This window comes from Mytilus galloprovincialis, chromosome 3, assembly GCF_965363235.1.
Source record: "Mytilus galloprovincialis chromosome 3, xbMytGall1.hap1.1, whole genome shotgun sequence".
In the NCBI taxonomy this organism is placed as follows: domain Eukaryota; kingdom Metazoa; phylum Mollusca; class Bivalvia; order Mytilida; family Mytilidae; genus Mytilus; species Mytilus galloprovincialis.
The window spans coordinates 50,568,639-50,856,996 of record NC_134840.1 but is presented as its reverse complement, the minus strand read 5'-3'; the positions used below and the strand labels follow the sequence as shown (position 1 = coordinate 50,856,996).

At 31.8% G+C, this 288,358-nt stretch overlaps 6 protein-coding genes and 1 long non-coding RNA gene across 18 annotated transcripts; 3 read left to right on the top strand and 4 right to left on the bottom strand.

Moving 5' to 3' along the window:
• Positions 1-6,992: 6,992 nt before the first annotated feature.
• Positions 6,993-44,675, bottom strand: LOC143068248 (MAPK/MAK/MRK overlapping kinase-like). Of its 3 annotated transcripts, none has more exons than XM_076242156.1 (13): positions 44,155-44,675; positions 33,659-33,773; positions 29,713-29,802; positions 27,068-27,138; positions 22,051-22,129; positions 19,922-19,970; positions 18,130-18,215; positions 16,379-16,471; positions 15,360-15,461; positions 14,907-15,080; positions 13,995-14,259; positions 12,962-13,159; positions 6,993-12,424 (listed from the first exon to the last, which is right to left on the bottom strand). In XM_076242156.1, the coding sequence occupies exons 1-13, from the start codon at positions 44,366-44,368 to the stop codon at positions 12,344-12,346; spliced, it is 1,617 nt and encodes a 538-aa protein (XP_076098271.1). In that variant the 5' UTR covers positions 44,369-44,675; the 3' UTR covers positions 6,993-12,343. The 3 variants fall into 3 exon arrangements, with proteins under 3 accessions (XP_076098271.1, XP_076098270.1, XP_076098272.1); XM_076242155.1 differs by lacking the exon at positions 22,051-22,129 and adding an exon at positions 24,486-24,564 and having other exon boundaries at positions 44,155-44,674; XM_076242157.1 differs by lacking the exons at positions 22,051-22,129; positions 44,155-44,675 and adding exons at positions 24,486-24,564; positions 38,781-38,989.
• A 16,729-nt stretch (positions 44,676-61,404) lies between these two features.
• On the bottom strand, positions 61,405-113,527 carry LOC143068247 (uncharacterized). Its single transcript, XM_076242154.1, has 2 exons — positions 113,282-113,527; positions 61,405-69,504 (listed from the first exon to the last, which is right to left on the bottom strand). Exon 2 carries the CDS (start codon positions 69,500-69,502, stop codon positions 68,462-68,464), a length of 1,041 nt encoding a protein of 346 aa, XP_076098269.1. The 5' UTR covers positions 69,503-69,504; positions 113,282-113,527; the 3' UTR covers positions 61,405-68,461.
• Positions 112,617-146,582, top strand: LOC143068246 (uncharacterized). Of its 4 annotated transcripts, XM_076242153.1 has the most exons (15): positions 113,578-113,701; positions 121,000-122,768; positions 123,547-123,677; positions 126,202-126,285; positions 126,794-126,861; positions 128,128-128,196; positions 130,353-130,481; positions 133,122-133,231; positions 134,105-134,228; positions 137,566-137,652; positions 139,926-140,028; positions 140,721-140,833; positions 142,013-142,161; positions 145,037-145,048; positions 145,450-145,590. In XM_076242153.1, the coding sequence occupies exons 1-14, from the start codon at positions 113,648-113,650 to the stop codon at positions 145,044-145,046; spliced, it is 3,000 nt and encodes a 999-aa protein (XP_076098268.1). In that variant the 5' UTR covers positions 113,578-113,647; the 3' UTR covers positions 145,047-145,048; positions 145,450-145,590. The 4 variants fall into 4 exon arrangements, with proteins under 4 accessions (XP_076098266.1, XP_076098267.1, XP_076098268.1 ...); XM_076242151.1 differs by lacking the exons at positions 113,578-113,701; positions 145,037-145,048 and adding an exon at positions 112,617-112,634 and having other exon boundaries at positions 145,450-146,582; XM_076242152.1 differs by lacking the exons at positions 113,578-113,701; positions 145,037-145,048 and adding an exon at positions 113,446-113,468 and having other exon boundaries at positions 145,450-146,582.
• Positions 146,583-148,722: 2,140 nt separating this feature from the next.
• LOC143068245 (TAF6-like RNA polymerase II p300/CBP-associated factor-associated factor 65 kDa subunit 6L) lies at positions 148,723-178,223 on the bottom strand. Of its 4 annotated transcripts, none has more exons than XM_076242145.1 (12): positions 178,050-178,223; positions 172,122-172,327; positions 170,730-170,816; positions 161,797-161,956; positions 161,147-161,206; positions 160,246-160,340; positions 158,880-158,957; positions 156,202-156,303; positions 154,231-154,355; positions 153,457-153,589; positions 151,847-151,975; positions 148,723-150,133 (listed from the first exon to the last, which is right to left on the bottom strand). In XM_076242145.1, the coding sequence occupies exons 2-12, from the start codon at positions 172,287-172,289 to the stop codon at positions 148,751-148,753; spliced, it is 2,520 nt and encodes an 839-aa protein (XP_076098260.1). In that variant the 5' UTR covers positions 172,290-172,327; positions 178,050-178,223; the 3' UTR covers positions 148,723-148,750. The 4 variants fall into 4 exon arrangements, with proteins under 4 accessions (XP_076098260.1, XP_076098261.1, XP_076098262.1 ...); XM_076242146.1 differs by having other exon boundaries at positions 178,179-178,222; XM_076242147.1 differs by having other exon boundaries at positions 178,185-178,203.
• Positions 178,224-182,658: 4,435 nt separating this feature from the next.
• On the top strand, positions 182,659-221,179 carry LOC143068243 (pyruvate carboxylase, mitochondrial-like). 4 transcript variants are annotated; one of them, XM_076242141.1, is made up of 22 exons: positions 182,659-182,761; positions 186,739-186,975; positions 187,577-187,761; positions 188,308-188,473; positions 189,903-190,048; positions 190,369-190,486; positions 192,592-192,862; positions 193,177-193,339; positions 198,138-198,320; positions 202,447-202,681; positions 204,282-204,302; positions 207,803-208,027; positions 208,409-208,565; positions 208,742-208,848; positions 209,245-209,378; positions 209,663-209,912; positions 211,572-211,700; positions 215,224-215,339; positions 215,915-216,094; positions 216,575-216,823; positions 217,181-217,321; positions 218,092-221,179. In XM_076242141.1, exons 2-22 carry the CDS (start codon positions 186,795-186,797, stop codon positions 218,350-218,352), a joined length of 3,618 nt encoding a protein of 1,205 aa, XP_076098256.1. In that variant the 5' UTR covers positions 182,659-182,761; positions 186,739-186,794; the 3' UTR covers positions 218,353-221,179. The 4 variants fall into 4 exon arrangements, with proteins under 4 accessions (XP_076098256.1, XP_076098259.1, XP_076098257.1 ...); XM_076242142.1 differs by lacking the exon at positions 182,659-182,761 and adding an exon at positions 182,906-182,958; XM_076242143.1 differs by lacking the exon at positions 182,659-182,761 and adding an exon at positions 185,690-185,707.
• A 19,553-nt stretch (positions 221,180-240,732) lies between these two features.
• LOC143066462 (uncharacterized) lies at positions 240,733-242,843 on the bottom strand. Its single transcript, XR_012975629.1, has 3 exons — positions 242,638-242,843; positions 241,791-241,922; positions 240,733-240,941 (listed from the first exon to the last, which is right to left on the bottom strand). It is a non-coding gene; the product is annotated as an uncharacterized LOC143066462 (long non-coding RNA).
• A 5,115-nt stretch (positions 242,844-247,958) lies between these two features.
• Positions 247,959-257,324, top strand: LOC143068242 (rRNA-processing protein FCF1 homolog). Its single transcript, XM_076242140.1, has 8 exons — positions 247,959-248,031; positions 249,251-249,318; positions 250,059-250,127; positions 251,721-251,869; positions 254,540-254,612; positions 254,892-254,979; positions 256,435-256,529; positions 257,248-257,324. The coding sequence occupies exons 1-8, from the start codon at positions 248,029-248,031 to the stop codon at positions 257,294-257,296; spliced, it is 594 nt and encodes a 197-aa protein (XP_076098255.1). The 5' UTR covers positions 247,959-248,028; the 3' UTR covers positions 257,297-257,324.
• Positions 257,325-288,358: the final 31,034 nt, after the last annotated feature.

Genomic DNA, 288,358 nt, shown 5'->3' with positions numbered 1-288,358 from the left:
TGAATTCAGTACCATAAAACAAACATGCTTATCCTATTATGGTCCTCATAATAAGCCTTTATTTCACATAACAATATTTGTTTCAAGCAGTAGCTGAACTATTAGCATAAGGTAAGGGACATTAGACATATCACAGAATTTAATTTCATAACATAAGAATTTGCATACAGGGTATGAAGCATCAAGATCATTTACCTTCTGTAATATAAAGCTTTATACAAATATTTTAAGCAGCTGTGGACGGAAAGTATTCGGTCTCACATTTTGCTTCTTTGACTTACAACTCTAAACAAAATCATCAGAACAGATAAAAATTCAATCTTGATCTTGTATCCCCATGATAAAACTATATACCAATTATCCATTCAATATCTTCATGTATGTCAGGTAAAACCAGATGCTCCGCAAGGCGCAGCTTTATACGACCACAGAGGTCAAACCCTGAACAGTTGGGGCAAGTTTGGACACAACATTCAAGCTTGATACAGCTCTGAATTTGATTGTGATTAAATAGTTGACACAGCAAAGGAAACTGACACAGAATGAATGTGGTCTAATGAACTTAAAAATATTTTTTTTCCCTTTTGAGCAATACACTATGCTGTTGAATATAAATCCCCTCAAAAAAAAAATATTTGAAGAAAAATTCTTTTTAATTTCTGAAATCTGAAATGAGAAAGTTCACCCCCCCCCTCCCCATTTTTTTTCACCTCCCCAATGCCTTATTCCAAAAATAATCTCAATTTCAAATTTCTAATTAAGTTGGCAACAATAACTACTCTTTTAAATACATCATAAAGTATTAAAATATAAACTAGAGGCTCTCAAGAGCCTGTGTCGCTCACCTGTTACTGTATTTACTGATGTTGGCCATCTTGGTTGGAAGGCAGGGTCATTAGACACTTTTTTAAAATAGATACCCAGGTAATGATTGTGGCCAATATTGGTTAAATTTGGCCCATAGTTTTAGAAAAGAAGATTTTTGTACAAGTTACAAAAATGATGAAAAGTTGTTCAATATTGACTATAAAAGACAATAACTCCTTAAGGAGTTCTCTGACAATTTTGGTCATGTTGACTTATTTGTAGATCTAACTTTGCTGAACATTATTGCTGTTTACAGTTTATCTCTATCTATAATAGTATTCAAGATAATAACTAAAAACTGCAAAATTTCCTTAAAATTACTAATTCAGGGGCAGCAACCCAACAACCAGTTGTCTGATCCATCTGAAAAGTTCAGGGCAGATAGATCTTGACCTGATAAACAATTAAATCCTGTCAGATATGCTTTGCTCTAAATGCTTTGGTTTTTGAGTTATAAGCCAAAAACTGCATTTTACCCCTATGTTCTATTTTTAGCCGTGGCGGCCATCTTGGTTGGATGGCCGGGTCACAGGACACATTTTTTTAATTGGATACCCCAAAGATGATTGTTGCCAAGTTTGTTTAAATTTGGCACAGTAGTTTCAGAGGAGAAGATTTTTGTAAAAGATTACTAAGATTTACGAAAAATGGTTAAAAATGGACTATAAAGGGCAATAACTCCTAAAGGGGTCAACTGACCATTTCGGTCATGTTGACTTATTTGTGGATCTTACTTTGCTGAACATTATTGCTGTTTACAGTTTACCTTTATCTATAACAGTATTCAAGATAATAACCAAAAACTGCAAAATTTCCTTAAAATTACCAATTCAGGGGCAGTAACCCAACAACAGGTTGTCCGATTCATCTGAAGAATTCAGGGTGGATAGATCTTGACCTGATAAACAATTGAATCCTGTCAGATTTGCTCTAAATGCTTTGGTTTTTTAGTTATAAGCCAAAAACTTCATTTTACCCCATATGTTCTATTTTTGGCCGTGGCGGCCATCTTGCTTGGATGGCCGGGTCACCGGACACATTTCTTTAACTAGATACCCCAAAGATGATTGTTGCCATGTTTGGTTAAATTTGGCACAGCAGTTTGAGAAGATAAGATTTTTGTAAAAGATTACTAAGATTTACGAAAAATGGTTAAAAATTGACTATAAAGGGCAATAACTCCTAAAGGGGTCAACTGACCATTTCGGTCATGTTGACTTATTTGTGGATCTTACTTTGCTGAACATTATTGCTGTTTACAGTTTACCTTTATCTATAACAGTATTCAAGATAATAACCAAAAACTGCAAAATTTCCTTAAAATTACCAATTCAGGGGCAGTAACCCAACAACAGGTTGTCCGATTCATCTGAAGAATTCAGGGTGGATAGATCTTGACCTGATAAACAATTGAATCCTGTCAGATTTGCTCTAAATGCTTTGGTTTTTTAGTTATAAGCCAAAAACTTCATTTTACCCCATATGTTCTATTTTTGGCCGTGGCGGCCATCTTGCTTGGATGGCCGGGTCACCGGACACATTTCTTTAACTAGATACCCCAAAGATGATTGTTGCCATGTTTGGTTAAATTTGGCACAGCAGTTTGAGAAGATAAGATTTTTGTAAAAGATTACTAAGATTTACGAAAAATGGTTAAAAATTGACTATAAAGGGCAATAACTCCTAAAGGGGTCAACTGACCATTTCAGTCATGTTGACTTATTTGTAAAATAGATCTTACTTTGCTGAACATTATTGCTGTTTACAGTTTACCTCTATCTATAACAGTATTCAAGATAATAACCAAAAACAGCAAAATTTCCTTAAAATTACCAATTTAGGGGAAGCAACCCAACAAAAGGTTGTCCGATTCATCTGAAAATTTCAGGGCAGATAGATCTTGACCTGATAATCAATTTTACCCCCATGTCTGATTTGCTCTAAATGCTTTGGTTTTTGAGTTATAAGCCAAAAACTGCATTCTACCCCTGTGTTCTATTTTTAGCTGTGGCGGCCATCTTGATTTGATGGCCAGGTCATCGGACACATTTTTTAAACTAAATACCCCAAGGATGATTGTGGCCAAGTTTGGTTAAATTTGGCGTAGTAGTTTCAGAGGACAAGATTTTTGTAAAAGTTTACGGACGACGGACGCCAAGTGATGAGAAAAGCTCACTTGACCTTTTAGGTCACGGGAGCTAAAAAAGGGTCTTAATATTCGGAATAGTTACATAAAAAAGGAAAACAAATTTAATATGTATTGTAATAGGTTTTAAATACAGGTTTTTCTCGGCAAATTATTTGCCCAAAATTAAACAACATTTCCAGGTCAGTTATGGTTGATTTGTCCATCTTAAGAAATGTAAACATACAGATTATTTTTTAATTTCTTATGTACATATACCATGTGTGCAATCGTATTTAATAAGCATGTACATTTTGTCATCTGTAATCAATTCTGTTAATGTGTAATGCTTTTAATTTCATAAAACTAGAGGCTCTAAAGAGCCTGTGTCGCTCACCTTGGTCTATGTGAATATTAAAGGAAGCAGATGGATTCATGACAAAATTGTGTTTTGGTGATGGTGATGTGTTTGTACATCTTACTTTACTGAACATTCTTGCTGCTTAAAATTATCTCTATCTATAATGAACTTGGCCCATTAGTTTCAGTGGAAAATGTTAGTAAAAATTTACAAATTTTATGAAAATTGTTAAAAATTGACTATAAAGAACAATAACTCCTAAGGGGGTCAATTGACCATTTCGGTCATGTTGACTTATTTGTAAATCTTACTTTGCTGAACATTATTGTTGTTTACAGTTTATCTCTATCAATAATAATATTCAAGATAATGACCAAATACAGCAAAATTTCCTTAAAACTAACAATTCAGGGTCAGTAACCCAACAACGGGTTGTCCAATTTCATCTAAAAATTTCTGAGCAGATAAATGTTGACCTGATAAACAATTTTACCCCATGTCAGATTTGCTCTAAATGCTTTGGGTTTTGAGTTATACGCCAAAAACTGCATTTTACCCCATTTTCTATTTTTAGCCATGGCGGCCATCTTGGTTGGATGGCTGGGTCATCGGACACATTTTTCAAACTACTAACCCAAAAGATGATTGTGGCCAAGTTTGGTTTAATTTGGCCCAGTAGTTTCAGAGGAGAAGATTTTTCTAAAAGATTACTAAGATTTACGAAAAATGGTTAAAAATTGACTATAAAGGGCAATAACTCCTAAAGGGGTCAACTGACCATTTCGGTCAAGTTGACTTATTTGTAAATCTTACCTTGCTGAACATTATTGCTGTTTACAGTTTATCTCTATCTATAATAATATTCAAGATAATAACCAAAAACAGCAAAATTTTCTTAAAATTACCAATTCAGGGGCAGCAACCCAACAACGGGTTGTTCAATTTATCTGAAAATTTCAGGGCAGATAGATCTTCACCTGATAAACAATTTTACCCCTGTCAGATTTGCTCTAAATGCTTTGGTTTTTGAGTTATAAGCCAAAAACTGCATTTTACCCCTATGTTCTATTTTTAGCCATGGCGGCCATCTTGGTTAGTTGGCTGGGTCACCGGACACATTTTTTAAACTAGATACCCCAATGATGATTGTGGCCAAGTTTGGTTTAATTTGGCCCAGTAGTTTCAGAGGAGAAGATTTTTGTAAAAGTTAACGCCGGACGACGGACGCAGGACGACGACGGACGACGGACGCCGGACGCCAAGTGATGGGAAAAGCTCACTTGGCCCTTCGGGCCAGGTGAGCTAAAAAACTTAGTCATGGTTGAAATTAATATTAATTAACAGTAACTTCTAATAATAAATTTACAGCTACACATCTATTATCACAATTATCACTTCCTTTACATAATTTTCAAGCAGTGTAAGGGAGGTAATCAAGTAATCAAACATATATATATAACAGTATTCTTTAAATTTTAATTGGAATTGGATTACCTGCCTTACACTGCTTTTAAATTGTATAAATTACCCTTTTCCCCCTAATTGCTTAATGATTTGATCAATTACCCCCTATAACCATCCCTTTGTAGTATGGAAACTTGTGGTATAATTTCAGAGAGATTTATAAACTTAAACACAAGTTATTGACTGAAAACTACAAAAATGCTTATTTGGGTCCCCTTTTTGGCCCCTCACTTATTGAAACCCCTCTTGGAGCAAGAACCCCAAAACTCAATTCTAGCCTTTCCTTTGTAGTAAGAAACCTTGTAGTATAATTTCAGAGAGATCCATACACTTAAACACAAGTTATTGTCTGTAAACTAGAAAAATGCTTCTTTTTGGCCCCTTATTCCTAAATGTTCAGGGATATTAACCCCAAACTGACACCAAGCCTTCCCTTCATTATATGGAACTTTGTGGTACAATGTCCGAGAGATCCATACAGTTAAACATAAGTTATTGTCCCGAAACTTCACAAATGCTTGTTTTTGGCCCCTTTTTGGCCCTTAATTCCTAGACTGTTTGCCCAATAACCCTTAAAATAAATCCCAACCTTCTAATTAATAGTATGAACATTGTGGTACAATTTCAAGGTAATTGAAATACTTATACACAACTTATTGTTCTGAAACTAGATAAATGTATGCTTTGGGCACCTTTGGGCCCCTAATTCCTAAACCGAAGGCACCATAACCCCCAACATCATTCCCAACTTTCCTTTTGTGGTTATAAACATTGAGTTAAAATTTTGATTTCTATTTACTTATACTAAAGTTATTATCCAGAAACTATCCATCATCGGACGACGCTGACGAAGTGATACCAATATACAACCGCAATTTTGTTGCATAAAAATGAAGGAAACTGATTATTTCAGTGACTTTTTTAAGTCCAAGGACCACAACTTTGCACAAAATTTGAACATATATATAACTTGTTTCTTATCTGTTTTGCTGTTCAGTATTTCCCTTTACCTATTTTAGTTTTTGCCAAAAACACCAAAAAATGACATAATTTCTGCTACTGTGAATTCTTTTATTTACATTTGTACCAATTTTCACAGATTTATAATTTCAAAATTTTGTAAAATGCTGCATAAAACTCCATATAACAATTATAATCTGTTGACGACTTAAATTCTTGTTTCACCTGTGCCAAATAAATCCTTAAATATTGGTATCCAAAGAAAAATAAGGAATCTGCATTATGTAGAATTATTTGAAGATCTTTTTATTCAGAACTGGTCAGTATTTTGTCTTTACATTAATAAATTTTTGTTCTTAAACCAAAATGATGTGCGCTTGGCAAAGTGGTAGCAAATACACATTATAAAGTCTTTGGTTTGATCATATTTAAAGTGTCTATGATATCAAAAGACTAGCATATTGGTTACACAGAGAATTGTTTACCACTAGCTTATGAACATACTGTAATTTTATACAGTGAAAACCATACAAATCAGTAAAATAAATAACAACAAAACTGAAATGTATATAGATATTTTTAATCATTTCCTTTCAAGTAGGACTTTTAAATAATTTAATAACCAAGTTAAAATGATATGTTACACTGCTTCAATATCACAGAATAAGAAATAAAAACACATATTAAAATAAAAACTTATATAAAAAGTTGGACGGGGATTGATTTTCACTAACAGACTAACATAACATACAGGGGAGTCAGTATGTTTCTTTATTAATTCAGTTTTATTGTGTGGTTTTCTAAGAATAAGCTTCAAGAAAACAAAATGTTTTTAACATTAAATAGAAAAATTTAAAGGAGAATAGATGGTAAAATATGTTTATATTAAAACAATACAATATCCCATCACTGGTTTTGCTTTTAAAGTGAAGAATGTAATCAGCCAACAACAATGACAATATTTCTGTTCATTATTGAATTTTAAATAAAGTAGCAAATTTTGAAAATAATTGTGAAAGTTCATATAAAAAACATCAGGAAATTATTATTAGAAAACTAAGTTGAAATAAAAGAAATTTGAAGACTGAAATAATTCAAACATCTATTCATGAATTCAAATAATTCATTTTTATCAAGAATTACTTATTGAAAAGAGAAAACAAAGAGGAAAGATGTGCATGAATGATCTTAAGTATGTAAGCCAAAAATTAATTATAAATCAACTGAATAAACAAATAAAAAGCTTGCACAACCAAAAGACGCTCCCTGAATTCCCTGTTGTCTAGATATATATTTAATTGTAAATAACAACAATACTCTATTGAATTTTCATAACCATCAGCAAACTTAACCTATGTTTAACCTTTAACAATGGATTTGCAAACTAAGACCAAATAACTATTAAACAAAAATCATTCAAAATAATATAACCACTTTTTTGGCCACTACATTATATAGGCACAAATTTAGAAGGCAAAGTGTAATAATATTTAGAAAAGCACTAAATTGTAAAATGGAACTCAACTTGTAATTTTTCAAACAAATTTTCAACATATTATAACTTGTGAATGGTATCACTTAACACAGTGGAAATCAAACTTGACCTGACGAGTAAAGGGGTTGTAATGTGATCCCTTGAAAATATCATGAAGCATGAGAACCCTCATAATGCAGTGCCAGTTTGTTCACATGTTTATATGGAAATTAGTGGTTATATCATAAACTTGTTAAAATGAAAATTTCAAAAGTGATTATCAAAATTAACAGATATTGCTATTTTCTTTCTGATAACATTTTTCTTTTTAAAATTGAGTCAAATAGCAGTCACGTTTCTTCAAATGTAACGACTTAAAACATCAAGAAATCCATCTGCTAAAAAGACCAAGAATGAATTTAAATAAACTCATTACATTTTCTAAGTTCAATTTTGTTTAACTTAAATGGCGCCATAAATATACTGCTTAAACAAACTGAGAGGACATGTGGTTATTTAACAAGATACCCAATTTATTAACATGATCAAAATATCAAAGGGTTAACAATACTGATTTGACACAATACAATCTCAGCTAACAGGTACATTTATTTAACAAGGCACTTAGTCCTTATAATACTGTTCACATTTTGTTTCCTGTTCAAATGTTGGTATTCAAGGTGTTTAATAATTATCAAAATCTTCTTATGGACTTGCAATTTGTAGTTTGCCGCCATTACCGAAAATCATAAAATGGTATATAAAGAATTCATGTACACTAACATTTAAATATTAAAAAACTTGGTTAAGATTTTTTCTTATCATATATATTTAAAAATTTACCTCTTCTTCTAAATGATATAAGAAAAAAAAATATTTTCTATAAAAATTCATTCAACATATTAGCTTCATTGGAATATCCAATTCATCTAATAGTAATCAAGATTTACTAATATTATTTAGTTTGTCGAACTATTCTGTGTTAGTCTGATATAAATGTAATCTTAAATTCTCATTATAAAATAAAATGTTTTAAAAATCCCTGGTTTTAGAGATCGACAAAATTGTGAAAGTAGCAAAATCTCATCGATGTATCCACATTCACCTTGAAATATTCAAATATATAGTATTTATATATTGGTCAACCCTTTTCAAGTATATAATGTATAAAATGCAACATTTAAAAAGAATTAATAAAATTTAATTGATAATGTAACAAAAACCTATACATAACTGAGTTGCTGGAAACTATAACATTTCCATAACAAGAAGAATGAACTCTTATAACATCATCTGAAGGTTACACAAAGGTTATAGAAAACTGAAAGCTTTTGGCACTAACATAATTAACAAAAATAAAATTTACATATAATTAACATTGAATCACAGGGTTGATGCCATTGAAAAGTCATCTAATATAGGTTCTCTAAATGACATAGATTTGTACACTGATGGAACTTTTTAAAGATAATTCACTGTTTCATTCAGCATTATGTCCATGTAACTTTTCTTAAAATGCTCTCTTTTGCAATAAAAATATATACATTGATTTTTTGTGGAATACAATTTAAGATTTTTGTAGATCATAATCATGCAAGATATACCCTATTCATGTGGCAATCATCAGCTCTACGAAACGAAACCGTAATAAGAATAAAATACACTAAATGAGCTGTATAATGATATTTTTTTATACCATGACCTTCACCACCTAAAAGGGTCTTAACAAAACACTGAATATCACTGGTATAAGCACAGTCCTCTTGTGGACAGCTATATGGTGATCTATAGAATTACTTGTTTTTCTCTTGAAGGATTTATATTTTAGAGCATCTAAATCTTGTTAATGTATCCACATTCACCTTCCAAATATTTAAATATATAGCATGTGTCGGTAATTTTTTTTCAGTTTACATTTTTTGTCTTCTGCAGTATTTTAACTCCAGAAAAAAAGACTAAGAAAACTTGTGTATGTATATTTTAAAACATGGTATTATTTCACTAATGATTTTAAGCATTTGGACTGGTGTCTCAAATTAAACAATGACAGAATTGCCAACTGAACACTTTCCAATAAAGAATACCTGTCATCAATCATTCGCAGAAGAATATTTAAAAAAAATTATATTTCATTTGTGCCAAAGGGTTTTATTTCATTTGCATCCAAAATAAATTCTGCTTTTGTGCCAAATTGCAGGTTAAATATAACAGAAACCTTTTAATATAAGTTAATCCTGACTAAGAGGCTCACATAAGACACCTTTCCCCAAAAATATACCGATGTCAGTATTTAGAATGACTTGAACAATGGCACCATCTAAATGACAAATCACAGTTGGTTACACATTATAAATGCATTGTCATTAATCATGTATATAATACTATGTACAACTAAAATGAATACTGTTATTAAGGTCTTTTTCACGCAAAACTCACTATCATCCTTCACAATAAATAGGTTATACATTTAACTAACAATTTACTTGGTTTTCTAAAAAGAATGCCATCACAAATGATAACAGAAACATGTAAAAAATCTACTCAAGAAGATGTCCTCAAAGAAATATATAAACTTTAATGCAATTTTAACTTGAGTAATTCTGAAAATCTGGACAAGTAGTTCAAAAGTGTAAAGGTTAGATGTTCAGGAATGGTCTATGCTTTGCAAGAACCAGTCTAGCAATAAATTTTAAATCTTAGAATCTATTTAATACATTTCACTTATCAATATATATATATATATATATATATATATATACAGTCGACTCTCGTTATGTCGAAGTCAGCCGGACCAGAGAAATATTTCGAGATACACGTAGTTCGACTCAAACGAACACCGGAACTTCGACAATCTAAGGGACACAACTCTTGCTTAGCTTGGTAAAGCTAAAATAAATCCGGGTGAATATGGCAAGGGGATCGATATTCTAGTATCAGATCGATGTATTTGTATGTCACAGTCTTTTATTATTATGATGACATTTTTTTTACTTATTCAATTAAAAAAAAATCCTATGGCTTTTCCAAGAGAGTAATTTCCAATCGATAGTTTCGTTATTCAGGTCGGTTATAGCTGACAAAATTGTTTATTCTCGGAAACAAGAGATTTAAGAAAATTTTGATTTCTATTCATTTTGTTTTATCTCACTCTTTCTTTTCAAAAGAAAATATAACAAGATTAAAGACGCCGTTTGAGTAGTTTTTAGGTGATCATCAACGGAAGCCATAATCCTCACTTTAAACACACCCAAGCTCATTAGTGTAAATCACAAATTAATTGTTTTGTAAACATTTTAAATACTTTTTCATGAACATGAACAATGTATCACTAATTATTTATAAAAATTCTATAAAAGATAATCTTAGGTAAACACTCATGGAAATAGCATGTCATAAATCAATACAGTGTTCAGTGACCGGAAATTTAATTACACATGTATTGTTAGATTAACTCTTCAATCCATTTTTAAAAATCCCGGAGGTCATGTTTTGACATATGTGTATTAGTTCGAGATAAAAAATGAATTTTGAATGCTTTTGCTAACCTTGGGACCGTAAATTTAGTTCGACTCAACCGAAATTTCGACTCATCCAATTTCGACTCATCAGGAGTCGAATTACATACTTTTGTATGGAATAAAGTTCGGGACCACGTGAAAACTTCGACTCATCCGAAATTTCGAGTCAACTGAGTTCGAGACAACGAGAGTTAACTGTATATATATACATAAGAAGATGTGGGATAATTGCCAATGAGACTATTCACCAGAGACCAAATGACATAGAAGTTATCAACTATAGGTCAGCACACTGCCTTTCCCCCATACACAGGTTTATAACTTGACATGGCTGTATTGACTTTTGATTAAGATTAAACACTGAATACCTTAAAATTTTAAGAATCTAACATGGAGCTAAAAGGGGTCCATATTTATCCATGAAAGCCTAAAATAGCATGGAGATAAAACAAGAACCTTTAAACATTTTACTGTTTGCTTGCATATCATCTGTAAAATGAATTCTGTAATATTTTCAGTATGCCTTTAGAAATAAGAGAAGTATATAATGTATACCTTTGGTTTGAAAATAGTAAATTAATAATATGAAAAGATGCAATTCAAATTATCTTTCAGAACATCTTCAAAATCAATCAAGAACATTTGAAAAAAACATACATGAAAACTAAAAAACACATATATGGTTCTGATGTTTGTATATATAAATAAGTATGAACAAGTCAATTTCTTACAGTTAAGAAGATAACCATATACCCTGTCAACAGTGAGTACAATGAAAGATTGAATTTTCAAATATGCATGAATAATTGATGTCGCACCAACTAATTTCTTATTTTTTAATTTTCTGTATATGAATAACACATTGTTGTTTGTTTGTCAAGTAATAAAATGTTGGTTGCTATATCAACGAAATCTGTGAAAACATGAATGACTGTAAGATATGCTACAGTAAGTTACTGTGGATTAATTTATTTTCGTGGGTATCAATTTTGTGGATTGAGGAAAACTTGCATTTGCATAAACATTTGATTTTGGGGTTTTGCCAACCTTTGCATTCAAAGCCAATACACAATTTGTATGTCATTGAAAATTTCAGTTCGTGGTTCACCTGTACCAACGAAACCCAAGAAAATTTGTATCCAACGAATAATAATGAATCTACAGTAGCTCCCGACATTTGATGAGAATAACTGGCAGATGTTTGAGCAATTTCTGTCAACAAAATGACTAGCCTTACATATGTTTACATTCTGTAATTACTATAAATTAATTTTACACATTTTAAAGAGCTACAGTATATTGACTGAGAAATTCAGTGCGAGACCTGAGAAATTCTGCAAACAACTATAAAGGTGCTCTCAGAACTGTTTTTCACAAGATGTAGCACTGAATATAGACGATTTCTTGATAAAAGAACCCACTACATTCTATTAAAATGATGCAGCTTACAAATTGTAAAACATGGCTACCACAAAACAATGAATATCTAAATATGGCTTCTCATCTGCACATTCAAACAATATCTCAGTCATCAACAGAACTGTATATAGTATTGTCATTGTTACAATAGTCAGCTAAAATCCTGCCCCTCGTCGATCTAACGAAGGGAGATAAGTGTTTGTACTCAATATATTCTTTGTTGCTTTACTGTTTGCCTGAAAAAATAAAGGATTTTTTTTTTAATTAGTGGTGTTTTCATATTTATTATGTTTGTTCAAAAATTTTGTTACATTTTCCTGAAAAACCCATCATGAGCAATTCTACATAATGTTGCAATCATTTATGTCAGATAGTTTTATCTTTTTAAAGATAGAAACAGAAAATTCAAAAATCAATGATGTATTAATTGCAAAATGTGTCCATTCCTAGAAACAGATCAATGTAACTTTTCATTTTCTTTAATATTGTTTTAATCAAATTATTTAATTAATTTCTTCTTTCTTATTGTAAAAGTTGTAATTTTTGTGTACACATTTAATACCTATGATTTAAAAAAGACCCATTCTTCTTCTATTTTAATCTTCTATTCCGCTTGGTTGTAATGTTGTTCTACAAACTGATTTATACTTTAGTCTTTTGTTGTTCAAATTTTCTTTTTATAAAGAATATTGATTATAATTTTGCAGAAAAAAATAAACTTGTCAAAGCTATCAAAATATGATGCACTACAAATATAATTGAATAGTACTTACTTTATGTGGTTTATAAGTACTATTTATACTTGGTAGTAAAGACATAGTTCCATTATTATGTAATGCACTATAAGATCCTGAGAAAGCAGCAGCATGAAATGATGGATTTATTGAACCTGTATGCATTGGAACTTTCGGAAGATTAAGTCCTGTGTGATTTGTAAATTGATGGCTTTCTATTAATTTCTTATTTCTTCTCTGGAATAGAAAGAATAGCAAAACTTAAGCATCATATTTAAAAGTTACAAGTTTGACATACTTCAATATATAATTCCAATATATTTAGCAACACACTGAATTATCTCCCTTTTCACACAATTTATCCAAATTATATACTTGTCATAATTCAGATTTTATGCTTTTTTCGTTAAGTGGATGTTTACTTGTTTTGTTCAAATGTCTTTTTGATCAAGTTAAGCCATTTCAATTGATATTGCATAGTGTGAGTCTTTTTAAAGTTACACTACTGTGACGTGTCTCAGGTTAGGGTGAAGGTTTACACCTGTTAAAATTTTAAAAACTTGCTGCATTTGTATGCACCTGTCTAAGACAGATGCATGTTGTTCAGTGGTGGTTGTTTGTGTGATTAAAAAGCATTTTTTTTATATAGATTAGACCATTGGTTTTTCTGTTTGAACTGTTTTACACTAGTCATTTTGAGGCCTTTTAGAGCTTGCTGTTTGATGGTGGGGCAAGGCTTGATGCTTTAATTTGCTAATTCAAAATTTCTATTTGAGCTCAGTGTTGAAGGTCCTACTATAATTGTTAACTTTTTATACATAGTGACTTGGATGGAAAGTTGTCTCATTGGCACTCATACCACTTCTTCTTTTCACATTTTTTATAACTGTTCAATATCCAATTCATAATGCAATCTGAATTTTCATACAAATTTTATTTTATCTTTTTCATTTATAAACTCACTTTTTTTCCTTAAAATAGAAAGTAGGAGAAAGCAGCTATCCATCCTTAAAGGGATTTAATATTAGTTTTTTTAATTTAAACACCATACAACAATATAATACAAACTTACAGGAACTCGTTTTCTATCTTTAAATAAATGAGGATGACTGGGTAAGGATTGAGCTTTAGGTAGACTAGGTACTATTGTACTACTGCTAGCATCAGAATCAGATTTCTTCTTTTCTGATCGTGATGTGTCCATATCAGGTGAAGCTGTTATTTCTGATGGAGGCACTGGTTTAGTTAAATCTAAAGTTTTCTTTTCCTTTTCTTCATGCTGTTGTTGCTGTTGTTGTTTTGCTTTGGCCATCATGGCTGCCCTTTTATCAGCATCCCTATAAACATCCAAAATTAAGCATTTTTTTATATGGAGATTGCAATCAGGCATTTTGAAAGAAGCTACATTACAAACACTATACAGTGTACAACCAAGGAACCTAAATATAATTTCTTTCTTTACATATTGAAGATTTTAACTTTCATTGAACCATGTTTGATCAAAGACACAGTTCTATTTCATGAAAATGAATGTATAATCAGAAAAAAATTGTAAGGGAATCAAATATCCTATATTTTAGCATGATCAGATGGTGAATGTGATGTATAATTCCCTCTTTTTACAATTAGGAGATAACTGTATTGTATTTTAAGCTCTGACTGCATCAATTGTGATTTGATGGTAGTAAACTAAGTTTACTGGTGATGTGTTAGCAGAGCCAATAAACAAGTAATTGCGACCATCAAATCACCAATTGATGCCATCGGAGCTTAAAATACAATATTGTCATCTCCATTTTAATGAAACTGACAGAAAACAACTTCAAATCATACATTTAAAATATGTCAAATGTCGTCTGCACTTGTGCGTACATTTTCATAGCATCAATTGTGAATTGATGCCATGAAAATTGGCAACGTTATCCAATCAAAATGTATGTTACAAATGATGTTGCATTAGAATTAACAACAGTAGTGTACTTACCTGAGATCTTTGAAATACTGATGTCTCAAAGCCTGTTTAGCTGACATTCTCTCATCTGGGTCATATGTACACATTTGATATATTAATTCTACAGCATCAGTGCTTACATGTGGCAGTAATCTTTCTATACCACTACCTTTCTTAGATGGAAAATTAAAGTTCATTCCTCGTGACCTGTAATATAACAGTAAGGTTTATGACAGTGTCCTTCTTAATCAGATATCATGTTATATATGTTGGTATGGCAACTATACCATTATTGTAGTCAAATTATATATTATTGTACAAACAATGTGGGATATTGTCAATAGTCACATAAAGCCTTGTTTGAGATGTAATTCAATGTTTCCCCTTCAAATGCAAACATTTACAATTTCCTGAAACATATTTTCTTTCTTTAAACAGACAACTGACAATTTTCAAACTATTGATAAATCAACTGCTACTACTTACTTTTTCAATTTATTGAGTACTGAAGGATCTGGTGTCCCTAAAATGTCATGGATTTTAGCTATTTGGTCTACTTCATTAGAACCAGGAAACAGAGGATGCAAGCTAAAATATAAAAGTTATCTCCCTTTGAACATATTGGTACATGCAACACACATTGTATTACCATTTCAACTTTAAAGTTGTTTAACACCCATTTAAATATTGACTGACTAAATATTAAAACAATAAAACTGTAAAGGAAATGAATGTCATTTGTATTGAGTAATGTCTTAAAAATTGATATAAAGCTTTTGTTTTAATCCTTTTTTGGGATGAGTGGATATCGAATTATGCACATCTGACCTTCTCCAATCCTTGCTATGGAGGGTTCTGAGTGGCTTTGCATGATGTATTATAAAACAGCCAGCACCTGGAAAGACTGGAAGTAAAATTGATGCCTCATATAGAGCAAGCACAAATTGTGCACTGAAAGTTTGAGAACTCTTGCAATAGTTGTATTTTTTATGAGGGAAAAACCTCATCCTTGTTTTCCAATAACAGGAAAATATTATTGGCATTCATCCCAGCAGACACATTGTAGAACCAAAATATTGGACTTATTGTGATTTTGTTTAATGTTGAAAAAAAAAGCATGAAATATTTTCTACTGAACATAAGATATCAACAATCAATCAATCACCAATTTAAACAAATCTGTAATGATATTTCTATAAACAAAATATCTATTTGATAAGAAATACAGTCTTTATCAATGCAGACATGAAGGTTGTATATCTTATAAACTGCAAGAGTAGATAAATGTTCAAGTTATAATTAGTTCAAGTGTAGGAAACTGGCATGACATGTACCAGAAAAGGTTATCAAGATGTCTTTGCAGATAGTTGAAAAACTTGCATAGTTGTGTATAAAACATATTCCAGAACCAAGTATATCTGTGCCATCAATGTCTCCAAATGTCCCCCAAAACAACACCCAATATATTTTTTTAGGAAAAATACTTGGTATATTGAGCACTTTACCTGAGAATTTCAAAGAAGACACAACCAACACTCCACATATCCATTTTATAAGTATAGTAACCATCTGTTAATAAACATTCAGGTGCTCTGTACCTGTAATATGAATATAAATTACATATAAGTTTTAGATTTCTCCTCTTTATTTCCGTCTAATTTATCAAGGACAGAAACTCATAAAATTAATCTGATCAGCAGGAACTGTGAAAACAATGTTGCATTTGCTGTCCTTCAAATATGTAGAAGTTTCACCTTACAGATTTTCTGCCTAGTCCTTGGGAAGACATAAATACATAAATTTATCATATCCTCCCCCGTAAAAAATATTCTATGGTAAACAGGTTTGCAATACAAAATATTTATAAATAATCTCAAGCAATCCTTCAATTAAAACTTCAATAAAATTGGTAAGTGTTTCTCAAGATTTTAAGGTAACTATTTCATTTCCATTTTAACCAAACATTTCATAGCTATATATGTTTTTAATTCTTAAAATGTGATCTCTACAAACATAGAAATAACTTAGTCCATCACTTGCTCAGCTATCCCAATAAATAAATCAGATATACAAATAAAATTTGGATATGTACATTTATATATCATATGAAGAAATATAGTCTAGTTTCTATCAAATGCAACACACACACAAAAACATACTTCTGCCATATATTGTGGTGGAGACAGTATTCAAATAAACTTTTACTGCATACAAAATTGTGTCTTTCCTGATTTGCATGACAACCAATAAACATGGAATAATTGTTTTATCCCTATTTTTTCAAATTTACCCTGGATGCTTTAATGATCAAATTTTCAAATCATCATAATCTAGTGCTATTGGGAATTTCTCAGTAGAGTAGACAATGAATGTTTGATGTCATAATCCATCATCATAGAAATGCCTAAGAATATAGTGATAAACAGATTATCAATGGTCTTTTAAACTTGAGGATGTTTCTGGGCAACATCTCACCAAAGGGCTGTCACCCTTCCATGAGATTGTAGCAGAGATACTGCTTGTTCGAAGGAACAACAATTATCTATAAGACCACTGTAATTTTCTTTTGGTTGTGATATTCCCAAAAATATTCAGAGATGTTTTAATTTGCAAATGAAGTATATTGTACTACAGACTGTGGCAGTTGGTAAATACTTGTATGAACAAATAACATTCCTTCCTCCAACATTGTCCAATCCTGAATGATTTAGCTCCTATTTCCAGGAAAAGGGAGATGAAAGGTTGAGGTCAATTGTTTTATTGCTGTTTTAGTAACAGTGTTTCAAAATGATACAACATTTTTGTTTTGATTCATTAACTTACAAAATGTGATATCAATATTCATACAAATTCTAGGATAAATTTCAATCTATCAACCCAGAACTGAGAGTCACTTATTAAAAAAAAACATCAACATAAGCAGAACTTTATGTTGTAATTTTAAAACTGTTATTGAAATCCCTCACAACTCCTTAATACAATGGTTTCAATTTTTCGCAGGGTTGTTTTTTAAAAATTAGACTAAGAAGCCTTTTACTGTATTTTAAATGTCATCACTTATTGTGATGTTGGATAAAAGTTAGAACATACATGATCTTAAGGTATAGGTAAAGTTAAATCTCATTCAAAGAACTTTCATACCAATAAAGGAAAGTTCTTTTATTAAGTTTGCATAATTTGGCTTAATTAAATATTTAAATGGTATCTATAATCTGCAGATTAGCATAGGTTATGACATCTTTATTGAGACACTAACCATCTGGTAGATATATATTCTGTATAGGGTTGCTTTGAGTATACACTTCTACAAGAACCAAAATCAGCTAACTTTAACAAGTCTTCCTAAAATAAAAAAAGAAAACTATTAACACAGTTTGAATCAAGTAGACAAAAGGTGTTTCTTGAAAAATAAAAATAAACCGAACAAACATAAAGGGATTAATATATGATTTAACAAGAACTTAACCTCCTTATAAGATCTGTAAAAAATCAATATACCTATATGTAATGATTAATCCTTGAAGAATAAGTATATATACATAGGTGGGAGTCAAAACTCTCGTTACCATGTCAGAATATAAACATCTTATACTGTATGTTTTAGCAGAAGACAAAAATATAAATAATAAAACATATTATGTTGTTTACAAATAAAAAGTAGTTTAATAATTGAATGATTCTTTTATATTATGCTTGTACTATACCAACCATATTGCAAATGAGAACATGTTGATTATGCATGTACACAAAATGTGTATAAAATGTCAATATAATCCCTTTTTTGTACTATATCAACACACTATACAAAATTTGTTATATACTAACTCACAAGGTTATGAATGACATGTAAATAAAAAGTCCCTTATCACTACATTTGTAAGTAAGAGATATTATTCTGACTTAAAGTCAGCCTGCCTTTTGTTACTCAAATGCTGCAAAATGGTATTAGGTGCTGTTATATTATTGCCAATGAGACAAACTATCCAACAGATATAAAATAGAAGTAATGGTAAAATTGCCAATGAAACACCTCTTCACAAGAGACCAAATGACACAGAAATTAACAACAATATGTCACTGTACAGCTTCCAGATGAGCAGACTTTCACATGACCACTGATGTGTTTGTATTGAGTATGCTTTTGAAAGCATTACAGTACATATTGGAAATGTTTGATTTCCTGGTTAAATGATAAACCCATTGATTATATGGGGACGAAGTCCCCTATTACAGTAGAAAATTCAATAAAAAAAAAAAAAAAAAAAAAAAAAAAAATCGGGAAAATTTCCCGAATTTTTCATTGTACTAATGAACTCAAAATCGTTCAATTTTTTTTTTGTCGCGTTTTTTAATTTCCGGATCTGCGCAGAACACATAACTCTACTTCCTTCTTCCGGTCTTGTTGTCGTAAGACTTTGATTAGTCTAGTAAAATATAGGAACTCAAGGAACACAATACCAATATTTCATTTTTAATCATTCTTTGTCTTTGGTATGAATAAACGTTACCTCATTTGCGTTTCTTTGTTTACATTGAACATAATGTCATAACTTAAATAACGTCACAAGTAAAATCCCTAACAACAGAACCAAAATCGGAAACGTTACGGTATTTCCGTCTCTTTTTTTAACAAATATTTAAGTTACAAAAAAATTAATTTAAACAAACTTCGTCCCCATTCACAGGGAATGCCTGCCTCACATTAGCTTTTACATGTATCACTAATGACCTCAAAACTAGTGTCAAATTAATATGCTTGATTTTAATGTATTGTTTGATCTGGTTGCCTCTTTTATAGACCTTAAACTTAGATATGTTTAGACATTGGTCAGAAAATACATTCCTTATAGACAGGTGAATAGCCAGTTCTCCTAATTCAACCATAAGTTTTTAATTCACTTTGAAGTTCCAACCATTAATAAAACTATCACAAACCCTAACCATATCTATGACATATATAGTGGCTGATTAATAGCCATTTCCATGTTAATTAACAGTTGTACCTAAACATAGAACTGAAACAATTATAAATGATGAATGGTTCTTACTTTAATTAATATGTTTTCAGGTTTAACATCTCTGTGAAATATACCATGCCTAGAAAAGATCAAATATTATATGATTATTCAATAAACAATGATCAACAATGGCAATATGCAGACATTGATATATGATAAACTCACTTTGTTGGTCTAAAACAACTAATATAACTATTCTGTTCAAAGGAGTAAACTTTTACTATTATGATGTGATTGTTTTCAATTGGAAAGAATTTATGGTAAAACCTTGTCTGTAAAGCAGTCCACTCCTTATTATTTTACTGTACATGACAAACTAACAAATTATACCATATTTTACTTCAAAACTAATGTAAACAAGAATGTGTCCATAGTACATGGATGCTTTACTTGCACTATCATTTTCTATGTTCAGTGGACCGATAAATTGGGGTAAATACTCTTATTCTGCATTAAAATTAGAAAGATCATATTATAGGGAACATGTGTACAAAGTTTCAAGTTGATCGGACTCCAACTTCATAAAAAACTATCTTGACAAAAAACTTTAGCCTAAAGCAAGACAGACGAACAAACAGATGCACAGACCAGAAAACATAATGCCCCTGAACTATCGTAGGTCGGGCATAGGTGGGGCATAACAACTGTCAAATTTACCCATAAAAATTGAAGTTGAAAAAAAAATCCCTTCTCATATGAGTTTTTTCCCTTCCTTCTTTTATCTATTACTTGGTATGATTGCCAGAAAAGTTGAAAGTAGTAGAAGGCCAATTACTATTAGTTGGCTGTCTGATTCCAAAGGGGAAAAATGTTCTATGCAAATGAAATTCAAATAAACAAATGATGACTTAAATTACATTTGCCAAAGGGATATTCATTTGTTGATTTAAAAAGTATAAGCACAATTTCATTTCGAATGTCATTTCCAATGTAACAAAAGTTTGTTTTATAAAAACATCATGTTTTCCATTCTTTTCATACTAACTGGCACACCCCAGTTACACTATTTATTTCTATCTAACAATCTTTATTCAAGGAATTAAAAATCACAATTAAATATTTTACCATTGTAACAATACATTTGGATTTTAAAGTTTAACATTTGCTAGTTTGCCTTTTGTGAAACAGTTTGATAAAAATCATTTTGAACAATGATAAAATTTATTAGGAAGATTGGACCATTACTACGTATCAACAAGCGATTAAAGTCCCACTTGATAGTGATAATTTGAGATAATCAAACACTTAGGTTTTCAATAAATGGCATAAATTGTTACAGTATTTCAAGCTGCTCTCAAAGAATGATAAGTGAAGGCCACGATAACATTTGACTTGAGTTAGACACCATTATTTTGTTGAATGACTTGCATTTTTTCAAATTATGCAAAAATTAAATACTTTAATTATGCTTTAGCTTAAAATGAATATAATTCAGAAAGACATCAGAATCCTACTTACAATTGACTCAATTCACAAAAAAATACTAAGAAAAAAGGACTAGTAAGCCAGAAACATTTTAGTATAACTTAAAACATTTCTTTAATTTTTTTGTAAGATTTTTTTGTGAAAGGAACCTGTGGTCTTTGGATAATTTTCAAAAATACTGCTAATAACATAATCCTTCTTATAACCTTAAATAATACAATTGAAACTCTCTTACCCTTTTACGACTTTTCTTCACAATGACAAATTCTTTTTCATTTACTATGTAGCATATGATTAAAGTAAATACAGAACCCACTGAACAATTTGCCATCTCACTTTAGATATGAACACATTATAATTTTTTAAACAGTTTAACCCTTTCCTCCATAATGACATCTTTTGACACCATCCCTTTACTCCATAATGACGCCTGTGTAGTACGTCAGTTGAAACTCTGTGACTATGAAATGTCTGCATCAAGCTTAATAAAATGTGTATCCAATATGAAAAGGATATTCATAAGAATATCTGACTTACAATTTATTTGATGAAATATTTGTTTTTTGCAATGCATTAATACTTTAATGCATATTTTCAGGGTTTATAACAAAGCCCTAAATATCAACAATCTCAATAAAATTGATAATTTGCAGCAAACTTGTACTAGGTAAAAGAGTTTTGTATTTAAAACGATTCAAACTTATTTCTGACTCGTACAGATGAATACTACATACCTATGCATATGAGCTACAGATCTTAGCAGCTGATACATGTAATTTTTAACAACAGATTCAGGCATATAGTGCTGCTTGTCTGTGCAAAAAGAAAAGATATGTGCAAACAGGCTAACTAAAGAAGATATCAAACTTCAAACTAAAACATTCTAGCTAATATGCAGAGTAACATATTCACACAATACACTAGACCTGAACTGTGTTCTAAAAACTCAAAAACAATTAAATCATGGAATAAAAGTATGCATCCTCACATAAGTATGAGTCCAATTTAATAATAGGTTTTAATATCAAAGGGGTATAAATAAAAGAAACGGCAGCTATTTTATAAAATTTTGGAAGAAAATTAAACCAAAAGCTGCAATCGAAACACAAACTTATTTACAGGTATGTTTTTGAATGATTCATAATCCAGCTCAGCTCTAGTCATGCAATTCTACTGACAAAATATATTACAAAAATGCAGTGATGATGTTTGTAAACACAGGTTGTGAATGATCTTGTACCCAAGTCCCGAGTCCAATGACTTTAAAACAATTTTTCTATCTAACTAGTTTCAGGCCAGCATCATAAGAAAAATAAATGGGGAATGTGTCCATGGGACACAGATGCATGGACACAGATGCATATCATATAATGTTAAAAAGGGACATTACTGAAGAACAGTAAAAGTAACGCTACCAAAATTGGTACTTGATCTGAGTTTTGTGGTAATAACCATTGTGTAGAAGTTTCATAACATTTGTTTGAGGTAAACTTAAGTTAGAGAACAGAAACAAAAAAATCAGCATTTTTTTCATTTGTAAAGGAGCATAACTCTAGAACAGTAAAAGTGACATCCCCAAAATAAAGACTTGATCTGTGTTTTGTGGTAATAAGCATTGTGTATGATTTTCATAACATTTGGTTGAGGCTAACCTAAGTGATAGAACGGAAACGGAAAAATCAGCAATTTTTCCACTTGTAGATTCAATGGCAAATTCAATACAGTTGTAATTTCTGCTATTGAAACATTTTTGAATAACTTAACAGCTTTCCTCAAAAACAAAATCTTCATGAATGGATTAATTAAACTAACGCCTATTGTTTAGATATGCAGACCATATAACTAACATTTAATAGATCTTACATGTGATATAATCATATTGATCTTAAATTTGCAGGTTTTAAATTCAGGAACTCTGGTGATTTACATATTGATTCCATGTTTGTTATATTCATTACTTATACATCTTCTTTTTCATCAACATTTTTTTCTGAGAAACTTTTATTGATTCTGCTTTAAGCTTTAAATCAAAACTTGAATGGTTAAAACTTTTAAACCAAAAAAGAGATCAGTATTTTGATGTTTGTGTATAGTGTGTTTTGCCCAATGGCATAGCATCTAATTCAAAAGTATAATTCCAGAGTTATGGTCCCAACACCTAGCATCCATAAATGACAAAGAAATGCCACTATCATACAATTATAAGTAAAAAGTAATGGAATAATATTCAAATGTCTTTGAATGCTATTCATACATGTATTCTTTTAAAACTTTTATAATGTGTCCTTAGGGCCTTAAAATGAACACCATGAAATACTACACATTATGGTAATTTTAATTTCAATTTGCAGTTACAGTTACACTTCATGTATTTAAACTTGCAATCAATTATTTATCAAAACATTCTGAATTTATTCAAACTGAAGGAGTTCTCAAATGAATGTTTAATGTCAATATGTCAATACATGATTCTAAAACATAAAAGTAATAAAGTTGCAGTGAATTCAATCATATAGTTAACAACAATAATCCAAACTAAAGTCTTTATTACCACTATTTAAAAACCTTAAAACTTTCTTATGTTGAAAAATGTTACATCTGAATAGAAATGAAAGAGAATTTTTTGTTTATTCAAATATACCTTTAATCATATAAAAATGACATCTACTGAATAAATAGCCAAAAACAAATACAAGAATGTTTTCTAACAGTGAAAACTAGATTCAGTGTATTACAGGTATATGAATGGAATAAAGTCAGAAGAATAATTGTGGATAGGTTCATGAAAGAACATGAATAGAGTGAGGTCAAATGCATGCTACCACGATAAAAGAATAAATGTGTTCAGAGATACAGAGTGTGTTCAAAGAGTGCTGAAGAAACTAGTAACAATATACTTGTAAACAAACCATCCTTTTTATATTTTTTACATATTTTTAACAAAATTTTCTTCTAAATCTTAATGTACAGATGTACAAACACGAATAAAAACTATTATCAAAATCTATAATCGCTGAAAGATACCAATAATATTCTTTTATTCAATGAAGATTAAACTATTTTGATAACCAAATAGAGGCATTTTCTCTTGATGTGAAAAATGATTTGTATAAAAGTACAAGGTTTTACATATATACAATAGTGAAATCATTTGTTTGGTGTACTTTACCTATGCATATGTTCAACTGACTTTAACAATTGATACATATAATGTTTAACTTTTCGTTCAGGTAAATAATGTCTTTTTCCTGAAAATGTCAAATTTAAGTATATTATTAACATCAATAACAGTAAATTAAATAAAACACTTATTTGATTTAAACTTCTGAACTAATTAAGTATAACGAATGGTAAGATTGTCTAGAGAACACAACTTTCTCGTTTACTAATACAGCAGAATTTTGATTTCTAGAAGTGAATGAATCAGCATCATGAACTTTTGACAATACAATTAATGGTCCCTGTTGTGTAAATGTAACCTGGATGAATCATTAGACCAGCTTGAAAAGTACCTTTAACTAGAACAGGGTTTTACAGTCTTTGTATTTTTGCAAGTTGGAGCTTATAATAACCTTCAACTGACCCAAAACATATTAGGTTAATTATATGGAAAAGTTTGGTACTTAGTTTGTTATTCATACTGACTTTTAACATTGTATGAATTTTGTAAAAGTTCTTATACTGTAAGCAAGCAGAGGTGGATATAAGGGGGGGGGGCACTTTTTATATAGGGAATCACTGAAGCGTGACGAGATTGGCCGTCCTCTTAGGCAGCCAGTGGGCCCCCACTTATGAAAATTTCTAGATCCGCCACTGGCAAGGCAAAAACACTTTTAGTAGTATCTGATGAAAATATGATCGGAGAACACTTGAACATGAATCTTAACATGTATCTTTCTATCCCCTTTTAACTAGTATGGAAAATAATATCATTTGTTGCACTTGTTCTGAATATGTTTAAAGTTCTTTTTAAATAAACCTTAAAACTGTCATCAGAAAAAAATGATTACTTTATACATAAATTATCACTGGTAGTTGTATATAGTAATAGTCATGTTTGAGGTTGTTATTTTCTGATGGAATATGAGAACATAAAATATAAATGTAAACTTAAAGTATTTATGAATTCTTTTCATTATTTCAACAGCTTTGCTAGGCAAGGGTTACAATTTTGTCCCCCTATTTTTCACAGTGAGGAGGCAAGTTTTTTACCCTTGGCTATCGAAGATACATGAAAATGCACTTGCATAAAAAAAATCAACTCTATATTTATAGCATTTTGGTCCTCTATAAATTGGTATTGATCGAATTGTAAACTTTGGACCAATTATGATACATAATTGAAACATCACTTATAAATCATTTACGAAAACAATCGGTTGCTTCCTACAGGGACATTTAAACTGATGTGTTGCTACATACTTTTTTAATAATTGAGGTTGTTTAGCATACAAGTCATTTATTATGAAATTTTTATGTTCAAAATAGCTACTGAATCTTAGTTTAGATTGATTCATTACAATGAGAAATCAAACATGAACATTAAATACCTTGTTAACTAGTGAATCAATATATTGAAATTAGACACAACTTAAACATGTATCTGTCATGAGCCACAGATCCAGGATTTAAAAAAAAGTAAAATTCTTTCTATAAGGGGGGACATGCAGGCTAAAAACTGAAAAAAAGTGCTAAACTAATTGGCCATAAGTAGACACAACGTAAAGAGGGGGACAGGATTTGGTTAAAGTCACATTGGCTAGCCTCAACAAATCAAAATTTTATTTGGCAATCAATATTTACATACTATGTATAATTATTTAACTTGTATTCAGAACCCCTTTTTATTAAAAAATTGGTACATAAGGATATATCTGTATGCATAAACTAAATTATAAATTGTTACTTTTTCTTTCAATTATTGAAATAGAACTGAACCACAAATATACAGATTATTTTCAGACCTACATGTAAACTTTGAACAATGAGTAAGTTTGCCTTCTCGTTAGTTTTTATGAACTAACTGATTATCCATGTCTTTTCAATAAATAATTCTTGTATATTTAATTTTCAAACAGACAGTTTTGGTTCAAAGACTGGGTATTTTTCAAACTATGGTCTGATTCTAAAACAAATCAGCAGAACTGATATTTAAAAAATTTGTCAACATGAAATACACCTGGGATTTTTCACAAGATTTCTCTAGCTAACCATAAGTGGAGAACGTTGATCTGTGATAGAACAAATATAAATGCAGTTGTTAGATTTCTGTGCAGATAGTGACCAAAATCCATTTTTAGAGACACAGGCTAGGGTTGAGAGGAATTTGATTTAGGGGAGGGTTGGCAATGTTGAGGGCACAATCAGTAACTTCAAGACTTCTTTGCATGCCTGTCTCAAGCTAGGAGACTTTTTGAAACATAAAATACTTTAAAGTATGATTTGTAGCCAATTTCCCTCCAAAAAAAAAAAGTTTGCAGACTATTAATAATTTATATTGTCACCACACAGGTTTTGGGTACCTTTTCAGTAAAAATTTAGTCATTACAACTTCGATAATTCAAACTATTTCAAAATTTGACAGTGGCTTGACTTTAAAAAAATTAAAAGGTCTAGTTTAAGTGTTCTCTAGAAAATCTGTTTGAACATTCTTTCTATCATCTAAACTTTTCCATTTTATTAACAAACTTTAATATAGATTTTTGGCTTAACTAAATAATATAACTGAGCAATGTAAATAGCTTTACTTACCTCTAATTAATTCATATATATTCATATCCATTAATTCACATATAAGCACTAATGTTCCTGACTTCTTGTCACTAAAACAGAAAATAAATTGTTTAATGTTTATCATGACTAGTACTGTTATAGTATCCATTAAAACTGAATAGAGCAAAAACAGACTAATAGTCATTTTTGGGGCCCTTCATAGCTTGCTGTTAGGTGTGAGCCAAATATATGTGTTGCAGATCGCACTTTGACCTACATGTATAATGGTTTACTTTTAAGAAATTGTAACTAAGATTGAGAGATTGTCATTGGCACTCATACCGCATCTTTTTAATTCTATATAATAGTTGATAAGGAATTTGTAAAATTCATATAGGAACTGTCTATATTCATGATATTGCCTATTTCTGGTTCTGAAACCAATAGACTTCGGACATTTTCTAATAAATTATTAATTTATACATGTAGTTTAAGATACTTAGGATACATATATATATATATATATACATATACGTGTTCTTTCCTGAGCCTTTTAGCAATGTAAAGTGATCTTATATACGAGTCTATGACATGTTATGCTATCTGAAATGATTTCTTATATCTGGCATACTCCTGACTTGGTACAGGCATTTTCCTACAGATTTATTCCGGTTTTATAACTAGCTAAACCTCTCTCTTGAATGTTAGTCACATCAAATTCCATTATTTTCTTTATCAAGAACCTACATGTATATGTAATTTGTATTGCCTTATTTAATAAACTGTTAATGTAGAGAGATATATGTCTCACCTTTTTGTTATTTTGATAGTAAAATGCAAATGTTGTAATTAAAATAGCAATATTTTAACATGCAAGTTATGCAAAATATTCAAAGGCAATAGACCATGACTAAGGTTGTGGGACCAAAATATCACTGTGGAAATGAGATGTGCCAATGGTTTTCCAACTACATCCCAAATATCATTGACCTACATAAGTGGTTCCCCATAAACTGACCTTATCACAAACTTATATATTATTTAAGCTACCATTGGAAACAGCATACCCATGTCTCGCTTTTTGACTCTGTCAAGGTGAGACAAAACAACTGCTTTCAATGCAAATGCTTAAATTTGGAATAAAATTCTATATAAGGCTGTAAGGATGCAGAACATTTTCCTGCAAACCTCTGTATTGTAAAACACATGGAGATGCATGTAAACATAACCAGAGTATAGACATTTAAACTAACAATACCAAGCTAAACATAGATACATGATTGGATTTTAAATTTTTAAACATATCTACCTTTTAACAATTCATTAAACTGATAAATAGTCAAACAATAAAACATGATGTGATTGACTGATAAAGAACATGTGCAAACAAAAAATTGAGTCGGCACATTTACACCATTGTTTTGACAATTAGAATGTCATGGTGTAATAAATGCCTTTAGAATATGTAGAAACATTAAACCTAAATATGTAACAAACACCCAATCTATCAGATGATAGTTACAATCGCATGCTTACTGTTTATACATACAATCTCAAGCAAACATAAGAAAACATTTCCTCATGCAGTTTATACATTATTCTACCCATTTCCTCATGCAGTTTATACATTATTCTACTCATTTCCTCATGCAGTTTATACATTATTCTACTCATTTCCTCATGCAGTTTATACATTATTCTACCAATTTCCTCATGCAGTTTATACATTATTCTACTCATTTCCTCATGCAGTTTATACATTATTCTACTCATTTCCTCATGCAGTTTATACATTATTCTACTCATTTCCTCGTGCAGTTTATAAATACATTATTCTACTCATTTCCTCATGCAGTTTATACATTATTCTACCAATTTCCTCATGCAGTTTATACATTATTCTACTCATTTCCTCATGCAGTTTATACATTATTCTACTCATTTCCTCATGCAGTTTATACATTATTTTACTCATTTCCTCATGCAGTTTATACATTATTCTACTCATTTCCACATTACAACTTTTAAAAGACTGATCTACAAATCATTCATATGACAAGTGGAACTGAATTCTGTGATTTAATGTTTCAAACAGTTACATGCTCAACTCTCCATTTGATCAGAATGGAGAATTATTGCCAGTCTGATATGTACACATTACAATCATTCCACACACCAATTATAGTTGACCAATTGCTTGTTAACCACATAACTTTGACCTTGATCACTGATCCATGATGATACCAAATATATTAATACTATTACTCATAATAAGTCAGTATTTCACATAACAAAAAAACTTTCTTAATTTTTTATTCACCCTTATTACTGAAAAGGAGTTATAAATTCAAGCCCTAAAATATTAAATAAAAAATTGAAACAGATAATCATGATAATGGTTACTCCATTTTTTTCCAACTGATAATTGCCTAAAGGGAGACCACTAGGCAATTTTAAAATCACCCAGGGGCCTCTTGGGAAGCCTATGTAGTGTACATGACTGTAATAGAAATGTTATGTAAATGGTGGTCAATATTCAAATTTCCTTTTAACCATATAGATTCCTAAAGGCACTTAGAATTTATTCTAAATGTTTTATTATGTGCACAAGATCATTTTTCTCATGTTTTGTCATAAAATCTAAAGATCACCTGTCCCCCAAATTAACTACATTTTGTACTTACAATATGACCTCCTGAAGTTCCAGGATATTGGAATGGGGGCTTAGTCTCCTCATGGCTTGGATTTCTCTTAAATTGTTTACTTGTTCAATACTGTAAGTATAAAATAAACAATGATAAGATATCTACCTTCAGATACCTATAAATATAGGTGCATCAAAAAATGTATCAGATCAATAAAAAGTCATTTGATTTTAAATAAAATGTGCTAAACTATATGTTTATTTCACTTGAACTAGGTGACCAAATTTCTGCAGAAGTCCATCTTTTAAATAATCTTTACATGAACCTTTCCAAAATCTTTGAATCCTGCTATTTTTGTTAAATAATTAAAATGGTAGAAAGAATATTTTAACATTAAAACACATACAATGCATAAAAGTGGGGTTTTATGCATGGTGTACTGGAAAATACCTGTATATCATGAAGTATATGCACGAAAAATCTCAGTTTTTGATAATATCTGATTCATTTTGAGTGTTTGTTATTTTCAGCCCTCTAGTTTATCTCAATAAACAATTATTTTACATAAATTCTTCATCAAACACTTCCATGAGGTCTTTACCAATATGAATATAGAGGAAACTGTATAAGTGTAGAGTTTTGGTTCTTCTAGTAAATTTTAAGAAAGATTTGATGGCATTTATAGCTTTGAGTTATTATTCCTTAAGGTAGAAGCTGCTTCCTATACTTGAACAAATAATTCTATAAATTTTGAGTTTTTTAAAACCTAATAGAAATTTGAAGTTATTTAAAGGTCCTCTGTTTATAGAAAAAGTCTGAGCTATTCATTTTTTATATATAAATATACTGCTTCATCTATTATCCTATTACATTTCAATTAATGTAAAGATTTGCCAGACTTTTGTTATAAAACTATAAAAGGAATGACTCAAACATTATAATTCATAGTCCTGAAACTGAGATGTATATATTCTTGAAACATCCGTTATATTTTATTTACTGTACTAATTTATTATCATTATTATTCACTGAATGTATATATCTACATGCATGACATGTACACGTACATGCAATCATACATGTATATGATTATTCAACTTATTTGTTGATAACCTTCTACATCATTTGGGTCTGGTGGAAAGTTGTCACATTGGCAATCATACCACACATACCACATCTTCTTATTTCTATACTTATTTATGATAATATAATATATAGTCTCGTATATAAACTTGGATTTTGAAACCAGTATGAAAACATTATTCATATATTCCTACTATACATATTTTTCTGCACCTTATTGAAGATGAAGTATAACTTATACATAAAAAGAACATGTTCTTCCTAAGATATTTAGTCTAGACCGACTCAGAATTCAGCCTGTGTGACATTTCTTACAAACTTAACACATCACCATTCACAGATGTGTTTTTATGATATAGTCTGAAAAGATCTCAATCTGCATTTTATTCAAAACTTTTTGAACATCAATATGAAAAGATAATTTAAATGCAGATCAATAAACAGTATGTAACAGTTTTCTATGACACTGTGACAGTAAATGCATTATTCAAATGTAAGACATAATAAGAATTAGGGGAATCTTTTTTACCATTTCTCAGCTTAATTATCTTTTATCCTATGCATGTATTGTAGTTCTAGTATTAACCAAGTATATCTTTACAAATTATTGATATTAATCCAGAAAGTGCATGACTTCTGGAATTTTTTTTCCTATGATGAATCAATACAATATACTTAATTCTTATTTATTTATTTTAATTGGATTTTTATCACTTCCATTACTCCTGTTACTTGTAAATTTATATTTATATTAACAAAATTTTGTCAGTTTTTTTTTGGTAAATATGTGGAAGTACTGTAAGAAGGCAATGGCTTTTAAGTTTTTATAAATTTATAACACGGAGAAGTTATAAAAAGTTTAAATGCATTTGTATATGCAAATAAATCCTATCAATAGTGATTAAGGACCAAAGTAGACCCACAGAAAGATAACTGCTATGAGTTAGTTATTTAAGATAAATATTCAAAAGTTAACATTTACTGTTAAATTAGAATGACCAGTTATATCAGATCAGAACAAAATTTGGTATACATTAAACGAAATGGTAGATGTTATAACTTTATGACTTTTTACATGGAAAAAAATGGGTCAATTTCAAGGAGAAATAGTGAATTAAAAATCAGGTTTGTCGACAACGTGAGGGTCAGACTAAACTTGGGCTACATTTTAGAGTGCAATATAAATATTAGCATTAACAGGATTGGTTGAGTTGATGAATTTTAGAAAATAAACTGTACTTGATAGGAATTATTGATATAAATACATGTACATGTATGAAGGAATATAAAAGCCTTTCTATAAAAATCAATATATTTTCATTTATTTTTTTATTACAAATATCATAATGAATATTATGATTTAAATTGCTAAAATATGCCTAGCCTGGAATAAACACAAAATGTAAAAATTTCAATGGTTAGGAGAGTGCTAAGTTATCATAAACATCGTTATATGTACAACATACTAAATGTGCACATGTCTGTCCAAATTTAGTGGTTGTCAAAGATTGTTGTCTGCCTCTTTGGCATTTATTTGCTTGTTGGTATTCTCTTTTGAATTGTTTTACATTTTTTCCATTCCTAGGCTTCTTTTAGTTTACAATAGGAAATAGGTTTTGCACATTGTTAGGGGCATTGTCCTACAGCATTTTCAATATCCTTGTCCTGTGGTCACTGGTTGATAGTTGTTTCATTGACAATATTACCACATGTCCTTTAATACATTGTATTTCTAGGTTTATAAACCATCTTTATTGTGGGTTTTTTAATAGGACTTTTGGGGAATATGACTGACAGATTGCCTTGCTTTATGTTCCACTAAAAATCAGTACATGCAATGACATGTATATAACAAAATCACATGTATTAGATTACAACATTTACATTTCAAAAAGTCTTCTTTGATAATATGAGCTCGAAGATGTCTTTTTGGTGTATTTCTTTTATTGCTAGGTTGCTATCTCAACAATTATTAACTCAACATCTCATAGTATTCATAAAATAATCTCTTTTACATGTTCATGAAAATGTCCATTATCATACACATAAATTGATCTTTATTCCATTAATGGTAAGAGGGGTTTTCTGAGGTTTCTGTGATAAAAAAAAGTGCTGACATATCTTAATAAATGGGACAAAAACATTGCACAAATAACAAATTAATTCTTTTATAATAATTATTAAATATAGATTTTATTGATTTGAACTTTATTGAGGTACATGTACATGTATGAATATCTGATGAACAATTCAACATTTAGTACATAAATAATCAAAAGACTTAATTGTAATAATAGTCTGCTGGTGGGATCATTATAGACTAAAGGCCATGTATCTATTGTAAAGAGGAAAGGTATTTTTGGACTCATGCCACCCCATGAATAAATATTAACAAAATATTTACTGATCTAAATGTAAACAAAAATCAACACATTAACATACAAATAGTTGTCTATACATGTTTGTTTCAGTTTAAATTCAAATTAATTTTAAGTAATACGATATAACTAACTACGAAAAGTTGCCCACTTTCATGGTATTATGAATAAAACATATTCTTTAAAATACTAATTGATAATTGATTGAAAGTATTTTCACTTGTCAGACAAAGACAATTGATTAGTATCTAAGATTTCGTAAGTGTAATATGTTTATACTTTTGAACCTAACGATAGAGTCGGATCAGTGATATTTGTTCGTCTAAAAAGCAATATTTATAACTGACGTATAAGAGATATTGACCTGTCTTTAATAGCTTTCACTTTTACCTATAATGATATACACATGTATATCCTAATACACCTTAGATCACATTTAATTAGAAATCTCATACCACATATCTTTTTAAGACTAGTTTTTCAAACCTCGGTTGAAAATATAACACGATAAACACATATTTTACCTTTCGTATGTTTGTTTCATCTTCTTGCAGGCCCAGTAAGTACCATCTTTTATATGTTGACATTTTAATACTTCAGAAAATGTACCTTCACCCTTTTTTCCAAGGATTCGATACTCTGGAAAGAAAAAAAAAACCCATAAAATTAATTTTTTTGATTGATTTTAAGGTCATCAATAAGAAAACCTTGGTTAGTCAGTTCTCAATGTAAACTGATCCACTTAAATCACTGTAACTCTGTTTTTACCATTTGTTTTACAATGTATGTTATTCACAAAAAAAACCATTAACAAATTAGTATTTCATAAGCATTCCTTACTTTGTCCCCCTGCCCAGGACAAATCAGACATGGTTGTACAAATGTAATAGCAAATTTCAGTTCTCAGTCATGTTTGTAAAGAAAAAGAAAAACAATATGAACCAGATGCTCTGCAGGGCGCAGCTATATACGACCGCAGAGGTTGAACCCTGAACAGTTGGGGCAAGTATGGACACATCATTTAAGCTGGATTCAGCTCTAAATTTGGATTGTGATTAAATAGTTGACACAGCATAGGTTTCTGACACAGAATGAATGTGGTCTAATGAACTTAAATATTGTTTTTGCCTTTGAGCCATTCACTATGCTGTTGAATATTAATCCTCTCAAAAAAATGTTTGAAGAAATTTTCTTTTTATTTATGAAATCTGAAATGAGAAAAATTTAGCCCCCCCCCCTCCCATTTTTTTTCACATCCCCCTTTCCCTTTTTCCAAAACTGATCTCAATTCAAATTCCTAATGGAGTTTGCAACAATAACTACTCATTTAAATACATCATAAAATATTAAAATGTAAAATAAAGTGCTTGTTATCACTGAATGGTAAAGATTGTTTTAATTTATCAGTTGGTAGTAAAAGTGAATATACAAAACAATGATTTAAGTTGATTCAACTACTATTCTGGACAAAGAAAGATAATTCCAATTGAAAATTTCTTGCTATTGCACAATATTGTGCAATTAGATATTCCTTGCTATTGCCCAATACTGTGCAATTGAAAATATTTGCTATTGCACAATACTGTGCAATTGAAGATTTCTTGCTATTGCGCAATACTGTGCAATTGAAAATTGCTTGCTATTGCACAATACTGTGCAATTGAAGATTTCTTGCTATTGCACAATACTTAATATAATAATTTTGGATCCTGATTTGAACCAACTTGAAAACTGGGCCCATAATCAAAAATCAAAGTATATGTTTAGATTCAGCATATCAAAAAAGCCCAAGAATTCAATTTTTGTTAAAATCAAACTTAGTTTAATTTTGGACCCTTTGGACTTTAATGTAGACCAATTTGAAAACGGGACCAAAAATTCAGAATCTACATACACAGTTAGATTTGGCATATCAAAGAACCCCAATTATTCAATTTTTGATGAAATCAAACAAAGTTTAATTTTGGACCCCGATTTGGACCAACTTGAAAACTGGGCCAATAATCAAAAATCTAAGTACATTTTTAGATTCAGCATATCAAAGAACCCCAAGGATTCAATTTTTGTTAATTTTGGACCCTTTGGACCTCAATGTAGACCAATTTGAAAACGGGACCAAAAATTAAGAATCTACATACACAGTTAGATTCGGCATATCAAAGAACCCCAATTATTCAATTTTTGATGAAATCAAACAAAGTTTAATTTTGGACCCTATGGGCCCCTTATTCCTAAACTGTTAGGACTAAACCTCCCAAAATCAAACCCAACCTTCCTTTTATGGTCATAAACCTTGTGTTTAAATTTCATAGATTTCTATTTACTTATATTAAAGTTATGGTGCGAAAACTAAGAATAATGCTTATTTGGGCCCCTTTTTGGCCCCTAATTCCTAAACTGTTGGGACCAAAACTCCAAAAATCAATCCCAACCTTCCTTTTGTGTTCATAAACCTTGTGTTTAAATTTCACTGATTTCTATTTACTTATACTAAAGTTATTGTACGAAAACCAAGAATAATGCTTATTTGGGCCCTTTTTTGGCCCCTAATTCCTAAAACTGTTGGAACCAAAACTCCCAACATCAATCCCAACCTTCCTTTTGTGGTCATAAACCTTGTGTCAAAATTTCATAGATTTCAATTTACTTAAACTAAAGTTATAGTGTGAAAACCAAGAAAATGCTTATTTGGGCCCTTTTTGGCCCCTAATTCCTTAAGTGTTGGGACCAAAACTCCCAAAATCAATTCCAACCTTCCTTTTGTGGTCATAAACCTTGTGTTAAAATTTCATAGATTTCTATTCACTTTTACAAAAGTTAGAGTGCGAAAACTAAAAGTAATCGGACGACGACGCCAACGTGATAGCAATATACGACAAAAAATTAAAATTTTTGCGGTCGTATAAAAATGATGGTTTTGGTTAAAACAATCCCAAACGGTTACACTAAATTTGAAATTCACAAATTATTGCGAGGTTTATATTAATGGGAATAATGCGTAAAATTTTCCTGGGTGAATTTCTCAATTTTAAGGACCCATATTCTCATATTGATACATGTATCTTAGTGTTTTATGCATTGTAAAATCTTTATGAATGTTAATAAATAACTTACATGTATATAAATTAATATCAGGTTTTCAGTTATTGTTATGAGCTTATTCAATAGTATTTGAAATGGGGAGAAAAACACAATGGGGCCTTTTATAGATGCCAATGGGGTATGGGCTTTGCTCTTGTTGAAGGTTGTACAGTGACCTGTACTAGGCTGTAGTTAATTTTAGTGTCATTTGGTCTCTCTCATTGGCAATCATACCACATCTTCTTTTTTATATTACATAAATATAACATGTTCAAGGTGCAAGAATTAGTCAGAATAAGCTGGTAATATTTTGATCACCGAGTTTTATGCAATCGCTTTCAAACACTATACATTGTACATGTAAAAGAACAGGATACTTTAGAAAAAGAATAGATCCAACACATATTTACATCCACAACTTTCAACTGTTAAGGTTTGAAAGAATTCCTGCTTAACATAATAAAGTTAAATCCAGAAAAACACTTCAGATGCACAAAATTTATAAAGAGTTATTCAATTTGCCATTTTCAACACAGATCCATCCATTGTTAATCAGCCACCATATCAATATTTAGAATTTCTTCTGTGGTTCAAAAATTGGGTAGATGGTCATGGTCCAGAGATAAAAGTCTTAACCTGAGGGGCAGATCCAGCAATTTTAAAAGGGGGGTTCCCAACCCAGGTTCCAACTTTATGTCCCCATTCAAATGCATTGATCAGGCAAAAAATAGGGGGCGTTCCAACCCCTGGAACCCACCCTGGATCCGCCAATGACCTGTGAATTTTATACATTTTACACAACAAGAAGACTTGGTTCACTTTTGAACCAAAAAAATCAAAGTGACTGCCTTTTTGACTGGACATTATATTTTTTAAATCCAATGTTTTCTAAATCTGCAATCGCAGTTGACTTTTCAATTCTACTGTAATAAAATAAGGATTATGTTTTCCTCATGCAAAACTCTTACATGTAATTCCTTCTTCAGTTTTGGCTATTCATGTACTTTAGGTATTATTGGTTGATCAGCTGAATCTTCAGATCAACATTTGTATTTATAGGATCTGAATTATCAAATATTTTGGCTTCGAGCATCACTGAAGAGATATCAATTGTCGAAATGTGCATCTGATGTAGTATAATTGGTCTTGGATATATTGTAAGCAGTAGACATGCTTATATTGAATTTTAAACTTTTCATTTTTGTATCTGTACATGTACATGTACATGTATATCATGTACATTGTATATAGTCCTTGCTTTCAACTTTATTTGTAAATTTTGCTATTCAACTACTAGTACTAGTATAAAACAAGAATGTGTCCATAGTACAAGGATTCCCCACTCGCACTATCATTTTCTGTGTTTAGTGGACCGTGAAATTTGGGTTAAAACTCTTATTTGGCATTTAAGTAAGAAAGATCATATCCATAGTACAAGGATGCCCAACTAGCACTATCATTTTCTGTGTTTAGTGGACCGTGAAATTTGGGTTAAAACTCTTACTTGGCATTTAAATAAGAAAGATCATATCACAGGGAACATGTACATGTTCATGTATACTAAGTTTCAAAAAGAGGGACGAAAGATACCAAAGGGACAGTCAAACTCATAAATCTAAAATAAACTGACAACGCCATGGCTAAAAATGAAAAAGACAAACAGACAAACAATAGTACACATGACAAAACATAGAAAACTAAAGAATAAACAAAACGAACCCCACCAAAAACTTGGGGTGATCTCAGGTGCTCCAGGAGGGCAAGTTGATTGTGACTTTAATTTCATGATAAACCATGTGCACCCTACCCAAATCTCCATTATTCATGTCCTTAGCAATGAATTGCAAAAACAGGGTTAAAAAATATTCGTAATTTCATGTTCAACTTCATGTACAGAAATTGAATCTGAAACAGGATGGAATAGAACACCCATCAATGATATAATGTTCATAAAAATAACAGTACATCAGCGTCCTTATTGACAAATGTGTTATATAATTAATTTAAAGATTATTGAGAATCTGAAACATTTTCCAAGCTAACAAAATTCTAGTGGAAACAAATTATCAGTCAAAACCAATAAATGTCAATTAAAAGTATCCCAAAGACATTTTAACAAATTAAAACTGACATTTTCTTGAATCCTTATGTTCTTTTTTGAATGAATAGCCTTAGGATTAATTTTAACCGAGATTGAAAGCATCCTGGTCGCAATTCTAAAATTTGTCAGCCTGCTGCTTTGATTTGTTCACTGGTAGTAGTTGTACACCTTCATCTTTTTTGGTTGTTTTCTATAGATAGAGGAAACCTGGTAACTTCAAATTATTATAATTATGCATGTATGGCTTGAATTCAACTGTTAAAATTGTTATACACATAGTCGAACATAGGTTTTTAAAGTGAAAAAAAAAATTAACACACCAAATTTTATTAACTAAAATCAGAGACATATAATATTCTCTGCTAAAATCGTTAAAAATTTCCTACATTTCTAGTTTAATAAAAAATTGTTAAAATTCCGGCTTTTTTTTCAACCTATAAAACCTGACTGAAATGAGCACTCACTTTGAAGTAAAAGGTTCATTCGAAGAGTACGGAAAGTCATCCACAATTTAAAAACGAACAAGCCTCTTGGCAATTATTTAAACCTTTCTCAGAATACATCACAACGTTACACATCCCTTCTGTATATTCATAGTTTTCGTCACTTTATTTACAATCCAACAAACGTGTATTCCATTTTACAACCGCCATTACCGGTATCCTTGAGCAATGACTGAAGAGGCCCACCACAGGAGAATTGCAGAATTTAATCGAAATTTTTTTTTAACTATTTTATTCAAATTCATTTTTTGATAAATCAAACAAAGTTTAATTTTGGACCCTTTTGGCCCCTAATTTCTAAACTGTTGGGACCAAAACTCCCATTTCACATATTTACCCTTTCATGTTTTAAATACATTTTAGCATTTGGGTTTCATTGTTTAAAGTCAGTTCTGTGACATTTATTTCAATACCAAACGTTAAATAAAAAGTTTTGATATTATTTCACAGTTTGCCATGGTCAAAATCATTATTACATCTTGAAAGGCTATGCCTTAAAACAGCCTTAAATTATTTTGAACATCGTTTGCTAGTTAATATTTCAATATAAGTATAGGCATCTAACAAATGGAAGTTTTTAACGACCTTGACTGGCTATACAGCCCTTGCACGGTCGGAATAGGCATCCAGAGTATTGCTTCAAGTATTTAACCAATTCACGACCTGTCTTCATTGAGGTCCGCGTTTTCAATGGCTTCGCGGGAACGCGGACCTCAAAGAAGACACGGGTACTGTCCGCATCGCTGTATCTTAAAAAAAGGAATCCTTTGTATAATAGCTTTCTCAAAGTTAACAGCAACCCTCTATTACTGAAATCATCGTATTAGAAAAACACTGAGCTTTGCCGAAATATCCGTATCAACACTTAATTCGCTGTTGAAATGATTCAGAAAGGAAAGATCATAACAGGCGATTTTACACCATTTCTTACGTCGGATAGCTTATTTCGATCTTAACCATTTTTCAGTATCACTTTCTTTTTATTATATATATATATATAAAAGAAAAAAAAGATGAAGTGCCCGCTAAATGAGACAACTCTTCTGTGACAAGAGACCAAATGACTCGTATGTGGATAAATGGAAATGTTGGAGATCAGGTGTGCGGGACCCACGATTTTTCAAACAGATTGAAGTAAAATGTTTCTAGAAATAAGAAAAGACTTTCATTCATATATATTCGAAATATGTAGGTTTTTGCCTTTGTATATTTTTGGTTACCGTATATTTGTACATGATGGAGTTGTCTCCCATGTTAGCACTGCATTGTTGGGATATATGATCGGTGCTAGCCGATTCAACAAGTTTTCTCGTAAATTTCTAAAAGGACAGGTGTTTGCTTAAAACATTTCAAAAATATCATAGACGCCTCAATGCTACATATATATATATATATATATTTTTCTATATAAACCGATTCATGCGGGTACATTGAATCCAGATATGTTTTAGAGAATGAATGATACAATTATAAGGATAAAAAAGAAATTTCACTACAATATTTGCATTTACTACAATCACGAAAGCTATCTTTAATTAATTATACCACATCTACTTTGTTTTTTATATGACACCACAAATTATTTCTATATTTATTTCTTTTAAGGATCGTCTCTAAAAAAACACATTCACAAATAACAATTTTGACACAACCAACTCAAATACAAACAATTTCGAGTATTCTCGTCTTTAATTTCCAATGTCGTTGACAATGCGTCTTTTAACCGTATTCAAAATGCAACGGTTACCCACAGGATACCCCAATATATTGTAAACTGTTAATCTGGTATATTATACAACTTGATTAAATCTAAAACTGAAATTAGGAATATTGAGAAATCATATTTGATAAGTGGTCGATTGTTAGGCGAAGGTGGCAACATGAAGGACAAGAGAAAATATTGTTAAATTGTAAATAGATCTATTTAGCGGCGGATTTATAATACAAGACGAATGACAACTGTATGTAAACAATCACCTTGTCAACGACGCCGATTCATTCTTTTGAAACCGCGGGTAATATAAAATATGATTCATGTTCAAATTGGTGAAGTTAGATCTGAGCATAGTATACTTATATACAAATTTCCCAGATTAGACAAATAATTGCTAAATACCGAAATCAGACAAAAACAGAAATTAAAGATGTTATTTAAAAATATGAAATTTCAGTAATTGTTAAAAAGGTTAGTGTCAATTAGTTAAGTTAATACAGAGACATGTATACTAAATTTATATGTCTCTGGTTAATATAAGTTGTAGTATATATATATGTGTCTCTGTCTTAAATTTCCCATGGAATTATTATATTGTCAATATAATACTTCCATGATTTAACGAAAATGACCTGATACTTTTTATCAGAAACATATACTATATACAAAGAGATTATATCAAAGATTTTAATATTATACTAGTTTTCAGTGACAGAAATTAATATTTGGCTGTTCTTGATCATTTCTTATTGCTTAATAATTACATTAGATGTATGTTTCATTATAATACTTTATTCTGATTGGCTAACTGCACATCACGTGTTATTCCGTAAGCAGTTGCATTGCTCAGCAATACAACTTTTCATTCATAATACGCGTGGTAAAACAATAAAGTGCACAGGTGAATTAAATAAAAAAAATATATAAAATTCGTGTTTTCATGATCATAGCTAAAACATGTAATTATAAGTATTGAATGCTTCTTTTTGTAACTTTATAGGGTTGTAAAAGCGTTGACCGTGCGCACATTTTTAGAATGAAGCGCTTCCGCGCTTCAAACAAAATGTACTTCGGTCAACGCTTTTACACCCCAATAAATTTACAAAAAGAAGCATTCAATTCTTAAATGTTACTTGGTGAATTTGATATAGTTGATGGCAGGCCTTTGGTAGTTTCTGTTTAAGTTATTCTCATGTTATAAGACAAGAGGTTTTGTTGACATTTTGTATAGACGCCGGTCTCTAGGCTATTGTTGGAGACTGTATGTTGACCTAATAAAATTATACAGGAAGATGTGGTGTGAGTGCCAATGAGACAACTCTCCATCCAAATAACAATTTATAGAAGTAAACCAGTATAGGTCAATGTACGGCCTTCAACACAGAGCCTTGGCTCACACCGAACAAAAAGCTATAAAGGTCCCCAAAATTTCTAGTGTAAAACCATTCAAATGGGAAAACTAACGGTCTAATAAAAGACTGTTTACATATTGACAATTTAAAATGAACCATTTGAATACTAGTACTGTTGGAAAAAATACTCTATACCATTTATTCCGTTAGGAACATATACTGTAATATTTATTCCTGTTGAAATAATATTCCAGAATATTTTTTTCCTTTTGGAAATTATATTATGAAGGAACTTCTATTCCGTGACACTGCACTACTGAATCATGTATTAAAAGCTATTAGCCGAGTTGGGTAACCTCGGAGATACAGTGCACGAGCAGCAACACCGACGCAAACAATATAAACGTATGATACCAGAGCAATTGACGCGTGTTTCTCTGATGTTCTTCAACGTACATACGCTCGAAAATTTATGAGAAGCCACTTACATAAAAATTTTGAAGCTCAATCAATCTCTTTGCACACTAAACAAAAAAGTTTTACTTCAAAGACAACACACGCTAAAATAAAGGTAAATCACTAAACTGGACTTAAGTGTAGATTAAACACACTTAACAGAACGATCAAAGACTAAACACACTAAACAAAACGTTCAAAGACTAAGAAGAACGGTCAATTATTGCTAAACAATTTACGTAAACAGAAAGGAAATGACTAAACACATAGGTCAAATTCTTAACGCAATACAGAAAGTTCGAAGTTTAAACATACTAAAGAAAAAGGTCAAAGATTAAAAACGCTTAACCGAAAGGTCATAGACTAAACACAGCAAACATAATTGTCTAAGCATATGGACGCAGGACATTTTAGCGAAAAATTTGGAACTACTAGGGGACATTTGAGCGCCGACATGAGAGCCCATTTTAGCGCCGGATTAATCCGTTCACCTATATTTTCGATAGTTCATTTTAGCGAAAACTTACCTGGATGAATAATTATATTCATAAAGCTTTGGGCAGACGTTCAGCGTAATTCAAAGCGAACAAATAATGGTCTAGAGTTGTTCGTTGCCCATTATAATGAGCAATGTTATAGTTGTCACCCAGCTATTTGCGTTTTTCTTGATTCTATTATCAAATTGCAAACAACAACATATATAAAAATACGAAGTATAGCCGAATGTGCCCCACAATCTAGACAAGATAAAGAGAAAGAACAGTTACTTATGCATTTCAACAGTATTGTACCGGGGGTTTATCCACAGCCCATTACGTACGTTCTCTTGGATATAAATTCCAGGCTAGAACTAACTTTTAACATTTGATTAAAATCCTTGAGACATTTAGTGCTGTATTTTAATGAACATCATATGTTTTATATTGTGCTGTCTTGATTGTATTAAAGATTTATTTATTTATTATATATTATAATGGGTTAAAATTTTTTCGCTAAAATGGGCATTGACAATTTTAATTTTCGCTAAAATGGGTTAAAAATCAGGCGCTGAAATGGGTTCTACTTTGGCCCTTAAAAGTCCGATTTTTTCGCTCAAATGTCCTCCACCGAAGCATATACTAATTAATACACTAAACAAACAGGTCAAGCAGTTTTAGTTTCAACCTAAATTTGACTAAAATCACTTTGTTAATACACAGGGATTTATTCTGATGGTATCATTTAAATCATACCAGCACTATAGCACTAAATAAGGACATTAAAAGTTACTTTCAGAAAAACAGAAACACTTGCCGAAATTAATACAATAAAAGTTTTTTTTCTTCTAATAAATCACTTTCAGACCCTGAAAACCTTTCGCCCATTCAGTTTAAGGATACACCACTGAAAGATCCTGAAAGTAAGTACAGTACACTTTGTGGATTGTTATTTCATAGATTGAAATTCAATAGTATTTTTCTAAGGGAAAATCAAGTGACTTCATTTTCAGTTCAGTAGCTTAAAACAAATACTGGCATAAACATACATATATTGTACTATTAGCTGCTACAATTTTTTTTTAATTATTTAAATTCAGGCCCTAAATATAACTCCCTCATGCAAAACTGTAATTCCTTGCCCGTCTTGGGTTATACTTTTTGTCTTTATTTATTTGGTTTATAAACTCGTTTTTTAAATAAGGTTTCGATTTTCAAATATTTTTTGTCACGAGCATCACTGCATTGTTATTTTTGAAATACACATCTTGAGCAGTAAAATTGGTACCGTTAATATTATTATTACAGAGAAAGAAAGATAACTCAATTGCACCTACCCCCAAAAGTAACAAATGATTTGTTTATCGAATTCTTCCGTTCCACTTTATCTGTATTATCTTTGTCACTTATGTTTGTCTTTTCCTTTTTCTTTTCGTTCTTATCCTTTTTCTTTTCGCGCTTTTTACCAGATTTTTTACTTTTGATACTTTTAATATCAAGCTCATCGTCCGATGTTTCAGCGTTTATATCCATCTGATCCAATATATTCATGTAAAATCGAAACGACTCCAGGATGATCTTAAATTTTGAAAGAACATTGAAAATTGATCCTTCTTCTCACACAAACACACATTTTTAAGAATTACTTGATACTTGGCACTCCTTCTGAACACATTTCTTAAAATTCGGATTAAACTAAGATTTTCATTCACAAGTACATTGAATTTGTTGAAAGAACGGAAGAATGTGAATCCACAACAACATGCATCAATGTAAAATATGCAGTATATCATCCATTTTGAGGAAAAACGTATCAATTTGATACAGAGCACAAACCAGAAACTGCGTATCCAATGTAGAATAAATGTATATAGAACTTAGTAATTTCAGTAATATATTTTAATCCCTTAAAATCCAGTATAAAGGGATATTATTACCCACGGATTTAATATACAGGTACATATATTAAGAGTATTATTGTACTGAGAGAGGATTAAGAAGATCAATCTATACCATATTTACTGATTTTAAGCCCCTTTTCAATACTAGGTCATTAATGGCTATTGAATCTAAAATAAATTAAATTAAAAAATAATTATGTTTATTATTGAAATACTTCGTTTTTCCACTCCACAATGGAAATGGTATGCGAATTCTGTATACCTCTTAGAACTGTAAATAAAATGGATGTTGAATTATATTTCGTCTTGGAAGTAACTATAATATAACATAACAAACATAATTTTTGAGTATATACAGAATGATGCTGCATTAAACCTTAGATAGACTGAATTTTAACACTGTTAAAAGTAACGGAGTGGAATGCCCATGCACGTCTATTTCTGTTCATTTATATAGATCTAATATATTTAAGGAAGGTTCTACAAAAGTTTGGTAAAATGAAAGCAAAAAGGTTTCTGCTAACATCATAAGTTTTACAGTGGAAAAACTGGTGAAAATATCTCCTCTCAAATAGAGCCCTCGAACATTTGGCACACAGGAACTGCAATACTCCGTACTGTGTATATGTATGAAATAAGACCACAGTTCTAAGTGAAAATAAAAATACAACCAAATTCGTCTGATAATATGTGGTACAGATAAGCATTTTTGATTTAGTTAAATAAGGGAGTTCAAAGTTTTTAATAAAGATTACCAATTAAGAAATAAATAAAGCGAGAAAACATTCATTTTTTTTAGCAATTATCAAGCCATCATGAGTCAAATGTATTCTCGATGTTCTTATCGTACCTATTAACAAATTTGAAGCAATGTAGGTATCCGATATTTTTGTAATATCAATAAGAAAACATTAATACGTATCCGTATTATTTTATAAACTTCTCATGAGTCTGAAAGTAAGTTAAGCATGTCTCCATTTTTAACATTTTCTATGTCTCACTAAAGTTTTTTCCTATTGATGCATCTCATTTCGTTTTATCAAGTTAATGTGTTCTTGTTCATATCTTACATTGGAGCAATTTACATGTGTCGCCTTTCTATCCTTTGAAAAAGAGTAAATGGTCGACAGCAAAGCAGTGCTATATAATATCTCTAACGCAGATTATAACAAAAGAAGAGGTTCTATGCAGTTGTGAATGCGGTCAACACAAATAAACCTTAACTGAATATATGTTGATATCATATTAAGTCATATACTAGTAGTTCGTCCACTGTGTCAGTTCTTATACATTCTTAAAGTTCAAATATACGGCTTTTAGCGTTACCAATGAAAATAAATTAATAAAGCTCTTCGGACGCATGGGCATTATAAAGCTTAGTTTTAATATTTTGGATCGTCTGGTGACATTTAATAACATTGGTGGTATTGCATACATGTATTTGATTGTTATTGATGAATATACTTTTTTTTATATAGATAAGACCGTTGGTTTTCCCGTTCGAATAGTTTTACGCTAGTAGTAATTTTTGGGGCCCTTTATAGTTTGCTGTTCGTTGTGAACCTAGGATCCGTGTTGAAGACCGTACCTTGACTTATAATGGTTTACTTTTATAAATTGTGACTCATACCACATGTTCCTATATCTATTATATCTTTTTTTCTAATATTTTTCTTCAGAATTCTCAAACCTTATATTCTATCAGTGATTACATAATTAGTTTCATTCATCCATCGAAGACACAGACGCTATATTGTGTCACTACTGTATATGTATTTCTGTCATATTCGTAAGTGCGCCTGTACCCAGTGCTACTCAAGTTCTGAAATGCATAAAGATATTGAACTGATGATTTTTTACAAATCTGTTACGTTATGATCAATCTTTTACCGATTTTGCCTTTGAAGTTTTTTGAAGTTTAAAGTTTTCTTATTCATTCCCCTATATCTAATTTCACATTATACATTTATGTAGACATCGTAGAAGAATCAATTTCAGATTGATTATAAGGAGATCTATAGGTTACAATGGAGCTTATAGGTTGCCATATTATAAGAGTTATGTATAAGTTTATATCTACGTTAAACTTGAACACTCCGAAACACAAAATTGTATACTAGTATACCTTTTAACAAGGGTGCATGCAAGCAGCATACAGAAGTATCTATCAAACTTCGTACTTTATTTAGACTTTTAACTTTTATTTTATTCGAGCGCCACTGGTGAGTCTTTGAAGACGAAACGCGCGTCTGGCGCAAATACAAACTGATTTCAGTCCTGGTATCTATGATGAGTTTATTTCGATCATTCACAAAATACTAGTAATCTGTTTGATTTTAGGTATTAATCTTTGCAGATCACCACATTACTTGTAATATTATGAAAAGCGCATTGTATGCAATATTTGTTTAGCAACGTGGTCTTTTTGTGATCACCGTTTATAGTTTTTTGTCCTCCAAGAAGGACCGCAGAAAACTATAAGAGAAAACTTAAACACAGCAAAATATATTCCACCACTTTACATGATGCCTAAAATGAGATAAGTGTCCATGCAAACCATGTCATCTTACCTTGAATGGCAAATTCTCCACAAAATTAATGAAATATATTCTATCTGCAATCTGTATAATCTGAGTTGCTGTGAAACTACAATAGAGTTCAGGATTCATATAAGAGTGCAACCAATCAGAAACTTATTCTTTACATTTAGGCAACAGTTAAAATTTGAAGAATAAAAAAATCACGGAGGGTAAAAATCAAGGTTAAAAACAAAAAAACCGAGGGAATTGTATGACTTCCATTACGAAACAGGGTACTTCGACAGGATAACGTCACCCACTGTGATAATACACATACCGTAAAAAAATGCACAATCGAGAACAGGAAACATGACGAAAGTACAGAACAGACGAGTATTTTGGTATATAAGACATCGAAAACATTACGCTTGTGAGTTTAGACACAGGTACAACGGATTGAGGTGGCGACCGTACTGCCAACATAAGTCGTTTTCCCTCATTACTTTATTGGTGAGGTTTTTGTGAACAGTCCTGATATCATCATGTTTGTCACAGATTTTAGTTTTGGATTCTTGAGTTCTGGAATTACGTACATCAAAATGTTTAAAGCCGAATATTTGAAAGCTAAGGATGTATAAGAACCATCAAGACCAATAGTAGTAAAAGAGGGGCGAAAGATACTAGAGAGACATCCAAACGCATCTATTGAAAAAGACAAACAGACAAATAAAAATACACAAGACACTAAAGACTTGAGCAACACGAACCATACCGAAAATGTAAGTTTGCTAAGGGTAAACATATCCTGTTCCTACTGTGGCACCCGTCATGTTGCTCGTGTTATTACAAACCCGGTAAATAGTTTAATTTGGTAGGTAATATTCTCGAAAAGGGTACGAGATTGTAGTTATTACAACAATGGTCAACTTCGTGCTTTATTTGGTCTTTTATTTTTTTTTTATTCTTGCGCCATTATTGAGTCTTTTTAGACGAAACGCGCGTTTGGCACAAATACAAAATTTCAATCCTAGCTGGTTTCTATGATGAGTTTATCAGAATTACAAATAAAACATATCATAACTAAATACACAAACTCTGGATGTACAAATACCGAGACACGTCTTATAACAGTGCAAATTCACACTCAGCAAAACAGTCATATTGGGGAATAGATCGCGTTCGGTACTTAAAAGACTAGACGAAATAGTAAACCACAATCTAAGACGTGATAAAATGTCCTCAGTTAGTTTAGACACAGACACATCGTATCAATAATTTCGTGATGGTGTTCATAAAATTTACGGAGTGTCATTTTTAATCTTCCCTATTTATAACTTTGTTGGAGCAGGTATTGCGTAAGGAGCACACTCCTGTATATGAAGTCCGTATAGTGTGAACATACGCGATCATAACGTATCGACTGAGATATGTAAACACCATACGATGGGGTAGATGTTATGTTACTGCTGAGAAATAGAAAATGGATAATTATGAAATTGAAACTGTCCCGTTTGTCATAGATTTTAGTTTGAAGTCTTCAATCTGTGTATATTGAGATATATCAAGATATGAATCGTCCTTCTAGTATCCGTAGTATCCTTCATTTCAAGTTCACTAGGATATATGAGTTGTCAGTGCTGGCTGAAATATTGGTTATTCAGTGATAGGACATCATCAAGTAAATATGAAAGTAAAATTAAGAATTTCGCAAGGTGCCTTTTCTCTTTGTCTTTAAGCAAGTTTTGAACGAATTCTGCTTCATACGAGTACAAAGACATATCGACCACCTGGGATGCACAATTAGTACTCATTGGAATAGCGACTGTCTGGTTGAAATATCAATCCTCCAAACTGAACAAATATATCATCTTCAGTATATTTTCCGGTAGAATGAGTGTGGTTCTTCATTAAATAAGTATGTCTAACCCAAAACAAGAATTTTGTATCTACGATTCTCATTTTTATAGAAAAGCTTATGTTTCAATAGTCCGTTTGCCAATTACCGACTTGATTCTGTTATTTCACACTTTTTAAACAAATTACTCTCCTTTGTCAATCGTAAAGTGGTTTTATACCGGACAAAATTGACTTTTGCTCACTCAAAGCATGACGACAAGTTGAAAGTCATATATCGGCTTTTTAAAAAATTTGAAGTAAAAAATAACTTCTGGTATGAAACTTATTTAATTTTACTAACAACAAATTAAATGTAATTACAGGGTCAATTACAGGAATTGACAAACAGACAGACTATTGAGCATGGGCAATAGTATTGTAAAGTGAAACAAATCAAAAGTCTCAATGTTGCTACAAAATTGCAGAGATTGTAATCTAATATTTAGCAGTAGATCTTTGGAATTTCTGAGAATCTACATCTGATCAACAGCGCTGGTTGAAAACAGCTCATGAAAATATTTTTGAAAGCCATCTTTTACTGTAGCTGGGGAACCGTGAAGTTTTGGTAGCAGGTATAATGCCGGAATTTTTTTTTTCGTTTTCTTTCATGTTGATACCAAAAAAAAAAGAAGGACAGATAACATCCTTTGTTAATGATGTTAAAAATATGTAGGATTACCAGTTGTGTTGTTTATTCCAAGCTCTTTTGTGAGACATTGCAAAAATGGTTTTCACATACGAAGACAATATTATTGGAGGCTTTATCTGTTGGAATAACGACATAGTTGTCATGCAAAGAGAATAAAGCATACAAAACCACCGGGTTCTTGAATGGGTCCGAAACCCTTGTGCTCATACTACATCTTAGTTTCTGAATGCGCTTCTGAATGCACGATTATATAGCTTTGATCCTTTCAGACAAAGTGGTCAGTTGTGGTTCGTCTGATTCGCGCTTTATCCATTTTTAGCTCACCTGGCCCAAAGGGCCAAGTGAGCTTTTCCCATCACTTGGCGTCCGTCGTCGTCGTCGTCCGTCGTCGTTAACTTTTACAAAAATCTTCTCCTCTGAAACTACTGGGCCACATTTAACCAAACTTGGCCACAATCATCATTGGGGTATCTAGTTTTAAAAATGTGTGGCGTGACCCCGCCAACCAACCAAGATGGCTGCCATGGCTTAAAATAGAACATAGGGGTAAAATGCAGTTTTTGGCTTATAACTCAGATGAATCGGACAACCGGTTGTTGGGTTGATGCCCCTGAATTGGTAATTTTAAAGAAATTTTGCTGATTTTGGTTATTATCTTGAATATTATTACAGATAGAGATTAACTGTAAACAGCAATAATGTTCAAAAAAGTAAGATTTACAAATAAGTCAACATGACCGATATGGTCACTTGACCCCTTTAGGAGTTATTGCTCTTTATAGTCAATTTTTAACCATTTTTCGTAAATCTTAGTAATCTATTACAAAAATCTTCTCCTCTGAAACTACTGGGCCAAATTAATCCAAACATGGCCACGATCATCTTTGGGGTATATAGTTTAAAAAATGTGTGGCGTGACCCGGCCAACCAACCAAGATGGCTGCCATGGCTAAAAATAGAACATAGGGGTGAAATGTAGATTTTGACTTATATCTCTGAAACCAAAGCATTTAGAGCAAATCTGACAGAGTAAAATCGTTCATCAAGTGAAAATCTATCTGCCCTGAAACTTTCAAATGAATCGCACAACGGGTTGTTGGGTTGCTGCCCCGAAATAAGTAATTTGAAGGAAATTTTGCAGATTTTGGTTATTATCTTGAATATTATTATAGAAAGAGATAAAATGTAATCAACAATAATGTTCAACAAAGTAAGATCTACAAATAAGTTAGCATGACTAAAATGGTCAGTTGACCCCTTAAGGAGTTATTGCCCTTTATAGTCAATTTTGACCAATTTTTCGTAAATTTTTGTAATCTTTTACAAAAATCTTCTCCTCTGAAACTACTGGGCCAAATTAAACCAAACTTAACAACAATCATCATTGGGGTATATTGTTAAAAAAATGTGTGGCGTGACCCCGCCAACCAACCAAGATGGCTGCCATGGCTAAAAATAGAACATGGGGATAAAATGCAGTTTTTGGCTTATAACTCAAAAACCAAAGCATTTAGAGCAAATCTGACAGGGATAAAATTATTTATCAGGTCAAGATCTATCTGCCCTGACATTTTCAGACAAATCGGACAACCTGTTGTTGGGTTGCTGCCCCCGAATTAGTAATTGTAAGGAAATTTTGCAGATTTTGGTTATTATCTTGAATATTATTATAGATAGAGATAAACTGTAAACAGCAATAATGTTCAGCAAAATAAGATCTACAAATAAGTCAACAAGACCAAAATTGTCAATTGACCCCTTAAGGAGTTATTGCTCTTTATAGTCAATTGTTAACAATTTTTATGAATTTTTGTAAATTTTTAGGAAATATTTTCCACTGTAATTACTGGGCCAAGTTCATTATAGATAGAGCTAATTGTAGCAACAAGAATATTCAGTAAAGAAAGATCTACAAACACATCACCATCACCAAAACTCAATTTTGTCATGAATTTATCTGTGTTTATTGTTAATATGCACATAGACCAAGGTGAGCGACACAGGCTCTTGAGAGCCTCTAGTTTAGCATAGTCCTCAATTGCATCCATCAGTGGCCTGCATTATTTTTTCCAGTTGATAGGCTGGTGAGTTCTATATTTGGGTCCCTTGGCTAATAAATCTCTTAGTTGTTCATTGGTAACGGTGCCAAGGTCGCATTTTAAAACGTGACCAGCCGGACAATAATTGTATTATGACGATCAACATGAGCATTCTTTCAAAATTATAAATATCAATTTTCTCAGCAATCTTTTGTATTACAATTATAATCCTGGTAGCTTTGATAACTATTTACACCACTGGGTCGATGCCACTGCTGGTGGACGTTTCGTCCCCGAGGATATCACCAGCCCAGTAGTCAGCACTTTGGTGTTGACATGAATTTTAATTATATGGTCATTTTTATAAATTTCCTGTTACAAAACTTTGAATTTTTCGAAAACCTAAGGATTTTCTTATTCCAGGAATAGATTACCTTAGCCGTGTTTGGAACAACTTTTTGGAAATCTTGGCTCCTCAATGTTCATCAACTTTGTACTTGTTTGGCTTTATAACTATTTTGATCTGAGCGTCACTGATGAGTCTTATGAAAACGAAACGCGCGTCTGGCGTATTAAAATTATAATCCTGGTACCTTTGATAACTATTTTGACATTGCTATAATTTACACAAGTATTCCCCAATCAAAAAATATAAGACAAATTGCAAGGATTGGTATTACTTTGTTTCATAAAAAAGAATGGACAACGTATATACAAGTATCTTGTCTAAGGGAGGGATAGATCCTACTTTGTAAGGAATAACTCTGATTCAAACAACAATTCTCATGGGACCAATTGCGTCCAACTTCTTGCCGACTTATTCCTTTATTCGTAAGAGGCTGACATTCATACAGGAAATTCTAAGGAAGAAATGAAGTTAGCAATATGCTTTAATTTAACTTTCGGCTATATAGATGATGTTCTCTCACTAAATATTTCAAAACTTGGAGACTATGTTGAACGCTTCTATCCAATCAAACTAGAGATAAAGGATACACTAAAGTCTGCCTCATATATTGACTTACATCTAGAGATTGACAATAAGGGTCAGTTGATCAACAAAACTTTACGGTAAAAGAGATGATTTAAGCGTCCCAATTGTGAACTACCAATTTCTATGTAGCAACATTCCAGCAGCGCATGCATACAGAGTATATATCTCTTTGTGATATCATAAGGCATATTTTGTTAATAGTGAACAACAAAAGGGTAAAACATACTACACAGTAGAACCAGTTATCAGTATGCTGGAGTTTCTTATGGACAACATATTTGTTGAATTTTGAGGTAGACTTTTTCCTATGGGAACGAACTGTGCGTCTCTCCTTGCCGACCTCTTCTTTATTTTTCTATGAATCGGAGTTCCTTCAGAAACTTGTCAAAAACAAGAAAATCAAAGAAGCCAGATTATTTAATTTCACTTTCGGATATATTGATGATGATTTTTCCATAAACAATCCCAACTTTTCTGTTTGGGTTCCCTTACTATATCCCCCAGAACTAGAAATTAAAGAAACAACAGACATATATCTCGAATTTGACATACACAGTCATCTCATTAGCAGAATCTATGACAAACGAGACGATTTTAATTTTCAAATTATAAATTCCCCCCACCTTAGTAGCAATATACCAACTTCACCTGCATATGGGATATACATTTCTCAACTTATTCGATATTCAAGAGCTTGTAGCTCTTACTCAGACTTTGTAAAACGTCATCAGTGTCTGAACAGAAAGTTGGTGAACCAGAGGTATGTCAAAGAACGTCTCGTCCTTTTCCTAAAAAAGTTTATCGGAAGGTACCAAGACCTTGTTGATAAATATTCCGTATCAACTTCACAAATAATACATGATGATCTTGATGTATAGATTCTGCTTAATTACGTTGTTTATCATCTTAACAGCGTGTTATATTGTTCTTTCATTTGTCTTTGCTCTTTAATTAATATTACTTTTACTGTTTGGATTGTTTTCTGTGATATCCATTTGACGCGTTAATGTGCAGTGGCGTAGCTTGCATGTATGCTCGGATGCTCAAGCATCCACATCATTTTGACAAATAAATAAATAAAAAATAGCAGCAGTTCAACTCGGAAGTATCCAAATATAACAAGGCTGAGGATATGAGGATAACGTCTAGTCATTTTCGAAGCAGTATACCTGGTCTTTCATTTAGGATAATTTAGTTTATGTAAACAAGATAGTTCAATCGCAGAATAGTGTTTCAAGTTAACTTTTGTTCGTAAAAAAAGTCATCGGCTAAGGCAAACCGAGGATACACAGCCCCGTGAACATGTTTCATCTGAAATTGAACCTAGTGGAGTGATGGCTTCTCATCTGACTATAGCAACTAACAACTAAAACACTATATCCTGATATCGTTTCTTGTGACATGGTAAACGACGTGATAAAAAAAAATCAATTTGTTATAGATCGTGATAATTCCTAGGCTTATGAATTCCTCTTTCTTATCTAGGTTCTAATACTCATTTTATTTTCAACTCAAGAACAAAGTTCCAATGTTCCCCGCCATGCACATTACATGTCATATCATATCAAAGGGCAAGGAACAAGGGAATAACTAAAAAAGCACTTTTTTCTTTTCGATATCTTAAGAGAAATAAAAGCTTCACAACAAATGAAATGGGATTTCAATTACAATTTATATTTCAAAGGGTCATAATTGGTTAAAAATATTTAATTACGACTTATTTTTGAAAGTGTCAAAGACATTGCTGATGATATAAGTTTCACTAAATCTGGCAGGAATTGTACACATGAGAGTGCTAACAAGACCGGACGGTCGGACACCCGGTATTTTTATGTCTCCTGCAACGTGTTTATCTAAGTAATAAAAAATCAAAAACCCAAGGTTGTTGACTCAAATTCCGGTAAAGGGGAGTCACCTCAGTTCCTATATTCCGAAGTTCCTTAATTATACAGAAGTGCCGCTGTAATGGGGTCTGTTTTTGATATGTCAAATATAAGATTGGGTGGGAAACGTTTACATCAAATATTTATAAGGCACTGGCTACGGTTACATGGAAATGTAACAATAATAAAAATATTATTGTTACATTGGAGACTAAATGCCGGAATGCATGGTTGGGTAAGGACTTGTTTAATTACGAATGTAACAATAATTATTGAGGCTACGGTTACATTGCGTTATTGTTACATGAAAAAAATCAATGTACGATGGGACTAGTAATATGTACTAAATAATAAAAGTGGAGGACATTAATTACATACATTTATAACATACAATTTATTTACTGTAATTTTTTATTTACAATGACAATTTCTACAAATCCAGTAAGTTGTTTTTAAAGGCCGACACATTTTTGATGAACGAAATTACGTCCTCCACGGTTACGTGTACATACATAATTTCTTAATTAGTATTTAAGTTACAGTTAGCAAACTTTGCTTTTGAATGATTATCAATTTGCGTCAAGTTATAAAGCTGTATGAAATGTATGTCTTGATATTGTTTCAGTTTCGTTTAAAACGCATCCCAAGTTTTATTTTTTTTCACCATAAACAAAATTGGTCCAAAGTATAATGACAGTAATAAGAGTAGGTGTGCAGTTAAATACTTTAAAAAAGTGAAACCATTGAACTATATTTTTCGCCTTTGACAGTCACACTCCTAATCTTGAGTAGTATCTTTACGAACATCAAAACCATTAATACGTAGTAAAACTATTCAAGTAGTACACCATTTGTTGAATAATAATATCTTATTATTTATCAGTATTAAATTACAAGTATTGTTTAGTACATATGAAAGAATGAAGCAATACAACTATAGAAGATTTAAGTTTAATCAATATAGCGTACATTGCTGTTTTTCATGTAACAATAACGTAATGTAACCGTAGCCTCAGTAATTATTGTTACATTTGTAATTAATCAGTTCCTCACCCAACTTTGCATTCCGGCAATTAGTCTCCAATGTAACAATAATATTTTTATTATTGTTACATTTCCATGTAACCGTAGCCAGTGCCTATTTATAAATTGAATGATGGTAGTTTCGAGGAAACAATAAAATTTGGTTGAAAATATAAATATATAAATTGGTGGGTATTTTGAATTTAAACAAAAATCTAACTAGTTTCGGATTCTGGGGGAGTACATGTGCTTAAATAAAAAATAATTTTCTGCATAAAAAGGTCCAAAAAAATTCCGCCTCGCTCCGCTCGGCGAAACATCCACATCATTTCAACCCTGGCTACGCCACTGATGTGTTTGTATTATCTTTCATTTTTGCTGGTGTTTTTTGTATATGCGACTTTTTTGTGTTTCTTTGGTTCTTATAACGTGCCTCTGTACTTTTAAAGATCCCGTCATTGTTTTATTCTTCTATTAAATGTTATTATGTTATAGTTCTATTATCAATTAGAAAATACGTTGAGCGACAAACGACAAAATTATTTTAATGGAGTAGTGGTATTAACCATTTTTGGATTCTTAGAAATTCTACAAAACTTCTGGACAATTTTAAATTTAAAAAATAAAATAGAATTATAATCCTGGTACTTTTGATAACCAATTAAATCTATTTCTGAAATTAAATTCTAACATACCTTTGATTGTTTAACCCTGTATGCCAACATTTCCCATATGAAATTATAAAATTATTTTGTGTAAACATTGAACGACAAATTTCTTCCTAAGTGACGTATAAATTTTCTTACGTCAGACAGAATTTGATGAGACTGTTGTAAAAGAGGGCCGTAAAAGTGAGAGATTTAGCTGTATAAAACCAGGTTCAATCTACTATGTTCTGCATTTGAAAATGTCTGTACCAAGTCAGGAACATGACAGTTGTTGTCCATTCTTTTGATGTGTTTTGTCATTTGAATTTGCCATGTGATTAGGGACTTTCCGATTGAATTTTTCCCGGAGTTCAGTATTTTTGTGATTTCACTTTTTAATACAATATTCCCGGACGTCTAGTTCCTATCATGATTTACTTGATAGAGGGTTGCTGCTCACAAGGAAGCTGTTAAACCACGAGTTCTAAATAATAAACTCATCATAGATGCCAGGATTAAAATTTCATTTGCACCAGACGCACGTTTCGTCTACAAAAGACTCATCAGTGACGCTCGAATCAAAAGTTGTTGAAAAAGCCAAATTTCACGGACGGAATCACAAGTTGGTTGATCGTTATAGAATATCCGTTTCACAGATGATTTCGGATATGTTCCTTATGTCCTAACTACAATTCCGTTCCCTTTTGACGAATGTGACCTAGCGAATTAGACTATTTACCGGGTTTGTAATACCATTTGCAACACGATGGGTGCTACATGTGGATCAGTATCTGCTTACCTTTTCGGAGCACCTGCGATCACCTCCACTTTTGGGTGGGGTTTGTGTTGTGTTGTCTTCAATTTTCTATGTTGTGTCTTGTGTACTATTATTTGTCTGTTTGTCTTTTTCTTTTTTAGACATGGCGTTGTCAGTTTATTTTCGATCTATGAGTTTGAATGTTCCTCTGGTATCTTTTGCCTCGTTTTTGCGAATTATACTTATAAAAAAAGAAGTTTTTCCTCATTTTTGGATATACATCAATTTCATAAATAAAACCAGATGGTCTCGAAGTAAAGGTCCTTGGTACTGACGTTTACCATTCTTTTATTTGTCTTTTTGGATATAATTACTGTTAAATCTGCTTTTATTTATATCCATTGTCGTAGCTTGGTACTTGTACATCCCATCACGGTGTTATTGTTCTATGATAATTCTTCTATATTTGCCTTTTATTTTTGCTATTGTTCTTTGTCTAGATGCCTTTTGGTATTTCTTTGATACATATGCCGTGGCTCTGTATTTACACATCCCGTTATCATGCTATTGTAAAACATTTTTGTATTATTGTCTTTCAATTTTACTAATGTGCTATGTCTCTATGCCTTTTAAGTTTCTTTGGTGCATATATGTCGTGGTTTTGTACTTTTGTATCCCGTCATTGTGTTATTGTAACATGGTTAATTTGCCTATTCTTGTCTTTATTTTTTTACTAAAAAGCTTGGTCTATATGCCATTTTGTCCTTCTTTGTTACATATTTGTTTGTTTTTATAATGAGTAAGATTATAACAATGTTGACTGCTGTACTCCTATTTTTGACATTTTACCTATTATGTCTGTTTGTTTTGTACACATATCATTGTCAATATAATGCAATTTGATGCGACTGTCATACAAGTGAAAGGTTTAACTAGCTTTAAAACCAGGTTCAATCATACATAAGAACATGCCTGTAGCAAGTCAGAAATATGGCAGTTGTTATACATTCGTTTGATGTGTTTTAGTTTTTAATTTTGCGTTTTGATTATTGACTTTCCTTTTTGAATTTTCCTCGGAGTTCAGAATTTTTGTGATTTTTCTTTTTAATATGGGTTTGAATTGTCTATGGTTAGCAATGTCCATGATTATTGCAACTAATTTATACAAATCAGAATTAACGGAAGTATTTTGAGCCTCTTGGAATAGAAAATAAAATTCAGAAAACGGAATAAGTATAATTTATTTCTGATATGGTGAATTCCTAAATTTTTGAAAAGACGATTACAAACTTTCAATTTTCACGATGTAAACAGCTGGTCATAACGACGTTATACAAACCAATACACACATAAAAGCAAGAAAATGAAATCACGGTAAATAAAACAACAGACACGGTTTCATCTCCCCCGCTTCATTTTTAGACTTATATCTCGAATTTGACATAAGCGGTCATCTCACTACCAGAATCTATGACAAACGAGACAAATTTAATTTTGAAATTATCAATTTCCCCAAATTTAGTACCAATATATCAACGTCACCTGCATATGGAAAATACATTTTGAAACTCATTCGGTATTCAAGAGCTTGCAGCAGACTTTGTTAAACGTTACCAAAGTAATAGTTGATGAATCAGGGGTATGTCAAAGAATTTCTCGTCATTTTTGTAAAAAAAGTGCATCTGAAGATACCAAGACCTTATTGATAAATATTCCATATCAACTTCACAAATAATACACCATGGACTTGAAGTATAGATTCTAGGTACCGCTGTTGCTTATCATCTTATTAACATGTTATATTATTTTTGTATTTGTCTTTGTAAATTATTACTTTAACTGTTATTTTGGTAATATCAATGTTGCTTGGTACTTATACATCCCATATTGTGTTATTGTTCTATGGTAAATTTTTGTATTCTTGTCTTTCTTATTTGCAAATGCGCTTTGTCTGTATGCCTTTTTGTTATTCTTTGTTGACATATTCGTTTGTTATAGCGATTAAGATTTAAACACAATGTTGACTGCTGTACCCAATTTTTGACACATTTACCTAATTTGTCTGTTTGTTTTATTCACACATTGTTGTCAATACAACGTAACTCTATGCAACTATAATATAAGTGAACGACTTAGATAGCTATAAAACCAGATTTAATCCATAAATTCCTACATATGATAATATCTGTACCAAGTGAAGAATATGACAGTTGTTATCCATTCGTTTGTGCTTTTGATTTTGCCATTTGATTATGAACTTTCCGTTTAGAATTTTCCTCGGAGTTCGGTATTTTCTTTAGTTTACGTTTTATCATTCATGAATGCTCGCAGTTACGAAAATCCAACTAGATTGCAGTACACAACTAATACTTATAAAAGATCATATTTTCAAAATGGTGGCCGTTGTGATCGACAACATATTTAAAGAGTTTGATGGATTGATATTTCCGCAGACAGTCGGTATACCAATGGATACTAAATGCGCATTCCTACTGAATGACTTGTGTTTGTGCTCATTCGAAGGATTCATAAAAACATACAGATTAAAAGAAAGAAGCAGTTTAGTTACATTTAAACTGCTCCTAAAGAGCTATGAGGAAGAACAGATGCAATCGATGTGTCATAAGCTTGACGGTCACCATCATAAATTAGTTGACAGATTATATACACCAATAGTCGTCTTATTTGTAATTTTACCAATTCTCACAGTTTGACTGAGTGTGGTCTCGTTAAGCGGCCGATGCAAGCATTAACAGGACACGGTTACTCTGTCGACGCATCCGGTCGCGCCTTTAATCTGGAGATCATGCGTTTATCTGATTTTTTTTGTTGTTATCTAGATTTTTCTAACTGTCTTGTCTATCCATTTATCATAAACAAAAATTGTCTTAATTTGATATTAGGTAAAGTTTCAGGTTCAAAAATATTCCTGGCCGATAGTTTATAATTTATAGAACACCAAAGATCACCACCGATTTTGGATTGGTTTCTTTGGATTTCTATGTTGTATTTTGTGTGCTGTTATATTGCTTTTCGTTTTTTTTGCCATTTCATTGTGGGTTAGTTTTCTACTATGAGTTTGAATTATTGGTATTTCAGCTTTTAACACTGTTATAATCCTGGTATTACTCAATTTATTTCACTTGACTGGGCGGAGTTTATCCAGTTCGCTCATAATAAACCAGTCCATCTATAGATAGGTGTTTTAGGATACACTCATCAATGCATTGTCCAGTCATTCATTTGTAAATTCCTTTGAGGTCACTAATAGGTGATTAGAAATCAGTAATAACTATAACAGCAATCATCGTAATCACACACAATTTCAAATCTACTGTCCTCATGCAAATTAAAACGTAAGCTCCGCCCGATCAGTTGAAATAACATTGGTAATACCTTTGATAACTATTAACAATTCAGACTATTTCTATATTTGAGTTAATTTCTGGTTCTTTGCGAGTTACGAAACTTGATATGTAATCATCTGTTGTGTATTGTATTGTTTTGTTTTGTTTTTTAATTTTTATTTTAATCTCTTCGACCTTTGTTTTTGTAATGTTCATAAAATCATAATTGGCCAAGCAGCACTTTTGTACAGATACGCAAGACGTGTTTATCCTATGAAAAACTATATCTATGTTTCTGTATTTTGTATAACAACATAACATTTTATGTTTAGCCAATGAAAAAAGTCACATGGTTTGCAACCAAAGTTGTCCGAATATACTATAAATCTTTCAATACTTCTATTAATCCACTTTCTAAAGAACTGTTGCACTGAGGCTAACATAAAAGGAATAATTAACAATAAAAACGGAACATTTTTACCAGGCCTTGAAGTCATAAAACTTTGCTCAGTGCTCGGAGCACAAACATCATGCTTGAATAATGAAATCCAGCATTTTGATTGGTTGATTTTGGAGCATGAGTACAAAAAACTGACTCAAAAGTATTATGACTTTCAAGCCTGGTCTTTCTCTAATTCCAAAGCCACATCATTTTATATGGACTACTAGACCTTCCATTTAATTTAAACAAGTTAAGTATTTTTTCGGATTATATTTTACCGTTCCGATGTCAGAATGTACGTGAAATATATGCATGTTTCGAATGAATTACCTTTATGAACAGTTAAGAAACAGAAAATGACTGCATCTATGATATTTCATGTAAGCACAAAATGCTAACTACAGTGGTGGCAAAACCATCAGGAATGAAGAGTCCATATGGCTTTAAAAACAAACCTAAAGGAGTGCAAATAAGTACACAAATACTAGTAATCATAAGGTATAACTTTATTCAACGATGAAACATGAAGCTACATATGGCAAAATAATTGTTTTACAATTCGCCAAACAAAATATAAAAGTAGCACTCTATATCATGAAAACTATTTCACATTGTTGAGATTGTTTACTCCCTATTAGGCATGCATGCAAACCAAAAAATAAAGACACAACCGTATCAATGTTGTATGATGTGCAAATGCACAACACTCATAACCAAATTGTAAACTTTTCTGGTATTCATAATACAAAAAGTTTACAAGATGTAGAATGCTTGATAAAACTTCACACAAATAACAAAATACACACATGTTGGTACCTGCCTTATAAATATCGTTCGAAAACAAAGATATTATTCAATTGCTTTACTTGAATAGACAATGACACTATCACAAAACGTTCTGATTTAACAGTACTTATTTAGAACATTTTCGATCATGTCAATTATTAAAAAAGTAAGATGGAATCTTGCAAATCTAGATGTAGATATCTATCACTTTGGCACAAGTTTATATAAAATCAACTAAACAACAATATGTTAACGATCTTTACATACAATATTTTATAAGATTTAAATTTAATATTTTCATTATATAAAAATCTTTTAAATTCTTATTTGCTATATGTAGTAACGTCTTTTTAATAACATGAAATCTGACATCTTGGTATGAATTTTATTTAAAAGTGCCAGTTTATATAAATTGCACTGTTTTAAATTTTGACTTTTTCGGAGTATTGAAAGATAAAATTTTCATGATATATTCATCAATCAGGTAAATACAAAACAAAACAAAATTTTAAAAATATTCCAGACAAGTCATATAGTATTAGATATAAAGTCTTTTAGAATTTTCCAATCTTATTTATAATAACAACAGCTTTTTTCCCGATGGGGCCACCATATGTTGAGGATTAGAGTAATTGCGGTACTACTAGTAATGTACAGTTTCATATTGCGATCAGAATATACATAATTTGAACTAAATTCAGGTATCCAATTATCCATTTAAAATAAAATAGCAAAAATACCGAACTCCTAGGAAAAAATTTAAATCCAAAATCCAAAACGGATAGTCCGTAATTAATTGGCATTAAATCTATTGAGCATGTCAGAAATATACAATATTTTAAATTATAAGATTCACCAAGTTATGAACTAATTATATACTACTGTATTATTATTAGGTTATCATCATTCACAAAAGTAATTTCATATTTGTTTTGCATATACAATGTAATTGCCGTAGAATAAAAGGTTAACAAATTGTTGTCTTATAAATCTTTCTGTATTAAAAATAGATTTAGTTCATGACTGGAATTCATGTTGCAGACATTTCTTCATTAAGACATTTTGATCATGTAATAAAAAAATTACACCTTTCATTAAACAGTACAACCTTAATATTAGTACCTTATCAGTAATTTTTAATTTTCATTAGATAAATAATTTAATACAATTTGGAATGTTATTACAAAACAAAATGCAGAATGGGATTATGTTAATCACTTTGATTTGTTGTTTTGGCAAATGTATCCATTTCAAATCAAACAATAGACATGGGAAGGTTACAGAAGTGAACTGAATTGTTCAAATATTTCACTATGTTTGATTTCAAAGTTTATTACAGATTAAAAAATATTGGTATTCTAAAAGCGATTTAATAAAATTTACAAAATGGTCAATACATATAGTTCAGTATTTAAAAACTTATATGCAACTTTGAACCCTTATTTAACACTATATTTGTTTTCTTAAGAAAGCCGAGAATTAAAATAGTATTTTGCATCTTCAGAATGATGAACCCTGAATTTCAAGCGGTAGCACATTACTTTTTAGAATATCAGAAATGGGTAACATTAGAATATGAAAAAGAGTTTTTCTTGTTATTATGTCTCACTTTTTCTTCAAAAGATTATGACTCCCACTTCAATAAAATTTAAATTATTTAAATTAGTGAAGTTTGAATTAGTTGCAATATATTTTACAATGTTTTTGATAAATTAATTTCCTTATTTTCATCCGTGAACTATATATACTTTCCAACTGGAAATAATTTACTGTTATAGACATTATTGATCTATAGTTAGGCTATATACAGGTTTTACAACATATTTTTTAATGTTCAAATCATTTTATTACATCTGCACTTTGAAACCTTTTTTCTTGAATTGCCATATGTCACTATAACTTGTTTATGCATTTGTTATTTAAATATAACTAACAATTACTAATTATATTATAAAATATCTTAATCTAAAATGTCTGCAACATGCTTTACAGAGAAAAGTCTTATGACATGTTACCTCAAATGAAGCAATATAACAAATCATCAAGACTTATAATGATTGACATATGTATACACATCTTCACATTAACTCATAATAACACAAATATTTAACTTGTAACTTTTTTTATACAAGTCTTAATGCATAGAAATATTTTTGCTCTGGATTATATCATAAATTTATTATCAATAATGTTTTTTTCTAGATCACCAAAGAAATCAAATAATAATTTCGACTATCATTGACCATGTCACGAGTTTAAATACAGTTGTCATTCAAGTAACGCAATGGATTAAGATTATCTTTTCATGTAAAGTAGATTTTGCATAGTTATGAAAGCTTCATTCATGTTTGGAATCTTTAAACATGCTTTAAGCTATAAAACCAAAATATATATACATGATTTTAACAACAATCTGAAGGCATTTGGTACTTTCTTATGCCGTCGGAAGATACTGTTCAAATATTCAAAGAATACTGCATTTGCTATAGTGTTGCTTTGCAACTAAGCTACATATTTACATATTACAAAAGATAAGCACATGAAACAACAAAATCACAATCAAAGACATAACTATTATCAAGAGGCTCTAGTCCCCTTGTTATTACACACATTATTATGTTTTGTCATTGAAAATAAGAACGATTCCACCATCTTACCAAAATTAAGTTCTTCCAGTCAATAATTAACCGAGATGTCTACAAATCGTGAGCAAATGAAAGACGTTTTGTTTTGATTAATAATTAGTGAAAAGTTTTAATAGTGATCTAAAGAATTCATGTTACAGAAAGACCAAGACATTACTAAAGAGTCTATTTGAAACACAATATACCATATGATGTTAACCTATATTGGATGCAAATATTCTTGAAAATTAAAATGCGATTTATTTTTTAAATATATTACCATTTAATTTAGTTCGGTACTAGTATTCATATTAGGTCCAAATTAAAATTAGTTAATAAATTTTAAATTTTGTTGTTTGCACTGGGATCTCTAAGTTGATTTGCTGATTACGCCAAATATTGAAACATACTGAGATAGGCTGATTATCTATTACATATGTTTTTTCATTTAGAATTTCATCTTATTGCTGATTACTGTAATATCTATAACAATAACAACTTTCATTTGATCTGGATAAACTTAGTCAAACTTAGTCTTGGTAGAGTAGTTATAATAATCAACAATCATTTCAATGTTTCACGGGGTTAAATAACTTCTCATTACATAAAGATAATTTGTGCAGCTATAAAATAATCGCTGACAATGTTAGAAGTTTTATAAAATAAATAAAAACTTCATGCAACATAATATGGCACATTATATCATATATGGAAAATAACTGTAAAGCACCTTTAGCAGCAAAAAAAGTAATGTATATCATATTATTTCTAATGGAACTAAATAGCAAATTTCTTGGAAATATATTTATTATGATAATTATTTGAGTAACATTGTTTTACAATGCACAAACATTAGTAGTAGGTGGAGGGGACAGTGGTCACCATCACAGAACTGTTGGTAACCCTTCTTTTATCACCATTCTTTCTAGATACAGTATATATTCAGAGTTACACCCCTTTGACTGTATATCGATTTTTTTTTCAGAAAAAATCAAAATAGCACCATAATCTAGGATTATCAACAAATAAAGAAGTTGCATCTAAATAATACGTTTCTTCTTAGCAAATTAATATAAGCGTATCAAACTTTTAATTCCAGTGGAACATAAAACAGAATACATTATAAAAAGATATTCATGCATTTAATGCATTTGATAGACAAAGACAGAGGACAAAACCTGCATTTGATACAATTGAAAAAATCACAAAATACAAGCATTATTGCACAAATCGAAATTTTTGTAACAATATATGTTTCAATTCAAATATCTAAATACTTTCTATAATATTGCATTACACAACCAAACAAAACAAAACATTCTATAGTCAAATTGATAGTTTACACCGAGAAAATGTATCATGAATACAAATATCTATTTATATTTAGTAGTATGACATACATGTACAAAGAAAACATTTTACATATAATTTTGTAAATGGGCGAATTGCTGAAATTTAAAATTGCATTAATATGTGAGCATTGGCACTTTAATTTCAATAAGATATGATGTCCGCCATAATTTGAAAAAAATAGTAATTAAGAATATTCGAAATTAATTACAAAGCTTTGACAAATTAAAGCCAGGTTTGACCTACATAACAATATGTTTATATATATATATGTGTATATATATATGTAGTTCTACAACTGAAAAATATGCAGAGCCATTCGAAAATATGACTATATTTACACATTTACAATTGGTTAACATAGTAATGAACAGTTTCAACAAATCTAAACATCTTTATAATATACTTTAAACAACATCAACATGAATGCCATTTGAGCAAGTCATTAATATATATAGTTTGACTGGTCCGATCAATCCGCTTCTCATATGTTTAAAACACATGTGATTAACATTTACACTGATAATATCGTCAGATAGTGATACAACTGAATGATGGAACAATAGGGATGTGATTCAGTGTTAAATGCACTCAGAACCTCATATCAATATGCACTGACTTCCAGTTGATAGATCTCTCCTAAATTCATCATATTGAATGCTAGTTTTTGTAAAATGCACTTCATGTGAATTGATGGACTGACAATTAGTTTTAAATTTAAAATCTACTCCGGGGTATATGAACAATACATATTATTGGTAAGTTATCCATTACGACTGATCAATTATCGAATGAAACTGGTGGATGTTTGTTACGTATTATTTATTTTTCTATTTCTAAAATTATCCTTCCATATGAAGATCATTCTGAATGGATAACTAAAAGGCAAAACTCTAAACTGTGTGAAAAACTTGGACGTTCCTTTTTATTCCGAAACTGATTTTTGAAGCGAGAACAGATTTATAACTGTCATAACATCAGGATGAAATAGTTTAAGTGATCTTTGCGATTTTGATTTTTAAGTTGGATTTGAAACACTTTGGGAACCATGCACTACTCAATTAGAAAATGTACACAAGATATAACCAGTATATTCCGTCCAATGTGACTTTAAAATTAATAGTGTCGACTTTGCATTACAGTAACATTTTGTATGTTCAACATGAACAGCTTTCTCGTTGCTTATTGATACAAAGAGTACCATCAATTGGTGAAATATAAAAAAAAAAAAAAATTAAAGATACCATTGATTGAATCAAAAACCAAAATTCAGTCAATATATGTTTATTAGACATTGTATACTCCCATTGGCGATAGTAGGGGCCACTATTCAGCAGGCTAAGATTTTGATGAAAGGTATCTGTCCATGCAGTTGGGCTTGCATCAACTTGAAACTTAGTTCATATGTTCGTTGTGAACTTTTAGAATTGTTAAACAAATTAAGGTGTTAAACTAGATATCACAAATTATTTGATCAGTTTAGAGTTTTGGTTTTAAGATAATTGATTTCCAGTAAACCTAACGAATGTTGGTGTCATAAGTGTGTGTCGAGAACATATTAAATAAGAATCATTTTATAGTGCACTGATGGAGTTTGATAGAAAAGCCTCTTTGGGAGTATAGTATATTCTTAAGAGTTTAGATTATAGAAAATTTAAGGTTTGACCTAAGAAAGTTAAGAAAGAAGCTGTTAAATAATTATGATAACGTTTTAAAATATTATGTCAAGTAAATGTATTGCCCCAGATTTCGTAGCTTTCTTGTCAGCTTGTGTCAGATAGACAATTGATCTTGTATATTTGTTTATCTAATTTAGGAGTTTTAAGCATCAGTAAAAACTACTGTTGTCTCCAATTGATTTCAAAATATACAGGTATCTAAAAGAAATCGGTTTAAACGGTATATTTTATCTTCTTGGTTATACATATGTTTGGTCATAAAGCTGTAAAAATCTCTCATTAGCCCTTTAGCTTCATGTTATGAACACGATTTAATTTTCAGTAGTCAGAGAATTTGAAAAATCCAAAACAAATGATTTAAAAAAACCTAATTGAATAACACGGACAGGCAATTGTTCATTGAATACAATTAAAGTCATACCTTAACCATTACTTTGCTATATTTTAGTTCGTCAATAACAGCAAAATATGATACACATATAATTTTATACAACCCTTAAGCCTCAGATGTCTAATACATTAAAAACAATCATAAAAGATACCAAGTTCATACAATAAAATTACCTTTAAAGATTCTTATTATTCACACCAATCACAAGTGCTGATCTCCGATTATTGAAAGAACTAAGTCATATATGGAAATTTAAAAATTAAAAGTTCTTATTTCTTTAACTGTTTTAAGTGTATGAATGTAAAATATTAAAATAATGTTAATATCAGTCACATTAGTAGAAAAAAGGTGAGCAAAAGCGTCCAAACTATATAAAATTCTTTATGAATATTTTCCCTAATAATCAGAATGCACACATTCAAAATGTATACTGGCCCAACTAGGAAGAAATACGAATGTATCACATTTTGCTGCTCTTTGAATAAATCTTTGATTTACGGGTCTTTTCCCCATAACCAAATAGGCATTAAATGCTGCTGTTTCTTATCAGTGAGATTGTCTGCATACAATATAAGTAGTTAACATGAATATAAAACCAACCGGATTTCTCGTGCAGGAAGACCAACTGTTACCAATCAGTCCATTCTTGCTGCCAATGGACGGAAAGTTTCCGTTTATTTTAACGCTAATACAACAAGACGACACTGATCTACATCGTCATAGTGATGTAGTTTGACTGTCACCGTTTGATAAATTAGGGTTTTGGTGCATTAATGTTTCGATCTTCCCTTCTAAAAATTGAACTCTTTCTTTTAAGTAATGGTTCTCATATTCTAGTTCCAGAGCCCTCTTGTAAAAACTACGCTCTTTCTCCTTTTTTGCTTCTCGTGATCGTCGTGCAGAGTCATTGTTTTTCTTTCTTTTCTCCCAGTATCCATTGTCTTTGTATTCCGATGGTATGTTTGCCTTTTTTCTCTTTGAGATAATTTTTCTTGGTTTGTAACCGGCAACTGTTACACCACTATTTACCATTTCGTCAATATTTATATCCAAAGGAACAGTAGGTGGTGAATTACCTGGTGGCCAGTCTTCAAGTCGACTGCCACTCCCACTTCCGCTTGCTTTAGAATCGCTGTCCGATTCACCGAAATCAAAGGGCGGCAGTTTGTTTTTCAAAGGATCTTCAGGCCGATTAGGAATACCAAGTTGTGTAAGTTTAGATTCATGTTGTTTGAAAGACTTTTGGGAATATGTTTCATCTGATGAACTAGTGACACTTTTACTCAAATTTTCATAGAGTTCTGTGGTTGAATTGAACGAACAAGGCTTCCACTTTCGATCGCAAATTTCTGCTTTTAAAGCAACGTTAAAATCCGGGTATTTTTCATTAGAGTAGTTGCCATATTTTTGTCTGAACTGATCATGCAGTGGCTTTAAGCTATCAAGATCATACGATGGTCCGAATATGTTATGCATTCGTCCATTTGGCACTTGAGCGTGAAAGGTTCCATTATTTTGTGGCAAATATGGGTAGCTGCTATGAGTTGAAAAGTCTGGCACTTGATTCTGAATAGACCAAGGCTCAATGGAAGGTGTCGATTGAAAATGATCCGATCTCTCTGCTTTAACAAAGGCAGATCCATTAGATGTAGTAGCACCGTCTGGCCAATTACATAAGAGATCGTTATCACTATCCATTAACAATGCACCTGCCATTAATTTAGAAAAACTTTGCTCTTCTGCATTTGACGATGACATGCCTGAAAGAGAGAAAAATATGTAAATTAAATAATAACAATAATATAACAACTGCAGACTTGTACATTGCAAACTACCTACTTCCGTGAATAAAAGGAGATATATGGTTTACGTCAACGCGTCAGCAATGACACACATTTCTATAACACAGAAAAAGATCAAGATAATATGTATTCACAATACAAATTATGGAAATTTTCTACGTTCATTTGGTCAGTTTCTTCTGTGAAGAGTAATGGTAACTTAAATGCATTTACATTTGATTACCTAAACCGTTTTGTTTTAGGTCTTTATTGATAAACGAATGATACCTAAATAATCACTTGTTTCTGGAGTAACCTTCATTTGGGTATGGTTGTGACAACCAAAACTGAGAAGCAATATAAAACGTTATGAAACATAAACAATAAAGGTTTAGTATCAAGTAAATAAATCTTCCATCTGTGTGTTGTTAACAGACGATTGTAATCATTTTAATTTGGATATGTTACGTTTCAAGTTTTGTCCCCCTTTTTTGCACGTCATCATATCAATTTTCGACTATTAATATTTTATTCATGATATTTTCTGTAGTCCGATGTTGTGTAAATATTTAATATCTTGTCTGAAAAGGAATAAGTGTCGCATTATACATTGGTTTTGATACTGGCTTCTCAACACAATGACGTAAAAAAGTTGAACGTTTCCTTGTGATTTATCAATGAATGTATTGATAGTTATTCTAGAAGATGCCAGGAAAGAGGTCAAGCAAAATTATAGGAAGCGACTTCTTAGGAATAAATATTGATATTCTGCGATGCAATTCTCAGTTCTAGAGGAATGGTCAGTGTAATAAAGACAGTTTTATTGAGATGTGTTTGGCACAGTCTATTATAAGTACTTTGAAAACAAGGAAAGTAATTAGAATTGATCGTTCTATATATGAATATCGATCTAGCACAGGTCGATACGAGAATTTAGTTCGTTACAAGGCTGTCACGGTTTCATTTTCTTCAAATATCTGCATCTTAACGCAGATAGTGCATCTCATCAATGTATTGGATTAATAGTTGTCACGCTGTTGTAAGGATTTCTGTAGAGAGGAAAGTAGTTTTAGAAGAGTTTCATCTTCTAGTTTGATATGAGGATAACATATAAGGAATTACCTTTAACAGAGCGGAATATTTTCTTCAAAGACTGATTCGAAAGTTTTGAATAAAAAATAATCGTTTACTTTGAAAGAAGCAGCCTCAAGAAAATGAATTAACCGATAAATATAACATGAGTAAAATTAAGAGGTTAAAACAATAGAGATTTTGAACAAAAAGTCCTGGTTTCACTCAATAGATATAAGAAGATGTGGTATGAGTGCCAATGAGACAACTTTCCATCCAAGTCACAATTTTTTAAAAGTAAATTATATAGGTCAAGTACAGCTTCCAACACGGAATTTTGACTCACACCTAACAGCAAGCTATAAAGGGTCTAAACATGACTAGCGTAAAACAATTTCAGACAGGAAGGCCAACGGTCTAATCTATTATATATATATCACCAAATTTGCAAATAATCTAAATTAATTCATTCGGTTCTTTTTTAATTAGAATAGAAAAATAGTAGCTGTTGTACCAACTTAAGACTTAAGTACGTTGAATATGCAATATGCATATGTTTTATATCATGACGAAAAATCAATCTTCTACGAGCTGCATTTTGTTAGATTATACTGGTACTGTGCACTTGATTGATTATCTCCTAGATATGTACATCTCCCATTCTGCAATTTGACTAGAAAGTTCATTCTTATTTCGTTTGTGTATAAGAACACAGAATATGTGTTCTCCATGTCTACATTAGAAAACAATCAATTCATATGTTCTTGTCATTTAAATATTTTCTATTTCTTGACAGTTGGTGAATTATCAAAGATCTTACTTTAAATAAGATCTAGAACAAAAAACAACATATTTGATTTTCATGATCACTTTAACAAGACAATTGTCAAGTTTACCAATTTCTAGATATTGAAAACTCGTAATCCTTTAGAAACACAAACTAAGAGAGAAAGAGAAAAAAACCTGAGGGAATTACATGAACTTCAATCGCAGTGAGGAGGGTATTTCGTCATGATCATCGTATCTTGTTATGTATGTGTCAACCGCCATGCAAATCCGTATTCAGTAAGGAAAAGGAAACAATGGGCTTATTTACAGAACCAGTAATACACACCAGAAGAAGAGTATTGCATGTATGAAACACATATAACAAAAGAAGAAATGTATAGCAAAATAGAGAAACAATAGGTTCTTACTATAATAAGTACATCGGGTGCAACTAAAACTCTAGAACAATTACAATTACTGGAATCAGAATTTATATGGCTGAAATCGTAAATCAATGAAAAGTAAACTGTAGAATAGACTCTCAAAACAAGACAAAGTCAAATTTGAATTACGCTAAAACAGATGGCATGACAAATATGGAAATAACAATCGCACAACATGCAAATAGATATATAGAAAGTGCTTTAGAATTGATCATTTTATATGGATACTCTATGGTCTTAGACGGAAACGATTAAGGAGGTTATTCGGTGGCTTATATTGACTATTGTGAACCAAAAGAAGTAGTAGTACTTTCTTTGCTTTATACTTATACGAAGACTGGTTACTATATCACTCTTAATTTTAGGTACGAAAATGTATACTGAATGAAGAATAATCGGTCTATATGGAATCCGAATATACAATAAATTGTATAAGATGAAACAATTCTGAAAGTTTCCATGGAAACGCAATTGTAAGAATATTTCCAAAGAAGATCAGGATTATTGAAAATTCAGCATAAGCTTAAATTTAAAATAGACAATATGAAAATAATATTCAATAACTCGTATTTAAAGATATTAACAGACGTTTACTAAAACAGACAAATGATTGTGGAATGAGCAGGAAAATAAAAATATTTCTTGATATTTTGTACACATATATCGTGTACAATCTTGGAAATGTTCTTCTTTTCCTTCTTTATAAACTTGGCAGGAGGTTTCACAATCTATTTATATATTTAGTATTAAATCAAACAAGCAAAAGATAGCTGGCAGATTCGAACAATAAGATGTATGATCCTTTTATAGGAGCATAACTCTTCAAATACTTGTAACAAATCAAATATTTTGACTTAATGAGAGGAAGTTCAAATAACCATGACTGAAATAAAGCACATGCTGTTGTTTTTTGTTTTTTGTTTTTTTTTTAATATTTCTACCATGGAAAAAAAATTGTTGAATAATTTACAAATACCCATTTTTGTATTCCCGTTCTGCTGCACTAACTAGGGCTGCTAAAGAGTATACGTTTTTCATATTCCTTAAATAGATTTAAAGTCGAATTTAATTGAAATAATCCTAAGATAATTTGTTCAAACATCAAATTTGAAACATTTAAATCAATTACAATAGCATCTGATAGTTACAATGCAAAGGAATTACCAAGAATTTCCGTCATGGTTTTAACATCAGGTACTGAAATTACTATTAAATACAATTCATCAGTAAGCTCATAACGATAACAGTCCAAATAAGAATGGAAACAGGGAGAATTTGAAATTTCGATTAGATACTTCTTTGGAATGAGAAATTAAAAACTACAAGTTTAGAGTATTGGAAGTACGGAAAGCATAGAGATAAATGAAAAAGAAAATGTCAAAGAGACATCAAAACCAGTAAGCTCATAACAAAAACAGTCCATATAAGAATGGAAACACACGAATATACATGACATAAGTTTTTTGAGATAGAATTAGAACATTCGATCAAATTCGTCCTTTGAATAAGAAATTAAAAATTACAAGCTGACAGTATTGAAATTACGAAAAGAATAAAGAAAGTATTGGAAATACCGAAAGCATAAAGAGTGTAAAAAAAGGACATGTCAAAGGGACATTAAAAGCAACGAGTCATTTTTAACATCAGGGCTAAAAGAAAACTAAGGAAACAGACTCTTTAGCATCGAGAACCCTATAAAAGAGGAGTGAAACCCAACGTGTTACTTTTATTACGTTAAAGGTTACAAAAGAGCCCTAGATAATAGTTATCAAAGGTACCAGGGTTATGATTTAGTACGCCAGACGCGCGTTTCGTCTACATAAGACTCATCAGTGACGCTCAGGTCAAAATAGTTATAAAGCCAAACAAGTACAAAGTTGTAGAGCTTTGAGGATAAAAAATTCCAAAAAGTTGTGCCAAATAGGGCTAAGGTAATCTATGCCTGGGATAAGAAAAACCTTAGTTTTTCGAAAAATTCGAAGTTTTGTATACAGGAAATTTATAAAAATGACCATATATTAGATATTCATGTCAACACCGAATGCTGACTACTGAGCTGGTGATACCCTCGTGGACGAAACGTCCACCAGCAGTGGCATCGAGATAAGGAATACAAATACAAAACGCAACTTGCAAGAATCAGGCAATAAAACATCATCATACAATAAATCTCCGGAATTTGAACGTTGTTTTCAATTGGTTCCGTTAGTTAGTATAGTCTTGCGTTTGATTTAATCACGATTTATTTACTTTTTTTGATTTACTTAAATAAAAGATTTCTGTATTTTTGTTAATAATTTTGTCTCAGAGACATAGACAGCATTGACAAAAAGGAAAATCCGTAATAATAACGTTGGTTAATTCTGAACATATTGGTCTGTAATCAGCACAAAACTTTGTAATTTTCAGTAATGATTCAAATCCGGTATCTATTCTTAACACTGATTAGAGTAGCTTCCTTCATCGGAAAAATGAAAGCTAGTAGTTAATACATAAAGTGTGATATATGCGTCTTGTGTGTGTAGAAAACACAGAGTGGGCAACCCCTACCACAGAACAAAGTAAAAGTTTTCCTGACTTCCGGAACGGTTCTCTTCTTCGGAAAACCCTCATAAAATGATAATTTCGATACATTAATTTGATCAGGAAACGAAATTTCTTATTCACTGATATGTAATGATTTTTTTTATTATTATGTTCAGAAGGTCCGAGTACACAGTTATCGTCCTTTGATTTTCGTTGTCCACGAATATAGTCCTTAGTGTGGACAGTGTGTTACTTGCCAATTTTTGTTATACCCCTTCCAAATTTATTTCTCCATGTTTTATGCCTCATATAGCAAGTTGGGGGGTGAAATGACACTGTAAAAAAAGTTGGGTCATAAATATTAATGTAAAGTAGTGATTAGGTCCAGCTGAAAAAGGTCAAAAATTAGCACTTCGGAAGCTGTCAAAAGATTTCAAGACCCCCTTAACATAAGATTGTCCATATTTTGAGTTAGAGCTGATGAAGTTTTCTATAATTTTGATATAATTTGTCCCAAAAGTAGTACAACACACTGTAAAAATATTATTGAGAAAGCGCAGGTGGGTTTTTTTTAATTTTCATTTATTGTCTAAAAGAAATGCACTACGAAATAACTGTGTACTCGGACCTAAGAGGTGAAATCAGGAAATATAGAATCTGTACTTTGGCAACTTCCCTGAATGATTTGATGGTGCCAATTTGTCAAATAGCATAAAACTAAAGGATTTAAACTTTTATTTGATAGAATTTCTGCAAAAATGACCAATTTTGGCATTATATGGTCAAAATAAGCATTTCATAGCTTTTTCAATTTTGATGCATAAGTGGCATTCTGACTTTCTATCTGACATGTTTTCATGTGTCAATTTTTGTGTTTCTATGCTTTAATCCAGTTTTATTACTCATTTGTGAACTCTGAATCTACAGAAAAGAAGATTATCTCAGAAAATATGAGCAAAATGTGTTGTATAAATGACCCTCGTCTAACGCCCTGTTTGGATCAAGTTAAATGTGAGGAGCATGGCACATAAAAGTTGAAGTCCATAATAAATACCTCAATAAATTTGTATAAAAAGCACTTAACAATGTCTTTTGTACCTGTTTCATTTCACATAATATCTTTCTTTACCTCTGTAGGATAGCATGTGGTTCAAATATAAGCCTGTTGAGACTAAAATTGTATGCAAGTTTTTCACTAAAAAGTGAAAAATCTTTGTATCAGACCATACTGTCTACTAAAAAAGTTGAATGTAAGAGCCTTTTTGTGCTCAGATTTATTGTATCATGTCACCTGAGTATAGAAATGATAGAAAAGACACAAATTTTTATTTCCTATAACTTCAATATGCATTTTTAAATGTAAATATGTGCTACGGCCTAAATTGACCCTAAATTAATTTTAGTCTTACTTGGCCTAAGACCCTTTTAAACTAATATGATATGTTATTTGTAAGTTTTCTTTCCATTTAAAGTACATTAAGTACATATGTAAGGATTATTTATAACCAAAAAGCTTCACAAACTTAAAATTGCTGGAAAATATTACATCTTCATGTAAGGCCCGCTTCATTGGAAAACCTCCATTTTTAGGCACAGGCTCATATAAATTTGACTTTTGAAAAATTATGCTAAGTCTGATATAACAAATGAGTACTCTATTGCTTTAAATACATGATATATTATATATTAAGGCATTTTAAAAGTATTTTTTTGCAATATTTAAATTTTATAAGCCCCAAATGTTGATAGTTGAAATTTCTCAATTTTAACGTCTAAATTTAACACGCAAAGTTGAATATAGAATTAATCATATTGTCTATAATATATATCCTATTGCTATGAAACTTTGTAAGCAGTCTTGTAATATATTAAGCTTTAGTCATACCAAGTTTTATTAAGATTGGTCAACTTTTTCTATCCTATTAGGTCCGAGTACACAGTTATCGTCCTTTGATTTTCGTTGTCCACGAATATAGTCCTTAGTGTGGACAGTGTGTTACTTGCCAATTTTTGTTATACCCCTTCCAAATTTATTTCTCCATGTTTTATGCCTCATATAGCAAGTTGGGGGGTGAAATGACACTGTAAAAAAAGTTGGGTCATAAATATTAATGTAAAGTAGTGATTAGGTCCAGCTGAAAAAGGTCAAAAATTAGCACTTCGGAAGCTGTCAAAAGATTTCAAGACCCCCTTAACATAAGATTGTCCATATTTTGAGTTAGAGCTGATGAAGTTTTCTATAATTTTGATATAATTTGTCCCAAAAGTAGTACAACACACTGTAAAAATATTATTGAGAAAGCGCAGGTGGGTTTTTTTTAATTTTCATTTATTGTCTAAAAGAAATGCACTACGAAATAACTGTGTACTCGGACCAGAAGATGTTTGGACTAATGCAATTATCTAGTAAATATTATTTAGATTTCGTGACGAAGTACGTCAACACTATACTTATACTACCAGTGAAAATTCTGGTATTAAGCTGCTTAACTTTTTAACAGACAATCATTTATCAAAAGTAAAAGAAGACTGGGTTTGTAAGCACTGCACTTTTTTATCCATTCAAGTTTCTCTATTCATGGAATCATACTAAAAAAATATGATATGCCCGTCTGAAAATGTTACTGTGATAAGTTGTCGAGGAAACTAAGAGTTTATTGTGTTCATATTTGTTTTAAACTACATTGTCTCGGTTGCCAGATGAAGATCGTCTTTACTTGAAGTGTGAAACATTAGATACCAAGAAGGTTGTTAACTTGTTTTTGATATGCGTCTGAGCCATTCTTGACTCACTTTCTCTAACTTAAATGAAATAAAATATTTTTACAGATATTTTTTTATGTTTAGGTTTACGATTTATCAAACATGTCCACGATTGCCTTCTGCCTTCTGAATGAATATCCGCATGCACAGGAATAGGTTGTTAACCCGTTAGTCCCATTCTGATTCGATGTCGTTCGATTGCTATGCATTGACTTATTTGTCTATTTTAGCCTCGATACTTTAATAGACATCGATATGTTATCTTAATATTCGTCCTTGTGTAAAAGTTATTAAAATATTTTAATGGAACATTTACCCAAAATTAGATTTTAATTGGTTAGTTGGAAAAAAATTTGTCTAATAATTAAATTCATTTATAGAACCCAACCTATGATTCAATGACACTATCGTGTAAATATATCACTTGTTTTAATAGTAGGGGTGACTTTTTGGGTTTTTGTTTTCTTGCTCAACGTCCAGTGGAGAAAAGTTCATGCATATTATGAACGATTTTTCGTCTTTTCAATTGTAAAGTAAATGGTCGAGTTATTCACGACAAGGGATCCTATCTTGAATAGAAATTAATTTCAATAGTTTAAAATATGACACATTTCGATAGTTTTACATCTGTTTACGTTGTCATTAAAAGTTTATTGCAGCCTTATAAAATACAAAATTAAGATCTTTTTATGTTATTTACACATATTGAGATTATTTACATAATTTATGTTTTAATTTAAGACAAATGGCACACAAGCACTATACAATAATCTATCCAACTTGAACACTCAATACGCATCAAACTTGTATTTTTAAGAAACACACATAATGGCAAAATGGACAGTACACATTGTGAATGCGTCTCGACGCATCAGTCGTCCGTTATATTTACAGTGACCATTAATCAAAACGTATATTGCATGCAAGTTGTGAATAACGATGCACGTTTAGACAATACTAAAAGCATTGAAACCCTCCATTAAAATTTGAAAACGGAGATATATCAAAAATTCATATACGTAAAAGAGACAGCTCCAATTCAGTGAAAAGTAGAATCACAAAAATACTGAACTCCGAGGAAACTCAAAACGAAAATTTCCAATCAGTGAACCACACAAAGTTCTAACACATCAACATCAAGGTACTAAATCGTCTCGAGTTTAAGAAGTTATCAAAATCTGTCATCAACACAAGATACCTTCCAAGTATTCTAAAAACAAAACACCAAAAAAAAAAAAAAATAAAAATAAAACAATATATTATGATGCATAATACAACAAGTACCGACAGACGTGGTCTATGGCTTGTAATACAGCACGGTTAAAGTAAGTCAGTAGGAGACCTCAGACACCCCTGATTTTTTAAATCAAACCTTAAGAGGTACATACAAGAAAACATTTGAGTTTTAAGTAACGGTATGATGTATAAAATAAAAAAAAGTTCAAACAAACATACCAGTATATAAGAAAGGAAAAGTCGTAACGTTTATGAAAAAAAAAATTGGCCTTGCCTATAGTGAATTTATATGGAGTTTTCGTCAAATAGATTAAAGTCATAGAACTGTCGCTTTTATTAAAGCTTAGGTTTGAGCTTACATTGTAGTTTGAGTGATTCTTTTGTTAGTTTAATATGGGTATAAAAGCAATTTGTATGAAGCGCGGAAGCCATTAATGCTATGAATGTGCGCCAGATCAACACTGTTGCAGTCCTATAAAATTACAAAAAGACGCATTTCGTCCGTTTTGTTTAAAATATTCCTATATGCTAAATAATGCATTGCTGAAATGTTGTCATAGAGAGCATGTGCAGTCACGAATTATATTGGAAATAAAACATCCCTTTTTTACACCACGTGAATATTGTTTTACAGTCAAATTGATGCAATCATCCGAAACATCAACTATATGTTATCATTTAAGAAATAAAATGGGGATGTTTATCAACGAAAATATAAATTTCTTCGTCTGAATTTGAAAGCAATAACTGCATTTATTTTAAGATGAGAGATAGTACTACTTGTCAAAAATGTTGCTTGCTTTACTTAAGTTACATGTTTGTTCTTTTAATTGGTGAGCATTGTCACAATACGGACATTTCATATTTTAGGCGCCATAGGCTTTATGTCCAAAATGTTTAAAAATAACTGAAGAAAACAATTCGTTTTTATTTCAGAAGTATCTTAAACTATACTTATAGGGTATCACATACATATTAATAAAAAAAAGAAGATGTGGTATAATTGCCAATGAGACAACTCTCCACAAGAGACCAAATGACACAGAAATTAACAACTGTATAGGTCACCGTACGGCCTTCAACAATGAGAAAAGCCGATACTGTATAGTCATCTATAAAAGGCCTCGAAATGACAATGTAAAACAATGCAAACGAGAAAACTAACGGCATAATCTACATATAAATAAATGATCGAAAAAAAAGTAACACATAAACAAACGACAACCACTGAATTACAGGCTCCTGACTTGGGACATGCACATACATACAGAATGTGGCGGGCTTAAACTTGTAGCAGGGTCCCAAGCCTCCCCTAACCTGGGACAGTGGTGTAACAGTACAACATAAGAACGAACTATAAACATCAGTTGAAAAGGGCTGCACTCATGAGATGGATAAAAATACAAATACTACAAATACAAGTGGACGTGGCCGGGAACTTGAACATCCCAACAACAAAAAGACACCAAGTACAGATCTGAGAGTACTAGCAGTTACTGACAGCTATGTGGGTATATTTAAAATCTGCTTATGAGCGTATACGCAAACATAATTATGAATAAGGATGATAAGAGCAACTTAAACTTCAAATAATTCTGACTCTAAAACAGATTTATGTGCTTATAAAACTAGTTACGTATCAATCTATATTTATTTCCATTTATACAGTTTCTTATATTACATTTTTTCAAACTATGTTAAGCAGTAAGCAAAAGTAAAATAAATAATGAATGATCAAAATGTTCTCCACTCATTGGAAAAACCATACCATAGAATTGGAATTCCCTTTATTATGAACTAACAAACAAAGTAACAATGTACATGTATATAAGTAAAATGTGTCACCAATAGAGTCAATTTGCATCTCTGTATTCGTGCATTCATAATTAATGAGTTAAAAAATGGAAGATGCGATAAGAATGTAGAAAAAGGGAAAACCAAAAAAGAATACTAGAAACTGCATTATAACTTCATCAAACTGTCACAGTATTAGTCATGTGGTATAAGTTTGATCCAAACCCATCTGAAATTATAACCAATTCAACAGTAACAGATATCTTAGTAAAAACCAATATTAGATTATATTGAATCCTTACAAAATAAATTTTTATTACAATAAGCCAAAAATGAATATGTCATCAATAAAGAGAAGTTGTAGTAGTCTTTTCTTCGGACAAGGATGAAATAGGATAAGGTTAATGTCCTGTTCATAATGACCTTTGAGTGATCATTCTTCTTTAGTAGTATTCATTTGTCACAATGAGATATTGGGTATATACCATCTTTTTGTTAGTGCGTAAAAAACTTCAAACAACTATGTGATAAGAAACCATTACAAAAGTGACCATTTTGAAAACCTAATATGAATATAAAAGGAAATCAATTATCAGATAGAGTATAAAATGATAGAAAATAAATCGCTCTTTTTCTTTAAGTGAAGTATAGGTTGAAAGTGTTAATACCATCTTAAATCTAAAAACAATTCAAATACAATCCATGTATGAAAAAAATCTAACACAATCACATACATCCAAACATGTAAGCTCCATACGTACAAATATAAACAGATCCACGTTACAGACATGGTCTAACATCAAAAGGAAGCATATACAACAAAAACTAAAAAGACACATATAATATACACACACAAACATCAAAAGAAGCATATACAACCAAACCTAAAGAGACACATATAATATACACACACACATCAAAAGAAAGCATATATAACCAAACCTAAAAAGACACATATAATATACACACACAAACATCAAAAGAAGCATATACAACCAAAACTAAAGAGACACATATAATATACACACACAAACATCAAAAGACGCGTATACAACCAAACATCAAAAGACGTGTATACAACCAAACCTAAAGAGACACATATAATATACACACACAAACATCAAAAGAAGCATATATAACCAAAACTAAAGAGACACATATAATATACACAGACAAACATCAAAAGAAGCATATACAACCAAACCTACAGAGACACATATAATATACACACACAAACATCAAAAGAAGCATATATAACCAAAACTAAAGAGACACATATAATATACACAGTCAAAAATCACAAAAATACTGAACTTAGAGAAAAATCAATTCGGAAAGTTCATAATAACATGGCAAAATCAAAGAACAAAACGCATCAAAAACGAATGGACAAGAACTGTCATATTCCTGACTTGGTACAGGCATTTTCAAATGTAGAAAATGGTGGATTAAACCTGGTTTTATAGCGCTAACCCTCTCACTTTAATGACAGTCTCATCAAATTCCGTTATATTTACATTGATGCGATAACTAAACAGACACATTAAACAAGAGCTGTCAAAATGACAGTAAACCGGATTCTTTAACATTTATTTGTGTTCTAGCATTTATCAATATTACAAGGACCAAAACTCCTAATAGGTAAAATTTATGATTATCAATATCAAACTTGACTTCCATGTTGTCAACAATAACAACATATAAACTAGATAGAAAATGACCCTCTAGCAGGACAAACTGTGTGCCCTTAATGCATAAAGTAAGAAAAAATTACTAAGTCCACCTACCTAGGATTTTGAAAATATCTAAAAAATGAACTTGACCTTCATTTTGTTGTCAGTAACAACATATTAAAATTTTAAAAGGTTTGGTTGACTGGTTCATGAGTAAATGCACGGACACAATATTTTTTAAACTTTCAAGAACCGTAACTCCTGAACGGTAAAAGTCAAAATCGTCATTATTGAACTTGACCTCCATTTTGTTGTCAGTAACAACATATTAAAATTTAAAAAGGTTTGGTTGACTGGTTCATGAGTAAATGCACGGACACGACATTTTTTTAAACTTTCAAGAACCGTAACTCCTGAACGGTAAAAGTAAAAATCGTCATTATTGAACTTGACCTCCGTTATGTTGTCAGTAACAACATATTAAAATTTTAAAAGGTTGGGTTGGACGGTTCATGAGTAAATGCACTGACACAACATTTTTTAAACTTTCAAGAACCGTAACTCCTGAACGGTAAAAGTCAAAACCGTCATTATTGAACTTGACCTCCATTTTGTTGTCAGTAACAACATATTAAAATTTTAAAAAGTTTGGTTCATGAGTAAATGCACGGACAACATTTGGTTGCCGTCCGCCGTACATCCCCAAATCAATAACCGACATTTTTGACACAAAAATCCGGTTAATAAAATAATTAAAATATGGGTACCTCAGTCATCATCGTATAACAATTTTAAAAGGAACAATTTAAGAGAACACAACAACATCTATCTACAAACACATTCATTGATTTGTGTGTCTGACGTCAGAAAATTTTATACGTCACATAGATTTGTCGTTCAATGTGCATACAAACAATTTTAAAATTTACATATAGTTAGCATGTTAGCATATAGGGTTAAAAAATCAAAAGTATGTAAGAATAAATTTCAGTAATAGACCGAGATTAAAAATAGTCCAAAAGTTATATATAGAGTTTATAAGAATCCTCAAATAGTTAATTCCACTTCGCGATTGAATGATTTTGACGTTTATGGTTCAACGTATTTTATAATTCATAATAGAAATATATCATAATGACATAAAATTGAACAATATCATACTGACGGGATCGTTTAAAGTGCAGAGTCACGTTATAAGAACCAAAGAAATACAAAAAGTCGCATATACAAAACACGCCACCAAATAATGAAAGACAATACAAACACATTGACGAGATGTATAAGTACCACGTCAAACGGATATCACATAAAACCATTCAACAGTAAAAGTAATATTAATAATAGAACAAAGACAAATGAAAGAACTATAAAACACGTTGTTAAGATGATAAACAACATCAGTACGCAGAATCTATACATCAAGACCATCGTGTATTATTTGTGAAGTTGATACGAAATATTTATCAACAAGGTCTTGGTACCTTCCAAAAGAAGCATCTACAGCCAAATTATGGCCAAGATATTATGCCACAAACATAAGGTGTCAATATTGTTTTTGTACACCAGATTTTGATTTCGACAAATAAATGTCTCTTCAGTGATGTTAGGGATCGAAACGGTATTTGGAAGGCCATATAATTTACCCTCAATTTAAGATAGACTCTTGAATTTAACTTGAGAGTTAGTATAAGATGAACGGATCATATTAACCGGAGGGAAATTATGATACAAGCCCAAACGAAAAAATATAAACAAGTCTAAATTGAAAACTACGTTCAAACGCATTCGACTAACAGGTCGAACATAAAGGCAACAGTAGTATACCGCTGTTCAAACTCATAAATCCATGGACAAAAAAACAAAATCGGGGTAACAAACTAAAACTGAGGAAAACGTATTAAATATAAGAGGAGAACAACGACACAACACTACAATGTAACACACACAGAAACGGACCAAGCATCAGAAAAAATCCCCCCGAGAATAACAAATATAACATCAAAACCAAATACGTGAATTTGGGATAGACAAGTACCGTGACACGTCTTATCGCACTGTGAATTTACACTCAAAAATAAGAGAAAACAAACGACGCAACGTTAAAATGTAACACACATAGAAACGAACTATAATATAACAATGGCCATATTCCTGACTTGGTACAGGACATTTTTAAAAAGGAAAAAATGGTGGGTTGAACCTGGTTTTGTGGCATACCAAACCTCCCGCTTTAATGGCAGTGTTAATTATAACATTACAATGACAACATTACATGACAGGGTTACAATAAATAAACAGATAAATGGGAGAAATTATAGGACAGAGAAACAAACGAATAATAGCCATCAAAAGGTAACAGGTTAAAAAATATTTGTATACGCCAGATGCGCGTTACGTCCACACAAAACTATGATCAGATGTAAAAAGTTTGAAAGCCGTAACAACTACAAAGTTGAAGATCGCCGATGACCTAAAGTTACAAAAAGTGGTGAGGCCAGGGTTAATCGCCTGGGACAAAAACATCGATCTGCCAGGGACAAAAACATCATTATTATCAAGAATAATGCATAGTTTTGCAAACAGTAACTTTTATAAAATGACTATATAATAGATATACATAAATAAACTGATGTGGTGACTAGCTATAGAATAAAGACGAATACATTACAAAATAACAGCTCTGTTAGCCATAGTCAATGCAACGCCAAAAGTGACGTCACATTTGAATTTCTCAAACGTGTTCCGAAAATTTAGAAAGAATTTGGATTAATTTCAAGATTAGATTTGTAGGACTTATCTAACTTATATTAATACCAGTGAAAATTATAATACTAATTTATATGTAATTGTAGTTGTAAAAGTATCAGGTAAACATAAAGTTTAAGGGTGATGAAGCTGAAAACGCATCACACGGTCTAGATGGTTATAACCCTGAAACCAAATCTCAGAAATCCTTGTAATTTTACTTTCTGAGAAATATAAAGGCAACAGTAGTATACAAGTGATGTTCGTTAACCCTGTTGACTGCCATTGGCGATTGCCAAATAAAATTGATCGCAAGATGTAACAAAATGGATCTTAATATAAATTCAATATAAACAGAAAACAATAAACTTGTGGACAAGATATTATGCCACAAACATAAGGTGTCAATATTTTATGTGTACACCAGGTCCGGATTTCGACAATAAATGTTTTTTCAGTGATGTTAGGGACCGAAACGGTATTTGGAAGGCCATATAATTTACCCTCAATTTAAGATAGACTCTTGAATTTAAAGAGTCAATATAGGATGAACGAATCATATAAACTGGAGGGAATATATATTAAGACAAACATCATAAGAAGCATCTACAACCATACATGTAAGCTCCAAACTAAAGAGACACACATAACATACATAGTCAAACATCAAAAGGAAGCATAAATAACCATACATGTTATTTTCAAACTAAAGAGATACATGTAACTATGAGCGATATTTAATAATGTTAGACCTTTGATTCTACTTAAATGTGCTTTGACAACTATCAACAAGTTATTAATCTTAAAAGAAGATATTGGTATTATTTCACTTATCCCAACTTATTTCATGATCTTTGAATAAAATAATTTGTATTGGAAATGGCAGAGGGATTAATGTGGTAAACTTCGATTCTTTCATGAGCCATGTTTAAAACTAAACAACATTGACGAAAATAAAGAACGTTGTCATGTGAATCTAGAAAGAAATTTGTAGATATAACATAATTGTATTACAACTATATTATTTCTAATCACATATTTGGTATTCTTAAAGGTATGCGATCCGATATGCACAATGCCAGTCACCTTGTCTTTGTGCTTGTAAAATGCAGAATGAATATAAATCACTCTTTAAGAAAAGAATAATCCTTAAAACGTATTCTTATTACTCTTTCAGAATTACTGCTCATGGTTTTATATATTCAGCAATCCTGTTTTCAGATTTCATTGACATCTTCTGTATCCGAGTGGACTTGAATTGAAGAATATACAAAGAAAACGGATAAAATTCTTGAAAAATGACCCTGATATTAGAATATCATGCCGCCATGATGACTAGGAAATCGCAAGACGATGCCGCGATGATGCATATTAGTGGGTAAATCATAAGCTCCGATCAGAACTTCTTATTCACTGGTGGCAACCCATAAAACTAAAATACAATGTGTAAAACTCCCGAAAAGATGAAAATATTAACAATTCAGAATATGTTGTCCAAGAACTTACATATAAGCAGTTACCCTCTATTTATAAATTCATGAAAAGAAATGTCAGCCAGCCCTAATTAAAGTATCGACTGGGTTGTTCAATTTAAACATATTGTATTCAGTTAATCAATGAAATTTATAGAGCAGGTTTAAACCTAAATACATTCTTAACTGGGTTATATACTCTATATATAGATGATGCTGATGGACAGATCCTTCATAGAAATGGATAGTTTTCAGGAGGAATCATTTTTATCCTGCAATTAGGTGTTCTACTATACAGATACAGCCCTACAGATATCGATATGCTGTATCTGTATACTATACAGATATCGCTTAAAAGCTCCGCCCACTGCCGGACTGAGTATTGTATGAACCTGCGTGACCTCAGAATGTGTATTGCAGTCCCATACGACTGACGTATCAATTGCGAATTAACGATTTTTTATACGTTCTGTTTGTTTTCAAACATTTATTTAGAGCAATAAGAATCGCACCAAATTTTGTATAACATACACACATGAACAGCAGTCTTTTCTACGGTGACAACCATCGATTTCAAAACTTTAATATGTATGATTGTGTAACAAAAACAACCATGTCAATTTCAGCATGCATGTTTAGTGACTGTCGAGTCTGAAGCGTAAGACAACTCGTACACTCCTGTTTCAAATTGGACAATGGTCTGTTATTTATTTTTAGTGTTAAAATTAGTTGTTATGTTAAAATAGATAATTATTCACCTTGAGCGATGTATTATTGTTGACCATTCGAGATTCTTTTTTGGCGAACCCGTCTTTAGCTGAATGTGTGATTACTGTATCGTATTGCTACACGGGCCTCAAGTGTTTTCAAATCGAAAATAAATGCAAGACATGTGTTTTTGTGTCTTTCAAAACACAAATAATATACAAAAAATTAATTGAAGGATAAAGACAATAACTGTTTAGTGTTTTTAAATATCAGCTGTATTTGTACTCGGCTCGAAACAGGTGTAATAGCTCGCTAAAAGCTCGCATACACCTTGTTTCCTAGTCTCGTACAAATACAGCTATATTTAAAGACACTAAACAGTTATTGTCTATATATCCTTATAAGCTTCTTCCTGGATGTCAGTCAAACTATTAAACATGCCTATAACTTTAACTGTGCTACCCTTTCTTAATATTCAATAATACTAACTAGTATGTACAATCAACATAGTCACAAAACTTTGAAGCATTTATCGAGAAGACATATTCTATTTAACAGAACGTGAAATGAAAGGATTTCGAGATTGTTTCCATTATTTTTCAAAGTCCCTGAATATCACAAACACAAACATCATCTTCATCTCCGTTTGCCATTTTAAGGAATCGAAAATCTATGACTTTGTTTCCCATCCTTTGAATTTTAAGCAGACCTATAGCATCAGCATTTTCAGTTAGTGTACTCTTATTTGTCAAAGTTAATACGATATACCTAAAGGAATATATAAAACTAGTTCGAATTTTGTCCAAAAAAAAAATTATATGGGAGTTTCAATTACTGCTTTAAAAATGTTACATTAGTCGTTGCATTTTCTCTTATGTAGAATAACCGAGACTCTGCATGGATCTTTAAGTCCGTTACTGTATGCCAGAATTAGAATAACTGTCAATGTACCTCTTCCGACTCCAAGTTTGTATGTGAGATTCTTTCGATTTCACTTCAAACTTGTCATTTCTTTGTTGGATTTATAGATTATTTATCAAATGATCTGTGAGCTACTAAAATTTTCTTATTAATGTTCATTGCTTTCTTTTATATTTTAATTACCCTCGATTTGCAATTTGCACAAAACATCAAGTTTTATCTTATAATAACCATTTTTGTTTGAATAATCTTCACTACTCTCAATAATGATCATTTTCTTTTTTTGATTAAAAAACAGAAAAATCATACAACGGTTAACATATTCAACAATGGGAAAATATGCATACCGTAAGTTCAAGAAATACTCTGTAGTTTAATTAAGGATACTAACGTAAAACGAAAAATATATATATACACTACAAGGACAACGATAGCCACTTGATCACATGGCATATAATAAAAAAGTATTGGTTTATTCTTTATTTATGCGACAGAAAAATTAAATATATGTCGTTGTAAAAACGTCATTCGACAGTGTTTTAACAGTGTTATTGTAACAAAACAGAGTGTATAATTGCATATGGAAAAAGTAAAATCACAAAAATACTAAACTCAAAGGAAAAGTTAAACTCAAAACCGGCGAAGTCCCTTATAAAATGTCAACATCAAAAGCTCAAACACATCAAACCGGCGAAGTCCCTTATAAAATGTCAAAAGCTCAAACACATCAAACCGGCGAAGTCCCTTATAAAATGTCAAAAGCTCAAACACATCAAACGAATGGACAACAACTGTCATATATTCCTGACTTGGTAAAGATATTTTCTTATGTAAAAAAATGTTGGATTAAACCTGGTTTTAAAGCTAGATTAGCCTCTCACTTGTATGACAGTCGCATAGAATTTCATTATATTGACAACGATGTGTGAACTAAAAAAAATACATAATAGGCAAGAATGTCAAAAATATGGGTAAAGCAGTCAACATTGTGTTATTATCTTAATCACTACGAAAGGAAACAAATATCTAAATAAACATTTACCATGGCACAATAACGGGATATATAAGTATAGAGCCATGTCATATTTAACACAGAAACATTTAAACAAAGCATATTAGCAAAAAATAAAAGACAAGAACGCAAAAATTATACAACAGTAACACATTACACGTGGAACTAAGTCATATTCATATACTTAAGACGAAAGCATAAAATAAAAAAAACGAAAACAAGCAACAAACAAACTCAAAACGTTAATATAAAATCGACAATATAAAATCGATTACTATTTAATACTGCAAGCTTTTAGTTCAAAACCCCCGATTCAACTGAATTGTAATCATTGTTTTCGATAGGAAAACTGACAATCCTAGTAGTGGAAAGGGATTAATATAAGTTGAAAAACTTGTTTCCCAATCCACTATAAATAAATATGTTTAAATTAATTAAGATTGGAGTCGAGTGCACCCACACGAGCGGGGTTCGAACTCACAGCCTCAGTGTTGACTGGCTAGTGATGACAGTGGTAACTACAAACACCACTCAGTCACCAAGGCCCCATAATAGTATTTGAAGTCGGTACATTGCAATATTTGCAACCTTTTGAAAATTATATGAAACATTTGTTCAAAAAGGCCGTAGCATTTATTATAGAGATATTTGAATATAAAGACCACATTGAACATCTTTCTGAGAATTACAATAAACTTGGAGACAAGGTGGTGAGAATTCGTATGAGCAAGGCTGTCAACAGGTTATCTTGCGAGCCGGATTAAGTCAAAATTGCTATTTCTTCCATTGTGATTTTTACACGTGTTAACTTGTTATCGTGATCTGTTGGTTTCACGCCATATGGCGTTTATCAGATTTACGAAGATATTTATTTCCCTGAAATGGGTTTGATGAAAAGATTTTAAGCTGTTTAAATTATCATCCGGCCATATTCACAGAATTATATTTCATTCTTCTAATTTATAAGTAATTGATAACATACTGATATACATGCATATGTATAGCTTATAAAGTTTGAAACAAAATAAAATAAGTAATATTACTAATTTTCTGAAGCCAGATTCTATTCATCCAATTTTTAAAATCTCTGTCCATACGTAAACATTTAAAGAAGTTAAAAAAATCTTTCGTGATTATAACATGAGGAGATGTGACATGACTGCCAATGAGACAACTCTCTAACAAAGGCCAAGAGAACTATAGTAACTATAGATCATTAATAAACAAAAGCTATATCGTATAAAAGGCCCAACCATGACAAAATGTACAATATTTCAAAAGAGAAATCCATTTATGTACAAAATAACTAACAGAAAAAGTGATATTCAAACACATTCATAATCAAGCTTAAACATATTTTTATATGTAAATGGCACCTGTTGTATCAGTACATTTTTGTACTATTTTAATAAGAAACTTTTATATTTTGCTTCATTTTCCTCATGAAATGAATATAGAAGAAGAAGAAGATGCTTTATTTCCATAAAATGGGCTCACAAGGAACATAATATAATATCATTATAATATTATTCTTTTACAAATATAATAAACAATACAGTCTTACTGTCAGTATACATAGTCACAAACACAAATAAGAAACAACAGTTTTCATATATTAGTACATATATAGGAGTATATATATAAAACCTTCGTCTCAGGCACACCTCTAGAAAGTAACAAAAAATAATACTGTGGGTCGGCTAAATATATCTTGCTGAACTGCAGGAGGCACCAAGGGACGGTGCTATATGGCATGGTGGGTGCATTCAGGGGCGGATCCAGGATTTTGGAAACCTTTTTTTGGCTAAAAAACATAAAATAAGTGTGAAATGCATTTTAGTTAAAGTGTAGGAGCTGGACATTTTTGGTGCCATATTCTCTACATTGCTTGTCTATCATTAAATGATTGAATGGATCCAAAGCTATGTACTATTTAATATATTTGAAGTGGCATTTGTCAGTAAAAAATGGACATGGGAAATTCCCGTTTGTTGTATGGTTAGTTAGCATAACTTTACAGATTTCTTGTTGTGAACAAGATATACGGCTATTCCATGAAATTTACAATACGACCGACACGCAGAAAAACAAACAAGAAATTTTTATCCATTGAAATGTTTGGTTGAAATGTTTCACCCAACAATGGAAGCGAGGGGTACAAATCAACCAAAAGGCTACGAATGAAACGAAAATGAAGTTGTGAATAACGTTCGACACATGGAGTCATATAGGCCACACCCAGCAGGCCGGTTGCAGTCGGGCTTTGAAAAAAATATTCAGTGTATCAGTTCGGCGGAACAGACCTTCCGGTCAGATATGGGATTCACATGCAACCCCCCCCCCCCCAAAAAAAAAATACCCCCGGTTATTTTAGAGTGTAATGGAGTATAATTTTCTGTTGGGTGGAATTCTGATAAAGAAGTCAATACGTCCTTGCTCAATACTTTGAAGGCGTCATCCTTAGCCTAAACATGTGTTACTGTAGTCTGAATTTAAAAATGACTGAGTGACGGGTTTTTTCGACGTACTTGTCAACTCCACCGTAGCGAATCACACAACTTTGACATAATCAATAATATATTACAGTGAGTACGAGCGAAACATATCTTTATAAGTGGAGAACTGTCGCATTAAAATTAAATACACAGCAAAATTCACGAAGTCTAGGCTGATTATTAATCATTTTATAAAAAAAAAGCGCCAGCAAAGGGAGGCCGTACGCCCCCCTCTGAATCCGCCACTGGCATTTTAAAATGTGTATCGGGACATTAATGATATTGTAAAATATTGTAAGAAGTTGCACATACTTGGTATGTCATCCTCGTGCATGGTGCAGAGGAGTCAGTACTATTTACAGTGACACAACTGCAAGAGGCACCAAGGGACAATGCAAATTGACATGCCAAAGTGCACATATTACGAAAAAGATAAAATATTTCCAGTTTAATCAAAAATATCACAAACCGAAAGGTAATAGAACTTATACGATGCGTAAGTTCTTTTACCACCATGCCAACCTCGTGCCTAGTGCAGAAAGCCTGATTTAAATATTTATCTTTCAAGTTAAATTTTGTCTTCATCAACTAACTCACAGACAAATATCAAGATTCTTTACATTAAGAAGCCATATCAGTTTTTGGCTAGGAATCAAATGCATAAAGTTTGGGCATAGTGAGTTAATAGTGAAATTTAAACAATTTCTTTTATCTAGAGATGATGCACACGAGAATAAAAAATGTTTTTCATCATCAACTTCATTTGAGGTACACCTGAGACATATTATGTCTTGTCGGAGAGTACCCTGATAGCGACCTTGTTCAATTCTTAGTCTGTGAGAAGAAATACGCAATCTAGTGAAATTTCTCCTCTGCTCAGGTGATTGTAATAAAGTAAGATATCTTTCAAGACCATACGAGTCTTAAAAGTGCTATAGCTACAAAGCTTCCCAGCAACACAATTGTGCATTTGGTTTCTCCACTGTATTTCATAGTGCTAATACAAAAACTGTTTAATTAAAATTTTGAATCTAAAGTTGCTTGCAAAGGCTAGACTGACAACCCCATTAATTTTTTTGCAAATAATTTAAAGATCTATACCAAGAGGGAATTTTTTATTGAAATGATAGCTTTGACTCTTAATATGCATCTTTTAGTAAGGGAAAGGATGAACCCAAATTTTCAAGCCGGTGCCAGTATCTGATAATAGATTTTGTGATATCAAAATGTAAAGGAAATCTCCCAAGTTCTGAAAGAGTAGCAAGGTTTGTTGCTCTTTTCCCCACATAAATAACAGAGAGGGGGGCTAGGATGAAAAATTTTGTCCAGCCTTTTTTTTTTTAGTTGTAATCTCTGTCCTGCCTTTTTATTTTTTACTCTATTCGGTCCTGCATTTTTTTTTACTAGTTTATCCTGACTTTTTTTACACAAATTGTCATCCTGCCTTTTTTTTTACCAAGTTGCTCATCCTGCCTTTTTTTTTTTACTCAAAACTCCTGTCCTGCCTATTTTTTTCAAATTTCATCCTAGCCCCCCCATAAAAATCAAATGGTAGCTCCCTAATGTACAAAGCAAGATCACAAAAATACTGAACTTAGAGGAAAATCAATTCGGAAAGTCCATAATCACATGGCAAAATCAAATAACAAAACGCATTAAAACAAATGGACAATAACTGTCATATTCCTGACTTGGTACAGGCATTTTCAAATGTAGAAAATGGTGGATTAAACCTGGTTTTATAGCGCTAACCTTCTCACTTTGATGACAGTCTCATCTAATTCCGTTATATTTACATTGATGCGTAAACTAAACAGACACAATAAATAAAATAGTCAAAATATGGGTACATCAGTCATCATCGTATAACAATTTAACAGAACACAGAAGCATCTATCTACAAACACACAGAACACAAAAGCATATATCTACAAACACATTCATTGATTTGTGTGTCTGACGTCAGAAAATTTTTATACGTCACATAAATTTGTCGTTCAATGTGCATGCAAGCAATTTTAAAATTTACATAGGCAATGTTAGCATATAGGGTTAAAAAATCAAAAGTATGTAAGAATAAATATCAGAAATAGACCGAGATTGAAAATAGTCCAAAAGTTATAGACTATATAGAATTTATAAGAATCCACAAATAGTTAATTCCACTATCAGTCATCATCGTTTAACAATTTTAAAAGGAACAATTTAACAGAAAACAAAAACATCTATCTACAAACACATTCATTGATTTGAGTGTCTGACGTCAGAAAATTTTATACGTCACATAAATCTGTCGTTCAATGTGCATACAATCAATTTTAAAATTTACATAGGCAATGTTAGCATATAGGGTTAAAAAATCAAAAGTAAGAATAAATTTCAGAAATAGACCGAGATTGAAAATAGTCCAAAAGTTATATATAGAATTTATAAGAATCCACAAATAGTAAATTCCACTACGTGATTGAATGATTTTGACGTTTATGGTTCAACGTATTTTGTAATTCATAATAGAAATATATCATGACATAAACTAGAACAATACCATACTGACGGGATCTTTTAAAGTACAGAGTCACGTTATAAGAACCAAAGAAATACAAAAAGTCGTAGATGTACAAAGCACGACACCAAAAATTGAAAGACAATACAAACACATTGACGAGATGTACAAGTACCAAGCCACGTCAAAGAGATATCGCATAAAACCATTCAACAGTAATACTAATAACAGAACAAAGACAAATGAAAGAACTATAAAACACGTTGTTAAGATGATAAACACCATCAGTACGCAGAATCTATACATCAAGACCATCGTGTATTATTTGTGAAGTTGATACGGAATATTTATCAACAAGGTCTTGGTACCTTCCGATGAAAGATCACAAAACATATACCATATCTCGACAAACTTAATGTATTTGTTTACATAAAAAAGGCCGTTGGGTTTCTCTATTGAATTGTTTTGTAATTTGTCCATGCTTGTTTTTCAAGGCTGCGCGTGACCAAAAGTTGATTAAATCTATGACATTACGGGTCTAATATTTTCAAAGTTAGACTACGAAATAGTGAAAAAATGTATAAAAAAATATGGCTGATAGCATTCGTCTCTATAATCATGACTTGAACTTTGAAGAAGAAAATGAAAGAATTACGTATGAAAAAGCCACGTGATTTTGGTAAAAATTTTAATAAGTTTAAACGTCCAGTGAATAATGACAAAGATATCAAACAGTTTTATGATTTTTTTAAAGAAATGAATAAAGATACTCTTAATAAGGCAAATATGGAACTAGATAACAATTTTGATACTGATAGATCAAATTATTTTTTGAACAAAACAATAACAAGAGAGGAGGTATACAAAGTGTTAAAAATAATAAGTCACCTGGTGACGACTTGATAATAAATGAGTATATTTCATCATCTTCTGGATTGATGTTAGATATATATATGTATATATTTTCAATTTAATCTTTGATACAGATTTCTTACCTGAAATATGGCTTTTAGGGAATGTTATTCCAGTGTTTAAAAACAAAGGTAGTAACAGGGAACCGAAAAACTATCGGCCAATATCATTACTATCAAGTTTACTTCCATTTTAAGCAGTAGACTTTGTAATTATTTAGATATTTTTTTTAATTTTACAAGAAAACCAAGCAGAGTTAAGACCAGGATACAACACAAACGATCATATTTTTGCTATTTATGCCTTTTTAGAACAATTGAAATTAAAGAAGTAAAAGTTGCATTCATTGATTTTCAGAGAGCTTTTGATTCTATTCAAAGAAATCTCCTTTTATTTAAACTGTTGAATAATAATATTAACGGAAAATTTTTCCGAGTTATACAAAATATGTATAACGATATAATTTCCCGTTTTTTTTTTTCAATAATGAGAAATCTGACTTCTTCCCTTGCGAAATTGGTGTACGGCAAGGTGACAATCTATCGCCTGCTCTGTTTTCTGTGTATCTGAACGATTTACAAGCATTTTTAGAAGAGTTAGATACAAAAGGTTTACAGTCAATAAGTGCAGACCTAGAAAATAAACTAGATGTGTATCTTAAGATTTTCTTACTATTATATGCTGATGATACTGTTTTATTAGCGGATAGTAACACTGAATTACAAAATATGTTAAACAATTTTGCCGTATATTGTAAGTTACTAACAAATGGCAACTTAAGGATGTATTCTTCTGACTTTTCAGTCTCGTTCAGTCTTGTTGAAATCTCGTTCTTGAATTATTCCCAAACCATGTGGAAAATATTATAATCAAACATAACTCTGTGAAAAAATTGTGTATTTACAATGAATGGTTTTTGAGTAATCCAGTTTTTCAAATTTTACGACCAATCAAGTCTGTATTTTTAGCCAAAATTTTGAGAAAATGGGTGAGGGGTACAAACAATGATTTTACAAGAATCATGTTCATCCCATATCATTTTGGTCTTTTCAAATTTTTTAGATATGTATTTTTTTAATCATCTATAACAAAAAAGTTGAAATAATATGCATTTTGTTATTTAAACTGAGAAAAATTGCAAAAATACAAAATTGACAGCATGGTAAATTTTACACAAAAAGCTTCAAAATATGATAAAACTTTCTTATATTAACACCTACCTATAGTTGTTTTAAGTAAAATTAATTCAGATTGGTCCACTCCATCTTTATAGAAAGTATGAAACAAAGTTTTATTGTGGAACTGTGATTTTTTTTTCACGATACTAGCCAAAAACTAGGTAAAAATCGATGAAAAATGGGAAAATCATCAAAATTGGGCATTTTCGAAGGGCCGTAGCAAAAAAAGTAGTGCACCACCATATGTTTTTTCTTCACCAATTATTTTGTTACAGTCTTATTAACCCAAAAATCAGGTTAAGAAAAAAGTTTAATTCTAGAATTTTTTGGCTCCTCAGAGGTGTACATCCTTTAGGTAAATGTTGATAAAACAAAAATTCTTGTTTTTGCAAATGGCAGACTTCCACAAAATTTGATTTTTTTTTTTTATTTATGATAATGAAATTGAGATTGTTAAAAATTATAAATATTTAGGAATATTTTTTTTTCTAAAAGTGGTATTTTTTTACAAACTAGAAAATACTTCGAGATCAAGGAATAAAGGCTATATGTATTCTATCTTGAAGAAGAGTAGAATTAATAACTTATCTATTGAATGTCAACTAGATCTCTTTGATAAGGCTGTTGTACCTATTTTGTTATATGGGTCAGAAATTTGGGGGTTCGAAAACTTTGACTTATTAGAGCGGGTGCACCTAAAATTTTGTAAACTCATTTTACATTTGAAGCAATCAACCCCAGACTGTATAGTTTATGCAGAACTAGGCATATTCCCATTATTTCTTTATGCAAAAGTTCGTATGATAAAATTTTGGGGCAGAATTATAAACGGTAAAGAGTGTAAAATTTCTCATGTTCTTTATAAATTATTACTTATAAATTTAAATAACTATGGTTTTGAAAGTCAATGGTTGATTTATATTAAAAATATTTTTAATAATTGTGGAATGTCTAATATATGGAATATGCATTTTGCTGACAAATGGGTGTCAAAAAGTGTGGAACAAAAGCTTAAAAATCAGTTCGCACAATTATGTTTGTCACATATAGAAACCTTACCTAAATGCCTATGTTACAGAATTTTTAAAAATAATCTGAAATTTGAGAATTATCTCAACATACTGCCTAATAATTTATTATTTGTATACTGCAAATTTAGATGTGGTAGTCACCGTTTACCAATTGAGACGGGCAGATGGCGAGGCTTGTCACGAAACGACAGACTTTGTCATCTATGCAATTCAAGTGAAATCGGTGACGAATATCATTATATAATGACTTGTAAATCTTTAGATTTAGAGAGAAAGAAATTTTTACCTGAATATTGCTGTAAAAATCCAAGTACATACAAATTTAATAGTTTATTTAATTCAGACAATACTATCATTTTAGAAAAATTATGTAAGTTTATAAAAACAATACAGGTGAAAGTCAGTCCTCCAAGTTAAGTTACGTTATTTGTTCACACATGTGCATGCTTATATATACATATAATTGTAAACTAGAACACACCCGCGAAATCGCGGGCACATACAGCTTGTGAACTGTTGTAGAATTATTTTTTAAAAAGATAATTATGTATGAAGAATTTCATAAAAGGTATCAAAAGCCCTCTCCCTTTTTCCAAAGTCCGATATTTGTTTCCTTTCTGTTAAATTCAATTATTTTCGTGTTTCTGGCCTCAGACCACAATTATTAGTCTCTTTTGCTACAATGCTTCTTTTGGTAAAAGTCAAATCAAATTAAAAATTTGCACCGTTTCAAACATCACATAAATGTAACTGCTTATATATAGTCCATTATAAGTCTAATAAAATATGCTTCAAGGACAATCCATCAGTGCTTTTTCTTTTGAGAGTCTTACTAACATGCCAATGGTAGGATATGAATCTTGTATAAATGACCAAGACCGACTAAGGCTAATTTGAGGGGTGGTCGGAGGGGTCCTGATCCCGAAATCCCGAGATGCAGAATTTAAAGAAATTCATATCCCGAAATCCCGATATCGAAAAATATATTCCCGGATCCCGTAAGGTTCAATCCCCAAATCCCGAGTTTCAAAACACCCGATCCCGACGCCCCGAAAAAGGCCCTGCCTCCTCCAATCTCTACGGCTTACTTTCATTTTTGCCAAATCACTATTTTCACTTTCAACAATAAATTGTTATGCCCCATCTAGTATGTGCATCCGTGCGTTCGTTCGGTCGGTCATCCGTCAGTTCCGCTTCAGGTTAAAGTTTTTGGTCGAGGTAGTTTAAGATGAAGTTAAGCATGTTTCACTTATTTTAATATATATGCAAGTGGTATGACCCCTTAAATAGTAAACATTTCAAAGAAAACAGTAGACAGAATCAGGGACTTTCTATACTAACATAGAAAGTCCCTGACAGAATACAGAGAGTCTCTATATATTAAAGTAGTATAATCGTAGTTTACATGTAGATAAACGCGAACAATAGTTGTCCTCTTTAAGGAGGTATAATAGTTGTGGTTCTTGCGATCTTTACACCATGAAATGAAACACGAAAAATAATTGTCCTCTCTAAGGAGGTATAATAGTTGTTATTTTTGCTATCTAAACACCATGATATGGAGAACGCTCTGAATGGCATATTTATTTTTCATTTTTGTTATCTATCATACGATTGGTTTTTTTAAAATGTGTCACATGTTTTGCTTATTTTAATATATATGCAACTGGTATGACCCCTTAAATAGTAAACAATTGAAAGAAAAACAGTAGACAGAATACAGAGACTCTCTATATATTAAAGTAGTATAATCGTAGTTTACATGTAGATAAACGCGAAAAATAATTGTCCTCTATAAGGAGGTATAATAGTTGTGGTTCTTGCGATCTAAACACCATGACATAGGCTTATTTATTTTTCATTTTTATGCCCCACCTACGATAGTAGAGGGGCATTATGTTTTCTGGTCTGTGCCTCCGTTCGTTCGTCCGTTCGTTCGTTCCTCCGTTCGTTCGTTCGTCCCGCTTCAGGTTAAAGTTTTTGGTCGAGGTAGTTTTTGATGAAGTTGAAGTCCAATTAATTTGAAACTTAGTACACATGTTCCCTATGATATGATCTTTCTAATTTTAATGTCAAATTAAAGTATTGACCCCAATTTCATGGTCCACTGAACAAAGAAAAAGATAGTGTGAAGCTCAGGTTAAAGTTTTTGGTCAAGGTAGTTTTTGATGAAGTTGAAGTCCAATCAACTTGAAAATTAGTACACATGTTAACTATGATATGATCTCTCTAATTTTAATGCCAAAATAAAGTATTGACCCCAATTTCACGGTCCAGTGAACATGTAAAATGATAGTGCGAGTGGGGCATCCGTGTACTATGGACACATTCTTGTTTGTTATCTATCATACGATTGGTTGTGTTTGTGCATGTTTCAAACCGGAAGTCTTATCTATGACTAAAAGTCAGTCTGATGACGGAATCATATCCGGACTCCTTTTTTGTCGTTTTTCTCCCAAAATAACTCAATCTGAATAATCATAAGAATGGATGACAAATGCGACTATGCATGTTACCTATAGGACACAGAGGCATGATGATTGATTTATTGTGGAAGGAAGAGAAGCGACACCCAAAATGAGGTCTTCTCGTTTAATAGTATAGATATATATTTTCTCTGTAACTATGACATGTAGTTTTGTGAGAATAAAGTTCATTTATTCATTCATTTTGTCTTTGTTGGAAAATTGTCTCATTGGCAGTCGTGCGTGTTCTTAATTGTATAAAATGCTAGTATTTTGAAGTCACTTTTTATACGAAAATTTGAAATTTAAAAAGGTACTCCATTGCTGAATGCCGTATGGTATCTTAAAAATACAAAATATATATGTGTATACCTGTGTTCATTAGATGCTTGTTTGGCATTTGCAAAAAAAAAACACATGCTGTCCGTTTCTATTAATCTTTGCAAAGAATTTATTGTCGAATTTTGCTTATATGTGTTGAAGTACGTTTCTTTACTACTAAAATATTATAAGGGCATCGTGAAAAGCTCCTTTACCATTGCATCTACTGATAAAAATTCTAAGCGTGTTAAAGAAAGCTTACACTAAAACAATTGCTTATTATCAAAAACCTTCATTATCACTAAACTAGTACATGGGGCAAGCTGAAGCACGCCTCCCGGTGCGAGATTTTCAAGATGTATTGATACACCCATTGGTGGACGTCGGCTGTTTTCTACTCATTGGTCAGGTTGTTGTCTCTATGACACATTCCCCATTTCCATTCAATTTTATTTATATCAATAATTATCAATTTCTAGTTGTAGCTGTTTCCAAAACTTCGTCTTCATGTCAATCTTACTTTTTACAAATCATTATTTTAACTTGAAATAAATAGCAATATGCTGCAAACGTGTCTAGATTTTTTTATGTTATATAACGATGACATTAAATATTTAAGGCGAATCCTTTACTTGTTTAGTAAATACTTATGCAATTCAAATTCTACGGTTTGAAAGGATACTGAAAGTGCAATTTTTACAGGAAAATGTAGCAGTATTAATGCTCAAAATAGGTAAGTATGTTATACATTCTCAGTGATAATATCAAGAGAGAGATATAAAAAATGTAGCTTATTTTTAGTTGAACAGTTAATCTTTATAAATATGGACCCAGGAATTTGAAAAATAGGGGGTGAAATTAGGCAACGTTTTGAGTGTGACATCTCATCTTATCAGTATCATTAAAAAAATATTACCATCAGTGGCGGATCCAGAAATTTTCATAAGTGGGGCCCATTGACCTACCTAAGAGGAGGCCCGCTTCAGTCACGCTTCAATGATTCCCTATATAAGCAACCAAATTTTTTTCCAAAAAAAGGGGGGGGGCGCTACCCCCCCCCTAAATCCGCCTCTGAGTCCATCTACATAAAACTTAAGGCTTTAAAGGGCCTATGTCGCTCACCTTGGTCTATGTGCATATTAAACAAAGGTCACAGATGGATTCATGACAAAATTGTGTTTTGGTGATGGTGTTGTGTTTGTAGATCTTACTTTACTGAACATTCTTGCTGCTTACAATTATCTCTATCTATAATGAACTTGGTCCAGTAGTTACAGCGGAAAATATTTTGTAAAAATTTACAAAAATTTACAAAATGTATGCCCGAAAATTGTTAAAAAATGACTATAAAGGGCAATAACTCCTTAAGGGGTCAATTGACCATTTTGATTATGTTGATTTACTTGTAGGTCTTAATTTGCTGTACATTATTGCTGTTTACAGTTTATCTCTATCTATAATATTCAAGATAATAACCAAAAGCTGCAAAATTTTCTTAAAATTACCAATTTAGGGGCAGAAACCAAACAACGGGTTGCCTGATTGGTGTGAAAATTTTAGAACAGAGAGATCTTGATTAAATGAACAATTTTATTTTAGATTTGATATAAATGCTTTGATTTCAGAGATATAAGTAAAAACTACATTTTACCCCTATGTTCTATTTTTAGCCATGGCGGCCATCTTGGTTGGTTGGCCAGATCAACGGACACATTTTTAAAACTAGATACCCCAATGCTTATTGTGGCCAAGTTTGGTTAAATTTGGCCCAGTAGTTTCAGATGAAAAGATTTTTGTAAAAGTTAACGACAGACGCCAAGTGATGAGAAAATCTCACTTGGACCTTCGGACCAGGTGAGCTAAAAATAATTTGAGTAACAATGTCATAATTTTTTTCATTAATTCATCAAGAGTTTATGTATACGAGAGAAAGTTTCCAGCAGACTTTTAAAATTTTAACACTTACCGAAATGTCTTTTGTTTCCACAAAATATTACTATATAAAGAATAAGATTTCCAGAATGATTTTTCAAAAATTGCAAGTAAATATAAATTTTGAATTAACAACACCATATGCTCTCCTCTGTTATCAATAGACAGTATTTAATATAAAAATATGTATGTAAAGTTCGCGAAAAAAAATCATAAACAAGTGACTTTAAAGGTTTTCCTATAAACGTTTAAAGCAACAGATTGTCAAGTTTTGATATGTTCTGTTCCATAAATAAAAATATTTGTCGGGAAAATGAAATTCAGTTATCATATAAATACTAAATATAAAGAAGAAGAGTTGGTGTGAATGCCAATAAGACAACTCTTCACAAGAGACAAAATGACAGAGAAATTAAAAACCATAGGTCACCATACGGCCTTCAACAATGAGTAAAGCATATATGCATAGCCAGCTATAATCACTTTAATATATATGATACCTCCTGCAGATTATAATTTTTCGACTTCTATTGCATGCAAATACCAGTTGTTCATCATGGTAGTACTACAGATATTATACGGTGCAAACCTGTTTCGTTTATTTATTAACGTTGTTTCCAATGTGGTCATGATACAAAATGAAAGTCAGGCAATTTTCGTTTTTCGTTTCCCTCAAAAGCCATAATATTATCAGTGGCGGATCCAGAAATTTTCATAAGTGGGGGCCCACTGACTGACCTAAGAGGGGGCCGCTCCAGTCACGCTTCAGTGATTCCCTATATAAGCAACCAATTTTTTTCCCAAAAAGGGGGGCCCGGGCCCCCTCCCCCCCCCCCCCCCACTAAATCCGCCTCTGTATTATAATGTCAAAAAACTAACACATAGGTCCGACAGTTTTCAAAAAAAAAGATGGCATTACGGAAGATTGAAACTGCATTTCTCAGTTGGTTTGAAATACGTTTGTGTGCAGTGGTGCTAGATATTGCTAAAACTTTAAAACAGGGATACAAAAATAATGCACTGGCAGAGAGTTTACACAAATTTCATTTTACATAAGGGGTGTATAATGGAAAAAGTTTTATTGCATTATAGCGGGTTTATAAGATGGTATTCTATATAGAGGAAATAAGTTTAGGAAATGTCCTTCAAATCTAATTTATGATTCTACTGTGGTTCAATCAACCAACTAAACCACACCGTACGCCCTTCAACAGTGAGAACAATCCATACCTTCATGATAGTCGGCAATAGAAGACCCCGACATGAAAAGTGTATTTAACAATTCAAACGAGAAAACAAAACAATTGACAAATTGCAAATATGGAGGACATGAACCAACGTCAACTACTGGCGATTAAGGTCTCCAGCTATATTATTAATGACTTGAATAAATGTTTAATGCATTCAACTATACTTTAGACGCAAGTGGTCCTTTTCATAAAACACTGTCTTGAGTTGTTTGCCAACCTGTGTATATCTAAGTTACAATGGAAGTTGTATATTTAATGTTTGGTAGATCTTCCGTTGATGTTTATACAGATTGAAGCTATATTTCTTTAAAATTGGTCACACTTGTCACATTTGTTCAGACCCCCTCGAATAATCTGATAGTTTTGTAATGGTAACAGCCATATTTGATGTTGGTTGTGTCATCAACCCCATAGTTCAAGATGGCAATCATAAATGTATGATATCATAAAATTTGTTAATGTAAATATTACATGTAGATGTACAAGAAATTAATATATCTCATATCTTAAAAGTCTCTCATTAATCTTTCTAGATTTGTGCATAAATTGCTTATGGCTTTATTGCTTTTTTTTGTATTCTAATACGTGAATCTTGTTACATGTTTGGATGTGATGACACTAAAATTAAAAGTTAAATCTGGATCCGTTTTTTTTTCGTTAAAAAAAAATGATTGCTTAGTGTCAACTTTTAATTTTGTATTTGGTAAAGGTTGCTGCCATGTTTGATGATGGTTTAAAAGAAATTATGAAATTATGATATATCAAAAGTACAATAGCAATTTCTTTCAAATGACTTACAGAATTGTTTGTAAAATTTGAGAAAAAAATATAAAACGGTAGCATTCCTTTATGCTGTTTCAGTCATAATATCTGATAATAAAATAACAATAACAATATAACAATATAAATCAGAAAAAGGTCTAATGGTCAAATTTAAGTACAAGTCCCATCAAACAATATATTGTATGTTCCTCTTTTCTCGTTTTTTTATATAGATAAGACCGTTGGTTTGCCTGTTTGAATTGTGTTACACTAGTAATTTTGGGACCCTTTATAGCTTGTTGTTCAGTGTGAGCCAAGGCTCCGTGTTGAAGGCCGTACTTTGAATTATGCTGGTTTCCTTTTTAACAGTTAAACATTGTGACATTGACGTAGAGTTGTCTCGTATAGGCATTCAACCCACATCTTCATATTTCTATATAGGTTGAAAGCTTGTTTCACATTGTTGACTATCATCTTTCTCGCAAAGTTGTGACCGCTATGTGTCTTGGGAATTGTTTTGTTATTGTGTACGAAACTTTTGCAAATTTAGTTGTAATATCAATCCTATTAGAAGGTCAATGTAAACGATATAATGTTAATATGCTCTAGGTCCTTGTTTGCCAATGTCACAGGCAACAACAAATTGAAGTTTTTAATTACCTTGACTGACTATACAGCCCTTGCATGGTCGGTGTCAGGCAGGTTAGATATCTTTATCATATATACGATTTAGTTGAGTACCGGACATTTTTTTATTATAAAAAAAAAACACCAAGGGATGATTTTCATGGGCAAACATTCTAGCTTTCATTAACGATGGTGGCACTGATTGGTGGAGAACAATTTGAAATCATTTTCAATACTGCTCGCAGAGGATAAGTTATGCCGCCTTTCAGAACAGTTTTGACAGCAAAGTAATCAATCTGTCTTTATCAGTGTTAGAACGAAAAAAAAATGAAAAAGAAATTATGTTGTATTCTTTCTAGAAGAAATTGCTATCCTATATTTTCCCTCTACAACTGAGTCGGTACCGCTGCTAGACTACCAGTCTCCAAGGGTAATACCGTTTCGTGACCAGTGTTTATGCACTAGTATGATTTAAATAATAAATATATGAACTTTAAATTCAAATGCATAACTCCTATTTGAATACTGAGCATGTTTTATGTTTTGTGCTTAATATTTTTCGTATTGAGTATAATTGTGGTAAGTCAAACAATCATATTAACCTCAAATCTTTTGCTATCCATGTTACAATGTTTTATTACATGTTTGGCTCCCATAACCTTTGGTCTCGACTAATCATAGGGAAGGTTACTTTAGAAGCAGGTGCGCGCGTCGTTCCCACTTTAAGATATATCTTTGATTTATAAAGAACGATATTTGAGACGTATCTGCACACGAGCACATGAAGCCACCAGTTAAGAGTAAATCATTAACATATAATTTCAAACAACACTGAAGCAATAGACTTACGCTTATATTCTGTAGACCGTTATTGTGCCTAATCACACAACGTTCTATTGGCAAAGGAATATCAAACATAGAAATTGTCCTGCTACAGATCTTCGAATGCTTCTCGAAATTTAAAGCATCAGAACCTTTATTTCTATTTTGAAATGTATGGTTGATTAACTTTTTCGATTAATAGTATTCTTTAATTCTTTAATAGTAGCTACAAGTTTCGAACACTTGTTCAGCTATTAATTATGACTATTTATGGTTGAAATGTTTCCTGAATGTGTGACTTGGCGTATCAGTAAACCACCAGATCACAGCCAAATAAAAGCCATGGTTTTAATCATTTCCTTTAGTACATAAATTATAGTCTTTAAAAAGTACATGTAGTCGTACGTGTACCCATCGATTCACTATTTAGCATAACATTTGTATGTACTATATCTCGTGCAAAAAGTTTAATAGTTTAGGGATTTCAGAAATATTTTGACATTTATATATAACAACACACCATTTCAATAAGGACGGTTCAGCATTTCCTATCATCATCTTGTGTTTAATGTGTTTTGTTTGATGTCAAATTTTGTTATGAATTAAACAAAAGAAATGCACAGAAGAAAAGTTCTGGTCCCCATTACTAGTCTTGAAAAAGCCCTTTAAGATCTCGGGGATGTGCCAGGAATACTTTAACAGCGTCAATTTTTTTTATCAACTCTGGAATGTGTATATATAAACTTGATGAAGTTTCGAATTGTGAGTAATCTTTGTCCTTATGTCCAAAAACACTTGTCTCAGAAAAAAAATCCTATATACCTTTTAATATAACTTATTGTTATATTAAGGTATATAGGGGGAAAACTGAGACATGTGCCTATGGTCCCAAAGTTATAGTTTGTTCTGTGCATTTATGTGTTTGTCTATTGAGGATGTTATAGAGTTAGTATCACATTATTTGATAGTCTTGGTTGAACTTACTTGTCTAGACTCTGATCTGTTTAGAGATTGCTGTATACGGTCATAAGGTGAGGGTTCCTAGCCATAATTGAAGACCGCTTTATTACCTATATACTTCTATTAGGGCTAAATATAGTTTGTTGTTTGGTTGCTGTCTATTATGTGTACCTTATTGTTCATTCATATACCAGTAATTCATTGGATAAAAATATCAACGAATGCATGAAAGCACCTCTCGTTTGATCTAAATGAGATTTAATGTTTTCCTTGTATATCCTTTTTTTTTTGTCAAAGGTCGTATATGTTCAAGCACATTTATGCAGCTGCTGTCAACTCATTGCAACTGAATAAAAAAGTTTTTTCGTTAGAAAATTACAAATTTCAAATACAATTTTTATCAAAATGCAGATCATGCAGATAAGTAATAAATAAATTTATGAGCATTTACGTTATGCCTTATACGTGTACACATGTATACAAAATAAATATATATACTTGATATATAACTGAATTCGATTCGGTTAATTATTAATTAGAACAAATTAATTTCAAAATACACTTATTATGTATAGTATGTCGGAATTTTCGCGCAGATTTTAATAGGTCGAAAAGATTAGGAATGCCTTAGAAATCCGCTTTTTTATTCGTTTACATTGGTTTATATTTATAGAAAGAGACATGGTAATTCTCTCCTACACAAGTTTCACTAACGAATCAAAATCATAATTTTGTTAAAAGCCACTAGGTTTTGAATAGTAAAGAGACATAATCAGGCTAATGGCTATATCTTATAACGTGTTTTATATTTTGTCAACCCTAGACTAATTATAGCTTACTAAAGCGAAATAAAAATGTTTAGAATTTTAGAATTTATGTTAATATGAAAGATAATACGTTTTACTTTAGGTGGAATTAGTTTTGATTTTGATTAAAAATATCTTTCCTTTGATTTTCTCAGGGGTACTAAAACAATGAAGCAGAAATATATAAAGGGGACAACTTGCAATAACCTATCAAAATTGTTGTTTTGAGACATATATAATTTGTTAACAAGTTCAAAATATATTTCAATTTTGTTAGAAACTTAAACGGTCACACATGAAGTTATGATACTGTGAATTTTAGTAAAAATTAAACAACTTATTTATCATGGACCTAGAGAAGTGTAAAATAAATTCAAAGTTAATCGGCCCTACAATTATTTAATTCCTCTTATTTTATGTTACACATAAAATTTATACTTATATTTCATTTGAAGCAAACGTTTAAAATTTGATTTTTTATCCTATACAGAATAGTATATATGCATTTAATAAAAATAGGTTTGAGATCCCATTTTTCACAAAAATATTTTTAAGTGTCCATTTAGCTTTTCCTGTAACTTAATGGGACAAAAGTCTCCTGTTAAACATGTATATTTTCTTTGCCAAGCCTCTTTTTCAGTGTAAAAGACGAAAAGAAATAGACATGGGAGACATTTATTTTCTACTTTTTGTGTTCTGGTTACATTTCCTGTCTATTTAGAAGTTGTTTGTGGGGATCTACATGGTCTAGAAATACGTCAGTTTTTCTATATCCAGTTTCAGAACGTATCGTAATGTTCCCAAGTTGTACAGGAACTTCTAGTGAATAAATAGTAGAATATGAATACAATAAACATATAAACTTAGCTTATTGTCAAACTGAAAAGTTTCCTAGAATAACTTTTTGTTTAGCTCTAATATACTTCTTGGAAAAAGGACGGTTTGACAGAGAATAAACATACCATATGGACGACTGATTGAGCATGCACGAAAAATTAAGCGATAAAACGTTTATTTTTCAAATCTTTCGATACGTAATTCAGGGTACAACTACATTTGGATTTTCTTATAAATCAAATTGTATCAATATTTTGTGATTTACAAGATTTGATTGTACAGGAATTAAAAAAAAAGGCAAATAGGTTCTTACTGCATTTATTTCCTATCACTAAATTATTTCTATATGAAAAGCAAACTGGTCAATAGAGTTTTCAACATAGTTGATCGTATACTAAGTTAAAATTGATTTTTGTACGTAGTCCTATCTCTATCCCCCTCAGTCTCCCCGTAACAAAAGCGCAAGACAAATTAACTCATGCTATATATAAAAGAAAAGTGTGAGAGTTTTCCTTAACCTCTGTCGTGTTTACTATGCGTCTAAATATATGCATTAATGGGAAACGTAGACGAGGAGTGCTTCATGAAGGTGCTATTATCCTCTCATGAATTGTTTTCATGGCTGTTTTCTTCCTCGCATTAAACTTTACGAGGTTCAATGTTAGTCTTCTTCTGAAGTCATAATCAATATCTACTCTTATTTTCTTCTTCTGTTTTCTAAAGGACAATCTTACTGACGTTTGATTTAATGCAATTAACAATATTCCATTTAATTCGTTCGACAATTTCAATATGCATATATGGCAGGCGTATCTTGTGCTCTTGGTGAAATGTCTTATATTTTTTTTTTTGCATGATTTTGTATCATTGTTATCAAACTCATACCACAATCTAGCATAACTGCATAGACGACATATGGGATTTGTAGTTGTTTAGAAAATAACGGACGGACAGAAGTGAAACCCAAACCATATCTTTCTTCAAAAAAATATCACCATCCATGTATATACGAGGAATCCTCTAACATAATAATAATATCTATATTAGTTAAAGTTAATAGGTAAATATACAATCTTTAAGATGACCTAAGATATTTTCAGACAAACAAAATTATTTAGAAACACGTGTAAAAATCGCATTTATTTGGCTGACCTGATATATTCTTGGAACATAAATGGTATCTGTAACTCGAAATGCTTCAATTTTGTACTAAATACATAAACTGGACCAAACCTAATTTTGTAGAATTATAATATAAACCTATTTGCTAAAGAATACCTTACCACAAAATTTGCTTTACATGCTATAAATCAGTACGTATTGTATTGATATCTATATTCATGTGTAATACACGCGTATGTCAATGACATAAATGTTTTGTAAAATAAAAGTTTAATCTTAAAACAAAGAAATATGTGCATTGTATCTGCACAATATTAAGTGCATACAACAGCTGATTGTAATTGTTTTTGAGTTGTCACACATGCTATATTTAGGTGAAATTCTTAACAATACATTTAAAGTTGCATTATACAGACTGGCTTGGTCAGTTTATGTTATTTTTGTATTTATATGGTAATATGCATTATAAAAATAAGGGGGAAAAAAATAGATGTGGAAATCAACTCTCCACCGGAGACCAAATGACATAGAAGTAAACAATAATTGTCCCCGTTCGGTCTAAAGCAATGATCACTTGAAACCAATACCGCATGGTAAGCTATAAAAGCCACACAAATGTAAAACAATTTAAATGAGAAAAATAACGACCTGATTTGTGTATTATACAAACAATAAAGAAAAACAAATCAAAACAAATGTGATACACAGCAACACTATTTGACATGCTCCTCATCCTTGGACAGGATTTCACTATTCACTATTCATAATAACCGGTGATTCCGCCGATTTTCTCATAATGTTTTTTTTCGAGGATGATTTTAAGCAAGTCTACATTTTGTTATATGAAAACTTATCTGAAATTTAAAAAAAAATAACGATAAACAATGGCTGCGATTTATATTGTCAACAATTTCCTTGAAAGAGATTTATAAAAATTAACCATTATTTCTGAACAAAGTTTGGCAATTTAAAATGAAGAATTATACCCCAAAAATCGAATGATTTTTTTTTTAACAGTACGCTATTAAAAAATTGCACATCATGTAATGCCATAAACATATACTGTATATAAGGTTTGTCACTTTCAAATAAATAAAAGAAAAACGCGTCCCATTTTTCATTAATTTTCTGATTCATTACATGTTTTATCTCTAGAAGTTTTGGATATTGAAATATGACTTTAAATTATACTTTTGATATTCACGAAAAAATGTTAAGAATAATTTACATATTATGTATTTGGTATATAAATTTTATATTATTGTCATTTAACATCGTGACCATAATTTAAATTGCTTACATCCTTACATATATTCACAGTTCTTCTTAAATATTGTGGGACAAATCAAAAACGTTTATTAATTGATATTTCAATTTGTGTTCTTAATAATCAATTATCAAATATGAGCATGAAGATATTTTTTGCAAAAAGGTTTTAATTGCACTTCAATTGAAAAATTTATCAGAAGACAAACACAATATGATTGGTATTATATATTTGAATTAAAGTTTGTTATTTCTTTTTTAATTTTTGTTCTACATTTTGCCAACATAAACTATCAGAAGACAATTACATATTTAATTATAGTTTGTTATTTTCTATTTAATTCTGTCCTACATTTTGCCAACCTAAACTTTCTTGTCGTCCTAATATCGATTATATCTGGATAATGTTGCATTACATCAATATGTTATACTTGTAGGATAATTTGTTATAAGTCAGTTAACTTCTTAAACTTATCATAAAAAGTGCAAAATCACATTTAAAATAACAATACGTTACATAATATATCTATATATCAATGATCATCAATGAAATATAGTCAGCTGCTTTTGTTTAAACTTATACAGGAAATTCATCTCGGTTTTATTCGGTGAACAGATAATGTATAAAGATATAAAAGATCGTAAGTATAAGAAGAGCATAAAACAACTAAATGGTAGATGGAACGAAAGCCGGTCCCTGGATTGGCATAGAATGCTCTTGCAATAGTCCGCAATACTACTCCGACTAAAGTGTCGCCTTGTCTTTCTGTGACGGAGTGAGAGTTTTGTTAAAGTGAAAATCCCTGCTTTTGTAAATTTATTATTATTTTAGAATCATTAGGTATTGCTGGACACTTTTCACATTGGCCTTTATTCTAAATTATTTACTTTTGTTTTATTGTTACACAACATTTCTGCTGTATATTTTTAATCTTCATATAAACCTAAAATACATCATGTATTTCTTTATATATTAATGTTGATAGCTTTTATATAATATAACTTTTTAATTATTCAGACAATAGTTCAGAATCGTTTTCTAAAATGTAAAACAAATGTGTACATAGAAAATCTCCGTTTGATTGAAAATTGAAGACCGTCTTCCCATGGTATCTCGGGACATTTTATACAGACGTAATAATACAACCAAAATGATTTCATATATATGCAGTGTCTGATAAAACTGGTAATATCTAACTAACGTATCATATTTTTTAACTAAATTATATCTCAATATAATAATTAATTCGAGTCATTTTGAACAGAAAACTCTTTCTGTACGAGCCACCAATTAACAACACCCACCCTTGTACACCCTTGTTAACACGCTAAAAAGAATGCGCCACAACAAATTCCCACAATGCAAATACTACTGCACAACACTTGTACAAATATCAACTGTAAACAAATACACAAACTCTATAAATAAAAAAATCTTTTCGTGTTTACAATCGTTTTCTAAAAACCCAATACACAAATGTCCTTGTAGATTTACTCCAATTGACCATAATTGATATATTTTTAATGGTTCTGTACGTTTTTAAGAAATAGATAATGTGTAAATGAATAAAATTTATCACAATGTAGGTAAATAATCTTCCCTGTCTGCGTTTACCATATGAACACTATACATGTATGTATATATGCACATTTGTGCAGTGAAGGTAAACTTTAACCTAGAAAATTGTGCAGCGTCACATGAATAATGTTAGTGACATGCATTGGTGTAGTCTAACATGCAGACATAAGATATCATAGGGCAGACGTTTGAGGCTCAATTGGAGGTGTCTCTTTGGACCTTTTCGCACTAGCGAATTTATGATAGATCGATAAGCGATGAATAGTCATTTCAAAATGTCATCCATATTTATTGAGACAGCTCTATCATTTCTGAAATAAGTCTTTCATATCTTTTAAAGGAAAAAATATATATATACATGTGTAACAAATGGAGGTCGGGCAAACATTCTATCATATTTCGAATGTTCTATTATGCATTAGAGTTCATACTACACACGTTTAAGTTATTGATATTTACTAGCTAATTCATCTGTGAGATCAAGAAGGTGTGAACTTAAATATCTACTTTTAAGATCCCAATCTTGCTTCAGATGGAGATTCTGACATAATGAGAAACTTGAGTTACTACGAAACTTTTGAATGAATCCTGTGTGGATGTAAATATAGTTTTAGATTTTTAGGATTGCACCTAATTCAAGCAAACAAAAAAATACCTTACCATACAATTGCAAGTTTGAGTTTGATACAAATCAGAATATATTGGAATTATTTCAATTGTACACGTTGTTTAGTTTCTAGTCCTCTGGTCTCTCGAGTCACAGTGGTGGAAAATGGTCTCATTGGCCATCATACCACATCTCCCAAGACCTTCTTTTTATAAGAACAGAAACTGTCACAGACGTGTTCAGGTGTCTCTGAATGTCATAACAAAAAGAGACCAATTGGTGAATTATCATATAGCAACTGACACTGCTTAACATCTTTCGTGAATAACTAGCATTTAATAATAAAGACAGGGGTAGCCAGTCAGGAACATTTAAGAAAATGGCGTCTCTGAATTTAAAGCTGGTTAAATTCAATCTTTTCTATGACTATACTTAAGTGGGGATGGCAAATATGTGAAGAATTGGAACATTTTGATATTAATTTCACTAAAGAGAGAACATGGTATATAGTAATTTGTCTATATTTGTGAGGAGGGTTTGTTTTAATTCAAGTTACACACAGGCTACTTTCTGTTTTAATATTTCATCTCTTGTGGTTTTATCCATATATTTTCTTTACCAATACATATATATATATATATATATATACTCCACTCAAACATCCATTACACGTATGGTTCGACGGTTAATTACTTTTTTATTTATACATTGTAAATCTTAAAAAAAAACTAACAAATTGTAAGTGAATTTTCATTAGAATAACAATGTGATGAATATTCAAATTTGACAGTCATTTTTTAATCTTTTTTATAAATAAAAACAAAAAAGAACAATTAATTTATTCCGTAAATTAAATTTTCAGAAAAAAGTGTTTCATAAAATCCAAAAAAAATATATTAATTATTTTGCCTAAAAAGATTTGCACATGAGTTCAACGTCCAATAGATGATTCAACGTGTTCTCCTGTAATATCATCACATTTCATTCATATATTATCTAGAAATATCCGATTATATCTTCTCTTTACTTTTTTTAGCTACAATTTTCTATGTGGCTTTACTTAAAAAATAATTTTATATCTCATATAATATTTAAAAAAATATGAATAGAAATATTGTACATTTTGTGCAAATAAGGAATAAATCAAACCTGTTTTCACCAGGCCCTAGTCGTTGATTATCATGGTACGATACATCATCATACCACATTCCGTAAAATGGACATCCCACCCGTCATTTGGGTAGCCAGTGTCCCGATTCCGTGACCTTTCGGCTTGTTGCAAATGGCCAGTCGACAGCAAATAATTATCTCCCTTCGTAACGTAAAAAAATAGATTGTATGTAATGTTTGAATTAAAATCCATAAGTTTTCTTTAATAAGTAGATTAGATTAATTCCATTTTATATAGCTTTCTTATATTTTTTTGTTTTGAATCTGCAATTGATGTTTATATTATAGACAAAACATGAAGCTGATAACTCTTTTTCGTTGGAGATAAATTTTGAAGCGTTGAAAATGGCTGACGATGGAACCGGCAAAATCGAAAGCGCAGAACAAAGAGCTGTTACTGTAAATACAACATAACAACTAGAAAGCTTTTTAGAAACATTAGGTTTTATTTGGAGTTATATGAGACAAATTGTTTTTATATGATCACAGGTGCCTGAACAACGGATTTTATCTGCGCTTTAACCTACAAAATAATTTTGTCTCAAAACAAAAGTAAAATTTTGATATAATGGGTTGTTAAACTGAAAGATCATCATAATCTGATAATATATACACAACATAGTTTTTGTTGTACACCTGTGAGTACAGACAAATCAGAACAGTTGGAATTGAATGACAATCTAGCACACATTATTATTCATTCATGTCATTAGATATTTAAAAGTTAAATGCATTTTCAAGTTTTAGAAAGATAATTGTCTGCTCTATGGTCGGGATGTTGTTGATTTGACACATTCCCCATTTCCATTCTCAATTTTATATATATGTTAAATATTATTGTGCAGTGTTTAAAGTGATGAAGGGGGAATTCCATGAGCTGGAAGTCACAAATGATGACCAAATTATATCACGGAACTATAGTCGCCGTCACGTAAAATTGGCACCATGTTTTTTGTCAAAATTTTCTTAAATATCGACCGCGTTTACTAAAGATCATGTTTTTCAATTAGCGGAATCAAATATCATTCCAAAAATCAACTACTGTCCTACCTTTTATTGTGTTTGCACTGTATAATCCTGACCTTCACATAATCCAAGATTAATTTGTATGGTGTAATCCGACATTGTTATTACCGGAAGTGTTGCCGTGGAGTTCCACGTGCTCTCCATTTTCTTGTGTCTCTCGGAGCTTTTCGTCATCTTTACGTAAAAAGCGCGGGAAATTGTATCATTAATGACAATGATATTACCGGAGAGTAACGAATGTTATGGAATAAGGGACCCTCATAGAAACCAAGATGGCGGTTATACAATGTAAATAATCTTGAAAATGTGAAGGTCAGGATTATACAGTGCAAACACAATAAAAGGTAGGACAGTAGTGGATATTTGGACAGGATTTTACTTCCGCTAAAAGAAAAACATCATCTTGAGTAAACGCAGCTGATATTTAAATTTTTTTTAACAAAAAAAAAGGTGCCAATTTTACGTGACGGCGACTATAGTGCCATATTTTATTTGGCATCTTGGGTCCATGTACCATAATATAGTGTATTACAGTTTTAACAAAGAAGTAATTTAGGATAAGACGTGTCTAAATTGATAAGTTTTGCATTGCATTTAAAAAATCCATTGCACAAATATAATTTGTACGATCAGAAACCAATGCTCACTGTTGAAAGTTCAGATTCAACTCTTTCTGTGATTGTCATTCATGAGAAGATCTTTTAGGGGTTTATATTGTTAACCTCATAAAATCAAATAGTGGACATATTTCATTTCAACCTGAGAATGAGTGGCTCTTTTTCTTCTAGCAATGTTTATCTTTTGTTAGATGTTGTACTTTCAATGCTTTTTATAAACAAAGAGATAAATTTTTGAATGTTTGGTATAAAATGTTATATCATTCATCTTCAAAATAAAATTACAGATGATAATGGGAAATATCATAGAATCATGATATAAATTAAAAGGACAGAAGAAAACACAACACATCTTTGATTAAAATTGAAACTGTAAAGGATTAAAAGTCATATTGACCTTTAAAATTCTCTATTCTCAAAACAAATACACCACTACACCACTGAAACATCTCAAAATGTCTGAATAGAGCCTGTTCTACATTGTTAAGTTGACTCCAATATACTTTTTAGCTCACCTGGGCCTGGCCAAAAGGGTCAAGTGAGCTTTTCCCATCACTTGGCGTCCTTCGTAGTCCGTCGTCATTAACTTTTACAACAATCTTCTCCTCTGAAACTACTGGGCCATATTTAACCAAACTTGGCCACAATCATCACTAGGGTTTGTAGTTTAAAAATGTGTCCGGTGACCGGGCCAACCAACCAAGATGGCCACCAAAGCTAAAAATAGAACATAAGGGTAAAATGTAGATTTTGGCTTATAACTCTGAAATCAAAGCATTTTGAGCAAATCTGATGTGGTAAAATTGTTTATCAGGTCAAGATCTATCTGCCCTGAAATTTTCAGATTAATCAGACAACCGGTTGTTGGGTTGCTGCCCCTGAATTGGTAATTTTAAGGAAATTTTGCTGTTTTTGGTTATTATCTTGAATATTATTATAGATAGAGATAAACTGTAAAAAGCAATAATGTTCTGCAAAGAAAGATCTACAAATAAGTCAACATGACCAAAATGGTCAGTTGACCCCTTAAGGAGTTATTGCCCTTTATAGTCATTTTTTACCAATTTTTCGTAACTTTTTGTAATCCTTTACCAAAATCTTCTCCTCTGAAACTATTATGTCAAATTTAACCAAACTTAGCCACAATCATTATTAGGGTATCTTGTTTTAAAAATGTGTGCGGTGACCCAGCTAACCAACCAAAATGACTGCATGGCTAAAAATAGAACATAGGGATAAAATGTAAATTTTGGCTCATTACTTTTAAACCAAAGTATTTAGAGCAAATCTGACGATGGTTAAATTGTTTATCAGGTCAAGATCTATCTGCCCTGAAATTTTCAGATGAATTGGACAACTGGTTGTTGGGTTGCTGCCCCCTAATTGGTAATTTTTGTCGAGCCTTCGACTTTAGTCGAAAAAGCGAGACTAAGCGATCCTACATTCCGTCGTCGTCGGCGTCGTCGGCGGCGTCAACAAATATTCACTCTGTGGTTAAAGTTTTTGAAATTTTAATAACTTTGTTAAACTATACTGGATTTCTACCAAACTTTGACAGAAGCTTGTTTATGATCATAAGATAGTATCCAGAAGTAAATTTTGTAAAAATAAAATTCCATTTTTTCCGTATTCTACTATAAATGGACTTAATTTTTTTGCGGGGAAACAAAACATTCACTCTGTGGTTAAAGTTTTTAGAATTTTAATAACTTTGTTAAACTATCCTGGGTTTGTACCAAACTTGGACAGAAGCTTATTTATGATCATAAGATAGTATCCAGAAGTAAATTTTGTAAAAATAAAGTTCCATTTTTTCCGTATTTTACTATAAATGGACTTAGTGTTTTTCTGCGGGGAAACAAAACATTCACTCTGTGGTTAAAGTTTTTAGAATTTTAATTACTTTCTTAAACTATCCTGGGTTTGTACCAAACTTGAACAGAAGCTTGTTTATGATCATAAGATAATATCCAGAAGTAAATTTTGTAAAAATAAAATTCTCTTTTTCCGTATTTTACTTATAAATGGACTTAGTTTTTTTCTGCGTGGAAACATTACATTCACTCTGTGGTTAAAGTTTTTAGAATTTTAATTACTTTCTTAAACTATCCTGGGTTTGTATCAAACTTGGACAGAAGCTTGTTTATGATCATAAGATAGTATCCAGAAGTAAATTTTGTAAATAAATAAATCCATTTTTTTCCATATTTTACCTTTAAATGGACTTAGTTTTTCTGCGGGGAACCATTACATTTACTCTGTGGTTAAAGTTTTTAAAATTTTAATAACTTTCTTAAACTATCCTGGGTTTGTACCAAACTTCGACAGAAGCTTATTTATGATAATAAGATTGTATCCAGAAGTAAAGTTTGTAAAAAGATTACTCTGTTTTTTCTGTAATTTAATTTTAAATGGACTTAGATTTTCTTACAATCATTAAATAGTAACAAGAGGAATATTTTTATTGATTTTTTTCCTCATTGTTGTTGAGCCTGCGATTTACAGCAAAAATAGGCGAGACACTGGGTTCCGCGGAACCCTTACAAATTTTTAAAGAAATTTTGCATTTTTGGTTATTATCTTGAATACTATTATAGATAGAAATAAACTGTAAACAGCAATAATGTTCAGCAAAGTAAGATCTACAAATAAGTCAACATGACCAAAATGGTCAGTTGACTCCTTAAGGAGTTATCGCCCATTATAGTCAATTTTTAACAATTTTCACTAATTTGGTAAATTTTTTAAAGTTTTTACATCTAAAGGGCCAAGTTTATTGTCGAGCCTTCGACTTTAGTCGAAAAAGCGAGACATAGCGATCCTACATTCTGTCGTCGTCGTCGTCGGCGGAGTCCACAAATATTCACCCTGTGGTTAAAGATTTTGAAATTTTAATAACTTTCTTAAACTATCCTTGAATTGTACGAAACTTGGACAGAAGCTTGTTTATGTTCATAAGATATTATCTAGAAGTAAATTTTGTAAAAATAAAATTCCATTTTTCTGTATTTTACTTATAAATGGACTTAGTTTTTTCTGCCAGGAAACATTACATTCACTCTGTGGTTAAAGTTTTTAAAATTTAAATAACTTTCTTAAACTATCCTGGAAATGTACAAAACTTGGCCAGAAGCTTGTTTATGATCAGGAGATAGTATCCAGAAGTAAATTTTGTAAAAATAATATTCTATTTTTTCCGTATTTTACTTATAAATGGACTTAGTTTTTTTCTGCCAGGAAACATTACATTCACTCTGTGGTTAAATTTTTTAAAATTTTAATAACTTTCTTAAACTATCCTGGAATTGTAAGAAACTTGGCCAGAAGCTTGTTTATGATCAGAAGATAGTATCCAGAAGTAAATTTTGTGAAAATAAAATTCCATTTTTCCCGTATTTTACTTATAAATGGACTTTTTCTTCCAGTTAACATTACATACAGGCTGCAGTTAAAGTATTTAAAACATTTTTAAGATTCTTAAACTAGCCTGGATTTTTACCAAACTTGGACAGAAGCTTCTGACAATCAAAAGATAGTATCGAGAGGAATAATTTTATTGATTTTTTTCATCATTTTTGATGAGTGTGTGATTAACAGCAAAAGTAGGCGAGACACTGGGTTCTGCAGAACCCTTACAAATTTTTATATATAGAGAAAATTGTAAGTACCAAGAATGATCAGTAAAGTTAGATCTTCAAACACATCACCATCAGCAAAACACAATTTTGTCATGAATCATCTGTGTCCTTTGTTTAATATGCAAATAGACCAAGGTGAACGCTAGTTATATTTCTACTCAGATTTTCAACATTTTATCAACTGTACAAATGTATGTGAACCTAAAAATGAAAAATGTATATAATATGCAAAATAATTTGAAGCACTGTTTTTGTTTTGTTTATAAAATACAGTTTCAGGTGTGTGTAATAATTTTAATAAAAGCTTTCTGAAGGTATTTGATAGGACCTCATTCATGAGGGCTTGAGAAATTGTCACTAATTTTCAATCCGCTTTTCTGTTGTTCAAGGTTTGATGTAGGCTGCTGCTTGAACAATGTAAATAACATACAAAGACTATTTACCTTGCTATTGTGACTGTGTCATCCTGATATATATAGAATATCACTTTATTCTGAAACAATGAAACAAAATAAAATACACTAACACAAAACTTTAAAAAGGGTGCTAACTTGTTTGGGGCAATTTGCCAAACATGAATGGGAGTGAACATGTTTTTCGGCAAACAGACCATTGATTAAGAAAAAGTTCTTTGCAATAATGACAACTTTCAGTGAAAAAATTGAGTGTTAAGATTTATAAAACATAAAAAATGTTTTCAGAATATCACTTTATTCTGAAACAATGAAACAAAATAAAATACACTAACACAAAACTTTAAAAAGGATGCTAACTTGTTTGGGGCAATTTGCCAAACATGAATGGGAGTGAACATGTTTTTTCGGCAAACAGACCATTTCATAATACACTTTCTACCATATAGCTAACTAGAACACACCCGCGAAATCGCCAGCATACAGCCTGTGAACAGTTGTAGGATGATTATTTGTAAAAGATATTATGTATTGAGAATTTCATAAAAGGTATCAAAAGCCCTCTCCCTTTTTCCAAAGTCCAAAATTTGTTTCCTCTCTGTTAAGTTCAATTGTTTTCGTGTTTCTGGCCTCAGACTACAATTATTCTTCTCCTTTGCTACAATGATCTCTTGGTAAGGTAAAAGTCAAATTGAATTTAAAATTTGCACCGCTTCAAACATGAAATAAATGTAACTGCTTATATATAGATCATTATAAAATATGCTTCTAGGACAATCCATCAGTGTCTTTTCTATTGAGAGCCTTATTAACATGCCAATGGTAGGATATGAATCTTGTATAAATGACTAAGACCGACTAAGACTAATTTGAGGGGTGGTTGGAGGGGTCCTGATCTAAAAATCCTGGTCTTAAAATCATGAAATCCCGAGATGCAGAATTTAAAGAAATTCATATCCCGAAATCCCGAAATCGAAAAATATATTCCCGGATTCTGTAAGGATCAATCCCCAAATCCCTTAAATTCACCCGATCCCGACGTCCCAAAAAAGGTCATGCCTCCCTCTAATCTTAACCCTACTTTCATTTTTGCCAAACAATTACTTTTACTTTCAACAATAAATATTTATGCCCCATTTATGGGCATTATGTTTTCTAGTCAGTGCATCCGTGGGTTCGTTTGTTTGTTCGCCTGTCCGTCTGTCCCGCTTAGGTTCAAGTTTTTGGTCGAGATAGTTTTTATGAAGTTGAAGTCCAATCAACTCGAAACTTAGTAAATATAGTGCCGATGTGGCATCCATGTACTATGGACACATTCTTGTGTCCACATGTTTTACTTATTTTAATATACATTGTATATGCAACTGGTATGACCCCTTAAATAGTAAACATTTCAAAGAAAACAGTAGACAGAATTCAGAGTCTCTATATATTAAAGTAGTATAAACGTAGTTTACATGTAGATAAAAGCGAAAAATAATTGCCTCTCTAAGGAGGTATAATAGTTGTGGTTCTTCTAAACACCATGATATGGAGAACGCTCTGATTGGCTTATTTATTTTTCATTTTTGTTAACTATCATATGATTTGTTGTACTTGTGCATGTTTCAAATCGGAAGTCTTATCTATGTCTAAAAGTCAGTCTGATGACGGAATCAATATCCAGTTTCCTTCTTTGTCGTTTTTCTCCTAAAATAACTCAATCTGAATAATCATAAGAATGGGTGACAAATGCGACTATGCGTGATACCTATAGAACACAGAGGCATGATGATAAATTTATCGTTGAAGGAAGAGAAGCGACACACAAAATGAGGTCTTTTCTTTTAATAGTATAGATGAGCTAAAAATACATTTAGCTCAATAATGATAAAGGATGCTTTGCCAAAATAAAGCTATAGCAACTTATCACTAATATATGTATACATGTACTTTGTGAAGTTAAAGTTAGACTATTATACATTTTGTAATTCTTTACCAGAATTTTTTATTATCTTTTTAAGGATATGAATACATCAGGTGGTGCTGAAAAAGTTGAACAAAAAGTGATGGAACAAGATATCCAGAAGGAAAATGAGACATCTGTACCAAGTCTGCCAGATGAAATTGAATCTGAAAAGTGTTCAGAAAAAATATCAAAGTCTGAATCAAAAATAGAGGAAGAGACGACACCTGTTGACATTAGTACTGATATAACAAATAGTATAAAGGCTGATGAAATAAAGTACAATGATTGTTCTGAAAAGGAATGTGAACAAGTGATAAAAGAACAATCAAAATCTCAATTAGGCTTATCTGAAAATACTCAAAAAAGTGAATCCCCTGATCCTATTGCTTTACAAAAAACTCCTCATATAGATCATGGTATGGATATTGAGACTTCAAGTTTGAGTACTGCTGATAAAAGCAATATGAACCCAGTCACAGACAGTGATAAAATATCTATGGCTAATAAAGTTACTATTGATACTGGTTCAGATCATGGTCAATCTGAAAATACTGATAGTAGAGTTAGTACTGTTACTTTAAAAAATGACAACCAAGAAAAGATAAACATTCCTGAAATGATTGAATCTACTAATGAGACCAGATCTGAATTAGGACTTTTAGGGAAAAATGACATGATGCAATCAAAAGAAAGTACTGTATGTGTAAATGCAGAACTTACTAAAACCGCAGAAAATGAGGAAAAAGAAAATACTGTTGAAAAAGGCAGTTCAAAAGTTGCGGATTCACAAAAGTTGGAAGCTTCAAGTGAGACTGACAGTCCATGTACTACTTTTCAAAAGGATGAAAGTGAGACTGACAGTCCATGTATTACTTCTCAAAAGGAAAAGTCTGACGGTAATTTGAAGGAAATAGAAAAAGGCAAACACAATTACCCTGAATCATACAATATTGGTGAAATTACAAAGGAACAAGCTATTGTAGCAGACAAACCTGAAGATAACATTTCTAGTGTTCAAAATAAAGCCCTAAATATAACTCAATGTGATGTACAAATGTCACCAACTTGTTCTAGTAAAAATGTAGAACAAGATTTATCAAATACTTCTGGTTCCGTTAATGACCAAACTTCTAATTCTGGTTCTGTTTATGACCAAACTTCTAGTTTTGGTTCCTTTAATGACCAAACTCCTAATTCTGGTTCCCTTAATGACCAAACTCCTAACAAGATTACTGTAAAAGATGTTCAAAACGAATCCTTGGAAAATAAATCTAATTTGAAAAACCCAGATATGTCTAACAAAGATGGAGAAGAATCTGAAATGGAAATAGATAAAATTGTGTTAAAACCATCTGAAAGTACATCTTTAGATCAAGGTGAAAAAGAGGAAGTTGAGTTGAATCAATTAGAAACCCAATCTTCAGATCATGAAGAAATAGAAAAAATGGAGTTGAAACAATCAGAAACTCAATCGTTAGATCAAGAGTCAAATGCTAAAGATCTTCAGTCTGACATATCAGATGATGAAGACAGCAGAAATGAAACAGACAACAATGGAGAAAAAAATCTGAATACAAGGACTGAGTATGATTCATTTTTGTTCTCAGAAGATTCGTCATCAACTTTCATGCCAGAAAGAAAAATTAATGGTATGGAGGTAGATGCTGCACTGATATCAGAGTCTAGTTGTTCAGAATATCCACCAAGCCTTGATACACCAGGGCCACCCACACCAGCTTCTTGTACCGTTGATACTGGATCCACAGGGCCGACTCCCGCTAAAAGATCTAGACAGGGAAGTACAGATACACTACGCTATAAACAGTAAGAATCATAGCTCATCTGGACAGAGTCCAATATAAATACTGCCAGCATTTTGTAAATAGGCAAAATTGCAAGCATTGTGAAAATTAGTTAAAAAAAATTCAAAAATTTTAGTATGAATGCTGCCATATGTTTTCAGGTTTAGAATCAGTTTTGGTACAACTAAAAAAATAGGCAAGTCTGAAGATTAGTATTTCAAAATTTCAGATAAAAAAAAAGATCCATTTTAATTTTGCATATTTTTAAAAGTGCAATGTTGCTTTTTGTCAATGAGTCAGATAATTAAGTAGCAAGGGTTTTTGATGAAAAAATAAAAAAAAATAATAGAAGAATGTGTCTGAGGACACAAATGCAAAGCTTTGCAAACTTTCTGATGTTAAAAAAGGGACATTACTCTTAAATGGTAAATCACTCACAGCCTTAATTTGACCTGTGTACAACTGTACGTGACTCACTGCCCTTATTTGAAGTCTGTCTGCTAGTTTTGTTTCCTAACATTGTGTATGAGGTGCATATTATTTGGATGAGGAAAACTAAAGTAAGAGTGCAGAAACGAAAATGGGATGAACAGAAGGACAGTCGAGGGTATATTTTAGATGTTAATGCCCCCAATTACAATGGCAGGACATATAAAATCAGCACACCAACATGGAAAGATATACCAGTAGTAGATATATTTTGATGTTCATGAACAATTTTTTTTTATAAATATGCTAGCAATGTACTAAAGTTAACATAATTTTAAGACACCTGCTTTGAATTTGTTCCTTTTTTTCAGTCCAGTATTTCCTGCCAGTAAACTGTTTGAATACCAGTGGTCACATGATGGGGCGGTAGCTGATTGGTTCTTTTTACAAGAACAACTTAGTGAATTTTTAGATGTCAAATCATTTAGAAGAAAATTTCCAGGTATATATTAGTTTATGAAATATCATTTGTATTAGTAAAATTCTTTGTTAGAATAGATATATTTATGATTCATCATATAAATATGATTCACTTCAAATTGTTTTGACTGGTATTGATTAAAGGAAAACTATGATGTATATCACAGGCATTGTTGATTATTTTCTATTAAATTGATTAAAATTCATAACTTTAAGCAAACATAAATTATTTACAAAATAAATTCAATTTCAACACCTTTGTATGGGATCAGCTCGCCTGACAGTGTGCAGCAAAGCTTTAATTTGATGAAAGACAAATGCCATGCATAAATGTTCATCAGTGTTACTGTCTGCCTAGGCCGCTGCAGGTAACAAAAACAATTTTCATTATGTACGCAAATAAATATGAATCAAATAAAGATTCTGTTCTTACACACATTATTATTCACATTAATAAAAAAAAACACATGAAAAATACATTAAGTCGGGATGGGAGGGTGGGAAACTTTACTGCACCAAAAGCAAACCTCGAATGACAATATCTTTAATTCACAAAACCGCCAAAAGTATAGCACGAAATATTTTAAATGACCTTATTCAAATATTATGGTCAGTTCTAACTCGACCAATGAAAAACATTTAACCTCAGTGTTTTCCATTCGGCATTTAAGCCGGGTGTGCCGACCACCTTTCGATTTTAGGAGGTGGTCGGCTTTTTTTTCAAATTTCGGATTTTTTTCAGTTCCGTACCGTTAAAATTTGAATACTAATCGCGCCTCGCTGATTTGTTTTCATTGACAAAGATGGCGTCCAATCGTCAAATTTCAATGTTTTCATTTATCAATCGGGGTACAAGAAAGGCAGATGACGATGATGATAAAGAAAATACTAGACCAAATAAGTTAAATAAAATTGATAGTAATGTTGAAGTTGTGGAAATTGAACAAAAATCAACCAAACAACGGAAAAGACACGCAAGTGAAGACAAATATGAGCAAGACTTCAAATGGCTTATAGTCACAGAGGAAGGATACTACTGTTCTATGGGCCAAAAATACGTCACAAAAGCAAGAAACAGGACATAAAATTGTAAATGAAAGAAGAGAGAAAAGAGATAAATTGTTGAAAAAAATCAAATCAAAGAATATTTGACAATTATAGCGAACCCTATGATAGTTTTCCATAGATTCACCTGCAAGTTACCTGTCCATTTAAACTTTTGTAAGTTCTATTGTCCCATCTAACAAATACAACAGGTATTGTTCTCTGTATAGTTTATTCACTGGGACCTTTAAATTTCTTCTAGGAGAAATATATCACTCATTGATTAATTTACCTGACCAAAAAATTATCTCCTTTTTTATTGAAATACTTCTATAAACTCACATAAACTGTATGCAATATTGTATTTATTCAATATATCATTAATATATTTTCAATCTGTTCAATATAAAATCCAGTTTAATAATAAAAAGTTTATTTCAGACACATTTTTTAGTATTTTCCAATGAATTTGCATGTTTTTGTTGTTGTTCATTTATAGACTTATGTTTATGAAGACCTAGTTAATTTAAAAATAATAATATTCAAATTTTTATTTATCAAACACACAAAAATATTGAATATTTGATCAGAAATCAACTTTTAATTTTTGAATCAGTATTAATATTAAACACATTAAAAATGAGTTATTTGTATTGAATAAATACAACACATGCAGTTTTATGAGTCCTTACTTAGTATTGGTATAAGTATTTTTTCATCATTGACAGTTCAATTTTTTGTTCAGGTAAATTAATCAATGAGTGATATATTTCTCTTGGAAGAAATTTAAAGGTCCCAGTGAATAAACTATACAGAGAACAATACCTGTTGTATTTGTTAGATGGGACAATAGAACTGCCAAAAGTTTAAATCGACAGGTAACTTGCAGGTGAATCTATGGAAAACTATCATAGGGTTCGCAATAATATGACTACGTCTATTTATGTTTGTTCAAATCCATTAAATGTGAATATTATACTAATCTTTATTTTTGTGACCCCCACGTGCACCCACAGTAAATTAAAAAAAAAAACGGGTGGACATTTAAAAAAAACCCATCCGGTTGCAAGTGATTTTTTTAAAACACCCACCTTCCCTTAGTGAAAAAAGGAAAACACTGAACCTATTATATACTTTCAAACACGTGTAAATTTATAAACAAATACACGTGGTAATGTTTACATATATACCAGTGAACATAACTTTAATATATTTTTATTGTCCATTGACTGACACTTTTGCATAATTTACTAGTCAAAGTGTTGACATTTTAACTTCATAATTTACAATATTCGATTGGAAATAAACACAGGAAAGACATATCTTTGTGTCAACAGTTAATTGAATAATGAAATATGAATTTTCATTTCAGTATTGATAGAATTTATTACATACAACAAATGTGTTTAAAGTCCTGCTGTTTCATTTAAAATTATGAATATATTTTTTTAGTTTTGCTTACCATTTTTATGTTCATTATAAATGATCTTTAATTTTAAAAGAGCTAACAAGGAGACCAGTGGATATGAAAGAAAGAGAATATCTGAGAGACAGATTGGTTGTCACTGAAACACAATGTGATTTAGGTTTGTAAAATTGTCTACCTCTAGTAAAATATATAGTATAACCTTACACATGATATAAAAATGATTTTGAGGACGTTGAGCAACCAACAATCAATCAATCAATAATTTCAATGACATTAAAATTACAAGAAGCTTGTTTCCTATAACACTATAACACCTGCAGTAAAATAATACCATCATACAGCATTCAAAGCGTTTGCAAAATGAATGAGAAGATTATGCACTTCCACAAGCAACAATAATCAATTCACTTTACATTGATAATAAAATTTGACTTTCTGTTTTTTAAAACACATATTTTGCTTCCATTTCTTGAAAGTGTCGGTGATCAATGGGTTGATAAACAAACTTCAAGCTTATTACTGAAAAACATTCACCTTTTATTTATCAGGTCAATTCAAGGTACAGTATGAAATTATATTTGTTAATTTACATCAAGTCCCAGTCTTAAATTCTACCCAATTATGATAAATGTAGATATTATAGATTTATTGAATTTATACAACAGGTTTGACTGCTGTAAGAAGTGAAGAAGTCTTAGATATGATGGCAAGGGACTATCCAGAAAAATATCGAGTGAGTATGCTAATACAGTCAGAAAAAAATAAAGTTACACAATAATTCTTTAGCAATAAAGGAGGATTTAGAATTTGCTTTTAAAAAACAGGAAAAAACAACCTTAACTGTTGTAAAAATGTGAAATATTTGTGCTGACCAGGCTTTTTTATACAACTTTTCATTGTACTTGAATTACAAAAATGTGTGCTTGAAACATCAAATCCAATATTTTGATCTTTAGGTTTCTGGGTCTTAGTATCATAATCATATTCAAAAGAATTTAACTGCAAGGCCTGCTATTGAGACTCATAGCTTGGACAAGATAATAGTTGAGTATTTCTATGAACATACTACGCACAACATAACTTGAAGTCTTGTCCCATACAGTTGGATACCTAACACATCAGTTATATTCCCTGATAGCTAAAATAAAGGTTAGCAGTCTAGTTGTACCGTGAGGAAATGTCCTGCAGGTGAATAGATAACAAAATAACAAAGGTTAGCAGTCTAGTTGTACCGTGAGGAAATGTCCTGCAGGTGAATAGATAACAAAATAACAAAGGTTAGCAGTCTAGTTGTACCATGAGGAAATGTCCTGCAGGTGAATAGATAACAAAATAACAAAGGTTAGCAGTCTAGTTGTACCGTGAGGAAATGTCCTGTAGGTGAATAGATAACAAAATAACAAAGGTTAGCAGTCTAGTTGTACCGTGAGGAAATGTCCTGCAGGTGAATAGATAACAAAATAATAAAGGTTAGCAGTCTAGTTGTACCGTGAGGAAATGTCCTGCAGGTGAATAGATAACAAAATAATAAAGGTTAGCAGTCTAGTTGTACCGTGAGGAAATGTCCTGCAGGTGAATAGATAACAAAATAATAAAGGTTAGCAGTCTAGTTGTACCGTGAGGAAATATCCTGCAGGTGAATAGATAACAAAATAACAAAGGTTAGCAGTCTAGTTGTACCGTGAGGAAATGTCCTGCAGGTGAATAGATAACAAAATAACAAAGGTTAGCAGTCTAGTTGTACCGTGAGGAAATGTCCTGCAGGTGAATAGATAACAAAATAACAAAGGTTAGCAGTCTAGTTGTACCGTGAGGAAATGTCCTGCAGGTGAAGAGATAACAAAATGTCCAATCTTTTCATGTGTAAAACATCTGTGTTCAAATTTGAAATTAGGACTTGTCTTGCAGTTTTACCATTTCCAGATCTTTGCATATGATTTTGTAAGTAAAAGGTAAAACAATATATATTATATGGTATCTATTTTTTTCTCTTTCACAGCAATATAGTGAAATCATCCATGAGAGAGAAAAACAGAAGAAGATAGATAAACATAAAGAATATGAAGTGGTATGTTGATAAAATGAAATTATCATTAATGAGAAAACTTCTGGTTCATATAGTGGAAAATGCACTCATCTCAATAACTGAATGTTATGGTTTTACCTCAGTACAAGATCAGAATAGTCAGCTGATTGTTTGGTATTAATTTAGTGTTGTCATATTCAAAAGAATAGAATTGGGGACTTTTGAATATTCTATATGAGAGAGATTGTAGACAGAGTTATACCCCCTCCTAACCACTTGTTAATCAGGTATATATCTCAACAACTGCATTAATGTCTGATGTGTTTGGATCAACTCGTTGACTTTTGAATATTCTCTATGAGAGAGATTGTAGACGTAGTTATACTCCTCCTAACCACTGGTTAATCAGATAGGTACCTGACTACAGCATTAATGTCTGATGTGTTTGGATTCACTTGTGGTCTATTGAATATTCTCTATGAGAGAGATTGTAGAAAGAGTTCTACCCCTCCTAATCACTGGTTAATCATTTGTTTTTCCTTTAATCTACATGATATAGAAACAGTAAGGATCTCTTGGCTTTCTTTATCTTGTCCTGTTCTCTAAGTGGGAATCTCACCAGGGATGTTCTCATCTCATTTATTTCTTTGTCTATTTAGGAATTTTCAGACTTTTGGTTATCTCTGCAACTTACCAAGACCTAAAGGGATTTAAAGCATGGTGACTGGTTTGAGTTTATGTCCATTGTTTATGAAGGCCCTGCACATAGTGACTTCTGGCTATCTATTTTTGTCGAGCCTTCGACTTTAGGCGGCGTCCACAAATATTCACTCTGTGGTTAAAGTTTTTGAAATTTTAATAACTTTCTTAAACTATACTGAATTTCTACCAAACTTGGACAGAAGCTTGTTTATGATCATAAGAAAGTATCCAGAAGTAAATTTTGTAAAAATAAAATTCCTTTTTTTCCGTATTTTACTTATAAATGGACTTAGTTTTTCTGCGAGGAAACATTACATTCACTCTGTGGTTAAAGTTTTTAAAATTTTAATAACTTTCATAAACTATCCTTGATTTGTACCAAACTTGAACAGAAGCTTGTTTATGATCATAAGATAGTATCAAGCAGAAAATTTTGTAAAAATAAATTTCCACTTTTCCGTATTTTACTTATAAATGGACTTAGTTTTTTTGCCAGAAACAAAACATTCACTCTGTGGTTTAAGTTTTTAAAATTTTTATAATGTTCTTAAACTATCCTGGATTTCTACCAAACTTAAACAAAAGCTTGTTTCTAATCATAAGATATTATTCAGAAGTAAATTTTGCCAAAAAAAAAAAATCACTTTTTCTGTATTTTACTTATAAATGGACTTAGTTTTTCTTCCAGTTAACATTACATACAGTCTGCAGTTAAAGTTTATAAAATATTTATTAGATTCATAAACTATCCTGGATTTTTTACCAAACTTAGAAGCTTCTTTCAATCAAAAGACAGTATCGAGAGGGAAATTTTTATTGATGTTTTTCCTCATTTTTGTTGAGTCTGCGATTAACAGCAAAAGTAGGCGAGACACTGGGTTCCGTGGAACCCTTACGAATTTTTCTCAGGAACTACATTACAATACAAGGATTTCTGAAATTTGGTCTCAAGGTTTATAGAAGTCTGCTATACTGTGTGATGTGTTTTCAGATTCATCACTCGACAACTTCCTGTTTACCGAATACTTGTATGATATTACACATGATAACCAAGTTGAAAATTTTCTTCACATTTTTTGTCAGGAACTACAATAAAAGGATTTCTGAAATTTGGTTTCAGGGTTTATATAAGTCTGCTATACCATGTGATGAGTTTTCAGATTCATCACTTGACAACTTCCTGTTTACCGAATACTTGCATGATTTTAAACATTATAACCAAGTTGAAAATTTTCGTCATATTTTTCTCAGGAACTACAATACAAGGATTTCTGAAATTTGGCTTCAGGGTTTATACAAGTCAGCTATACTGTGTGATGTAATTTGTTTCCAGATTCATCACTCGACAACTTCCTGTTTACCGAACACTTGAATATTTATACACTATTTAAATTATCCACTTGGGGCGTGGTATCATCAGTGAACAGTAGCTCACAGCACTTGTTATTTCTAGTAACAATGTAGACAACACTTACATATTCTATTATTTTTTTTAGCCAAAATTGGAGAAAGACAAAATGAAACTATACATGCAGAAAGCTATGAGGTCAGCCTCAGAATGGAATGCTGGTTTTATTAAAGAAAGGAAGACAGAAAGAAGAGCTTATTTTGATCAACAAACCTTTGTAAGAGTATTGACAAATTATACAATAATTTATTTTTTTTTAAATTCAGTTTTATTTTTAAAGTCATAAGAAACCTCAAATTAAAAAAAATAATGCATATGTTTTTTTATAACTCAATGGATAGTTTTCATTATAAAACTTATGTATATATACTTTTTTCTGAAGCAAATTCTTTAATTTATTCATATTTAGAAGAAGTTTACTTTATTTTAATTGCTTCACTGCTTCCTTCTAGGAAGCAATTCCCACGACATATTTTCTGTATGCAAAGTGACCTCAGTGTGACCCATCTCGTAAAAATCCAGTGATCGCAATACGCATGGATGTCCTTAAAATAATCTATTATCTGAATTTACATATTAAACACATGCTCAATTTCCATGCTTTTTTGTTGATTTTTTGTCGATTGTTGAAAAACAGGTGACAATCATTAAACTTCGGCTTCAAAACACGAACTTTAATTACCTGCCATATTTTCACAATAACACTGACCGATTGAAAAAAAAATTGACTATTATATGAAATTTACACGAAAAAAATGATAAATTCATGCACAGAAGACTAAGTTTATGATGTTTGTATGCACTTGTTCAAGAATTGAAAGAACATTATTTTTCACTGGTCACTCATTTCTTATGACTTTAAATAAGAATAATTTTTAAAAAATCACCTCCTCTCCCCCCTGAAAAAAACAGATGTTTGGTTAGAGCTCTTATGACTTATTTGATTGTCAGTCATGGTTTTATGACTCTTTTTTGTTAAAACAAGTTAAAATGTGATTTTTCATGTGGTATTTTTTTTTTTTTGGCACTAGGTCTATTTTAATTTTACCTGTTATCTTATTAATTTTAATACAGTCATATAGATACTTTCATCAATAATTGAATTATTGTTTTTTTTTTTTTTTTTATATAAATGCCAAATCTAACCGGGTATTTAGATTCTTAATTTTTGGTCCTGTTTTCAAATTGGTCTACATTAAGGTTCAAAGGGTCCAAAATTAAACTTAGTTTGATATTAACAAAAATAAATTCTTGGGGTTCTTTGATATGCTGAATCTGGACCATGTTCTTAGATTTTTGATTATGGGCCCAGTTTTCAATTTTGTCCAAATCCAGGTTCAAAATTAAACTTTGTTTAATTTCAACAAAAATTGAATATATGGGGTTCTTTAAAATGCTGAATCTAACCATGTATTTCGATTTTTTTAATTCGGGCCCCGTTCTCAAATTGGTCCACATTGAGCTCCAAAATGGAATTTTATTTGATTTCATCAAAAATAGAATTCGCGGGGTTCTTTGATATGCTGAATCTAACCATGTATTTAGATTTTGGATATTGGACCATAAAAGATAAATGTCAAATTTGAAATTTTTAAGTTCTTATACCACATTCATTCTGTGTCAGAAACCTATGCTGTGTCAACTATTTAATCACAATCCAAATTCAGAGCTGTATCAAGCTTGAATGCTGAGTCCATACTTGCCCCAACTGTTCAGGGTTTGACCTTTGGATGTATCAAGCTGCCCCCAGTGGAGCATTTTATTATTTTTGGAGATAAGTTTTATTGAGCTATTGAAATTTTAGTTGAAAGAGAGGAACATTGCATCATAGGCCCATTTCATAGCTGCTTAATTGCCAGACTTCTTTGATAATTTATTGAAAACCTTTCTTAATCGTCAAATATTGTTTTCTCCAGACCGACATAAAGAAATATAAAATGTAACTTATTATTTATGCCTAACATCACTATAATATATTTCCTCAAGAATGCATTTGAAATAATATGGTTATATATAAACTTTAAGTGGTACAACAAATTTTGTAATGGGAAAGACTACTTATGTAAATAATATAATTATAAGTGTGCTAATAGTTTTTGTTTCCTGTTTACTACTTGGTTTCTCTTCTGATTTCCTCAATTGTAGGATGGGGTTCAATTCAATAATGGGACTTTTGACTATTGTTTTTATAATTGTATAAATAAACCAATTTTTCAAGACGTTTCGGCCATTGGCCTTCTTCAGTTCTTTATTTTTCCTCTCAACTACATGGCTGACATTTTGTTTTTATACAATGTTTGTGTATATTGTTTTATGCAGTCATTTGAAAGTCACATAGTAATTTTTAAGACCCAAACAGCTTCTTTGTGACATAGCAAAAGAACTGACCTGAAGACAATATAGCCTAATGTTTAGAAATGACATTATCTGAAAGGACTATATAGGAAAAATTGCAAAATATGAAAAAACATATATCAAACATATATAAACATGTTTGAAAACATATGGAATCATATGTTTAGGCCCTGATATGAAAACATGTTTTTTAACATATGAAAAACATGGAAAACATATGAAAAACATATGTTGCAATTATTCCTGTTTATGTTTTGTGTTCTGTATGCCAAAAATAACCCTAAAAGTCAATACATATAATGCATTGTTAACGTTATTTTCTGACACATACACACCATTTTGCTTTAAAAGTACAGCTGTGTAAGAATATTATGTATTTTTTTAGGAGCATATTTAGGCAGTACACACCCTCCATATCCCCATCAGAAATCAAATGTGTGTTAAATTATTTCATTCAAGTTTTTTAGTTCATGTATTTATATATATTTTTGTTTTGTTTCAGAACATCCACTTCCCTCTGAACAGATATAAAAAATTGTTACCTGAAGATACAAAAATCAGTGCATATCCAGTAGCTTTACTGCCAGGACAGTTCCAAGAAAGCTACAAACAGTAAGTTATTATACAAAATCAGTGCATATCCAGTAATTTTACTGCCAGGACAGTTCCAAGAAAGCTACAAACAGTAAGTTATTATACAAAATCAGTGCATATCCAGGAGCTTTACTGCCAGGACAGTTCCAAGAAAGTTACAAACAGTAAGTTATTATACAAAATCAGTGCATATCCAGTAGCTTTACTGCCAGGACAGTTCCAAGAAAGCTACAAACAGTAGGTTATTATACAAAATCAGTGCATATCCAGTAGCTTTACTGCCAGGACAGCTCCAAGAAAGTTACAAACAGTAAGTTATTATACAAAATCAGTGCATATCCAGTAGCTTTACTGCCAGGACAGCTCCAAGAAAGTTACAAACAGTAAGTTACTATACACAAAGGGTTAATAGGTGAAGTAAAATCTCTTCTACTGTAGAACTGGTCAACTAATATGGACAATTACCTGGCTTTTATATAGAAATAAGGAGATGTGTTATGATGGTCAATGAGACAACTATCTTCCAAAGTTAAAATGAGGTGGAAGTAAGCAATTATAGACAATCCATCATACAGCCTTCCACAATGAAAAAACCCATACTGCTATAAAAGGCTCTGACATGAAAAATGTGAAACTATTCAAATTAGAAAACTAACAGCCTTATTTATAACAACAATTTACAAAAAAAACTAATATGACAGACATGAACAAAGGGCTGAATTACAGGTTCTTGTCCTAGGACAGGCACATACAGAATGTGCAGAGGTTATCTATACAAAGCAAAAAATATCTAACAAAAACACAGACATCCCCCACACTTATTATTAGTCTAGTTATTGCTAACGAAATCGATTCAAACTGTTATGCATTTGATGAATGTATGTTTTGTAGTTACTCTGGAGATGAATTGAAATATTTCCCATTAAACACAGCATTATATGATCCCCCTAAGACCATCAATCACATGTTATCTAGTCCTACATCACAAGAAGCTGCATCAGAAGAAGATGGAGATGTAAGTATCCATGTATAAGATGTACAGTTCATACAGATTCTCTTCTTTTATGACTCCAAGACACCACATGATTCCATTATAGATGTTTCCAATATGTGTTAAGCAACCTTCCGTAAGAATATAAATTAGTTCTGCCCACCTAATAATCAACATTATTTTTAAGACATCTACATTAGGCAAATGAATATTGAAATCATGTATGATTATACCAAATTCTGATCACTTTTCAATATACTCAAATCTTAACTTTTAAATTCCAGTAGCCCTTTTCACAAAATATCTTAAGAGTAAAATTTATCGTAAGTCTAAAATATTCCTTAACAATTCAACACAATATGTTTATTGTAAGATTAATTTTACACTTAAGATTCTTTGTGAAAAGGGCTGCTCATCTTAAAAATAGTCATATTTTGTGAAAATGATATTATATGCTGGCTTTCTTCAGAGCAATTAAGATTGTTGGTCCTCTAATTATCTTTTAGTCATATCTGAATTACTAGTATATTTTCTGGTTTTGACTTTTAAAGGGGCACTAGCTGTCAAATTCATGGTCACAGATTTGACTCAAATTCTCATATTTGATTAATAACAATGTAAAACATTTATCCAAACTATCAAAAAAGTCTAAAATACAAGTTTACGCAGCATAGGGTAGATAATATGTAGGTTCATTTCGTGTGTATTTTAGTCCAGACGCCATCTAATTAACTATCGATTTGACCTCAAATGACCATAAAAGCGATGTAAACAAAAATAAAGATATGAATAGATTAAACCAACACGTGTAATTGGATTTTTGTCGAGCCTGCAACTTTTGTTGCAGAAAGCTCGACATAGAGATAGTGATCCGGCGGCGGCGGCGGCGGTGTTAGCTCACTTCTTTAAAGCTATATATTTTAGAAGATGGAAGACATGGATGCTTCATATATTGTATATAGATGCCTCATGTTACGAAGTTTCCGTCAGTCACATGTCCATTGTCCTTGACCTCATTTTCATGGTTCAGTGACCACTTGAAAAAAAAGTTCAAATTTTTTGTAATGTTAAATTCTCTCTTACTGTAAGTAATAGGATAACTATATTTAGTATGTGCGTACCTTGCAAGGTCCTCATGCCCGTCAGACAGTTTTCACTTGACCTCAACCTCATTTCATGGATCAGTGAACAAGGTTAAGTTTTGGTGGTCAAGTCCATATCTCAGATACTATAAGCAATAGGTCTAGTATATTTGGTGTATGGAAGTACTGTAAGGTGTACATGTCCAACTGGCAGGTGTCATCTGACCTTGACCTAATTTTCATGGTTCAGTGGTTATAGTTAAGTTTTTGTATTTTGGTCTGTTTTTCTCATACTTTATGCAATAGGTTTACTATATTTGTTGTATGGAATGATTGTAAGGTGTACATGTCTAGCGGGCAGATGTCATCTGACCTTGACCTCATTTTCATGGTTCAGTGGTTATAGTTAAGTTTTTGTGTTTTGGTCTGTTTTTCTCATACTTTATGCAATAGGTTTACTATATTTGTTGTATGGAATGATTGTAAGGTGTACATGTCTAGCGGGCAGATGTCATCTGACCTTGACCTCATTTTCATGGTTCAGTTATCAAAGTTAAGTTTTTGAGTTTTGGTCTTTTTATCTTATACTATATGTCATAGGTCAACTATATTTGGTGTATGGAAATATTTTATGATCTATATGTCAGTCGTGCAGGTTTTATTTGACCTTGACCTGGTTTTCACGGTTCATTGCTCTGTGTTAAGTTTTTGTGTTTTGGTCTATTTTCTTAAACTATAAGCAATAGGTCAACTATATTTGTTGTATGGAAGCATTGTTAGCTGTACATGTCTGCCTGGCATATGGTTCAACTGACCTTGACCTCATTTTCATGGTTCATGTTAAGTTTATGTGACAGTCGTAATAAAGCTTTATATTTAGGAGTATCAACATAATATCAATGATTAGTAAAGAAGGCGAGACATTTCAGTGTGTGCACTCTTGTTATAGGTCTGTTTGATTTTTATTTTTTAGATTAAAAATGTTTCTTGTTGTTTTTAACCGTATTAGAATGATTTTATGTGGATCAAATCAGTAATCAAATGATTTACCTAAGTTTCACTTTCATTGTTGACATTCTTTTTCTTTAAATAACCAGTAAAAGTACAATGCATGTATTGTCAATCTCTAGCTAGGGGTTAAATTGAAGTTCCCAGGAATTCAGATTTAATGAGGTCGAATTCATCTTCGCTAGCCAAGTGTTACGATCCACTCCTGCTCTCTTCACCCTTGGCAGATTGAGCCAACATTTGTGATAACAATGTTGTGCCATCTATCGGAAGATAAAAATCATGCCCATTCCGAATACATTATTATTGACTAATGGTAGCACTTGAACTCTTCAATTTTGAGGTAAAAACACGGTAGCGTCTAGATTATACACACTTGGTAAAGCCGGAAATGAAAATATACGTCAACATTCATGCATTTGTGCATGAAACATACACAGGAACTTCTATTGGTGATTAAAAACATTCAAGTTGTCACTAAATAGTCGTATGTTTAGGAATGTGAAGACTTGTTGCACAATAAACACGTGGTAATTGTTTACAAACAATTTCTACATTTACACGTGATCATGTTATAGGCGCTTTTTGATTGGATGCAGCGAGTTTTGACTGCAACCAATAAAAATCTTTACCTTGTGTCTCCGAAATTTTATCTCAATCCGCCAAGGGTGAAGAGAGCGGGAGTGGATCGTAACCCTTGGCTAGCGAAGATGGGTCGAATTATTCACTTAAAAAATTATTCACTTTTAAGTGAATAACTAACTATCAGTGGTTCTTAGCTTAATTTGACAAATTAAACCATTTTGGCTGCTAAAAGCAAATTATCATTTCACTATTTCACTTTCATTATTGATTGAACAAAAAGAAATCTTACTTTGGATTTTTGAAATATCTCGTAGCTAGTGCCCCTTTAGTTTTGAAATAAACATTTGTTTATTTTCACATTCTTTAATGTTAATAATAGGCCAATGGAGGTGAAGCAAGGAACAAATTATCTGAAATGATAACATTAACAAAAGAAAATGTGCTGAATAAAAAAACCCATTTAGATATGGGTTATCCATAAAAATACAAAAGACAATCAGATTTTAAAATTGTATTACCAAACAATGTTAAAAGTATTCAAATTGGACAACATTTAGTGTATGCATATCTGAGGTATCCATACATTTTGGTTAATTCTTATGTAGTGCTGGGAAAATATGAGAGTGACGTAAGTAAAGAAGGTAAACATTGACTGTTTTGTCAAGTCTTGCTGCTATATTTTGCAGGGTAAATCAGGTTCCGACTCAGACAGTGATGATGACAGCTCTAGTAGTTCTGAAGGTAGCAGTGAGGCAGAGGGAGAGCTAGAAAAGGTAATAATTCTATCTCACATAGAACCACTATGTGATTAACCTGACAACAGTGACTAAAACATTTTAAGCTAGCCCATAAATTGAAGAATTTGTAATGTGTGCTTTTTATTCAAATAAGTATGTGTACATAAACATTTTTTAAGGGGTTTGTTTTGTTTGTTTTGATAAGGCTTCAGGTGGGCATTTGATTTATACCAATTTATCAAGTCAAATGTGTTGAAATGCAAAAATAGGTACAAGTCGAAGTCGAAGGGACTGGACCAAAGTATTCGACTCAACCGAGGTTCGACTCATCAAAGGTCGAGTGTGTCGTCATGAATTTTGAATGCATGAAATACGGTATGAGATTTGTGTAAATTAGATACAATGAACAGTGTGCCTTTTTTTTTTCTATATGACACTTTATAATTGTGTATTCAATCTCCATTGTTGGTCCTTCGTAATAATTAGAAACACAAGTACAGATACAAATCATGCACACATAAAATCAATTGTCTACACAAATATTTACAAAGGTCAGTCGCTATAAATTATGAAATCACTCGCGGCACGAAACAAGTTCTGAACGGTCTCTGATGAGGTCGTCTGCTTTACGTTAAATTATCATGAATTTATTATAATTGTCCTAATCCTTTTATCTATATTAATTAATGAGTTTTAAATCTCATGATTCATTTAATCTTGGCTTGTGTTATTTAAATTCGTTTCGTTTTTATCTCAGGTGCAAAATGTTCAACACACTAACATTCCGCTTGAACGATCAACAAAAATGTTAATTAGCGGTCACCATAAACATGTCATTTAACTGTAATACAAACAAGTATGTTTACTCAGCTTCAATCTCTTTTGAAAATGATAAGTTGACATAAGAAATACATCCGACTTAAACTTTTATTATTAGGTCTGCATCTTTCGAAAATTCTTACTTTCGAGACATCCGGGTCAATTTACATTAATTTTACTTCGACGGGACTATAAAATTTACTCGACTTAACCGAGTATTCGAATCAACCGAGTTCGACTCATCAGAGGTAATTATGCATTGAACAAATGGGAATTTTACCGGGACTAGGAAATTACTTCAACTCATCCGAGTTTTCGACACAACCGAGTTCGACACAACGAGATTCGACTGTACACTAATAAGATGGCAGTGACAGTGCTTAATCATTGTATAATGGTTTGCTATTCAGAAAGTACTCATTGTATAATGGTTTGCTATTCAGAAGGTGAATAGTTTGACAATCCATATTTTGTTTGGTGATGCCTTATGGCTGTAAGGTTTTATCTTGTATATGTCAGTTGTCCATGACTTCATCTTCATTATTTAATCATTTACTAATGTCCTTTTATTAACCAGATTTTTGTGACAAAAATGTCGGTTATTAATTTGGGGATGTACGGCGATCAGGCGGTCGGGGGCCCTGTCAGGCGGCAACCAAATGTTGTCTGTGCATCTACTCATGAACCATTCAACCAAAGCTTTTTAAATTTTAATATGTTGTTACTGACAACAAAATGAAGGTCAAGTTCAATAATGACGATTGTGACTTTTACCGTTCAGGAGTTATGCTTCTTGAAAGATTGAAAAATGGTGTTTCCAGTCATGTCCATGCATTTATGCATGAACTGTTCAACCAAAGCTTCCCAAATTTTAATATGTTATTACTGCTGACAAAATGGAGGTCAAGTTCAATAATGACGATTTTGACTGTTACCGTTCAGGAGTTATGGTTCTTGAAAGATTGAAAAATGGTGTTTCCAGTCGTGTCTGTGCACGTGCATTTACTCATGAACTGTTCCACCAAAGCTTTTCAAATTTTAATATGTTGTTACTGATGACAAAATGTAGGTCAAGTTCAATAATGTTGATTTTGAAAAAATCTTATCGAAAAATGGCGTTTCTATTCATGTTTTTGCATTTACTCATGTACCATTCAACCTAAGCTTTTAATATTTTGGTACTGATGGCAAAATGGAGGTCAAATTTGATATTAATGATTTTCACTTTCACTGTTCATCAGTTATGGTTTTTGTGATATTGCCAGGACACAAATAAATATGAATAAATCCGGTTTGCTGTCATTGTGACATCCTCTTGTATTTGCATAAGTTTAAATTTTAATTTCTTTAGATATTTAAGTAGGTCCACCATATTTGTTTCATTAATGAATTGTTACTATAAGTCACATTTTGATATTTAATTAGAAAATAGCTTAATCACTATAATGTTCAATAGATTTATGACTAAATGATGCATTATTTTTTTTTAGAAGGAAGAGTCAGCAGAAACAGGATGTAGAGTTTGTAATTTAGAAGCAGAAGAAGAATCAGGAACAAAAGAACTTGTTCAGTGTTCAGAATGTGCCAGACATGGTTTGTACCTTGGTCTAAATTTTATTAGATTGACATACAGTATACCTCAACTCATCCTGGAAGAATGTAGAAAATCCCTCCATTGCAATATTTCAGCCTAATTTTGACACCCAGACTTTGTGTATTAGAATTATGTCTGAGGCCAAAATCATATCAAAGTCCTGTGAAGAAAAATGTTTTCTTTTGATACTCTCAATAGTGTTTGTGAAAGAACCTTCATCAGGTTCACTGATGGTCAAACATTGAAATGACTAGCATTGAAGAGTTTGACTCCTGTTTTATTTCAAAACTTTATACTTTTAATAATTTTAGTATATCATAAAGAAATATTTTTAAGTTTTGCCTTTGTTATTGTTGACCAAGTATTTCAAAAGTTTTATAGACTTAAATTTCACTTCAATTTTTCATAAGAATTGTCTGATAATTATACTGTTATAATGTAACTGCATTAACATGACTTAGTTCATAAGTTGTATATGTATGCCAAACTATGTAGGGGATTTGTTATAAATAAGTGTTACATGAGTGTCCATAATAGTACTACAATACCTTTATAGCGATTCTTATCTTGAATCTTGTTGAGGAGTTACCTCTACAACATTGGGTAAAATAGATTACTAAACACCTATGTCTGTTCAGCAGCTAAATGAAAACTTTATACCAGTTAACCAACATTATGATATTTGTTTTAGGACACCCTGCCTGTTTAGATATTACAGATGACATGGTGGCAGTTATAAAAACTTACCCTTGGCAATGTATGGAATGTAAAACATGTGTGGAATGTATGGATCCTTTTGACGAGGTATGTCAGTGTATTGAATGTAAAACTTGTAGTATCAGGTGAATTTTTTCACACCTTATCTATCGGTTCTGTCTCCATATGTAGGGGGACAATTATGATATTTATTACAGGTTGAGGTATGGGGCATATGAGTTAAATGACCATGCTTACTGAGAAGTTGATAAATATTTTATAAAATTATTCTCTACAGGTATTGTACTAAGGTGTGATCTAAAAATTCTTGAAAAGAAAAGTACAGTTTTGTACTTTATAAAGACATTCTAAATAAAAATTTAAAACAAATTGTGTAACCTTCTCATCATGACCTTCATAATTACATGTATGTTTTTGTGCGGACACAAAAGTTCTTCATGTAAAGTTTACCTTTTTGTTGTTGCTTTTTATGTTTATGGCATTTCATCCATACTTTTATAGCATACAAAATGAAGGTGACTTAAGATATATATGGTTTACTCTGGTCTGAATCATATGTTTATTTAGATAGATTGTGGTAAATGACAGCTTAAACTAAAAAGGATTGTAATTTATTGCTTTAAGAAGCAGGATTATTTTGTCAATTTATTTTTCAGAAAAAAATTGTTTCAAAGTATCGTAAGAAAGTTAGTGCCTTAATGTGTAAATTTTAGAGCTCTAATGAATGGCTTAAGTTCTCATTATCACAAGCTATCACTGATCTTGCTATGGTCATTAAATATAAAATGTATTATGGAGTTGCATGTATTCTAAATAGTTATGTTGTTGGCATTGTAGACAAACAAAGATCACATTTCATAAGTTTGTAGTTGATTTAGTAGTCATGTGTTATTTGTTTATAATACAATACTTAAAACAAGAGAGGTAGTGGTGAAATCTGAGACATTATATTTTCTCTGCTTATTTAAGTTACCATACGGTAGTGTTGTCATTGCTTACCGATACATATAATAACAAAGGGGTAAGATATAAAATATTGGCATACCAATTAGACCAACTTCTCATTTGGTAGATCAATGAGAGAAGCATAAGCAAAGGGAAATTTTAGTACAAATGTATACAGCATAAATTAATTCTAATTATAAAATAGAATAACAATATTGTGAAAGAAAAGCAATAAAGTGATAAATATTGTTTCTGGGTAGAATTAATAAGGATGCATGTCTAGATAGTTTACCATTGATACAGTTTATATTTGACTTTCAGGATAAGATGATGTTCTGTGACAAATGTGATAGAGGATATCATACATTCTGTGTTGGACTCAAGTCAATACCAAATGGTCCATGGAAATGTCAAAGTTGTAAAGGACCAGAAACACCCAAAACACCAAAGTCTGCTTCAAAGAGAGGAAGGTTAGTATAGAGTAGAACATGCTCTAAATGAAATCATTGTGTACCGATACCTGAAAGTAAACATGTTTGGTCATGAAATGAATGCCACAAAATATTTTGCTAGACATGGTTGTTATACTTTACCCGCATTATCTTAGTCCCCCAGGGTATCACCAGCCCAGTAGCCAGTACTTTGGTTCTGACATGAAAATACGGATTTTTTGTGTTATTAAAATTTGCTGTTACAAAATGATAGAAATTATTATAAATTAAGGAATGTATCTCCCTCATCCAAAGCTCTGATTCCTTCCATGGATTTGGCTATACTTTTTGGACCTTTTGGATAATAGCTCTTCATCTTTTATATAAGCTTTGGATTTCAAATATTTTGGCCACGAGCATCACTGAAGAGACATGTATTGTCGAAATGCGCATCTGGTGCAAGAAAATTGGTACCGTTAATTTTATCATCATTTATACGTTATCTTGTCATGATCCAGTCATTTCAGAATTTGAATAAGATTCTTTGTTTGAGCTAATGAATGAATTGATGTCTTATGATTCTGTTTGTGCTTATGAAAGAGTTGATGTCTTATGATTCTGTTTGTGCTTATGAAAGAGTTGATGTCTTGTGATTCTGTTTGTTCTTCTTGCTCATGCTCTCCTACTGAACCCTTACAAATTTTCTAACATTATACTTATTTGAATTTGAACAGGGTGAACCAACACCTGAAGTGGTTATCGTGTGGTTGGGTAATAGTGGGTGAATACCTTATATATTAAAAGGTTAACTCATAACTATCCTGCTACTGTCAATACTTTAATTTTGGCATTTCACAAGTCATGTCTTCTTTGACTGTCAATGACGTTAAACCACTTAATCCCTTTGATGTGTTTATTTGATTTTAGGTTCTGATGCATGATTTATTTTTAAAGCAATTGCTTTTATGCCGTCGCGTATGGCCATCTTTGTGACCCAGATCAGAGACTCCGCCCAGATCAAGCCATAGTATTTTGTTAAACAGGCTCCTGGTCAGTCATTCTTTAACAATTATGTATGTTTTCTAATGCAATACATAGCTTGAAACTTAAAAAAAAAGTTAGTGGATTTAAGAAGTTTCAGAATATGTTCTTGTAGATGTATTTTTGTATTTAAAGGGTCAACCGTTTGACTATCAAATAACATAGAAGTCCGAGTGAAAAAAAGTACATTTTTATAAATGCGATTCCGTTTTCCGCCGTTCGTACGATGTTTCAGCAAAATATGGATTCATTTCAGTTGTTGATTTAGTATTGAAAATTTAACTGAATTATCTCCTAATAAATACGGTTTTTATGTTTAATTTGTGTTTCTTTAAGAGGTCAGGTGCTCTTGTTCATTCATAAAATTATCGTTCATTCATACATTTATCGTAAAATCAAAATCACTACACAGGTTAATGCGTAGTGTCAAATTATTACCTGTAATCTAAAAATAGACAAACTTTATTTGCGCAAATAATTTAGCGGAACGAAACCCTTGTTGAAAACACATAACAATAAGTTCGTTTTCCTTTTCTGTCAAAACTCCGTAATATTTATCGATCACCTTACTAATGAAATGGACCCGTCCAAACGTAGTAGATGCCAAGTCGGTCCAGATGAAGAGATATTTACAATTTGGAATTTTCTAGTTTATTAATACATAGATTGAAAAAAGTACGTCTTTTTAAATATCATGATCAAAACTGGGTTTGCATAATAAATGTCAGATGAAACCATTATCCTCGTCTTTTCAGTGAACAAGTCTACTACGTTTGTTGACACTCGACGGTCCACCGTGTTAGCAATTTTATTTCACATGTTTTCGAAATATTGAAGATCATGTTTCGCAATGTTTCCTGAAAATTGAAAATATCAAAGTAACGTAGAGCTGTTTGTTCTTGTTCGTATAATAAAATTGAGAATGGAAATGGGGAATTTGTCAAAGAGACAACAACCCGACCATAGAAAAACATACTACAGCAGAATTAAGGTCACCAACAGGTCTTCAATGCAGCGAAAAATTCCCGCACCGGAGGCGTCCTTCAGCTGGCCCCTATACAATATATATACTAGTTCAGTGATAACGATTTAATGTCATGTTTGTCTGTGATGACCCCCCTTTTCGGGATTGCATGAGAATTGTAGTTATCTTGTACCCACATGCACTTGTTTCTATCCATAGGAAGGTCGACTATCCATATAAAACTATTTATATGGATAATCGACCTTCCTATGGATAGAAACAAGTGCCTGTGCTCGTACCGCATCAGAAGGACACATATCAACTGAGCAATAATGTTTGGTACTTAGTTTTAAAAATGATGACAAAGTAACATTATGAAAATATTTTTATTAAGCTGAAATATACATTTATTCTTTACATGTTTATGTCTTGTAAGATATTTTATTTCTTTCCCGTTTTTTAACATTTGCGTCTGGAAAGTTGAAATGTTTTAACTTAATCATTTGTGTTAATGGTTAAATATAAATTAATAATGAAAATTGTTAAAATTAAATCAATAAAGGAAATTATTGACAAAGAAAGTTACAAACACTACCAGGGGATAATCCATGATGATTTCTTTTTGAGTTATATGTTTCAGCACATGTATATTTGACCCCAACTTTAGCCTGGTAAACGTGTTGTCTCCTTGTGAAATATAAAACATATTAAAAATGACTTTCTGCTAAAGTCTTTTATTTATATAAAGTTAAAACCTTCTTACTTTTAACTAGACAACACTCATGTCAGGTTTAATTCTTGTATATATGTGGATGAAAAATAAAAGTCCCCAAACATTAACATGGCAGCAATTGCTTTTACAGCCTTTAAGGCTTTGATTATTATTAACTGTCTTTGACTTTTAACTAGCTTCCAGTAACTGTGAGTACTCTGAAATTGTACTTTTGTGTTTATTTTACCTGTTGATACAATTTGTTAAGTTATTTGTTATTTATTTTTTAACTTATTTATGGTAATAGGTTATAAACCATCCCAATCTCGGATGAACTATGAAATTTGGATAATAACACCAGATGATATAGATACTTTAGTATGATAATACTAGCATTATAATTTATTTGTCTATTGATGTTATATTAATATTTTTTTTAACAACTAACAATATACAGTTTATCTACCTGAAGAATCCCTGAATTTCTGGTACACAGACCTTCACTGAGATAGCTATGCCAGTAGAGTAATTGTTCACAAAATGTGCAATGCTGTTCTTGAGTGATAAAAAAAAGAGAAAAGAACATTAAATTCTTTTATTTTTTTTGCAGAGGTAGAGGTAGAGGACGTGGTAGAGGCTCAGGAAGAGGACCTGGTAGACCTCCCAAGAATTTACAGAATTCCCCAAAACCAACAAAATCTCCAAAACGTGCAAATTCTCCCCAGCCAGCAAGTTCTCCTAAACCAGATGATACCAGTGTTAATAGTGAATCAAGTACAGCTGAAAGTTCTCCACCTCCTACAGATTCACAGGAAGAAACAAGCTAATTGACATGTTCTTAAGACTACATAGAATATATTTACAGTAAAAATGTTTATTGTTGTTTCCATAATTTGTCGTCAAAATGCCATTGTTGAATGCATTATTTGAACTTAGAAATTATAATGAAACTTAGATTTAAGATTGCATTGAAAGTTACATCTACTGAACTGTTTACTTGTTAATTTAATTGTTTTGATGCTTTAATCAATGCAATAGAGTTTTTTAATGTATGGGGAAGATATTGTAAGATAAGGATATAACATTACTTTTTGAAAAAGAACTAATAAATTCAAGTCAAATGAATTTTGCATTAAGTAAAGGATTTTGTAAGGATGATTAATTTAAAAAAGATAGTATTTATTCCAGGAGCAACCATTTTTTCTATATATCTTTATATCATGAAATATGTAGGGGCATTGTGTCTGACAAACAGTTAATTTACAGGACAATACAATACTTTTCTCTAATGAAAATTCAGACCCATAAGTATGTGTGTGGAGGGTTCCTTTGGTCTTTTTATTCAATTACTGTTGGGTTTTTCACCCCAGTATGTTTGTCAAAAGGAAATGTTACCCAGTCCTATGGTGCTATATACCAGTAACATTAATATCATTTATTTGTCTTATGTATGTTCATAATTTTCTGTGTTCATTTGTATATTTTTACTGTGAAAACTTTGTATAAATTGAGTTCAATAAAAAAATTGTATTTGTTTAAAATGTACATCTGGATATATTGTTTCAGTGTATCTCAATGATTTGAAGTAGTAAAGAGTTATTGATAGCTCTTAGGAGCCTAGACATGAAAACTTGTGTTTTAAAGACTTTTCACATCAAATTTGTACTTTTAGTAAGAAGTATCTGTATTTTTGAAGAATGTTGTATGTAGTAATTTTACTAAATAAAAGTATAAAAACCTTAACTTTTACATTTTGGTTCTTTGTTTAATGCTTAACCAACACATCTACCCCAGAACAAAACAGTAAAATATTGGTCACTTGAAGCAATATCACATGTGTAAATCTAAAGCAAATGAGATTTATCACAGATATTTCCAACAATTAATTCAGCTTACACATTACAAGTTCTGCTTGAGTTTAATTTAACTGATGAATTTTGTTTTTGGTTCATTTTCATTTTCATTACCCAGTGTATTTAAGCAACACTCAAATGGGAAATGTGTCCATAGGAACACAAATTGTGTATAAGCTTCATACATTTGGTTTAGGCAAACTAAAGTTAGAGAACTAAAACCAATTTTGGGACGTACAGAGACAGACAAAAGTAAAACTTAATGCCCCCTCTGCTACAGTGGGGACATAAATACAACTGCCCGATTTATATTAAAATGACAACAGAAAAAAAAATACTTTGGTATGGCAAACAGCAACCAGCTTGGGTCAGACTCGTGCAGAGTGTGGCATGGTCAAACATGTTTGTAAGTGCTCCACCCGCCCTAATCAGAAATAGTGGTGTAACAGCACAACTTAAGAACAAAGAACACCTGCATCCTTCATACCTTGTATACAGATACCTTATCTCACAAAGTTTCCGTCTGTCATGTTAATTGTCCTTGACCTCATTTTCATGGATCAAAGACTGCTTAAATTATAAAATGAAAACTTTATTTGGTATATTGGTTCCTTGCAATATTTCTAGTCTGTCGGGTAGGGTTCTCCTGACCTCAGCCTCATTTCAAGGTTGAAGTCACATGGTCAAGTCCATATTTCATATACATGTACTGTAAGCATTAGGTTACTCTATTTAGTGAATACAATAATTGTGAAGTGTACTTGTCCCACTGATGGTTTCATCTGCTCTTAACCTCAATTATGTGTTTATTGGACAATGTTAAGTTTTTGTGGTTCTATCTATTTCTCAGATACTATAAGCAATATGACCACTTTATTAAGTGTATGGAATGATTGTACTGTGTACACATTCGTCTGACCTTGATATCATTTTCATGGTTCACAGGACAATGTGTAGAGTTTTGTGGTTTGGTGTATTCTCAAATAACATAAGTAACAGGTCAACTATTTTTAGTGCATGGAACGAGTTTGAGGTGTACATGTCTTGCATTTACTTAAAGCTAGTAAAAATCCATGTTAATCAGTACACGTTTATTATATGAACTGAATCCAGGCATCAACATTCATTGGATTTACCCAAAAGAACCAAATCCTGGCATCACCATCCATTCTATAAACCCAATAGAACCAAATCAAGGTTTCAACATCTATTTCATTAATTCACAAGAACTAAATCCAGACATAACCATCCATTCCATAAATTAAAGGACAGAATCCAGACATCATCATCTTTTACTGGTACATTATACATATATAAACCGAAATTCAGGCTTCATCATTCATGACCTTCACTCAAAATCCAGACATTTACTAGTATACCATCTTTAACATTTAACACCAGAACAGAATCCAGGCATCACCATCCATTTTATATACCCTAAGTAACCAAATCCAGATATCACCATCCATTACATTTATTCATAAAAACTTAGTCCAGACATCACCATCCATTACATTTATCCAAAAGAACTGAATTCAAAGTCAGGAGCCTGTAAACCGGTAGTTGTCGTTTGTTGGTGTGGTTCATAAGTGTTTCTCCTTTCTCGTTTTTTATATAGATTAGACTTTAGTATTTTAGTTAGAATTGATTTAAACTAGTCATTTTGGGGCCCTTTATAGCTCTCTGTTTGGTATGAGTAAAAGGCTCCATGTTGAATGCTGTACTTTGACCTACATGTATAATTGTTTATATTTTATACATTGTGATTTGAATGGAGTTTTTTTTGTTTTTTGTTTTTGTTTTTATCTTATATTTGTTTTTCAATAGTCAGGATTTCACATACACTCTGCACTTACATCAGACACAATTCAGTATACAATATGCATCATTATTGAATATCTGTAATTGAACATTTGAATTAGTGGTTTACCCACGAAAAATGCATAAAACTAGTTTTAATTTGTTAATATAGTTTAACTACTGTCACATGTAAACAATGCATGTTCATTGCCCATTTAACAACTAACAAAAAATGTATAAAAATTTATTATAACTATATTACTCTGGTGAGAAATCTTTAGATTCTTTCATCTTGATTTTCAAAGTCAAAGGTTTACGATTACCAGCACCGTCCGAACTCTCACCTTCTGACGAATAATAATGAGATTTTTTAAATGGCAATGGTTTAAAATCTTCTGGATCTGATTCAAATTCAAATTCATCATAGACTTTAGCTGCAGATTTAGCAACCTGTTTCTTCTTTTTACTGTGTTTAGACTCTTTGGAATCTTTAGATTTTGATGAATGTGAATGTTTTGGAGAATGTTTATAATGGGGAGACAACTCTGATTTATGTGATTTGGGAGAACTTTTGTATAATGGTGATGAACTTTTTGGTGAATGTTTATAAAGAGGTGACATTGCATGTTTTGGATTCGGAGAACTTCTTTGTGGAGGAGACATAGTCTCTACTGTTTTTACATGTAGATTTTTATTTGGTCCTCTAGTTATTTTTAGCTTTATCCCTTGCGTAGGTTCACTTTTTACAAAAGACTGATCACTAGGTGAATCAAGAAAAGCAGGCACTGTGTCTTCGTCTTCACTGTTTGAACTATTCACCACGGTCAAATCTTTCCTCTGAGCTTTTTGCTCCTGTTCTTTTATCAATCTTAACCTTTGTTCTTCCTGTTCTTTCATTACTTTTCTTTTCTCTTCTTCTTTCATTGTTCTTAATTTTTTCTCTTCATGCTCTTTTATTACTCTTCTTTTTTCTTCTTCTTTCATTGTTCTTAATTTTTTATCCTCTTGTTCTTTCATTACTTTTCTTTTTTCCTCTTGTTCTTTCAATATTATTAATCTTTGCTCTTCTTGTAATTTTAACATTCTTAGTCTTTCCTCCTCTTCTTTCCGTTTTAATATTAATTCCCTCTCTAAATCAGCTCTTCTTCTTTCCTGTCTTCTTTTTTCTTCCTTTTCCCTTAACATTCTATTTCTCTCTTCCTGCTCTTGTTTTTCTCTTGCAATTCTAATTTTTTCTAATTTTTCTCTCTCTAGTTGAGCTTTTCTAATTTCTTCCTGTACACGTACTTGTTCCATGAACTCATCTAATAATTCCTCCCCAGTTTTAGCTGCCTCAGGATCTGCTAGCGAAATTAATTCATCCTTCTTTGAAGGTTTAAAAACACTTTTCTTAAAATCAATAGTTTCTGCCAAATTAGGCAACTGTAATGTCAGACTATCGCCAAAGAAATCATACATTTCTAAATAGAACCTTGTAACTGAGGTACCAAAAGGGTTCGGTAATGTTTGTGAGTTCACTTTCTGTTCAGATTTGTTTACTTCAGGATCAGAAGGTGTTGCTGATGCACTGCTTTCTTTTTCTTTGGATATTTCATCTTCAAATTCTTTAATCTGACTTTTCAGTAAGTACTCCACACAATACTGGAAGTAGAATAGGAAAAATATGAATATTTTAATCAGTGCAAAATAGGGATATGAGGTAGGATTGCCAATTAGACAACTTTCATATAGAGCCCCAAGAAAGCAGATTCAAACAGCTACAGGTCTTTGTTATGTACTTTGAACGAAAATGCATGAACGACAGCTAATGCAAAAGCACTCCATAAATATATTGCCTATCATAAATACCCCATCATTTACACACTTCATGTGAAAACTTATCATTAAAACAATGAATGACACAGTAACATGACTAAGACTGCTTCCGCACATATTCTCTGTAACTGAAATGCATACGTTTATAACATATCAGTGGACATTCATAAATATTTCTTTATAAACACACTTACTAAAAAATGTTAACATTGAACAATGCACAAGTCACAATAGTATGACTGAGGGGACAGGGCCTCAATTTCTGCATACCCATATAAATAAATGCTTGAGGACCTATTTCATATTTTATTGCATATTGAGTACACATGATGACAAAACAGGTTATACGAGTTATGGGCAAGACACTGTTAGAAATATGTACCACGATTTTTTTTTGTTTCTTATATATCGTAAGATTAACAACTTTCACTACAAAGCAAATTTTTGTAAAAAATTTATGAATATATTAGTGTTGTCAGCGGTTAACCGGTTAACCGGTCAAACGACCAAGTACCGAATATCAAAAACGTTAACCTGCTTAACAGGACTTTTTTTTCAATTTTGATAGATATTATATAAATTTGTATTGATATCATTAAAAAGTTAGGTTTTATTTAAAAAATGTTGTCGTGGTAATTAATTTGACAGATCAGTTGTCCAGTAAATTGATTGCTATTGCTAATCCTATAAACATAAAATTAATTAGAACTTGTCTCTCAGCTCGGGGCAGAATCTTAAAGAAACATAATTAATAGACATGTTTTTTAGCAGTAACTCTAAATCAGTAATGCCATTAAATTTTACGATTTACTTCATTATTTCGTGTCTGGTCTAATATTGTGTAAGCCTAAATCTAAATGTGCAACCTCCATCGTGCAAGGCTTAGTCTTACTTTAAACCAAATGCTAACTCAAAAATTGTGAAATGCAGACCAATGTGAATGTACTCAATGTATACCTGATAGTACGAGTAACATGCAAACAAAGTAAAGAAACTGGCCGTATGGTGACCTATAGTTGTTAATTTCTGTGTCATTTTGATCTCTTGTGGAGAATTGTCTCATTGGCAATCATACCACATCTTCTTTTTTATAATTAATCACTCAAAATGAAACACTCCAGACATATTCAATTCTACGAGATCAAGAAGTTTTTTTTATTTTATTTTTCAATCGTTGGTACAAACGATATAGTTGATAGGGTGTAGTTGATTATTAAAAGTCAAACTTCGCCAGGAATCCTCACAGACAAGCCTGATAATGCCAGAGGACAAACTTCAAAAAGCATAAATTTATGACTTAGATGAAAGGTTGTCAAATTGACACTCATATCACATCTTATATCTATGTGTAGGGTACTATTGATAAGGCTTGCAAGCACCAACTCAAACTACCGGTTAACCAGTTAATCGGTCAAACGATTATTCAGAGTAACCGGTTAGGCAAAAGTGTACGATTTGACAACACTAGAATATATTATTGTCTGAGAAGAGTAAGGTAAATGAACCCAAAAATTCTTTGATTTGTAAATAATCACCTACCAAAACTGAACCATAAACCTTGTGAGCATCAGACTTAGTTACAGCATTAGCCCTTGATGTATCATCAATAATACTGTTTAAATATGGCATATATACTGGTAGGTGGGGAATCAAAACCTCTTGGATATGCTGAAAATATTAATACAAAAATCAACTATCAACAAATCAGTCATAAATGTACGATATATTTTTTTTTTTACATATAACAAAAAGTGAGAGTAATGCATTATTTGTGTGTCTGAAGTTTATCTGTTATGATAATAAAATAAAGAGAGTGTAAACTAAATGGTACTATAAACTAAAAGATTTAATTTTAAAAAGTATGTTCTGAAAAGATTTCATTGTATTCATGTAAAAAATTGTTGCATATGACTTTACCTACCGGGTACTGTGGGTTCATTATAATTGGTTGGATATCAATGTTCATGGATCATGGGTATACGTAAATCATGAATTTAAATATGCAATCAAGAACAAATTTCTGTGGGAAACTTACAAATAAGATGTGATGTGATCTCCAAGATCTACAAGAGACTAAATGACATAAAAGTTAACAACTATAGGTCACTGTGCAGCCTTCAACAATGAACAAAAGCCATAATGCACAGCGAGCATCATCCAAATAATTATGACATTTTGAAAGGCTATTATATTTTTTTCTTTGACCCCTTACAATTGACGGAAGGCGTCAAAGCAAAAATTTAAAATAGCCTTCCAAGACGTCATAATTATTTGGACTAAGCAAGCATCTTAGATATCAAATAGCACTATTTTTGTTTTTTAGTGGGTCAGTTAAATATGGAACTTTTGGTTACCAGTAAAAAAGTTAAATGAATAAAAAAAATTAACAAATACAGTCCACTCTCGTTATCTCGAAGTCAGCCATACCAGAAAAATATTTCGAGATACACATAGTTCCACTTAACAAAAGCTGGAAGTTTGACTGAACAAGGGACACAACTCTTGCTTAGCTTGGTAAATCTAAAATAAAATTCTCTTCATTTTGTTTTATCTCACTCTTTCTTTTCAACAGAAAACACAACAAGATTAAAGACGCTGATTGAGTAGTTTTTAGGTGATCATCAATGGAAGTCATAATCCTTACTTTATATACACCCAAGCTCATTAGTGTAAATAACAATTACTTGTTTTGCAAACATTTTAAATACTTTTTCATGAACATTAACAATGTATCACTAATTTATAAAAATTCTATAAAAGATAATCTTAGGTAAACACTCGTGGAAATAGCATGTCATAAATTGATACAGTGGTCAGTGACTGGAAATTTTATTACACATGTATTGTCAGATTAACTCTTCAATCCATTTAAATGTCGAGGTCATGTTTTGCTATATGTGTAATAGTTCGAGATAAATAATGAATTTTGAATGCTTTTGTTAACCTTGGGATCGTAAATTTAGTTCGACTTAACCGAAATTTCGACTCATCCAATTTCGACTCATCAGAAGTCAAATTACATTTATATGGAACAAAGTTCAGGACCACATGGAAACTTTGACTCATTCGAAATTTCGAGGTCAACAGTCAAAGAGTAACTGTATCAATAATTTTTTTTCAAAATTTTTCAAATTTAGTAAATTGTTTACCTTTTGGTCTAACATCATAATACCAATGACAGCTCCATAATGGCTACACAATGGTTTATTGTTGTCATATAACACTTCTTTAAGAGTTTTCACTGTGTTGTACATCAGGTGGTTAATGGGTGTGGACCAAGAACTGAAAGAATACAAAAAAGTAAATTCGATGAAGTATTTTTAAAAAACCAGGAATTAATAAAAATGCATAAAGAAAAGACTTAATGTTTGGTAGTGTCTCTAAGCTATTTTTTTTTGTTGATTTTTGGTGTTTTAATGCCACTTTTAAGCACCACATTTAGGCTATTTCATGGCGGCTAGTTTTTATTGGTGGCAGAAGCCTGAGTGCCCAAAAAAAACACAGACCTTCAATAGGAAAACTGACAATCCTAGTCAATTAAGATTGGAGTCGAGTGCACCTGCATGAGTGGGGTTTGAACTCACAACCCCAGTGGCTATTGATTACAGTAGTAACTACTTAGACCACTTGGCCACGGAGGCCCCCTCTCTTAGCTATGAATAGTTATAGTTTAAAATCAAATGTGAAGAATTACTCCTGTAGACCAACTATTTTTTTTCAATTTTGGTGAGTGGGAAAATGATGTCAATTTCATTAATTATGATAGCTATAAATGGCTTAACATGGAAAATATCTCTGTGACTATTTTGGTTTACAGTATATACCTTTGATGGCTTTAATTTGGAAGAAATGATACAATAATTCTAGTTAACAAAGTAGTGGTACGATATAATAATATAAAATATCAAATATGCAGTACTTACAATAAAATCTGAGCTAAAAGCCTAGCTGCATAATCTCTTAGAACCCAATGATCATTCTTGAGATCAATAGAGGCTGTCAGGGGCTCCAGTAAACAATACATTAAAGACTGTACAAGGAGGTTCAACTGTAAAAAATGTAATTCATGAATTCATCTATATTTTGTTATGTACAAAAAATAAACCAGGTGCTCCGCAGGGTGCAGCTTATACGACAGCAGAGGTCGCACCCAGAACAGTTGGAGTTTCTGACACAAAACAAATGTCAAGATCTTACAAATCTATTGCCAATATTATGCAATTAAAGATTTCTTCTTCAAACTTTGAGAAATTTGGAAAAAAAATTTAAAAACTACTGCCAACCCCCCTTTTTTTGGCAATTAGTCCAAAACCTGACATTTCTTTATACATAATTTACAAGTAGCGTAAGGAAGGTAAATCTGAACATACCCAACATTGTATGTTAAATGTTCTCGAGTTACCTCCCTTACACTGCTTTTTTAAATTGTCTTAATTGTCCATTGACCAGAAAAACCTAGTTTTTCCCCCTTTTTTTTTGCCCTTTCGCCCCCTAATTCCACAACATTTTCAGCAATAACCCCCCAAAGTCAATACTAACCATCCCTTCATGGTATGGAAACTTGTGGTATTATTTCAGAGATATTTATACACTTTAACACAAGTTATTGTCTGGAAAATACAAAAATTCTTATTTGGGCACCTTTTGGGCCCCTAATTAAAAAACGACTGGGACCATAACCCCAAATATGAATCCCAACCTTCCTTTGGTGGTATTGAACCTTCTTATTAAATTTCATAGAAATCCATTCACCAAACAAAAGTTATTGTCTGGACAAGTTATTGACTGGAAACTACACAAATGCTTATTTGGGCCCCTTTTTTTTGGCCCAAATTTCCTAAACCATTGGGACCATAACACCCAAAATCAATTCAAACCTTCTACTTGTGGTATGAAACATTGTTGTACAATTTCTGAGCAATTGAAATACTTATACACAAGATGATATCCTGAAAGTAGAAAAATGCTTGTTTTGGGCCCCTTTTTCCAAAACGGTTGGGACCATCATCCCCAAAATTAATCCCAACCTTCCTTTTGTGGTATTGAACCTTCTTAATAAATTTCATAGAGATTGATTCACTTAAACTTAAGTTATTGTCTGGAAACCAATGTGTCTTTGGACAACAACAACATCATACCATTATACGAACGCAAACATTTTTTGCGCTCATATAAAAATCTAATGCACTAAGTTGCTTCACTACATTTTCAACAAACTGATAATTGATAAAAAATGTAAGGAGACAGGAAATTAAAACCTATCTGTTTAATAGTAATATTTCCCCATTATTCCATAGTTGAATAAAAGAAGATGTCCCACTTGTAAATACATGAAATCCATCATTTTTTCATTTATAAAGGAACGGAAAAAGAAACACTGCCCAAATGTATACTTCATCTGTGTCTGATGTAGTAAGCATAGTGGTACATAACATTTGATTCAGACCAAATAGCTTAGAAAGTTACAAAACAAACTAATTATGAGGTGTATGTATGTATGTACTTACGACAAACAAGAGAGTAAATGTGGGAATAAACAAACAGAAGTGTTTGTATTCCTCTCTTGTTTATTGTCATATGCTGTGGCAATCCTTTTTTTTATATAATGTAAGACTTAAGTTCTTCATGGCAGTTTTATTGACCACTATTGTGATATGTAATGGCAAATCCTAAATCAAATATGATGTATTTCAACTATCAATATTTTGATAATTTTTCATAACACTCATTCATGCCTTAGTTCTTTACATTCAAATTTTCTATTTATTACTTCACTTTTTATAGGCTATTGCCTTGACTTACCATTTAACCCCTATATAACATAGATAGTGAGCTACTAAATTGAAGTAGCTATAATGACTTATAAATTATTTTCTACAGATTCTATAACATACATAAGGCTGGGGTTCTAGATACAGTGATGTGTTATTCAGTAATGCTCTCAGTGTATGTAACAGTTTTGTGAGCTGTTTTAGGTCATGACTCACTGTTTTTACCTGTAAAAAAAATAACATATGTACTAATTGTTAACTTATCACATATTTGTTACGAATACGTCTGGTTTTGCATATGCAATAACCTCAAAATTGCCCGGGGCAAAAAAGAGTATATCGATATTGTGCCCTGATTCTAAATGATGTGACGTCACTGTGTCCTTAACAACACGTTTGTGATAATATGTTTAAGATTTTACCTTTTATCTTTCATTAAATTGTAATAATTTTCTCTTTTCTGCAGAAATTAAATATGTGATAAACAGATTATAACATGTCTTTTCCATATTGGCCCTGGTATCATCCCTCGACCCATATCGGACCTCGGCTAAAGCCTCGAGGCCGATATGAGAGTCTCAGGATGATACCAGGGCCAATATGGAAAAGGGCATGTTATAATCTATACATATTGTGACGATTTTAACAGATAGCAGTGCCTAGATTTTTATTGATATTGCCTACATAGTTTTGTCTATGTCTATGCCAACTGTACTTAGTATATTGTATTTTATCGGACCACAGATGAATTATCACGTAGTGATTGGTTAAATGCCGTCACGTGGTAAGATGTCACGTTTCCTAGTGAACTATGCCTCCGGCCTCACCCCCTATGGATTTTACTAACCCTCTATGGATCCGTATGGGGTCAGTAGCGAACCATATAACTTATAATAGCAGTGAATGTGTGTATTTTATTTCATAACTGCCTATGCATTGTATAAATGTTTTTATATTGTAAGTTCCAGAATAACAGAAAGCGTGTGTTTTCTGACTGGCAGCTTTTTTAAATAAAATGTACGTTACTTTCACTTTTGCTTTAACCAGAAGTCACGAGTATTGTTATAAATATAGTGACCATAGAAATCCTATAATTTGTAGACTGTCTTGAACATGTTGTAGTTATTTTTTGTATGTTTTTCAAAATAGGGATAAATGTTAGAGTATTTTATGTAAGGTTTATGTAGAAGACAGTTTTATTCTGATTATAGTAATAAGTTCTTATGAACTATTTTTGCACCGACGTTGCACGCCTTTTCAGCTGTAATGACTGAGACATGACTGATCGATTGCATTGATGAGCAGAATTAATAAGCAGACAGACTTAGTATATAAACTTTAATGTAACCCTTGAAAAGAAGTCTAGATTGCTAAAATAATTTATAAATTTGTATTTTTTTTATTTATCCCAAATTATTTAAATTCATTTTATTACCATCCTTTTATAATTATTTGATTTAAATATTATTCATTTATAATCTTTTTATAATTTACGTTTTTAAAAGCAAAATACCTTAAAACAGGATAATTCAAGGGAAGTAACAAAAATGTATTTCCAATACACATAGTTTTTATTAAACAACGGCAGTTAGCCAGAGGTAAACATTGTTGATTGCCAGTATGTTTGACACCCAAGCTGTCAAGTGAAGCCATATAATTATACATCTTCTTTAATTTACTGGTAAAATTTAACACAGGTGTCAATTACACCCGTACGGTAGTAAGAATTTTTAAATATGGCGGCTGAAAATTTTTCATTCATGAATTATTTCATACACGGGCATTTTTTCTCCTAAACCGGAGGACGGGAGGAGACCCCTGAAAACAGGATTATTGTACTCCCGTCCGAAGGTTCACATGTATGCTGGTGTCTGTCTGGTTTGGTGGTTGGTTTGGTTGGTTACAAAGGTTCTGACCAGTTTGCGAACACGTTACAATATCAATACAAATACAGCAATAGTAATTCATAACTGTTTCTTTGATTCTTTAATTAATTGCAAACTATATGATAGTCTTTTAAGTTTAAGTGAACTTCAAACAGTTAATGAATCTAGGAAAATATATTTTATGCATTTACTTTTAAGTTTAAGTGAACTTCAAACAGTTAATGAATCTAGGAAAATATATTTTATGCATTTAAAGTCAGAGATAATATCATAACATGAACATTCTATGTCTGTTTACTTGTGTACTTTGAAAATTTTTATTGACACTCATGAACTGTAAAGTTCAAGGTAATAAAGAATTTGAAATTAGTCCTAGGTCATGTAGGTAGAAAGTTTTTTTTTCATACAAGGTTAACAGCTCTTATAGATTAATATTTCAAATGGTTCTAATATTTTCATTCTCCTTGAACAGTTAAAGCTCCAAATCTGATCGTGAAATGCAATCAGGGTTTTGCAGCTTTTCAAAATATGACTACAAGCGTTCAAAAGAAAGCAGTTTTGAAAATAATGATTGAAAGTAATACCGTATAGAGGTTTATTTTGCAGGTGTAAAATTTTGCAATAATCATTGAATATGGTATTCAAAATATTTTGGCAGCTTCAAAACTTTTATCAATACCTTTAATGTTCAGTTTTAAATTGGCTGAATTTATTTTGGTGATTTTGTTCTATCTGTGAAAATAAGGGAAAACATACACCCCGCGATAAAAATCTGCTATACATTATCAACTAGATTTATGGAGTTTTATTGTGTACCTACTGACATAAATTTTCTTTTCTTGACATTCACTTTCCAATTTTAAGTGCATTAGTTAGATCTATATCTCTATACATGTATCTTATAATAAAACTTACCCCATTTGATATAAAACTAACAAAGTATGGTAGAAGTGGTATGATCTGTGCATTTGTTCTAAGATCAGTGAACGCTAACTGTAATCAGGAAAACATTACTTTAAGATTAAAATGACATCTGTAGCTCAAGTAAAATCTTTACAAAACTAACACAACAGTTTAACTTATGGATACTCTGTGGTATCTTTATAAATATCATTAAATACTGAATCATAAAGAAGATATAATTTGTTCATACTATAAACCATTAACCAAGGTGTTCAAACATGTATCATAACAAAAGGAACAGTTCAAGGATCACAATAACAGTTCTATGAAACAATAAACAAATTAAAAAATATGTGTCCATATGAAATCATGTCACATTTTCAACTACAAAATCTGGGCAAAATTTGACATTTATTTAAAAAAGTTCACCTCAAAATGAACATGTTTTCTTAGTTCAAAATGATGAACCGCATGGTACCAAGGAGCAGGTGTCTCTCACCAAATATTTTTATAGACAATTGATACATGAAATTATGCAACTGTTATACTTTTGCTTTAGTTTCAGAAGACTTTTGAAAAAGATTTCAAATATATGTAAAAAATTGTTAATTATTTTCATTAAAGTGCAATATTAAGGGGTCAATTGATCGTTTTGGTCATTTGACTTATTTGTAGATATTGCTTTGCTGAACATTATTGCTGTGTACAGTTTATTTCTATCTATAATAGTTTTCAAGATAACAACAAAAAACTGCAAAATGTCCTTAAAATGAACAATTCAGGGGTAGCAACCCAACAACTGGTTGTTAGAGTTGTCTGAAAATTTCTAAAGCAGATAGATCTTCACCTAATGAACAATTTCACCTCTGTCAGATTTGCTTTTGGTTTTTGAGATATAAGCCAAAATCTACATTTTACCCCTATGTTCTATTTTTAGCCATGGTGGCCATCTTGGTAGATGGACTGGGTCACTGTATATATTTTTTTAACTAACAACCCCAATAATGATTGTGGCCAATTTTGGTTGAATTTGGGCCAGTAGTTTCAAAGAAGAAGATCTTTGAAAAAGTTAAAAGACGAGGATGGATGACGGATGCCAAGTGATGAATAAAGCTCACTTGGCCCTGTGGGCCAGTTGAGCTAAAAAGAAAAAACTTTTACCTAATGACATCAGATCTGAATGAAGAACAAATGACTAACAGAACGAATACAGACTGTTTACAAATAATGCCCCATTATTTCAAAGTTTAAGAAATCATCTGGTATCAGAAAAAAATTGTTTGCAAACATTTATTTAAAACACCAGGTCACATAATGTGGTTTCAACAATTTCAACAATTTTAAAAACAGATATTTATTTCTTATGTTTCATATTTACCTTCATCAATTCTTCATCCTTGCCGAGTATTGAATTTGTTATACGATCAAAGTAAGTCTGCATCTCTGCTGATAACTTTTTCTCAATAGGCTTTCCTATCATGGAAGAAATTAGCATATTATATTTCTTGAAAGTAATGACAGTGCTGATTCATTTTATTCATGAGTTACCAATTTCAGAGGATTTCATGGTTCAAGGTGAACAAAAAAATTTAAATATTTAAGGAATGACTGTAATATTTTTTCTGTCTATGAAGAAATAACATAACAAATTTGGTGCACACTGAATAACGCGCGTAGCGGGTTATTTAACAGTGTGCACCACATTTTTTATGTTATTTCAAATAGACAGAAAAAATATTAGTCATTTCTTATAATTTAATTCTAAATTCCATTTTAAACCGTAGAAAACCATGAAAAAACGTCGATGACGTCACGGTCACATGACTAAATTATGTCTATGGGCTCATAACAAAATAACGTCAGCCAATCAGAAGACATGTTACATCCAAAATTAAATTATTCAACTATGCTAAGTACAAATTTCCTTTAATTTGAATGAAGATTTTGGTGAAACAATGAAATCACACAAAAGTATAATTTTTCCTAAAAACCTTAGAAAATCAGTACATATGAAAATAACTTTTGATAATAAAAAACTCCAAAAATAAGTTGAATCAGGTACACAAATGAATGAATTAAGCAAGATATGTGGTATATGTCATAAAGAAAAAACCCAACAACACAATAAAAATATCTTTAAGGTCAACTTCAAAGGCAAAACAAATGTCAATGCCATGTGTCAAGTTCTACAGTTTTTATAATTTTTATCATGTCTAGGAATGATTAATTCATGAACGATAAATGTGACTATATGTCACATTTGAATTTTCTTTACATACCTGATGTCAGACCTTGTGATGTTTGTGACTTTGATGATCCTTCTACAGCCAACCAATGAGCTGTAAAATTAAATAAATATCTTTTTATACAAAATATAAAAACATATGTTTATATTTTTTGATAAAAATTAAGGTAAAGGATTGGAAAAAAAGCGTGGGAATCATCCTTAACATGAAAACACATTGTCTTCAATTACTTCCACAAGCATATAGGTTCAGATAATTTTCATCATTCTAATCAACTACTTAAATTAGATATATAACCTATTCATTTTCATTCATTAATATATGTAGTATTATAATAATTTATAAATTTTGATTTACAAAGGAATTTGTTGCAAGTGTGTATCAAAAATTTAGTAGCTGTTCAAAATATCTTTTCTTTATTTAACATGTGTAAGGGCAAATAACTTGTCACAAGCTGTAAGTATATGATTAAATGGTGTAACACTTTCTACAAGTCAAAATACACATCATAAGATCCATGATATGTCTTCAACTTAGAATTCTACAACATCATAGAATGATCACATTGATCCAGCATGAAACAGAACATCACACATAACATTGTTTTCATAATCAGAATACTTTTTTTTATAAAAACCAAATTTAAAGATTCCTATTTAATATATACAAATATAGAGGAATACCTTTGATTGAAACAGCTCCAGGATTACTTGGAATATTATTATCTAATGCAATATCCTCTAGATTTATATCAGCCTCATCTAAAAACATTATCTGTCCATCTTTTGTCTGTTGATATGTCCACACTTGTTCTGGATCCACTGGTCTGTGACCATAAACAGGCTAGAAAAATTATTAAACAATGTATTATACATGTAGTATTATTAACTGGTGGTGTTTGAATTGGCAAACTATGTATACACTTGTGAATTTTTTAATGCAGCATACTTTTGTATTAAAACCAGGTGCCCCGCAGGGTGCAGCTTTATACGACCGCAGTGGTTGAACCCTGAACAGTTGGGGCAAATTTGGTCACAATATTCAAGCTTGATACTGTCTGAATTTGGATTGTGATTAACTTTTTGACATAATATAGGTTCTTGTCACAATATAAATGTGATCAAAGATCTAAATAATCTATTGCACAATACTGTGCAATTGAAGATTTCTTCTTAAAACTTTAGAAAAGTAGCAGTGTAAAGGAGGTAATCAAGTAATCAAACATATATATAACACTGTTATAATAACAGTATTCTTTAAATTTTAATTGCATTACCTTCTTTACACTGCTTTTAAATTATCTAAATTGTTCTTTAACCAGAAAAACCCTTGTTTTCCCCCTTTTTTGCCACTGAATTGCTTTGTGATTTGAGCCATAACCCCCCATAAAAATCTTAGTAGTATGGAATCTTGTGGTAAAATTTCAGGGAGATTTATACACTTAAACACAAGTTATAGACTGAAAACTACAAAAATGCTCATTTGGGCCCCTTTTTGATCCCTCATTTATTGAAACCCCTTCCAACCTTGGAGCAAAACCCTGAAACTCAATTCCAGCCTTTCCTTTGTAGTAAGAAACCTTAGAGCATAATTTCAGAGAGATCCATTCACTTAAACCCAAGTTATTGCCTGTAATCTAGAAAAATGCTTTTTTTTGTCCTTTTTTGGCCCCTTATTCCTAAATGTTCTGGGATATTAACCCCAAACTAAATCAAAGCCTTCCCATTGGTATATGTAACCTTGTGGTACAACGTTGGAGAGATCCATACAGTGATACACAAGTTATTGTCCCAAAACTACAAAAATGCTTGTTTTTGGACCCTTTTTGGCCCATAATTCCTAGACTGTTTGCCCCATGACCCTTAAAATACATCTCAACCTTCTACTATATGGTATGAACATTGTGGTATAACATCAGATCAATTGAAATACTTATACACAACTTATTGTCCTGAATCTAGATAAATACTTGTTTTGGGCCCCTTTTGGCCCCTAATTTCTAACCCGTTGGGACCATAACCCCCAAAATCAATCCCAACCTTCCTTTTGTGGTTACAAACATTGTGTTAAAAGTTTATTGATTGATTTCTATTTACTTATACTAAAGTTATCTGGAAACCATCCGTCCTCAGATGACGACGCGATACCAATATACGACCAAATTTTTTTTTAATTTTTGCGGTCGTATAAAAACTTTTACTCAGCCATGAGGTAAACTGCAGATCCCAAGCCCGTGTAAAACAGTTTTAAGGGAAGTCAATCATTTAGTAGATATAATATATACATGTAAAAATAAACAAATTGATAAAATTGGAGCATTTGTTAGATTGTTTGATTGGCACAAATGATACATATGGTTTTCTAAATGAAGTAAAACAGGAGTTGCATTTGAACAAATGAGTTAAGGTGTAGATGGATATTTGCCCATGAATAAATTCTGCAAATGTACTTGCAGAATTAATTCAACACATGTTAGCCAGTGAACCAGATTTAAGATAATGATTATGTATTATACAGTGATAAATCATTATACAGGTAAAATCAATTGTATTTGGTTACTTATATATGTGTGTGAAACTATTGTAAGTTTAAACTGATTTGATTTTATCCCTAGTCTAGTGAGGCTGTTAAAATACAGGGTCCCTTAGTATGCAACTGGGGACACTTACATGTAGGTATTTATATATCAGGAAATGATTGAATCAAAATATTTGTTATCTTAAAAAATAATCAAAGAGCTGAAGAGCTCTGAGGGAAAAGACGGCCATTGTTTCTATTTTTTTGGGGGGTATCTTTTGATAGTCTACATACAAAGAATGAGTAAAAGAACAGCTATAACATATAGAACAACAACAACAACAACAACAACAACAACAACAACAACAACAACAACAATACTTTATTTTAAGAGGGTTACACAGTTAGCTATATAACTAATCTTCCCTGAGGCCCTCATCATGAGAAATCAAACAAAATGCAAACATATACATTGCATACATTAGTATAAAAAGTCAAGTATGATAATAATGTTTAATACAACTTGATAAAATGTGATGAAAAAAACTAAACATGATGACATGATCAGTTTTTAATATTATTGATACAGCTAGGTTGATTTCAATAAATGATCTGTTATTTTGTATTTGAAAGAATTAACATTTGTAATATTTCTTAACGTTATTTGCAAATTATTCCACAAGAATGGTCCAGAATACATAAAAGATTTTTTGAACAATTCTGTTTTTGGTTTAGGGAGTATGAGGTTTCCTTGAACAGCATTTCTCAAGGGGTATGGATTTCTGTCTGAAACATAATGAAACTTGTTAGTAAGATATGATGGGGCATCATTTTTAATGCACTTAAATGTCATCACTAACTTATGATATTCTATCCAGTTTAAATGTTTGAATAAGGGTGCAGAAGGAGCGAATGGGTCTGTTTCTAGTTTTAATCTAGCAGCCCTCTTTTGTAATTTTAATATCCTTTTTAAACCCTCACTGCTACAACTACTCCACACTATACAACAATAATCAATTAGTGGCAAGATATAACCATTATAGAATAATTTTCTGCAGTCTAGATTTAGAATTTTTTTAATCTTTAATAGTAGATATAGTCTAGATGATATTTTTGAGCAGATCACATCAATTTGGTTTGTCCATGTGAGGGAAGGGTCAATTTTAATGCCTAAAAGACTTTCACATGTGGAAGATTGTATCACTTGATTGTTAAAAGTTAAACAACTCTCATTGTAATGTGGCATTGCTCTTTGCTTCGTTCCAATAATCATATATTTTGTTTTATTTTTATTGATGAACATATTGTTATCATTGCACCATTCCTCTACACCATGTAAATCTTCTTGTACCTTTGACTGTAGAGTTTGATAACAATTACCAGAAAGATGTAAAGTTGAATCATCGGCATATAAATCAGTGCAACAATTTTGCATATAAATAGGAAGGTCGTTTATGTATAATATAAACAGAAGGGGGCCTAATATGGAGCCTTGGGGGACCATACTTGATATAAAGTTTTTCAGAATGAGCATTACCAATTTGTACTTGTTGAGTTCTTTCATTCAAATATGATTTAAAAAAAGACACAGCAGTATTATCAAATCCATAAATTTCAAGTTTTTCACAGAGAATATCATGATCTACTACATCAAAAGCTTTCTTAAAATCCAACAGGACTGCTAAGTTGATATCACCATCATTCATATCCTGTATCCATTTATCTATGATATTGATAAGGGCAGTTTGGCAAGAGTGTTCTTGTCAAAACCCAGACTGTGCTGGGTGTAAAAGATCTAATCTTTTTAGGTAATCATACAAATGTTTTGAAACATGCTTTTCTAAAAGTTTTGATAAAACGGGAAGTACAGAAATTGGTCTATAATTTGTTGCCATGAATTTTTCACCAGCTTTAGAAATAGAAAGGTTGACAATAATGAAACTTATTGTTGTTTATTGTTATTTCATTTCCTAAGTCCAGAATTCATCATAGAGACAATTTGGACCAATGAGATCTGCACCTTCTTAATCAAAACATTTGATTAAAGTTGGGAGTTGTTATCTAAAATTCAATTGAATTTAACAACTACTACAATATATTTTAGAATTTTCATTATGTACCACTGAAAGACAGGCTAGGACCATTCTCAATTTTTTGTGACAGCACTCTCAAGATTATTTATTTTTTTCTCAAGAAAGTGAGGTCTGCAAAATCTATTCAGTTTTAATTGTCCATTAAAGTTCCCAGTTACAACTCTCATCACAGGGATACATGTACTTATAAAATCCAATATGATTGATATAAGCTGTGTGAAGTTTGTTTCCAGATCCCACATTTTGATATATTTGTAAATTTTATGATAAATAGCTTAACTACAAAAAGCAACATTTAAAAAAAAAATGAAAAAAAATTTACCATTACAATAATTATGTTGGTACACAAAATTATTCTTTCATTGGAGATTACTTATCATATACTTAATGTCACATTTTTAGTGTTCAGATACATTAACTTTCATTTAAGTGGGTAATTACTCATCAATTGAGGTGCTCCTGAATTGGAGGAAGATTAAAAAAACAGAACTTTACAGAAAGAATAACAAGAGTGCACACGCTGAAATGTCTCGCCTTGAAACTAATCATTGATATTATGTTGATAGTCCTAAGTATAAAGCTAAGCTTTAATACAACTGTCACATAAACTTAACATTAACCAAGATAACTAAACAAAGACCAATGAACTTTGAAAATGAGGTCAAGGTCAGATGAACCATGCCAGGCAGACATGTACAGCTAACAATGCTTCTATACAACATATATAGTTGACCTATTACTTATAGTTTAAGAAAAATAGACCAAAACACAAAAACTTAACACTGTGCAATGAACCGTGAAAATGAGGTCACGGTCAAATAAAACCTGCGGGACTGACATAAAGATCATAAAATATTTCCATACACCAAATATAGATGACCTATGGCATATAGTATTAGATAAAAAGACCAAAACTCAAAAACTTAACTTTGACCACTGAACCATGAAAATGAGGTCAAGGTCACATGACATCTGCCCGCTAGATAGGTAGACCTTACAATCATTCCATACAACAAATATAGTAGACCTATTGCATATAGTATGAGAAAAACAGACCAAAACACAACCAGATGCTCCGCAGGGCGTAGCTTTATACGACCGCAGAGGTTGAACCCTGAACGGTTGGGGCAAGTATGGACACAACATTCAGGCTGGATTCAGCTCTAAATTTGGATTGTGATTAAATAGTTGACACAGCATACGTTTCTGACACAGAATGAATGTGTTCTAATGAACTTAAAATTTTTGTTTTCTCTTAGAGCAATTCACTATGCTGTTGAATATTAATCCTCTCAAAAAAATGTTTGAAGAAATTTTCTTTTTTATTTATGAAATTTCAAATGAGAAAAATTGAACCCAATTTTTTTAATCACATCCCCCTTTCCCTTATTCCAAAACTAATCTCAATTAAAATTTCTAATGGAGTTTGCAACAATAACTACTCATTTAAATACATCATAAAATATTAAGATGTAAAAAAACTGCTTGTTATCACTGAATGGTAAAGATTATTTTAATTTATCAGTTGGTAGTAAAAAGTGAATATACATTGAATATTGTATATAACAAAGATTTAAGTTGATTCTGGACAAAGAAAGATAACTCCAATTAAAAAAAAATCTTGCTATTGCACAATATTTTGCAATTAGATATTTCTTGCTTACTATTCTGGACAAAGAAAGATAACTCTAATTTAAAAAAAAATTTGCTATTTCACAATATTGTGCAATTAGATATTTCTTGCCATTGCACAATACTGTGCAATTGAAAAGACTTGCTATTGCACAATACTTAATATAATAATTTTAGATCCTGATTTGGACCAACTTGAAAACTGGGCCCATAATAAAAAATCTAAGTACATTTTTGGATTCAGCATATCAAAGATCCCCAAGATTTAAATTTTTGTTAAAATCAGACTACGTTTAATTTTGGACCCTTTGGACTTTAGTGTAGACCAATTTGAAAACAGGACCAAAAATGAAGAATCTACATACACAGTTAGATTTGGTATATCAAAGAACCCCATTTATTCAATTTTTGATGAAGTCAAACAAAGTTTAATTTTGACCCCGATTTGGACCAACTTGAAAACTGGGCCAATAATCAAGAATCTAAGTACATTTTTAGATTCAGCATATCAAAGAACCTAACTGATTCATTTTTTGTCAAAATCAAACTAAGTTTAATTTTGGACCCTTTGGACCTTAATGTAGACCAATTTGAAAACGGGACCAAAAGTTAAGAATCTACATACACAGTCATGACAGTTAGATTCGGCATATCAAAGAACCCCAATTATTCAATTTTGATGAAATCAAACAAAGTTTAATTTTGGACCCTTTGGGCCCCTTATTCTGTTGGGACCAAAACTCCCAAAATCAATACCAACCTTCCTTTTATGGTCATAAACCTTGTGTTTAAATTTCATAGATTTCTATTTACTTATACTAACGTTATTGTGCGAAAACCAAGAAAAATGCTTATTTGGGTCCCTTTTTGGCCCCTAATTCCTAAACTGTTGGGACCTAAACTCCCAAAATCAATACCAACCTTTCTTTTGTAGTCATTAACATTGTGTTTAAATTTCATTGATTTCTATTTACTTAAACTAAAGTTAGTGTGCGAAAACCAAGAATAATGCTTATTTGGGCCCTTTTTTTGGCCCCTAATCCCTAAACTGTTGAAACCAAAACTCCCAAAATCAATCCCAACCGTTCTTTTGTGGTCATAAACCTTGTGTCAAAATTTCATAGATTTCTATTAACTTAAACTAAAGTTATAGTGCGAAAACCAAGAAAATACTTATTTGGGCCCTTTTTGGCCCCTAATTCCTAAAATGTTGGGACCAAAACTCCCAAAATCAATACCAACCTTCCTTTTGTGGTCATAAACCTTGTGTTAAAATTTCATAGATTTCCATTCACTTTTACTAAAGTTAGAGTGCGAAAACTAAAAGTATTCGGACGACGACGACGACGCAGACGACAACGCCAACGTGATAGCAATATACGACTTTTTTTTCAAGTGGTCACTGAACCATGAAAATGAGGTCAAGGACATTGGACATGTGACTGACGGAAACTTCGTAACATGAGGCATCTATATACAAAGTATGAAGCATCCAGGTCTTCCACCTTCTAAAATATAAAGCTTTTAAGAAGTTAGCTAACACCGCCGCCGCCGTAGCCGCCGCCGCCTCTCTATCCCTATGTCAAGCTTTCTGCAACAAAAGTTGCAGGCTTGACAAAAACTGCAGTTGCTCTCCCCAATCTCAATAGGTTAAAAATACAAAAAGCAACATTTTATTTTTTTTAACCATTACAATAATTATGTTGGTACACAAAATTATTCCTTAATTGAAGACTACTTATCATATACTAAATGTCACATTATAAGTGTTCAGATACATTTAATTTGATTCTAGTGGATAATTACTCATCAATTGAGGTGCTCCTGAATTGGAGGAAGATTCTAAAAACAGAACTTTTCAGAAAGAATGAAAACTGCCGTTTCTTTCCCCAATCTCATGTATCCCCATTGACATTGTTTACCGCGAAAGTCCTACAAATTACCTATAGCCTCAGATTAAAGCATTGCATGCTGGTGTGTGAATCATCTACACTACTGCAAACATCATTAGGTTCATATCAAACAAATACGGATTTTAAATTAGTATACAAATACTGTGAATGATTTTATAATGAATAAAGGATATCCCTGTGTAGTGTGGCATTCCAACAATGACGTCACTAGGTTAGATATATTTAGAATATTTCGTAGTACTGATTTTTCCGGACTGTAACAGAAACGTATATAGTGCAAGGGAAAGCTCAATATAGGATAATTTCACGAGAAACAGAAGGAAAATGTGTAAAATAAGTGTTTAAAGTCAATCTGTTCTCCTTGTCATCAATTTCAGTATGATTTTTTAAGGGGGTTTCCAAACTATTTAAACAAAACGATTGACGTGAGAGCATTGAACTCTGGCCAACCCCATTAGGGAATTGACGGCTTCAAGCCGTCTTTCCCCAAAAATAAACAAGATGTCCCACTCGCACTATCATTTTTTTATGTTCAGTGGATCCTAAAATTGGGGTAAAAACTCTAATTTTGCATTAAAATTAGAAAGATGATTGGACTTCAACTTCATCAAAAACTACCTTGAGCAAAAACTTGAGCTTGAAGCAGGACAGACGGACGAACGAACAGACGGATGCACAGACCAGAAAACATAATACCCCTCTGCTATTGTAGGTGGGGCATAAAAAAGAACTGTTGAAATGTATTTAAACTGTGCAAAAAATTTGATTGAAATTTAAATTAATTTCAAAATATTGTTCTATATTTATCATCTAGAAACCTAAGTAATATGAACTGACATGATGAATCAGGGAATATTATAACGGGGCACATAATCTAAATTTGTTCAGAACAGAAAAACAAAGGATATGGGGTGTCCAACCATAACACAGAATCAATACATGTACAGCCAAAAAATAAGTAAAAATCAAAGAAATAGCACTTGTATTGCTGTCTTCATCTCAAAGTCACAGAGAGGCCTTCAACAAGGTGCAACCAAACCCTCACATCTCAAAGTCACAGAGAGGACTTCAACAAGGTGCAACCAAACCCTCACATCTCAAAGTCACAGAGAGGACTTCAACAAGGTGAAACCAAACCCTCACATTATACAATTTCAATTTCGCGGCAAAGATAATAACAAAAAGCATTTTTCAAATTTTGCTCCACGCCTTATTTTTTTAAATGAAGAACATTCTGTCCAAGTTAGTTTTGTTATAAATTAGGCTGTTAGTTTTCTCAATTGAATTGTTTAATATTTTTCATGTCAGAGCATTTATAGACGACTATATGGTTTGAATTTTTCTCATTGTTGAAGGCCATACTGTTGCCTATAATTGCTTAGATCCACTTCATTTAAGCTTTGGTGGATAGTTATCTCACTGTCACTCATACCATATCTCCTTATTTTTCCATACAGTTACCTGAACATCACTTTTCCTCAATGCTTTATTAAAATCATCTGTCATAAGCTTCTTCCTCTTAGCATGTTTCATATACTGTGAACTATTCTAGTAAAATAAAAGACAAATTTATGACTATGTTAGGAAATGTCAAGATTTATACAGTACTAAAACTTTTGATTATTTTTTTTAATTCACATACATGACATAGGTTGAGTTTTAATTTTCCAACTAATGACAATCCAAAATCAAAAGTGTCTTGGCAAAAGAACAGAATTTTTCTGTTTGGCATTATAAATATAATGAGTCAATTCAAAAGATGAAATAAATTTCTGTAAATTTGATACCAGATTATTTTCTGTTCATTTATCATTTTAGTAAAAAATTATGTATGAGAACATTTAATAAAAATGTACATTGTTCTGTCTTTAATTATATAAGCATATAACAACTTTAGTAAATGTAAATTTCTACATGTATATATGCCCATGTTTATACATTTAGAACCTTGTGTTATAGTAGTCTATTACTGTGACTTGACTGTTAGTGTTGCTCTCCACCTATTGCAACTTATTAAAAATTCTGACCAAATTGCAATTTGTTTTATAAAAGCAAACTGTTCAACTGGTCAGAAATTTGAACAAATTGCTGTAGAAAATCACAGTTAAGTCGTGAAAGTGTAAGGTGATAAAATAAAAATATACTTACAATCCTATAAGACTTTAACTCCACTTTAATGTTGATGTAAAAAAATATATCAGTTTGTTTAGATATTTTATAGTCATTTTCATGCTAAAGGTGAAATGTAATTTTGAATTGCTATAAAAATGTCCAAACTAAGTTTTCATATAGTTTTTCTTTCGAAAAGACTTCTATATTCACAAGAATCATACATTATGTGAATTAAAACATTTCATATTCAGTAAAATATGTGTGAAATACAATATGATTGTAGGAAGTTTCCAGGGGGGGGGGGGGGGGGGGAAGATAATAATTTTTACTTTCACAGATATTTTAATGAATATATGATGTTTTAATTCAAATGATGTCTGATTCTTATAAATATAGTAGACCTTTCAAAAGAAAAAATATATGAAAGCATAGTTTGGACATTTTTATAGCAATTCAAAATTACATTTCACCTTTTGCATGGTAATGACTTTAATAGATCAATACAAACTGTTAGACTGATTTTATCACAACAACATTAAAGTGGAGGTAAAGTCTCATAGGATAGTAAGTATATTTTATTTTATCACCTTGCACTTTCACATTTGGACTGAACAGTTTGTTCAAAATTTTGACCAGCTGAACAGTAAGACTTAATAAAACAAATTGCAATTTGGTCAGAATTTTGAATGAGTTGCAATAGTCGGATAGCAACACTAACAGTCAAGTCACTGTAACACATACCTGTGTTGCTTCTCTAAGCCTGTAGCTTGCATCCTCCCCAAGAAGTGTGGCTGCCTGATCTGTTATTTCTGTAATACCCACTGAATCAGCAATTAATCTAATAGTATCTTTACTGAAAATAGCAAATCTTTTTTCATCAACTACTTTCCTTTCTTCCTTGTCAGCCATTTTTTGTGAGGTTGTTATCTACCAGAGAAATTGTCAAACTGCCAATGAAAAAAGAATGAATAAATACTTGTTATAATATCTCTATTATGACTCAATACTAGTATAATCATGATATTAGTAAATGTATTGTCTAAAACTAAAGGAACACAGTTTTGTTCCAGTATTGTACCAGTATTGTGGCTTTTAATTTAAGAGAAAAATAAATTGCTTGGCAAATTGCAGCTGGATACCGCAGAGGTCCAACCCTTAACAGTTAGGGCAAAAATGGTCACAATATAAGCACTTGATCCAGGTCAGAATTTTGATTGTAATTAAATATTTGACACATAATAGGTTTCTGACACAAAATATAAATAACTGTAGTCAAAGAACTTAACTAGAGGCTCTCAAGAGCCTGTATCGTTCACCTGAATCTACATGGGTTTTTGAAATCATATAAAAAGATAAAATTTGGCTACAAAGTTACAACACTTGACCAGCACCTCATTAAGAAAGGAACATTTATGCTATGTTCCCTTTCATTCAATTCAGTGGTTCTCTAACAGAAGACATTTGTATGTATTTCCCATTGGGTCCTATGTTAAACTAAGTCCCCCGCTGGCAGCCATCTTGGATGATGGATTGGCTACAAAGTAACAGCACTTGGTCAGCATCTCATAGGGAACATTCATGCCATGTTTGGTTTTATTACATTCAGTGGTTCTCTAAAAGAAGTCATTTGTATGCATTTCCCATAGGGTCCTATGTTAAACTAGTCCCCCGCTGGCAGCCATCTTAGATGATGGATCGGCTACAAAGTAACAACACTTGGTCAGCACCTTATAAGGTACATTCATGCCATGTTTGGTTTCATTCAATTCAGTGGTTCTCTATAAGAAGTCATTTGTATGCATTTCCCATAGGGTCCTATGTTAAACTAAGTCCCCCGCTGGCAGCCATCTTAGATGATGGATCGGCTACAAAGTAACAACACTTGGTCAGCACCTCTTAGGGAACATTCATGCCATGTTTATTTTATTTCAGTGGTTCTCTAAAAGAAGTCATTTGTATGCAATCAATTCCCATTGGGTCCAATGTTAAACCAAGTACCCCACTGGTACCCATCTTGGATGATGGATCGGCTATAAAGTAACAACACTTGGTCAGCACCTTATAAGGAACATTCATACCATGTTTGGTTTCAATCCATTAAGTGGTTCTCTAAAAGAAGTCATTTGTATGCATTTCCCATAGGGTCATAGTTAATCAAGTCCCCCGCTGGCAGCTGTCTTGGATGATGGATCGGCTACAAAGTAACAACACTTGGTCAGCAGACTCAGCACTTCATAAGAAACATTCATGACATGTTTGGTTTTATTCCATCATGGGTTCTCTAGAAGAAGTTCAAAATGTAAAAAGTTAACAACGACGTCGATGGACGCCAGGTGATGAGAAAAGCTCACTTAGCCCTTCGGGCAAGGTGAGCTAAAAATTGGTTGACAACACTTCAAATGGTCTGCAATTTTATTTGCAGACTATTTGAAGTGTTGTTGTCAATTTGGAGTATTACATGTATTTTAATGTTGTATTCATTTGCATAATTTGACAACCCTGCATACCAAGGTATCCACTTTAGGGACTCTTTTGAAATGATTCACACAGGCTTTTGTTCACCATACGGAGTTTGATTAAATATAAAGTATAGAAAACTAAAGGCTCTTAAGAGCCCGTGTCGCTCACCTTGGTCTATGTGCATATTAAACAAAGGAAACAGATGGATTCATGACAAAATTGTGTTTTGGTGATGGTGATTATTGTAAAACTTACTTAACTGAACATTCTTGCGGCTTACAATTATCTCTATCTATAATGAACTTGGCTAAGCATTTTCAGGGGAAAATGTTAGTAAAAATTTACAAATTTTATGAAAATTGTTAAAAATTGACTACAAAGAACAAAATTTTTATTTGCTGTTTACAGTTTATCTTTATCTTTAATAATATTCAAGATAATAACCAAAAACAGCAAAATTTCCTTAAAATTACCAATTCAGGGGCAGCAACCCAACAACGGGTTGTCTGATTCATCTGAAAATTTCAGAGCAGATAGATCTTGACCTGATAAACAATTTTACCCCCATGTCAGATTTGCTCTAAATGCTTTGGTTTTTGAGTTATAAGCAAAAAACTGCATTTTACCCCTATGTTCTATTTTTAGCCATGGCAGCCATCTTGGTTGGCCAGGTCACCGGACACATTTTTCAAACTAGATACCCCAATGATGATTGTGGCCAAGTTTGGTTTAATTTGGCCCAGTAGTTTCAGAGGAGAAGATTTTTGTAAAAGTTAACGAAGACGGACGACGACGGACGCAAAGTGATGGGAAAAGCTCACTTGGCCCTTTGGGCCAGGTGATCTAAAAATGGGTAATTGAATGAAGAAACAAAATAAGAGGTGTTTAGATTTACAGAATAATGAAATATAAAAAAAAAAAAAGAATTCAGAAAAAGATGACAAAAGGCATCCTACCAATACTACTACTAAGACCCTCTTTAACTCTTCCCATAACTCAAAAGACCTAAACATCTAAATTCTAAAGCCAGAATTATGTAGATATATCTTAAGACATGTCTAAAGTAGGTATCTCAATGATTAGAAAAAGCAAAATTGAGTTATCTTATTTTATTCAGGCGTGCTCCTCCTTTGTTGGATTGTACACAGGAAATAGGTGAACAATGGCGGTCAGTTTTGTTATTTTCGTATTATAAGGGCAGTGAAAGACAATTTTCGTATGAATAAGCTATTTTTTAACAGGAAACAAGTAAAACAATGGTTTTTAAGGGGTCATCCATAATTGTCAACCATTTTCTAAAGTGTACAAAATGTACACTTGGGGGAGGGGGGTTAAAAAATCAACATTTTTACTGTACGCTTTTATCTATTTCTGGAATTTATTTCATTTCCGTAGGGAAAGTCGATGTATAATATCGAGAACTGGCTTGGGTGTGTTTCTCTTCTTTATATTTCTTCTTTATTATTTTCACTTGATGATATTCATTTCCATATCATAATTCTCCTCAATCTGGATTGAACGATATAAGATCAAATCATATGAAAATTAAATCTTTCAAAAATGTGAACTAGTAAAATTATTTAAACAAAAAGTTTGCAAACATTTCTCAGTACCCCGGATTGTCAATTTCACCGGATTTATTATAGATGGTTATCGTTTTACTCTGTTTAAAAAACAAAATCGATGGAAACACTAAATTCTTCAAATGTTTTGATTTTGACAAGACCCCATTTTGTGAATAGATTTTAAACTGGTCCTTTCGATTAATTTCCTTGTAATGCATTCCAAAATAGTAAAGCAGTAAACCGGAAGTAAACTTATTTTTCTAAATATAAGCCTCCTTTAATTAAGAGCACCTCAATATGAGGTTTAACCTTAACTTAAAAAAATATCCAATATATGTACACGTTAAAGTATATACATAAACAATTATAGTGCCATGAATGGCATATTTACAGGGACCTTTTAAATCAAAATACAGGCGGGAAATTTAAAAACTTAAAGTGTTTTAAAACATTACACTTTTTATTGATTGATGTCTTGAGCTCTGATTCCATCAACAACTGTCAGTCCATACTTTACCAATGCAATATAACCATGCATTTCCCTTTCTTTGATTCTTAGCCTAATTTATGTGCCCTATTGTTAATCTTTTGCATGCTCTACATTGTAGGTGCACTTTTTCATTTGAGTTACCATTCTCATTGTGCGATAGGGGAAACACTAATCTTTGTACCTAAAGTCAAGTTTATTCTGACAAAACACAAGCGTCACAGATAGATGTCATCAAATAAAAACAGTCAGATATGTTTTAGTTTATTTTCAATGCAAATTTCTATATTAAACTAAAATATAATAGACATGATCTTCTTTTTATTAAGAATGATTGATTCTTCTCTTGAAATCTAAAAATGGTTGATGTACACTTTTTGAGGGAGGGTGGGGTATCTGAAAAAGTGTATGTTTTGTACACTTTGGAAAATGGTTGACAATTATGGATGACCCCTAACATTGATTATGGTTTTCAATTTCCTGTCAGTTACGCTTTCTTCAGTAAACATTGCAAATTCTGTTGTCATATGAACATTTCTTCAAAGACAAAAGATGATGACTGACCAATTCTATTTGAATTCATTAATGTTAAAAATATTTTGGTTTGCCCAAACCCTACCAAATATTGAGACAGTGGGTAGGTACATTGTAGGTAGGCATTTTTTATAAAAAAAATTTGGCTAATAAGAGAAAGTTAAGTATTAGATGTCTATAAGTCCTCATGCCTATTTGAATTAAAAAAAAATATTAATATCAGGTCAATAAAAGATTTTGAGTAGGCAGCTATTTTCTGGGTAGGAAGGGTTAGGGCAAACAAACCTATTCTTTTTTATGTCCTTACCTGTAACAAAAGATTATGGCACCTGTTGTAACCGTTGATTAGCTTGGGGTCATAAACTTGTCGCCTGGTTACATTTTGTACAAATTATTTTTTCATCTTTTACCAATTGAAATGAAGATGGATTTTGTCAAGAAATGATTTTTTTTACATGGGAAAATGTTGGTGCCAGAAATATCGCCAGCAGCCTTATTTTGTCCCCAGATGAAATAAAAAATCACAAATTGCAACATTAGCTACGCACAGCGTGGTCTCTGTATGTTGTTGTGAATTGACCTTCCCCCCCAAAAAAAATTAACCCCCTTTTTTTCTTTTCCTTTAGGGCAATACACTATGCTGTTACAAATTCCCCATCCCCCCCCCAAAAAAAAACCAAAATAAATAAATAAATAAAAAATTGTAGAAATATATAATTTTTAATTTCTGAAATCTGAAATGAGAAAAAATTATACATAATTTACAAGCTGTGTAACGGAGGTAATCCAAAAATACAAAACATTGTACTTTAAATGTGATTGGATTACCTCCTTTACACTGCATTCAAATTGTCTTAATTGTCCATACACCTTATGGCTAATCCTGGCTGACCCGGCCACTTGAACTTTTGACGCATACAACAACCACTTTTCTATGGTGGCATCAGATATTTTGTTTTATGACGTAAAAATTTTACAGGAACCTGTGTGATATCCAGTAATGAAAAACAATAAGCGATAAGGTGTAATAACCAGAAAACCCTTGTTTTCCCCCCTTATTTGCCACAAATTCCAAACTGAAAATCCTGAAGTATAGAGTCCCTGAGCCCAGCTAAGAAGATTTCATTTTACAACATTATCAAATGATTACTAAAATAAGAACAAGTTCCCCATTTAGTAGGTTGCCTGGTTGACTCCAACCTGTTAAAGTTTGGAAAATTAATACATGCAAAAATTGTGGCAAATAATTTTGCCATTTGGACATGCATGTATGTATTATTTGATGTGCTTTTGTTACATTTTTATTTTCAAAGCTATCCAGATTATACTAAAAATGAATTTGCCTGAATAAAATTATACTAAAATAGTCTTCAAAAAATAATTTTTATATATGTACTTTTGTACAGACTTTAAATAAAACTTTCGATTATTTAATATACATCTATCAAAAGACTTGCTAACTATAAATTGTGAACCTAATTGTGTATAGTAATTTCAGTTCACCGGTATTGACCAGAATTTGCAAGTATTTCTTGCCAACCAGGCCAGTACTGGTATTGGCCGGTTTTTTGCCAACCTTTTGTTTACCCCAGACATATACACAGATACACTCTTTAAAATTACCTCCTGGAGAGTTCATGACAGGTCAAATTCCACAAAATGTATTAAAATCTTTAATAGAAGAATTAGCAATAAATGCCAAAAGTATTAAGTCTCAAAACATTGAAGAAGTTTTCAATAATTAAAACTAACAAGCACCTGTCAGCATCACAAAATGTACCCGAGTTATCTCCCCCGCTGCTGGATAACTCGGACTAAAACAAAATCGGCCTATAACAAAATCGGACTATAACAAACTCGGACTATAACAAACTCGGCCTACCATTATTTATATGCAGAAATATATTGAACAAACTCGGACTACAATAAGTAGATGTTTTTTTTTTTTTTACTTCAATAAAAAAAAAAAACTTTATATATTAAAATTATATACGAATTTATGAGATTATAATGAATATTTTTGAAAAAAAGAATTATTAAATATTTGTTATATGAGATGAATTTGATATGTTTAAATGAGGATAATTAACTTCTATTTGAAATATTATTGTGATTTATTATGTTTATTGACAAAAGATATTTTAATGATTGGCGTGTGTTCGTGTTTTTATTGTGTTTAATCCTTGGTGTTTATGATTAGTACATAAACAAAGAGAAATTTGATTGACAGTGAATGGCTTCTTAACAATTTCACTTATCTGTAGTTCTTTATTAATGGTTTTAGCAATTGAAAAGTAATTATATTCAAATGGTCACATCAAACAGATACAATGTTTATAGAAAGGCAAGCCGTGGCAAACATTTATTATATCTAAAAATAGATTTGGAGTAAAATTGAAAAAAAAACCAACAGAGATTTCTTTGATCTTACCAAATACTTCTATAAAATAACTGCGTTGAGTGTTCTAGAAAAGTTACAACAAAGCAACATGCCTTACAGTGTGATTCGTGTAGTTTATGGCAACACAGAGTTTGTAATACTGGTAAGTGCTTCTATATATTATTCTTGTTCATAATTGTTACTCATAAACATTTTACTTTCTATGGATAAAAAAGTCTTGCTTGATTGTTCTTTTACAATAAGGAAATTAAAGTTGTATTCAGTAAGATACAATATTAGCTTCCTATAAACAGAATTTTTTTTTGATAATGCAAAACTTATCGTATTTGAACATGTGTATGTATGAGGGTCTGGATAGGGAGGGGGTCTGTTATTCTGTAAACATTTAATTTTCACCCTTTTTTTCTCTTATCTTCAAAAAATTAACCCCTTTTTCTCTAATCTTCATTTTTATAGGAGGTTATGGTACTATTGCCAATGAGAGAACCCCAAGCAAGCCACAATTTATAGAAGTTTTATAAACAATATAGTTTTATATATGTTAATATATTTTTTGTTTTGCTGTGATGAGGCAAATAGCTTATATATGTATGACAATACATCATTTCTTATAATTTAATTTAATTTTAGGTTGGCACACAAGAATCAACTCTGACATCGGGAAAGCTAATGCGGCCTTCTACGTCTTAGTACCAGCACTACATCGTGAAGCCAAGCTTGTTGCTCTAACAGTCCGCTTAGTTTCTGGAGAACAGGTAATCAGGAACCAATGCACCCGCTACAAGGAGCTGGAAGGTCGTCTTCATCAGTTATGGGACCAGTACACAGAAGGTGATATAACAGCATCCCGCCTACTTCGTGATTGTGGCAACATCTACGGTCCGTCCACTGACTAGCTGCTAATTACCCCTGTCTATGATTATACTCGTGTTATTGCATTTTTGCCTGTTATCTCAGATATGACTCAGAACTCTGTATGTGCTATGTATGTTTTGTATGTTTTGTATGTGCTATGTGTGTTTGAAATGTGCTATGTATGCTTTAAGTGTGCTTTGACAATGACCATTTATATCTGTATGCTTTCAGTCTTATAGATGATGACAAAATGCCTTTGAGTTTAAAATGTGCTTGATGTATTTTATATATATGACTTATATGTTTCATAAGTAATATTAGATATTATTGAATGACGAAATCATTTTTATGTTAATTGTTTGTTGACATCTACTGAAATAAAATTTGTAAACCCTATGTTTTCCTTATTAAATATTATTACATTGTACATATAACATGTATAAATCACACCAAGAGTCCACCATACAAAGTATAATCAGAAACAAAAAAACTCCAGTTCACTGAATTGTCTTATAATAACACAAGATTTGTAATTAAAAAAAAAAATGAAGTTAGACAATACAAGACAAGACATATTTAGTTGGATATTAAGTTCCCAATTTCGTGTAATAAAAGGTAGTTTTGTCCTGACTTGGGTGATTAGATAGGTGTCAACAGTACATGTGCCAGTTGTTTGTTTAACTTATGGTGATTAAAAAGGTGTCAACGATACACGTGGCATGATGTCATAATCAATTAAGATATGCATATAATAAAATTTTATTCCGACAGGGACATTATTACAAATGATAATACTGAAAAGACAAATCAGTGGTGAATTTTCAATGTATCAATATTAAAAAGAAGTTTTTTTTTGTACTTTTATTTTTTCATATATATATACAACTCGTCTAAACATCAACCCAACAATGTTAGATCTGTAAATTTGCTTTCACAAAATTTTTGGTTCTTCCCTCGCCGGGATTCGAACCCATGCTACTGTGATATCGTGACACCAAATCGCCTGCACTGCAGCCGTCCCGCTAGACCACACGACCACCTGGGCTCTTAAAAAAGAGCTTTCGCTGGCCATGTGTTACCTTTCCACGTCAGTTTTAATCTAGCGGCGTACTGCAGTACATGATATATAAGGCATGAAGATGTTATTAGGGCCCCGCCGACTAAGGCGGGTCGCCCTATAGTGATCAGTCTGTCCGTCCGTCCGTCTGTCCGTCTGTCCGTCCGTCCGTCTGTCCGTCCGTCCGTCCGTCTGTCCGTCCGTCCGTAACACTTTAACTTTGTGTCCGCTCTATATCTTGAGAACCGTTATGATTTCAAAGTTTATACTTGACATCCATTTTAACCAACACCAGAGGGTGTGTCATGATGTATGTAAAACTTCCTAGGTCAAAGGTCAAGGTCAAAAACTTTGATTTCAGTTGACAACCCTGTGTCCTGTGGTGAAGATCGTGTCCGCTCTATATCTTGAGAACCGTTAAGATTTCAAAGTTTATACTTGACATCCATTTTAACCAACACCAGAGGGTGTGTCATGATGTATGTAAAACTTCCTAGGTCAAAGGTCAAGGTCAAAAACTTTGGTTTCAGTTGACAACCCTGTGTCCTGTGGTGAAGATCGTGTCCGCTCTATATCTTGAGAACCGTTATGATTTCAAAGTTTATACTTGACATGTATATGAACCAACACCAGAGGGTGTGTCATAATTTATGAACGACTGCCTAGGGCAAAGTTCAAGGTCAAAAACTTTGGTTTCAGTTGACAACCCCATGTCCTATGGTAAAGATTGTGTCCGCTCTATATCTTGAGAACCGTTATCATTTCAAAGTTTATACTTGACATGTATATAAACCAACACCAAAGGGTGTGTCATAATTTATGTGCAACTTCCTAGGTCAAAGGTCAAGGTCAAAAACTTTGGTTTCAGTTGACAACCCCATGTCCTATGGTAAAGATCGTGTCCGCTCTATATCTTGAGAACCTTTATCATTTCAAAGTTTATACTTGACATGTTTATAAACCAACACCAAAGGGTGTGTCATAATTTATTTACAACTTCATAGGTCAAAGGTCAAGGTCAAAAACTTTGATTTCAGTTGACAAACCCATGTCCTATGGTAAAGATACAATTTTTTAATGCACATTATTCACAGCGGGGCCCACAGAGATGGCTCCCATCTCAATGATATCTAGTTGTTACAGATCAGCTAAATTATCTATAGTAAAGGATCCTACAAATTAATGTGAGATATAGTCACAGAAAATAATTATATTTATAAGTACGTCTGAGTCAGTGACAACCCTACAACAGATGTATCCATCGGATCGCCATCAATGATGGTGATACATGGCTGTGTACATAATGTATATACAACTCGTCTAAACATCAACCCAACAATGTTAGATCTGTAAATTTGCTTTCGCAAATTTTTGGTTCTTATATATATATATATATATATATATATATCTTGTTAACGTATCTTTTTTTTAAATGTTCAATAATAAATTGTTTAATTAAATAAAAAATTCATTTTAAATTAAGAATTGAAACTTCATTTCCAATAACAACAACAACCAACATTATACTTATATTCTTCTAGTAGTCCGAGTTTGGTATAGTCCGAGTTTGTTATAGTCCGATTTTGGGTGGCCGAGTTTGGTATAGTCCGAGTTTGTTATAGTCCGATTTTATTATAGGCCGAGATATCATGGATTCATCTCCCCCATATCAACTTCCGTGTTTTATAGATATAATCGTACCTCAATACATGTCGTCACCTTGCGTCTTTGTTCGTATTAAAAAAAATAAAGGTTATATTTATACGTAACAGAAGTCTAAAATACTGTTTATCAATCATAGAATATATTTAAGGGTGGATTCATCTATTATGGCTACCATATTACCCCTATGTGAACCAAAATACTATCTCGGCCCAAGGAAGAGGACAACAAATAATATATTTGACAAGCACGGCCCTAACGACTCGTCCTTACCGGAAGCACATCGTCTGCACTGGCCGGTTTTTTGCAAGTCCAAAGCATGATAATTATTAGAGTATTGTCGCTTGCATTGATTTATTGGTATGTATATTGTCAGTTATATTTTTCATTATTGATATAAACAACAGGCCCTTTCTTTGCCAAAAATATGTTAATATACGTATAAATTTGTTTTTCTAAAACGTAAAAATTATGGATATTATAAATTTCCCAGGGCCATGTCAAGGTAAACATTTGGTGTGTACCCTTGAAGGCAGAAGCGTTTATTTAAGTTCAAGGTATGCAACAATAATTGAAAAACATGTTGATAATAATGAATTAATTTCTATATTAAACCTTTAATAATGCGATACTTAGTTTTTAATAAACACGAATTACTGTCATGACTGAATTCATTACTGATCTGATTTTTTTTAGTTGGAATTCAATTTTCTTGGATTTCATGGGTATACATGTAAATAGTCCTATAATATAAGACTCTGAAGGTTCATATCATTTACATTCAATGCTTTTTATAGAATATTTTTTTTTACTATCAATGTTGAACCTCAGGTCTTATATTATATGACTAACATATACAATGTATGTAGGTAAACCACAAAGGGATCATTATAGTATCTATTAGCTTTTGTGTACATTTTTGGAAAAACCAAAAAATTATATCCATGAATATAAAAATTTTCCTCAATTCTATAGTATCTTCTTGGAAGATAATTTTGGTGATGATTAGTATGAATTTTCACTAACATCAACACTATCAGAAGGCAAGCTGGATATACTAAATTGTTTTGATTTCAAACTTAAAAAGTTTTGCAATGTACAAATGATCGATGGTCATTATAAATGTAGTCTGTACTCTGATGTCCAACGGCTGTTTTGCCGCGGCCCCAGCTTGTCTGGCAAAACAGCCATTGGACACAGAGTATCCTCAGGGGCCCGGCTTGTCTAGCAAAACAGCCGTTGTTTGAGGTCAAGAGTAATCTCGGACTATATAAATGTAGTGAATGTCACAAATTTCAAACTTATTTATGTTAATCACATTTTTTCTTGTTCGCTGTATCTTCAATCTTTATTCAAGTGAATTTCTTTGATACATTGTATTATTATGTCAACTATATTTTGTGTATGCAATTGATTTTCAAGTGTACATGTTCATCTGGCAGGTTTCATCTATTTCGAACTTGACATCGTATGGTCTATGTTAATTTTTTATGGTTTGATAAGTTTCTCCATAATGTTATAAGCAAACAATTACTGTGGACGTACTTTTATTCTGGGTATCAATTTTTATGGTAAGTTCAAAAGTTGTCTTTTCATGGGTTCTCTAATTCTGGATTTTAGTTTTCTAAAAAAAAATCTGATTGAAGAATTTGAAACATTAGGTATGAAGATTCTTCCGAAATATTCCATATGTTATTTTTTAATTATTGGTATATTACAGAATTAAGTGTTCATTTTCACTTACTTGTTCCATTTTCATTACTGACAACATTAATCAAATGTATGGATGAATTGATTGGGAAGTGTACATGTCTGTCTGTCAGATTTCATTTGACCTTGACATCCTCTTCATAGTTCAATGGTCGATGTTAAGTTTTTGTGGTTTGATTAGTTTCTAAGATGCTATAAGCAAAAGGTTACTGTTAAAGTACTTTTATTCTGCTTATCAATATTTGTGGTTTGAGCAAAAGTAACATGTTCATGAGTTCTCAAATTCAGGGTATTAAGCTTTCTAAAAAAAAATCGGATTTAAGAATTTGACATGTTTGAAGACATCAGATACAAAAATTCTTCAAAGAAAAAAATCCATGTGTCTTTTAGTTATGATTGGAAAATTGTACAAAACAATGTTAAATATTTGTTGGTCTTTCATCACTGACAACATTCATCTGAACTTGACCTCATTTTCATTGGTCATTGGTCAATGTTTAGTTTTAGTTGTTTGGTCTGCCTCTCAGATACTATAAACATCAGGTTAACTACATTTGGAGAACTGAATGATCATAATGATTGTAAGGTTTACATATCTGTCTGGCAGGTTTCATCTGACCTTGACCTCATTATTCATGGTTCATTGCTTAATTTTGAAGTTTATTTGTTTGGTCTATATCTCTCAAATATTATAAGCAACATCATTTTTGTATGTTATTTTATTTGGAAATTAAAAGGACTATAAGGTACATGCATGTATGTCTGGCAAGTTTTAACTGACCTTGACATGAATCATTGATAAGGTTATAAGTTTATGTGGTTCAATCATGATCATAAAGCAGAGGAGGTATTTCCTTGTGTGCTCCCTTATTTTCCCATAAAAAAATTTCAAACAATAAAGAGATTGAGACCTTATGAGTTGGAGACTGCTTCTTAGTTTTATTTGAATATATTAAACCCCTATCATTCCAACACTAAAAAGCATTTTAAAAGTAATTCCTGATTATTAATAAACTTTATGATGATCTCTATGGATTTCAATGTCTAACATGTCTATGTCAAAGTTATACCATCTTTCAAAGAAAAAACATAAAAATCATGCATTTAATTTCAAATTAGGCATGGTAACAAACTGATACTTTGAAGTGCAGCATCCATTTCTGGCTTATCTTTGATTCTGCTGAAAAACAATATAATTGGTACTGTTATGATTCTGTTTGATGACACATATGTAATGTTGTTAGCTTTTTAGACTAGAATCAAAAGCTTAGGATGTCTACATGTGAATGAATATCTACATTCTGCTGTGTAGTCAAAATGCACAGTTTCTGTTTTAAGGAATGATACAAAATTTGATCTTGAACTGTTTAATGATAAGAGAGATTGTAATTTCCACAGCCTCAATCCTTATTTGAATGTTTTTCACTTTTTAATTTTTTTTTATTATTATTTATGTTCTTTTTTATTGCTGAAATATACATGTATATATACATATACAGGACATAGATAACTACAAGTAATTTTCTATAATCCAGGATGTATATTTATATAATACATTTACCAGGAAATACATGTAGTAAACATAAACAATTGATGGTGAGGTGAAACACTATTGTTACTTTTATACTTATTTTTCCTATTTGTTTGTCTTTTTGTTGATTTTGAAATATATGATAAGAGCTTTTTACATCAAGTTTACAATACATATTTTCATTTAATATGTTTTACTTAAATTTGTTAATTCATGTACATGATGTAAGTGTAAGATGATATATTGAGTCAGTACATGTCAATTTGTGACTTACAGTTAGTAATATACTATACTTCATTAAATTTGTATTTGAAACTACAAATGTTGACTTTCCTTCAAATATTTACTGGACCTGCGCTGTCAAAATATGAAATCTTGGTTATTATAACATTTATTAATATAATCTATTCTTCCTCTTTAATTGTTAATATTTATACTTTTCACCTGATGTTTTTTTGTTTATTTTAAGTAAAGTTTTTCCTTGAAGACTAAAGATAGATAATGATTTACTGATTATAGTTGTAAAGCAGGGCACTGTCCTTGGCATTACACTAATGTTATGCATGATTTTAAAAGTTTAAGCTTAAAGTTCAATGTCATGTGTCCAGGAATGAAAATTACAGACTCATAAGCTTTATCATATGTTTTTCAGTGCTTACATTTTGTATGTCATATTTATTATACATGTGGTAGGTGAGGAATATTATAACAAAAATAAATGTAAAACAACAGAAAGTTCAAAAAGTGGACTGTAAAAGTTATAAAGAAATACTGTTAAAAGATATTCATTTCAGGACAGATCGGGATTTTTTTTAGATTTGTTAGCAACTTTTAAAAAAGTTCTACAAATTTAATATATTGCTGCAGAGTCAACAAAAAAAAAATTGGCCATTTTTTTACCTCAAAATTTTAAATTTATTGAAATTAACTTGAAATGTTTGATTCATTTGATTGTTGAATTTCATAATAAAATTATCTATAGAAGACTTATTTTGAGACTCGATTGAATTTTCCTGAAAGTATTATATTCAATTAATGAATGATTTAAATGCATTTTACTTTTACTGAAACAATAATAAAGCATTTTATTTTTCAGATTGGAAAGTTACATCAATAAAGACTGAATTATAACAGTGGATTAAAAAACTAGCCATGTTTAGACTGCAGTCAAGGGTGTCCAGTTTGTGTACAACAGCAAGATGTCACTTGGCCGAGTCTATACCAACCAAACAGAGACATGGCTATAAGCTTCCAGTTGGACTTGTCCGACAGTATGCCTCTGAACATCCAGTCACTAGACAAAAAATTAAAAAGTTAATGGTGGCCAATAGAGGTGAGAGCTAGGAAGGAGTCTAGTAAGAGAGTAGTGGTTTTGTTTTACTATTAACTGTATTCCCCACCATTTCCAACATTTTATGAATGCTCTGATTTGAATAACTGTGTCATTATAGTTATTAAATGACAGACATTTTTAAATTTCTATTAACTGATTTATAAATTTTTCCCTATCTTTCCAAAATGTTTAATCTTCATATACATGGTAAAGTCTATAACCTCATATTGCATGTAATACTTGCCTAGCTATTTACTTTGTGGTTATTTCAATGTATTTGGAAAAATCTAAATAATTCATTGCGTTTGATTAAAATTTGTACATAACATATCAGTTGATGTTATTAATTCTTAGTTAAAATTATAATCATAATTGATCCATACGCCTTGTTCTCTTTATTTTTTCATTACATGTAATTCATAGAGAAATATATACTTTTGACAAATACATGTGAAAAGAAGATATCTAGTTCTTTTTAATTGCATGTATCTATTGAAAAATCAGAAAAATAGCAAATGCCTTTAACTAAAAAAAATTGGCTTTTAAAAAAAATTGAAAATGATGAAACAACATTAAATCAGCTGAATTTATTACTTTTCAGGTGAAATAGCCATTAGGGTGTTCAGAGCATGTACTGAAATGGATATTAGGACAGTGGCTATATACTCAGAACAGGATAGAATGCACATGCATAGACAGAAGGCTGATGAAGGTTATTTAATAGGCAAAGGTCTACCACCTGTAGCTGCCTACCTTAATATACCTGAGATCATCCAAATAGCACAGGTATTATCAATATATGTGTTTCCATATTATATGTAATAAAAAAAAACATACAGTGGCAGATTAAGGTGCCCGGTGTGCCCCTAAAATTGCAAAATTTAAATGTTTTGGAACAAATCAAATGTTTTAACATGCTCTGCTTGGCTAATTTGTTCAAATCACATCTCATAAACCTCAAATCCTGTAATTCATGAAAGCAAACTTTATGCTCTTTCCCTTATTGATAAATGGCAATACACCTTATCGCTAATCCCGACTGACCTGGCCGCTTGAACTTTTGACGTCAACAACAATCACTTTTCCATTGTGGCATCATATATTTTGTTTTATGATGTCAATATTTTACGGGAACCTGTGTGATATCCAGTAATGGCGGACAAATAGCGATAAGGTGTATTGTTCAACCCTCTGAAATTTGAGATGTGTTTCTGAGAAAAATCTTATATTGTAATTTATTCTTTTTAAATTATTTCTCATTGTTTTTCCTGTCGAGTAGTTTTAACCTGCTCCTTCATATACTTTTCTGTACTTTTATAAACTGTTTTATAGGAAAATGAAGTAGATGCTATTCATCCAGGATATGGATTTTTATCAGAGCGATCAGATTTTGCAGATGCTTGTGTAGACGCTGGTATACAGTTGATTGGTCCATCACCTGAGGTCATCAGAAAAATGGGGGATAAAGTAGAGGCAAGACAGGCAGCTATTGATGCTGGTAATAATATATGAAGCTTCTTCCTTTCAGTTGATAGGACCATATACAAACATATGTGTGTTTCCTATTTCGGCCTTCATTTACTTTAAATAAGGGTCCCTATAGGTTAGAGTAAGAGTTCATTCATTGTTTTGGTTAGGTTAGGAGATGTTTTAGGTTAGGTTTTAGGGTTAGAACTAGTGTCAGGTTTAGGTATAGGTTAGGGTAAGGGTTGGGGTCAAGGATAGTTCAGTATAGCTCTATATGGGTTGGGACCCCTAAAGTAAAAGAAGGTCCCTATTTCATTACCTACTCTGTATTTATATAACATAACACTGTTATTTCGGTCTTCATTTCTTTTAGACAATAAATTCAAATTAAAAAAATCATATCTGCTCTATCTCAAAAAGATTTTTACAGTGTAGTGTACTACTATTGAGAAAAATAATATCGAAATTATACAAACTTCTACCAGCTCTATTTCAAAATATGAACAATGCTATGTTAAGGGGGTCTAAAATTCAGTTTGACAGTTTCAGACACACTAATTTTTTACCTTTTTTAACTAGACCAAGTCACTACTTAACATAAAGCTACATCACACAAATTTTTTCAACATGTAGTTTCACCCCCTTGCTTTATATTTCATGCATCAAATATCAGAAATAAATTCGGATGAAAAAAATGATGAAAAAAAATTGCAAATTATACACTGTTTACACTAGAGACTATATTTGTAGACAACGAAAACCAAAGGATGATAACTGTATCCTTGGACCAAATAGCCTATCTTAAAGTTTGTATGCCCCATTTGGCATTATGTTTTCTGGTCCGTGTGTCCGCTTGTCTGTCTGTTCGCCTGTTCTTTATCTGTTCGTCCGTCCGTTATTCCGTCTATCCCGCTTCAGGTTAAAGCTATTGGTCGAGGTAGTTTTTGATGAAGTTGAAGTCCAATCAACTTGAAACTTAGTACATGTGTTACCGATGATATGATTTTTCCAATTTTCATGCCAAATTAGAGTTTTTACCCCATTTTCACAATCCACTGAACTTAAAAAATGATAATGCGGATGGGGCATCTCTGTACTAAGGACACATTCTTGTTTGGTCATTTTTCAATAAGCATTGTTAAAGTCAGAATTTCTCTCCCATAGACTCAATTAAAAAAATGTAAAATAAAAAAAAATCCTGACCTTCTTTCTTCTATTTTTTTTCAAAGATGTAATAGGAAACACACATATAATTTTATTTGTCCTAGGTAACAAACTCACATCTTATATTGCAACTTGTTTAAGCCTGTATATGAAGGAAAATATTTTGAAAAAGCATAGTAGTTTTACAGTGACATTAAAATATACATTTTACTCATAACTGCACCTGTAAACTAAGCTTAAATACACGGAGCTAAAGACGATGTACAGCATTATTTACTCAATATTTATATTTTCAGGTGTACAAGTTGTACCTGGAACGCCTGGCCCAGTAGAAAATGCTGAAGAAGCTTATCTGTTTTGTGAACAGTATGGTCTACCTGTTATATTTAAAGCAGCATTTGGTGGAGGTGGCAGGGGTATGAGGGTTGTGAGAAAATTAGAGGTGAGAATAATTGTTTATGAGGAAAGTTCTGCTGTTTGTATATTTGGTCATGAGTCCGATCTTTGAAAGAAAAAACAAAAAGAACGGGTGAATTCTGATGTACCTTCTCAACCGGAGGCACCTGCTCATGCCATTTAAAAACTAAATGATAAGTGATACTTACAGTAAAAAGTACAAAATAGTCATGGTCATCATTACTAATAATTTGATATCCATAATTGTAAATGAAAAAATATAGTGGGAACCCTGAAGTGGAACATATTGAAATATTCAAAAAGGGTTGGATATATAATTCAATTTGAGCAAATTTACTATTTTAGGAAGTTGAAGAAAATTTTCATCGAGCATACTCTGAAGCAGAATCAGCCTTTGGCAATGGAGCTTTGTTTCTAGAGAAATTCATAGAGAGACCTAGACATATAGAAGTACAGATCATAGGTTTGTATATTTATCAGATCCAATATTTAAGAATTTTATATCTCTTTTTGTTTGACAATAGTGTTGAAATATCAGCTTGTTGCAAATGACATTATTGCACAGTCAAACCTGCCATAATCATCATCTAATTTCAACAGTCAACTGCTATCACCGGTCGCTTTCAGATCCACAAAAATGATTTCTCTACTGTGGATTTATTTATTTTCGTGGGTACCAAATATCGTGGATTAAAGAAAATTTATATGTATGTTGGGCCACACCAATTTAATTCCTTGTTCGACGGACCCGCCCGCACATATTTTTTTCAAAACAGAATTTTTTTTATTTTTTTTATATTCCCGCTTCCCGCATCCGGAAATGTAATCATGTCCATTTCCCGCACCGTTTTTTTTGTAAATGATATAAAAAGATATCAACATTTGTTTTTAAAATCACAGTCTAAACCTGTATATAACGATTTTAAACCTATAAGCACCCCACCACACTGTGTAAATATCTGTGAGAATATTTGTTTCAGCATGAAACCAATTTATCCAAAGTGGGAGTGCTCCGATATAAATATATAACAGGGGAAATACCTGTAAAGAACAAAACGTTGGTTTCTTTCCCCCTTACTCATATTCCCTATCAAAAAATGTTCGTTGTTAGAATAAAGTACAAAGAACTTCTGAAGGATTTGCCTTCAACTGCAATTATATTGTATGCTGGCGAAACAAAACTATCCATAGCCGCTGCATGTTTATGCACCTGTCCTGATTGATTCAGGGGCCTGTCGTTCAGCAGTTGTCGTTTGTTGATGCGGTTCATTGGTATTTTCCTGTTTGCCAGTTTGGATATATAAATTAGATCGTTGGTTTTCCTGTTCGAATTATGTACACTAATAATTTTAGGGTCCTTTATAGCTTGCTGTTTGATGGCGGTCTGGATCAAAGCCCTGTGTAAAAGGCCGTACTTTGGCCTGTGTTTGTTATTATCAGGTTGGGAGCAACCCTCCCTCAGACAAGGCGTCATTTTACTGATGTAGAAATGAAAATAGAAATACCAAGAATTTGTATAGTGCTACTAAAAAACCTTTGAAAACTTAGAATTTGTTACTCAAAAAGAGGAGAAATACATCATATTTTAAACCACTTTTCTAAAAGAGGGTTCCACTTATTTTGAATAATATTGAACTGTTAAAGTAAATATGTTAACATGGTAAAAGTCCAGGAATATTACAAAATTCTTGGACATGTTTTGACCATTTAATACCAGATAGATATATAGTTCTTTGGGAAAATATGAGCCCTTTTGTACTAAAAATTGTTTTTTTTTTACAAAAAAATATATTATAACTTATACATGTATCATGTATATCAGGGACTTTCTATACTTACTTACTTAGTATAGAAAGTCCCTGCTTATATTGACCCCTCATAAAAGGGATATTTATAAAATTAAGGGGTTGTTCCCAAACTGATTATGACTTGGATGGAGAATTGTCTCATTGTCAGTCACACATACATAGACCAGATTTAATTATTCAGTTATTTCTTGATGAACAGGGAAAAATTACTTCATAAATTAAAGAAATGTCAAAGACCAAGTGATAAATCAAGTTTTAATAAATGTCAAAACCTACTATTTTATGTTTACAAAAAAAAATTAATCGCTCGCCTTAACTTTTCAAGCTTCGCCTCAAAAATTTGCAAATTAAATATTTTTTTATTAAAATTTTCAAATCGCTCGCTCGCCCCAAATTTTGGAGTCCAAAAATCCGTAGAACAAGAAATTAAATTGGTGTGGCCTTGACGTTCAATTTCGTGGTTTTGCCGAAGTCTACATACAAGCCTATAGAAAATTTGTCATTCATTGAACATTTAATTTCGTGGTTTATCTGTGCCCACAAAATCCACGAAAATTGGTATTCAACGAATAATAATTAATCCACAGTATATAATTTAACTCTTTGCAGTCGTCACCTGTCTAATGCTGTCAGCAGCCACCTAATTTTTGGCAACTACAAACAGTCATTGCAATATTTGTGCACTTTGCTGACAAACTGTAAAATGCTGATTTTTAAGGTGCTCAAATATATGTGCCATTAAATGTTGTTTGTGATTTAGGTGATTCCCATGGCAATATTGTTCATCTGTATGAAAGAGATTGTTCTGTACAGAGACGACATCAGAAGGTTGTAGAGATAGCACCAGCCCCACAATTACCCAGAGAGATTAGAGATAGTATGACAGCTGATGCTGTAAAACTGGCCCAGTTTGTAGGATATGAGAATGCTGGTACTGTGGAGTTCCTTCTCGATACAAATGGACAGTACTTCTTTATTGAAGTTAATGCTCGTCTACAGGTAGAACATACAGTTACAGAAGAAGTCACAGGGTAATTATATACCTATGATTCTATAGAATATTTATTTGAAATGTTGTTTTTTTTAAAGTTAAGAAACATGGGAACAAAGTTTTTTCTTATTCCAACTGAAAACTTTTGTCCCCTTATGATGTAACTTCAAATTTGTTGATATGTGAGACTTCTCTCTTGCTTTCAATTCCAGAATTAAATTTGTTCAAAAATCATGTTAATAGAACCCTTTTAATGACTGGGTCCTTATTGTTGACTTTTTAAATAGTATTTTAGTCTAATAATGAAAGGTGTATACATTTCAGCCAACAATAAATCTATTAAAAATATTTCAGAGTTGATTTGGTACAATCCCAGATTAAAGTGGCTGAAGGAAGAAGTCTGAAAGAAATTGGACTAGAACAAGACAAGATTACATTACATGGATGTGCTATACAGTGTAGGATGACAACAGAAGATCCAGCGAGACAATTCCAACCAGATACTGGCAGAATAGAGGTATGTTCTTATACAATAATTTCAATTATTTAAGTTAATAAACCCCTAAACATTTGTCAGATTATGTAAAACATTTTTTTAATTTTTTTAATAATAAATATATATATTATATGTTTAAGTACTAAAGAGAAGATACATGAAATTATAGTAGCTATTAATTTCTTCCATTTATCATTGCTGGTTTAAATGCCCTGCCTATGAAAGTAAGAGGCATTATTTTTTCTGTTCTGTTTTTCTCTCTGTACATCCATCCTGTGTCAGGTTATAGGTTTTGGTTTAGGTAGTTTATCTAGCATGTTTCTCTATTGTCATAAAAATTCATAATATCTAATAAAATTAATAGATTTAGCTAACAAAGTCCTTATATTTCAATAAGGTAACTTTATTTGTTAGTGGAAAATTGTTTTAATGTTAATTAGGCTTAAATAAAAAATTGTTTGCTTCCCCCTCTCTGTGATTAAAGTAAAATAACTCTTGTCAATTTTCCTAACATTCAATCATTATGGGAAGATGATATAGTTCTGTTTTCATTTATAGTCTTTTTCAGAAAAGTTCTAATTGTTTTGGGTAGGTCTCAAATACAATTTTACACTCTAGCATTCGGCATCAGTTAGAAGCTTCTGGAATAAAATGGTGGCTATGGTGTACTGTTTTGTGTTTGTGTTAGGCGTTATTACACTTCTTTCATGTATTTGTCTTAAGGGGTCGAGTAAAGCAGATAAGTTACATCAGCTTTCTGCTTTATTTGAGTTCTGGCATAATGGTATACACCATATCGATCTTAGAAACAAATGCCTTTATGAGTAGAAGGACGAATGCTGTTGGGCATTTTTTTATGCATACCACAACTTGAAACAGTGTATTCTTGACAGCACAATTAATGTCTTTCACCGGCATATTGTACCTCAAATTAAAAGTAGGAAAAAAGTGTTTTTTTTTAATAATTTCCAGGATATGGCTTTAATAGAGAGCAATTTCATGAATACTTGGAAGATGCTTTTTCTGTGACATAGTCACTTGTTTCAGAATATTTCCCCCTATTTACCTTAATGGGATATTCAGGTATAATAATTACATTAGATGTATGTTTCATTATAATACCTTATTGTGATTGGCTTACTGCACATCACGTGTTATTCCTTAAGCAATTGCATTACTCAATAAAACTTACCATTCATGATAACACGTGGTCTCATAATAAAGTGCACAGGTGAATTAAATAAAAATAATATAAAATTTGTGTTTTCATGATCATAACTAAAAAATGTAATTATAAGTATCGAATGCTTAATATTGTAACTTCATAGGGTTGTAAAAGCGTTGACCATGCGTACATTTTTAGAATGAAGCGCTTCCGCGCTTTATACAAAATGTACTTTGGTCAACGCTTTTACACCCCAGTGAAGTTACAAAAAGAAGCATTCAATACATAAATAAAGGAAATTTTTATTCTGAAACGAGTGCCTGTGATCTGTGATTTAGAGCAGTTTGTCTCATCGCTCTAAGAAAGTTAGTGATGATGAAGGCAGATTTGACATTGCTTATTTTTGACGTATAAACACAGAATGATGCGTTGAGATAACAAAAACATATTTATAAGATAACAAAATAATTCTTTATATTGATATATATTAATTTTAAACATTTCAAAACAAATAAAAGAAATTATAGATATACATAAATGTCTTTGATAAACTAATGAAAAATGCAAGTATCTAGTACATTACAAATTTTGTAACGATTTTAAATTCAATAAAAAAAACTACATGTATAAGATAAAATTATAACCCTGTTCAAGGTAGACAATCAACATACTGACTTTATGAAATTAAACATAGACTCATAGTTCAAAGGAATATAACTCTTGTATACAAATGACACATCAATCGAATTATTTAGCTGCGAACTTGTGTGCCACCTTCAAGGAAGATTCTAAATTATCAATATAACCACAAGTTGTTAATCTATAGATACTGACGACTAATGAATGCTAACCACAGTAAAGAATATTTGTTTGAAATTTTTTAACACTTACTCAGAAAAATGCTCAAACTACTTGACTTTCAAAGATCATAATTAACGTGTTTACACACTGATATAATATGGTTGTTAAACATTACAAACCTGTAATCGTATAAGACACTATACACCTCGTGTGCTTGCATTAACTTATCCAAAAATATATTTATTTCAAGCCTAAATATTTCGACATGTTATTTACGTTTTATAAATTTTAGAATTCTAATTATGTCACAAATTCCGGTTAAGATTTGACTACCAATATCCTGATATCGTCAGGTAAATATGCTAGTTTATCATGAAGTTGTGGTCACAACAACTTGAAACTTAGTACATATGTGTGTGTTATAACTTATAAGAATAAGAAATCAAATTAGGGTTTTAAACCAGATTCCATTGATCATTAAGCGTGGAAATTTGGTAGCGCAATCGAGCAAGGAGTCCAATGGACACATACTTTAGTTTATGAATTAGAATAAATTCCAGACTTCATTATTATATGGAACATATATCCTAATATTCAAATGATCCTACCTTATATGTATACTGATATGGATGGCTTGAATATAAAAAGAGTGGTTCATAAACTAATTTAATTTATTTTTATCATAGTCTCTTCAAGTCTAATGAAAATTAATAGCAGTATGCATGTCTATGATTTGTAACCTTGTTGTAATATAGAGGTCTTTCATTTTTATACTACCCCAAAAATTGAAAATTTTTTGGTCGTATATTGGTATCACGTTGGCGTCGTCGTCATCGTCGTCGTCGTCGTCTGAATACTTTTAGTTTTCGCACTCTAACTTTAGTTTAAGTAAATAGAAATCTATGAAATTTTGACACAAAGTTTATGACCACAAAGGGAGGTTGGGATTGATTTTGGGAGTTTTGGTTCCAACAGTTTAGGAATTAGGGGCCAAAAAAGGGCCCAAATAAGCATTATTCTTGGTTTTCGCACAATAACTTTAGTATAAGTAAATAGAAATCAATGAAATTTAAACACAAGGTTTATGACCACAAAAGGAAGGTTGGGATTGATTTTTGGGAGTTGAGGTCCCAACAGTTTAGGAATAAGGGGCCAAAAAGGGGCCCAAATAAGCATTATTCTTGGTTTTCGCACCATAACTTTAGTATAAGTAAATAGAAATCTATGAAATTTAAACACAAGGTTTATGACCATAAAAGGAAAGTTGGGTTTGATTTTGGGAGTTTTGGTCCCAACAGTTTAGGAATAAGGGGCCCAAAGGGTCCAAATTGAACTTTGTTTGATTTCATCAAAAATTGAATAATTGGGGTTCTTTGATATGCCGAATCTAACTGTGTATATGTAGATTCTTAATTTTTGGTCCCGTTTTCAAATTGGTCTACATTAAGGTCCAAAGGGTCCAAAATTAAACTTAGTTTGATTTTAACAAAAATTGAATCCTTGAGGTTCTTTGATATGCTGAATCTGAAATGTACTTAGATTTTTGATTATTGGCCCAGTTTTCAAGTTGGTCCAAATCGGGGTCCAAAATTAAACTTTGTTTGATTTCATCAAAAATTGAATAATTGGGGTTCTTTGATATGCCAAATCTAACTGTGTATGTAGATTCTTAATTTTTGGTCCCGTTTTCAAATTGGTCTACATTAAAGTCCAAAGGGTCCAAAATTAAACTAAGTTTGATTTTAACAAAAATTGAATTCTTTGGCTTTTTTGATATGCTGAATCTAAACATGTACTTAGATTTTTTATTATGGGCCCAGTTTTCAAGTTGGTTCAAATCAGGATCCAAAATTATTATATTAAGTATTGTGCAATAGCAAGAAATTTTCAATTGCACAGTATTCAGCAATAGCAAGAAATCTTCAATTGCACAGTATTGTGCAATAGCAAAAAATTTTCAATTGCACAGTATTGCACAATAGCAAGAAATCTTCAATTGCACAGTATTGTGCAATAGCAAATATTTTTAATTGCACAGTATTGCGCAATAGCAAGAAATATCTAATTGCACAATATTGTGCAATAGCAAGAAATTTTCAATTGGAGTTATTTTTCTTTGTCCAGAATAGTAGTTGGATCAACTTAAATCATTGTTTTATACAATATACAATATATTCACTTTTACTACCAACTGATAAATTAAAACAATCTTTACCATTCAGTGATAACAAGCACTTAATTTTACATTTTAATATTTTATGATGTATTTAAATGAGTAATTATTGTTGCAAACTCCATTAGAAATTTGAATTGAGATCAGTTTTGGAAAAAGGGAAAGGGGGATGTGAAAAAAAAAATGGGGGGGGGGGGGTTAAATTTTTCTCATTTCAGATTTCATAAATAAAAAGAAAATTTCTTCAAACATTTTTTGAGAGGATTAATATTCAACAGCATAGTGAATTGCTCAAAGGCAAAAAAAATATTTTAAGTTCATTAGACCACATTCATTCTGTGTCAGAAACCTATGCTGTGTCAACTATTTAATCACAATCCAAATTTAGAGCTGAATCCAGCTTGAATGTTGTGTCCATACTTGCCCCAACCGTTCAGGGTTCAACCTCTGCGGTCGTATAAAGCTGTGCCCTGCGGAATATCTGGTTAGGATTGTATATATAATTGTTTTCTTAATTCCTATCTTGGTATGCAGTTAGTTACTTTTATACTCCTATATAATTTTTATTTCAATATCAAAGCATTTCTCAAAAAGATATTTTAAATATAAATGTTTGCTTTGTTAACAATAAATGGCTGAGATATGATGAAAGAAACTTGACATTATTATTATTTTTCCAGGTATTCAGAAGTGGAGAAGGTATGGGTATTAGACTGGACAGTGCTTTAGGTTTTGCTGGTGCCATAATATCTCCATACTATGATTCTTTGCTGGTCAAAGTTATAGCTCATGCCTGGGATCATCCTTCAGCCTGTGCTAAAATGTTAAGAACTCTCAAAGAATTCAGAATTAGAGGTGTGAAGGTATGTAATTTATTACAATGTAATTGGTATTTCCTTTTATACCATAAAAAAAAGTAATAAATAAGCAAAATTACAATAACAAAAGCTATTAGGGGCAATACTAGTTGTCTTTTGGCACTGAGCCCAGAGTGCAAGGCACTGTGTAACCTTCAAAACTGTATTTATATACATAAATCTAATACGTTAAAACAAAATCTTATATGTAAAATTGTTTTAAAAAATCCATTAATATATTACTGTGACTCTTTGATGATCAAATTCCAGTATGTTTCAACAACTTCTAGTTGGTTATGTTAACAAGTCCATACCACTTTAAGTTTTTAATATAAATGGTTAGTTATCTGCCATTTACAAAGTTAGAACTAGGGACAAAGGGAGATAATTTTTCTTCTCAACATGGCTATTAATTTCTCTAACTGAACAAAGATTAAAGAGAAAATAAATAAAATTCTTAAAGAACTATCTAGTTAAGAAAGAAGTTTTATCTTCCTGATAGAGCAATTTGGTTTATACTGCAATCACCTATTTTACTATACAGATAAAGCTATACGTATAAAAGTTAGCTTTATACGTCAATGACCTCAACTAACCTATAAGCCCCGCCTACTTACTGGAACTACTGTATTTCATCAACAACGTCACGTCACAACCATGACAACGTGTAGTAACAATGGTCAAACTTTTATGTATTTAAACTTGTTATGTCTTCAAATTGGTAATTTATATACCATGTGTATCAAATGTTAATAATTAAGTTCATTTTCCCTTTCTCAGTCGGAAAGCTGACCCCGGTTTGACCCCATTTCTTAAAGCAACAATGGACGTCGTGTGATTACCATATATGGGCATTTTTTTACCCAAAAAAGTGAAGCTCGTTTTTTGGAATTTGTAGTTTTTTGCATGAATTAAAACTAATTTCCTTTTAAGTGAACATTCTTGAGTATATAAGAAATATATTACTCAACTCAATTATGGATTAAACTCATTTTTTTCTCTCAAAATGTGTCTTCAAAGTCAAAGTGTTGACGAAAAAAATTGGTCACAGAAAATTTAAATCGTAATTTTCTTTCTTAACTTCTTGGGAAGCTATGCTGAATTTAAACTATGTTATGTAACATAACTTGGACTATGATATGTCAAATTTGTGCCAGTTGATATGCTAAGATACGCAAATGTGCCACTTCGATGTGTCGATATTTCTGACGAAGAGGGGCCGACGGTAATTCACGAGTTACGTCCCTTTGTTTGACACTATCATGAACAAACTAGTGTTATATATCAAGCACCATATATGCTGTTATTTACATGTGGATATTATTAAAAATTATCTTATTAAATATATTTTGATACTGTAAACATGTGCCAAAAAATAGAGAAACACATTTTATCACTTTTCAGAACTCAGTCCCAGTGAAATAGGCCCTATGTGTCCCTATGTGCCATAATAGGGTTAATATTTTAATATTAATTTAATATTCCAAGAGTTAATTTAATATTCATGTTTTGGTAAGTATATTTACTGCTGCAACCAAATTATTTTAACACAGAAATAAATGTCTACTCAATTTATACAAGGGGTAGTCTAAATATTCATGAATAATGGATCAAGACAGTATTAAAATGATAAAAAAAACAGGAATTCCTTTTCATTACTGACACTTGCAAGTTGGTCCTACCTTTTTCATTTAAACTTAAAAGAGATCATAATGAAAGTATTCTGAATGTAAAATCTTCATTATTTTAAATTTATAAAAGGAAAATTAGTTTGCAATCCTTGTATGAACAAACTAAATATAACAATACATGTTGTCTCATTGATTTCATGCAAGTTATAGTTCTAATGAATGGACTCAAATTATAAAAATAACACACTAAACCAATAAATAAATGGTGCTAATCATGAACTTGAAAATAAATAAGAACAAAATAGACTCAGTAATATTTTTCTTTTTCTATTTGAAAAAAATAATAATAACATTACAAAAAACTATGCATTTTTACATTTATATAAAAGTATTTCAGAGCAGTTTCTGGGGGCTAAGTCAACAATTATGTTTTAGATCACAAGTCAAAATTAAGTCACACTTCATGTCAGTATGATAATGCTTTGAATAAGATTGATTAAAATGATACTCTGAAAGAGATTGTTTGAAGGCAGCAACCATTTGTTTTCAGGGAGAGGGGAACTATGGATTTTTTTCCAGACAAGTTGAAAAAAATTCTTCTCTTTCAATTTTAGCATTTCATTTAATGGCAGCTGAGGGTAAAACAAACATTTTTTTTTCTCAGTGTAAAAAACAAATTATTTTTTATCCAAAAATTGGAAACAAACTCAAAACAATCAATAGCCACCACCCCCTACCCCCACCAGAAAATCAAATGGTTGTTGGCTGCCTAAGTTCAAATTTAGGACAATACTTTCTCATTTACTTTTGCAGGATTCCTTATCACAAAAAAATATATATCATTATAAACAACGAATGTGTTTTATGTCAGTCATCTTTTAAAAGCAGTTAAGGTTGTGCAAAGACAGTATAAGATTTCCTTACCTTGTTTTAGTTAAGTCATACATTTCACTGACTTAAAGAGAATAATTAATCCAGTCAAATATTCACAGCTGATCTCGCCATTACTTTTTCAAACAAACATACTATAAAATGTGTGTACATTGACTGTGTTCAGATGCCAGGTGACATGGATGTGTAAGACGAAAAACTACAATGTAAAAAAATGTCTTTCTTTTGGAATTTAGTTCAAACGGGGTTTCCCAAGGGGTAATAGAACGTTATACTTGATGCTTTTTAAAAATTTTGAGATACGTATTAATAATTGTTTGTATAGTACATATAGTCTTTGTTAACCTGTGAAAAATAGAAGAAAATAATTTTAAACGACGATCAATGGCATTACGGGATCGTTAAAAGACGGTCAATTTGACATGTTTGAGATTTTTTTTCCTTTTGATAATAAACTCCATGCTTAACAAATCAAAATAAATCTATTTCAGACCCTAATGGCAAGTAGGAAACTGAAAAAAAGATAAACTTCCAAATTGGCGCCAAAAAAAAATTCCGCAAAATTAACGCAATTTCAGAATGGCGGGTTTTAATATCAGTCCCATTGTTGTCTTAAGAAAGTAGCAACAACGGTCGTTTCTAAGGGCTTGCTTTCCGACTGTTCTAATTCCTTAAAATTTCAATGTCTTACCGCCTTGACTACGCTCATAGGGAAATACCCTTAAATGGTACCCAAGAGGGAAATTCCAAAACACTTTTTTTTAACAATATTTGTTGCATATTTTTTTTTTTTTTTTTAATTTTTTATCGATTTCAGTATAAAAACAATATACGTATAGTGTCTAATTATAATCATTTATCATAACCAGATAATAAAGGGAGATAATACACACTTAATATTTATAGAATAACTAATCGAAGAATTCAAACAGAAAAATATAGAGTGACCGAATAACACATTAATTCACGAATGCGAGTAGCGCATGAGTTAATTATCAGTGTTGTTCGGTCACGAGTTGAATATTTTTCAATATTTGAATTCTTAATTAGTTATTCTTTTTATTACATTGGCAAATAGCTTTTTTCATGAAATTAATTTAGAAAATGTAAGGAACTATATTTTTTCCCTACGCATTCACAATTTGTTTTGATCCGACGTTATCGACGTCTTGACAACGCTTATTGTTGTATGACATCAGAGAGTGAAATAACCACATTTATTTCACATGTAAATTATAAGTTTTTATTTAACTGGGAAATTAATATAAATTTTTGCAATCAATGTAATATGTTTTAATTGTCAGTTTGGAAAACTTTGGTTGCAAGGAATAGAATTGAAATAGAAAATAGATCAGGCTGTTGGTTTTTCTTTTGTTTCACATAAAGTCATGCAGGGCCTTTATTGTTAACTCTAAGGTCTTGAAGGAAAAACTGTGACTTTTGTTATTTACATCATGTGCCACGGTCTCTGGAGATAATTGTCTACTTGGCAATCAAACCACAATTCTTAATTTTATATTTTGAGTAATGGTAATTTCAGTTACAAATATAATAAATTACATCCAAAATGTTTTTATTATGGTTGAGAAAGATTTCACCTGTATTTTCAGACTAATATTCCATTCCTGTTGAATGTATTAGAACATAAACAGTTCCTGTCAGGTGTTGTGGATACCTATTTTATCGATGAGAATCCACAGCTGTTCCACCTGAATCCATCTCAGAACAGAGCACAGAAGCTACTCAATTATTTGGGACAATGCATGGTCAATGGTCCAATGACACCATTTGCTACTGATATTCCACCATCTGAGATACAACCAACAGTACCAGAACTTCCAATTGGTAAGGTTTATCATATTTCGAAAAACAAGTCTTAGAAAATATGTAACATAATCTGAGACTATTGAAGAATAGAAAAATGTTAGATTCTCAGATGTTAGCTAGACTAATGAAAATAGTAAGGCAAAACATAGCAATCCTAGCTACAACCTTTGACAACCTTTAGGTTCAGTCAGACATTTTTAAGACATCAATAAGTTTGTTAAAAGTTAAGTCTGACATTTTTTAGACATCAATAACTTTGTTTGAAGTTAAGTCTGACATTTTTTAAAACATCAATAACTTTGTTAAACATCACTGTATTTCATGAAACTTGGACAGGAATTTGATCCGGATCAAAATATTGCACCATGATCACAATTTTGAAAATATTTCTTTTCACTTTTTGTTGAATAGATTCATCTTTTAAAATTTCAGTTGTCTGAGAATCTTACATATTTACCATATCAGCTAGAATATCAGTGTTTATATATAACACTGTGACATCCATCAAATGTATAAGTATACTCAAGATTATTCCCTATGATAGAAGTAACCGTTGAACTAACAAAACATTTTATACAGATATGACACAGCATGCTGTTTCATGGAAAGCTGTTTAGAAATTAAAGAGAGGACTTTATCAAATACTGTGACCTAAATTGAATGTCATTTTGTAAAACCTGAGACATTTGCAGTAATAAAGGGTAACAATTTTGTCCATTCATTTATTTTAACAGAATTTTCTTATAGTCCCATTGTGTACCTATATATTTTTTTGTCAAGTTCATTTTTGGGATTTCATAATAAAAACATTCTGTTTGTGCCTGTCCAAAGTAGGAGCCTGTAGTTGTGGTTGTAGTTGTGGTTGTAGTTGGTTCATGTCTGTCATATTTTTTTTTTGTAAATTGTTTTGTATAAATTAGGCTGTTAGTTTCCTCTAATGAATTGTTTGATATTTGGTTATGTCAGGAACCTTTAGTTGTGGTTGTAGTTGTGGTTGTAGTTGGTTCATGTCTGTCATATTTTTTTTTGTAAATTGTTTTGTATAAATTAGGCTGTTAGTTTCCTCTAATGAATTGTTTGATATTTGGTTATGTCAGGAACCTTTTACAGCCAACAACACAGTATATGGTTTTGCTTATTGTTGCCTATAATTTCTGACATCCACTTCATTTAAAGTTTGGTGGATAGATATATCATTGGCAATTATTCCACATCTCCTTATTTGTATATGGGTGATAAGGTTTTCAAGTGCAAGAACTTTTTCATATCTAAACAAGAGGTAAACAGCTTGTATCCTCAGCTCCTAAACCAATGAGCATATGAGTGAATTGTTTACAGGAACTTTTCTACATAATTTATTATGGAAGCTCATGTTACCATGAATATTTCATTTCATTTTGAAATAATGGTTAATTTCAGAATGATGCAAGTGTGATATAATTATTACTATACATTTTGTTTTTGGACAACTTTTTTTCTATATAAACAAAAATGAGATAACAAGTTTCAAGATTCAAAGTCAGTACTGTTTAAAAAATTTCTATTATGATTTTCCCCTACATTCTATGAAATTAGACTTAACAAAATAATAAGAAAACTAATTTTAAATCCTATATAGATGTTGAAACAGGGGTACATGGTAAGAGAATTACACTAAGACATTTATGTTCTTAATTTAGCTTTACATGTGCATGGATTTATTTATGAATTTCAAAATATAGTATCAAATATTATTTGCTATATTCTTTGAAGAACAATTTTAGATATATTTGGCAACCCCCTTTTTTATTGATGAGTATTGCCAGCTTTAAGCATGTCAGTTATTGACACATTTTGTTTTGATAGTTTCTGAATCACTGTACATCTCCATGCTTTGTATAGTACTTCGCATAAACTGAATAAGATGCTGAGCTTTATAATCATTATCAAACTGAGCAGCCAACTATTTATTGTTTCATATTTATTATGGAGAACTTTATAATATAAAACTCAACTGATATTTAGGTCTGAGTAACAAATGAAAGTACATATTAGTTTTGTTTCTATACATGCTTGATTGCACAAAATTTTATTCACCAGCAGAGTTTTTCCATCAAAGGTTTTGAACATGTTCAGTACAGGTCTTAACATTCATTACAAAAAACTAAAACCAACATTCACAATGGCCTGCTTGTTACTTGAAAATATGCAATACTCTGTACTTAACTAATATAATGTAACTAACATAATTTAATCATACTTGACATGGTCATAAATACATTGTGTATTCTACAGTGATGATTTTTTTGCAATTTTAACATTTAAAGCAGCGATGCAGCCAAAGGACATCTGGTAGTTTTCGTTTTAAATGAAATATTTTTATAATCAAATTTAGAATGGAAATGGGGAATGTGTCAAAGAGACAACCTGACCAAAGAGCAGACAACAACCAAAAGTCACCAATGGGTCTTCAATGCAGCAAGAAACTCCCACACCTGGAGTTGTGATTCAGCTGGCCATAGTTATAATTTTGCAATTTTTATAAATGCTAGTTGAACCCTCTAGGTTTTTTAACACCCGAAACTAGTAAGGGTGATCCATCATTATCATTTTGTAGTAAGACATTTGATGGAGAGGAAGATTATGAGATTAAGGAAAAAACGATTGAAGGTTTACTGCTTATTATGATAGATGTTTAGTATGCAGCTGTCAATGTTACAGCATGGAATGGGATTTTTATTCTGCATTGTACAACAAATGTTGGATGAAGCTAAATGTATTATAGTATTACACATATAAAACACATGTATTATCACAGACAGTATACAGTTGAATGCTTATGCAGCTGTTCTGTTTATATTCAAAAATGCATTATTGAAATGTGGATAACTGTGATTGACTCCATAATTGAGATGTCAATGGTCAATGGATAACTATGACAAATTCAACATGTAAACAAAGGGCATTTTTTCAAACTGCATGAGAATCAATAAAACTCCACAGAACCTTGTTTCTCTAATTTTTGTGCTATTTTCACATTTCTTGATCGGTGTGAGAAAAATATTTTTCCTCACTAATGAGAAATCTGTTCTCGGCAAAATGATTGGTAGAAGTTTAATTGTGACTTTAAATTTTTTTTGTTTCTTTTGGAATTTCCTATTGTGACGTCATGGAAAAAGGACTTTAAATTTTTTTGTTTCTTTTGGAATTTCCTATTGTTACGTCATGACAACAATGCCTGATGACATCACATAAAAAGTACATAACTTTCTTCAAATCTTTGAAAAGGAAGGATAACAATCATTAGAGAGACAGATTCCACCACTTTAACTCGTGTATTATGATATTTCTCCACTCTCAACAATTAGATTTTTTTAAATTATTTAAAAAGCTCGGCAAGCCTCATGCTTTAAATATTAAAATTTAACTGTCTCAAGTGGAAAAATATTGTAGCACACTTGTTGTAGTTGTGGAATCTATATAGAATTCATAAAATCACATAAAGAATGTCTGTACATCTCGGGATTTATCCAAACTATGTAAAAATTTTCATGAATTTGATTTAGTTGCATAAACAGAAAACAATTTCAAACTGTTTCTTTTAAACATTTCTGTTGTAATTCAATATCATTTTGATGACTTTTGTTATGTGAAAATATATTCTTCTTGACATCTCTTATATATCTTCTAATACAACGGGCTGACATAACATATAATGCAAGTGAATATTTACTGTAGTGAGTTGAGTAAGAACTTGTCTCCTTAGAGTTTTTGAGTCATGTGGTCTGTTAGATCTTCATGTTAACACATGTTTCCTGTCTTACAAGCAAGTGTCAGTGCAAAGATGCAAAAAAAAAGCAATCTTGTTTGAACATTTCTGCACACAGTAAGAAAATAATTCCTCACATCTTTGCCATGTAGACCTTGACCAAAAAAAAAAAAACCCCAAAAAAAGAAAATGTTAAGCGATTGAAAGTACAAGAAAGGTGATCTGTCACAGGACTACTGTATAGGGGTTTGAATATTGGTCAAAAAGTTTTTAAGACCAAAATTTGGAAATCAGTATTGATTTGGGAATTCTATATGACGTTTTTAAATTAATTCTAGCTCGATAAGCTTGCTTGACCTTGAGGAATGATAGAAAAATCCTTAATTTATACAATGTCTGTTGTGATTGTGTCCATTTATTTTGTCTGGAACAAAAGCTGTGTAAAATAATTGTAATATGCTTGCCTAATTTATTCCAAATTATATAATTATTGATAGTATTTATGGAATAACGAAATTTTATAATTCTACTTATATCTTAATAGTATATAATCATCTTTTAAAAAAGTGATTTTCTGCCTCCTGTATTGCATTTTTATGTTGTATAAAGACATGGGTGTAATTTATAGAATATCAAATAATAACATTTAGCTAAATACTTTTTTATCTAAGGTGTAAACAGAACAATGAAAACTATTTTTGAAGTTATGTTATAAAATACTTGCTGACAGATTTTTATTTCATTTGCAGAAAGTTAATCGTTTCTAAAAGCCTGAATTTGATTTTAAAATGACTATATGATATATTAGAAGGATATTAACTCTTTACTGTATTTATGCAAGATTAACTCAGTTTCATATTGACAGTTTAATTCCTGTTTATAGACCCAACAATCTACAGCTGTTATTCTCAAAGAAAGGCAGTAAAAAAAATAGTATTGAACATTTTCTTTTTACTTAGAAAGTGTTAAATATTAAATTAATGGATTGGTTCTGTTCATTCCCTTTTAAAATTGTCAGGCATATCCATTTTGTACCTTGTACAACATAATCAAAATATCCATTGTTTTTTCTTATAACTAGTGACCAACTGTTTCAAAAATATATTTTTTATTTTTTTGTATTGTAATTTTTGATGAAAATCTCTAAATTGTGTATATGTTGTATCTTTTTTTGTGTTCACTATTTTAATGCATTTTTTGTAAGAATTACAAAATTTTGATGATCAATACAGAAGAGATATAAAAATTAGTTGATGACGAATATTTTTTATTGTTTTAATTTACTTTGTATACTACATTTGTATAAACTATGACTACTGGGTGGTACTTAGATAATTTGAATTTTGCAATCTTATAAAAAAAATGCATTTTTGATTTACATAATTTTGTAGCTAAAGCACCTCCCCCAGGTTGGAGAGATATTCTAAAACAAGATGGTCCCACAGCATTTGCCAAGAAGGTACGAGAACATAATGGACTATTATTGATGGACACAACCTTCCGTGATGCTCACCAGTCTCTGTTAGCTACACGAGTCAGAACATACGACTTGAAGAAAATTGCTCCATATGCATCACACAAGTTCCATAACTTGTACAGTATGGAAAACTGGGGTGGTAAGTTATTCAGAAATTTACTTGGAATTCAGTTGTATGAACTCAGCATCATTGAAATTACTCAATTTGTAAAGCAATCAGGAGATAAACAATTTTTTCTTAGTATATAGTAAAAAAATGAAAATTGTTATTCAAATTTTTTTTTACAATAAAAATAATATTTGGGAATAAAAGAAATTTGACACAAGATATTTTAGGAAAATGACATCAATGCTTCATTTTGAAAACCCAGTTGTCACATACACATGTGAAACAGAGAACATTGAAAGATACAAAATAATTCTAAAATGGAATATTTTAATAGTAACTAGATGTTATAATATTTTTAACTAACTGTAAAAGAAAGTAAATAAAGTTACAATGTACTATATACATATACAGGTGCAACCTATGATGTGGCAATGAGATTTTTACATGAATGTCCCTGGGAAAGGTTACAGGAGCTAAGGAAGAGAGTCCCAAACGTACCATTCCAGATGTTACTGAGAGGAGCCAATGCTGTAGGATACACTAATTATCCAGATAATGTTGTTTACAAGTAATTATCATTTCTAGATAGATAAAACAAGGGGTTTAAGTCCAAAATTCTCAATATGTCATTGGGGGTTCTATTGATGGAAAATGCATAATATTATGACATAATTTTAGGTAAAAATGAAACCTCATGCTCTTTGTACACAACGATGAAATAATTATTTCAACTATTATTTTCAGATTCTGTGATTTGGCTGTGAAAAATGGTATGGACATCTTCAGGGTATTTGATTCCCTGAATTATTTACCCAATATCATTGTAGGAATGGAGGCTGTAGGCAAGGCTGGTAAGAAATCTTTCTTTTTAATTGACAGTATGATAGCTGCTTTCAAATTAAAACACAAAGCATTTTCTAATTTCATATGCCTATGTCAAATTCTGTTGTTTGTGAATTCTAAAATGATGTCTGGTTTTCTTATGTTCCATTTGAACTCAATAAACCATGATAATGTTATGTGCTGAAAACATCATTTAATTTTCATTGACATTGTCCATACCTGTCAATCTATAAAAGTGAAAATGCAGGTCATAACCAGCATGGAAGAAGAAAATCTCAATGTAGATTTTTCTTATAAGTTAATTTTTTTCGACAAAAATGTTTATACTATCTCAATGTTAATAATTTAGGGTATTAATTATAAGGAGTAAGATATTTTTACTTTAATGTTTTATCAATTAACAGGTGGTGTTATAGAAGCTGCCATATCTTATACTGGTGATGTTTCTAACCCTAGCCTGGAAAAGTACAACCTCAAATACTATACAGATCTAGCTGATGAGCTTGTCAAAGCTGGTACACATGTTTTGTGTATCAAGGTATTTTATTTGCGATGATTAAATAAGAAAAGACAATGAAACATTAAAGTCCCTTATTATTGGAAGATATCTTAAAATTTCAAATTTACAAAAGTTATAAAAATATCAAACAAATCATTTATCAATATATTTGAGCTTTCCATTGATAAACAAAATGAAATATCCATATTCAATATATTTGAGGAACTAAGTGGAAAAGATTTAAATAAAAAGTTGGCCTAAAAATCTGTACAATAAAAGTATCCAATGAACATGCAATTTAAGCCTAGAAAATGTTTTAACAGGATATGGCAGGTGTATTAAAACCAAGAGCTGCTAAATTATTGATCACTGCTCTGAGAGATAGACATCCAGACATCCCTATACATGTGCACACTCACGACACAGCAGGAGCAGGTGTAGCCTCTATGTTAGCCTGTGCTGAGGCTGGAGCAGATATTGTAGATGTTGCTGTAGATTCCATGTCTGGTCTGACATCACAGCCAAGTATGGGAGCTGTGGTATCCAGTGTGGCTAATACAGAGCTAGATACAGGTAACTTTATCATACTGTAATCTTACTCTTTTGTGCCAATACTTTGTTATGTATTTAGCCCTTTCAAGTTGTCTTCATGGTGATTTATTGTCACAACCTTCTTACTTTCTTGATATATGAATAAAGAGATGTGGTATGATTGATGTTTTTATGTAATGGAAGGCCATAATTTTGAATATACACAAAAAACTTATATTCTCATTATTTTACCTATGTAAAGCAGATAGTTACCACTGGACTCCATCTGTCTATCTATCTTTTGTAGAAAACTTATGCTTTTGTTGCTTCTATGAAAGGGAATGATATAAAATTTAGTCTGAAAGTTGATAATGTGGAGTTTTAGTGAGTAAGCAATTTTTATACGACCGCAAAAAATTCGTATAATGCTATCATGTCGTCATCGTCCGAAGAAGCATTTTAGTTTCCGGACAATAACTTTAGTTTAAGTGAATGGATCTTTATAAATTTTTACCAGAAGGTTCAATACTACTAAAGGAAGGTTGGGATTTATTTTGGGGGTTATGGTCCTAATAGTTTTGGAATTCGGGGCCAAAAAGGGGGCCCATAATAAGCATTTTTGTAGTTTTTAAACAATAACTTGTGTTTAAGTGTATGAATCTCTCTTGAATTATACCACAAGTTTCAATACCATGAAGGGATAGTTAGTATTGATTTTGGGGGTTATGATGCCAATAGTTTAGGAATTAGGGGGCAAAAAAGGGGCCCCAAAATAAGATTTTTTTGTGTTTTCAAACAATAACTTGTGTTTAAGTGTATGAATGTCTCTGAAATTATACCACAAGTTTCTATACCATGAAGGGATAGTTATTATTGACTTTTGGGGGTGATGGCTCAAAATGTTTTGGAATTGGGGGCAAAAAAGGGGAAAAACTAGTTTTTTCTGGTCAATGGACAATTAAGACAATTTAAAAGCAGTGTAAGAGGTAATTCAACAACATTTAACATACAATGTTAGGTATGCTCGAACTTACCTCCCTTACACTACTGGTAAATTATGTATAAAGGAATGTCAGGTTTTGGAATTATTGCAAAAAAAGGGGGGTGGTAGTAGTTTTCAATTTTTTTTCCAAATTTCTCAAATTTTAAATTTTTGAAAAGTTTGAAGAAGAAAACTTTAATTGCACAATATTGTACAATAGATTTGTAAGATCTTGACATTTATTTTGTGTAAGAAACCCAAATTATGTCAAAAATTTGATCACAATCCAAATTCAGAGCTGTATCAAGCTTGAATGTTCTGTCCATACTTGCCCCAACTGTTCAGGGTTTGACCTCTGCGGTCGTATAAAGCTGTGCCTTGTGGAGCACCTGGTTAAATGATCTGTACAACCATTCCCTTTTTGCTGTTAGTTTGAAATGATAGTTAGCACATTTACTTACAACTAATGTAAGTCACATACTATATCAACAGAATGATGCCACTTTTAGAAGATAATTTTATGTTGGCAATTTGTAATTTATGAAATGATGTTAAAACATGATATTGTTTTAGAAAAACAGGCTGAGCAATAAAGAAGACAATTATTAAAGGTAGACTTTTTTGTAAATTAAACATGTTTGAGTCAGATATCATCATCCAATACTGCTTTAGCGAAAAAGGCAGCCAGTTGAATAAAACTTTTTTTTATATTATTTTAGGGATAGACCTACATGATGTTACAGAATACTCATCCTATTGGGAACAAACCAGAAACTTGTATGGTCCATTTGAATGTTGTAAAACTTTAAAGAGCGGTAACTCAGATGTCTATGACAATCAAATTCCAGGTAAGGAGATCTCATTTACTTGATATTAGTTTGATCTGTATAATTATTCCTTAAGATTTTTATAAAAAAAAAAAACCTACACTGTAACACTGTTAGAGGAAATAGGATAATTAAAAAAAATATCAAATGCCAGAGAAATCTTTAATTTATTATATCAACTTTCACAGAATAGAAACTTCCACTTCTGAACCTTAAGTGGTGGTTTAACTTACAACTATGCAGATTATATTATTTATATTGGCTTTTAAAGATAACAATAGATTTTAAAAACAAATAGGTTGACATCTCCATCAATGTTCTTATGCGACCGCAAACGTTTTTGGGATCATATAATGGTATGATGTCGTCCAAGTACACAATAACTTTAGGTTAAGTGAATGGATCTCTATGAAATTTTTTAAGAAGGTTCAATACCAGAAGAAGAAGGTTTGGATTGATTTTGAAGATGATGATCCCAACCGTTTACGAATTAGGGGCCCAAAAGGGGCCCAAAATAAGCATTTTCTAGTTTCAGGATATTAACTTGTGTATAAGTATTTCGATAGCTCTGCAATTGTACCACAAAATTTAGTGCCACACGTAGAAAGAAGGTTTGGATTTATTTTAGGGGTTATGTGGTCAACAGTTTTGGAATTGGGGCCAAAAAGGGGCTAAAAAAGCATTGTTCTAGTTTTCAGACAATAACGTGTGTTTAAGTGTATGGATTTCTCTAGGTTCCATATAACAGAGGGAATGCTGGGATTGAGTTTGGAGTTATATATATAAATATTGTTGGAATTAGGGGCTAAAAAAGGGCCAAAAAAAAGCATTGTTCTAGTTTCCAGACAATAACTTGTGTTTAAGTGTATGGATTTCTCTGACATTGTACCACAAGTTTCCATATAACAGGGGGAATGCTGAGATTGAGTTTGGAGTTATCTATAATACTAAAATAACGAGGTCCAATTTGTCAGCCGTCATGGGGTAAAAACGACAAATCAAAGAATTCAACTTTATATATAGCTAATATGTGACCAGCTATGACATATCCAGGCTTATGGTGGTAGAACATCATTGTGAGAAAAAACATCGTTAACTATATGTGACTAGCCACTTCCAGGCTTAGGAGGGTACATTGTCTAAAATTTGCTTTTTGTATATTTATCTATATAATATTCCGAAACAAAACTCTCTGTCATGTTATTATGACATATTTGTTGTAATAGCAATGAAACAAGTCATTTCGAATGCCAGTATGAAAATGAGACTTCTATGACGACTTCTATTTATTGAAGGCACTAATTTATAAAATACAAAATTATTGTACTTATGTATTAATTGGCTCTTAGTAATGTTCAATAGCGTATTTGAATAAAATTTCAAAGAATTAAATTTACTACAATATAAACAATTCTTAGCTCTATTTTAGAACATGTAATTTAAACTTGTTGAAACGAAGTTAGTTTATAATTTGTCAAAGTAAGCTTTTTAAAGAATTCATTTTTTTTAATTTAATTGTCTTTTAATTTAGATTTATCATGCATGTCTCATTTGATACAGTGCATTTATTATGGATATATTTATGAAAGAAAATCTAGAGAGCAGAGCATTTTGGTTTTTTTGTAGCTCTATTTTAGAACATGTAATTTAAACTTGTTGAAGTGAAGTTAGTTTAAAATTTGTCAAAGTAAGCTTTAAGAATTCCTTCTTTTAATTGAGATTTATTATGCATGTCTCTATACATAGTATGCGACGCGTTACAGTTTATAAGTAGGTGTTCTCTTATATGCATTTGATACGGTACATTTGTTATGGATATATTTCAGACTCCATTTATGAAAGAAAATCCATAGAGCAGAGAATTTTGATTTTTTTTTTGTGTATCAATTTAAAATTAATTCAAATATTTTTCACTTCAAATGATAAAGTAAAACTTCTTCAAATCTTATATATATGATGTATAGTTCGGCTTCTGCAAAAAAGAAGCCAAGGAAAGTGTTTATCTCTTCTTCACAATATTTATCATGTTTATAATTTTTCTAACAATTACATTCTACCTCCATAAGACTGGAAATGTCATGGCGGGTCACATATAGGGCAATGGTGTAGATTAAAAATTACACCACTCCAGACCCTTTTCATTTCCACATACATTGTAATTAATATTGCCAATAATTAACAAGTTCTGGGTCGAATCCGATACCGATACCAATAGTATATTCACCTGTTACCTATTACCTTATCTGTACGTTCCGCATCTGATAGGCGCACCACTAAACGGTGTATTTAGGATTTGGCTATATACACGGGTCATAAATAAAATAAATTCAATCATTGTCAAATTGTTCCCTATTGTAGTATTTTAATCAGTAAGACTTTCTAAGATGACAATACAAATACTAAAAATCTGGACTTAAAATAAGGCGTATAGGTATAGTTTTCAATTTGTTAGCGGGCTGACGTAAAACAGCGAATCAAAGAATTCAACTGTATTTATAACTAATATAGGACAATGCTGTTGATTACGAAATACTCCATTCCCGGATCTTTTGTTTTCCAAATAATTAATATTACCAATAATTGATAAGTTCCAGGTCGATGGGCTCAAACAGAAAGATTTTGAAAGCAAAGAAAACTGTGTATCTTATAATCGGTATAAATTTATCAGATGACAACACCAATACTAAAATAAGGCTTACGCATAGTTATATACTTTAATTCAGTCACGGACCCGCGATATCACGGGTGTGTTCTAGTATATACAAATATTGTTGGAATTAGGGGCTAAAAAAGGACCAAAAATAAGCATTTTTCCAGTTTCCAGACAATAACTTGTGTTTAAGTGTATGGATTTCTCTGAAATTATACAACAAGGTTCCATACTACAAAGGAAAGGGGGGGGTCCATTTTTTTTAAGGGATTCATTTTTTTTCTTCAAAATTTTTCAAATTTCAAATTTTTGAATTTTCAAGAAGAAATCTTCGCACAGTATTGGGCAATAGATTTGTAAGATCTTTGACCACATTTATTTTGTGTTAGAAACCTATATTATGTCAAAAATTTGATCACAATCCAAATTCAAACAGTATTATGCTTGAATATTGTGTCCATATTTGCCCCAACTACTCAGGGTTTGACCTCTGCGGTCGTATCAGGCTGCACTCAGCTAAGCATTTTATTAGCAGGATAGTGTAATAAATACCAGTAACAAAACCAGGCTTTGCAGTCAGGATTTATCAAAATTAATATAGATTATTGATTGGTTTTCAAACCAAAGGATGGTTCTTATCTACAATCTCATCGACATGAGATGGAATGTGGTAGAGAAACATCCATGAGTTTAAAAGACCAATGATAATCTGTTGTTTATCACTATTTTACCTATGATGTCATTGATGTATACCTAGACAATGACATGTGTGCCCTTTGTTTCTTGCAATAATTTTCTTTCCCATGCAATGAGCATAATATGAAAAATTATTAAAAAAAAAGATCAAAGGAAAAATACAAAAATAGCTATAAACTGATTATATTTCCTTTTAAGGGGGACAGTATACTAACCTACAGTTCCAAGCCTTCAGTCTTGGTTTAGCTGAACAGTTTGAAGAAGTCAAAAAGAGGTATTGTGAAGCCAACCTTCTGTTAGGAGATATTCCTAAGGTAAATATAACATTTGGTATTATGTCTCTGATGTTTACTAACCTGTTACTTCTTGGATAGATAATTTTACCCTTGTTTCTTATTCTATCTTTCAATTTTTTTGTTATTACATCCTTTGAAAATAAACAGTACTCTTATCTCTGTCTTAACTCTAAGTGTATATACTTTATATGTGTTTGCAATCGTTTATTTCCTGACAATGAAATGTTGTATAACTTATGTTTGTCAGCCCTATATAGGGTACATGGTGACATTAGCTGACTCCTCAATCAATTTAGAATTTTTATATTATAGTGAGTGTTTTTTCATGAATTATTTTGATCAACAATCAATCAATGATATAGTATTTGTCAATTATATGTAACAGAGTTCTTATTAAAAAGAAATATCATAGGTTTCACAAAGGACTTTGTATAATGTATTTTATGTATTGGTTCAAAAAATTCTTTAACATCCTAATCACCAGATACTTGTTTCAGATGGCTTTAAGATTGTTGTTTTCTTATTTTTCTTGTTAAACAGCCAGTCAAAGAAATGGGTTGTAAATTATAGTAGAAGAGATCTTTTTATTCTAGGTAACTCCATCATCAAAAGTTGTAGGTGACATGGCTCAGTTCATGGTACAGAACAAACTGAACACAGCACAAGTAGAAGATAGAGCAGAAGATTTGTCACTTCCTGTTTCTGTTATAGAATATTTCCAAGGTTTCTTAGGGGAACCACCAGGAGGTTATCCTGAACCTCTTAGGTCAAAGGTTAGAATTATTTAACATTTATCTGATATAAAATATTTTCAAGGTTTATATAGATTACCACAAGGATGATATCATAGTTCCTTTGGACAAGGGTTAGAATGTTTGTTCACACTGAATTTAGAATATTCCTTATGTTATAATATAGGTGAACCACAAGAAGTTAATCTACAAGGCTCTTAGGTCCAATGGCTAGACTATAGGTTCAGTTATTGAGTATTTTCTGTTAATCTATGGAAATCGTAAACTTCAAGAACAATTTATTTTCTAAGGTCAATTAATTATCTCAGAGTCTGTGAGTTTTAGACATTTCAAGTAATTTCAATTAGCTTCTAAGAAGAAAACTTAACTAGAAATGACATAATTTTGATATGTGAAATACTTTTTGCATAGAGAATGCCTGACTAATAGAATACATGTGAACCTTGAAAGCCATTCTGTACTGAATCTGATAGTAAATCATAGTTACTTTTAAACTTACAGATATTAGGAGATAAACCAAGAGTAAATGGAAGACCAGGAGCATCTCTACAACCTGTTGACTTTGATAAAATTAAAGAAGAATTAATAGAGAAACATGGGAAGAGAATCAGGGATGTTGATGTCTTAAGTTCTGCATTATATCCTAGTGTGACTGATGATTTCCTACAGTTTAGAGAAACGTACGGACCTGTTGATACTCTAGACACCACTTTGTTCTTGGCTGGTCCAAAAATGGCCCAGGAAGTGCAGGTATAGTTGAGTAAATGAATTCAGTAAAACCATTTTCCATTTGATCTCTTTGGGACTTATCAGACATATGAGGATTTTAAAATGATTGACAGAAACAAATATAAAAAAAAGTCTGACAGGATTATCATCTGAGACTATGGTGCCGGGAAAAAAAAGATGAATATATTGTGGAATATTTTGAGTTTCTGATTGCGGGTCAGTACTTATTTGGTATATTTTTAATTGTTGAATGTTCAGTTTAAAGTAATTTCACATTTAAAGATATAAAATATATTATATAATTGTATAAAGGGAGTGAAAGTCTTCTGAAAATATAAACACTTTAAAATGATCAAAGTTTGAAATTGGCTATTTCAGGTCGATATAGAAAAAGGTAAAACGCTATCAATCAAAGTACTAGCTGTTGGAGATTTAAACAAAAATGGTCAGAGAGAAGTTTTCTTTGAGTTAAATGGACAGTTAAGATCAGTCATGATTAAAGATGAAGTGGCTTCTAAGGTAAGTTATTGCAACTATAATCAGTAAAAATTTAATACTCATGAACATTTCAGTATAACTTACAATCAATTTTAATCACAAGAATTTTTTTGATAAGAACCACTGTATTGTACTTTTTCATTTTAGTTGTCATTTGCAAATAGTTCAGATTACACATCTAACATAAGAATATTTTCAGTTCATTGTAAAACCACTTTGTATGCACCAGCAGTAGCGGAGGGGCATTAAAATTAACCCTTGTCCTTCTGTATGTCTGGACATTGGTTTCCATTCTATTACTTTAGTTTGCCTAAACCAAACGTTCTGAAACTTAAACACAATGCTAAATACCACAAACTAACATCAAGTTTATATTTGGGTGGCGTCACTTATACTTTTCTAGAGTAATACCTCTTTACCAATGGAAAAGTTGCTTAAATCTTCGTTACCATTCTCTAACTAAAGTTTGCCACAACATAATACTATGAATCTTACACACACTGCTTTATATTACTACAAAACACAGATCTAAAGTTATGCCCTTTTGAAAAATGCAATATTATTGAATTTTTATTCCCCTTCTATATAAACAAAAGTTTGCCTGAATTAAATGTGATGAAACTTATACACAATGCTTATTACCACAAAACTCAGATTAAGTAAGATTTGGAATGCATCACTTATACTGTTCTTAGTTATACATTTTCAGTTCATATTTAATTTCATACATTTTTAGAAGAAAAAAGGGTTAACATGTTCATTTTTTGATACATTGCTTTTCTTTATTGAAGGAACTTCACTTCCACCCGAAGGCCCTGAAAGGTGTAAAAGGATCAGTTGGATCACCCATGCCAGGAACAGTTATAGATATCAAAGTTAAGGATGGAGAAAAGGTGGAAAAAGGAGCTCCTTTGTTAGTTATAAGTGCAATGAAGATGGAAATGGTTGTCAATGCTCCTTGTTCAGGAATTGTTCAGAAAGTCTCGGTCGAAAAAAATATGAAAATAGAAGGAGAAGATTTGTTGTTAGATATTGAAGCTCTTCCTGAATGAAGATTTTTTAGTGTTTGTTTAAATGCTGATAGTATTGTCTTATGAAGACTGACTCTGGGTTTTGTCATAGAGGACATCATGTCCATGTTAGTGCTGCTAAAAAGTGCTGGGTAGTATAAATTGATTGTTTTTTGTTGTTGGGTGGAATTTTTTCAAAATCTAGATCTGTATTTAGATGTGTGTTAATTTGTTTAAATGCGGGATCATTTCTTCACTTATTGTTCATTTATTTTATTTTCAACATTTTCATGACATATTTTTAAACTTTTGATATAAATCTTTAGAATTCCATTGCATATGATAATTTAGAGGAGAGTGAATAATCACAATGTCTGTTAGTACACAGTACAATGCTTTAAGTTGAATGAATGTCCATTTTTGGAAACTTGATAGTGCTGGTAATATTTAGAATAGTTTATAGAAAATTAAAATTTTTACACAGCTAAATTTTTTTGTTATATCATTTTTTTACACATGTGCAATATTTATGCAAGACAAACCTTTGAAGTAACGAGATACATTTTTTATTTTATTTTAGACATCATGTTAACTGCAATATAAAAGTATGTTAAAAAATGGTTGATAGTGTGACACAATAAATTTGCAGATAGCTATGAATAAGATATTGTCATCTTTGCTTTGGAACTGATTATACTTTTAAAATTAACTTAAAAATGAACTGAGAGAATGTTGTTAATGATCTCCGCTGCCATACTACACAGATTTTTTACATATCATTGAATATAATAAATTTGAAATATACAATAGATGTTGCTTAATTACATTTCCATTTTAAAATAATGATGATATATACATCTTAAATACATGGATGTCTAAATTAATCTTTGATTGCTTCTTAGATAATGTTGCTAATTTGTGTATCATATGATATTAATATGTGTACTTATTACATCCGTTTTCATATATTTTACTTAATGCACACATTAAGAGGACCCTTTCTTTATGTTTAGTTGAGGGTTTAGCAGCTTGATCAAATGAATTCAATATTGTGTGTTAAAGCTATCAAAGATAGAAACCATTGCATAGATGTTGTTCAGATTCAAAGAATTTGCAATAGCATGGTTGATTTTCATTAGTTGCAATTTCAAATTGATGTTGATTAATATTTTAACTAAAGTCAAGATGATTATTAAGCCAAAATTTTTTTGATGTAAATTAAGCTTTAAAATAACAGCTGTTTTAGTCAGGTAATTGGTGCATAACTTGTTATATTTATCAGATGAATTTTAGAAAAATGGTGATCAATTAGGTCTTAAAATCTTTATAAGCTATCTTATCTCTTTTGTGAGTCATTTACTTTTTTATGGTCAATTTCTTATTGATTATTTATATACATATATTATATTGGATTTGAATGATCTCCCTAAATGCATAGATAACTTTATTTCTGATTGAAGTTTGATTTTTATTTACATATATAAATGCACACGAATTACTATTCTTGCCTTAGTATGGTATATTAAGATCTAAATAATATATTTATTGAAATTTCTTGTTATATCATAAGAAGTCTTTAGAGGGTGTTGCTGCAGATTTGGTAATTAAGAGTTTAAGAGAAAATTGCTTTTTTAAAAATTACAATCATTCGCAAAATTTCAAAAGTTTTTCATCCTGTTTCTATGTGATACTGTTGGAAACAGTGATCATACAGTTTTGGTTCCATGACCAAGGGAAGGAGGACCCTGATATTGTGAGGATGAACTGCACAAGTATGAAGTTCTGTCGAAAATAGCAGCATGAACTAAAAAAAAAGGGCTATCGAATTAAGATTATTTTAAACAAAATTTACAACCAACTTCAAATAAATAATTGTTTTGGTTAAATGTAAAATATAAGTTATAGAATGGTGAAAATTAATGTGGACAATCTGAAAACAATAACGGGTCTTTAACAATCGGGTTAAAATACAGATCCTGTGTTCATGAGAAGGATCTGATAACACTTCATTCTACTTTCTGTTCTTGTAAGTATTTCATTGGCTAATGAAATGCTTGCCTACCTATTTTTAACGGTATGTATCATAAGGAAAAACAAGAGGATCCCAAAAGTTTTAAAACAGAAACTAGAAAAGGATTTTCAGATCCTTGTTAACAGAATATTAACACAGTCTCTTTTTAATCAGCTTGGGTTTTTATCAAAAGAAAAAATTAGTGTCAGCAATATGCTTGCTTTAAGATTCATGGAATTTTTTAGAAGAAATAAAAATTGTTATTTTAATATCTGCTTTCCAGCTGTATGATACACTCACGCTTGTTAATTGCTGGTCTATTACAACTTTTTTTTATAAACATTTAACAATTTGTTATTTAACACAGAACTATATGAATTCACTGTTAGTATTAGAATAGAGAACAGTATTATTAATAAACATGAAATGTTGTATGATGCAAACACCCATTTTAAGTGATATTATAAAATGACGGCAATCTTTTGTGAGAACCTTTATAATCAATTAAGATTTGAAATGTTATTTAATATTGTTGTGAGTGATCTTTATTGAATTAGATTTAAAAAAAAAAAAAAGGGGGCACCTTGCACTTACAAAGATGAAATATTAGGTTTCAGTCCTTCAACTGTTGTCACTTTAATATAATTAGGGTTTTCCAGTTTATAGAATCATTCAGAATTGCATAATATCAACATAGTGATAAACACCTGATTCGCAGATCTGCATAATTACTGGGCATTTATTGTGGCTTTTTGTGTTCAACATTATACACTCCAGAATTTTAATTTTATAATATCTGTTATTCTTATATATTCATCATATAGAAATAGTTTCATTAATAAATTCAGTGGTATTGTAGCTTCTAGTTTTAAATCATTTGGTATGGAAAGATTGATGTCTTATGTTTGACTGGTAATCTTTAAACAATAATAAAGATGAGAGAATTTCAATTTTTTTTCAAAAACAAACCTGACACGGTTTTGGAGGTCAAGCTATGTTGTACAAGAATCTATAAAATATGTTGGGATGCTATGAAGAACGAAGACGCTAAATTCATTCAAGTGTGGACATAACAATATAGCAACTAATTACATAATAATTAATTATGTAATAAGTATGTCATAATGAAATTCTCACAATTTGAAAGACTAATCTTTCTTCTTTCTTTTGGTACCTCATTTATAAAATATAAAGAAGAATGAAATGAATTACTTCAGTTTAAAGTTGTCTGATTGGGAGTGAAAAAATCTTTGTATTGTGCTACCTTAAATCCAGTTAAAACATTTCTGGTCTTGCAACATTATTTTTGTCGAGCCTGCAACTTTTGTTGCAGAAAGCTCGACATAGGGATAGTGATCCGGCGGCGGCGGCGTTAGCTCACTTCTTAAAAGCTTTATATTTTAGAAGGTTGAAGACCTGGATGCTTCATACTTTGTATATAGATGCTTCATGTTACGAAGTTTCCGTCAGTCACATGTCCAATATCCTTGACCTCATTTTCATGGTTCAGTGACCACTTGAAAAAAAAGTTCAAATTTTTTGTAATGTTGAATTCTCTCTTATTATAAGTAATAGGATAACTATATTTGATATGTGCGTAACTTGCAAGGTCCTAATGTCTGTCAGACAGTTTTCACTTGACCTCGACCTCATTTCATGGATCAGTGAACAAGGTTAAGTTTTGGTGGTCAAGTCCATATCTCAGATACTATAAGCAATAGGGCTAGTATATTCGGTGTATGAAAGGACTGTAAGGTGTACATGTCCAACTGGCAGGTGTCATCTGACCTTGACCTCATTTTCATGGTTCAGTGGTTATAGTGAAATTTTTGTGTTTTGGTCTGTTTTTCTCATACTATATGCAATAGGTCTACTATATTTGTTGTATGGAATGATTGTAAGGTGTACATGTCTAGCGGGCAGATGTCATGTGACCTTGACCTCATTTTCATGGTTTAGTGGTCAAAGTTAAGTTTTTGAGTTTTGGTCTTTTTATCTAATACTATATGCCATAGGTCAACTATATTTGGTGTATGGAAATATTTTATGATCTTCATGTCAGTTGCACAGGTTTTATTTGACCGTGACCTCATTTTCACGGTTCATTTCACAGTGTTAAATTTTTGCGTTTTGGTCTATTTTTCTTAAACTATAAGTAATGGGTCAACTATATAATATGTTGTATAGAAGCATTGTTAGCTGTACATGTCTGTCTGGCATGGTTCATCTGACCTTGACCTCATTTTCAAGGTTCATTGGTCTTTGTTTAGTTATCTTGGTTAATGTTAAGTTTATGTGACAGTTGTAATAAAGCTTAGCTTTATACTTAGGACTATCAACATAATATCAATGATTAGTTTAGAAGGCGAGACATTTCAGCGTGTGCACTCTCGTTACATCAAAGCTCTGGGGTTTTAAAAAGTAGTTTTTCAATGTCACAATAGATAAACCTCATGGAAATACTTCAATGAAATGCAATGATACCGTCTAATACCAAGTAACTGATCAAACTCATATAGAACGCAAATGAAATAAATTGATATTCCCTTATTCAAGGAAAACTGATCCAACTCGTGTACAACGCAAATGAAATGCAATGATATTCCCTTATACAAAGAAAACTGACCAAACTCATGTAGGACGCCAATGAAATGCAATGACACCCTCTAATACAAAAAAAACCTGATCAAACACATGTAGAACGCCAATGAAATGCAATGATACCCTTTGATACAAAGAAAACTGATCAAACTCATGTAGAACGCCAATAAAATGCAATGATATTACCTTATACAAAGAAAACTGATCAAACTCATGTAGAACGCCAATAAAATGCAATGATATTACCTTATACAAAGAAAACTGATCAAACTCATGTAGAACGCCAATAAAATGCAATGATATTACCTTATACAAAGAAAACTGATCAAACTCATGTAGAACGCCAATAAAATGCAATGATATTACCTTATACAAAGAAAACTAATCAAACTCATGTAGAACGCAAATGAAATAAATTGATATTCCCTTATTCAAAGAAAACTGATCCAACTCGTGTAGAACGCAAATGAAATGCAATGATATTCCCTTATACGAAAAAAACTGACCAAACTCATGTAGGACGCCAATGAAATGCAATGATACCCTCTAATACAAAAAAAAACTGATCAAACTCATGTAGAACGCCATTGAAATGCAATGATACCCTTTAATACAGATCAAACTCATGTAGAACGCCAATAAAATGCAATTATACCTCTAATACATAGAAAACTGATCAAACTCATAGAAGTACTTGAATGAAATGCAATGTGAGTCCTGATACAAAGAAAATTGACCTAACTCATGCAGAACGCCAATGAAATGCAATGATACCCTCTAATGCAGAGAAGAAGTTCTCGAATGAAATGAAATGATATCCTCTAATACAATGAAAACTTATCATTCTAATCGAAGTACTGCAATGAAATATAATGATACCCTATAATACAGAGTAAACTCATCAAACTTGTTACTATAGTCCGATGAAATGCAATGATACCCTCTGATATAAAGAAAACTGATCAAACTCATTGAAGAACTGCAATGAAAATGCAATGTCACCCTCTAATATGTAGCCTGATCAAACCCACGAACGTACTCCAATGAAACGAAATGATATCCTCTATAGACGAGTGTCATTAACCATAAAGTTTTATTTTTAATGCATCCACCTAACATACGTCTTAATCATATATCTGTACTATCTTTTTGCTCGGTTGTCAAAATTTTTTGGTTTGGTGCAGTTTCCGCCAAATCACAGTAATTTTACAAGATATCAGCATTTTTGCATACTAGTATTCTGTTCTGAATAATGATATTTTGTATCGACATATGGAAATCTGTTGGAACAGATGTTAATAGTAACTTGTCAAAAGTATATAGACATATTAATGTCTGAATTTTAATAAAAAGCGTCGTTTTCCGGAAATTTCCTTTGAAAATGACAAAAATGCATGAAAACCAAAAAAAAGTGTCTGTGTTTCAGTTTTAGTTTGTAACCCAGATTCGATATATGACTTTCGAACAGCGGTATACTACTGTTGCCTTTATTTCAACTAATATTCACCATAAAACCAAATAACATTCTTTACTTGGCGCTAAGGATGTTTTTGGCATCATTTAATTACTGCAATTAAGCTTCTTGTTAATTAGACAGCCAATTATAACAACCATGCAGTTGCCCAAAATACCGGTATCTACAACAAGATAGCATTTGTATCTGTTCTTTGTTAAAACTATTTGTATGTAGGCGATATAACGTTGAAAAACACAAATCGTAAAAGTGTAAAAATATTAAAGGACAGAATACACAGGTCATTTAAGATTTTAAGGGAAAGTTTTGGAGCGAAACTTTGATATTTCAATATTTATATGCTTTCTTGGTTGATTATAATGCATCTTGTATTGACTGAGAAAGTGCAAGTTATAAGCTAGACACTGAAATGTTCTTTATGCCTGGCTAAGGCATTTTACCCAGTAGTCAGCACTTCGGTGTTGATACGTATTAAATTATTTAGTTATTTTTTTTTTATTAATTTCCTGTTTATAAAAGTATGATTTTTTTCGAAATACTAAGGATTTTCTTATCCCAGGAATAGATTACCTAAACCGTATTTGACACAACTTTTTTTTAATTTTGGGTCCTCAATGCTCTAAGATAAGATAAGATAAGATAAGAAAGTTTATTTCAAGTCGGGTTACATTAAATACAAACATAAGCTCTGTAGAGCTTTTTGCTCTTCAGATAGCTGTGTACTTGTTTGGCTTTATAACTATTTTGATATAAGCGTCACTGATAAGTCAGGTGTAGACGAAACGCGCGTCTGGCGTATTGCATTATAAGCCTGGTACCTTTGATAACTATTATCCAATCAAACTACCTAATTCTTGTAAATGAATTGAGAATTTCGCAATTATATTTACTTACATTAATTTTGTTTAGATGGACATTCAAGTAATTCGTTATTAGTACTATATATACCATGGTTTTTACGAGTTAACATATTTAAACAAACGAATCCGAAGGATGAGTTTGTTTAAATATGTTAATGAGTAAGACACATGGTATATAAAATTTGTAATATAAATAAAATGATTGACAGCTTCAAGACCTTCAACTAATATTGGAAATTGATGACGTTACAGTTTTATCCAATGAAATGGAAGCTAGCGCAAGTCACTTTTGCGCTTCGTGTATGATCGTCTGTGTATTTCATGTAATAGAACCCCTGAATTTGCAGAAAGTAAAGAAAATGTCGGATTTTCCCGATTTTCTTTTTAGTTTTGCGCCCCGTGTATGATTGTAGGCGCAGGTAATTTCATAATGTCATCAGACTGAGGTAAACAAAAATGTCGGATTCCAGCGACAAGGATTAAATAATTATTCTAATGACGGTAAGAATTGTTTTTTTTTTGTTTTCAATGTATCATACAAATTAATCATATTTTACAGAATTTTCATCTAATTGAAAAATGCTTTTCTTCCGTTATTTTATTAGATTATTTATTAAAACACAATTTTAATGACTAAAACAATATTTTAACAGTGGCGAATCCAGGGGCGTAGATAGTGTACGTCCCCTAATCATGTTTTTTCACAGATATTTGTAGCCGATATTTATTCCTTTTTGTATAGGTACCCCCATTTTTAAATCGAAATTTAATTGAATTTTCGCAAAGGAAATGATAGTTTTACATTTTATTTTTTTTCAAAACTGAAAGAAGAAACATTTAGTAATTGTTTCCAAAATTAAGGGAATTCGTAATAATCCTATATAGTTTGTGATTTTTCTTATAAAATGAAAACAAATGAAGATCTTGACCTTTTAGTACGTTTTACAGTTTCCTAAATATTTTAGAGGCGGATACATTTAAAAAAAAAGGTGGAGCTTCAGCCATGGAATAACATGAAAATGAATATGTTATACCATGGCTGAAGCTCCGCCTTTTTTCCTTTGGATTCTAGTCGAGTTGCATATTTAATTAGCAAAGTATGGTACAACATAAATTTGCATATAATATACCATGGTTTTCCCTCACCCCACTTTTTAAGCAAATTATTTCATAAAAACATCAAAGGAAAAAATCCAATTTATGTTACAACAATACATACACTCCCGGATAGTTTACATATATATACATTGTAATATAAAGATGATTGATGGATTGTTGGTGTTTGACGCAATTTTCGATTCAGCACTATTGGCTACTAAAGTTTTAGCGGCGATCAGTTTTTATTAGATTAGGCCAACTGAGTGCCCAAGGAACAACCGACCTTCGACAGGAAAATTGGCAATACCCATCAACAATACATTAGTTAAAGCGACTAGTATCAAGGTCGAAATTATTGGGTATGTGGCACAACAAAAATCTACCAATCAGCATCAATTACCTTTTGTAAAAGTAGGCAAACTCTTACAAAACAAAGCGGTTTTCTTCAGCTAAATGTTACAAGTAAAGTTGCTTAGTCGTGTAAACAGAAACAGAAAAGTAAATGCATTCGAACCACTTTTAGTTCAAATTTAATTGGCCATGATTTTGCATCAAAATTTCAGTTTAGATGTGCCACATAATTTTTAAAGCATTTAAAAAAAGAGCACTATTTTAGTCAAGTCAGGAATAACATTAATGGTACCAATTTTCCTGCACCAGATGCGCATTTCGACAATACATGTCTCTTCAGTTGTTGTCCATTCGTTTGATGTGTTTTTATCATTTGAATTTGCAATCTGATTAGGGACTTTCCGTTTAGAATCTTCCTCGGAGTTCAGCATTTTTGTGATTTTACTTTTTAGTAGATTATCTTTTAAGTATTGGTCGGACATTGGCATATTAACCTGAAGATAGTACATTAAAAATAGATATGGTTAAAATGAATCTGTACAATTGTGAGAAATGGAAATTGTGGTTGAATTTATCCAGTGGCAGTTGATGTCTAATATGTCGTTTTTATGTATGTTGCATTGTCGTTTGTTTTTAGTTCACTTCGGTGTTTCTGTTGTTTCTTTGTTTTCCTCTTATAGTTGATGTGTTCTCTCGGTTTTAGTTTGTAATCCTGATATGGTTTTGTTTTCTCAATCGATTTATAACTTTTGAACAGCGGTATACTACTGTTGCCTTTATCTATTAAGTTTTTCAATTGGTGGTATGTCATCTAATCTTAAATTATTTTTGTTGATAATTATTATGCACTCAGCTCTCTGTTATTGATCTGACAGTGACTTTTGGTGATTTTCTCATTCTATTTTCATATTTTTTCCGTTCGGGTTTCTAATGGTGCAAAGATCTCTCAACAATGATAAGTGATATAAGTTGACATGGAACAAAACCCGTACAAAATGTTATGTATAAGTGTTAAAAACTGGGGTTAAAACAATCTAACCAAAATTCAGATCTATCACGACTCGCCTGCTTATATATCGTATGAGAATAACGAAATCAGCAATCTACATTTTACCAAGAATGGGGTTAACTTTATTTTTTTAAAGCAGGTATGTTCTGGTAAATTTAAGGAGATTACTATTTTTAATTCTTTTTGAATAGCATAAATGTCTGTTATGAAAACAAAATCTCTTCACGTATAACCTCCATATGTGCACTTTGAACTTCCTTAATTCTACAAAGCAATGTCAGAGGAATATTGCTCATTACAATTTTTTAAGCCGAAACAGATGGAAATGTGAATGGAAAGAACAAATGACAAAAAGGGCGTAGGGACAAGATGATTCCTACATTTCCGCTATATTATTCAAACATAGAGAGAGTTTATGACTGTTTTCCGATCCTTTGATGTGATTCAGCTTTTGGTTTTGTCATTTGATAAGAGACTTTCCGTTATGAATTTTCGTTTAGAGTTCGGCATTGTTTGTTGTTTTACTTTTTATATTTTGCATCAATATCTGAGTTTTATGTTCTGTAGGTGTTTTTTTTCACTCAGCTATGAACCTGATGGTTTGCTTTTCTTTGGTTGGAAAAATGAATAAAATAAAAAGGAGGCAGTCTTAAGCCATAGTCGAAGAAAAACAGCATGACCAAGGTACGAGCAGTAGGACAGACAAACAAAACTTCCTAAAACACTATACCAAAATGTGCAAACACTACATAAACCAGTATGGTGATTACAGTTTCTCAAGAAGGGTATTCAATCTAAATTATCAATTTTCAGTCATATTTAATAAAACAACTAATAACGTATATAATACTATTAAAATGAATTCGCCGGATTTGATATTGAAAAGTACGGAAGCCGTAAGGGGACACACAAAACATAAGAAAATATTTTTTTTTAATTCGGGATCACGATAAAACATTACCGAGATATAAAAAATATATCGTTATCTCGATAAAACGAAATTCTTTTATCGAGATCTCGGATTATTAAATCGTTATCTCGGATTATTATATCGTTATCTCGATTTATTATATCGTTATCTCGATTTATTATATCGAGATCTCGGATTATTATATCGTGATCTCGGATTATTATATTGTTATCTCGGTTTAATATATCGTTATCTCGAGAAAACGAAACTGTTATATCGAGATCTCGGATTATTAAATCGTTATCTCGGTTTAATATATCGAGATCTCGATAAAACATATATTGTTATCTCGAGAAAACGAAACTGTTATATCGAGATCTCGGATTATTATATCGTTATCTCGAGAAAACGAAACTGTTATATCGAGATCTCGGATTATTATATCGTTATCTCGAGAAAACGAAACTGTTATATCGAGATTAACAGTTTCGTTTTCTCGAGATAACGATATAATAATCCGTGATCTCGATATAACAGTTTCGTTTTCTCTAGATAACGATATAATAATCCAAGATCTCGATATAACAGTTCGTTTTCTCGAGATAACGATATATTTTTTATCGAGATCTCGATATATTAAACCGAGATAACGATTTAATAATCCGAGATCTCGATATAACAGTTTCGTTTTCTCGAGATAACGATTTAATAATCCGAGATAATTATTTAATAATCCGAGATCTCGATATAACAATTTCGTTTTATCGAGATAACGATATACTTTTTATCGAGATCTCGGTAAAACGGTAATATTTTCGAGATCGAGATCTCGGATTACTATATCGTTATCACGATGTATTAAATCGAGATCTCGGATTATTATATTGTTATCTCGATTTATTAAAACGAGATCTCGGATTATTAAATCGTTATTTCGGTTAAATATATCGAGATCTCGATAAAAATATATCGTTATAAAACGAAACGTATTCTTTATTTTTATTTTCACGTTACCTTTGCTGTTAATAGACCTCATTTGAAAGCCTATTAATAGAGGAACAAAAGTTATATAGTCAATATGTTCCGCAACGCATATTAGAGAAGTATTGAAGGACCTAAAAATAGAAATACGGCTGAACATTATGAAAAAGCTTATTCTAAATAATGGAATGAACTTAAGCGACCCGTCAGCCACAAATTAAGGAAAACTTTATACACCATTTGAAAGCTTATTAAAAGAGGAACAAAATGATATAAATAGTATGTGCCGCAGTGACAGTTAGAGAGGTTACTGAGGACCTAAATGCCAAAATACACGTGAATATTAAGAAATGGCCAATTTTAAATAATGGAATGGATGTTTGGAATATTGGAATAGACTGTCGCGACCCTTCAACCCCTAATTCCAAATATACAGTATACCTAATTCGAAAGCTTATTAATATACCATTTTATCCCTCTTTCTATAAGCTTTCAAGTAGTGTATAAAGGGGTCGAAGGGTCTGTGTTACTCCTCTAATAAGCGTTGCGGAACATATTGACTATATGTCTTTTGTTTTCTATAAATAAGCTATATAAGGTATAAGGTATGTATGTAATTAGGGGCTGAAGGATTGCAGCAGTCCATTCCATTTTTCAAAATATCGATTCCATTATTCAAAATAAGCTATTTCTTAATGTTCACGCGTATTTCGACATATAGGCTTTATGTCAATCCTCTAATATGCGTTGCGGAACAGATTGACTATATGTCTTTTGTTCTCTATAAATAAGCTTTTGAATGAGGTATAAGGTATGTATGTAATTAGGGGCTAAAGGATCGCAGCAGTCCATTCTATTATTCAAAATATCCCTTCCATTATTCAAAATTGGCTACATATTTCTTAACGTTCACGCGTATTTAGGCATTTAGGTCCTCCGTAACCCACTCTAATGGTCATTGTGGCACATATTATTTATAACCATTTTGTTTCTCTATTAATAAGCTTTCAAATGGTCTATAAATTTTTCCTTAATTATGGGCTGACGGGTCGCAGAAGTTCACTCCATTATTCAAAATAAGCTATTTTATGATGTTCAACCGTATTTCTATTTTTAGGTCCTTGGTTACTCCTCTAATATGCGTTGCAGGACATATTGACTATACTCCTTTTGTTTCTCTATTAATAAGCTTTCGAATAAGGTCTAATGTATATCTGTATAGGGTCTGAAGGGTCGCAACAGTCCATTCCATTATTCAAAATATCCCATTCATTATTCAAAATTGGCTATTTTCATAATTTTCACGCTTATTTTGGCATGTAGGTCTTCTGTAACCCCTCTAATGGTCATTGCGGCAAAATGGACATGTTATATCTATGAATATGGCATGAAGAACATCAAAGGTACTGTGAAAATAAAAAATGGTAACGTTGAGTATTTTAATATATTTATATGTTTTGGTAGTCAGGTTTTCCATACATTGAACCAAGGAATTTCGGTTAATAATAGCTAGGGAAATCCACTAGTTTATTCTCCGAAACTAAATAAATGAATGAATTAAGTTAAAATTTTTAAGGAGTGCTTTGAATTTTTGTTTCTGATATTAATTTGAATATTTGTAAGATAACATCAGAATGACGAATTCAGAAATACAGATTCGTTTTATCGAGATAACGATATATTTTAATCGAGATCTCGATATATTTAACCGAGATAACGATTTAATAATCCGAGATCTCGTTTTAATAAATCGAGATAACGATATAATAATCCGAGATCTCGAAATAACAGTTTCGTTTTCTCGAGATAACGATATATTTTATATCGAGATCTCGATATATTAAACCGAGATAACGATTTAATAATACGAAATCTCGATATAACAGTTTCGTTTTCTCGAGATAACGATATATTTTTTATCGAGATCTCGGTAAAACGGTAATGTTTTATCGTGATCTCGAATTAAAAAAAATATTTTCTAATGTTTTGTGTGTCCCCTTACGGCTTCCGTATTTATATATATGTTTTGGTATTCAGGTTTTCCATACATTGAACCAAGGAATTTCGGTTAATAATAGTTAGGGAAATCCACTAGTTTATTCTCCGAAACTAAATAAATGAATGAATTAAGTTAAAATTTTTAAAGAGTGCTTTGAATTTTTGTTTCTGATATTAATTTGAATATTTGTAAGATAACATCAAAATGACGAATTCAGAAATACAGATTCGTTTTATCGAGATAACGATATATTTTAATCGAGATCTCGATATATTTAACCGAGATAACGATTTAATAATCCGAGATCTCGTTTTAATAAATCGAGATAACGATATAATAATCCGAGATCTCGATATAACAGTTTCGTTTTATCGAGATAACGATATAATAAATCGAGATAACGATATAATAATCCGAGATCTCGATATAACAGTTTCGTTTTATCGAGATAACGATATAATAAATCGAGATAACGATATAATAATCCGAGATCTCGATATGACAGTTTCGTTTTCTCGAGATAACGATATTTTTTATCGAGATCTCGATATATTAAACCGAGATAACGATTTAATAATACGAGATCTCGATATAACATTTTCGTTTTCTCGAGATAACGATATATTAAACCGAGATAACAATATAATAAACCGAGATCTCGATTTCATAAATCGAGATAACGATTTAATAATCCGAGATCTCGATATAATAATCCGAGATCTCGTTTTAATAATCCGAGATCTCGATATAATAAATCGAGATAACGATATAATAAATCGAGATAATGATATAATAAATCGAGATAACGATTTAATAATCCGAGATCTCGATATAACAATTTCGTTTTATCGAGATAACGATATAATTTTTATCGAGATCTCGGTAAAACGGTAATGTTTTATCGTGATCTCGAATTAAAAAAAAATATTTTCTAATGTTTTGTGTGTCCCTTTACGGCTTCCGTACTTTACGGCTTCCGTAGAAAAGCGCATGATACAAACAGTTTTCATTCGACTGAAATTGAACGAAAATAAACTTGATAACATGTCTTTCCACATCGAAATTATTTTTTACCAAATATACATTTGTTGTTCCTTAAAGTTCTTCCATTACCCCTTTTTTTTAAATACGGTTGATCATTATCTGCCGATATTGGCCATATTATCTACCCAATAGATGCAAAATGATGCCAATTTGCAGATGGTGTTTTTTTAGGGCAACTGCAAAAGCTTCGTCAGAAGACTGCTTTTTTACCTATATAATATTAGTTGCAGTTTAAAAAATACCCTCGGCCTATAAACTATAAATCTATTCTATTTTTGACATACAATTAATCAAACTTCGCAATTGCAATTTAATCAATTTTGGCAGTTTATTTCAGAAATGCTATTTTCTGTAAATATAGCACAATCAACCATTAAGTTTGCATTTGATTTGGAATTATGGTAATTTGTTTTATAAGATTTAGATGATTTTAGAAAAAATATTCCATACAAGTTAAACCCGCTGCAATTGTTTGCACCTGTCCTAAGTCAGGAGTCTGATATTAAGTAGTTGTCGTTTGTTGATGTGGTTCATAAGTGTTTCTCGTTTCACGTTTTTTTTTTTATAGATTAGATTATTGGTTTTCCCGTTTGAATGGTTTTACACTAATATTTTTTTGGGGGCCGTCTATAGCTTGCTGTTTGGTTTTTATCAGAGCTCCGTATTGAAGACCGTACTTTGGCCTATAATGGTTTACTTTTATAAATTGTGACTTGGAGCGGGCAAAACAGAAAGTACAGGTAATAAGCTTTCGAATGATATATAATATAGCCGTATGTTATGTGGGTGCATTTAAGTCGTTAACTAAACGTCTTTTTTTAAATCTGTCACTCTCCTACTTATACAAAATAAACTGACCAAACTCATGGAAGAACTTCAATGAAATACTATAGTACCCTCTCATACTAAGTAAACTGATGATACTCATGCAAATTCTAAAAATGAAACTAAATGATACCCTCTAATACAAAGAAAACTGATCAAACTCATGGAAGTACTCAAATGAAATACAATGATACCCTCTAATACAAAGAAAACTGATTAAAATCATGGAAGTACTCAAATGAAATGCAATGATATCCTCTAAGACAAAGAAAACAGATAAACTTAGGGAAGTTCTACAAAGAAATACAATGATATCCTCTCAAACAAAGAAAACTGATCAAACTTATGGTAATACTTTAATGAAATACAACGTCAACCTCTAATTCAAAGGAAGTTGATCAAAATATGGAAGAACTCTGATGAAATTCAAATTGGTACCTATTAAAACGTTCAAGTTTTATTCATGGTATACCCCGACATTGGATTGCACAATCGCAGTACAAAATTGATCTTATTATTTGCCAATATCTGCAAATTTGGAGACAGAATTGCAATTTATTTATTAAACTGTTGATCGATATATTAGAAAATTTCGTGATTTATTGCAGTATCTAAAATATTTGAAGAGTACCCTCTAAAACAAAGAAACTCAATCAAACTCATGTAGGTACTCTAAAGACATGCCACGGTACCCTCTAATACAACGAAAACTGACAAAAATCACGGAAGCACGGAAACAGTGACCTCTGATACAAAGTAATCCGATAAAAAAAATATTTCAAAGAAATGCATTGTTTCAATCTAATAAAAAGAAATCCGACCAAACTCGTGGATAATAAATAAACTAATCATAGATACCAGGCTTATTTTTTTTTGTTTAGGGGTAAATTCAGTAAATACATATACGTCATCAGGGACCGCCCATTTAGGGGAGAGCTTTCTGTATAACACTGAAGTCATATGCTCTTCTGATTGGTAGATAATGTTTGTAATAAATATTTTTTGGCAGATGGATCAAAACTAGAGTTGAAAAAAAATAAAAAATAAATGCTGAATGTACTAAATTTTTTTACTACAGGGTTGAAAAGTAATGGGGGTCAGTATAGGAATTCAGTGCGAATCTACATTGTTTGTAAACAAGGCCACGTGAATGCCCAAAAATGCCGCATGACCCTATGTTTTTATTAGTGCAAAAGATAGGGCTACATTTGTACTTTCATGAATGTTATATGAACGTTTCCAATTTCTAAAGGTAAATCAGGTATAAATTTAATTCCATACATAGATTAGCATTAAAGTCAATGGGAGATTTTTTACTGAATTTACCCCTTTACGCCAGATGCGCGTTTCGTCTACAAAAGACTCAAAAGTCACGCTCGAATCTAATAAAAGGCAATTAATGTACAAAGTTGAAGAGCATTGAGGACCAAAATTCCTAAAAGTTTTGCCAAATACAGCTAAGGTAATATTTTCCTGAGGTAGAAATGCCTTAGTATTTAAAAAATTCAAAAGTTGTGTAAACAGTGGTTATTCAAACACATGCAACGGTAACCTCTAATACAAAGAAAACTGATCAAACTCGTGGCAGAACTCTAATTAAATGCAATGATACCCTCCAATACAAAGAAAAATGATCAAACGCATGGAAGACATTCAATGAAATACTATAAAAAGTAAAATCACAAAAATACTGAATTGAGAGGAAAATCAAATCGGAAAGTCCATAATCACATGGTAAAATCAAATACAAATAATACCTTCTAATAAAAAGTAAACTGATCATACTCATGAAAGTACAAAAATAAAATACAATCTCAATCCCTAATACAAAGAAAACTGAACAATTTCATGGAAGTAATCTTATGAAATTCACAGGTACCCTCTCATATATAGAAAACTGATATTTGTTTTGGAAATATTCCAAAGAAATGCATGGATCTCTATGCTCTTCAACTTCGTACTTTATTTGGCTTTTTTTTTTTTTTTTTTTAAACTTTTTTGGATTCGAGCGTCACTGCTGAGTCTTTTGTAGACGAAACGCGCGTCTGGCGTATATATATAAAATTTAGTCCTGGTATCTATGATGAGTTTATTGATAACCTCTTAGACTAAGAAAACCGATCAAACCACAGGAAGTACTCTAATGAAATACAAGGATATCCTCTAATCCAAAGAAAATGATCAAACTCTTGGAAGTACTCTACTAAAGTGCAATTATACCCTCTAAGATTAAGGAAACTGATCAAACTCGTGGAAATACCCCAATGAAATACAAGGATATCCTCTCATACAAAGATTACTGACCAAACTCGTGGAAGAACTGTAATGAAATGTAATGATACCCTCCAACACAAAGATAGCTAACTAATCTAATGGAAGTACTCTAATAAAATACAATATAGCCCTCTTATACAAAGAAAACTGATAAAACTCATGGAAGTAATATAATGAAATACAATGATACCCTTTAATATAGAGACAATTGATCAAACTCATGGAAATACTCCCATGAAATACAATGATACCCTCTAATACAAAAAAACAACTCATCAGACTCAGGGAAGTACGTCAATGAAATACAATTATACCCTCTAATAAAGAAAGATAAATTACCAAACTCATGGACGTATTCCAATGGATGCAATGTCACAAATGAAATGAAATGACACCCTCCTATACAAAGAGAACTGATAAAACGCATGGAAATGTTTCAATGAAAGGTAATGATATCCTCAAAGATAAAAGTAACGGATAAAACTGATAGAAGTACTGAAGTGAGATCCATTAAAGGCCACTGATACCTTATCATATATAGAACACATCAAACTCATGGAAGTACTGTCATGAAATGCAATGATACCCTCTAATACATAGAAAACTGATTAATCTCATGGAAATACTCTAATGATATATAAGGACACTCCTAATACAGAAAAAAAGATGACCAAACTCATGGTAGTACTCTAATGAAGTGCTATTATACCCTCTAATTCAACGAAAACTAATCAAAGTGATGGCATATCTTCAATGAAATGCAATGATACCCTCTAATGCAAAGAAAACGAACCAAACTGAGGGAAGTACTCTGTATGTAATGATATGCATGACCCCCTTATACAAAGTAAACTGATCATACTCATGGAAGTACTAAAATGAACTGCAAAGATACACTCTGATACAAAGAAAATGATATGACTCGTGGAAAAACGTCAATAAAATACACTGATAGTGATACCCTCTTAAGCAATGGAAACTGCTCAAACTCATGGTAGTATTCTAATGAAATATCGTGAAACCCTCTAATAAAAGGTAAATGGATCAACTCATTGAAGTACTCTAATGAAATGCAATGTCACCCAATATTACAAAATAAACTGATCAGGCTCATGGAAGTAGTCGAATAAAAAACAATGATACTCTCTTATACAAACCCATAGAGAACACCAAGGAAATGATACCATCTTAAACTGAAAAAACTGATCGGACTCATGAAATCCAAGGATAACCTCTATTGCAACGAAAACTGATAAACGCATCGAAATACTTCAATGAAAATCAATGATACCCTCTAAGACAAAGATACCTGGTCAAACTTATGGAAATACTCCAGAGAAATGCACTGATACCTTATCATAAAAATAACACACCAAACTCATGGAAATACTGCAAGGAAATGCAATGGAACCCCCTAATACATAGATAACTGACAAATCTAATGGAAGTACTTCAATGAAATACAATGATGATACACTCTCATATAGTAAAAAAATAATAATTACAGGGCCTTAAATGTTCATCTTCGGTCAGGCATGCTTTAAAATTTCTTATATGGGGTGTTGCAAAACACCACCATTACTTATTAATAAAAAAATGTTCTTAATTGTTTTTAGGTTGCCATGGTTTTTTTTATACAACACATAGATCTAGAGTTCGAATATTGTGTTTTGATGTATCTCCAAATATGTATATTGACCGACGTATAATTGAACTATATTATTTCCCAGGTCCATGTATTGGTTGTTGAGAAAGACAACGTCTATATTCTTTCAACACGTTTGTAACGGATGTATCTGTTACGATATCACAACTTTGATGCAAGAGGATACTAAGGATTATGGTTGTTGTTTAAACGATAAACATGTTGAAATTTTAGAAAATCCACAGCCATTCCCCTTGTTCTCTTAAATTTGACATTTGACTACTTAAAATAGATAGGGATTACTGTATGAAGTATTCGTTATGATTTCCCTCAAACAAGTTTTTAGATAAAATTACAATGTAAAGCAAAAAATAGTAGTTAAAACAAGTACAAATGTCGACATATTCAAACACACCTTCTATGGTACGTTTCCTTCTGGTATATGACTAAAATGGCACGTCTCTTGTGCTAAATATTTTTTTCTCTTTTGATATTATTGCACCTTGAAAATTTCATGATACACATTCCTACAGAAGATGTCATAAACAATAACATGAACAGACATAAAAGAGGCATTAAAAAAAATGCAATGATACACTCTAATACAAAGAAAACTTATCAAACTCATGGAAACACTCAAATGAAATTGTATGATAACCTTCTAATAAAAAGAAAACAAATCAAACTCATGGAAGTACTCACATGAAATGCAAGATATTTCCTTATACAAAGACAACAAAGACAACGGAGCAAACTCATAGAAGTACTAAAATGAAATGCAATGTCACCCTCTAGTACAAATAAAACTGATCAAACTCATGGAAGTACTGAAATTAAATGCAATGTCACCCTCTTGTACAAATAAAACTGATCAAACTCATGGAAGTACTAAAACGAATCCTCTAATACAAAGAATGAAAGTTCTAAAATAAAATGCAACGACACACTCTTATACAAAGAAAAATTTAATGGAAACACTCTAATGGAATGCAATGATACCATCTAATACACAGAAACTTAGCAAGCTCATAGAAGTACTCTAATGAAATACAATGTTATCCTTAAATACGAAGTAAACTGATCATACTCATTGAAATACTTCAATGTCATGCAATGATACCCTCTAAAACAAAGAAAACGGTTCAAACTCATGGACTTATTCCTATGAAATAAAATGATACCATCTAATAAAAAGAAAACTGATCAAACTCATAGAAATACTCTAATGAAATGCAGTGATATTCTCTAAATCAAAGTAAAATAATCATACTCATGGAAGTACTAAAAAAATGAAATGCAACAATACACTGATAAAACTCGTGGAAAAACTTCAATGAAATACAAAGATACCCTCTAATAGAGAAAAATGGCCAAACTCATGGAAGTATTCCAATTGTGATGCATGTGCAATGTCACAAATGAAATGAAACGAAACCATCTTATACAAAGAAAATTGATCTATCGCATGGAAATACTTCAATAAAAGGCAATGATACCCTCAAAGGTAAGGGTATCTGATAAAACATGCGATTAGATCGATTTACTGCTAGTTCGCGAGTAAAGCAGTTTTATTCGTGACTGTTCATCTTATTCTGAACGCTATATAGATATAAGAAGATGTGGTATGAGTGCCAATGCGACAATTAACTCTCCATTCATCCAAGTCACAGTTTATAAAGGTAAACCATTATAGTTCAAAGTACGGTATTCAACATGGAGCCTTGGCTGACATCGAACAGCAAGCTATAAAGGGCCCCAAAAATCACTAGTGTAAAACCATTCAAACGAGAAAACCAACGGTATAATCTATTTAAAAAACGAGAAACCCTGATGAACCACATCAACGAACGACAACTACTGAACATCAGATTTCTGACTTAGGACAGGTGCAAACAATTGCAGCGGTTTACCAAACTTTTGAATTTTTGAAATACTAAGGTGTTTCTACCTCAGGAATAGATTACCTTAGCTGTATTTAGCAAAACTTTAAGGAATTTTGATCCTCAATGATCTTCAACTTCGTACTTTAATTTGCCTTTTTAACTTTTTTTATTCGAGCGTCACTGATGAGTCTTTTGTAGACGAAACGCGCGTCTGACGTAATTACAAAATTTAATCCTGGCATCTATGATGAGTTTATTTATATTGTCTGTGTTTTTTTTCGAGAGTAACATTTTAATAAGACGTCCGGGTTTTCAGCAAATGATCTGGTTTTTTTTTTTTTAAGAAAATGTGAATAAGATGAAGACTTTTTTTGGCTTAAAACTGACTTTTCCAATTTTCTTTTGTACAACTACGGACTTCTTGTAAACTTATTTTGTTGTTTCGTTTGTTGATTTAAACATGGATCATGTTGAGAGTTTGATCGTTTGGATTGTTTTACATTAGTCATTTATGAACCTATTATAGCCTGCAATGCGGTATGAGTTTTTCTAATTTTTGAAGGCTGTACGATGATCTATAGTAACTTCTATGTCATTTGGTCTCTGGTGAAGGGTTGTCTCATTAGCAATCCTAGAACCGCATCATCTTATTTTTGTACCAAGCTATGTAGCTAGCGAGCAACATGCAAAACTGATCATGCCTAAAATCCGATGACTTGCAAACACAGAGCTAAAGGCCATGACAAGACCTTTGGATACAGTACTGAGGGTTCTCAATCATGACTCGGGACGCTAGAAATTTCAGTACATTAGAAGGGTATTTTTTCATAAACATTCATTACATTTTATGAACACAAATATTTTTGATTGTTAAATACATAAATTGTTTTTCTGTATACATATTTATTGTTATAAACATTCTTTTGTTTTTCTGAACATATATTTATTTGTTTTAAACAATTTTTAAATGAACATGTTTTTTGTTTTATTTGAACCATTTTCTCTAGGAACATATATTCATTTTTTATGAAAATATTTGTTATTCTTTTTATGCGATTATATTTTATATGTTTATATAACATCAATTCACACCGAGAACCTTTACCATTTTGAGTAATCTCCCTTCGGATTTTCTTGTTACAGAACTTAGTAAATTTTTTTTTTAATCTTCAGAAATTTTACCTAAAAAACATCTGTATATAAATATATATAATTTTTTTTTATGCATATATATTATATTATGAACACATAATTTGATTCTTTGAATATATAATTTGTTGTTATGAACATATATTTAATGTTTTAATGTGAGTAATTTCAACATTTTATAAGCCATAACCAAGCCACATAAAATTTTGATGGAAAATATTTCAAAACTGTTTGAAAACATTTTATTCTTGTATAGATGACACATGAAACAAAAATGTCTATCTGTTTAATTTAGGAAACTCGTTTGAAGATTTTGTTGATATATATGCATCTATTTTTGACATTATCAGGAAGAAACAAGAACTAACAATACACATCCCTCCTGTTGCATATAGTTTCGTCCTCATACATAGATAGTTTGAAGAACTGTAACCGGTTATTAAACCAATTGACAAGACCAGATTGAGTGATGAAAAGGCAAACTCAGATTTTAATGGAAACGACTCTCCAATATATCCTGTAAGAAAATAAGTTTAAATATCATTATTGTTAGTTTACAGCATCAAAATGAGGCAGAACAATATTCTGATTGAAATATGTGTAGCAGTCATGATTGCATAGGATTTCATGACAGAAATATTACACGGGTCAAAGTTCAAACACCATAATGGAATTCGTACAGAGAACTTCTATGATGTTGTTGGAAATAAGATTCATTGGCACGTACCTTATACCTCTTTCTATGTAACCAAATTAAAATTTGTCTTATTTGCAATCATGTCACATCTTCTTATTTTTAAGATTGATTGATTATTGTTTGATTAACGTCTAATCATAAATAGTTTATGCAAATTCAAGACGAGGAATCCACAATCCTCTCGGGAGAAATGATGAACTGATTTTTTTGCCGTATATTTTTGTTATATTCTGAATATGAGAGACAACCTTTTGTTCTTTGACTCTCTATACGTTCTGCCATCACCGGGTGTAAAAAAACGATCAACATACTACTATATACTATCATAAGTATGAGGCATAATGCCACTTAGAACTCCAATGGTAGTAGAAGTATAAGGAAGTGAGAGAACCTGTAGAAGTTGGGAATAAGTAGTGTTGTCAATAATTATTTTTTTATCTGTATGTTCTTATTTGTTCGCTCTTGTTAACTGTTTATTTCTGTTTTTGTTTATCGGTCTGTATTGTCCTTTGGTTGACTGACGTTCTATCATTTGCTCTTCATGGAAATATAACGCATGCCTTATATTTTTACATATTGAGAGATTACAGACATTTTGTTAGATCAAATCTTATTGTTGCAATATTTTCAAGAAAATGGATTTTAACATCAACAATATTTTGAATTTACCATTGAGATGTGTTTGCCATATACCATGAGCTAGTCCCCACAAAGAACACAACCCGATGGTATAGGTCATATAGCTAGAAAAATAGTTCCATATTAACATTCCCGCAACTGCTACAACTTCAGTCATGCATGCTGAAAGATAAATTAGTCAGCTTAAAAGTGATTTACTTTATTTATAATTTGTGACCTGGATGGAGAGTTGTCTCATTGGCACTCACTAAACATCTTCCTATATCAAGATACATTGGTTTGTTAAATATCATACGTTATCCCAGAGAACAGTCAGCTCCTTTTTCGGGTTTTAAAAAAAAAACGATCCTGTGAGTTGAGTGACAACTACAACTTTAAGACATAACGTTCGTGTTGGTCTTTCTTTGATTTATGACTTTTGATTCTCCCATTGATATCTTCCGCTTTTTTTTTTGTATTGCTTGTTTATGCAGATCAAGACATGTTTGCGCTTTAACTCCTGTTTTGTGAAGATGTCTTTACTGTCGAGGCTCGATGTTAAACATATGTTTTATTGTTTGCCTGTACATATGTAGATCTGTTGGTCGTTCCTTAGTCACTATTCTACCCTCTTGGTGATTATAGTTTTTTTATACAGTAAAGGTGACTTGCTGTATATTAGATTATCCCGTTAATATCGGGATATATGATTTATGTCAAAAAGATAACAAGTATTTAATGAAGCTCATCAACTGAGTTATAAAAATGTAAATTTAATTGCTTTTTTGGCCAAAAATGATTTCTGTGGAAAAAATTTAGAAATTTCACAATAATGAAAATATATGCAAAAATCATGGTTAGCCTATATGAGGGGATTATATTATCTTGTTGTACTCACCTAGCATTAACACGTATTCTCGTCCAGTACCAGTTTGTATGAAAATGGATAATGCTGATGAAAATGCAGAACTAAAACCAAATGCCGACAGAAAATATCCAATTTTTTCAACACCATATCTACATCCAACATATTCCTACAGTCATGGGATAAATCATTATTAAATATATTTCTACACACACATTTACTAGATACACCTTGAGGGAGTAGGCTAGGCGAATGGGTGTATCTAATTTACACTAAGATAGTATTGCCAATGAAGAATGATAGTTTTCAATTATTTAGAAGAATGGTCTTTTTTTATAGATTTGATCACATGTTATTTAAAATATGATAGATCTAAATGCAGGGTTTCCAACTTCATTATTAAATCGACATATTGGTGTAAATATAAATATATCTCGATAACTGTACTTGGTCGGTTTTCTCGTTTGAATTGTTTTACATTTGTTATTTTGGGGTCTTTTATAGCTGACTATGCGATATGGGCTTTACTCATTGTTGATGGCCTACGGTGATCAATAGCTGTTTAATTTGGTCTCTTTTGGAGAGTTGTCTCATTGGCAATCATACCACATCTTCTCTTTTTTTATAGGCGTTATTCCTTTAGCTAAAAGGACAACAAAAAGACGATCACAGGGTTCTTGAATTGCAACATGCACATGTGAAGAAGTTGAGAATGTTTTTTGTTACATTTACAACATTGACTGATTTTCGATGGCCAAAAACAGTTAATTTACGTTATACACATTTTCCTTTTACTTACATTTTGTTTTAAAGTTCATTGCCTCTTAAATCTTCTCGTTACACCTTTCTTAGTAATATAGTTGATTCTGATTTATTTTAGGCTGAAATGACTAATTGTATGACCTTTTTTACTTTGTTTGTTAAGTATGTTTACTTTTGTACATGATGGTACATTTTTTGTTATACGAATAAAACCACGCAGCTATCTACAGATTCGTACACGATTTTGTTTACATTTACAATATTAAAAGTAATCTTGACTAGTCTACATTCACTAATTTAAACGGACGGGACGTGTTTGGCTTTAAGGGAAATATAAATGTACAGTTCATTTTGAGTGCGTTGTGTAGGGTATATCAGGCAAATAAAAGTTTACTTTCGACAACTGAGTATGTCGTACGGGTGTGCAATTACACAAACACTTTCGTTTGGTTGAAGAAGAAGTTATTTGTGATTTCAATTGCAAGTTTAATTCTCGTCAAGCAAATAAAATCTAGATCTGTAGGTGTCCTCACAAATAAGTATCGAATATATTAATTATTTTGACCATAAATGGCTTTGATCATGAAATTTGTACTTGTAGAATGCTGATTTTCCTACCTTGAAAAAGCTGCCAGACATAAAAGCCATTTGAAAACCATAATGAAATATCAAGGGAAATACTTTCACAAACGTTGTGTTGTACAGTATTTTTATGATATTGGTAACTGAAATACAAATTTTGCATGTTAATTGTTCATCTTTTTCTGGTATGTAACTATCCATCACAAATAGAAACATTGCTGACGCCACAAGCATGCATCCTGTGTAAAACCCCAAGATAATGTATATTTTGACTCGTGGCACTGCTAAATTAGGTAGGTTGTCTTCATAGAAGCAAATTTCTGGTCCACAGATTTCGGAATTTGTCAAATTATCAGAAGATGTATTGTTGAATATCAAAGTTTCTAAAACATCAATTCCAAATGTTTTGTTGATTTGATTGAATTGATTTTGAAAACGCGGTTTTCGATCCTTTCCATACAGCGAAAACGCCAAAACAGTTGATATTCCGCCAAGAATTGGAGAACAAGATACTACCAGAGAAAATATGCTAAACACTTTGTTTACATTGTTTTTCTTATTTGTAGAAATAGTCTGACTGATCCAAACAAGATATGAACCGCTTGCAGTCCACAGAATTGATTGCGTGAATCCTCCTAAAAAGGATAACGGTATCAAGACATACAATTTTGGTAAAGCATTTGATATAAGAAACGGTATTTGACACAAAGCGGAACAACTGATGCTGACCTTTGCATCAAATAGTCTGACAGTACTACCAGCAAATATACAAGCCAGCAAGTATCCAAAATAAAAAGTTGCCAAACCAAATAATCCGACTCCATCTTTGTGATTGAAAGTGCTTGATAAATCTTTTATACATGTGAAAGAGGAATACATGAGAATCCATCCACCACTTAATGTCACTAGGTTTTTATAACACTTCAGTTTTGAAATGAGGCTGCATGTTGTTAACATTTTTGGTATATTTTCAGTCTTCACTTGTATCTAGAAAAAAAATGTTAAAATATTTGAAAATAATTCTGCTTTAAAACAAGTATCACATATATTAATATCATTCATATGTGAATAAAAAAGATAACCAATTCAGTAGCATATGATAGAAATAAACTTTAATTTTCCATTTTCTTATATAACTTTAATTTCCCATTTTCCTTTATTTCGAAGATCGTATTGTTAGTCGAGAGAGTGACTTGTCAATCTGAGCTATCTGTAAATGCAGAATACAGTAGAAATATAAAAAAGAAGATGTGGTATGATTGCCAATGAGATAACTCTCCACAAGAGACCAAAAATGACACAGAAATTAACAACTATAGGTCACCGTACGGCCTTCATCAATGAGCAAAGCCAATACCGCATAGTCAGTTATAAAAGGCCCCGAAATGACAATGTAAAAACAATTCAAACGAGAAAATTAATGGTCTAATTTATGTAAAAAATCAATAATAAGAAGCCTTGGTTTTCTTATTAGTTCAAGACCTCTATCTAAAGTGACTATTATATGTCAAGTTTCTCTATTTCTACATGTTTAGGATAATATATTGACATCACCGGGGAAGTATCTTCCTCGTACCATCTCTTTCGTCATACAAAGTTTAAACATCTTGAACAATTTTACTTTGATGCTATTTTTGAAACTTCATGTGTCCAATGGCTCTGATCATATACCTCCTCTTTTAAAATCTTTGATAAAAATCTATTTGCGGTTTTAATTTAAAAAAAAAAACAGATGATAAGGAACGAAAAATCAACTCACATGTTACTTTTGAACGTGATTGCCTGTCAAATCCAGAAGTATAAAAGTAACAAATGAAGATGTCATTATCATCACTTCAGGTTAGTTACCTTATATATAACTATTCAGCATGTTTCATAAGATGTAACTTTTATAACGTCACCTGATGTAACAAATGATGGTGTTTAATATATAGGTAAAGTATTAATCAATATGATTAGTGACCTACACAAATCCGGTTACGTTTACAACTTGTCCCTTGAAAAGTGAAACAATCATTTCGTTATGAATACAAGCACTCACTATCTGTATTTCTTTTATTTAGGAGATGGTAGTTATTTAAGAAGAAATAAAGCACGAATTTTATCAAATTCTATCAGAGCACATATATCAAATGGTATTAATTGTTTTGCATTATACCGTTAACGCAGTATAAATCTCTGATAATACGGACATTAAAGATACATAATATGCAATGTGTCACTGAGAAGAAACTGGAATCGATGATTAAAAATCTGACATTGAACAGAAAGTAGATACCGGGATGCCTGGAACTAATAATGATAACCCAAAACCATTACTGCATATTTCCAATGTGTTCCGCAAACTATAAAAAAAATGAAAATCATGCAATCAAAGAACACGAATCAAATCAAAGCACTGATTTTCTGTTTTGTTATTATGGTTTTGTTGTTGTCCGAGATTACTCTGACGTCCAACGGCTGTTTTGCCAGACAAGCTGGAGCCGTAGGTCAATCAGCCGTTGGACATCAGAGTAATCTCGGACTAGGTTTTGTGTGGTGTCGCTTTATGATGCTGTCTTAATGACGTAAACGCAAACGCAACATTTCATTTATTTATATTAAAGGTTGATTTTACTGTAAAATTAAACAAAAATGTAAATCCTAATTCTGATTTCCATTAGAAAATATAATATATCTAAAAACTTTTGAAAGGATTAGAGTAGAATTTACTTGCACCTCAATGGTATAATGAATCGGTATCCTGAAATCATCAGTGATAGACATGTAAAATAGATAAACTGGCAAAAGGTATTATAGATGTTATTTTCTTTATGCATAGCCCTATACATGCATTAAACAAAAACCAAAGGAGAAGAACGCGTACAGTGTTTTTTAGGGCTTTTCTTTGCATTTATTTTATTTTGTTTTGTAACAAGCTAAACAAAATGTCATCCAAATTATCTCTTCTAATACACTAAAGCACATTATACGAGTCACGGCTCAATTTATTGAAACATTCTATCGTTTAGTTTTCTTTCTATAAACATAACATTGGTTGTTTCCAATGCTACATGGCTTTGTACAACCCGTTGCTTGAAAAAAAGACCTCACTGACCCATACTTTTTGTTAATTTTTTCCAATAGAAATAATATAAACTACATTTTGGAAAAGTATCAAAATATTCTAACGTTAGTAATTTAGATCACGCTCCCCCAAACTCAAGTACACACTACCGTGACCAATACAGTACCTAATGATAAAGTAAACTCCAATGGCAGGCAGATACGGTAAACGGACAGAAAGTCACAGGACGACATAAAGTCACAAATTTGGAAGGACAAACTCACAAAGTCACAAATTATATGTAGACAATTGTTTGAATAGCACATAAGAAATATATCTTGAAATATTTACTTTTTAATACATACATTCATATTAAAGTTTAGGAAATGTGTCATTATACTTGAAAAACGAAGATTTATTTAATTTTAATCATGCTGAAAAGAAAGATTTCTTGGCACCATGAAGCCATTTAAGTGCCAAGCCACTTTGACATTTTGATTTTTTAACAATTATATAATGATTTACTTTTATATCTTTTTTTTAAATTTTGTTTTCAAAATTAGATTTTATACAATAGTTCAAGAGAAATACAAAAATATTTTTGTAGAAATAAACATGTTTTATTCAAAGAAAATAGTCAGAAAAAATGAATTGTGACTTTTTGTCCGTGACTTTTTGTTTGTGACTTTTTGTCCTGTGACTTTCTGTCCTACATTCGGACAGAAAGTCACATATACCAGGAACATATATATTATACATGTCTCTGCTCCATGGCTTAGAAAAGAGGTCATTGCCGATGATGTGATGAAACTTCCGCTCAACACTTAAATATTGACTTTGTTTTAAAACAGACATTAATCTATTTGAGTCAAAACTTAGAGTTACACCCCGGCAACTAGAATAAATCATTCAATATATTTCAGATCATTTCATAAATATTGCATTACCACGTAAAATTACGGAAAATTGACAAAAACCGGTCCAGAGTTTACATTTGCAATTGGAGTTATCCCCCTTTACAAGAAAACGTCGAAATGGTAAGCATTTGCAATGTTTATAATATTATGACTTACAAGTAAAATCGACTAGAACAGAATAAAGAAATTTGGTTCAGGTCGACACATCATTCAGTCTTTAGCAACGCTTTAATATGGTTCACTACGGCAATTTCGTTCGGCCTAGAAGGCTATATCAATAAGTCCATGCGTTTCTGACATGCATGTTAATTATTTCAAAACAACAGACATTTTGTTATGAAATGAACGGAATTGACGGCCTGTATCGTAAAAACATATAAATGGATAAGTTAACAAACAGAGTTTCATCTTTCCCTTGAATCTCAATGTACCAAGGGTGGATCCAACACAGGATAAATAAAAAAAAGGGGGGTGAATGTTCAACCATCTATCCCTACAACACTATTAGGGGGGGGGGGGGGGGGGGGGGGGGGAATGTTCAACCATTTATCCCTATAACAGGAATCAGAAATTCTATCAATAATTCTATATAATAAAGTCTACTATCAGTACTATCTACTGATAGTAGACTTTTAATATTGTTTACAGACCTACATTTATTTCATATTTATATATATACATGAAACTTTGATATTCAATGTTTACAACACTGGGGGCAGTGTAGTCCAAATAATTATGACGTCTGGCAAGGCTATTTTTTTTGTTTCTGGGATGCCTTCCGTCGACGTCATAGGAAGGCGTCCCAGATAAAAATTAAAATAGCCTTGCCAGACGTTATAATTATTTGGACTAGGGGCAGTGATGCAAATTGATTGTTTAAAAAGATAAATCAATCTTTCTTTGGATTTTTTTTCTGAATTGTTAGCTATAGTCTATAGAGCAAAAAATATCTTCAAAGCTTATACTAAGGTGGCATTACCTCCAGTTTATTGTTAATGTTTGTTGCATTTGTTATAAACAGATAAAGGTAAGATTAAGTATTCTTTCACTTCTTAGTTGTTTTGTCTACTTTTTGATCTACATGTAGAGGGTGTTCATTTGTTATATATCAATAAGTATTTGGTGTTGTTTATAATCCTGTAACAACTGAGGGTAATTGCCAGTCTGTATGACCAGGTTTGAATCTCCCCCTATAATTATAGTACCTGTTGAATTTCCGTACCATCTGAAATGTTTTGTATTAGAGAAAATGTAAAATAACTCTATCTTATGCCAATTTAGGTTAGCATGTACATGTACATCTATAGCTTAATTAAAAAAATATGAATGTTAATTGCAGGGAAAGGCAAAGAAAACAAGGAATTTTGCTGTCATGAAAAGGATGATAAGTCTGAAGGATACTAGAATGTAAGTTGTTCATTGTCAATATATAATTATTTTTGAAGTAGAAATATTATCATGGCTATGTAGACATTGAAGTCTAAATGTAAAATGTCATTTACAGCAAATATGTAACCATGTTATAATAAAATGAATAAACAAAATGTATCTTTTATCCAAAAGAGCAAGTTTTATGGATTTATATACCAAGTTATTGGAATGGAAAAGAGACCTACAAATGTAAGGCTGATGCACTTCAACAAGTTAGAATGTGAAATAACTGTTTAAATACAGGTCCCATAATAACCTATTGACTACTGAACAAAACCCACTATATCTATCACTTTTATGAAAAAGTCAAAAAGGGCTGATACTTAAAATTGTTCTGTCTATTTGTATAAATACTATATTCAGGACCAGTAGAAGTTCATAATAATGTGTCACTTCTTTTAACAGTGGCAGAATTCTACAAAACAAAAATATGAAATATTGTCAAATATTATGTAAAACATCTTAAAAACAAATATAAGATACATGAATGTAGAAACCATTCATTGATATAATAAAAACAAGCACTTTATGGCTAGCACAGCAGTAGCCAGTGCAAGTGAAGTTCCAAGCACTTTATGGCTAGCACAGCAGTAGCCAGTGCAAGTGAGGTTCCAATGCTCCCTCATTTATCATGTTTATATAAAATTTAATGATTTATGTCATACATTTACTACCATATGATATATACATTTTGTAAATGTCTATATATGTTACAGAAAAGCTGAAGACAGAGAGAAAAAGAAAAGAAAAAAGCCAGATCCTCAGAACATGAAAATCAGAGAACTGTGAGTAAATATACATATCTTGTTTTCAACCTTATTATTTGTTTATTTTGCCACTGGAAATTAAAAAGAAATCAACTCATCCATCCATCAAATACTGCATCTTATAGTACAAAGGTGCTTTAAAAGGAGCTGTGGTATGATTGCAATGAGAGAATTATTTGACAGAGACCAACATATGTGGATATAAGCAGCCATGGGTCATCATACAACCTTCAACAATGAGAAAAAAAAATCATTTTTTAGTTGCAAATTTTTACTGTTGAAAGTACAATTAGTTAAATTTACAAAATTACCAGTATAAATTTAATTCTGAATAACAATGTGAGCTAATTGAAGATATGGCACCAAACTTATATAATTAGATTGATTATTATGAATGTGCATTGTACTATTTCTTGTATCCATACATACCTGCCAACTTTTCAAAATGCCCATGGGGGTTTTGCGTGGAAGATGGCTGTTATAATCCTAAAAAACCTTCAAGGGGGCCTTCAAATACATTTTAATGACCATAACAAAAAACAGGATATGTGGTATGATTCCCAGTGAGACAACTCTCCACAAGAAACCAAATGGCACAGAACAACTATAGTTCACTGTACAGCATTTAACAATGAGCAAAGCTCATAATGGCATAGTCAGCTATAAAAGGCCCAGAAGTGACAAATGTAAAACAATCCAAACGAGAAAACTAATGACCTAATTTATGTACAAAAAAGGGAATGCAAAACAAATTTGTATCCCAACAACAAAAAGACACTAAGTACAGATCTGAGAGTACTCGCAGTTACTGACAGCTAGTTCAAAGCCACTAACAACTAATAAAAAAAATCATGCATCTAAGACTAGATCTGTCCATTTTTCAATGCATAAAACAGGTTAAGGTTTAGAATAATCATTGAATCCAGTTTTAAATGCTTTACTTCTTTTTGTTTTATTTTTTGAAAATATTTCAGTACTTACATGTATCATAAACAAAATCGATGTGTTTAAGGATGTTTGCTCCTCCATTTTTTTACTTTTTGCCAGATTTTCGTAATCCTCTGGTTTTATCCATGTATTGTCATAAAAAAATTTTGCCCACTAACCCCTACTTTTCTTTTTATAATTTTATTACATAAAGTTTAAAAAGCCATATTTCAAATTTTTATAAAATTCTTGTTATTTTTTCATGGTGTTAGAAACAAATAAGGTGCCAATGTGAAATATATGAACAATCTAGAGAGAATAATTTCTCGCCAAATTTTCAATGGCTCATATCTCTAAAACGAGCACACGGACCCTCCATTTTTTTCTACTTTTTTAGTTTCATTATCTATATACTATCAATTCAAAATAGTCTTTTAAATAGCTTGTTATTTTTTAACAGAGTAGCGAACATCCTTAACTGCATTTTATAAATAATCTTCTGACTCTTTCTATCTTAAGAAAAGTAAGTTCAGTTAGAAGTTTAATCATTACGATTCAATGATAAACATTTATGTTTGTCTGATTGTAATGGAATATTCTACTACATGTATAAGTAAATCAATATAGCATTAACACCATGATTTAATTTTCATTAAACTTTTATGATGTTTATTTCTTTTTTAGACCACAGGCTTCATCAGCATTATTTTTCCAGTACAACACACAGCTAGGACCCCCATATCACGTGATTATAGATACCAACTTCATCAACTTTTCCATAAAAAACAAACTAGATATCATCCAGTCAATGATGGACTGTTTATATGCTAAATGTAAGTAGTAAGAAGCTACATGTAATATAAAAAAGTGGTATGATTGCCAATGAGACAACTCTCCAAGAGACCAAAATGAAACAGAAAATACAACTATAGGTCACTGTACAGCATTTAACAATGAACTCATACCGCATAGTCAGCTATAAAAGACCAAGAAATGACAAATGTAAAACAATTCAAACAAGAAAACTAGTGGCCTAGTTTATGTACAAAAAAAATGAAGGAAAAACAAATATATAACACAAACAAATGACAATCACTGAATTACAGGCTCAGGACTTGGAGAGGCACATACAGAATGTAGTGGGGTAAAACTACAAACAAATGACAATCACTGAATTACAGGCTCAGGACTTGGAGAGGCACATACAGAATGTAGTGGGGTAAAACTACAAACAAATGACAATCACTGAATTACAGGCTCAGGACTTGGAGAGGCACATACAGAATGTAGTGGGGTAACCATTGAATTACAGGCTCAGGACTTGGAGAGGCACATACAGAATGTAGTGGGGTAGAACTACAAACAAATGACAATCACTGAATTACAGGCTCAGGACTTGGAGAGGCACATACAGAATGTAGTGGGGTAAAACTACAAACAAATGACAATCACTGAATTACAGGCTCAGGACTTGGAGAGGCACATACAGAATGTAGTGGGGTAAAACTACAAACAAATGACAATCACTGAATTACAGGCTCGGGACTTGGAGAGGCACATACAGAATGTAGTGGGGTAAAACTACAAACAAATGACAATCACTGAATTACAGGCTCGGGACTTGGAGAGGCACATACAGAATGTAGTGGGGTAAAACTACAAACAAATGACAATCACTGAATTACAGGCTCCATACTTGGAGAGGCACATACAGAATGTAGTGGGGTAGAACTACAAACAAATGACAATCACTGAATTACAGGCTCAGGACTTGGAGAGGCACATACAGAATGTAGTGGGGTAAAACTACAAACAAATGACAATCACTGAATTACAGGCTCAGGACTTGGAGAGGCACATACAGAATGTAGTGGGGTAAAACTACAAACAAATGACAATCACTGAATTACAGGCTCGGGACTTGGAGAGGCACATACAGAATGTAGTGGGGTAAAACTACAAACAAATGACAATCACTGAATTACAGGCTCGAGACTTGGAGAGGCACATACAGAATGTAGTGGGGTAAAACTACAAACAAATGACAATCACTGAATTACAGGCTCCGGACTTGGAGAGGCACATACAGAATGTAGTGGGGTAAAACTACAAACAAATGACAATCACTGAATTACAGGCTCGGGACTTGGAGAGGCACATACAGAATGTAGTGGGGTAAAACTACAAACAAATGACACTCACTGAATTACAGGCTCAGGACTTGGAGAGGCACATACAGAATGTAGTGGGGTAAAACTACAAACAAATGACAATCACTGAATTACAGGCTCAGGACTTGGAGAGGCACATACAGAATGTAGTGGGGTAAAACTACAAACAAATGACAATCACTGAATTACAGGCTCAGGACTTGGAGATGCACATACAGAATGTAGTGGGGTAAAACTACAAACAAATGACAATCACTGAATTACAGGCTCGGGACTTGGAGAGGCACATACAGAATGTAGTGGGGTAAAACTACAAACAAATGACAATCACTGAATTACAGGCTCGGGACTTGGAGAGGCACATACAGAATGTAGTGGGGTAAAACTACAAACAAATGACAATCACTGAATTACAGGCTCCGGACTTGGAGAGGCACATACAGAATGTAGTGGGGTAAAACTACAAACAAATGACAATCACTGAATTACAGGCTCGGGACTTGGAGAGGCACATACAGAATGTAGTGGGGTAAAACTACAAACAAATGACACTCACTGAATTACAGGCTCAGGACTTGGAGAGGCACATACAGAATGTAGTGGGGTAAAACTACAAACAAATGACAATCACTGAATTACAGGCTCAGGACTTGGAGAGGCACATACAGAATGTAGTGGGGTAAAACTACAAACAAATGACAATCACTGAATTACAGGCTCAGGACTTGGAGAGGCACATACAGAATGTAGTGGGGTAAAACTACAAACAAATGACAATCACTGAATTACAGGCTCAGGACTTGGAGAGGCACATACAGAATGTAGTGGGGTAAAACTACAAACAAATGACAATCACTGAATTACAGGCTCAGGACTTGGAGAGGCACATACAGAATGTAGAGGGGTAAAACTACAAACAAATGACAATCACTGAATTACAGGCTCAGGACTTGGAGAGGCACATACAGAATGTAGAGGGGTAAAACTAGTTAGATGACCCCAAATTACTTATTATATTACATTTTTTTTTCAAACTGTGTGGTTTTGTATGAAGGAAAGAGAAATTGCTCTGATTTACATCCCCAACTAATTAAACTTATAGAATATACTGATAAAAGTTTCAGATGTAAATGCGGTAGTCACCTGCATTCACTTTGAAAATTTTTCAATGAGTGATTTTTACTGAACAATGTGTGTGTACTGTAGTTATTCAAATGATTCCTTTTTGTTACATTGTTGATAAATTGTCCATTATCCATTGTATTTTACTGATGTCCCATAACTAGTTATATCTAAATGTTGTACTGACTACATTTTGTTGAAATATTACAGGTATTCCTTACATAACAGACTGTGTTTTAGGAGAATTGGAAAAACTTGGCAGGAAATACAGAGTTGCTCTTAGGTGAGATATCGTATAGCAAGTCAGTTCATGACACTTTCAGCCATAGCATGAAAAAAATAGATTAACTTTTATAGCATAAACATGTACAGGTTGGACTATAAGTAGATAATTGAGGTATCAAAGGATTATATCTTTTTTTCTTAAAAATGACTCCAAGTTGATATTCATTTAAAACAAATGATAAAAGACCTACAAGAACTTACTCTCAACTACCTGTATGTTTAAGATTAAATAGAAATATTTTATTGTTTTAAAATCAGCAACATTATATCTTTACAGAATTGTGAAAGACCCAAGGTTCCAAAGAATACCTTGTTTACATAAAGGAACATATGCAGATGATTGTATAATGCAGCGTGTCACACAGGTATAGAATAGCACAGTATCCATTGCTATTTCTCCCAATACTAGGTTCACACACGTGTCACGCAGATATAGAATAGCGCAGTATGCATTGCTATTTCTCCCAATACTAGGTTCACACTCACTCTGTAGCTTCTCAATAAAAGGTTGAAAAAAATATTGAAATCCAGATAGGGGTTAAGTTGGGAAATTGTCAGACATTAAAACATTATTTTCATGCACTTAGAAATGATTTAATTATCTGTTAAGACAGCTGAATACTAATGCCCACCTGAGAGTTCACATTTGAAGAGTTTGAAAGTGGAAATATATCATACCCTTCAGCATGAGACTTAATGGCAGACTTGACAAGTCAAGGTGGAACATAGAAATATTGTCAACCTGTATTTCTCCCATCAGGCAGAAAGATCCATCTTAAGGGCCTCAATCTGTGATGTATAAGTATCTTGGTACACACCCATGTCCTATCAGAATGGAGATGATAAATATGATGCCCAATGTTGTAATAGTACAATGGTCTCTGCACATATAAACATTACAATAACTCTCAGGGGTCTGCAGTTGACAATCCAAAGCATGATTTCTGCCCATACCTTTCATACCTAGCTTTTCCAGGGTAAATACAAATGTCCCTCCTTAATCTTGGTTGATCCACTTTCTTAACCGACAAAATTGATTTTGTAAAATATATGGCAATTAGTAAAAAACAATCTATTATCATTCTGTGAAACAGTGTTTTGAAATTTGAAATTTACTGATTAAACTGATTTTGTTATATTTTAATATTATTGGTAGATGTCAGAAAAAACAAGAATGTGTCCAACGTACACGGATGCCCCATCTGCACTTTCATTTTCTATTTCAGTGGACCATGAAAATGGGGTAAAATCTCTAATTTGGCATTAAAATTAGAAAGATCATAGAAAGATCATATCATAAGGAACAGTTTTGCAATCAAAACCTTATGGACTGACTTGATTTCTAAATTTTCCAAGGCTTATCACTACCTATTTGATACACAAAATAAAGTGTATTGATCATAACATTCTATACATCCTATCCATGAACATTTCCAGAAATTTATTGATGTTAAAATATTCAAGGCACAAAATGATGTTACACTTGTCAAGAAAATTACACAACTTTTGCAAGGTGCAGGAATCAAATATCTGTTCTAAAAATATAAATGATGTCATTGTTAGAGTTATCTTTAAAGAATAGAGTTATCTTCCTTTGTCTAGGATTACTGTAAAATCAACTAAAACCAATGCAATATTTAATTTTACTTCCCACTGATAAATTGATGCAATCTTTACCCTCAGTTCTTACAAGCACTTTGATTTAGAAATACATTTGTGATAGTTATACAATGTATTATTGTTCATTATTAAACCATATCAATCTGATCTAGCTAATATTTGTGCATAATATTCAAAAATATCTACTTCACTCGTTATAGCACAAATGTTACATAGTGGCCACATGTGATAAAGAATTAAAGAGAAGAATAAGAAAAATTCCTGGTGTACCTATTATGTACTTACAACAGCACAGGTGAGTTAACACAACATTTCTCCTGATGAGTAAACAAACTACTCATTGCATTTTCGAAGTATAAAAGTTAAATTGCAAACTTGTGAACTACTTTAATGCAGCACCTTGATTGTTTTCTTTTCTTTATCTCTTAGTAGAATCCAATAATCCAACTTTTAAATTGCATGCTGAAGGGATTGATTGACATCATTTAGCATCAGTTGTATTGTGATCCATTTACTATTTAATTCCTGTTGTGTTTGAACAGTCAAGTGAATATTTTGTTATTGTTTATAATTATGTTGACCTAAAAGATATCCTTCTTACAAATCAATTGACTGATTGACTTATTACTTAAAATAACATGATCATTTTATACTTTCAAGTTTCAAATTTTTTCCAATGTTCATGAAGGTAAAACAAAATAGGTTTACAAGAGAAATTAAGCAAATAGGGATTTATTTTTTGGCATTACTTGTTTATAAAGACTTCAAGGAGATGTAAAAACTTTTGTCTGATTATTTGGTCTTTTAATTTAATATGAAAATGTGATAATCATAATTTTATTCTCAGAAAACTACAGGACTATTTATGTTATGAAGTAAACATGATTCATTGCTGACATGCTCTTAAGTAATCAGTTCCTGCTTTTAATATTAAAATACAATGTGTACATAAATCAATTGTAAATGTATATCAATAGACATATTACTCATAATTGTAATATTTTTGTTTTCAGATATTCAATTGAAAGAATGCCAGATGCATTTGGAGCTCCAAGAACTTGATTATAATAAATTGAATTTTGTAAATTTATGATTGTATGCTCTTTTTGATATGAGGTTGATAGTTCCAATCCTGTGTGTGGCAGGGGTATTCATCTACTGTATCACTAGGCTGTCAACTCTGAGGTTGAAAGTTCCAATCCTGTGTGTGGCACTAGGCTGTCAACTCTGAGGTTGAAAGGTCCAATCCTGTGTGTGGCACTAGGCTGTCAACTGTGAGGTTAAGAGTTCCAATCCATTTGTGTGGCACTAGGCTGTCAACTCTGAGGTGGAGAGTTCCAATCCTGTGTGTGGCAGGGGCATTTGGGGCCATTCTTAATTGACTAGAATTGTCACTTTTCCTGTCAAAGAATTGGTGGTTTTCTCCGGCTATTTGGCTTCCCCCTAATAATAACGTACCTCTACGATATCGCCAATAGTGCTGAAAGTGGGATTAAACATCAATCAATCAATCAATCAATCATGTTGTGCTTAATTCTGTGAAATATAAAAATATCTGTAAATAATCTTTTGAACATAACAATATCTTTACAAATACAAAAATTTGGCAATGAAGACTGAATGCTTACTACCACTTAATATCATAAGATGAGGATGTAAAAAACAATAGGTCATCCTACATCCTTCAACAATGAGCAAATCCCATAATACTTAGTAAAAGGCCCTAGCAAAACAAAATGTGAAACAATTCAAAAAAGAAAACCAACAACCTGATTTATACTAAAAACAAATACAGCAGACAGTTAACAATAAGAGTGAAAATACACAAAGTAATGATCTAAGAATACTTGCATTTACTGAAAGGTAGTGAGAATTAAGGTAAAATTACAGAGTAGCAAACTCCAAAATTGTAGAATTTACCAGATTATAATCCTTAGAATCCAGACAAGGCATATTGAACAAATTGAGAAGAGTCTATGAAACATAACCTTTTAAAAAAGGAAAACTAACAATAGAAAGTGAAAGTTGGTTTGATAATCCTTAATGAAGTGAAGAAATATTTATTGTTTTGATGTCACCTGGTTGGAAGCTACTGGTAGTTAGTTTGTACCATAAAAATTTTATACTATTGCCATTTCATACCTAAACTTACGATTTCATATCAAGAAAAAAAAAGTTCTATACCATACATAGCCATTGTTACCATATTGGCCAAAGTCATATATAGCATTTTGTACCCAATGCAATACTATTTTGTTCCTTATTTCTTGCAAATCATTGAACCTTTGTAAAAACATGAATTTTGAAAACGCTTCGATTAAAAAATTAAGACTTTTAGAAACATACTCTCAGAGAATTTAATTAAATATTACAAATATAATTTATTACAGAACCAAAAAAATAGGTTTAGATTTTTTTTTAAATTTAAATATAAGACCGTGTTCACACCAAACGGCGTGTACAGTAAACATGTTTACATTTGGTTTAATGTAATGTACGCTAGTTTCACATTAAATTTGTTCACATCTATACACCTTGTTTAGTTACATAAGATTTGTTCACACTTGTAAACTACGGTATATGTCATTTAAATGTTAATTACGTAGAACCGAATTCAAATTTTCGAACAACTTTTCTAGCAGTTAGGGAACGACCATTTGACTTTAAAAAAAAGGGGATGGATTTTTCAACAATTTGATTAAAATAAATAGGGTCATACAGATGATTAGAATGAACAAATATTCTGAATCCAAAGTTTCCCCATACATTATAGTGTTAAATATTGAAGTGGTACCATCGAAAAAAAACAAAAAAACTTTCGCGCGAGAAAAAAATTCGGACTCGGACACCCACCGTTTTTGAATTTAAGTGGTTACTCCTTTAAGAAAGTCATTTTGGATGATTTGCAGTAGTTTAAAGATGTCTCAATTAAACCGTAGGCTGCATCAGCGCATACAAAGAAAGAGAATTGCGATGTTAAGGATCACTACATTTCTACTCTTTTCTGTTTGTTTCAAATGGTATTTTTTCTCCAAGGAGTTTTTGACACGGGAGGGGGTAATGTTTTTTATTTCTTGTTGTATTTAAACGGATCTGAGATACTGCACAAGCAAACAATTAACCTCACTCTTTTTCAGTGATGCATTTATGAGTGAATCGCTGTTTGAGTAAAGACCAGTGGCAAATATTTCTGTCAGTGTGTGTACGTCCAGTCGATTCGGGAAGACCTTTTCAAATGAATTATGTGTTCGGCAATGATGATGGATATGAGTCTTGATAAGGGGTTAATAAGGCTACGTAAAGTTTTTTTTATAACAATAAATATATAAGTTTAGACAAATATTTCTGTAAAGAACTTTATTGATAAGTGTTATAAGTATCAATTTTATATAAAAATCGTTTCTTTTTTTACATATATATACATGGGGAAATTACTGTTCTGAATGCCTAGTTTTGTGTACACTTACCCTACACAAGGCCTACATCGACTATCGACTGCATGTAGACAAAATATGATTTAAACTACATGTAAACATTGAGTTTTATCAATGGGAACGTAATTATGTTTAGTTTATGTGTGAGTTACACTAACACAACACCGAGTTTAGGTCAATGTGAACACGACCTGGGTTACATTACAATTTACACATGTGTTTGTTTACATGAGGATATGATCTATAAGGCTGTTGAATTAAGTAGGACAAAGACACAGTTATAGTTTTAATTCAGCTTTATCTTTAGACAGGACTAGTCCTAAGGGATGTTCACTGCACTTTTAAAATAACAGGATTTAAAAAAGATTTAAAAAAAAATGATGGTATACCAACAATGCAAGTAAAAAAGCTAAGAAAAAAATGAAGTCTGGCTTGAATTATGTCATTTAAGTCATTTTATAAAAATCCTTCGCCCGGTAATCATTATGCTGTTTATAAAAGATTAATTTTGCTCTAGGTTTCTTTATATTACTGGACCACAGAAGTTAATTACATGGTAATTCTTGTTTTGTGTGTTTATGACTACATGTTATCAAGTATATTAGGACACTTTTAGTTGATTTATTGTTTCATTTGTATCTTCTGATATTAAAGTACAAACACTCCTTATTGTAATATCCTTTCTTATATTGAAGTACAAACACTCCTTATTGTAATATCCTTTCTGATATTAAAGTACAAACACTCCTTGTTGTAATATCCTTTCTGAACTATAAATTTTATGGTTTGCCATATATATATAGCTGCTATTTCGATATGTGTTACTCTTGTTTAATACCCCTGTTTCCAGTAGACATGATGTGTGCATCTAGGTAGTTAACTTTTCCAAATTGTGACTAAGATGGAGAGTTGTCTCATTTGCATACATACCACATCTTCATTCATCCAGTTGTTTATGATGTATGCGTCCAAGTATTTTTTTGTGATTTATGCATCCTGGTAGTTATTTGTGATGTATGCATCCAAGAAGTTGTTTGTGATGTATGCATCTAGGTAGTTGTATGTGATGTATGCATCCAGGAAGTTTTATGTGATGTATGCATCCAAGTCATTGTTTATGATGTATGCATCCAGGTAGTTGTTTTTGACGTATGCATCCAGGTAGTTGTATGCATCAAGGAAGTTGTTTGTGATGTATACATTCCGGTAGCTGTTTGTGATGTATGCATTCAGGTAGTTGTTTGTGATGTATACATGCATGCAGTTTTTTGGGGTGTATATATCCAGGTAGTTGTTTGTGATGTATATATCCAGGTAGTTCTTTCGTTTCTGATGTATGCAACCAGGTAGTAATGTGTGTTGTATGCATCCAGGTAGTTGTTTGTGATGTATGCATCCAGTAGGTTGTTTGGGGTGTATATATCCAGGTAGTTCTTTTGTTTCTGATGTATGCAACCAGGTAGGAAAGTGTGTTGTATGCATCCACGTAGTTGTTTGTGATGTATGCAACCAGGTAGCTGTTTGTGATGTATACGCCAGGTAGCTGTTTGTGATGTATGCGTCCAGAAAGTTGTTTGTAATTTATGCATCCAGATAGTTGTCTGTGAAGTATGCACTCAGGTAGTTGTTTATGATGTATGCATCCAGGTAGTTATTTTGTTTCTGATGTATGCATCCAGGAAGTTGTTTGTGATGTATGCATCAAGGTAGTTGTATGTGATGTATGCATCCAGGAAGTTGTTTGTGATGTATGCATCAAGGTAGTTGTATGTGTTGTATGCATCTAGGTAGTTGTATGTGATGTATGCATCCAGGAAGTTGTTTGTGATGTATGCATCAATGTAGTTGTATGTGATGTATGCAACCAGGAATTTGTTTATGTTGTATGCATCAAGGTAGTTGTATGTGATGTATGCATCCAGGAAGTTGTTTATGATGTATGCATCTAGGTAGTTGTATGTGATGTATGCTTCCAGGAATTTGTTTGTGATGTATGCATCAAGGTAGTTGTATGTGATGTATGCATCCAGGAAGTTATTTTACGCGACTTCCTAAGCATCAGTAAATACAGGTGAGCGACACAGGCTCTTGAGAGCCTTTAGTTTAGCACACCTGGTCCGAAGGGCCAAGTGAGCTTGTCTCCTCACTTGGCGTCCGTCATCCGTCGTCCGTCGTCGTTAACTTTTACAAAAAGCTTCTCCTCTGAAACTATTGGGCCAAATTTAACCAAAATTGGCCACAATCATCATTGGTGTATCTAGTTGAAAAATGTGTCCGGTGACCCGGCCAACCAACCAAGATGGCTGCCATGTCTAAAAATATAACATAGGGTAACATGCAGTTTTTGGCTCATATCTCTGAAACCAAAGCATTTAGAGAAAATCTGACGCCAATAGAAATGTTCATTAGGTCAACATCTATCTGCCCTGAAATTTTCAGGCCAATTAGGCAACCTGTTGTTATGTTGCTAACCTTGAATTGGTAAATTTGCAGCTTTTGGTTATAATTTTCAATATTATTATAGATAGAGGTCAATTGTAAACAAAAATAATGTACAGCAAAGTAAGACTTACAATTAGGATAACACGACCAAGATGGTCAATTGACCCTTAAGGAGTTATTGCCCTTTATAGTCAATTGACCCTTACGGAGTTATTGCCTTTTATAGTCAATTGACCCTTAAGGAGTTATTGCCCTTTATAGTCAATTTTTAACCATTTTCCTAATTTTGTATTGTTAGTATTATGTCCGGTCAGAATAGGGATTTAAAACCCGATGCGTCGTTCCAAAAGAGTCCTTTCTCTATGCAACTATTTGATAGGTCTGTCGATGGCTTGTTGCAAGGTAATATTTTTGTTCCTATCCAATTATCTGACCGGCAGCAGAACCCTTGCCAAAGTAGTGAGTACGTTTGGCTATGCGGGATGTATAATATCGCATCAACTTCTGTTTAGAATGGGGGCATTAAATCTGATGCCTCGTGTAAAGAGTGTGTCACACATTTTGAACGATAAGAACCCTTGCAACAAAACTCTGCGGGTTCTGTGTGTGGCTTGTTCCAAGCCAAAACTTTTGTCCTTATCTAAGATGCCTTTATTGACCAGTGGCAGTCCAAATTTCCCTAACTTTCATCATGGTGGGCCCCTATTACAGGAGCTACCTATTGTTTTAATTGTTAAGACGTTCTCGTTAACCGGATTTTTGTGACAAAAATGTCGGTTATTGATTTGGGGATGTACGGCGGGCGGCCGGGCGGGCGGTCGGGCAGTCGGGCGGCAATCAAATGTTGTCCGTGCATTTACTCATGAACCGTTCAACCAAAGTTTTTAAAATTTTAATATGTTGTTACTGACAACTAAATGAAGGTCAAGTTCAATAATGGCGATTTTGACTTTTACCGTTCAGGAGTTATGGTTCTTGAAAGATTGAAAAATGAAGTTTCCAGTCATGTCCCTGCATTTACGCATGAACTGTTCTACCAAAGCTTCCCAAATTTTAATATGTTGTTACTGATGACAAAATGGAGGTCAAGTTCAATAATGACGATTTTGACTTTTACCGTTCAGGAGTTATGGTTCTTGAAAGATTGAAAAATGGAGTTTCCAGTCGTGTCCGTGCATTTACGCATGAACTGTTCTACCAAAGCTTCCCAAATTTTAATATGTTGTTACTGATGACAAAATGGAGGTCAAGTTCAATAATGACGATTTTGACTTTTACCGTTCAGGAGTTATGGTTCTTGAAAGATTGAAAAATGGAGTTTCCAGTCGTGCCCGTGCATTTACGCATGAACTGTTCTACCAAAGCTTCCCAAATTTCATTATGTTGTTACTGATGACAAAATAGAGGTCAAGTTTGTTAAAGACGATTTTGACTTTTACCGTTTAGGAGTTATGGTTCTTGAAAGATTGAAAAATGGTGTTTCCAGTCGTGTCCGTGCATTTTCTCATGAACCATTCAACCAAAGCTTTTGAAATTTTTATATGTTGTTACTGATGGCAAAATAGAGGTCAAGTTCAATAATGACAATTTTGACTTTTACCGTTCAGGAGTTATGGTTCTTGAAAGATTGTAAAATGGTGTTTCCATTCACGTTGTTGCATTTACTCATGAACCATTCAATCTAAGCTTTTCAAATTTTAATATGTTGATACTGATGACAAAATGGAGGTCAAATTTGATATTGATGATTTTCACTTTCACCATTCATCAGTAATGGTTCTTGTGATATTGCCAGGACACAAATAAATATTAATAAATCCGGTTTGCTGTCGTTGTGACAGCCTCTTGTTTTGAATTTGCATCAAATATTTACAACTGAACATAAAGCAACCAACAATCAATCAATCAATCAATAAAACATCTTGTTTGTTATCCAATGATGATTCTGGTTTCATATAAGTAATTGTACCAAGTACGTCAGAAAATTCTGGTTCAAGATCAACAAATTTGTCCATTGTGAGGTCAGCATTAATTATAGTGTTGTAAAAATAATAGATATAGTCAAAAACCTGAAACGTTTCGCACACACATCAGATGAAAATTTGATGATGAACGACTGAAAATAAATGAAGAAAACACTTAAAGCTAAAAAATTGTTATTGTTGGTACTTGTTTTTTTTTGTATAGAACAACGGAAGTAGGTTTTTAATATTGAAGACTTGAACACTTTGATAGGCCACTAGTCAAAATGCCACATGTTCAAGCTTTGTACACTATGTGTATGCGAGTTTCCATGTGGGGAATTGTATTAAAATTGTAACATTAGGATTTAATTGACGTAGGAACATTTTAAACTCATTTACATGCAGAGAGCATCACTGATCATTGAACAGTTAAATTGCAATGGTATAAAGAAAACTAAGTAATGTTATTACATAAACAAACCTACGGAAACGTATTAGGGACATAGAAAAAATTAAAATTTTCAAAGTCGAAATTTTGACATTTCAAATCTTAAAATTTCGACAGTCGAAATTTTAACTTTTCTTATCTTGAAATTTTTACTTTCTAAAATCTTGAAATTTCGACTATTTAAAATCTTGAAATTTCGACTTTCTACAATCTTGAAGTTTTGACTTTTCAAAAAGTCGAAATTTTGACTTTTTTAGAATTCGAAATTTTGACTTTAATAAAATTCGATATTTCGACTTTAAACACAAATTTCGACTTTTTTCAAACTCGAAATTTGGACTTTTTCTAAACTCGAAAGTTCGACTTCTTTTAAACTCAAAATTTCGACTTTTTTAAACTCAAAATTTCGACTTTTCCTCAGTATTAATACGTTTGCTATTATCACATTCACAGTCATTTATATCAGCAAGCGGAGAGCCATATACATCATAAACTTGATAAGCATATTTTAATAAACTAAACCATTTTCAAGAGGTTATTTTAGATAGAAAATCTTGTTTTTTTGCCGAAGAATAAATAAAATATGTTTCACGTTCTAATACAAGTCTGGACTTCCAGGGGCGGATCCAGCCATTTTAAAAAGGGGGTTCCCAACCCAGGACAAACGGGAGGGGGGAGCAACTATATATCCCAATTCAAATGCATTGATCGGTAAAAAAAGGGGGGGTTCCAACCACCGGAAGACCCCCCCCCTCCTGGATCCGCCAATGACTTCAGATATGTGTATGAAGACAACCCCGTTATTCCGACACACCTATATTACGACATGCTTTTATTCAACAGTCTTAATATATAAAGACAAGGGTTAATAGCTGTGTCATAAGAATGCCAACTTGTAGAGAATGTTCCAGAAAAAAGAACCAACATTTCAAAATTCCAAAACTAGAAAACTGAGCAGCTCATTAGTCGTCCTGAATATGCATGGCATGTTTGGCTACTTGATTTACCATTGTTTAAACAAGGCAAAAGTCAGTGACTTGCTATTGGGAAAGCAAACAGGCCTTTGAAACTGTGGTGCTAAATGTCATCAGATCTGATGATCCTATGACAGTGTCGTGGAAACTAAAACATGGAATAGGGGAAAATATTTTTTTCTGTCAACATGCATGTTCTTTCCGAATGAAACTCTTCAATATTAAATGCTAATTCATATCTTAATTTAAGAACAAAACCAATTTCTGAATATAAATTGCCAAAATGTGTGGATAACTCTTTAATAATTTGCGTCCATGTCTACTCCTTCTAAAATTGTAATAACTGTGTTTGAATACTAACATCAAAGTACTTAAAAAAAGTCAAAATTTCGAGATTTCAAAAGTCAAAATTTTATAACTTTAAAATAGAATTTCGAGATTTTAAAATATGAAATTTTGAGTTCAAAGTCGAAATTTCGAGTTTTAAAAAAGTTGAAATTTCGACTTTTTGTAAAGTTGAAATTTCGACTTTTAAAATCTCGAAATTTCAAGATTTTAGAAAGTCAAAATTTCGAGATTTTAAAAGTCAAATTTCAAGTTATAGTCAAAATTTTGAGATTTGAAATGTCAAAATATCGTCTTTGAAAAAAAAGTTCACTGCCAATTTTATTTTTACTATGTCCCCAATACGCTTCGTACAAACCTAATTAGAAACTATATGCAAGTAAAAATTCACCGAATACTACCATATTTATTATATAATGTAACTGAGATAAACCCCATGCGTATTCAACAACATGTCGAATCATTTTCATATGCACTCATTTGATAAAAGAAAATAATTTAAAAATTATAAAAATTATATCAAAAAGATCAAGGTTTTTATGAGGGTCTGGATTGGGTTAACAGATTAGAAAACAATGGGCAAAAAGTGCAGAATAAACAGCTGGTGTCAACGCCTCATCCGCTAGCCTGTCTCACTCAGCCAACTAGGTTACGTAAAATATAGCTATCGTTAGTCTAGTTATGTCTTTTCTCGCCCATAACTATATACATGTACCTAGATGTAAACGTGGTTTCGTCTTCTCCTGTAGAAATACCTGATTTGTGTATGCGAGAAACTATCATTAAAATAGAAAGTTCTATTATAGAAATGAAATTGACACATGAAAAAACCACGAAGGGGACAAACGAAAAACTAGACAAACTTACACAGAAAATAGATCGATAATAGTGCGGTGACAGAAGTGTAAAAAGTCGTCTAGATCGCGAGTTTAATCTCCCCAAATAACACACGGCTAAAAATGGTCTTAACTTAAAGACAAATATGTCTTCTTTAGTTTTTGCCCTGTCGTCAGAATTTCGTACGGTCACATTTTTCTAAAAAGTCGTTTTAATGACTAGTGGTATATTGAAGAGTTTCAACCCCCCTTTTCCATAATGAAAAATTGTGTATGTTTGCTTACATTTAATTGAAATAGTTTTTCCTGAAGCTATTTTCATATGTCAAAATATTCTATTCAGTATTTTATTTTCTTCTAATCTATAAAATTTGCGAAGTTTGGACTGATTAAAATTGAGGTAATTTTAATTGCAAATTCAGATACAAACTTTAGTTTATTCTTCATAGTAGTAATAAAAAGTATCCTATAATATTTTAAGCATATAGTATTTCATAAAACTAATAAGTGATAAAAATTTCGGAACTAAAATATGTAAAAAACCTTAAGAAATCAATGGAAAAAGAATGGCGTAAAAAACTTCAGTTTCAACACGGAACTTAATCACTTGCCTTCCGTCACATTTTGTGTGTTAGTCAATAATTTGCTCTCAACTGATATATAAAATTACTACCTTTTTCGCTATTATATACACATATTTTCAATTAAAGTGCACTGATAAATATACTTTGTCAGAAAAGTCTTATTGTAAAATCAAAATAATTGACGGATAGTTTCAGTAAATATTCCGTGTTATGTCAAGTCCGTTGCAACTTGCTCCACTAATTCCAAAGACAAATTTTATGCAGTGCTTAATATGCCAAAAAAACCTCGACTGAAATTTTGAGTCAATTTACCAGTATAGGGAAGTCAATTTTTGTATCTGCATTGAATAAAAGCCTGGATGAGGTGAACATCAAAATCTTTCCATGATGCGATAGCTGTTAATTTGACGAACACCGTGCATGCAATTTATCATCGTTCATGCTACAAAAGTTACAAAAGTAAACATATTTGTTCCCCCTTTAAGAGCGAGGAAGCTTATAATCTGTTATTTAATGACGACATGCAATTATCGGACTGTTGTCCCTCAGTTTCGGGTATTTGTACGCGTTCTAGAATTCAACTGGAGCGCTTGTATATTTTTTTGCAACAAAACATTTTAGAAAGATCAAAAACTACTCAAGTTTGAATCAGATTAGCGTATTAAGAATGTTTTATCCGTGTCAGATAAAGTTAAAGTTGAAATAGTTTCCCGTCCATCTTCTAAACTCCAAGCACTCTGTCATTTTGGTTGCATAACAAATTATTTGCTAAAAACGAAAAAAAAAAAAAAAAAAAAAATCAAAACGCGTGGAAGCAGATATCTCAGATCACGATACTGCTTTTACTATTTTTATTTTGGCTATTGACAACGATTTAATGGTCATTCCTCATGACACCGTTACTTGATAAATATAGATCTTTTCTTCCGGCTGATTCTAATTTAAATATTCTACTTGTAAAATGCAAGTCTATACTCATTGATTTCTATAGAAGTTCGGTTGTCAAACAACTTCAATAAGTTCAAGGCAAATATAACATAATATTTAGTTGAAAAATAACTATTTGAGATGCCATATCAGCTGCTAGTCAATTGAAAACTGACCTCAAAATCTCAATGTCAACTGTAAAAGACACATATAACGGATAGATATTTCATTCCGCTGCAAGTGTTCTTAGAAAAGGCATCGAAACTCTACAGAAGAATACCCAACTTCGGATGAACTGTCTCTTCCTTCTTCAATTCAGTCAATGCCTTCGTATTTATTGCAATTCATTTTATGGTTACTCGATGAAACTGCATACAGCCAAGACTATTCTCAGGAAATGGCACCAGAGAAATTGCGTAAATGCTAAGCAATTGTTGAGTCAATCGTTTGTGTGGCCAATTTGTTTTTACTCCTTTTCATTTAGGATTGGCTTTAAAAATGTACCATGAGTTTGGTTCAAAACACCTTGTTGAAACATTGAATGCCAATGGATTTTATGCTTCTTAAAGTAAAGTGCGACGCTATCTAATGTGTTGCTAACCATGAAATTGAGCGCATTCAAGATAGTGTGTACGTCTCGTATAATGTATCCCCAGCATCTTTGCAGACAAGCATATGCATGGATGTCATCACACCTTCCTAAATCCCCTTTTAGATCTCTGTTAAATCTTACAATCTTCCTACAATACCATGTCTGTACTTGTAAAGAAAAATTCAAAATGACGTGTTTGCTTTGAGCAGAACCTTTCATGTGCAGACCTGTGGCCATGAGTGAAATGTGTAGAAATATTAAAACATGTTTTGTGCCGGTTGATGAAAAAGAAGATGTACAGTTGATTTGGTATAAAGCTTGTTGCACCAGTACACACGGTCCCAGTCCCCAGGTTAGGGAGTGTTGGCGCGCCCTTTAAAAAATTAAACCCCGCCGCATTCTGTATGTGTCTGTTTCAAGTCACGAGACGGTAATGAAGTGTTTGTCGTTTGTTTCTATATACTATATTTGTTTCTTTCTTATTTATTTTGTACATTAATCAGGCCGTTAGATTTTTCGTTTGTATTACATTATTCATTTCGGGAATTGAAGACTATGCAGTATGAATTTTACTCATTGTTGAAGCCCGTACGGGACCTATAATTGTTAATTTATGTCTTATTTGGTCTCATTTGGAGAGTTGTCTCATTTGCAATCATATCACATCTTCTTTTATTTATATGGAATACTTTTGAAGTTTGTGGTACGTTGAAAGGAAAAAAAGGGGGGATATAGGTACAAAACCTATAATGTAATAGATATTAACCAGAGTAAAATATACAACAACAGATAATACTATGAAAGCAGTCATAATTGTGAAAAAAGAACCAAAAGCAGCGAGTAGTCTTAAAAAAAACTGAAGTATCCGCAAATTCAATTTGAGGTCATATTTGACGGTAGTGTTCTATTGTTTTGGTTTGATACCTCACCCAATATGATAGTTTAAAAAATAATTTTAAAGTAATGTCCTGCATGACACTTGATGTTTACCTGAAATTAAAATTTTTCATAAGGTTAAGGTGCTCTAAACATTTGATAGGTTGAAAACTTGATTTTTGAAGTTTTGTTTATAAAACGTCGTTTTATGATTTTTTTTGATAAAAAAATCTCAATGATTAAGGTTTTATGTATAATAACAAACATTACTAAAGCCAAAACAGCATCATTTGTATTTAGGTAGAGTATAGAAATAGAAAAAAATGTCAAAATTGAAACCCTCCCAAATTTTCACAGATTTTTACATATGACCTTTGACCTCAATTAAAAAAAAATGTGACCATATCAAGTCCTGACGACAGGCATATTATTATAGTACACGATTTCCTCTTTCCAATGATATATTATATAGGTGTGTGTTCGGTGGGGAGATTAAATTAAAAAAAATCTGCCTTCAGTCACCGCACTATAAATAGCAAAATAAACAAGCAAAATGAAAGGTTAATTAACATTCAAAATCAGCTCAATTTATCAAGATCTACTATTTCACGATTGAAGGATGAAAATTCCTATCTAGAAAAGACGGTTACCGATATGCCTGAAAAACTATGTCAGAGTTCAAAAATACATGAAACAAACAAAAACGCCATTATAGAACTAACCAATAAAGTGAAGTCCTTACAATTGGAAATTTCCACAGAGAAAGTTCAAGCCGAGAAAAGCAAGTCAAAACTTGAGGCGACAATAAATTGTGTACTGAAACCATGTAAAGACTCGACTCCAAATGTATCCGAAGTACAAAAATATCTGACTCAAAAGCCTCCGGTGTAAATTCATTGCGTACCAAAGTTCAGGTTTTAAGCGACCAACTTAAAGACACTATAACCAGCATAGAAAAATATGACTCGTCATCATCCTCACTTACCTCATCAATAACTGATATCAGAAAACGTATCAACACAGTTCAACGGAATGCAAAAACGAATGAGACAAACATACAAAAATCATATGCCAAAATTGTATCTGAAATGCAATTTGACGAATTTCTACGCTTGAACATAGGCAAATCAAAAAACACACGAATCAGTCTCAGATGTATTGCAAAAATCACCGCAAATAAAGGAACCCGAAGTTGAAGCGTCATTTGTTAAAAGGACAACACTTGCACCAAAGAACCCTGAAAACGAAAACGACTCTGCACAAAAGATTGATGTACACTTTCCAAGATCCGTATGTAATCCCCGAACTTCCGAATTTAAAGATGTATCAAGAAACAGGAAGAGAATATACCGATTTTATGTTGGCGGAATCGATAAACGAACTACATCCGAAAATGCAATGTGTTCATTTTTAGACAGTCGGAACATTAAGGTGACTTCTTACGATATTTTGACAAACAGTACAGACGGAGTGCATCTGCTCACCTGAATGTCGCAGCTGAAGATGAAGCTCTGATAAAGAACGCTGAATTCTGGCCAAAAGGCATTTTTGTTAAACCGTGGTTACCATGGGAGCAATTTGCAGCAGAACATTCAATTTCGGTACCTCACAACAAAAATCATGGACTAGTTTAAATTTCATGTGTTGGAATTGTAGAGGAATCTTTTCTAGCATTCCGTATCTCTCAGAAGTCTTACGCAATAATAGTGTTGACATTTGTGCTCTGTCTGCGCTTCGATCATATCAATTGCATATACTTGACTCAATAGATAGAAACTTTGTGTCTATCTCGAAAGGCGTAGACAAATCAAATATTGAATCCTTACGAGTAAATGATAGGTCAGGAGTAGCATTCTTAGTCTTGAAAGTCATTTATCCGTATACGTCGGTGATAGACTGTAACAACTCTAGATTCATTGGTATTGAAATCAATATTCCAAATTGTGAAACATTTTTTGCGTTTTGTGCGTACTTACCTGCATCTTCTCACTCAATTGATTTCTTTCGTGAACATGTCGAATATATGTTTGAACTATATACTACTTATCAGGAAATTGGGACAGTAGTTTTATTGGGAGACTTTAATACGAAAATCAATGGACCAAGATACATGTTTTCATCAGACCAAAGAAGTGATTTTTCCGTTCACTTATGATTGAGCATAACATGTCTGTAAATATGGAGTCGATTTGCACAGGACCCGTTTGTACCTTTCAGTCGCATCATGGAGGTCTGGCTACCGGAATAGATCATATTATAATTAACTTTGACAACATTGAAAACATTCGGAAAGCGAGTGTCTTGGACAACCACACGTTTTGTATCTCTGATCACCACCCAGTATTATGTACGTTCGAATTTCGTGGAAAGGGAGCTAACTTACAACCTCCAGTGTTTGTAAATCGTCCAAAAGTGGCATGGGACCGTGCGCGAAATAAAGGCGAAATAACAGACTATTCTTATGCAGTATCTCAAAATCTGTGGACTTTAGAGTATCCTAGTGGACAAATTAACGAAACAACGATTGAAAGTTATTACGATGAAATTATCAATTCTATAAAAACTGCTGAGATTGAAACTTTACCACACATCAATTATAAAGGTTACATGAAACCATACTGGAATAACAACCTGACTCTTTTACGTAACAAAATGAGATCCGCTCGAAAAGAATTGATAAATCGATCTCATTGCCATGACAGCAATTGTAATGCATTTGTGACATATAAAAATGCAAAAAGACTGTTTCGTGCTGCACTTCGAAAGGCATTTGATGAGGTTGAAAGTTCAACTGCACGCAAGTTAGAAAAAGAAATCGATATCGATCAAAAACATGCATGGACCATTTTAAACAGACGAAAGAAGAAGTCTTCCGGATGCATGGCGCTTAAGAAAGATGACATTATCGACACCGATCCTGACGATATTTGGTATGAACATTTTTGCAGTTTTTTCGCCTACAAACTACAAAGATTGTAATCGTCAAAGGAAATTTCTGAGAAGGTAGAGACTATCAGAAATACTGCTACTAAAGACACTTCAGCCAATTGGATTACTTTTGAATTTTCGGAAGTACATGACATATGTAATAAGCTTAAAAGCGTGTGGTCATGATGACATTGCTTACGAACACCTGCGTTTCGGTGGCAAACTGTTAATGGAACACTTGTGTTATTTATTTAATCTGATTCTGCAATATGCCTACGTACCAAAAGAATGGCACAAAAGTATGATTATTCTCCTGTATAAAGGTGATAACAAAAGCCGAACTGATACACATTCATATCGGGGAATTTCGTTAGTACCAAGTATTACAAAAGTATTCGAAACACTAACCGACATCAAGCTCTCCAGCATACGAACAGATTTTCCAAACGGACAGCAAGTAGCGTATCAAAAGCTCTTAAGGATGTACTTAGGTGAGGTTAGGTGAAAATTAATAAATTAAGAAGTTAAAATTGATATTATAAGCTGTTAGAGCATCAATTAAGGATAAGAATAAGCTAACAATATTGATAGGTAATGGACCTCCTTTTCGAGATATTTGAGATTTAAAAAATGGCGGGAAAAGGCTGACTCGGACTTTTACCTAATATTTGCATTGGTATTATTAGGTCTCAAAACAAAAGAAAGAAAATTAAATCTTCTAAAATTTTGGTAAATGACCTTTCATGAGCTATTAAGTCTTATATGAAAAAATAAATGGGTGTTATGGGGCAAAATATTTTACATTGTATTGTATGGAAAAACACCAAGGAGTCCGAACATTTGACACAAATTCCAAAACCTCACCTAAGTACATCCTTAAGCAGCCTCAATGCGTCTTTTAATCTTCAAGAAGTAACTATTCATCATATTGAAAAGAATGGGACTATTTATATTGTTTTACTTGACAGCATGAAAGCTTTTGATACTGTTCCTCATTTGATTGACTTCGTTTAAAACTGCACGAGTACAGAGCTCATGGTAAACTTTGGCTTTTGCTTGATAGTATGTACACTAATCTGTATGGTGCCATGTCATTAAATTGTAAATTGTATATATATATATATATATATATATATATATATATATATATATATTTTATTCAGAAAACTACCCCTTTACATCGGGGCACCAGTCATCAGGGTAGAAGTGATGGTGCGTCTATACCATATTATTTACAATTATATACATTTTAGTTAATGGTTTCATTATAGAATGTCTTTGAAACAATAACATACATGGCACATTAATAAGACAAAAATAGAGATTTCTAAAATACATAATCATAATAAAAAAAAAAAAATTTGTAGAATGTTAAAATATACATGTAATTAAAACACTCATAGACAAATATGACCATGCAGCATGTATAAAGCATAAAAACTAAGATCAATCAATATATAATATTATTTCTTATGCAGCAAAAATACTGCAATCTGATTGGTTAATTACCCCGGTGTAAATAACACCCCACCCTGGTTCACCCCGGGATAAATAAAATTTTGCCAAAAATTTCAGAATTTTTTACTTTTTTTTGCCAAGAAAAAAATTTTTTAAAAAATAAAAAAAAAAAAAAAAAAATAATCAAAATAAAATGTTAAAAATTAAAAAAAAAAAAAAAAAAATTGAAAAAATTTTAAATAAAAAATATTTAAAAATTTTTTTTTCCGGAAAACTCAAAGAACACAAAATTTTTCTGATTTTTTCCAAAAATTAAGTAAAAAGTATTTTACAATGCGCAGCAACATAGACATTGAAAAAAACGTTACACTGTAAATTTTTCATTACCATTTTTTCAATTTTACATCCTGGTTTCAAAATGAGTTAAGGAAATGTTCATAAGAAATAAATTCGTTATCTTGGTGTAATCAGGGGTGTACGGAATTTTACACCGTTGTTGAAAATTCATACACCCATTCGGCTGCGCCTCAGGGTGTATGAATTTTCAACAACGGTGTAAAATTCTGTACACCCCTGATTACACCAAGATAACTAATAGTACATACGAGTAAGTTAACTCAAAGGTTATTTTGGTTCAACCATAGTTTGACGTAATCTAAATAATTCTAAGAGATACATTCTTCCATAAACATCATAAAATGAACCAATTTCATCGTTAAAAGCATAACCAATATCGCCAACTAAAATAATACTTGTGCACGTGGCGACAGTTCCAGAAAACTTACATTTCTATCATTAAAAGAGGCAAATAAGGTGAAAAATTTAGACCTGGTTTGTTCAAGAGATGTACACCCGAGCAGAAAATGTTCTAAATCTGACTCCCCTGAATCACAAATGGGACATAGGTTGTCCTCGGACATATGCATTCTAAAAAGAAACTGCTTTAATGGCAAATAATTTGTTCTTGCGAGCAGTTTAAGACGAGATGAATTAAAATCACTTATGTCCTCTAAGTATAACTGGCTGCCTGTCTTAATATAGCAGTGCTGATACAAATCAAGGCTACTTTTAGTAGTAACATCAATAATTAAACTTTCCCTAATGGCATTACCATATTGACAGTTAAATTTATCAGACCCAATACTTTCGTGTAGGTGTTCATCTCTTGAACATATTTCCAGACACTTTCGTTTAATTGAACCATTTCACTAAAGACTTGCTTGCACAGTCTATCGTCTGGTAGGTTATTAATCCTTTTAAAGTACGCAACTTTTTGGCGGGTGATAAATGCAGATACGGGTTCCCATCCAAGCTCGAGAAGGAGAGCGGAACGTGGAATATTCATTTTAGTGTTCATAATGATCTTAGCTGCGCGGTATTGCCAACTGTCGATGATCGATATATTTGTAGCTGAAAGTGGCATCCAGACGGCGCATGCGTTTGAACTAAAGCGTGGTATTCGTCAGGGAAGTTCGTTGTCAGCTAAACTGTACTTGATCTTTATAAATGACCTTTTAAACGAACTAGAATCTTCAAAAGAAGGTGCATTCTTTCATGATCTTAATGCTAGCTCTCCAGTTCAGGCAGAAGATATTGCTCTTATTGCTACAAACTGCGTTTCGACACAACGGATGGTAACAATATGTGAGAACTATAGTAAGTTAGTAACATGTGGAGTTTCACGTTTTCACCAGCAAAAAGCATATTATTATAATTCGGTAAACGCAGAACTTCTACTCCAAGATATCTATATCAAGAACCGATCAACTATGTAACTTCTGCTCGACATATTGGTATTCAACTAGATACATCTTTAAAAACAACGGACAGAACTCTTAAAGCTTGTCGCACCTTGCGATCGACAACGACATCAGTTATAGTTACGCCTTGGAATACACTCAGCCATTGTAAATCCAATAGTATGCGCAAAGATTATACGTCAGCTCTGCTATCCGAAAGCACTATACGGTTGTGAACTCTGGGGAAAACTTACCTGCACTGAAACACTGATGCTTGAAAGAACTCACCACTATATTTGTAAATTTATACAAGGATTACCAAGAAGAACAAGAAGCGACATGTGCGTGTCATTGTTAGGATGGCTTTCAATTGAAAGTTTTATATGTGAACGAAAACTGTTGTTCTTTGGAAGAACATGTCGCCTTCCATACTCAGCTGTCTCATTCCGTATTCTTCGCCGTAGACTCATTGATGCTAGATATAATCAATATGACACCAGATTAGATTTCGCTTGTGACATTATTGAAATACTCACAAAATATGGTTTATCGAAATATCTAGATCAGTTTCTCAATGATGGACAATTTCCAAGTTCGGCAACTTGGAAATCGGTAGTCAAGACGTCAATTTATCAGGTTGAGGTAGTAAAGTGGCATCATTGTATGGTTTTGTTGTTTTTAAAGGCGTTCACTCGTTTTGTGTACAGCATGCGGCGTGGAGAGTAGCACTACGTCACCCACTGATGCGCAGGCAGGCCCATTTTGTAACATCAACGTGCTATCTTATACGCGAGAACTTACAAAACAACAGAATATTATGCGATAAATGTGGTAAACATTTTTGATGATCCTTGTACTCATGCCATACTATCATGTGACTATACAGTTGATGCTCGAGATCAATTTTGGAGGAGTGTTATAGACATAAACCCGATTACATTTAGTGTTCACTTAGGAAATATAACTGACAATAAATTGCTAAATTGTATTCTTGCCTGTGACACCGATTTTGATCTAAAGAATGAAGAACGTGAACAGTTTAACTTCATGTGTGTGAACTTTATTTATAGTTCTTGTAAATTGTTACAGAACCGCAACTGCTGCTATAAAACTGTTCTCCAAAGTCCAAACTGTAAAGAACATATGTAAATAATTTAACTTTTCGTCGTGATCCCGTCTTTATTGACTGTCTCTGTGTAAATCATAACTCGTGTTGTTTGTATATGATTAATTGTAATTGTCTTTGCTTCGTTTCATATTCTCCAATAGGAGGCAAATAAAATATAATTGAAGACTTGGTCACTTTGCAAGACCACTAGTCTAAATGCCACATGTTAAGATAGTAAGATGAACTAGATTTTTCACAGAGTGTGCTGTTAAGCTAATCCAATACTAGTATATATGGGGTGAGTAAATTCAAGATGGGGTTCAATAATATTGTTCCAAGTCACCTGAATTATTTTGAAAAATGACTGCGGCTGATTTACCCTTTAGCGGTCGTACACCTTGAACTGAAATTAATCAAAACCAAAATCAAAATTGTCCATAGGTAATTACAAGTGCATGTCACGTACAGCTACGCTGTGCATGTATTTCAATTTTGTTCGTAAATTTATTTCTTTTCTCTTCAAGCTTTGTACTATTTGTATGCGCGTTTCTATGTGGGAAATTGTATTAAAATTTTAACATTAGAATTTAATTCACGTAGGAACATTTTAAACTCATTTACATGCAGAGAGCAGCACAGGGAACGCGTCACTGATCATTGAACAGTTAAATTGCCATGCTGTAAAGAAAACTAACATTATTAACAAACCCAATTAGAAACTATATGCAGATAAAAATTCCCCGAATACTACCATATTTATTATATAATGTAACCGAGATAAACCCCATGCTTATTCAACAACATGTCGAATCTTATTTGATAAAACGAAAATAATTCAAAAAGTTATAAAAATTATATCAAAAAGATTAAGGTTTTTATGAGGGTCTGGATGGGGTTAACAGATTAGAAAACAATGGGCAAAAAGTGCAGAATTTATAGCTAAAAACATACTGGTGTCAACGCCTCATCCGCTAGCCTGTTTCAACCAACTATATATACATACTATGTAAAATATAGCTATCGTTAGTCGAGTTATGTCTTTTTCTCGCCCATAACTATATATGAATATATGTCTAGATTCAATATATAATTTTACAAAAATGCTTTTTAGAAAAACAACATACGCAGCATGTTTTAGAAGAATTTACTTCAAACATTCAACAAAAAAATAAATATAGAAATAAGCGTCACATTGAGTGTTGAGTTGAAATTTGGCATATTGACTTCTTAAAACTCACAATTCACTGAAATGACGGAATCTATCATAGCAATGCTCAAAACGTACAGATAATTCACGATAAACTTAGCCCTCTGGGCTCATCTTTTCAAAATGATACTAATATTAACTGTTAATGTATTAATGTATGCAGATGAAATCGTTTAGCTCTCTACCAAACCAAATGGTCTTCAATCCAAATTTTTAAAATAGTTTTATTCTGATGATGCTTAAACATAAACAACAATAAAACAAAAAAATAGCAGGGTAGAATTATCAAGATAATCCAAGAACTTGTACTAAATGCGATTTAAATAAAGTGGAAGATAAACTTAGAATGAAATTCAAAACAGTGTGGCTGTGGCCATTGTTTGACACATTGAATTCATCCATTGACTGGGACAATTTAGGTGAACGTTTGTATGTAACGACCACTGCTCACTATGTACTTTTTAAAGACACTTAAACTATGGGGTCACCAAAGGTTCTCAACACCTTAATAAAGTAATTCGAAAAATTAATCAGAAATAACACGATGTTTTGATTTATATCAATTATATAAATCAAAACATAAAGTTATTCCTGATTAATTTTTCGAATTATTTTATAATTAAAGGCGTTAAGAAACTTTTTGTGACCCCACAGTTAAAATATCTATCGTAGGTGCGTCGTGAACAGTGGTCGTTACAGACAAACGTTCACGTAAATTGTCCCAGTCAATGGATGAATTTAATGTGTCAATCAATGGCCACAGCCACACTGTTTTGAATTTCATTCTATGTGTTTAAAGAATGCCTTGCATACTTTATAAGGATATATCGATTGATTGCTGGTTGCTTAACGTACAGTGGCAAATGTTTCATGCATGTTCAGAACGAAAAAACATTTACAATTCATACAATAGATATGTCCTGTAAAAGAGGCCGTTCGAGATGAAGAGTATGGCAGTTTTGGACTGCTTGGGAAAATGGTGGACTGGTAAACAAAGTAGGGAGAGAAATTTAGCCTTGTACGTAACAGGCCACCTACCGAAAAGAGTTGTTGTAGGGGTTCTTAATGTGCAAAAAGCGCGGCACTTTCTTTGCAAATAAAAGACTTTCTGTTATATTCTTCCCTTCTCTTTCCTTTGCTTCCCTTCTCTTCTTTTCTCTCCCATTCCTTTCCATTCCATTCCCTTCCCTTCTATACTATTTTATATAATATGTGTGACGTAGTCTATATTATATTTATAGATTTTCCTTATGTATAAAAATAGATGAAAACAGTTGTTGTTGTTATTGTATGTACGATACTGATTCAAAGATAACGTACCAAACATTGTAACCGCATACATATTTTCCGTCAGAATACAAGAATATACAAGAACGCTGAGTGGAGGGTTGAATAGTTCCACTTAATTTTCAGGTATTTATTTAATTGCTCTCCGTTGGTTTATAGGTCAAGGAAGTCAACCTCCAGAAGTATCCGAGCGAAAATCGGTTTGTGTTCACTGAAAAATTAAACAGATGAACTATTCAAGACCTCCCCCTTTTTTTGTCTTTAGAGAAGATTTTCAGACATTATATTCCAGATAATGAAGTTATACGTTCTAGGTGAGTAATAAGATAAGATAATATATGTAGCATTGAAATTACATTAGTAACTGATATTGATTTGCACCACTTTTCGATTTACTTTTGTTAAGCATAAGAAAAACCGGTGATATTCAGGTTGTAAATGCAAATTATCGAGTTGTGTCGAAGCGGAGAAATGTTAACAGTCGTAGGCCAATATAAATGGCTCCCTATCCCAAAGCGGACAGTGTTATTACTTGGCTCAGGTCGATCTTTAACTTTTACCAAAAAAAAGAAAAACGTTTAGCCAGTTGCAACTGATGGTCATAATCGTACTATATAAATATCTAGTTTATAAAGTGTGTCCGATGAACCCGATGACCAACACACATTGTCGACATTGCTAGAAATAAAATAGGGTAACAATGTAAATATTGTCCATTATCTTAAAACTCTTGGGACAAAATTAAAAGAGATCGTCAGGTTAGTTAAACGACCGAATTCGTCCGTTGATTCTTTACAGGAGATATTGTTCTTAATTTTAATCCATTTTTCGCGGTTTTTTGTTTTGGTGAATTGAAGTCGTAGATAAAGAGAAACTGTAACGATAAAAGTGATCAGCGAAATAAGATCAACAGAAGAGAGATTGTCAGTTTAATGCTATAAAATGTTGTCTTTAATAAAATCAATTTTTACATTTTTTTGCGTTTTCTTTTACTTATATTAACTTGAAAATTAAAGATTATCAAAGCTTCGGTCACACCATACCGGATAAGACGAACGGACGACTAACGGATGAAAATAAAAGTTGTCCGTTGACAAAATTGTTATCCGTTGCACGGTCGATATAGTGTCCGGCTAGGATCGTGGTTTTTCGAGTGATTTGGTCCATTTTTTTCGAGTGTAGTTCGGGCTTTTTCGAGTGATAAAACATGCGATAAGTTCAATTAACGGATATTTAGTAATTATAACAGTTTTTAACATTACTGCCCATCTTATATTGAATACTACATATGTTTTGATCAACAAAGAATCTCAATGTCCTTGTATTTACTAAATAAATCAGTGTTTGTTATTGTCCGGGTTTTTTTCGAGAGCAACTGTGATTTCGTCCGGGTTTTTAGACAAATGGTCCGGGTTTTTTACAGAAAATTTGAAGGTATTCTAGGCTTTAAAAAATGACTTTTTTTCTAGTTTATAACTGTAATTAAGTGAAGGACAATATCATATTTCCTCAATAAGTCATCAAAAACATATCAAAATGATTTTTTTTTCTCAAAATAATGCAAATATTCTGTTTTGAGAGCGTTATACAACTACTTACCAGTGTTCATTTAGATATAACTTGATCCTTAACAAAACGGTGTCTAGAACATTATGCAGGGGTCTCATATTCATTTTAACTTCATTTCATGCTACTTTTGATTTTACAGTTAATAATATAAAATTCGAATAAAATTTCATAAAAAATCAACAATGAAATGAATAGTTCATTAGCCTAAATATGATCCTTTAGCAATGATAGACAAAAACAAAATGTGTATATCATGTGCTATCACCAGCTAGATTGTCCAGTGCATCGAACGACACCAGGAACAACATTTTTTAAAATGTCTTGATTAATATTCATATTTTCCACTTTTTAGACACTTTGATCCTTAACAAAATGGTGTCTAGAACATTATGTTATGTGCGAGACGTCATAGAAAATATTTTTAAAATAAAATTAACACGTAAAAGACCATAATGATAGGACATTCAGTATGATAAATTAAACAACACATAGTTGAAAGGGTGATAGAGCAGATTGGTACCCCTCGAAAAAGCATTGTCAACCTTGGCATCCCCGCGGTTGACAATGTTTTCTCGGGGTAACAATCTTCTCTATCACCCTCTCAGCTATGTGTTAGGGATGACATCAAAAGTTCAATGAAGGATAAAAAACATAATTCACATAGTTTTTTCACTGACCCCCCCCCCCCCCCCATCCCCCTCTTAACTTAATTTGGGAAAAATTGATTGACCCATGGGCATATGGATATATGTAAAAATCCCTGTCGGATAACCAAATCTTGCAGCCGTTCAACCCTCCCCCCCTCCCCACCCCCAAACTATTTGAATTAAGTTTTTTTATCTTACATTGATCTTTTGATGTCGTCCCTTATTTATATAAACCCCAAGGGTGACTGGGGTATAGAAATATGGTCACTTGTTCTTCTCCCGACCGGCAGTAAAACGCTTGCCGAAGTGGGGCGTCCGTTTGGCTGTGCGGGATGTATCAAGTTCGCAGTCACGTCCGTTCAGAAGGGGGACGTTAAATCCGATGCCTCGTGTAAGGAGAGTGCCACGCTCTTTGCACGTTAAGAACCCTTGCAACAACTCTTTGAGGGGTCCGTAGGTGGCCTGTTGCAAGGCAAAATTTCTGTCCCTATCCAATATACCCTCATTTTCCAGTGGCAGTCCAAATTTCCCCGACCATCAGCCCAGATGGCCTCTATTGGACCAACCTACCTATTGTATTTATTGTGAACTTGTTCTCGTCCTGAATATGCATGAAATATTTGCCACTGGACGTTAAGCAACCAACAATCAATCAATCTTATTTATATAAAGGTAAACCATTATAGGCCAAGGTACGGCCTTCAATGCGGGGCCTTGGCTCACACCGTACAAGCTATGGAGGACCCCTTAAAATAGTTCAAAACAATTCAAACGGGAAAACTAACGGCTTAGAGGGTGGGGCGGAGTAGAAAAAAATTTAAACGAAAGATATAGTTATGTTATTTAGCGAAAAAAGTAATAAAGTGGCGAAAAAATACGTGCCCAAAGGGAACCCCCAATTTGGAACCATATATGTATATCTTCTCATATTGGTTATGATGGTATGATGCTAAATGCTATTGTGCCTGATATTCATATGATGAAGACATAATCTTTCAATCAGTTTAATTGAAGTCTGGAGTTGGCATGTCAGTTAACTGCTAGTAGTCTGTTGCTATTTATGTATTATTTTAATTTTGTTTATTTTTTTGGTTTCATCTTCTGACATCAACCTCGGACTTCTCTTGAACTGAATTTTAATGTGCGTATTGTTATGCTTTTACTTTTCTACATTGGCTAGAGGTATAGGGGGAGGGTTGAGATCTCATAAACATGTTTAACCCCACCGCATTTTTGCGCCTGTCCCAAGTCAGGAGCCTCTGGCCTTTATAAGTCTTGTATTATTTTTAATTTTAGTTTCTTGTGTACAATTTGGAGTTAAGTATGGCGTTCATTATCACTGAACTAGTATATTTATTTGTTTAGGGGCCATCTAAAGGATGCCTCCGGGTGCTGGAGTTTCTCGCTGCATTGAAGACCTGTTGGTGACCTTCTGCTGTTGTCTGTTCTATGGTCGGGTTGTTGTCTCTTTGACACATTCACCATTTCCATTCTCAATTTTATACATTAGAAACGATTCAATAAAACAATAAACTTATCTATAACAATGACGGTTACATGAAATGTATTAATTTTAAAGTTCAAAGGCTACCCAAAACAGCACAAGTTACAAGTTGAAACCCATTGTTTTACAATTAATTGTCTTAGTTGGGTGTGTCTGTTTTCTGTCCGTCTCTATTATCAATTATTAAAAGACTCTTAAGCATATCGATATTTTTGTCAGTTAGTAGAACAGTTTAACTCTTGTTTACTAGTTCATTAAGACATTTTTGGAAGGTATCTTCCAAGTCGACATTTTGCTGTTCAGTAATAGTCATCCCATGAGGTTCAAATACTTGTATGGTCCGGAACACTCACATTAGATGTTGACATCACGGATATATACTGCACATGCAATTTATAAGATTGAGAAAAAGAATATATATATATACAAATGAACGATACTTGTTTCATGATAAAATGCAAGTGTTGATACACCATGTGCCTTGAAAGTGCTTAATTTGAGCCTTTATTTTATAGTTTTTAAACGTAAACACATAAGATTTTTAGCTATAAGAAATGTGTATAATCACTCGATAAAAAAAGGACACACTCGAAAAAGCCCGGACTGCTCTCAAAAAAACCCGGACATGAAAAACTGAATTTACTCTCAAAATGTCGTTTTCAATGCAATAACAATAGTTTTTGTCGAGCCTGTAACTTTTGTTGCAGAAAGCTCGACATAGGGATAGTGATCCGGCGGCGGCGGCGGCGGCGGCGTTAGCTAACTTCTTAAAAGCTTTATATTTTAGAAGGTGGAAGACCTGGATGCTTCATACTTTGTATATAGATGCCTCATGTTACGAAGTTTCCGTCAGTCACATGTCCAATGTCCTTGACCTCATTTTCATGGTTCAGTGACCACTTGAAAAAAAAGTTCAGATTTTTTGTACTGTTGAATTCTCTCTTATTATAAGTAATAGGATAACTATATTTGATATGTGCGTACCTTGCAAGGTCCTCGTGTCTGTCAGACAGTTTTCACTTGACCTCGACCTCATTTCATGGATCAGTGAACAAGGTTAAGTTTTGGTGGTCAAATCCATATCTCAGATACTATGAGCAATAGGGCTAGTATATTCGGTGTATGGAAGGACTGTAAGGTGTACATGTCCAACTGGCAGGTGTCATCTGACCTTGACCTCATTTTCATGGTTCAGTGGTTATAGTTAAATTTTTGTGTTTTGGTCTGTTTTTTTCATACTATATGCAATAGGTCTACTATATTTGTTGTATGGAATGATTGTAAGGTGTACATGTCTAGCGGGCAGATGTCATGTGACCTTGACCTCAGTTTCATGGTTCAGTGGTCAAAGTGAAGTTTTTGAGTTTTGGTCTTTTTATCTAATACTATATGCCATAGATCAACTATATTTGGTGTATGGAAATATTTTATGATCTTTATGTCAGTAGCGCAGGTTTCTTTTGACCGTGACCTCATTTTCACGGTTCATTTCTCAGTGTTAAGTTTTTGTGTTTTGGTCTATAAGTAATAGGTCAACTATATATGTTGTATAGAAGCATTGTTAGCTGTACATATCTGCCTGGCATGGTTCATCTGACCTTGACCTCATTTTCATGGTTCATTGGTCTTTGTGTAGTTATCTTGGTTAATGTTAAGTTTATGAGACAGTTGTAATAAAGCTTTATACTTAGGACTATCAACATAATATCAATGATTAGTATAGAAGGCGAGACCTTTCAGTTTGTGCACTCTTGTTGATCAAATCACTCGAAAAACCACGATCCTAGCCGGACACTATGCCTACCGTTCGTTGGGAATCCGTGGATGTACTGACCAAATAAAACGGACGCCTAACGAATGCATAACGGACATGCAACGGATATGCAACGTACAAGAAACGTACCGGATAAAACGGATGATGAACGGATCTGAAACGGATAAATGCCTATTGAAAATTTCGCATCAGAAATGCCAATTATTGGTATATCAGATTTCTTAAGGTTCATAAAATTCTTATCATTCATAATCAATCTTAGAGTAAGGACACGTCTTCACAATCAAGCAGCTCTTATTCAGCTTTGGCGGCATTTTGAAGAACAAACCAAAACCAGTTACACAGAAACATTTTGAATATTTATGCGATTTACATGTACTATTATTGTCGCCTTTAATTTTGCCGTATATCTTGTTCATCCGTTTTATCCGGTACGCTTCCGTTAGTTGTCCGTTTTATGCGGTACTCGTCCGTTGGATGTACGTTTAACATCCGTTCTGTCCGGTACGTTTCTGTTTCTCGTACGTTGCATATCCGGTGTGTGTCCGTTATGCATTAGTTCAAACTCCCCGGCAGTTCCAGTTCCGATCCGAATACGGGTCCGCATACTACTCTACACTAATAAATTCTTAAAGCCGTCTAGGCGTCCGTTCGAGCTATCCGGTAAGGTGTGACCGAGGCTTTATTTGCGAAATAAATAAAAACCAATTTTGGGTTATAGCAAATACAGAGACAAAACAAAGATAAGAAAAATAAAAAGAGCGAAATTTAAACTCTATATACAAGTTTAATATCACCATGGTATGAAATAAAAGTTATTAAATTGGCTGAAATTCTTAAAGTCAATTTCCTATATATATAGGATTTTTTGTCCTGAATAAAAATGTATTTACATATTTGGCATTTTAGCGGTAACTAAACAGTAATACCCACAAATAAGTCAACATGATTCAGTGTATGTAAAGTGCGGATCCTAAAATATCATTTTTACTGTATATGCCATAAATGTCTAATGTAGAATGATAAATAAACAGACGAACTTTTTTTAATTTTTGAAGAAAATGAAGAAAATTAGTTAAAATGTATATGTTCAGAAATACATAATACTAATAAAACAAAGTTAGAGATGCGAGCGGGGTTTTATCGCGCCTAAAGCCATCCAGCTGTGAAATATATACCAAAATAGGTGAATATTTAGGACATTTCACGAACAGATCGTGCAGGTGCTTTATAACTAACAGGTGAGATGTTGTTGCAGTAAAAAATATTCATTTAAATACAATTATTAAAGTTGTATAACGTAGAATATGTTTTGTCTTTCAGTTTCTTCATATTTAACTAAATTCCACTATGATGATTTCGTAATGCTAGTCATGTTTACTGTCGAATAATGATACTATTCTTTCATTTTCACTGTGGAGCGAATCATTAGTATTGTATATGCGGTGCATTTTCACTGTATAATTTTTTTTTTTTATCTATTACAGCTCATTTCTTTAAGAATTGAATGCTTCTTTTTGTAAATTTATTGGGTGGTAAAAGCGTTGACCGAAGTACATTTTGTATGAAGCGCGGAAGCGCTTCATTCTAAAAATGTACGCACGGTCAACGCTTTTACAACCCTATAAAGTTTCAAAAAGAAGTATTCAATACTTATAATTACATTTTTTTAGCTAAAATCATGAAAACACGATTTTTATCCAGTTTTATTTAATTCACCTGTGCACTTTTTTGTGGGACCTCGTGTTATCATGCATGATAAATGTTATTGTCTGATGCAATTGTTTACGGAATAACATGTTAGCCAATCAGAATAACGTATTATAATGAAACTTACATCTAATGTAATTATTTAAGCATGTAGAGCAAGACTTTAGTTGATTTGCTTGCTTTTTTTTTTATTGGATAATCATTATGATAACACCCAATTTAATTCAAATATTAAAAATACAGTTTAAACTATGCCTAGTCATATTGTTTAAAAATGTCAATCTTATTTACAAAGTTTGTATACACAATTATACAAACAAAGCAAGCAAGCCAACCAAAGTTTTGCTTTACATGCATTAGGAAATTAGCTGTAAAGCCTTAATTTAGCCGACTTGCTCAAACAATAGATAAAGTAAGAGAAAGATTTGATAAAATTTAACTTAAGGAGGAAAGTTTGGTTTTAAAACACTCTAATAAATTCAATAGAAATAACATTTATTTCAAATGTATTCCATTTAGTTTCTTATAAAGCGTATAGGGATCTTTATCCTTATTTTTTTATCCATTTCATGACACTTCACCACTAATTACGTACTACATCTTGATATAGATTGCACCTTTGTTTTCCCGTTTAAAAGGTTTTACACTGGATCCCTTTATAACTTGCTGTTCGGTGTGAGCCAAGACTCCATGTTGAAGACCGTATGTTGACGTATAATGATCTACTTTTATAAATTGTGACTCGGATGGAGAGTTGTCTCATTGTCACATACGACATCTATATATGGCTCAAAAACGAAACGAGATGGGATAAAAAGGGATAAAAAAATCTACGCTACTTTTTTAATATATTTATAATGGGCTTAATATGAGTCAAAATAGAGTAAAATAGTGGGTCGTATTTGGGTATAAGCGTCACGCCGGATTGCCGATTTTTTGCAAGCGTGACAGGTGAAAGTCAAATGATTGTGTAGTGAAAAACGGGAAATGAAATCTAGCGGGACACGGATAATTACAAAAAATTAGAACTGCATAGTATAAGCGGGATGCGGGAATCTGACAAAACAATACTAGTAAGCGGAATACGGGAATCTGCGAAAACAGTAAGCGGGATCAGAACCCCCCAATGAGACCCCAGAATAAGATATTTTTGTATATTCATCCTATTGTTACAGTCATGCCTTCAATAACAAATGTATCCAGTGCATGCATTTTTTTATATTTTTGGTCCCTTTTTCAATTTTGTGGGGTCCAAATTTATAGACAAAAGTCCTTTAATATGGATATTTGGAATTCGTTGACATGCTGAATCTAACCGTGTATCTAGTTCGGGGATTGTTTGCCTAGATGCTGAAATAGCCCACATAGAGTTCCAAAGGGTCTAAAATCAACAAAAATGAATTGTAGCATGCATTTCGTGTACAATAACCCAAATGTGCATGGTTTTACCTCTGCGGTAGTATCCATTCGCGGATCTAGAATTTTTCATAAGTAGGGGTCCACTGACTGCCTAAGAGGGCCCCCTGCTGTCACGCTCCAGTGATTCCCTATATAAGTTAAAATCAAGGAGAAACGTAATCGTAAGAATACAATATGACATTTTGAGAATCGCTTTTGTTACAAGTTTGAAAAGCTATATATTTGATGAGGAATGAATGAGGAGTTTGTATTTCAATTTGAAAATACATGTATCATAAATCCTAAAGTCATCAACTAAGTTTTTTTTTCATTTGTTGCAAGTGCATTCATCACATAATTCTACAATAAAAAT

What these genes read in the sequence shown, in the direction of transcription:
- LOC143068247 (XM_076242154.1), bottom strand. Translation starts at nt 69,502, where the DNA reads ATGTCATCGTCAAATGCAGAAGAGCAAAGTTTTTCTAAATTAATGGCA.
- LOC143068243 (XM_076242141.1), top strand. Translation starts at nt 186,795, where the DNA reads ATGTTTAGACTGCAGTCAAGGGTGTCCAGTTTGTGTACAACAGCAAGA. An exon ending in TCAGAATTAGAGGTGTGAAG is followed by an intron (nt 198,321 to 202,446) that starts GTATGTAATTTA and finishes CTGTATTTTCAG; the next exon opens with ACTAATATTCCATTCCTGTT. An exon ending in CAGTATGGAAAACTGGGGTG is followed by an intron (nt 208,028 to 208,408) that starts GTAAGTTATTCA and finishes ATACATATACAG; the next exon opens with GTGCAACCTATGATGTGGCA.
- LOC143068248 (XM_076242156.1), bottom strand. Translation starts at nt 44,368, where the DNA reads ATGAATATATTGGATCAGATGGATATAAACGCTGAAACATCGGACGAT. An exon ending in TATATATGAATTAATTAGAG is followed by an intron (nt 22,130 to 27,067) that starts GTAAGTAAAGCT and finishes CTTTTTGCACAG; the next exon opens with ACAAGCAGCACTATATGCCT. An exon ending in GTACTTATAAACCACATAAA is followed by an intron (nt 12,425 to 12,961) that starts GTAAGTACTATT and finishes TTATTTTTTCAG; the next exon opens with GCAAACAGTAAAGCAACAAA.
- LOC143068246 (XM_076242150.1), top strand. Translation starts at nt 113,648, where the DNA reads ATGGCTGACGATGGAACCGGCAAAATCGAAAGCGCAGAACAAAGAGCT. An exon ending in CAGAGGGAGAGCTAGAAAAG is followed by an intron (nt 137,653 to 139,925) that starts GTAATAATTCTA and finishes ATTTTTTTTTAG; the next exon opens with AAGGAAGAGTCAGCAGAAAC. An exon ending in TCTGCTTCAAAGAGAGGAAG is followed by an intron (nt 142,162 to 145,449) that starts GTTAGTATAGAG and finishes TTTTTTTTGCAG; the next exon opens with AGGTAGAGGTAGAGGACGTG.
- LOC143068242 (XM_076242140.1), top strand. An exon ending in GGACTGTTTATATGCTAAAT is followed by an intron (nt 251,870 to 254,539) that starts GTAAGTAGTAAG and finishes GAAATATTACAG; the next exon opens with GTATTCCTTACATAACAGAC. An exon ending in TAATGCAGCGTGTCACACAG is followed by an intron (nt 254,980 to 256,434) that starts GTATAGAATAGC and finishes CACTCGTTATAG; the next exon opens with CACAAATGTTACATAGTGGC.
- LOC143068245 (XM_076242145.1), bottom strand. Translation starts at nt 172,289, where the DNA reads ATGGCTGACAAGGAAGAAAGGAAAGTAGTTGATGAAAAAAGATTTGCT. An exon ending in TTAGTTTTATATCAAATGGG is followed by an intron (nt 156,304 to 158,879) that starts GTAAGTTTTATT and finishes TTTTTTTTACAG; the next exon opens with GTAAAAACAGTGAGTCATGA. An exon ending in CTTTTAGCTCAGATTTTATT is followed by an intron (nt 153,590 to 154,230) that starts GTAAGTACTGCA and finishes GTATTCTTTCAG; the next exon opens with TTCTTGGTCCACACCCATTA.